The 211,458-nt window shown below is 33.0% G+C and overlaps 3 protein-coding genes across 5 annotated transcripts; 1 reads left to right on the top strand and 2 right to left on the bottom strand.

The window, feature by feature from the left end:
- Positions 1 to 13,751: 13,751 nt before the first annotated feature.
- Positions 13,752 to 17,723, top strand: LOC129806718 (trichohyalin-like). The gene is made up of 2 exons (XM_055855490.1): positions 13,752 to 14,505; positions 16,957 to 17,723. Exons 1-2 carry the CDS (start codon positions 13,752 to 13,754, stop codon positions 17,697 to 17,699), a joined length of 1,497 nt encoding a protein of 498 aa, XP_055711465.1. The 3' UTR covers positions 17,700 to 17,723.
- Positions 17,724 to 17,764: 41 nt separating this feature from the next.
- Positions 17,765 to 45,031, bottom strand: LOC129807223 (cyclin-dependent kinase 5 activator 1). Its single transcript, XM_055856338.1, has 4 exons — positions 43,703 to 45,031; positions 32,317 to 32,454; positions 26,530 to 26,735; positions 17,765 to 23,368 (listed from the first exon to the last, which is right to left on the bottom strand). The coding sequence occupies exons 1-4, from the start codon at positions 44,405 to 44,407 to the stop codon at positions 23,227 to 23,229; spliced, it is 1,191 nt and encodes a 396-aa protein (XP_055712313.1). The 5' UTR covers positions 44,408 to 45,031; the 3' UTR covers positions 17,765 to 23,226.
- Positions 45,032 to 67,030: 21,999 nt separating this feature from the next.
- LOC129807224 (protein gustavus) lies at positions 67,031 to 188,241 on the bottom strand. 3 transcript variants are annotated; one of them, XM_055856341.1, is made up of 5 exons: positions 187,999 to 188,241; positions 147,190 to 147,251; positions 126,595 to 126,620; positions 72,140 to 73,029; positions 67,031 to 67,205 (listed from the first exon to the last, which is right to left on the bottom strand). In XM_055856341.1, exons 4-5 carry the CDS (start codon positions 72,840 to 72,842, stop codon positions 67,066 to 67,068), a joined length of 843 nt encoding a protein of 280 aa, XP_055712316.1. In that variant the 5' UTR covers positions 72,843 to 73,029; positions 126,595 to 126,620; positions 147,190 to 147,251; positions 187,999 to 188,241; the 3' UTR covers positions 67,031 to 67,065. The 3 variants fall into 3 exon arrangements, with proteins under 3 accessions (XP_055712316.1, XP_055712317.1, XP_055712315.1); XM_055856342.1 differs by lacking the exon at positions 187,999 to 188,241 and adding an exon at positions 166,163 to 169,274; XM_055856340.1 differs by lacking the exons at positions 126,595 to 126,620; positions 147,190 to 147,251; positions 187,999 to 188,241 and adding exons at positions 100,266 to 100,898; positions 101,060 to 101,164.
- Between the last annotated feature and the right edge of the window lie 23,217 nt (positions 188,242 to 211,458).

The raw sequence follows: 211,458 nt of genomic DNA on the forward strand, positions 1-211,458 counted from the left end.
ACTAAATTCCCATCAGTTTCCTTAACTAAGACGTTTTACGACTTATGTCGTATGTGTATCTAGTATATTAGATCTGAAACCTGTATAAGATTTATGTAATCATTTTGGAAACACAACTGCCAATTCGTAACTGATGGAAATCTAATCTGGAGAGGAATTGTGTAACAGTATGACAATGTCATATGACAAATTTTTATGTTAAATTCGGGAGTAGGACAAAATTGAATCTTTGGGATTATCAAATAGGCATTGCAAGTAGCCCTTATGAAGCTTTTAGTAACTGATATGTGAGGGATTTTTGATTAATTATCTCAAATTATCCGCAATTAAAAATTTTAAGTTTGTCTTATGACATTGTCATACTGTTACAGAATTCCCCTACTGATCATTATTTTGATTATAATTACGTTAAGCCATCTCTCGGCTTAAGTCGTAAGTGTGTCTAGGGCACTAGCTTTAGCCAAACCAGTGCAAGTTTGTGCTTTCTCAATAAATAATTTAACCTAAGTAGAAAAAGCCAAGAAGTTGACAAAAATGACCAATTCAGTTTAAAGTGGTCTTTAAAGTGATAAGTTCAGAAATATCTCTAGAGATTATGAAACCCACTTGTTGCATCTGTGGCAAACACTTGGTGAAAAATGGCCCAACTGGTAAGATTCCATCAAGAAAAATGCAGGAAAACATTTAAATTAACGACCATTATTACATCCTTCTACGCCCTTTAGTAGGAAATATTTAAAAAAAACTCTTCTCGCGCATTTAGGCTTCACTTGAGGGTGCAATTAAATATACTGTATCAACCCAGCTCGAAAGAGATGATGACTTGTACATAGGATGATCGTTGGGAGATAAAATAATTAATTTAATTACGTTCAGTAATTAATCATTTTGGTTGTAGGAAAACAAATATACGCGTTCGCATTTGCACACGAATGAAATTTAATCCTCCAATTTCAACTCTAAACCCACAATGGAACAAATTTTCATCCCCCAAACATACAGAATAAAATGCAAGAGAATAGAAGACAAAGCGGAAAAGAAGCAGTCATATTAAAATGTAATTAACTAGTGTCTAGTCGGCTCAATTCAGAGGTTCAAGATGAAGAAAAGAGCTTTTGGCGGCGGAAAAATTCACAGAAGACGAGATTGAATTGCATTATGCATAAGAATGGGATGTGAAATAATATTATCGGAAAATTAGGAAAATTGCACATATTATCGGATGGATATAGAAGCGCGTTTGGTAATCTTATTAAGCTCTCATTTTCCAGACGATGTGAAAATTGGTGGGTTTAGCAGGAAGAAATTTTCGTTGAAAGTTTTACTTCTTCTATTTTCTTTCGTTCTGATTTTCACAAGATTTTCTCCTTCAAAGATAAAAAAAAACATTTTGGTAAACTGATTGAATTTGAAAGCTTTTTTTTCTTCCATGAACAAATACGCACGATTATAAATTTGAATAAAATTAAAGTCAAATTGTTTTTTCAGCCATATTGTCAGTTAAGACATCGGGAAAAGTTGTAAGATTTTGTGTGGATTTATGGGAGTGAAAGTGCGAGAGTGAATAAAGGTAAAATCCACCTGTATTCACCTCAAGTTCAAAACAAGATGATATACATTAATAACAAGGACTAAAAGACATTTTCGGGGGATGGGAAAAGAGCTCGTAAGGTCGTTTTAACACGTGGAAGCTGTGATTTTTTCATAGAAAAACAGATTTGTCAACTAACACAAACGAATTGGCAGTTGTGTTTTCGAAACTATCAGGTAAATATTATTCGAGTTTCCAGATCTACTGCCCTAGTAGACATACGTACGACTTATGCCGAGAGGCGGCTTAATATAAATTATAATCAAAATAATGATCAGATTACATTTTTTGACTAATCCGTCTCTCGGCTTAAGCCAGAAACGACTTAGTTAGTGGAAAACTGATCAGAATCCATTCAATCAATGTTTTGATTATAATTACGTTAAACCGTCTCTCGACTTAAGTCATGAGTGTAAGGGTATAATGCTTAAGCCATATGGCTTAACTATACTCTAAATTCATCTGCCAACATTTCTTTGAAAATGTTGACTTCGGATTGGATATTAAGGGCAAAATGATTCATTAGATAGATTCTAATAAGCCAATGAAAATGCTTGTTATTCAGCATTTCGAGACATTGGGAAATAGTCTAACATAAAATATGAATTCGAATTTCAATTAGGAAATTCGAAAACAGATTGTTGTAATAGCTCTGGCATAACTTTTAGATCAAGAAAATTTCATGAAATCAAAATTCACATCCTCTTCTTTCTCACAAGCTTTGCATATATCTGTCTCATTCTTTGGCACTCCAAATTCGATTGAACTAAATTGAATTCGATATAATGCTTAATGGAAGAACAAGAGTGCGAAAGAATGAGATAGACATATTATGCAAAGCATATGTGAGTAAATAAAGAGACGCGAATTTTGCCATTATGGCTCCGGCACTACTTCGAGATCAGGAAAATTTCATAAAATCAAAATTCACATCCCTTTCTTTCGTAAAAGATTGTTTATGACTATCCTACTCTTTCGCACTCTTTTTCTTCTTTTGAATTTCACACCAAATTAAAATTAGTTGAAACTAATTTCGGGTCCGAACGAGTGGGATGGACTTATGTAAATCTTATGAAAAAGATAGGGATGCGAATTTTGATTTCATGAAATTTGACCGAGCTAAAAGGTGTGCCGAACCCATAAAGAATCACATTAAAAATCGAAAATATAGTATCTGAATGTGAACTACCAAATTGTGAATATATGCCAGATCGGAATTGGTCAATCGGACCACCACCATTGCAATAGCTGTGATTCTTGAATGATCTTAGGCCGTACTCAGTGCCTTTTATCCTTCATCCAGAAATGCTCGTATGATTCTTACCATGGATCTGCCCTCTCCTTGTTTTAGAAATTTGATGAAGCATAAAATTTTATCGATTTCCTTTCGATAACATTTACCATCCGCCAAAGCCGACAAGAAGAAAAACTGTAAAAATATTTGGCTTTTTTGCCTCCTTTCGAGTTCTTCAATATCAATAAGAAAATCATTCAAGCACCTTTTGGTATCTCTTTTATTTTCAGCCCTCTCTCCTAAAATACATATTTCTCCATCCAATTTTCCAATTTACTCACACATCAATGATTTATTCCAAATACATGACGTACTTTTTATGCCCCAATCTGACTCAATATATATTTTTTTAAATATTATACCAATAATGACTAATAAATACCGAAAAGTACCAATTAATTATGTTTTACATTCGAATAAAATTCAGTGAACCTCTTGAAGTCACGCTAACTTTTTGAACAGATTAATGCCTGTTTAATCTAGATTATTACTCTTATGATAATATTTAATCACATCGTGTGACTCTTTGTTATCTCATAAAAATATTTATTTTTCACAAAAGTAAAAAAATACGTTGAACTTGATTATGTTGGATATTCTGTTGTCTGATTTTTTACAGAGCCCCAACATCTTCTTTCTTGTGATAATATTTAGAAAACTGTGGGTAAATCTCGTAGGAAAACATTTATATTACGTCACTCATGTCTTCAGATCATTTCAAAAGCATTCTCAAACCCATTCTGAGTAATTTAGGGCACCACAACATTTGATTTAATTCCTGTGATAACATTTGTAGAAACTGTTGGTTCATTCCTCAAAATATTTGACTTCTTACCACGAGAAAATATCGTGCCTTTGATTTTGTAATCATCTCGCCATATCGAGGAACTTGAGACCTCCTTAGCCTTTGGTATACTGTGCTTAAAGACATTTTGAGTTCTCAAATAAAGTAGGATTTATTGTTTTTTTTTTTTTGCTCTCTGAAAGTGGCATATTTTGTTCATACAAAGATGTTCTGATAGGTTAGTACTTTTCCCATCAACTTAATGTGAGTTGAGTTGTCTGAGTTATCAGAGGGTCGTTGCTATGGGAAAAATCCAACGATGTTCACCGTGTAATTAAAATTAAAGAACAAAAGTCAAATGACATTGTTGCATGATTACCGTTAATAGAGATGAAGCTTTTAAAGTTCATTTAAAGAAACATTTCAAAAATTATATGATTAGACTACCACAATGTTTGTTGACATTTCATACATTAAAAGGTGCTCCGCACAGATGCTCCTGTTAGTAGACTGAAGTATGTAATTGCACAAATTGCATACCTTAATATGAGATTTGGAAAAATAACCAATTTCAAGTTAAGTGTAATTTAACTCTTAATTCCTTTAAGTTGATTACGCGAAGCTTCTTTAACTGGCTTCACTAGCTTCGTTTATTGTATTTTTTTTTATATTTCACACCTATTTAGTAGAGAAAATAGAGGTTGATCTCTTTAATAGCCCCGCCCACAAATCTGATAATTCCAAACATGCTCTTTCGGAAAAGATAAAATTATTAATACCTTGATTTCTTGAAAGTCACACCCAATTATCATATGTGTTACTCCTACCTAATTTTATTTTTTAGGACAGATTTATTACAATCTCTTATCTATTTATATTATAAAATTTAAAAAAAAATTTAAAACTCAAAAATGTGTTTTGTGCTCTTAGAACATTTTTCTCCTTATGGCTCGAGCACACCTTTTAGATCAAGAAAATTTTATGAAGTCGAAATTCGAAACCCTTTCTTTCTCACATAACTATTTTGCACATGCTCATTCTTTCACATACCAAATTCGATTGAGCTAAATTGAATTTTGAGTGATGTTTAAGAGAAGAAAAAGAGTGCGAGAGAATGAGATATGCAAAACATGCGAGAAAGAAAAGGATCCGAATTTCAACTTCATGAAATTTTCCTGATCTGTTGTCCAGCATCGCGGTACTTAGCACTCTGGATCATGTTATAACGACTAGCTGAGCTCTTTCGTTGTACTTAGGACACCCCTTATAATTGGTGACGTGATCTACCGGATCCATCTCCAGTTTATGAATTTTAAAGTAACCTCACGGCGGGTCATCATGGACATTCAACACGTGGGTGATCTACGCAACACTTGACTCATCTGTGTTTGTGTTCACATCTTGACGAGATATGGCCGACTTGCTGGCAGTTGAAGCACTGCGTCAGGCTACCATAGATCTTAAGGAATCTTGAACATTGGTTACCAGAATTTCTGATTTTCAGCAATTTCAGAACTGTTGCCATTTTCTATGAAAATCTAATAAAATTAGATTAATTTTCCATATATTTATGTAGCACAGGATGAATTCTTTTGAGAAGTATTTTCAGAAGACAGTTTCAGGGAAGCGTTTAGGACAATCTCGTATGTTCATTAATTAACTATTCTAATTAATCAGAACTGTTCTAAATTAAAAAAAAAAACAAACTTATTAGGAAACGCTTCTCGACACAACAAGGATTTTTCTATAGGGGAAACTGGGGTACCACCAAACACGGGGTACCACCAAACACTGCGATTTTTTAATCGGATATTGGATGTCAGAGGATAAGACCGATAGGAATTTATAGGCACTATAGGGATGCTTGTCCACTGAAAGAATGGTCGAGATAGTCCAAGTAGTTTAGAAATAAAAATTACTGTTTGGTGGTACCCCGTGTTTGGTGGTACCCCAGTTTCCCCTATGACTCACCCCTTGATAATTTAATTCCGTTTTGATTTTTAATCATCAAATAGAGACTAATTTTGCTTTTTAGGAATTTCTTGCATGAAGAAATCACCCCGCATTAGACAACTTCCGAGTAAAATATACTCGATGTACTTTCCTTATTAAAATTTATTAGACAGACTGATTGACTGATATACAGTGGGTGTCAATAGTTTGTTGCCTAATGCATGTCTGAGAAATCAAGTGAAAAAAATTATAGAAAAAATTACTTTTACAAATTTTGCTTTTTGCAGATGAGTTCCCTATAATCCGTAGATATTATTTATATTTTTCAAAAAGAATAATTAATTTTATTTCATATCAAAAGTAATTGTTTTCCAAAAGTTGGTCGTTTTTGAAAAATCAAAAGCTTGTTGCTTCATTTAAAAAACTAATTTGAAATGATCAAAAAATGCAACCAACTTAATGTAAACCGGTTACATTTTGGGTTTATGCCATTTGAGAGGCAAATGGTGGGTTTGTACATTTTTAAAGCTGTCAATGGTAAATATATGTATATAAAAGTGATTATAGAAAACAAGAAATAATCTGTTTTTTGATAATTTATAATTTAGGTTAAAAATGGCAAATTACAAAAAGTTAAAAATTGGGAAATCATCCAGAGATACTGCCGGAATGAATCTGCGTCGTTAATTGCCAAATTTTATAGAAAATTACGAAAGGTTAGACATAAAATATTCAAATATTATATTAATGAGGTACGAGTACATCTGAAAAACGTTACTGGCAGACCTAGGGTATCGACTCAGAGGGGTGATAACAGCATTGTAAGTATATCTGATAGTGACCCAATGATGTCTGCTTCATAAATTAAAAGATAGTTGGTTACTGGAGGAACACAGGTCCCTACAATTACAAAAACCAGCACATTTTGAAAGAAAATGTTAAGAATGTTTGGGTGGCTCTCAATATTCCATTGGTTAGCTAGTTTAATCTGGATAAAATATTGTAGTTTTACTTGTTTAACATGTCTCAAGTAAATTTACAACTTTTTATTCAGATTGGTCTTGCTTACCAATGGAATATTGAGAGCCACCCAAACATTCTTACCATTTTCTTTCAATATGAGCTCGTTTTTGTAACTGTAGGGACCTGTGTTCCTCCAGTAACCAACTATCTTTTAATTTATGAAGCAGACATCATTGGGTCACTATCAGATATACTTACAATGCTGTTATCACCCCTCTGAGTCGATACCCTAGGTCTGCCAGTAACGTTTTTCAGATGTACTCGTACCTCATTAATATAATATTTGAATATTTTATGTCTAACCTTTCGTAATTTTCTATAAAATTTGGCAATTAATGACGCAGATTCATTCCGGCAGTATCTCTGGATGATTTCCCACCTTTTAACTCCGTCTAACATGCCATTTTAACCTAATTTATGAATTATCAAAAAACAGATTATTTCTTGTTATTTATTATCACTTTTAAACACATGTATTTATCATATACAACTTTAGAAATGTCCAAACACACCATTGGCCTCTCAAATGACATAAACTCAATATATGGTCGGTTTATTTTAAGTTAGTTGCATGTTTTTGACCCTTTTGATTAACTTTTCAAATGAGGCAACAAACTTTTGATTTTTCAAAAATGAACAACTTTTGTAAAACAATAATTTTTTATATGAAATAAAATGCAATAATTTTTTCGAAATATATAAATAAGATCTACGGATAACAGGCTACTAATTTGCAAAAAGAAAAATTTTAAAAAGTAATTTTTTCTATCATTTTTTGCACCTGGTTTCCCGAACATAAATTAGGCAACAAACTTTTGACACCCACTGTATGAATAAATTATATGTGATTTACGGAAGTCTTTAAAATATTCATTCAAAAATCTAAAGTTGAAAAACTCAACACAAATTCTATGAGAATTTAATGTTGAGAGATGGACGATGCTTTCACTGCATTAATTCGCATGCAGATTAAAAGCGAACTTGCGAAGAAGGGTGAAATAGTGGTACAACTAATGCAATTTAATAGTGACCACAGTGAACATATCCCCAATTGCAATCACAATTAAATGATGTCCTCTGGGATGTTACATGACTTATGCACTCAGTAGAAAGAACAAGAGCAAAAGAATGAGGTAAAACTATCCTGAATTACTGTAATTTTCCAATTTTTGCTTGTTTGCTGAAATAATCTATCAATACTGACAGACTGTTGTACTTTTTTTAAAAGAGCTATTTTTCGTGAAAAAATAGGGAACATTTCCCAAAAAAAATGCTTAAATAGGCAAAATCAAGTGTCATGAGGAACATTTAAATTTCTCCGCAAAATTTGCATAGTAGAATAAGTTACAACTTGCAAAATTAAGTGACACTGATGACTGAATTATTTACGGCTGAATACATTATGGGAATTTAATTGCAGAGCATGCTCTCGTAACGTGAAGGTGTAACAATGATAATGAAGTAGAATATGAGAGCAAATTACTTCGGTGAAAAGATTTTCATTTTACTCACCTCTGTGTACGGAAAATGTTGGGATTGGATTGAGGGCAATAAGCGAGAATATATTTATAGCTATTTAGGGTGTAATTGAAGCTTCTGAAAATTCTATTAAACATTTGCTAAGTTTAAAGTTTTTAACACAAAAACTGAACTCATTAATAATACAAATCCTTCAAATATCTTGCAAATATTGCGGAAAAAGAAGTCAAAACACATAAATAGCTTACGGTTTTAGGTCAAGAAACGTAAAGTTGCATTTTAAATATCTTCATTTAAAAAATTTTAATAAAAACTTTTAATTAAAAAATTTTAATTTTAATAAACTCTTTTTTTTTATTGTCTTACTATATCTTTTTAAGAATATTTCTAAATTTTAAAACGGTAACGAAATAATTTTGCTTTACATTGTCGTACCCTGAACTTTTAAAAAGAAGACAAACTAAGCATTATTTAAAAAAAATATACAATATATGAAATTAAGTACGAAGTCATTAATTTATGATGACTGAAAATATTTTAAAATTTTTCAAACAAACTTATGAAAAGAACTCATGTAGAAATGTTAGGAAACATGAAATATTTTTAGAGAAAATAAGGTTTAAAACAGAAACAATAAGGGCTATGAGCTTTTACATCCAAAAGACTTTCCTGGTCTCAAATCTGACAAATTGTCTCAAATTTTCCTTAGATTTCATAAGTTACCAAGATCTTTTCGTTATTTTTAAAATTTATAAAATGAAAAATAATTCACTTTTAAATACATTAGTAAAACATAAAGTTCTTATTCTTTATAATATGTTTCACCACAATTAATGCGTAGAACAACTCATAAGTTCTACAAAAATCAATTAACCAAACCCAAAGAAATATGTGGAGAGATGTTCGAAATAAGAGATACCAAAACTTTAAAGTTTTACTAGATAGCATTCACGAAGCTTTTCAAACGAGCAAATTTTTAAAATAAAGCAAAATAGAAAATAGAAAATGAAAAAGTCCAAATTTTAAGACCTCTTTTATAATATTTTCTATCCAGCAAATATTTACATATCAATAATGACTAGCTTGTTTTTTAAAACTTATTCTTAATATACTTACGCTTCACAGAGCGCTTTCAGAGTAATGACTGCAGAAACACGAAATGGTTTTCGTTTTATGATGGTCAGTAAGTAATTTCGTAAAAAGTGAATTCCTTTTTGTACTTAATCGCTTCATTACCAATTAATACCGATGGAATCGGGATGGAAATTTCAATACCTTTCCGAACGATCCAAATTCATCCAAATCGGTGGAAAATCGGAGCCTATAATATGGTTTGTTTTAACTTTGACCTTTAACTCTTTCCGGATCGCAGCATATGCTGCAAGCCAATTTCAGCATTTTTTAATCAAAAATATCTAAGCTCAGGAATTAATTGAGGGTCTACAAAAAATATCTTACATTTGGACATCCTTATAGTTTGTAATCATCCACAAGAATCAGATTTTTATAAATTCTGAATAATTAAAAAATATTGTTTTTCATAGAATATTCATATGCAAGGGGGAGATATTAGGGTAAAAATGTGTACACCACTTCCAGACACTTCCACAATTTGTATGGAAGAGCCTTTTACACTTCCAGCATTTCAGAAGACTCCTGAAAAAGCTGCAATACTTCCAGCACTTCTTGCACTTCATGCACTTCTCATACTTAGGAATCAGTAATTTATTCAATATTAACTTAAAAAATTCTTATGAAAATATATTTTTACGTATATTTTTTAATATTTTGCTTATATTTTGAATTTCTAGCGGTAGATTGTCTTGCATTTTAATATTATCTGTGTTTTACGACCAACCGAATTTCTTTCTATGGATTTTCTAAGAGACTAGTGAAGCTACTTTTGGAAATGAAAGTCTTAAAAAATGTATTGTCGTTTCTAATTTATTGAAACTGTGTGGGAAAGTCTAAGAGACTAAAAGTACGAGTGTAACAACTGATTCAGCACTTCAGAAGTACAGTATCCGCCAAAAAATTTTTGACAAAGTTATATTTGAGAAATAAGGTGGGAGCAATGAAAAAAAAACTTTTTAAAATTTTGTCTTTTTGAAAATGAACTGTCTGTAATCTATAAATATTATTTATGCATTTCAAAAAAATAATAATAATATAGTATCAAAAGTAATTGTTTACCAAGTTGATCATTTTCTATCGGCTAAAAGTTTCTTGACGCATTTGAAAGTTACTTAAGTTACTCTGAAAAATAGATCAAGCGACAGGATAGCGGTCAGATAAGTGAGATCTTTTTAAGGTTAATGTCGAAACCATATGTACCACCAGGCTATTACTTCATTGCCGTTAACCCCAAGGACTTCGTACCCGTTCAACCACAGCACAGGATCCGGCAAATCCTCTACTCCGGAATTGGATAGAGAAGTCTTTGATTAAAGTTACCACTAAAAGTACCGTAATAACCCGTAAGACAGTTCCTACAGTTCCTACAAATCCACTTATTCCTTTTAGTATAAAGATGTGGCACCCATGTATCGAGTTTTTAAATACATCCAAGCTTTTCTAAATAGCGAAATATGATTGAATTATTGTTTTGCACAATCTTAAAACTCTCTTCAAATGTTATTCATAAATTTTCTTTCACACGAATTCTGGAAATATTACCATCAAAATTATTCAAAGTCAACTGCAATAGCTATTATTATTTGCGAGCAACTAGAATTTGAAACTCCAATAAAAATTAAAGAAAATTATATTGGAATGAAAGACACATTTTTCATAAATAATAAATATTGTTAATAAATTTATAAACTTCAATAGAATATTTGGTCGGCGAAATTACAACAAAAATTAAGCTATAATAAAGTTTATCTTTATTTATTCCGTTTTGTTATCATAACCGAACTTGTAAAATGCCAACTAACTTTTTCGAATTAAACAGAGAAGACATTATTTTCGGATACTCCCACTTCCAAAGACTTCCAAGCACTTCATTTTCAGCTGTACACCACTTCCGACTCTAATATCTCCCCCTTGTTCATATGCTTCTTTGGGTACTCAGAGTCCCAAAAGAGACGAAGGAGTTAAAATCCAAAAAGGCGAATTTTCCGGTCATTAGCATTGATGAGAAGTGTTCGCCGAAAATAATTGAAAAAGTTTGAAACATTTTTGAGAAAAACCTAAAAAGAACATAATTTTGGAGGGTTAATAGAAAAAGGGGGAAAAAGAAAAAAATCATATGCAGATGATGTTTTTAGCTGAGATTCTTTACAATCTTTTTATTGGGGGTTACTGGAAAATGTAAACTGATATCTTTTATCGTTAAAGCTCCAAGACAATGGCAAGTTGAAAAAAGAGCAAATTCCATACCCTCTTTTTGGTTTAAGCCGTAAAAGGACCTACCAAAAATTCATTTTAACCAAGTATAAATATGTAATTTTTAGTAAATAAAAAAATATATGTTGAATTTAAATACGAATATACTGAAACTGTAATTTCAGTTTATAAAAAATCATCTTGATTAGTAAAACTATTTAATGTGGTCATTCAAATATTCGATTTTATTTTGGTCACTAAAAGTAATCAAAATTAATTTGAAAAACAAGTTAGTTTAAATTCGACTTTTTTGCACTCAAATTGAATTGAAGTAAAATGAATTTACTCTGATGTTCGGAGGAGAAAGAATACTAGAAAAGTGTGTGAATATTTTGATTTTTGGAATACTAAAAAAGGGGTTAAATTGAAAAAAGTACAGACTTTTGCGTATATTTTAATAGGTTATACGATTTACGAGCATTTCGTATGTTCCCAATGGGAATTCACAAAGCTTAAAAATCCGATATTTAAGATTTATGATACTGTCTTCTTGAAAATTTCTATTACTATTGTACTGGTATGTATTAAATATTAAAAAGCTAATTAGCAACGTAAAACGAATTTTCTTTCAGGGCTTACCTTTTGATCTGGCTTAGAAGGCTCGAAAAAAAAAACCACAAGAAAATTAGAAATTTCACTATTTTAGTACATCAACTCATTAATGAAAATGAATAAAATAACAACGGGATGTGATTTATATTAAAAAAATATATTGTAAAAGCTTGTGTTTTGATAAATTCAGCTGTGTTCTAGACTTTGTTCCTTTATAAGCAAATTGCAGCCTCATGCTGTAATCATGAACCTATTTGTTCTAGCATGAAGTTCACCTCAAACGTTGTTAATTAATTCCGGAACTTTACACCAAAGCACTCCTTTGAGTAACACCTTTGAGCTTTTATCGCTATTTCAGCAGGTCTACTTCCATTGGCCAGAATTTGGCAAAAAAATCGCTGAAATTTCAAGGAAAAAACACCTGTGATTTGTTTATTATCAAATTATTATTAATCGTATCGAGAAAGCCACGTGGTGGAAGGATCAGTCAGTCCCCGGGGACTGTCCAGGAGTACAAAATTTAGTTCCAAAAAAGTCCTAAATACGTGTGGAGGTTCCTTCCTTGCTCTCAGTATCAAATAAATAGAAATAATTGAAATCTAAGAAGAAAATGGTTCCAAAAATGTCCTAGAATAGTTAATAAATATAGGTCATACCCATTGAATAACGTTGTATTTCCTAGAAATGTATAGTCAGGGGAGGAAAATGCAAATATAAGAAGCCACTTTCAAGTATCTCTCTTTTGGAATAACATTCCAATATTAGGATGAATTATTCTGGTTGAAATAGCCAAATGGAAATGCTGAAAATGTGATGTATTTCCCATTCCACCTTAATCATCATCATACCTCCTTAATTCTGGGACAGAAGTGAAGTGACTCGGAATTTAGCAAATCATTAGCTGAAAATGTAATTTAATAATTTAGAAAATATTTGTCCTCTCACATCTGCGTCAAAATTATTACGACCCCTCAGGAAGAATAAGTGGAAATGGTCATGTAATTCTACTGAAATGTGCATCACCTTATCAGTTAAATTAGCATATTATTGTCGATCCAATTCAACACCCTGAGAGCTTTTGTTACTAATAGCAACAAGCGAGAGTGGAACAAGTCGGAAATTATTGTGCATAATACTCAATTCTGTTGGTAGAGCGTAGGAAAACAATTCAGAATTCATTATACTCTTACCTGAAGCACGTGATAGCACATGATAAGAGAGAAAGCGAAAGAATGAGTGCAAAAGTGAATTATTACGATGCTCAAGAAGTCTGTTTATTTTGATTTGAATCATGTGAGTCGGATGAAGCTTGTGAAACATCAATGAAACATGGGATATTTCAATTGTTGGTCATAGTTAGTAATATAATACAATCACATTTCTAATTTATTTTGAATAAAATTTGAATTTCAATAATAATCCTTTAATCTTTTAATTCTCTTTATGACAAACTTTGATAAAATTCTTTTACTAAACCGTTACAATTTTCAAATTTATCACTTTGTTAGGTTTACGCGTTTCATGAGGTTTGCATCCCGGTTAATCGTTGAAAATTTTCAAATTATTTCAGTTAAACTTTTACCTCGTTACCATACCATCAGCAGTATTTTATCAATAAACAAATAGCACTATATAAAAGTCCTCATATGCCTAAGAACAACAAACACTAGACAGTTAAATTCCCAAAAATGTCCCGAAAACTTGACACTTTCAATGCTTTTACCAATTGTCAGAAAAGCAAAGAAAGTATCTACGCCCCTCAAGATGACCAAGAATACCAATTGGCCATCGAGCGTGAAAACAGATATAGAAATTACTTACGTGAAGAATCCCAGAAGTTGCGGAACAAATGGCAAAAACTTGCTGCTCAGGATGTGCGAAAAAGGACAAATGGTGATGTAGATAGAAAGCAGCATAAAATGACATACAGTGAGGAGATGTACAAAAAATTTGCAACAATGAATGCTGAAGAGCGTCAAAGAGCAATTCACGAAGTGGAAGAAATTATTTGGCGTGATACAGTAAAACCACGGGAATTGCAGAGTGCAGCCCTTCTGAGTGAAGTGCTGAAAATGCAAGAAAAACAGAGACAGGAAATGCGACAGGTAAAAATGCTGAATCAGGAGAAGAAAATGCAAACAGCTCGTGAATTGCGGATGCAGAGTCAACAGTGGTGCGAGGGACAACGTCAAAGAACTTTTGATGAGCGAAAACGCGCTGCACAGTACAAAAAGGACCTGCAGGAACTTATTGAAGAGCGTGAAAGGATGAGGCAGCAGCAGAAGGAGCAGCAATTGACAATTGAAAGGAAAATCCAGAAAATGAAGGAAGAGGACTTGCTGGCCAGCAAAACCACTGATCGGAAGAATCACGAGAAGAAGCAAAAATTTGTTCACAAACACGCACTGGAGGCCCTCAAAATCAAGGAAGATGCACAAAAAAGTAAGGAATTATTTAACGGAAATATTTTAAATTGGAATCCCAAGTAGCATAACGTGACTATGAGAAGCGACAGAAACTTTATAACACTAATTAGATCAACTATACGCATCAAAAGATTTTCGGTCAACGAAGTGTCTCGTCCTGAGAGTGTTTATTGCTAACTTTATTTTAACTGCTGATAGATCAACATCCTGCCAAAAATCTGTTAAAAATCTACCAATTGTTGGTCGTTTAGCATTATATCAACAGTTGTACAAAATTCGATCATCATTCTACCAACGGTTAATCAAGGACGAGGGCAAATGTTGATCGAACAACAATCTCCTAAAAGTTGGTAAATATTTGACCACTTTGACCAAGTGTAATACAGTTGATCGGCCCACAATTGGAAAAATTGGCATTGTATAAATAAAGCAGTTAAAAGTTAAAATTGAGCAGTAACAAAGAAAAATGAAACAGAGATATTATTTTCCAAATTTTGGCAAAGGGAAAATAAAGGTCTTTTCTTCATTCTAACTGCAACAATTTTAAATGTTAAATATATTTATAAATTAGACCCATTTTTGTAACGACTTAAATTTTTTTACTGACCATAATTAGATGTTTAACTGCTCATTTTTAATTTTTTACTGCCCATTTTGAATTTTTTACTGCTCGTTTGTTTTTTATGTAAAAATTTACCAGCTTGTGGAATGACATCTACGAACAATTAGCAAAAATCTACATACATACTGCAGCCAAGATTATTTTTGCAAACTCAGTTTTTATGCCCTCGGCACACCTTTTAGCTCGGTATAATTTCGTGAAATCAAAATTCAGTTCTCTTTATTTCTCAAAAGATTTACAAAAGTCTAACTCACTCTTTCGGTCTCTATAGAGAAAAAAATATTTTGTAAAATTATTCGTAAATGTTTGTGAAATCCTATGGCAGACTTACGAAATGCTCGTGAATCGTATAACCCACAAACAAGTTCGTAAAATTTTGTACTTGTTTCACAAACATTAAAAAATTAAATGATCATTTGACGAACATTTTTTGTACTTTCACAAATGTTTGTTTGTAAATGTTCGTAAACACACAAAAAATGCTCGTAAAATTTTGTCATTTGTTCATATTTGTTCGTAAATATTTGCCAGACAAACAAAAATTTACGAACAATACTTTATTATTTCGGGGCAATCATCTTTCAGATGGACCCCTAATATATAAAAGAACTTTATTATGTTCTTAAAATATACATGTAATATATTTTTCAGTGTTTAAATTTTAATTTTTTCCCATTTTCCAACAAAAATTTGTTGAGTATCCTACTATTAGTCTGTTATTTGATCTAATGCACTGGGAAAAGTTACCAAAATCGGTCGGTAGGTTTAGTGTTAAATATAGGAAATTTTGCGGTAAGATTGGAAAAGATAAAACCATGCGTCATTTTTTGAACATGACTCATTATGACTTATGTTTTCTTTTATTATTAACGGCTTTATTGAAAACTCCCTGGGGGAAAGTGCCCCTGCTTTCCACAGTCCCATGTATAGAGCGTATGGCCTATTCGACACATGTCAACCCAGTTTACAGTCATAACCCAGCAATCCTAATCCTTAAGAGGAATTTTAGGTCTAATGGGTTGAAGCAGAGCATATAGTCAACGGAAAAATAGACTTTTCTTGATTTTTCTCTTTAATTCTTCACGACGTTTCGAGGATGAATGTCTTCTTCATCAGGTTTCGAATGTGGAGGAAAAATCACGTGCAAGTGGGATAATCTGCTGCTGCACTGCACTTGGACTTTTTTACAACTCTTAATTCTGAAGTTCACCATCCAATGGACTGACACAGAAAGCCTAATCCTTTATTCCTTTGACACGCCCAACCTCTACCGTCTTTATGGGTGCTGAAAGGTTGCTTTGGGGCTCTTATTGTTAGGTAACTGTCCTCAGTCTTCAGTGAGTGAGCATCAGTCGTCGGGGACGGTTTACTCTCGTGAAGTGAAAAATGGATGGGATTTTGCATCAGATGAGCCCCATCTGGGCTTACACAAGCTTCACACAAGATATTTTAAAAACAGGACACTTTTCTCTACTCTGAAAAAAAAAATGTTTTGTCAAATTAACAAGACAAGTTTGTAAAAAGGATGTTCTTCCATACACAATATGGAAAAGTTTTTTTTCAAATCGAAGGCCAACTGGATCTTGTTAAAAGTTTGTCAAAAAAGGGTGTTTTTTTCATATAAAATGCAAGAAAAAGTTTTGTCAAAATGGCAAATGACGTCCTTTTGACAAAATTTCAACAAAATCTATTTGTTCGTTTAACAAGACATTTTTTTCAGAGTAGTTTTTAAAATTAAATTATGAGGCTTGAGGCCGTGCAAGGCATGAGCACTTTTCCCTATGTTATGTTATATTAAATATTAGTTTTTATTCTAACTTTTCAATATTAATTTACATTTTTCAGGAGGGGATATGTGCGAGGATATTCAAGATAAAATGATACAATTGTATCACGAAGGTAGAAAAAGGATATCTGATTTTATGCAGACCAAAGCTCGTGAGAAGCATATTCGTAGAGATCAACTGAAGGAAATAATATCCGGGCAATTTGTGGAAATACAGCCCAAAACTCAAGAAATTGAGGATAAACAAATCAAAAAAGCTGCAATTGAGCAAGATGCAGAATTCAAGAAGAAAGTTCAAGAGGAGAAAAATGCCAAGCAAAAGCTCAAGAAGGAACGCTTTGAAGCTCAACTGGAGGAAGTGCGGTGTTTGCGCGAGAGAAAAGCTCAGGAAGCTCAAGAGCGTCGCCTGTCGGTGGAAAATCGCCTGGAAAACTTCAATGTGACTCTGAAACACCACGAGATGGAGGTGAAGCAAAAGCTGGATGAAGCTCGGCGGATGCGCGAAGCTCTGGACCGCCAAGTGGCGGAGAAACGTGAGAGGGAGAGGAAGGAGCGGCAGGAGGAAATTGATTTCACCAATAGGGTTATTGTGGAGGAGGCTGAGGCCAAAGATAGAGCTTTTGGCAGATTCAGTGAACGACTGGTGGATCATGCAAGGGTCAGGGGGGAACCTCTATTGCCACTTGAGAGAGCTAAGGACGCCTACAGAAGTCTCAACAGTATCACCCGACGACCCATTCCTCCGCACCTCTGTGACAATGTTCCAATAAATCAGAAGACATACTCTGGTACAAATTGGTAAGGGATTTGTGCCGGCAGCACCCTTTTTCGAGAAGTTTTGTCTAAGTCAGAGATTAACAACATTGCTTCTTATGAAATTTCATTTTATTTATCCTACAATCTGCAAATAGTTTCTCCTTTTACATTAATTTATCCGAAACAAATAAGAATTGCAATTAATTTTCATCTTTTTTCCTTATTATTACTCTTGATGTTGATGTATAAGAGGAGAAAAACAAGGAGTTTTTCTTCTGGTTTGACCCCTTTTTTCACATCCTTTCACTCTCTTTTTTCATCTAATTCGATATAACAATTTTATTTGAAGTAGAGAAATCAGACTAAAAAGTTTATTTATAATTTTTTTCTGCATTTTCTGTTTTTCAACAGAAGTTTCGGTTATATAACTACGTATACAGAATTTCCTGGTAAATAATTTGTTTTTCTAATGGACAAAATAGAGAAGTTTATTTTGTGGTGGTGAAACCTGAGAAAAATTTCAGGAAAATTATTCGAAATAAAACTTTTTTGGACAACTAAATATTTCAGTTGAGAGAGTAAAAGTTGATGAAAAATTCTTGAAACTCTTTTTGGTTATTTAACCACACACGAGGCAGTCTCATGTTACAATTTGGTTTAATAAAAAATATTGCACACCACCGGCCATGTAGAACTTTCTTTTTCTGCTACATCTCAATAAATTGGTTTATATAACTCCTCATTATATTCCTAGTTAAAATTTCACTATAGTTTTACATGAAATTACTTCGTTATCAAATAATTACAATTTGACCATGTCTTTCGCCTTTAGTTTGGATTTTTTTTCTGTAGTTTTTTTCCATTATTCAATTGATCCAAAATAAATATGGTATCTTCGTTACATTTTTTATAGGTGTTTTTTTTCTTCATTTAAAATATATATATATAGATTTTTTTAAATACAATATTGAACAATCTTTTCGCTATTTATGTCAATAAATTTTATTCCATAAATCTTGTGAGGATCACTTTAAGGTTATCTATGTAATAGAATATTCTAAAGAATATTTCACGATGTCTTTTCTCCATGTTTCAAACTGTATTGAGAGTTATTACATTTATGTATTGAGTTTTTTTTTCGTGTTTTTACACATCAGATAGAAATACTATTCAATGTACTTTCAGGTTATGTTTGTCATAAAAGTAGTATTTGAAGCTATAATTTGGTGATATGTCAAAAAATGCTACTTGGGTATACGCCTTAATCGTTTCGTACACGCCCCTGGCAAGTTCTCTTACATTTGAAGCCACTTTCTCATACTTCGATATAAATTTATATGGGAGTTTTTTTGTACTCCCGAAAATGAGACTAAATAACAAAAAAGTGAGAAGCTTTTCTGTATTACAAGATACCTTTCCGTATGGAGGGATAAATATACTAAATTTTTGTTTAAATAAATTTATTCCTCGGAGCACTGTGAGCAGAGTCCGAGATCAATTTAGGAATTGGCTTCAAATAGCTCCAAAAAATTAACTTGCCACATGCTTGGTTTCGTAGGTTTCGTAATACTTTCTTGGTAATTTTATTTTTATCATGTTTTTGGAATTGCATTAAAAAATGTTCTATCATTGCTATTTTGTCAAAAATGGCAAGTAAACTAAAAGTAATGGCGCACGCACAATTACTTTTGTTTTGTAAACTTGTTTTTGAAGTTACGTATGTGGGTGTTAGCAAAATTGCAAATGAGAGTAATCGAGACAATTAGACCTAGATTTCACTAACCTTAGCCTAATATGTCAAATATTATTTTCATAAAACTAAAGCAAATGTGCATTGCCAATTATGAATAATACCATGATATTAATTGATATATTTGTTCGCAAACGAAATGTTTGACATTTCAGTAAAAGTGAATAGAATCTAACACTAGTTATCTTGCTCACTCTCATATGAGGGTTCGAAAACAAGATTACAAGTCAAGATTGTTGTGTGCTGTTCATTGTGGTCAACATACAATGCCTTTTGCTTTATAAACATCTAATCGAAATTGCCTACACTCTCACTGAAATGTCAAACACATTTTTATAAAATAAAAATTATTGTGTGACACTCCTTATGCCCAACGCACAATAACTTTTGTTTAGTAAACATGTTTTTGACATTTCAATCAGAATGAGTGAACTGTAGATCTAGTCATCTTGCTCATACTTATACACAGTTTCGAAAATTCATTTACAAAATAGAAATTAATTATTATACACTGAATGTCCAACGCCTAATAATTTTAGTTTTGTAAACGTGTTTTCAAAACTACTTAGAATAGTGAAAGAGATAACTAGATCTACATTTAATTCTCTCTCACTGAAATGTCGAAAACAGGTTGACAATTCCTAGGAGCGTGAGCGAGATAACTAGATGTAAATTTCATGCACTCTTATTGAAATATGAAAAACATGTTTACAAAACAAAAGTTATTGTGTGTTGGTCCTTATAAAGAGCTGAACACAACAACTTTTATATTGTAAACATATTTTTGGAAATTCTGTGAGAGTGAAAGAAATCTAAGTCTAGTCCATCTCGATCACTCCCCCAGGAATTGTAAACCTGTTTTCGACATTTCAGTGAGAGAGATTGAAATGTAAATCTCTATTTTCAGAAACGCGTATTTTCAGAAACACGTTTATAAAACTAAAATTATTGGTATTGGACACCCAGCGAACAATAATTCTTATTTTGTAAACGTGCTTTCGAAACCGCCTATGAGAGTGAGCGAGTCCTATTCATATCGCTCACTCTCCCAGGAATTTTGAAATCATATTTACAATAAATAAAAAGAAAACTGTTCATTGGGCGTAATGCACAACGTACAATAACTTTTTTTCAGTAAACATGTTTTTGACATTTCAATGAGAGTGAGTGAGATCTAGATCTAGTCATCTCGTTCACTCTCATTGGAAATTTTGAAAACAAGTTTATAAACAAACGTTATTGTGCGCTGGTCATAATGAACAACGTACAATAACTTTTGTTTTGCAAACATGTTTTTGGAACTGACTACGAGAATGAGCGAGATGACTAGATTTTGATCTCACTCACTCTCACTGAAATGTCAATAGCATGTTTACTAAAGAAAAGTTATTGTGCTCTGGGCATAGTGCTCGAAAACTGAAATCTAGTTAGCTCACACTCTCTCTCTCTCTCATAAGAAATTTTCATAACATGTTTACAAACAAAAGTTATTGTGCACTGGTCATAATGTCAAGCGTACAACAACTTTTGTTTTGTGAACATGTTTTTGATATTCCAATGTGAGTAAATGACACATAATCTCTAGTCATCTCGCTCACTCTCATAGAGAATTATCAAAACATTTACAAACGAGAGTTATTGTGCATTGGGCATAACTGGGACGTCAAAAACCAGTTTCGTTGGTTTTGTAAACAAGTTTTTGACATTTTAGTGACAGAGGGAGTGAAATTTCTCTCTAGTTATCTCACTCGCTCTTATTTGTAGTTTAAATACTACAAATAAGACTAACAAAAGTTATTGAGTGCTGCTTATTATATTGCCGAGCGCACAATAACTTTTGTTTGTAAACATCTTTTCAAATTTACCTTTGAGATAGAGCGAGATGACTAGATCTGAGTTTCATTTACTCTTACTGAAATGTTAAAAATATGTTTTCAAAACAAAGGTTATTGTGCGCTGGGAATAACTGGATTTTAATCACTAAGTTGTTAAAATCGTATTTACAAAACAAAAGTTATTCATTGTAGCTCACAATATTTTACAAACGCATAAATCTTTGCATTTCATACAGAAATGAGAAAATGCTAATGTATTTTTAATAACAAAAAAAAATAAAAAATAAAAAGGAACAGTAGCGGAACAAACATCGCCCTCAAAGCACCTTGAATAGCATCAGTATTTTCAACATTTATGTTTTAATTTATTAAACATTTCTGTAGTTGAGAAAAATGAGGATTTTGTCATGAAAATTTACTGGTCTAATATTGCATTTTTAATCTTAGACCGTTTTTTTTTAATTGTCAGTGTCGAATATTAGAAAAGAATTTTTACACAAGTAATACTAATTTAGATAAAATAAATTATTGCAGTGTTTTTTTTCTAATGTTTTGTCATGTAAGTATTTGGTCATTTCGTGTAAATATCAATACTTCCAGTTATAAAATATTACTAAGAGTTTCGTCTATAAGACTAAACTTTTTCTTTATACTTTGGAAGAATCAGTGGAGAGCTCGAAAATTATTCTTTTCTCTAACTTTGAAGAAAATCTTTCTTTCTCTGAACTGTAGAAGTATTTATGAATTATTCGTTATATGAAAATATTTTCATCTGTTTTCTTTTTTTTGCTCTACCTAAAAAATGACACAAATGTTTTGTAACATATTTTACATGAATCTATTCTTTAGAGAAAATCACATGCACTGTATAATGTGACAAAGAAAGAGATTTGCGCAATGAAAATGATTTTTAGTGAAATAATTGCTTAAATGAAAGCCACTCTGCAACATACTGTCACAACGAGCAGTCGTGCTTGAGTTGCAGGGAATGTCACTGAAACATAGAGAGTCTTACATTTTTTTTTTGACTTTTGCAAAGTTATCCTTTACAATTTGAAATTGTATTTTCAATCCCTTACAATTACATCTACTTATGGTATAATTTATGTTTAATACGTGTGTTCATTTAACCTCTACGAATAATTCTAAGATTTCATCTCAATGTAATCCATTATTTTCAATAAAACCTTCCTATCAATCTACACTCCTTTAAACTACGAGAAATTTTTGAACAGAAAAATGAAAAATTTTATTCGCGGAAGTCGATTTTTATTTGCATGTTGGTATTCGATTGATTTTTCTTTTTGTTTATCATTTTTTTTTATAAGAAATATTCAAACTTACATTTCTCTTTCAATAATTTTTTTTGGTTATAGAAAATTTCTCTTCGAAAGAGCCACAATCTCACGACATATTCACATATAAATATCTTTCTATTCAATATTTCTGTATGGTTTTACTTTCATCACAATTAACGTTTTTTTATCTCAATTTTTGTTTCAAAAATTTGAAATTAACGCCGAACATATCTTGAGAACAATCAAATGATACACAGCATTTAATTTTTCTTTATTGTGTTTCAAATTGATTCTTTTCTCTTAATTTATTTATTTCTTGTTTTTATTCTTTTGTTGAGTGCGAATTTTCACTAATAGTGCATTTATGTCAATACGACGACGACACAAGGAAATAATATGAAGATTCGACGCAGTTTCAGTTTCTTTTTTGTTTTCATGTTTGGTGGAAAAGGAATAGACAACAAATCAAAGTGAAAACTTCGGTACTCCCTGTGTTCTTTTTTGTTTTGCTAAAGAACTGGATGGAAGTGCACATTTGCCATTTTGGCGCATAAATTTTGGAGATTTCTCTTATCTCCAGAACTTATTTTAGACAACACTCGTGAGCTCTTGGAGCGATGTCTGATGTTGGTATTTCTGCTGCTGACCAGCAATCGAGAGTCGAACGACTACCTCTCGAGGGTGTCTGCGTCAAGCGACACCATTGGCCGGATTGTTGTTGATGGCATTCATGCCACAAGCCTTCAGCTCCGTGAAGATTTCGGTGAAGAAACCAGGCTCGGCATTTATCCTCAGCATATTCCCACTGAGACGATTAACAATCAGGAGGCACCTGAAGAAAAGGATTCAATGATGTAGTAACTATTCTCAATCTATTCCAAAGCATTGCCTAAAGAGCTCTGTTATTTTTCTTTAACTGATTAACCTAGATAAATTAATTGCCCAAATGTACTACAAAATTGCAATGATTGCTTAAGCTAAGGGCATTCTGCAGCATGTTGCTGCATTGAACTGCACTGTGAGAGTTGCAGTGAAACACAGAGACCAAAGATGTGTCACTAAGGCTGAATAAAGCGGAATCTCCAATAATGACGAAAACCCCTTAATAAAAAAAAATGAAATAAAATAAGGCTGAAGGGAGAGCCTGCATGTTTCAGACGCGGAGGATTACTCTTTGATTATTTACATAAATGTGTGAAAAGCATTAATCGAGTTATTTTAATAAAAACTATATTAGAGAGTACACTAAGCGCTATACAAAATTTCGAGATAATTTTCTGAGTGTTGGAAATAATGCCTGCTTAAAGTCAAACCATAAAAAAATATCTCAAACATGCCGGCTCTCCTTTATTTAGAGCAATTTCATTCAGATAAGGAAAATGAAGAAGTTATGAACAGTCTAACGTCTCAGGTAGTACTACAGGAATTTCTATCAACTTTACGTTATCTAGTAATCAAAATCTAATATCTCACTGTATTCTTAAAATACTGTATACAGTGTATTAAATTTTTTTCGTAAAAAAGGAGATGACAAAGCGTCCCAGCATTACTACGGAGTGCTCGAACTTGTGACTTAGATGCTATCTCTCAAAAGTACATTCTCTTCATTTACCGTTTACTGTTATCAACGGATTTAAACCTATTCGTAAATCACTCGAAGGATCGAAGATTTTTTGTCTGAAAATTGATTTTCAGACAAAAAGTATTTATCGGTTCATAAACGATTCATTATGTGTTCACAACATATTTGATCAAATTTATAAATCTCTCGAAACATTGACTAAAATAACTTAGGGCTAATATAATTGAATTTCGAATAAAAAATAGTTTTCGGTTACGAATCGGTTCACTACCGGTTCAGAATCGATTGAAATCGGGAAATTATTATCGGCACTCAATGGGTCAAGTGGTATAGCTCTCGCTCTATGATGCAAGTGTCCCTGGTTCGAATCCTCTTTAGCTTACCAGGAATTTTTCTGGCGTTGAAGATGTTCGGATTGTATCTAGTGAGCTTCACTACATTTGATTCCACAAATAATAATGCATGCTTAGAAATCCCCTTGCGGGAAGGTCTTGCTCCTTCATGGAATATTGTGCCAGCATTATTATTATTATTAATTTTTGACGAAAATTACTTTTAGTGTGTAGACACCATAAGAGCCAAATGCATTTGTCAATTATGTACAATTCGTACGATATTGTTGTCCGGTGTTTCATTTATTGGTTTATCTTTTTCCATAGATTTAGGACAGGCCTTATTAATCTAATTTTAAACTTAAATAGACCACTTACATCATCCCATTATATTGATATTTATATACTCATTTTGTTTTTTGTTTTTTTTTTTTTTAAATATAAATGGCAAATCCAATAATACCCTTTATATTAAATTGAATTAAATTTAACGTGCCCCATTTCTCTCAAAAAATGTTCGAAAAATTGTCGGTAAGGCAATCGTCACCAAATATTTTTTGGCTATTTCCAGCTTCCTTCAAAGAAATAAGAGCTTAGACTAAAGTGAAAAGTGTAAGGATAAAACATAAGCTCTTTTCAAATATTACAAGAAAATGATATAATTTAGATAATAGACGATTAAGAAACAGTCAAAGAGCATTTTTGAATACTATTGAACAATAATGTAGCTGAGAGTTACACTGAGTTACTAGAAATTAAAGAGAAATTCCGTTTTGAAGTTTAAAACAATATGTCTATTGTTTCTAACCTCATAAAAAAGCCATACCGCTGAAAATCTTTTTCAATCTCCAAAATACGATGTAAATCCAGAAGGATTAAATTCGGATCTTGGGACAATTCAATCTGAATTTATTAGGACCATTAGGACTGTGATGGTGTAAATGGCCTCAATGGTATTGTAAACTTCCATACCATCTTATCCCGAACGGATCCCTACTTCAAGTTCGAATAAGGTTTGGATCATTTGGATTATACAGTGCCCGCTCTCTAATCCGGATCGCCGTAATCCGGACGAGTTATCGACGGTTACCTTTAAAAGCATTTTGAGGTTATGTATGCATGTGTGTTCAGCAATGAGAATGAATTATCCTGTGAAGTTTTTGTTCAATAAATGAAGTATAATAGCATAGAATTCTCTAATTTTGTTCTTTTAAACTTCTTTAAAACTTTTATTCTAATTCTCGGAAAAAAACCTTGTATTATATTTTCAAGACGTTGAACAAATTCAAAAAATCCATCCGGATTACGAAGCGGACATCTGTCAAATTGTCTCCCAATCATCCGGATTACGAAGCGGACACTGTATTTCTTTTGGAATTATTTTCCAAAAGAAATATAATATAAAAGAAATATAAAATAAAAGAAATATAAATATAAAAGAATTAGTTTTGGATTATATTTCTTTTATACACATACTAACAACATGATATGCAGAGTTTAAAAAATAGAAGCATATTTTTTCTTAATAAAGCCGCACATACTGGTATTTTTGGCCTGAAATGTCAATTACACCGTAACGTGCTACTTGGGTAAGCATATTTTAGCAAAGATATAACGTAATTTTTGTTGGAAATAAACCCCTTTGTATAACCTGATGACATTTTCCAATTCATTATTTAAAATTTATAAAAGACATGAATGTTTACATAATTTTGAAGACAAAATCTAATAGGGGAAAGTACTCTCCCTTCCAACGTTCATGCCTTCAAATGTGAATTTATTTTAGATTTCCTAAGAGACTTACACATAATCATCATATAATTAATTGATAATAAGCTAACCAATATTTAATAAAAATGTGTAAGTCTCTTAAGAAATATAAAAGAAAATTCACATTATTCGAAGGCATGAACGTTCGAAGGGAGAGTACTTTCCCCTACATATAATTACGTTTTCTTTACGTAAGTTTTCTAACTTTGGCTTTTAGGGTAATGCTAAATGCTGGGTGCTAACAAATAATTCTGAGCATTTCTTATATTTCATATTATTTCAGGAATTATTCGATAAATGAACACTCACCTATCCCAGAATTTATCCTTAGAATCCTCGACCAGGAATGGCTTCAGTGGGTAACTAATTTCATTTCCCATGTAGGAGTACGACAAATAGAGGCAAGTGAGTACAGCAGCCTGTAATTCGGATTCCTTAGTCTCCTCTCCATCCACCAGCTCTCGGACGAGCATGTATACAAAAACAACATTTGCAGGATTTATAAATGCGACATCCTAGAACAGAGAGAAAAATAATGCAAATGAGATTTTTTTTGACACCAAAAAGAATTACGGAATTATTTTAAGGGGGAACAGAAATGGCAAAATTGATGTGTTTTGGTGTGAGAGGATATCAGAGAGAGATTTTTCATCAGTAAAGAGAAAAATCCACAATAATACATCCCACGCAATTTCCTCACATATTATTCTCATAATTTTAACTCTTGGCCATGCGCAAAATCAGGCAAATTTCTCCAATTGTTGGAGGATGAAAAGTGAGCAGAAAAAAAGGGGAGCTTCAGAGTGTTTTTCCACTAAAAATCAAACTCTCTGTCCGCCCTGAGGATCACAACAACCATCATGTACGGAGGAGTTTTGGTATGATGCTGATGAAACACTTTCCTGAGGCCTTCGTCGAAGTCTCAACTCTTGAGGAAAAGCGGGAAAAGCGGGAAAAGCGGGAAAAGCTCAAGTGGCAAAGTTTGTGCCTCTTCGTGACTTTTATGTGGCACTTCCAGCATGGAAATACCACCAATTTTCAAGTCATAAATTTATATGGATGGCCATAATATCCAAGCAGAGGATGAAACAGACTAAAAAAAACTTTTCCGATATGGCGCGAAATCCTCAGAAGAAAAATATGTGAATTGTGGATTATTGATCTTCATATTTGCGTCACAAGTTTAAGAGCCTTCAAGAAAAAAAACCACACGCCAAAGTTGCTAATTTCATGCCCCAACAGAAACAGTTCAATGTGAAAGAGTATTTGCCGTCACCGAGTGACGAGACGTGTAAAGTCTTTGTGGCTCATCAGCCTACAACTCATACCCCTGGAACAACTGGAACTCTCTCTCTCTCTGTTTACTCTATCACAAGAATTATCAGACATTTTCCCACCAAACCTCATTCCAACAGAGATTGAGATTTACACAGGGAATATATGTTGAGGAAACTGTCTCCCTTGTGTCTTCCATAAGATTGTCAGGCGTCTTGAAGAGCCAAAACCAAGGCACAGTGACAAATTACAAAGAGGAAAATTTATTGTTTTGATACTAAAGATGAAAATCTGATCTGAAACCTTATGCCTCGTGGCCAATTAATGAAAAACACGAGAAAACAAAGATTAGGAATTTCTGCTACTTGTTAACTAATCCTTACTCTGAGTCCCTAATACGTTAAGTTTTTTTTTCAAATTAATAAAGCGATTTATACAACGTCCCTGCTACCTGTAGTTCTTCCATTTATTTAAATACCGAACCGACCCTTAACATTGATGGAAACAATATAAATGTTTATATTTCGGATCAAATTTACTTACTTTTCGATTCAAAACCAGTTCGTTACCGATTCGGAATAGTCGAAGATTTCATTCAACTTTCCAGCCTTTCCAGCTAATCAGAACTTACCGCCCCATTAGGATAAAATAAAATAAAAACTCTTTCGAGTGTTTTTTCTTTTAAAAATTTTTAGGACGAGACGCTTTTCACTGACCGAAAATGAACAATAATAATAAAACCGATAAACAACATTAAAGACACATCTAACTTTAAATCTTGGAAGAGAAGACTGGGGTAGTTTTTGCACTTTCTAGTACCATAAGGTTTTTGCTTAAGAAAGATTAAAGATTTTCAATACATTTGCAAAACAGCTAGAGATTTGCAAAAATATCGTAGGTTTCCACGATCTTCTACTTTTCGATTATGAATAAACTTTAGAGAAAACTAACTGGTGTTCTAATCGTCCTTTAAGGTTCAGTGTTAGATGCTACAAAAAAGCTTAAAAGTACTGTTTCTAAAGGTCCCTGGCAAAATCCCGAAAATTGAAATCCCGAAAGACAAAATCCAGAACGCCAAAATCACGAAAGCCAAAATCCCGAATGGGCCAAAATCCCGAAAGCCAAAATCCCGAAAGTCGATATTCCGAAAGCCAAAATCCAGAACGCCAAAATCCTAAAAGCCAAAATCCCGTAAGTCTAAATTCCGAAATCCAAAATCCAGAACGCCAAAATCCCGAAAGCCAAAATCCCGAATGGGCCAAAATCCCGAAAGCCAAAATCGCGAAAGTCGATATTCCGAAAGCCAAAATCCAGAATGCCAAAATCCTGAAAGCCAAAATCCCGAAAGTCAAAATTCCGAAAGCCAAAATCCCGAAAGTCGAAATCCCGAAAGCCAAAATCCCGAATTCTTAAAAGTATCACAGCTACTTCCATGATTGCACAGCCGTGCTGCTGGAGGCAAAGGGAAATTTTCTGGGTCTTGCAAAATTATTCTAAACATTTTCCTCCATATAATTTCATTCCTTTCAAGATTTTGAACTTTCGGGATTTTGGCTGCCATCGGTTTCTAAACCACTTTCGGAAACGCATCGAGAATCAATTTCTGTAGCTTTAAAATATTTTTAGGAATAATTGAAAAACAGAAAGTTGCAGAAATATTACAGCATCGGATGATGGAATTTTCCTTAATTTTGTCCGCATGATACTGCCGATTATTTTACCTTGTGAATGCTTCAATTTTTCTCTTATTTCTCAAAACTGAAATTCCATTTTGTGAACTATAGTTAATACTACTATTTTCTATTAAGTTCCATTAACAAAATGGAATTTTAGCTTTGGGAAATAAGAGAAAAATTGAAGCATTCAAAGGCTGCCGCATTCAAAGGCATACCACTTTCCCCTATAATTTTATAATCACTTCCTCCACTTTCCCACTTATATGGAAGAGAGCACTGGTGACCCCGATTCCAAGGATATCTAATCCCACAAATCCTTCGGACTTCAGGCCTATCAGTATTTTGCCTGCTCTGTCCAAACCACTTGAGATAATTCTCCTGGATCAGATGGCATTGCATCTGGATGACAATAATCTCTTGTGTGAATATCAATCCGGGTTTCAAAGAAATCACATCACTATATCTGCCCTCTTGAGATTCCGTAATGACTTGGCTCGTGCGTTGGATGGGTCTTTGTTTGATGTCCTGATCCTTTTGGACTTCTCAAAGGCTTTTGACAGCATTTCGCATGACTTATTGTTCCACAAGTTGAAGGACATGTTTGGCTTCTCCGAAGTGTCAGTGAAGTTAATTGCTTCATACTTGGCATCTCGCTTCCAAATTTTCACAACTGGTGAAAGATCTTTCAATGTAATGACATTTCTCAGGGCGTCCCCTAAGGTTCCATTTTGCGATCCATCTTGTTCTTATACGGGCTTGAGGCCAAGGCATAGCCATCTGGCTTAAGTCCTCTAATTCCTTATCAGGCACGATATTTCAGGAAATTGTTGTTTAGGATTTAATATTAATGGAAATTGTTCTACTAGATTTTGAAAAATCAATAAAATTGCTTATTATTTAAATTTTTGAGACCTTCGGGAACTGGGCTAAGCCTCCAGTCTAAAGCCGGCATACTCTTTATTAATGATCTTCTGCAGGTTCTTCGCTACTACGGATATCATTTATACGTAGATGACCTTAAGGTGTACTGATTGACTTTATCTCACGGATATTGTGTATTCGTATGCCACGGTATCTCCAGGACCTTGGGGTGACTAGATCATCTACTAAGGCTTCGTGTCTCCGAGTGCCTAATTCGGGTAGCCACATTCTCCGCGATTCCCTATTTGTTGAAGGGAGCGTTTTCTGGAATGGCTTGCCTCGCGAGTGAAACAGGAAGGTTATCCTTAGATTTGTGGCTGCAAGGCATTCCTCGTGCTCCATATGAGCTGTCATTTTGAAGTTACATTTTTTCTTGTTTTGTATTTACTTTGTACAGAGGACAGATTGGCCCATGAATTATTAATAAATTAAATTGAATTGAAATATTCAAGTTCTGAAATCCATAATTTATTTCAGCGAAAAGGCTCTGGGAATATAGGGAAACTCATATAAATTAAATCATTCAGAGCTGTGTTTTCTAAAGTATTAGACTTTAGGCACTTTAGGTAATTATACAAATCCTATAACCCTTTGTAAATGAGAATATTCTTTAAATCGACATCCCTCTTTCGAAATTAAAGGCCTCCACGGTCTCCACTGAGTTTTACATTGGTTTAAATTTGCCTATACCTTTTGTCGTATAAAGCCCTACATTCAAAATATTTCGGAAAATCTCTCCTAGCCTGAATCAATTATTTTGCGTTATACAAAGAGAGCCAATTTAAGACTGAATTAGTAAATAGTCCGATGATAGATCCGATAATAGAAAGTAAATAGTCCGATGAATACCTGAGGTGGATATCTGAGTTTAAAATTTGAAAAAAACATGGTTCTGGAGGGAGTGGAAGGGTTAAAAGAACAAGGACAAATACCGTTCAAGCTAATGTCCAATGTAAAGATCACCGAAGACCGGAAGTTTATATATATGACCTCTAGCTTGAAAACAAATATAAAGTCAAATAAAAATAATTTCCGAGAAAAATGAATTAATATAACCGGTACATAACCGATTCATTACGGATAACGACTAATTCAGTCGGGTTGAAAATTTGAAGATCCTTCTAAAAATAGGTTTATAAAAATTCTCAGCTAAATAATGAAATTTTATTGGTTCCATTGGAACCAGATGGAAAATTTCATGAAATTTCACGTTTTTCCGCCTATTGTAGATGGAGACTACGGTGAAATTTCATGAAATCTGTCATCCATAGTTCCAATTTTAAGTCGCTACTTTTCCCTTGAGGTCCTGTATTTAAATTTTGCATAACGGTGTTTAGGGATTGTTGTTATGTCATATATATAAAAATCTATAACTATGTATCCTGTGAATGATTGGCATATACAACCTGTGAAGGAGTTTTCCACCGTTTTCACTCTGGAGGTTGGTCATCAACGCTAAGACGGCGGTGGCCGCATAAATGCAAAGCATATAATTACTTGAAAAGGACTCGAGTGTAAAGCACAATAAAAAATATATATATATATATATATATATATATATATATATATATATATATATATATAATAAAATCAGAAATGAACTTAAGAAACTATTTTAAAAAAAATGTTTGAACTCCAAGAGACTCCAATAGGGTAAAGTTACATTGTGAATGCAATCTTGTCAAAAAATTGCCACAAAACTTATCAAGACTTCGTTCGAAAGATTTTCCAATAAAACATCACTTGATATAAATTTTTATCTCTAAACGAAATTAATAAAACTCTTTCTTTTTAACTTTAACATTTTTGTTTTGAAGAACTGGTATTCTAGATAAGAAATGATGTTGACTCTTGAGAGTTTCTAGTTTCGAGATGTAGTTTGGAAAGTTCATATAGATATGAATCTGTCTTCTGTATCACTTGAGGATTTTTTTCTCTCATTGATTTTCCTCCAAGTTGGATATATAGGAAGATGAAGTGAGGAAAGAAATGCCGAACTTTCCATATACAGAGTATTGTGAAAAGTTTGTCTTCTCTCGTCGATTTTTTTGCCATTTTTTTCTGTTAGAGGCTTAGGAAGAAAGGAGCCTGAAAATTCAATTATGGGAGATGCGAGAGAAAAAAAGAACTTTTCCCATGAGATCCTCTTCAACACCAGATTCGGGATTCAATGGATGGGGTGGATGAGGGGGAAATTGGTAAGAAAATGTTAGACAATTCTTACCTGCCATCCCTGCAACAATAAACTTCTGTCGACAGCTCTCAGCCACATAACAGCGTCACCAGCTTGAAAGTCCCTTAGTTTTCTGCAGCGATCATGCAGAAACATTCCCAGGCACTTTAGGAGTTCTGACGTGGAGGCCTGAAAAGTTATGAAAATTGCTGGTAAAATGGCATAAAATTTTGCTTACGATGCACAGAATTTCTGCACATGGAGCAAAAAAAAAGGCTGGGGTATGGGCCTCTGGAGACACTTCGCACCTTAATTTATGTGATTTTTCCACACTCATTTTCAGGCCAACAAACTAGAACACCGCGCTATAAATACGGTTCTTTTTACACGATGATGGTGTGCCTATGGAGGGAAATATTTGATGGAGCAGTGTCACTAAATCCCCATCAACTTTCTCCCTCTGCAAAAGCCAAAGAGTCCACCCCAAAAAAACCCGGAGAAGCATTTATTTATTCCAAGGTTGAGCACTTGATAGTTTTTCAACACGTGATGTACGAGCTTTCACAATCGGTCGCATTTTCTGGGGCGTGTGCTGAAGAAGGGCGCAGAACCCCCCTGGACTGCACAAATAGGGGAAAAATTTAATTTTTCCTGAGGTCAAATTTCCTCCAACGAGTCTTCACACGTCTTCAATTAGTGGAACACGTGAAAAAAAGATAATTCGACACTTTTGCCGTCATTCCACCCACACTGCAGGCGGAAGTGATTTATCCGGAAGAACTTTAGAAGCATTAAGACACTTCCGTGCAGTTAAAGCTCCATCGACAATTGCTATTAATGCATCACATTTATGCAGTCCAGAGATTGCAGAAATAAGGAAGTTTTTAGGGTTAGTGATGTGTGGTTTAATGCTGAGACATAAAGATGTTAAACTGTCTGAATTTAAGAAGATTGATGTACACATTGCAAAATTTATAGTTCTATACTCACAAGAAGAGAGTTTATTGAGAAAGAGGTTATACATCGAAATATCTTGAAAATCCACAAGTTAACTCTTGAAGGACCAGTGAATCACAAGTGAACCGAAAAACTATTTTCTGAGTTTTTGAGTCACTCGTGACCCACTAGTTCTTAAAGGGTCAAAGCCCTGAGACTCAGACTAATCATCGAGAATATTTAGCCTAATTTGACGATAAATGATTATCCTAGACCATGAACTAAGAATTTGGAATCAAGGATTAGAAATTCTTGCATAAATTTAATTTAGGGTAAGTGTGCCAAATTCCGGCCAGCTTGCAATTTCGGCCACCTTTTTTGTTCCTCGAATTTCCATGAATTTTTAGTTTTTACATACTCTAGAGATTATACAATGCAAAAGAATAACAAAAAATGTAGGTTCGGCAAACGAAATGACGTGAAAAAGGCATAGGAAGAATTCCTAAAGGGCAAGGAACTATGAGAATGAAAGTGGCCGAAATAGGGCACCAAAGCTATGTCTACATTCTTATTCATTTTAAAATATATTAAGAATGATTTTAGAGTAAATAAAGACGATAAACTGTCTACAAGGTTCTAAGCAACACTCCTTAAGTAGAAGGAATAAAAAAATCAATTTAAATTTAAAATATTACATATAATAATAATAATAATAAGTTTAGTGGTTCATGCCCAGGATACAGAAAGTAACATGTAGGACTATACAATACTATACTATACTATAGACTACTATAGTATAGTATAGTATAGTAGTATAGTATAGTATAGTATACTATAGACTACTATATATAGACTATACTATACTATATCAAACTTGAGAGTTTGGCGCTTGTATCCAACTATGCCGAAATTTAGCACACTTACCCTACCTTATTTTTACCGTTGAATTTTATGGACTACATTTTCTTCAGGATGATCTTTAGTTCATTTAAAGTTTAATGGTATTAATACAATGAAAAATTAACATGTTTCAAGTGCTGCTAGTCGACGTATTTTTGTATTGGTTCTTGTCACGACTGTTTGGTTAGTTTTGGAAATCGGCGAGGACTGGAAAAACAGTCGAGTCAAGAACCAACACAAAGAAAAGTCGATAATGCAAAAGTACATGAGAACAATAAAGTGCTAAAAAATACGTCTATTTTAATTGGAATAGCACTATAAGACTAATACAGACCTGGAGATTAGCCATAGAAATTGGGACTATAAAAACTATAAAATCTTAAGGGAGATGTTATAAAAATTTTCCCTACGTTATATCTTCAGCATTTCTAAAACTATAATAAAAGATTAATATGCATACCACGTCCATTCATACACTGAGAGAAATCCGAAAAAGTTAAAATAACATTCCGGCAATGGTAATTTTATCCTGCAGTATTGATCCTAATTCGGTGTAAATATTATCCTTTTTAGGAGTATTGTGGGTTAAAGTCACCCTTTTTCATGTTAATTTTACCCTTAAAAAGGTGTAAATTTAACATTAAAAAATGTTTATATATTTTTACACCTAAAAAGTGTTAAAGTTATGAGGAAAAAATGTTAATCGCACCTTCTTTTTTCTCAGTGTACGATTCGCTCAAAAATGGTCAATTTCTAAAAACGGAAACTACTTTTATGAATTTTGAGAGTCCAACAGATTGTTTACGCTTTTATCTTTGATCTTATTCTTAATTTTTATATCACTTACAATAAAATGAGATGTATTAAGTTAAATTTCAGGTTTGATTTAGCTGTAAGGGCTCTCAAATTAGCAAAAAATAGAGCAATCATTAATTTTATTGAGTGTTTTTTATTAATTTTCTTTGTTTTTTAGTTAAATGCTTTAATTCCCTTAATAAATTTTTAAATCATAATGAAGTAAGGTATGGACGTTAAATTTTGTATATTTAATACTGGTACGTAGTAAACCTTTTTTAAATACGATATTTAACATCATTTAATTCTTGAATTTACAAAATCTACTTATTAATCTTGTTAATCTACTTGTTAAAAAATCTATAAAATCTTTTTGATCTCTTAAAATACTTTAAATTAAATTTACAAATAATTTTATTTTAAATCAGGAAAGAGCATTTAGAAATAATTATTTTTGAAAAATATAATTTTTCCAAAAACCGAAATATATTTGTTCAGTAAAAGAATAAGGTTGCGATTGTAAGATAAAATCGAATTTTTATAGGTGGATAATGAAAACGGAAAATATAAATTTTAAAATCATAAATACTATCTTGAGGCTACTGCTTTAGGCTTGTTCATGCTTATGGCTCTCTCGCAGAAACATTTAAATTTTGTTACGAAATGCTTTTGAATAAACACAAAATTAAAAATATTTGGTATTCTGCCTCGGATTTTAATCCTATCCTTGAACAAAAAATTGACATTTTAGCTGAGATTCTTTACAATCTCAGCTTTTGTGGTCCTAGGTGTTGGAGACGCTAAGCGGTTTTGCATCTGGGAACCGTTTAGGTCATTGTGCTCCAAAATCGTAAAACAAAACGTTGTTTTTAACCAATCTACTTTGGCGCGTGATTTATACGACTGTGCCGAGTTTTGTTCGAACTTACAAAATCGTTTACCAAAATTTTTGTATGCTCACGAATTCAGGGGTCCTTCTGGGACAATTTCCAAATACACTGGCATTCATATTGACGGTGCGGCCACAAAAGGCCCAGTAAAAATCGATAATTTGCCATCACGGAAGTTCAGGCCTTCAAATACGGGGATCTTCGACGTCCGGTGGCCATTCGAACATCTAAATTACCGTAAGATTTTCCTTTCAGGTAGAAATTGGAAAATTTTTCTCATCGGAAAAGATGATATTCTGCAACTGGTCTTAAACGTGCAAGCCAAGTTCTTCTTCGTTCTATCGAGTATAACTTTTTTTTGAAGATCGATAAAATCTTGTCGATCTTGGGATTTTTAAGGCTTCATATGGAGGTCTTTTTCCAATTTTTGTTTAATGATTGCTTGCGATATTATGCGTCTCATGAACCATTTGTTTGCAAATAGGACTCAAATTTCGTTCAATTTCCTTTTCGACATTAAGGACGATGACTAACGATGAAGCAATTTTTTTTAAAGCTTCACTAAATAATCTTAAAATGCAAAAAGCATCCTTGTACCAAAATATGTTTCGAAAAATGAAAACTCTGGATCTTGTTACATTTTTTTCCCAGCTACCCTGTGTATATACCTAATTTTACGAATTTTGAAATCATTTATTTAGAAACAAGGGTTGAAGATTTCTGAGAGGAAGCCATAAGTCAACAGGCTACAAGTGTAACGTTTCAGACCAAAATACCCACCAAATAGATTCAAGCTGATCCTTGAAAATATATTTAAGAGCAACTGGGGCACCACCAAACACGGGGTACCATCAAACACTGCGATTTTTTAATCGGATATTGGATATCACAGGATAAGACCGATATGAATTTATAAAAATTACTGTTTGGTGGTGCCCCAGTTTCCCCTATCGTAAAATTTAGCGGCAAGAGTAGATAAAGAAAATTTACGCAAGGAACGTATAATTTTTTATTCTAAGTCCTTAGCGTATTTGGTATTTAATTCAAGTGAAAATTTTAAATAAAGACATGCTCAGAAAACAAGTGTTATTTTCTAGAATTACAATCCAAGATGGTTTTATTACAAATAAAATTCTCTTTTTTGATTTTTCTAAAAGTCCTAATTTACTTTCAATTAAAAACTACTCAAACTTTATGCCAAACACTCCATAATTGCAATTGAGAGTTTTTATGGCAGTTTCTTTTTCCGTATAATTTTATTATACCAATTTCATTTGAGGCATTTTTAAGCGACTTAAACTTTTGGTACGAAATTATTGATTAAGTCCAGCTTAATGGATGCCACACGCGTTGGGAAATTGTAGCATTGCACGTGTTTTAGAAATAACAAATAATTCTATTCGCAATTTACCACGTTATTTCTTGAGGAATTACGTAAGTCAAGATTCTAATTATGGGCTTGACAACTTTAATTCCATACGATAGAGTACCTTTCTCTGATATCCTTTGTGCAAATACTGTAAATTACGTCGTGTGACGTTATATAAATATTTCCAGGATAAATGTTCAAGGCTGCAAATTTATACCATCCCTATATTCACACTTTCGATTAAACCTGTGCAGATTATCTTTTCTGCACTGTGAATTTGTGTCAACCTCATAATAGTTGTTGAACTCTTTCCACCTGTGACCTCTGGAAATCTGTCCTAGATTTTAATGTACGGTAAATTAGTAATATGCAATCATCTTTTGAGTGAAAGTATAATAAATTGCACGGGTTGTAGTTTAGGGTAAGTGTGCCAAATTCCGGCCAGCTTGCAATTTCGGCCACCTTTTTTGTTCCTCGAATTTCCATGAACTTTTAGATTTTATGTACTCTAGAGATTATACAATGCAAAAGAATAACGAAAAATGTAGCTTCGACAAACGAGATGACGTGAAAAAGATATTGGAAGAATTCCTGAAGGGCAAGGAACTATGAGAATGAAGGTGGCCGAAATAGGGCACCAAAGCTATGTCTATATTTTCATTCATTTTAAAATGTATTAAGAATGATTTTAGAGTAAATAAAGACGGTAAACTCTTTACAAGGTTCCAAGCAATACTCTTACAAATGAAAAAATAAAAAAAAATCAATTTGTATTTAAAATATTACATTTCAAACTTGAGACTTTGATGCTTGCATGCAACTATGCCGAAATTTAGCACATTTACCCTATGTAAGGCGATTTTTCAATTAAAACAAAACATAGAGTAAGTGTGCCAAATTCCGGCCAGCTTGTAATTTCGGCCACATTTTTTGTTCCTCGAATTTCATTGAATTTTTAGTTTTTGCATACTCTAGAAATAATACAATGGAAAAATAACAAAAAATGTCGCTTCGACAAACAAGATGACCTAAAAAAGACATTAGAAGAATTCCAGAAGGGCAAGGAACTGTGAAAATGAAGGTGGCCGAAATAGGCAACAAATGTAATGTCTACATTTTTATGCATTTTAGTATGTATTAAGAGTGAATTTAGAGAAAATAAAGACTTATAAACTGAATAAAAGGTTCCAAGGAACACTCCTTATAAAAACAGTAACAAATTAATTCTATTTGTATTAAAAATATTACATTTCAAACATAAGACTTTGACGATTGCATGCAACTATGCCGAAATTTGGTACACTTACCCTATAGTTCTAAGGACACAAAGGAGTTATGAAAAACACATTTGGCTGTTAAAAGTAATAAAAACATTTGCAGGAAAAGGAATATACCTTGGCAATTAAATTTCCTTTTCTTTAATTACTCTCCTGTCTCTAATGACCCTGAATTAAAAATTGTATCACACTTCGGCGTATTGTTATTTTTAAATAAAAAAAATTCAATGAGAAGGGAAAACATGGGACACACCTCTGACATTTGTAATATTACGTAGTGATAGACACTTAAAATTAGATTGAAAGGAATTGAAATAGTATCAATCACTTTCTGGTTAGATAAGGGGAATTGTGCATAAAAATAGAGACATGCGGAAATGGAAGTCTTGTGGGTGGATAAAGGGAAATCGTTTCTAACATATTTTATGAAATGGGGGAGACTCCTATTTTGCATTTGAAGCGATAACCAAATATCGCAGCAGGACATCGCCAGGTTAACATGGAAATTGAATTTTCCCATGAATGGAATTTTTTGCACCGGAAGCAAGGGGTGTTTCTATTTTGGTTGCTTCAGCGGAAGACCCACTTTATCTCTCCTAGTGTCTATGTTTATTTTGATCTAGAATCCCCTTGAACCACTATAGTGGTTGGCTCTTGGTCCAAATATCCACCTTCGAACTCATTTGTGACAGTCAATTTTATTACTGTCAATTTACCGTCCTCCCTGCATTTTGGCCGAATGAACAAATGAAACATGAAGTTGAATTTAATTACGTTATCATGAAATATTCAGACACAAGATGCATCCCTTAAGATAAACCCTTGGCGTAAATCAAATGGTATTCGGGCTCAATTCCATTGGGACGCGAAGCTGTGAGGGTTGGATCTCAATCCCTCAGCAATTCACACCGCGTCAGTGCGAACAGGATGCATTTTGTTTGATTGAACAGCGAGGGTGAACTCCCAGAAACCCCACAGAGAAGTTATTTTTTTTTTTGTAAAGGAATTCCATCAATTTTTCTTCCACGCCTTTCGCATTTTCACCAAGTGCTCAAGAATGTTGCACCTTCTGACACCCTCAGCTGGATAGCTGGCAGAGTCACCCTCGAAGGAAGTGATGATTTGCGACTGCTTCTCACATGCTCCCACACGTAGGGGTTCAATTTCACCAACCCCACAAGTCACATTCGGAGAAAAATGGCATCGTAAACTGTGTCCTGTTAAAATTTTCATGAGATTCTTGAGTGCAGACGCTGTGGAAGCCACAATGAAAGCGTGAGGGATTTTCTCTTGCAAGAGGGTTGATCAGTTCTCCACAATCAATGAAAGAAGGATATTGCAATTACTTAAAGCTTCTTTGAGTTTTGTTTGAAAAACATAGGTACTGCTGTTTCTCCGTACTATGGCGGGATTGTTAAAGGCAGGGGCATGACATTTCCTATGTTTCCCATATGTTTCTAGCGAGCCGAACAAACTTTTGAGTTTATTAGCTGTTTTTTGTCATTGTAGAATGAATTAGCAAAAAATACTTATACAAGATAAAAGCCAATTTAATAACTGAGAGGCAACCGAAAACCCTAAATTGGCAAACTATGTAGTTTTAGAGATATCTCGTGCAATGTGTACGAAAACAGGGAGAAAATTACACTAAAACCGGTCGCATTTTTCAGAGCTAATGTCACCCCCCTGGTTAAAGGGATATACACAAAGAATACCCTAGCATAATACTAACAAAACTATCCCTTTAGGTGTAGTTTGAAGTGAATAGTATTGGATATATGACGAGGATACCAAAGAGGAAATGTTCTATCTCTTGTATCAAGCGTTGCTACAAGTCCCAAACGAAACTTAGTAAAGGAAGTACGGAAGCAGGATTCGCATTTGCAGGTGACTTGAGGATTTCATTAACTCTCTAAGGGTCTCGACAGACCTGAGGATTAGCCGAGAGATGGCTTAGCGAAATTATGTTCGAAATAATGATTAATCTACATTTCCATAATTTTTCAGTAAGTCGTTTCTCGGCCTAAGTCGTAAATGTGTCTAGGCCATAAGGATGGTTGTGTCACCGGTAGCCTTAAGGGCAGAATCATATTTACAGTAAAATGCTCACCGTATTTCGTTAATGTACACATTTTTATTCCAATTCTTACACAAATTCTGGATTACCGTATTACCTTATCTCATACTCGGTGGCACTAGGTGAAAATAATATAAGAAAATTGAAGAAATAAAACGAAAATTCGATAAACGGTGAGCAAAAAAATTGTACGATTAATTTCTCTTACAGTTTTTTTAGCTCGCCGTTTATCGGATTTTCGTTTTAGTTCTTCAATTTTCTTACATTATTTTCACCTAGTGCCACCCCGAGTATAAGTTAAGGTAATACGGTAATGGAATATTTGCATAAGAATTGCAAAGAAAATGTGTAAATAAACGAAATACGGCGAGGCTACAACGAGCATTTTATTGTCAATGTGATTCTGCCCTAAATCAAAATTTTTCTACGGCCGTCTAAAGTTACGTTTTACTCTAAACCCCTAAGTTTGGACTCCTAATTTTTAGCCCTTTCTCTCTTAAAAGGTTAAGAAATCACTAAATTATCCAATGCGTAAATAATTCAATACGGACAAATGAATAAACACACAAAAAATTGAATGATGCGTAGTGCAACGATTGAGGTTTTGCTGGTTTTGCGCATTTCCGAAACCAAGTATTTGGTTGCTTAATTCGTATAGACCAATCCAACTTGCAATCCAACTTTTTTCATATTGCGGATCCTTATAAAAAGAGGAATTCTATACCCCTAATTGCATTTAAGGTGAGATCCGTATTCAGGATCTTTGCCTCCGTAATATCAAGAATAAACTTCGACAGAAAGAATACAGGTGATACAATATTCACTGACGCTCGTCCAAAATCTGAAATAGGTTACCGTAATATTTATAAAGTAGCCCTACGCGTATAGTGAACCGCACAAGGAGTTGTGATATAAAGTAAGTTATCGACACGGAGTTAAGGTGGAACTAAGAACTGAAGAGCGCATAATGACACCAACAGAAAGTCTGGATATAACCAGGCTATATCCGTTGGAGCGGATCCGAATGTAATTATCAAGGAACTTTATTTAACGTTTTAACAAAACTGATCTTTCTCACGGGAAACAAGATTGACCCAGTTTAAAATGAACTGTCTGCGTGGATTAAGAGGTCAGTTTTTATGAACGCTGCTGCAATAATAGCCCCCAACCACTTGACTTAAGTCTATTGAACTAACACTATAGATGTTAATGGAGTCTCATTGAAAAAGGTGAAGTAGTTCAAGTATGTTATTTACGGGGTGTTATTCAAAAGTGATGATAGAATGGACGCTATAGACTCAGAATTCTCGTCTCAGATCGATCAGACTTCTGTAATAATGAGGGAGCTTGGTAGAAGCGTAGTGAGGAAGGCCAAGCTTAGTTGTTCGGCTAAATTATCGGTTTTTAAAGCTGCGTTTATTCCTATTATCACCTATGGTCATGTGATTTGGGTAATGACCAAGAAAATAAGATCGCGAGTACAAGTTGTCGAGATTAGGTACCTCCGGGCGGTTAAGGGAATCACTCGTCGAGATCGAGTGAGAACGTACCTTTTCATACGAAGTTTAAAGTCACGGAGTTGCTTCTTTGAGTTGAGAGATCACAATGATCATGTACAGTGCATGAATGAAGAAACATTTACCAGAAAAGCTATGCAAGCCATTATTGAGGGACCTCTACCTCGGGACAAACCTAGGACAAGACGACTGAATCAAATTAAGAACCTTGCCTTGGAGCGACTTAAGATCAAACTAAAGATCTTCCTAAAGTGGCGTAGGGCGGAGGATCGATAGGAATGGGCTACCTGTGCTGGGTGTCATGGACTCGCAACCAAAACAGGAATAAGCGATTGAAAATGATGTTGCTGATGATACCGAACTAAACGAAACTTTGAAATAAGTATTCTTAAATGTCACGGTTACAAGTGGTACCGAGTCATAAGTCGGAAACAAGTATTATCATTTTGAAATGTTCAAAGGCTTCGCTTCACTGTCTGAGTGTGTCTTGAACGTCAAACCAACTTGTTAAACTATGTTTAGTATTAGGGATCTTAACACGATAATACGTATCGTCCGGTTGGATCCGCAACTGTGCTAACTGCATTTGCTGTGTGTCTGCATTCGCTGCAAATGCTACGCAGCGATGTGTCGCTTACAACGAATACAAACACAAAACAAATTCAGTTGGCACAGTTGCTAATCCAACTGACGATATAGTTACTTGAAATAATTAATAGCATAGTCTATAGACTTATATAGGCATACTTCCACTTTAAAAACTGATTTGATGACATCAAAATTAATTTCAGTTTAGAATGTATCTTAACTAAAATGCTTCATTCTAGTTTCCGATTTTGGCTTATTGGGTATCCACTTTGATTTCACCTTCAAAGTTTTTGTCAGGTCATATTCAGGCCTGGGCCTGACTATACCCAATTTCATTCATATCAAGCTTAGCGGAAACTGGGGCACCACCAAACACGGGGTACCACCAAACACTGTGACTTTTTAATCGGATATTCGACTTCAGAGGATAAGACTTATAGGAATTTATAGGCTCTATAGGGATGCTTGTCCACTGAAGGAATGGTCGAGATATTCCAAGTAGTTTAGAAATAAAAATTAGTGTTTGGTAGTACCCCGTATTTGGTGGTGCCCCAGTTTCCCCTAATGCATCAAATTTTTCTAGATCCCGATCGTCTTTGAACTAATTACTTATTAAGTAGGTATTAGGTTTTGTATGTTTTGATCAAGACTCTAAGCAGTGACTTGCAATATGCCATGTTTACAATTGAGAAAGTGTTTATGTCCAAGCGTTACTATCCTTATGCATCATAGCCATCATATTTCATTAGGAACCTTAAACCTTATTAAAATAGCATGAAATGCTTTTCACTTATTTAGAATGACCCAAGCTCCAACCAATATACCCACTAACTTCCTTCTCTTATTTCAAAATTGCGCAACTCTTGTCTCGCTGCAGCCCCAGGAATAGTCTATTATTTTCAGCACGCAAAAATAGACAATAGCCCCGTGCGATATTTAGTATGCCTCTGCAACAGGATATTGTGTAACTAGTTTACCCCCAATTACAATGCGACCTCAGTTGTGGGTGTTTTTGTTGGCCTGAAACCTAGTTGGTGCGGGGGTTGCTTTATAGAGGAAGATACATGGATGTAAATTCCAGGACTCACCTGAATGACAGTCTTTCTCGGTCCATGGCTATGTTGGGGTTGTGTAACGGCGGCTGTCTGGAGTGACAGGGGAAGCGATAGTGGCAGCTTGGGGGCTAGTTTGTCGGGCTGCTGAGTGGGATTTGTGTTGTTGGCACGCACCAAATCGAGGGCCAGGAGTGCCTTTGGGGCACCCGGAGTGAAAAACACCTGCTGCTGCGGCTGCTGCTGGATATTCTTGTTCTTATCCGCAACAAGGGGATGAATCACATCGGTAAGGGGTGTTCGGAATGTGGCTGTTGGGAGATTGGCGGCTTTATTTTTGTTATTGTCCAACTTCTTCTTCCCATGCGATGCTGCCGCCAGTCGCTTCCACGATAGCGCATTGATAAACAGTGAGTGCTTCTTGAGATTCTTCTCCAGGGCATTCTTCTCTGACAGAATGCGCGCACTGTCAGTACCCAGGAGACTGGTATTATTGGCCACTCCACTGGAAGTGCTGTTGGTGTGATTGTGGGTCTGACCCACGAGAACAACGGTGGCATTGTTAGGCACTGGCTGAGATGGCTTGTTGTTCTCCCTGTTGCGAACATTATTCAGCTGTTCGTAGCTGAAATTGTTCAGGGCAAAGTCCGCCGATCCGGCAGAGCTCAAGCCACTTCCGTGATGGTGTGTTGAGTACACGGGACGCCTTTCGCGTGGCGAAAAACTCAATACTGTGCCCATAGTTCGAAGCGTCGTGATCCTGCTTGGGGTCTGTCCTAAAAAATCCGTTGCGATGCCTCGTTTTAGGGCACCTGGGGAAATTTTCCTTCAAATGGCGGACTCGTCAGCAAAAAATCATTTGCGTTGGCGATTTCCGTGGGATCAAACACAAACACAGGCGCAGACCAAGGGTTTAATCCCAAAATACTCTTTCGCACCCTAGCCACTAGGGATGTCCTTTACCTTTTTTGAGAAATTGGTCCTCGATATTCTGGACTTTTGCAGAGAAAATCACTCGATTGATTTCTCTGCCACTGTCCTGGAGGCTCGATTGTGGGTCGCAAAGGAACAAGAGTGTGGGCGTAAGCAGTAGCTATGAATGGCTGAAAAAAATCCCTATAGAATTTGCGTCTCACCCACAAATTCCATCACTTTAGCACTTGCACTAAAATTTCACACTATTCACAGTTTGAGAACTTTTTTTCCTAGCCCTGTTTGTCCCAGAAACGCTTGGGCTTGTACAAGGCAAATGGGGAGAGCCCTAGTTTGGTTTCTCCCAGTGTATCCAATTATAGTACAAAATACGCCACAAAGAGGACACAGCTCCGATTGCTTCTATCCACTCCGTGTTTTGCTCTCCGTATAAAAGGTAAGGTTTCGGTCGGATCCGACAGGAGTCCCCGCGAGAGGCGCGCAATCGATTGCGGGGTGACGCAGGCGCTCTTGTCCCCAACATCCCAAGCAGCGCAATTTTGGCCATTGAATGCGCAGGGGGTGGGATACCGATGCGCATGGTGGCAATGCGATGGTATGACGACAGTCGATCGATATTTAGTCACCCCTTCTTGCCCTGATACCGTGCGACAAATCCCCAAAATCAATCCATTTGCCTCTTAAAGTCCCTGCGAGATGCAGAATGCCCGCAATCCAAGACAAATCTTTGCATTCCAGGGTCAACCCTCCAGAACAACCCTCAGGCTACCATAATTCGATAATGTTACCCACAGTGGAAGAAAACTTTTGTGAAATCAACGTTGGTCACTAATTAATGAATAATGATGAGGTCAAGAAAGAACTAATTAAAGTTCTCTATACATTAAGTAGTCATTATTACTATATTTTTTCGTAAAACTTACAAAACATTTCCAAAAATAAAAATTTGAATGGCAAATATCATAAAATATAAGTATTTCCAAAAACAAATTATTAGTAAATATGATTAAAATTTCTTATATTTTGTTCTTTTTATTAATTAATCCTAATTAACCCTCTAACGGGTAAGACAAAGGGTCTTCACAAAAATCACATTTACAGCTACAATAAAGTTTTTTTTTTAATTTAAAAGTACTATAGTGTCATCGGTAATAGTCTTATAAACATCTCTTGAAAGTTTGAACTCATTTTGACTCTTCGTTTGGTTGCTATTCCCAGTTTTGTGTGACAGATCAGAGAAAAAGCAACAAAAAATATTTGTGCAAAAAAAACTCATTTCCAATTTCCATAAAAAAAACTGATTTAAAGTTATCTGACTAAAACAAATTTATTTTTTACTGAAAGATATGTCATTCTACTTTGTATATTTTATTTAAAAAAATTTGAAAAAATTAAAAATGTGAATTTTAGAAGCAAAAAGAGTTTCAAAATTTTTTTAATATTTTCTCACCAAGCGCCTAAACTAAAAAAGATGGTGAAGACTGGATGGTTTTTTCGACTTTACTGGATCATAATTATCCTAGAAAACATTGTTTTTGAACTTTATTTCGCATATTAAAGAAAACATCGTTAGAGGGTTAGGCTGTGTTCAAAAAATTTTTCCGGCCCTACTGTCAAGTGCGCGAATCCGGGCGCTTCGCTATGTGGATCGTTATGACTACTCTAATTGGATAAAATCCACTTAAAATAATGTTTCTATTTTTATTTCCGTAAAATAGTCACTATACAGTAACATAATGCAACTATTCAACTTTAAGGAAAAGCAAAAATAATATTTTATCCATTAAATAAGTGAATTTAAAACTTGGCTACTAAAAACTGTTTTTCAGAGATATTTTTGCTAATGACAGCTGGTTGATTGAAAACATTTATGGTTTTTTTTCCTTGTGAAAAAATATTTTAAATCCAAATGTTTAATTAAAAGTGAAGTGCAATTATTCCCCAACAAGGCGAGTAAATAGATTTTCATGAAATAATAATATTTTAGAAAAAAAATTGTTAATTCATGGCTGTATACATTTTGCTCTAAAATGGGCGCTTCGCAAATCAATATTTCTTTCCGGGAATCACATTGTTCAGCACTGTTTTACTATTTCCGATGCCGAAGGGAACAGAGGAAAAGACTCCTAAGAACAAGGAAGATCTGAAAAATGCCTTGAAGTGTGTACGGGATGGTTCTACCATAACCTATGCATCCAAAACATTTGATGTACCACGGGCGACATTGTACAATAAAATTGTCTGGCAGATACCCAGAAGAGTGCCCTAATGACAGACCAACGACGCTTACAAAAGAACAAGAAGAAGAACTTATCATATGGATCCTTGGATGTACGGATAGTTGGCATCCCATCGGCAAGGAACAACTTCTGGACAGCGTCAAAATCATTTGCGAAACTTTAAAAATTCCAAACTATTTTACGGACGGAAGGCCTGGATATGCCTGGTTCAGGAATTTTCTCAAGCGTCATCCACAGCTCACCATGCGCAAGCCAAAGTCCTTGTCTTTACAAAAGACCTGTGGTTACTGCTGAAGAATTCACGGAATGGTTTCAGAATTGTCGAGAATATTCTTGTAAATTGAGTGATCCAATAAAAAGAACATTTGATCCAATTAGCGAATAGGCGATACACTTAGTGAACGCTAACTTATTTTAGTATTTTCATTATTTTATAGATTTTATTTAATATTTTTGATAAAAAATTTTTATATTATGTTTCTGAATGAGACAGTGAATAATTCTATGGATTTAGAAGAAGTAAAAAAGAATTTCATCAGTCCAAAAACACGCGTTTAAGTAGCACTCTACGGAAAACGATGCGGTTACCGCACCTTACTATAGTTTCTTCAAAAAATAAGCCAAAAGTGGAACTTTTTTAATTTTAAAATTTTAATTTTAGAAATTTTTTTGGGATGAACAACAATTTTTAGAGACAAGAAGAGTCCCACCTATGAATAAATATGTCTTGCCTTTATAAAGTTATATGAATGAAATAATAATGCAAGAATATATTCAACAATGTTGCGAAACTATGAATATAACTGGGATTTGGATGGAAACTAAAAGTAGGGGTGGTATTTAAAGGAGCGTGGTATAACTTTTTTTTTCTTTGCTCAAAATTATTCTGAAAGCCTCTTGGAAATACTGATCTCAGGTAGATTTAGACATTTTAGAAGACAGGCTCACCATCCGTACTTGTCCTTTAATGGGGGACTTCGAAACTCCTCCCTGAAAAATAGGCCACGCCCACCACTAAATTCCACGATTATACAGAAATATTCTGGAAAATATCTGCTCAACTAACTTTTGAGGAAAAAAAGGATTTGTTAATCCTTAAAAAAAAACAGGAAAATACAAAATTTTGTGGTAAAGCTTTCGGTGTGAGAGCGCCTTCTTCAGAAACCAAATTGGAATTTCTATCTCTGTTTGGTGTCGAACTATACTGCTCCTATCGAGGATATAAAAGAAAATTTAGGATCTTGCGCGAGAAGCACTTCAATGGACATTTTGACCGAGGACAACAGATCCTTATTGATTTTTGATGAAAGTTTTGGAAGAAATATTTACGTTTTCCTATTCCCTGGAAAGTGGACTTCAAAGTTGAAGCCAATTTCTTACTTTCACATACAGATGAGTATGGAAATTTTTCCGCATTCGTGACCGTTACACGATATTTGTCAAAATTGAGATGTTCCCTGTGTAAAAGACTCTGGTCCTTGTAAATAGGGATAAATAGACTATATTTCTGTCTAAATGCGTTTTTGTTCTGAGAAGTGTAAGCTGAGCTTCTGATCAATTTGTGAGTTGGCTTCAAATAGATCCAGATCAAAGCATAACAAATCCTAATGCATCTGGAAGTAAGATGTCACCTTAATTTCCTTGATTCTAAAAAATTTATAAGATTATACAAGCAAGTATTTTGAAGAATATCCCTGAACAGACCTTAGTTTTTTTTTAAAGGTGTGGCCTATTCTTCGATGAAAAGTATCTGATGGATTTATTTTAGTCTGCATTTTTATAGTGAATTGACTGAGAAAAGAAAGAGGGTGCGATTAACTTTTTTCCCTCATAACTTTAACACTTTTTAGGTGTAAAAATATATCAACATTTTTTAATGTTAATTTTCCACCTTTTTAAGGGTAAAATTAACATGAAAAAGGGTTAATTTAACCCCCAATACACCTAAAAAGGGTAATATTTACACCGATTTCGGATCAATAATGCAGGATAATATTAACATTTCCGGAATGTTATTTTAACTTTTTCGGATTTCTCTTAGTGTTGTGTTAAAAGGCGTAACTAAATAAATTTAATAAATATTTGAGATTAAAAATCATCTAGGCGAGTGCTTTGCACTTTCAAAATATTTCAGTATAGTCATTCCATTTTGCGGGGGGCGTGGTCTATTATATCCAGAGAAATATCTCCAAAGAATTTATTAGATTGCTATAATCTGGATATCCTTTTAAAACAAACAATATTAAAAAGAATATTATTGGTTTACCTTAGCTATTAAAGAGGCGTGACTAGAAATATATGGGCGGAGCTTACTTACCTTACCCTAGCTTTCCTCCTAGCAAAATGCAAAGAGAAAAATAATCAGTAAATATTCATTGTTTCATTAAATTTCAACTAATTATTTGGTCAACAATGCCAATATTTTTATTTTAAAGCACCTCCTACCCACCCCTTAGTCTTCACCCTTATTCCATGACGTCGACAAGGGTACATGAAATGAAATTCCACAGAATTCTCCCGCCAATGCAAACTCTGTAGAACTTCCATGTACTCAAAAATGCCTACTCATTCCAACCCCGTTCTCCCAAGTACAATGTTGCAACAAAGAACTCACCCTTTAATAGAAATTTCCTACTGAATAAGTGAATGAGAAAGCAGCACTGGAAATGACTCTATAAGTCCAACCTGCAATTAGCTTTCAATAGCTTTCATAAGGGAACATTTACAGGGGCAGATCTTGAATATAAATGTAGATTTTGGAGAAAGTTTTCAATTGTTTGGTGGAGTGATGGGTAAAAATAGACGCTTAGAAACATACTTACATGAACTTGGGGTATTTCTAAGAATAGAAAAAAGGAAATATGGTCAGAGACCTAAAGCCCATAGAAGAAAGTTCATAGGATTAGCTTTTGTTATTGAGCAAAAAGAAGGCTTTATAAAAGCTCATTAGGAGTTTGAAGAAGCTCCTTAGTATTATTGTGTGTCAAATCAACTGTAAATCACTCACAATGAGGTTCTTAAGAAATAAAAATTGAAATTTTTCAATTTTTTTAGACGATGAAGTTAAAAGTTAATATAAATTTAATTTAGGTATTTTAAATAATTTAAGGATGACTGGGTCATTGGTAAAAACGATATGGAAATGATTTTTCACACTTATATTTATTGAATTTTTTTTTTCAAGAGAAGAGTGTAATGAAATGGGTAATAGTAACAGATCAAGGGGTGGCAAAGTATAAATTTTAGATAAACCATGAGCTGGATTTATTTTAAAAGTGAGATTTGAGGAAATTTTGACAAAGAAATATTGACAATTATGTACTTAATTTTTTATTCAAAATAGATTTGAAGGCTTTTTTTTTGTAATACACTTTATATTGTTATAATCTTCCTCATAAATAGTAATAACTTGAAACACTTTAATTTCCCCATTGACTATCGTCGATGCGGTTGAAAAATCACTCTTGCTTTTTGTGAGCTCAAGTATGATTTTTGGCCACCCTTAACCCTTTAAGGAAGAGAAGCTTTCCGCTGAGCGAAATTCAACGAAATCAAGTTTCCCTCGATATTCTGGCCTAAATAAGAGATTTATGGTTAAAAAGAAATTTTCCCATCCCTAGGAGTCCTGGAAAACTATGGGTCATATATGACCCAATCGTCCTTAAAGGTAAAAAAAGCACAGAATTTTCCAAACGACTAGTTTACTCGCTTGCTCTGTTATTTTTGAAAGATAAATAACTTGAATATATTTGTAATAATAAAAAGAAATATTTAGAGTACGAGTAAAAATTAAAACGATCAAATATTAATTTTAAAAAATGTCATTCGATTTTTGGTCTCAAAGATTCTTGAAAACTTGTACACAAAAACAATAATTTTTATGAAAAAATGTATTATTGTTTACTTCATTTTTAATTTTTGTGATATTCATCGAAACAAATTTCGCATGCCTCACAAATACAATTGGTCTTATAATCCTCTTTTCTGATAGCACCATGAGCACCTCAGTTTTCTTCGAAACATATTTGATGGTAATGGGTAGGTGCAATGTTGTTTGTCTCTGGGAATTTAAGACGTACAGTTGCACATTGCTGTGGATCTGGGAGTTCTTCCGGAGTTGATGCGTTCTCGATGAAGACTTCAAAGTCCACTACATCCACGTCTTGCTCCAAATATTATTAGTCGCTTTCGCTCAGGACAAGATTGTCGGCATCATCGCTCTCTTCCTGGCATAATATGTGGATGATTTCGGGTTCATTGATCATGAAATTTTTTTCTCCATTTTTAAAGTCATGTACAAGAGTAAAAAGTTATGAATTTACAACATATACGCAGAAGTATCTTATAAATTATCAAAATATTATCTTCTTCAGTCAGTATTGCACTGGGAAATCTCAGCTAATTGATATATCACACAATATTACACGAATAATTAACTATTTTGCGCACACATAAACAAAAACATGTAACAGTCTAACCTCAAATCTTCGAAAATCCACTAGAGACAAATTCGGTGTTTTTTACCTTTATGGACGATTGGGTCATATATGACCCATGAAAATTATGAAGCTTTCCTGAAAATACCAATAAACTGTAATTTTTACTTTGTTGAGAAATATTATGTATAGTTATTATAGTTTCTAGTCCCAAGAGGTTTTTGCTTAAAAAAAATTAGAAATATTAAAAATATTAAAATTGAAGCACCAATGTGAAAATTTGAAAATTCGTTATTTTTGAGCTCAAATATTTTTTATATAGCAAATTGCTGGAGATTTTCAAAATCCTAGATTCCTACATCTTTCTACTTCGTGATTATGTGCAAACATTAGAAAGAAATAACTTCAGGTAGTCAGGAAAAATTATTTTCTCTATGGGTCACGGATGACCCAATCGTCCTTAAAGGGTCAAAGCAGCCACCGTGCTTCAGTCTTTCGGAAGAAATGCATGTCAAAGGATGTCGCGTCTTTCAAGTCCCACTATCTTAAGGGAACTATACACCAAATTTTTCTTGTGTAATCAGTAGGAATCTCAGGTGAATATTTTCTAAAATCCATTTATGGCTTATGATTGTATCATGGATTTTGGAAAAATTTGACATATAAATTATATGAGGCGCTCAGAGCAAAAAAACTCTAAGTCGTATGCATTTCCCTATTAAAATAGCGTTTTTTTGCTCTGAGCTCTTCAAATAAAGTATTCATCGTAGAGTGATATTGTGCATTATTTTACCTGGGGTAGTATGATAACTTTTCGACACTAGCGAATCGATAGTGTCGATAAATCTATATCTCGTAGATTAAGTGAATGTCGACTTTTTACGCATTGTTGGGCCATTCACTGTGACATTCTTAAAAGAGCGTGACTGTTTATAAATATCTATTTCAGTTACATGAATTCCTGCTATCGTTTAAATTTTTCAGAATCGATAGTCGATAGTATCGAAAATAAGTTGTCATGTCACCCCTGCAAGCTTCTGTTGAATATTTACACTGAGTGAGAGAAATCTGAAAAAGTTAAAATAACATTCCTGAAATGTTAATTTTACCCTGCAGTACTGATCCAAAATCGGTGTAAATATTATGCTTTTCAGGTGTATTAGGGGTTAAAGGTACCTTTCTTCATGTTAATTTTACCCTTAATAATGTGTAAAATTAACAATAAAAAATGTTGATATATTTTTACACCTAAAAAGTGTTAAATTTCTGAAGAAAAAATGTTAATCGTACCCTCTTTTTTCTCAGTGTATGGTCTTATATATGAATTTGTATAAGAAAATAGAACAGGAATATGAATTATGAATAGCATAAAATAATTTGAACAATTCTAAAAAAACAACTACAGTAGACTCTTCGATATCCGGCTGACTGGGGGACAAAATGACATTTAGGTTTTTTGAATGATCAACGGTTTTTCTATTTTGTGCAGTGTGAATTTATTTTCTGTCTGACAAAGAAAAAGAGAATTTTCTTCATGGTGTGCTTATGTTTCATTTTTTATCACAATTATGTATTAAAAACTTCGATACAATGTTAATAATACTTTAATTCACTCTGGATAAACTTCATGTTTAGTGAAAATAATTTTGAATATATCAACCGCCAGTGTTTGGCAGCTGTCACCCGGATATCGAAGTGCTGGATATTGAAGAGTCTACTGTATTACGAATTAATTTTCATATATAATAGGATATGGACATCACAATAAATCCTATATAGTAACCACAACTAATATGATATAGTTATTACAGCCAATAAGATGGGCATTAACCCCATTTATTTAGTTATGATAACTAAATGAAAAAGACACTGTAACTAATATTGGTGAACTATTTCATTTAGTTACCCTACCTAAATATATGGATGGGTCTATGCTTACTGTATTTTATAGTTTCCATAACTGTATATGAGGTTATTAAGACTAAATTTTTCCAAGAGTGCAAATGGAAATGGCACTGACTCGCGAGTTTCGTTTAAAGGTTAGCGAAATTCAACTGGAAATACATATGTTTTTAGCTTAATTGAAATCGGTTAAGCATTTGGTGTTCGCTGGGCATGGGATCGTATTGAAAAATTACATTAAACACTTCCTTCAAAGATTGAGCGATACATGGAGTATCGGTTTTGCAATTACGAAAGGGATTTCAGATGTAATCCCCAGGTGGGATTACCAAAATTGCTTTTTGTTACCTCCAAAGGGAAATGAAGAAAAAAAACCATAACAGCTCTCCTCAGTTTTCCGCAACATTCTGAAAAGCGCATCAAGCTAGAGCAGCTCTTCTCTTTTAGATCAATTTAAATGCAATTTTGAAAGAAGAAACAAAGCAAAAGCGTTTTCGGGGGGTGAATTTCTAGAGAAAAGATTTATTGGTCTCGAGGATTTACAGGGAAATTTATTTTTAACCCATCCATCCCTCCTAGGCATCAATTCTGGAAGCGTGCTCAGTATGAATTTCCGCTTGTTCCATTTGTGTTCTGCGTGCTGATTGTAATTGGTCCTTCCTCGGGGGCTTCAAATCACTCGCCTCGAAACAAATATCAATCAATTTGACCCTCAGACGTGGATACCCATGCAGAAAGCGCCCCTCATTTGCATATATTGGACTATAAATAATTGCCACTGTCGCTCACCCTCATCACCCCTTTACCCCCTGCATCGAAATCAATAGCAGGGACTTTTCCTCTCGGCTGAGATTTCCATCTGGCTGAGGGGGGTTTGCAGATGGGTGAGTCTGAGATTGTTTCTGCACTAATTCAACTCTCTTGATTCGATGAGTGTTTCAAAAGAGATAAAAGGATTTTCGATGGGAGAGGAAAAGTCGACCCATCCAGCATTCCGAATTAACCTTTCTCTTCGATTGCTGCAAAACTTCTTGCAGCTGCTGGTAATGCAATAAATCAAACCATCTCTTGGGCTTTTGGACAAATTGCTGAATTAATTCCCAAGTACTCTCGTTAATTGAGATTGTGCTCGTGCCCAGCAACTGGGCATTTTTTCCCCAAATATGTTCACTCCAGCTGCTCCTTTCGAACTTCCACTCAAAGGCACAGCACCAACTTCACTTTAAGGTAAACAAATAAAATTGGTAATTGCATTCACCAGGGCATTCTCCCTCCCAGCAAATTGAAAATTGAAAGCGTATATATTACCTTTTTTTTTTATTTTATCAGAAAATGTCTTAAGACATCGAAAGAGGGGCTTCCATCTATACTTAAAGATGCTTTACAGTTTAAGAAAATAAAACCGTATTGATCAGCACAAGTTCTCAATGTAAAAGGAAAAGTTTGCTGTTGACTTTGGACCAATTCAAGACAATTATTTGTAATGGTTCTATTACCCAATTATTAATAATTGATTCTACAGAACTTTTGAGAGAAATCCTCCACTTCGAAACTTTCAAGATCAAATTATTCCATTTATGCTGTACCACGAATTCAAAGGATCGAAAACGCTATTTGATATATTACACTTGAGTTTCAAATAAGGATTATCAGAGTTAAGCAGATAATCTGCTGAATTGGGTTCTGATAAGGAAAAGCAAGAAAATTCTCATGAAAAGTGCTTAACAGCGAAAATATTTTCCGGGAAATGTTATGAGAAATCATCTTCCTGCATACAATTACGGATTAATTTTCTGAAGAAAATAATAATAATTACCTAAATTACTTGAAGGTTTTATTAAAATTTATTAAGAGTATTTGAAATTCCAATTCAAAAACAGAGCAGTTTAAGATGTACAGTAGAGTCTCTCTAAATTAAACGCTTTGAGGAATGACATTTTTTATTTCCTAATTTGACCGATATTCTTAGTTCCACGTTATCTTTTTCAGATAAAAATCAACGTAGAACAACCCGAAGGTTAAATAAAGTGTGTAAAATAAACCCTTATTAAGTACTTAATAAGTTCTTAATTAAGGCATTTTTTTGGGCGAATGTAGTGACATCTGACGGCAAAAGAGCAAATTCGAAGAGAGAATACGAAGGACACATATTAGCCATGGCATAGAATAGAAAGAAATAGATCAGTATGATATATGAGAAAAGATGACCTCAAATTATTATCAAACGTATATGTCTTGGCTTGGCAATGATTTAATTTTAAGGTGTCGTAGAATACTTAAATACTTAAAAAAAATATTAGAAAATAAGACAAACGGTATACAAGCATATATACATAATAATGATGGATACAAGGACAGATATGACAATCAGACATTTTTTTGTTGTTTTCTAAACCCATCACTTTTATGGCTTTATTTGTTTTATTTTTGCTCGTTAAACATTTTTCTCGTGGTATATTTGTGGTCTTTCAGCAAAATTGTCGAATTTAATTAAAATAAGTTAAAATTACATTATTAAAAGATTAAAAGTTATAGTAAATGAATACTATAGCATTAAATTTAGTACCTGGAATTATAAAATTATTCTCAGTTTGAAATCTATTAAAAAAATTGCAGTTTGGAAATACTAAAAATACAAAATCAATATGTTTATTTTTTAAATGGATATGAAAAGTCAATTATATTCTATAAATAATTTTGTTTGAAACAATTTTTGTAGAGTTCCTTTGAGGAATATGGGATCAAATTATGATTATTTCGACCACTTTATAAATTTAATTACAGATTAAAGTGTGAACGGTGTATAACAAGTTGGGGACTTAATGGCGGGGGGTACAGCGACACATAGTAGCGTCTTTCCTTTAATTCCTATGTGCCCCACCAAGCGGACTAGATCCTTGGTAGGCACCGGTACTCTTAGGTAAAAGGTAGAAGAGTGGGTAACTAACTAACCCTAGTGGAAAGTTACGAACCTGAGACTAATGAACAAGGGATCTGGTCTTAATAGAGAGGGTTGGGCGAGGATCTAACAACCCCTCCCCGTAAAAGCAAGATTGTCCCGAAAACTCGCGAGCGTCCAATAGGACGGACTTTTCGACAGCGACCTATGCTATACATTTCTGGAATGAGCTGATGGAGAATCACCATGGACTGGAGGAGGTTCGTACGAAGAGGCCGGGTTCCTTAAAGGAACGTTGCAGCCACCTAAATAAGTAAGTAAGTCTATATATAAAGAGTTCATTTCGCTCCTTGGAAATTACAAGGGGCCAACTAATTTTCGGCCATTTATCAGGAGACAGAATGAAAGATTCAACTTTGTGTAAATAAGTATCTCAATTAAATGACTGAACAAAAACAATTTATTTCTTTTCTATTTGTATGAGCACTACAAACATCGAAACTTTTATATTTTTACCTTTGAAAATATGTTTTTAATGAGTTAGCTCCTTGTCGTTCTGAATGATGTGCAAATTTTGCTGAAATTAGAATGACAAGGGATCAACTTACTTGAGTTAGTCCCCTGTTTCACAAAAACTTGAACGATGAATATATTTTGTGTCCCTTTACTTCACACAAAATTATGCAAGCAATCAAAAAGAATAAAATTTTGAAAAACTTTTCTACAATGAGAAAAAAAAGAGGGTGCGATTAACTTTTTTTCCTCATAACTTTAACACCTTTTAGGTGTAAAAATATATCAACATTTTTTAATGTTAATTTTACACCTTTTTTAGGATAAAATTAACATGAAAAAGAGTAACTTTAACCCCCAATACACCTAAAAAGGGTAATATTTACACTGATTTTGGATCAATACTGCAGGGTAAAATTAACATTTCCGGAACGCTATTTTAATTTTTCCGGATTTCCCTCAGTGTAATAACGAAATTTAATGACTTATATCATCTGAAAATTTATTTAATTGTCTTTCTAAGTTCATTAGAATCTCAAAATCGCAAAAAAAATTGAGTTGATTCCTTGTAATTTCCAAGGAGTGATTTGATTTAATGCCGTATTGTAATCGATTGTCAAAAGTTTCAAAACCTTTTCAATACACTCAAACTTTTTAACTTTTAATCTTCAAAACTTTATTATTAATCGCATAGAGAAACTTTATTTGGTATTACAGTGTAATCATTACAATATGCCTCGTGTTGGAAGAATCTGCTGATCGTAGATCGCCCAGGAAAGCCTTCCTCACAGTGTGGATGCTTTTTCCATGATCCTAAAGGTTTTTTAGGCAGAGGCGGTGCATTTTATTACGTTTTATCACAGTGAAAAATGTGTTCTATAGGGTAAGTTGGGGTAATTCCGAATCCTGTTTATTTTGGAATTTTGAGATTTTCTCACTGTTTTAGATGGTCAAAGGGGAAAAGAAAACCACGAAAAAAAATAAGACTTTGCATTTGCGAATGCTTCTTCATTGTTTTTTTTCCTATTGTTATCTAAAACTGTTAGGAAATTTCAAAGTTCTGAGACAAGATTCCAAATTACCCCATGTTACCCTAAAGTTCCAGTAGTAAAAGAGGGCAGTAAAAGTAATTTAAAAATTATGAAAAATTGTTCTGATTTTGAAATATAATCTAATTGAAAATTCTTCTTTTTTAGTAACTTTTAATAAATGTTTCGTGGAATTGTTAATGAAATTGTAAATGTTGAGCTATGAATTTCGTTAGCGATAAACATAATTCCCTTTAGAGTTTGTTAAATGACCGCTAATTATGCTAAAACCACATTTATGTACCCTATGTACCGGTCGGTATCATAATTCTTAAAAACTCACAAATGTGAATTATGGGCATAAAATAAACCATACATGAAATTGAGGGTTATTTAGGTAAAAAAATTAACTTACAACTTATCTGTTTAGGCATCCATGTCAATCGTGCCGGCAGTTCTCAGAAATGCAGCATTAGCACAGAGGCTTAACGCGTGAAACATAAAATTTTTATTTGAAAGTCAATGTAAAGTGCTTGTAATGTTTTTTTTTTATCGCAGAATCAGTCGATCATTTTAACAAACGTCTTCGCGCCATAAATTCAAGTTTGAATGGTCCTCGGAAAAAAAGACGCAGTACTTTTCATAATTTTTCTTTATTACATTGTCATTATAATTTTATAATTGTAATTTTGTTACTCCTTAAGACGTACAAATTTCTATTTTTAATGAGTTCTCCTTTTTTTTATTAGTTCTTACTCGTCTCCACCTCCTCATTGCTCTCCTATTTACAACAACACACTTTATGAGCTCGCTACAGTCATACAATTTCCACTTTACTTGCCTTTTTGTCTTAACTACAGTTTCTTTTTTTTTATTTGCCTTTTAAAAAAACTCAAATTTCCTTTTTATTTTTACGACACAAGGACTTTTCTTTCTCTTTCTTTCTTTTTGCAAAAAAAAAGAAAAACCGTTTCTATTCGAAAGTATTTAAAGTAATAAATTAAATTTATTCGCCACTATCTTGAATGTTTTTTTACCTAATTTTTCTTTTTTCTTAATTCGTTGTGAGTAAAATTTGACTTGATTTTCTTTTTCTTAATTTTTAAACTTTGCGAAGAAACAAACGGAATGATTTTAAAGGATACATTTAAAACACTCTACTTCAAATTGCTCTTCTAGGTATTAACTTTGTTTCACTTTTAAGAAAAAAAAGATTGCATTGAATGACCATTAAAAAAAACACTCAATTAAAAAAGTTTTATAAATTCATTTTAATAAACTGTACCTAAATAATGAAATCAATATTTAGTGCCACCGCAGTTGTTAAAATGAAAGAAAAAAATTGTACATGGAAATTCTACACTTTACCGCAATTTTGTTATTCAATTCTTTGCAGAGAAAGGATATTGGATCTTCCAATTAGGCCCCGCCCACAAATAATTTAAGCCTCTCTTTGAATTTTCTGTCAGGCTATTTTTGTACGTATTTGGGTCTATTTTAAGCATATTTTTGCCGAAGTCACACAAAAATACAATTTGTTTATATTTAAATAATGACCAGCGCACAATAACTTTTGTTTGTAAACATGTTTTTAAAATTTTCCATGAGAAAGAGCGAGATAACTAGATCTAGATCTCATTCACTCTCATTGAAATGTCAAAGACATGTTTATTAAACAAAAGTTATTGTGCGTTGAGCATAAATCTATGTAAAAAAATGTGTTTTCCTTTATATTATTTTTACATTTTTTTAATTTTGAAAAATTCCAAGAACTCAGGCTTTTTTGGATTCTAGATTGGAACTATCTTGGTAAAATGTTGTTTATAAGCGATATAGTGGTATATGCCTACCCTACATTGTCCATCTTGGGGCAGGGCTTAAAAGACCTCATTCGCAAAAATAAACCACGCCCCATAAGGCTTTCGTACTAGAAAAAAATGTTTATCTGTGTCTATCTTTAATTAAATTATTGCAAAGAGGATACGAATTCCTGGACCAAAAACACTACAGAGAAACCAAGTCTAAGCTATTGTAGATGGGGATTCACTTAAGAACCCTGTAGGGAGAAGTAGGGCACCTTGGAAATTGGAATTTTTCTCCTATGTTTAAGTGTAACTGAGCCATACTGTAATGTAATTTAGCTTCTCAATCTGTTTGCGCAGCTAAATTATTTTACGATAAGGCTCAATTTTATTTAAAAGTAGGTAAAAAATCCCAATTTCAAAGGTGCCCCACTTCCCCCTAGGGGAATTCTGTAACAGTATGACAATGTCATATGACGAATTTAAAATTTTTGTGAGGTAAAAATTAAGAAAAATAATTGAAAATACAATTAATATCAATTACTAAGAGCTTCATAGAGTCCCTTGGAATGGCCATTCGGTGCTTAATGGCCTTCAATATTATCATTCTTTTAAATTTACCACGAAAATTTGTCATATGACATTGTCATATTGTTACAGAATTCCCCTACTACTTTCCACAAACTTTTCTTTACTTCCATCACTTAAGGATGGTCTTCACAGATCGGATATGGGTGATCGATTCTTTGAAAACCACTCCTAGCTACTAGACTTAAAGAAAAGCTTACGAATACCTACGGAGCAGAATCACGCCCATCTACGATATCAAGCAAATCCAATATTTCTCAAGGATTAGGACGATGATGGATAGAAAATCAAGATCATCTTTTGATTCCCAGGGCCGGCTTATATTAGCTCTTCCGGTGTTCGCCAGAGAATTCGTTTCTTTTCAAAATGAAAGACTTCGAATTTTTACCAAAGCTTTCGACCCTTGGCGTGGGTCTTCCTCAGTGGGCTGAGAAAATGTTTTATTTTAGAATCTCTTACTTGGACAATTTTATACTATTCTGATTATTCAATTAAAGTCGTTTCACAATTTGAAATTTCGTCTTTATTTGGGACTTTTTCACTATATATATAAATATATTTAAATCAGTGAAAAAGTCCCAAATAAATGTTTAAGTGGCAAAGTGTAATTGTTAGCAGACGAAAGACGAAATTTCAAATTGTAAAACGACTTTAATTGAGTAAGCAGAATAGTATAAAATTGTCCAAGTAAAAGATTCTAAAATAAAACATTTTCTCAGCCCACTGAGGAAGATCCACGCCAAGGGTCGAAAGCTTTGGTTAAAATTCGAAGTCTTTTATTTTGAAAAGAAACGAATTCTCTGGCGAACACCGAAAGAGCTGCAACCACGTAGAACTCGCCAGATACATATTGAATAGAAGAACATAGCTGCTCGATTCAGAACTTCCGGTGTTCGTCAGGGGCAGCTTTTTCCTAATTTTTTTACTCAAAAGCTTTCGACTTTTGGTATGGGTCTTCCTTAGTGAATCAATTCAATACCAATACCAAGGGTCGATAGCTTTGGAGTAAAATTTTGAGTTTTTAATTGAGGAAAAAGCTGCCCCTGACGAACACCGGAAGATCTGAATCCAGTATAATCCGTCAGATATCCCACCTATAAAACGTAGCTGTTCATGAAAAGCTAAGGTTCCAAATACACCCAGGCTGATTTTTTGGAACATTTATCCTGTATAATTTAGCAGTAAAGGAAATTTATGGAAAATACCTCTAATCGATAACCCTAAGCCCTCAGTGTATAACACTTTGGGATAAATCTTTACTGCCAAAGCTTACATGCCAAATATTTTCGAGGATCAGCCTGAGTCTATTTGGCCCCTGAGGGTCGAGAAGATGCTTCTTCGTGTTGAGAAATCATAACTTCGATGGTATGGACATGTTCAGCGCATGAACGAAGAAAGCTTCTCCAGAAAAGCTATGCAAGCCATTGTGAAGAGCTGTTGACCTTAGAGAATGCCTAAGATAAGGTACCTTACGCAAATTCAGGATCTTGCTTTAGAACAACTCGAGATCGGAATTGAGCCTTAACGTAAAGCAATTTATCTTGAAATTAGTTCCATTTAGGAGAAAAACCCTATTTCAAAACTTCCCTAATTCTAAGGAATCTCACTTTAACCTATTTTTCTACTGAAATATTTTGACACATTCGAATAAGTTTTAAAAGAGAGAATATAAAAAAAACAAGATCACAAAATTTGATAATCTACTAGGGTACAGCAGCCTAATTTATATTCTGCTCCAAATGAGATTTTTTTTATTAAGACTTATAATGTGAATAGATTTTCGATGTACAGTAGACTCTCACTCAATCGGCTCTTTTTAATCGGGCGAAAAATTTTTTTGACAATTTTCACGTTTCATTATGAAGCAAATTTGCTCAAATTCGCTGTAAGTTCTTCCTATTTTATCGTAATTCTTTATAATTGAGCGCTTTTTGTGGAATTTACAAAGGCTTTGATGCCCAAATCTATCGATAAACCGGATGACATTTTGCCCCAAATGCCCAATTGAGAGATAGTCTACTGTATCTGGAGTTCTAAGGAATCAAATAGAAGATTGTTATTTAGATAATAATAAATAAAAATTTAGTACTATATTTATCAAGGAAAAATTCTGTCCTGTTTTTATGAAAACGTTGTGAAACACACCCACTTGGAACAGGTTCTATAAATTAGTTATCAATGAATTTTCGGTCTGATGGGATGTAGCTGACAGTGGACGAAAGAACAGATCACTCTTGATTTTTTTCTTTATTAAGTCAGCACGACATTTCGAGGATTAAGGGGAAAAATCACGTGCAAATCGAAAATTTGCTGCTGAATTTTACTTAGCCTTCTTTAAAAGCTCTTTTTTTAAGTCTACTATTCAAATGACAGACACAACTGTCATTGCTGTCAAGTCATTTGAAAGATGAACTTTAAAGTTCAAAATATACAGAAGTCCAAGTGAAGCGCATCCTAATTTTCCCTCGATATTCGGATATTAAACACGACATTCATCCTCAAAATATCCGTCGTGAAGAATTAAAGAGAAAAACTATCTTATTTATCTATCCCCTACATATTCTGAATAAAGTTAGTTTTTTTCTAAAATTTGAAAGATGTATTTTGGTCACATGGAAAGTACTGGAAAGTGTCAAAATATTCCAAGAAATAAGCTTTGGTTGAATATTTGGTTGAAATAATGATGCCATTTTATTTCCTATAATATTTTGACACTTTTTAGTAATTTAATGTAGTATCCAAATTTTAAAAACGAAACAATTGACATTTCTGTTTAAAATAAAAAGAAATTATTCACTTGGAAAACTCCGTAGTGTCAATATTTTCTAGTAAACAATATGGTGTTGCAATCTTATTATATTGTGATACGCCATTTTCTTTTCTGGAATATACTGGCATTTTTTAGCATTATCCAGTTACCAACACGCTTTCTGCAGCGATTAATATCAATCTTTTTTTTTTTAATTCGTTACTAAATATGAAATTACAAAATATGTAAAGTACTCCAGAACATAACTCAGCAAAGACAACTATGCCATCTTGCTTCTTGGAATATTCCGACACTTTTTAGTAATTTTAGTATAGCATTGGAATTAAAAAAAAACAAGTAACTGATATTTCTAAAAGAAAAAGAAATTGTTCACTTTGACAATCCAGAAGTGTTATTATCCCAGCGAGCACAGTTAGCTGAAAATGCAGCGTTTGCAGGATATTTTTGCTAAGTCGATCAGCAAAAATATGTTGACCGGTCAGCAGTTTCCGAACAAATAGCGCTAATCAAATATATAGAAATGGCATTGCTTCGCGAGTGTCATTTATCGGTTAGATCAGCAACTGTACTAACTACATTTGTTTTGTGCCTGCATTCGTTGCAAACGTAGCGCAGCAATGCGTCGCTTACAATGAATGCAGACACAAAGCAAATGAAGTTAGCACAGCTGCTAATCCAGAAGACAGTTTTAAGGTTATCAAAATTCAGCTAAAAATATGTTTTCAGCTGAATTAAGATCGGTTAGTATTTGGTGTTTGCTGGGAATATTCCAATAAATAAAATGGCGTTATAATCTCATTGGATTGTGATATACAACTTTGTTTCTTGAAATATATTGACATTTCCTAGCATTTTTTCAGTGACTAATTTGCTTTTTCTTGGCAACCAGTATAAATTGCTACTTTTTCACAATTCGGCTACCAATATGAAATCTCAAAAATTGTCAGTATATTCCAGGACATAAGATGGCGTATCACACTCAGCTAGAGTACTGACGCCATCTTGTTTCTTGAAACAAATTGACAACTTCTGGCACATTTTCTTTTCACTAAAAAAATGTTCCGTTTTTGAAGATCAAAAGCAATCGTGAGATTTTTAAATCCAGTTATTAATGCGAAAATACAAAAATCGTCAAAATATTCCAGAAGGACAATTCTGCAACAATATAACAATGTCATATGACAAGTTTTAATGGTAAATTCTGAAGCAGGACGACATTAATGTTTAATGAACAGAGATTATCTATTGCTCGGAGTTCTATGAATCTCTCAGTACAAGGAGTTCCGCCTTCAAAGAAATTTTCAGGACAGAGAAAGTCCGTGAATTCACTCCAGTGACACTGAAAAATTGCATACCCGCAGGAGATTTCTTTGTAATAAGTTACGGAAACGCCATAATTGTATGCAATTTTTTTCGGCGTCAATTTTTCGGCCAGTTTTCAGCGACAATGATTCATAAGAAATGCATTTCGATTATACCGCGTGAAAAAGTGCATACATTCAGGGGCAATTCAAAAATTACTTTATGAATGATCTCCCAATAGTAGGCAATTTATATCAAATTCTTTCAATCCGTTTTCACTCAAGCCGCAACTCCCTGCAATTGTTATGAATCGTATTTTAAATCAATTTTTCCTAATTCACCACATAAAAAAAATTATCTGACAATGTCGTACGGTTACAGAATCTCCCTACAGAAAAGGGAAACCTGTGATCGTATGACATTGTCATGACGAATTTAAATTTTTTTATGTCGGAAATTCAGGAAAATTGTTCAAAAATGCGATTCATATCGATTACCTTGAGCTTCAGAGAGCTTTTTGCAAGGGCCATTCGGTGTTCACAGGTCTTCAATGTCCTCTAGCTGTCGCTACCACGAAAATTTGTCATATGACATTGTCATATTGTTACAGAATACAGTTCATTTCCTGGACTATATTCTGACATTTTTTTTTGAGAAGATCCAGAATCCCACTGCAAAAAATTGATTTTCGAAAAAAAGCAACGGTAAAGTGCATTAATGTCTAGTATATTTATTTAATTCGCTTTTTATTCATTCTAGCTCTAGCTCTTCCGGCGCGCATTTTCGGGATTCGCACAAAGAAACACGAAATACTCCTACAAATAGAATTGCAAAAATTATTATTCGATTTTGTAGTTCTTTTTAAAAATATATATAAAATACAATTTTTTTTTAAATGGCTATGTACACATTTTTAGGTCAAATAAAAAATTGTATCTACTGAAAGGTTTTCGTTCTTTTTTCTTAGGTGGGAAAAAAATTAAATTCTTTTCTCACGCGCATCTTTCGCAGAATTCTGGCTGAAAAATGTGGCAAAAAATAATATATATCAATAAAATGTAAACTGAAAAAAATAAAACAATAAATGAAGTTTAATATAAAAAAAGAAATACTATTATTTGCCATTCAATTCCACTTTTGTCGATTTTTTTTTCTTCATTTTCTCTTTCACGCGCTCTCATTCTCTTTCTCTCTCTCTTACAAAAATATAAGAGACTTTTTTTTAAATACACATTACAACTTAAAATTGTAATTATTTCATCATTTTCTCTCTAAATGATTTAAATGTAAAATTGATTAATTAATCCCTAAGAGATTAAGTCGAACACAAAAGTATGTACAAGGAGTTTCTATCATCCACACGATCCATTTTTTTCAGCTGCTTTTCTTATATTTTTTTCTTTTAATTTTGAAAAATTTATAGTGCTTTTTACCTTTTTTTTTAAATTCATTATAATCTATCAATTTTTTATTTAAGAAATTAATTGCTTGATTTCTTGGTTATATTTTCTTCAATATTTTTTCTTTATTCATTTTTTTTTTAATTTTACAAATTCTGTTTTATCTTATTTTTTGTTTCTCTAACTGGACATTGTTGCTGATATTTTTCTCTTTTTTTTAATAAATTTAGTTTCTTCTACCGCGCTTTGAAAAAAACTGAATAAAGTCGAAAGATTGGAAAAATCTTTTTGCCAAAATTTTTTTTAATAATCTAAAGCTGTTTTCTTCAACAGATTTTTTTACTTACCATTTTTTCTTATTGTTTATTTTTTATTTAGTTCCTTCTATGTATTATTTCCTCTTTTTTTTTCCTCCCATAATGTACACATTTTCTTCCGCTTTTCCTTGAAATATTGAAAAAATAAAATGACTGACTCTAATTTTTCTTTTCCAAATATTTTTTTTCACAACATTTTCATTTATTTTTTTTTTTTCATATCTTACTCACCTAATCTTTACAAGTTTTTCTCTTCAATTTATTTACTTTCTTCATTACAGTTATTAATTCATTAATATCAATTAATACGAAGTCTTGTCTTGTTTATATATAGTTTTTTTTTTCTTTTTTTTTACTTTATGTGTATAACTTTCATTCAAATATATTTCAGAGACTTATATCCAAAATTTATTTATATTAAGAATTATTTACTTGTTTTTTCAAAAATTCTGCAGACTAAAAAATCAAGCAGCTTTTCTTGTATTTAGTGTTTTTTTTTTCTTCTCAACTTCCTCATACAATTTTCTTATACGTGAAAAATATTTTTCTTTTTTAAATTTGTCATTGAGATTCTTCTACTTGGAAATTTAAAAAAAAAGAAATATTTAAAAAATATTTGAAGAACTTTGACATATTTCACATTAGTCTTCCTCTGACTTTAGAGCCCGCGTCTAATTTTTGTTTTTTCTAATTTTAATAATTATTTAAAAAAAAAAAGTTTCACATAAAATAATTAATTAATCACTGAAAATCACACAGATTGTTATAAAGATCAAACCATGATGGCTTTGCATGGACAATCCTTACTTATCAATTTTTCTTAAATCAGTTTTTTTTTCCTTTTTTTTAATTTAAACTTTTGTTTTTTTCCTACCTTCTATTACTTGTTTTTTTCCTAGTCATTTATATTACGATTTTTATTTTTCATAGTCCAAAAATCTTCTTCCACACTAAAATAATTTTCCCAGAAAGAAAAAAAGGTTGTCGAAAAAAAACCTTAAAAATAAGGTTTTTCTTATTTTATTCTTTTCTTAAATTTTGTTTCCTGCTTGTTTCTATGTCTTCTAAATTAAAAAAGTAATTCTCTCTCTCAAGGATTCTAAAATATATCTTAAATAAAATATATTTTAAAAGTAATTTGTTATTTTTTTTTTAATGTTTTCTTACTTGAATTCGGAAGCTGAGATGTCTTATGGTGGCTTGGTTTTGTTTGTTTCTTTCATTTTTTCTCTTCTTTTCTTTTGTTAAATATTTTCTGTGGAAGATTTATTATCTACGATCTCGATAGAGAAGATAGGTTTTCATTGATTCTGGCAGCTGAAGTTCCTGAATACGTTCTTCAAGTCTGTGTCGTCCTATTTTCTGGCGTATTACTCTCCTACAGAGATCCATAAGTGGAAGTGGTTCAGCTAAAAGGCAAAAATGCACAATTGTTAGTGCAATGATTTAATAAAGAAAAGAAAGAAAAAAAAAGAAGTGGGTGACACTGGAACGTGCCAAGAAAAATTATTCAATTGAATTTCTTTTTTCTCGCCCTCACTCTCTCTCTATTTAACCACATACAAAATGCAATGATTAATTGGTTTTGGTGCTTCATTGCAAAAGATTTTTCTTGGAAAGAAATGAATTATTTTCATATTTTTAAACAATTTTTCACTAAAACCATTCATTGAAAAAATTGGATTGGGTTCAGAATTATTCTTTCACAAACAAATAATAAGAAAATTAATGTTTTTTTAATGTTTATTTTGCAGAAAAAAATCTAATTTATTCTTATTAGAGGAAGGCTTTCAAGCTTCGCATCTATTCTAACTTCGAACACTTAAAATATTTCGCATATTTTTTTAATGAATCATAGATAGGACACGCAAAAGAATATAGGAAAAATATGAAATGTTTGGAGCCAGAATTAAGTTACTAAATCTCGTAAAATATTTCAGTCATATCGGTTATATTACTTTCCTTGATTGGTTAGAATGGTTAGGGATTACAATGCTTTCAACTCTCTAGAGCTTTAGAATATCGGAAACTGTAACTAAAATAAAATATTTTGCGGCATTAACGCTAAACCTAAAGAACGTTTTTGGATATTTTTGCTAGTACACTTGAGCCCCATTGCCCATTCCAAAACAGCCACGAATCTGGCACCCCCTTCGCTTCACTGGTGAAGACTTACTGAGGAACCGATTCGATTGTGCCTTCACAGAAAAAAATATTTTGTAAAAATGTTCGTAAATGTTTGTGAAATCCTATGGCAGACTTACGAAATGCTCGTAAATCGTATAACCCACAAACAAGTTCATAAAAGTTCGCACTTTTTCCACAAATATTGTTCGTAATATGATCATTTCACGAGGATTTTTTGTACTTATACAAACATTTGTTCGTAAATGTTTGTAAACACACAAAAAATGTTCGTAAAATTTTGTCATTTCTTCGTAAATGTAAGTAAAATATTCGTCAGGTAAACAAAGATTTACGAACAAATGACAAAATTTTACGAACATTTTTTTGTATGTTTACTAACATTTACGAACAAATGTTTGTAAAAGTACAAAAAATGCTCGTCAGTGATCATGTCACGAACAATGCTTGTGAAAAAAATACAAACTTTTATGAACTTGTGTGTGGGTAAAAGATCAACCACTTTGGAGAGCCCATTTTTCAACCGATTTACTTAAAATTGGGTTTTTTCGAACGGGATCTGGAAATTTCCAACCTGATTGCATCGGTTACAATCGGTAATGAATCGGCTAAGTACCCGTGAATGCCCAGAAGCATGGATTACTCTATTATGCAGGGATCTCTCGACATTCCATTTTTCCATACGTTTTTGCATAAAGGTACTGAATACTGTTGGCAAGTTTTTTGCTAAGGAGAATTAACTTATGAGTCTGATATATTTTGAAATTGTGCTTGAAAAACTATCTCAAAATACATATTTCATAACGTTCAACGAAATAATACAAGAACTACGAGCAAATTTGTTTAAGTCGCGGTGCAATATCTGCAAAATTTTTACAAGGAGAAGTGAAAAATAACATCACTTTTTATTAGGCTTGATGGGCCCCTGCTACTATGGATAGTAAGCAGAAATTTTTTTGTACCATAGTAGTACAAATAAAACGAATAAAAGTGCGCCCAAGAATTCTGCGATTTGATACTGAGGAATGAAAATGTAGGATTTAAGTGATTTTCAGTCTCGAAAATATCAAGAAGTGTACGACGTCTTTATTCGCTTTGTTTGCATTAATATGCGACATAAAACTTTTTACCTACTTTTCACAGTAGAGTTATTCGTGCCAAAATCGAATCAGTAATAGATAAGAACTTTCAATTTTCGGAGCCCCGCCCCACCCTCCATAAGTCGGCTCAAGGAACATTATTATGATTCTTTCTTCCTCCCGCCACACCCCTCCATCCCTTTCAAAATCACGTTTTTTGGTTTTTCTCGAAAACGGTTTCCAACGATAAAACCTTAGAAAAAACTCGCCATCTTGAATTTTCGAAAGCTAAAGTTTAACTGCAGTTAAACCATGGTCTTGAAATCAGGTGAATCAGTCAAATACCCAAGAATGACTTATTTTTCTTTATTCTTATAGTATTTATTTACCAATTTCTGATTTTATAATGTTTTTGTGATTTATAGAGTAATTTGATTTGTAGTAGATCAGTACACACCAAAAGATCATGCGATAAACTAATTCACGGAGAGCTCTATCTCGTAAGTTCGAGCATTTCGCAAAGCTAGGACGCTTTTTATTGTATAATTTGAAACACTTCTATAATGAAGATATTTTTTATTAAAGTATTGTATAACAGTAAGTTCACCTCTGAAAATTTAAATCCAGGAAACTTTTTAATTAATTTTTAAAGGCCTCATTTACAAAAAGTGAACCTTAAAATTTTAAGTTACAACAAAAATATCCCTTAACCCTTTAAGGACGATTGGGCTACCGGTGACCCAAAAATGGAATTCTTCCTACGGCCTTCTCAAGCTATGTTTTGGTCTAAAAAGTCAGAAAAAGTAATTTTTTTCAGACCTTCATTTTTTGAAATAATTCTAAGAGTAGATATTGATAATTTTTTTTGCACTGTTATTATTTTAGGTTTAGCTTGAGTGAAATTCATCTTTTCAACTTCAATCCATTTAATAAAACATTCAAATATTTAAGAACGGTAGATCAGCAACGATGAATATCATCAAGTTGATAATCTTTGTATAGCGTTTTAATATACAATTCTTAGTGTTAAACGTAAAAATTATTTGACCCTTCGTTAGGAGCTCATTTAAAAATCATGAAGGAATCACACCTAAATGTTTAATAAATATAAATGGTTTTTTTAAAAGGTTATCGTAAAGCCGTCTTCAGACTAGAGGTTTAGCCCAGTTCCCGTAGGTCTCAAAATCCTAAATAGCGTGCAATTTCATTGCTATTTGAGAGCCCAATAGGTTATTTATCTTTAACAATCCAATCCTAAGTTAAATTTTACCAAAAAACCATGATTGATAAGAAATTAAAGCAGTTAAGCCATTTGGCTAAGCCTTAGGTCTGGAACCCGTATAATCGGTTTTAATATCGATAAACTTATACGGGATTCAGGCCTAAAGCTTAGCCATAAGGCTTAGCTGCTCTAATTTCTTATCAATCACGATTTTTTTTTAGAAAAATCTACTGGATTGGATTATTGAAGATAAATGACCTACAGTGCTGTCTTTCTATATGCACACTCTCTATATGCACAGCTTTTGTGTCGGTTGCATTGAAAATCAATTTGTTTACATTTTGACAAAGTAATAAAGAACATTATTTTCTTGGTAACGAATTTATCTTGTATTTAATTTTCTTAATTTTATTTTTTCTGCCTCATATTATATTTAGAATAACACGGGAAATTCTAGAACAATAAAAATCATGATAATTTATTAATAGAAAGAAAAAAACCGTTGGGAATTTCAAAAAAGTTGTACATATTCAGAGAGAGAACTGTGCCCAAACTGTGCATATAGAGAGACAGCACTGTATTACGCAATTTAAGATTTTTAGACATACGGGAACTGGGCTAAGCCTCTAGTCTGAAAACCACTTTACACATTTACGGCTTAACCCGAGAGACTCCTTCATCTTATTGTAATCTAAATAATGATTAGACTACATTCACATCAGTTTCTCATTAAGCCGCCTTTCGGCTTAAACCGTAAGTGTACCTAGGGCATTACGTTTTAACCCAAAAACTTATAGAAGTAAAAAGTCTTTGTTTGCGTATACGAATGAGCTGATGACGACAAGTTTAAGTTTAAAGATTTAGGGATCAAAGATATTCCAAGAACATGAAAGAATTCAATTTAGGGCAGAATCACATTTACAGTAAAATGCTCACCGTATTTCGTTAATTTACGCATTTTCATTGCAATCCTTACGAAAATTTTCCATTACCGTATTACCTTATCTCATACTCGGTGGCACTAGGTGAAAATAATATAAGAAAATTGAAAAAATAAATCGAAAATACGACAAACGGTGAGCAAAAAAAGCTATACGATTAATTTTTCGTGCAGTTTTTTTTGCTCACCGTTTATTGCATTTTCGTTTTATTTCTTCAATTTTCTTATATTATTTTCACCTAGTGCCACCGAGTATGAGATTTGGTAATACGATAAATTGAGAATTTGCGTAAGAATTGCAATGCAAATGCGCTAATTAACGAAATACGTTGAGGCTTTGACGCTGACGGTGAGCATTTTACTGTCAATGTGATTCTGCCCTTAATTCCGAATTCTTACACTTTAAATTTTTAATTTGTTCCTTTGAAGCTAAGATTAAAAGATTTCGAATCTAAATTTAAAATTTATTCAACACTTAAATTAAAATTCAAAGAATCCCAGTGCACCTTTAATTGCAAATAAAGTCACACTTCTTAAAATTTAAAGTATATTTTAAAATGATTATTAAACCTTGTAATTTTATAAATACTGAAAGTTTTTTTATGAACTTGATTTAAATCAAATCTTTAAATTAATTAGAGATGTGGGATCAAAAATTCAAATATTTTAAAATAAATTTAAAAAAAATTGAAAAATAAAAATAGGCAATAAATCATTGTTTTTGTCGAACTTTTCAGGTATATTTTATAAAAGTTGGCCTAAGATTTTTATGAATAATTATCTATACATAAAATGCCTTTGAAAAAAAAAATAATATAAAAAATAAAAAAATTCACAAAAAATGCAATTTCAGAAACATTTTAAAAACTTTATGAAAAGCTGAAAAGTCTAACGTATGCTCAGGATAATTACAAAATAAAAAAAATAAATAAAAAAAAAGTTGGTAATTGAACTTACGGTCTAAACCTCCGATGTACTTCATCGTAATTTCACAGTGGCCCCAAACGGCTGACACAATGGGATACAGTTTCTTTCCCTTGAGCCCCCGAAACGCCACGCCCAGGTACTGGCCATCCACGATAAAACTAAGTGTGCCCTCGTCCATATCGAGCGCCACTAAGAATTTGTCTGGCACAAGGAAGGCCTCATCGGGCTTTAGGATGGCCGGATATGTGACTCCAGCACAGTTTTTCGAGTCATGATACAACTTATTCCTGCCCAAATCCCAGCCCCAACTCTGATCTGTCGATCCCACCAAACTCTGATACCCAACTGAATGCAGGGGGGCTTCTGCTGTCGCTACTCCCACCACCGCATGGGTACCCCTTTGTCTTGTTGACCAAAACACCTCCCACACATGCAGCCCTTTGGTGAAGCCCACCTTGCCCCTTATGCAGTCTGTACTCTGTGCCACTGGATGCCGGTGAAATGTGAGTTTATCATCCTCCTTCACAAATATATTCAGTGATCTATCTTCAGAATTCCAAGAATATTTTACTTGGGTCTCCCTGGCTGCCGCTGGCATATCCAGCAGCACATCGAGTCGCGCCGGCCGCGTAAAGTCTGCGGCCAATTCTCGCGGAATAATGGGTTTGAAGGGTGCGGGGGAATCCCGACTAACTGATTTCACGCCACCAGATATTTTTTGTCCCATGTTCATGCCACGGCTGCTTCGTGTGCGCCTCTGATCCAATATTGTCACTTTGTACGATAATCGCAGCCGTTCAAAATCTCTCGGCTCCAGCCGCGATAAAACCACTCGCGGCGACAGCGGGGCACCCGATGAATTGCTCTGAGGACGGCGACGATCGCTTGATCTTAACACCGGTCCCCGGCCAATTTTATATCTGCAAAATAAATTTAAAAAAAAAAACCTTTTAGAACATTATCTTGATTTTTGCGATTGTCAAAATAATCTTCATTAGGTTTTGAAAGTTTCATGAAAATATAGCACTTCAAGTTTAATAAAAAAAGATCATATTTATCCCCTGTAAATTCATCCAAAAAACACAAAGCATTATCTTCTCTGTTTAGTATTCCTTAATCCCGTTTTTATAAGTTCCTTATCCGAAAAAAATAACTTGTCTAAATTCATTAACCCTTTAAGGACGATTGGAACACCGGTGTCCCATAAAAAAATAATTTTTCCTGACTACCTAAAGTTATTTTTTTCTTATGTCTGTACATAATTGTAAAGTAGAAGGTTGAGGGAATCTAGAATATTTTTTGCAAGTCTCTAGCTATTTGCTATGTAGTAAATATTTAAGCTCAGAAATGTCGAATTTTTAAATTCTCAAATTTATAATTGATTTCATTTTTTTTCTACTTCCAATTTTTTTTAAGCAAAACCCCTTTAACAATAAAAACTACAATACTCATACGTAATATTTTTCATTAAAGCGAATAATATTATTCATTGGTATTGTCAGAAAAATTACTTAAATTTTTGGGATATTTTTGGCCCTATCGTTCATAGAAGCACAAAATACACCGAATCAGACTCTGTTGGACTTTCCAAGGTTAGATGTAAGACTTATCATTGATTATGTTTCTCAGTTTAATTTTAACTTGTCTAAATGAGAAATAAATACAATACAATACAATACAATTTTTATTGTTGATTTTTAGTCCGTAAAAAGTTCTCGTCGTTAAAGGGTTAATGTCTAAGTGTATTTAAAACAAAATTTTCCATGGAAAACTTCGACTTTAGAGCCTTATTATATCGAAAAAATTAACAAGAAATAGATATCAATGAAGACATCAGCCATTTCAGACGTTTTAGAGGTTATGTTTAATTATTCTTGCACCAGAGAAAAAAAGATGGTAAAGTTTTTTTTGTCCGTAAAACCTTGCTTCGGTTTTACTTTTTATTCACTTTTCAAATTTAAGCAAGTCGATTGAGAAATAGACTCTCCAAAGTTATTAAATCTTAAGCTTCGAAACTTCGATCTCGAATTTTTTTCGGTTATCGATGTAAAGGGTGGACGAAAATTATAGAAATCGCTGGAGCCAATTTCAAAAAAATGAAACAAAAAAAAAGTGTTGTAGAAGATGAAGAGGGTGATGGAAAACAAAAGGAAAGCTTCCCCTGGTCAGTGTAAACGGAAAGTCAATATCTCATATCGTTTAGCCTCTAGGTCGAAAAGATATGCGACTAATAAATAAAAATTTTCGAGTAAAATAAATCATTTACAATCTATAATCATTATATTGCTCTTTCTTTGAGTTTGAGCAGTAAAATGTATAAAAGTATATATTTTAAATTAAAAATAAAGGTACAGTAGAGTTTCGCTATAGGCCATCGCTCTATAGTCCACAATTTATCGACCGTTGAGTTCAAAACATTGATTTTAAGTTAGGTTATGTTTTTTAATCGCAAAGAAAGTGGAATCCGTCGATCAATTTCAATACTAAAAGTCATTGATAATTTTAAAAAATGACATGAACTATAGTGCGACCTAAGTGTCAAATCTGGAACCAAATATGGACTATGGCGGAACTCTACTGTACTTGACTCGCATCTGATTTGAAAAAGAATTTGAAAAAATGGATCGATCAAATTTTTATTTCTTAATTTTTTATAATATTATTCATTGCGCTTTTGAACATTTTTTATAGTTTTTTTTTTATTGGGCTTTTATAAGTTTGGGTCAGTTGGGAAGCAATGAACATCTAGGCTCTGCCCACTATTAAAGTTGTGGTAGTCGCTATGTTTTTGAAAACTGTAGCGTATATTTATTTCCCTATTAAAATGTTGCTATTCCAATAAAAAATTAAATGAAAAGGGTAAATCTTTCTCCTGAACATGTTTTTTAGCATTTAAGTACCCTCAAGTGCATCTACATAATCGACTTTTCTTGATGGTTCCTGTCTCGACTGTTTGGTGGGTGAAACACGATGAGGACTGGGCGAAACAGTCGAGACATGAACCAACACAAAAGAAGCCGATAATGCAGAAGCACATAAGAACAGTCGGGCAGTAAAAAAAGATCAAGAGAAATATTTTGAAATAATTGAATTTTGAAAGGTCACTTTTCAAAGTTTAAATAATATTGTTACGGAAACGAGATAGAAGATGTGAGGGACGAGTCAGAAGAGATGGAGAAGAAAGTTGGAGAGATTTTATTGATGATAAAAGTTCAGTTGTCCACTGATCTCGCTAGAGTGATGATCACTAAAATGTAAAGTGAGTGCAAATAAATGTAATAGTACAAATTCTCGTGTTAAAAATTCATCCCTTGCGACCCCAGTAACTCAATTTCGTTACAATATCTTGTTATGCCTTCAGCGCCTTCAGCACACCTTTTAAATCAGGAAAATTTCATGAAATCGAAATTCACATCTTTTGCCTTTTCAAATTGATTGCATAAGTCTATTCCACACTTTCGCACTCTTCTTTTTCTTCTTTAAAACGTCACACCAAACTTAATTTATTTTTGAGTAGGAAAAAATAATATTGACATTATGTAAAATGTATAAGAGAAAAATATGTGAATTTTAGTTTCACGAAATTTTCCTGATCTAAAAGGTGTGCCAGAGCTATTAACTTTTAATAGCTTAGATTTTATTCAGGGATATAAATTAGAGATAGACAAATAGAAACCCATATGAACTATCTTCACAATTTTCCATTGATTGTTTTGCTCTCATGAGAACTAAGCTTTTTCATGTTTACGAAAGAATATTTTCATTTTGAAATAAAGTAAGTAAATTGTCCAGAATTTACTGATAATTTCGCGATATACTTTCTATAGCTATACTTTAGTTTAGATAGCTCAAGAAACTTTTCATAAATTCTTTTTTATATATATAAAATACCATTAGAAAATTAGAAAATTTTTCGAACAGATATTGTTTGATACAAAAATTTTGCACATGCAATATTTCATTGCAATATTGAAATATTGAAGTATACAACCCTCTTCAAATACATTAGGGTAGAATCACCACGTTTTGCTACTTTAAAATTGTAACAAAGTAAAATTTTGTAATTTTTGTCAGATTGGGGCACCTTTGAAATTGGGCTTTCTTCTTATATTTGTATATGAAACTGGATCTTATAATAATATAATTTAGCCCCACAAATCAAAAGCCAAACAAAAAAATAAAAGCCCAATTTCGAAACGGTCCCAATTCAAAGGTACCACACTTCCCTCTACGTGATCAAAAAGGTTTATTCTAGCCTACTACTGCTTTTAATATGCCCTGAAATTATCGAATTACAAATCATACATTAGTTTAAAGACCCTCCTCCATCCCCCCTTGTCACGTCCTAATCCATCCTGATCAAACATTTCCCAAAACACTCTCAATCAGGAGAAATATGACACATTTCGGATTTGATTTTATACTCAAACGACCAAAGCTCAAAATAGATTCATCTCTAATGAAATATTCTGTACATAAGAGCGTTCGAGACAAAGACATGTCCAAGGTAGAATTTAATGAAATCCATTATGCAGAAGGATGCTACGAATGAATTTGAATATTTTACTGATGGAAAATAATCTTGGCATAAGAATTTCTTCTTTGTGTGCTCTATTCCAAAATGCTACGTGCTTTGGGAGAAATGGTGCTAAACATCCTGATAGAAATTCAAATTCTTCATTGCAAACCTGTATACAGTGAATATATCATATCTTTTCGAATATGGAATGAAAGCAGAATAAAAAAAGTGTCAAAAGAATTTCTATAACTCTTGGGGATTCTCTTATAAAGGTTAAAAGGAAATTTTGTTATACAGAAATGAATAATAAGAAGAAAAAATATGTGAAATGGGAAAATTCCTCTAATCTTTCAACTCTTGTCTACACACAGAAAAAAAAGCATCCTTTTCTCTCATGAATATGAAAAGAAGGCAACAGAAATTTCTCTTTCGATCATGCTTATACGAATTTTTGCTCTTCCAGAGAAAAAAACCTCGTGGAAAACCTCGATCCCTTTTTCTGTATATAGGGGAGACTGGGGCACATGTAATCATTTTCGATAGATGCGAATTTGAGGTGATTTTCCAAGGACACCGTGATTTTTTGGAAAATATTTCTTAGCTCATGTTTTACCCTTGGGTATAGGCAATTCGTCGAGGGTAATGCGGATGCTGGAAAACAATTGAGTTTTCCATAAAAATAAAATTTGTGTCCCTGTGCATTTTTCTCTTTTCACAAAATACCTGGGGTAGAAGTAACCACTTTCTGGGGAGGATGTAAACACCTTTTTTCCCACTCTTGAAATTAACTTTGCACCACTCTCGATTATTTTAATTACTTAAGAGATATATAAAGACTGTATATTTTTCAAAAAATCACGACACTTTTTACAAAGAATAATTAAAATAGCAAAAAAACTAAAAGCATGCATATCAAAGACATTTTTCAATGGATTTTCCCCATATTTTGACATCATGTGACTTTTTATTGAACACAGCGCCACCAATTTTTTTCGTAATCTATGAATTATAGATATTTCGCATGAAGGTCAATTTCCCGCTCTTTTACCTACTCATTTTGTGAAATTGAAATTGCCTGATTACATCTACCCCAAATGCTGTTTTCTGACCAATTATTAATTCTTTTGAAATAATGAGAATCTCAATTTCTCTAGTAAATGCATAAATATAATCCTAAAAGATGTAGGAAAGAACTGGTATTGCTACATTTCGATTATTTTACACAGTTTTTAATTTCCAGGTGGAAATCAAAATGATCAAAATAATCGAAATATCAACATTTTCAGGAAAATGATTTTTATTTTTAAAGTATATTAGGATTTTATTGACCAATTTATCTGTGGACTTACATCCCCATGGTATCTATGAATGCTTATGGGTTTTATCCTCTGGAGTCTTAAAATTAATGAAAAAATCACAGTGGTTACAACTACCCCAGATTACTACTGCCCCAGTTCCCCCTACTTGTTCTCCATGGAAAAACCACATTGTATATATTTTTTGGGGTGAATATCTCCCTCTTTATACTGCTGCTGGTTCAGAAACAAAACCTTTCCTTTTCTCTTATACGATATAGGCTTTAGTGTGTGAATAACATTCACTGTACCGAATCAATATATCGATCCAAATATGTCTGGTGTTTCCATTCTTGCTTTCTCTTTTTCACTACCCCACAAGCATATCAACCCTGACTACCCCTTCTGCCATGTGCAAAAGAGACAAAGTGGCCTTCACATGATGATGGTGCGTCACCCCCATGGTAATCAGACCCATCATCCGCAAGACAACATAACGCGATATACAACAGGGATGAAACTCAAAGAGAATCTCTGATACAGCATCAATTGTAACAACAGGAGTTGCTGCTGACATTTTGCTCTCAATAGAATGAAAATTCCCCATACAACACCCTACACCTATCTACTGTATTATACACATACATACAATAGCATCCCTTATTCAGAGATTGGTACGCCTCTGGAAATGAGAATGGTGTATTTTATACCGGATACAGATCCAACAGATGAGACATTCTCACCATCCAACCCATTGTATTCTGTTTCACAATTCTATATAAATTTTGAATTTAATGTTATCGCGAAACAAAAACCCCTATATACCTATTTCCCACTGTAATCAGAACAAAATGATAACAGAAGCGTATGCAGAGTGTGAATAATACGCTAATGATGCTCACATGATTATCTCAGCGTCACCGTAAATTTCAATTCAATAGCAATTATTCATTAAAGCGAATTTCATGAAAATTTTGCTTATTTTGTTTACACAAGGATAAACTACAACATAATGTAAGTTTATTAAGAACTGCAGCACATTGGATATATTATATTTTTATTAAGTGTTATATAACAATCAAATTTCAAATTCTAAAATATAAATTTTTAAGGCACGAAAACAATGAAATACTTTTAACAAAAGCAAAACTACGAAGGTAGGAACCATCTTGACATCCCTGGCATTATTTTAGTCGATAATGTAGGAACACATGAGAACAGTTTGGGGAGTTTGGGCTGCTTTGAGCTGTGGGGTTATATTCTCATACGATTTTTCGCATATTTCTAAAGGAAACTGAGTTTTAACATGAAGAAATTTAGATAGACGAAGCAGTTGTAGATCTAAATAAAATAATCGTAAGGACCAGCTTCATTTAGAAATAGGCGAAAAAGTCGAATAACAATCTAGCCCCACAGCTCAAAGTAGCCCCACCTCCCCTTAAGTGATTTTTGATTTATTTTACGTTATTTTTTAATCAAAGTAGAATATTTTGCTAACTTGAAAGAAGAATTTCAATATTTGAATATTTATAGACCAGGGGGTCGATCTGTATCTGGTAGATTGACTAACAGATTTTTAAACATTACTGGATCACTTGGTGTAGCATTCTTAAAAAAATATGACGATTGATAAGGATTTGTATCACCAATAAAATGTGGAACTATCATTAAAAATTTTCCGAATCCACAGTCGATACTATCGAAAAGAAATTATCATTATGGCTTGGTTATATTGAAAACAATTAAATTAAAAAATAATCTTGAAATACAGTGTCGGCCATAAGTTTCTTGGCAAATCTGAGTTCGAGCAACCAGGCGGAAAAAATTGTTGTAAAAATAACTTTTTGAAAAATTTCCTTTTTGCAAATAAGTTGCTTGTAATCCCTAATGTTATTAAGGGATTAAAAAAAATAATAATTCATTTTATTTCATATCAAAAATAATTGTTGAGCATTTTCCATCGGCCAAAAGTTTCTTGACATATTTGTAAAACATATTCAAAATGGTCAAATACGTGCAACCAATTTCTTTTAATCGAGTTATATATTGAAGTTATGTCATTTGAGAGACAAATGGTGGATTTGCACATTTCTAAAGTTTGCAATGGTCAATTTACACATATAAAAGTGATAATAAACAATAAAATAATGTATTTTTTTGTTACTTTATAATTTAGGTTGAAATGATAACTTACAAAAAGTTAAAAGATGGATAATCGTCTAGTGATACTGCCGAAAAAAATCTATGTCGTAATTTGTTTAATTTTATGGAAAATTGCGAATCGTCAAAATTTATGGTAATGATGCATAAGTATATTTGGGAAACGTTACTTGGGAAACGCCAAGGTTTTGACTCAGAGGATTGATAACCGCATAATATGCTTCTCTGATAGTAACCTTAAATTGAGGAGCAGGCTCCAAAGCTCCAAATATTTCAAAAAACAATCGACAATTGAGAAGAGGTAATTCCATGGATAAGCAAGTGCAATCTGAATAAAAGATTTCAGTTTTACTTAAGACACGTTAAAAAGTCAACCTCCCTTGGAAGTCTGGAGATTCACAGGACATATGATTCGAGGATTGCACTTTAAAATACATTTCTTTCTAAATCTGGTGGTAGTAACTAATTTTCTTTTTCTTCTCTGATGGGCACATGAGAAAGAAAAATATTTTAAAGTGCAGTTCCCGAATTCCATGCCCTGTGAACCCCTAGACTACCTGACAAAGCTAGAAAATCTCAAAATTTGACCACTGAGGAAGGCTGGGAGTCCGAGCCGAGAGCTTTGGGAAAAAATTGTTTTTTTTTTTTATGAGCTACCTTATAACCCCGACTCCCACCGGTTTTCATGAGATAGAATATCAATGTAGCAACGCAGTTCAAAGTAGCCCTCATCTGCCCAAAGCCTTTTCTAGAAAAAATCTCTCGGACCTCTTTCTCAGTTTAAATTTCCTACGTTGAAAAGCTATACATTCGAAATTTTTTCGAAGCTCTGCTTGTCAAAATCAGCTGTTTTCTGATCTAAAGTGAATGTGATTGGATAGTGAAAAAATTGGTAACGCAATAAGGATTCCTCAATCACTTAATTGTTTGACGAATAACATTTTTAAGTCTTTTCAAGGATGCCTTCATGCAATGTCAAAGTGTGAATTATGTAGTCGGTCGGAGGTAGCCGAAATCCCAAAGACCAAATTCCTGAATTTTCAAAATCCGGAAAGGGATGAAATTACATGGAGGATAATATGTTGAATAATTTCCAAAGACACAGAAAATTCAGAATTTCGGAAAGATTTTCGGAATTTTGGCCCATTCGGGATTTTATCTTTCGGGATTTTGGCGTTCGGAATTTTGACCAGGACCAGTAATCGGATCTTTATTAAGTTTGGCACGACTTCCAATTTTACCTAAAACACTTTTGGGGAAATTAAATGTCCAAACCGAACCAATAGGAAGACTTAGTAAAACTAACAGTTTAATTTCGAATTAGAGGGTATTCAAATTAGGATATTTTGATTTAAACTTCCATTTTGAAATTAATATCCCTTGATAAAATTCAGTCTTGTGCGGTTTTATCTATTTTCAGAGCATAAAATACCCCATCCAAAAGTATATCGTGTGTATTATCGGATATTTCGACACAGAAACCACTCACAGAATCATCAAATTGTTTTTGGAAAAAATGAAAAATGTGTTATGTTCTAGGGGAAACTGGGGCACTACTGAACATGGGGTAACACCTAACACTGCAATTTTTATGATCATATATTAGACTTCATAGGATAAAACCTGTATGAATTCATAACTACTATAAGGATACTATAGGGTAGTTTAGAATAAAAATCACTGTTCGGTGCAACTCCATGTTCGGTGGAGCTCCAGGTTCTCCTAGTAAGTTGATGTAATTGGAAAAAAAAATAGAAAGGCTACTAGATTTTCCATTTTAGCCAAGACACATTTAGGGAGATTATAACACAGATGGGGAAAATTAATCTCAGTTTGCATTTTTAAACAAAAAGAAAAAATCGCAAAGAATGTTTTTCAATATAGAAATTAAATTAAATCTAAAAACTTCCTTATGTTAATTTTTCACAAAAATTATGTAACAAATACATTCCTAAACAGAGTTCTTTAAGCCAAATTCAAAGTCCAAAAATATTTATATAAATATTCACAATTTAAAATTCTATACACTACCCTCAATTAATCTTTTCTGTTATTAAATTTTACTATTCAATTCACACGTATTTTTGCATATATAATTTTGTAGAATTAATTTTAGGGCAACAATTAAATTGAAAACTCGAATAAATTTCACATTAAAATAAATATTCACATTATATACATTGATTGGCTAAGTGCAAGAATTGTTTACATTTATCTATACATATATAAAATATAAAATTGATCTTGTGACTTATACTGTTGATACTGACATTTATTTTCAATTGATCAATTTGCAAGATGTTCAACTGATTAAGCAAATACAATTCAAAATTGTCTAAATAAAACGCTCTTTTGTCTTAAAACTTGAAATTGCCTGGAAAATGTTCCATTGCATAGAGTTAACCTCAACAGTTGAGGAAGTTTTCCAGTGAGGTGTTAGCATGTTATTTCAGGAAGAACATTACGCCAAGTGGAAAAGACTTAAATGAAGTCAATACATGAAACATATTAACGTCTTAGAATTGTTACTTTATTTTTTTTTCCTGTTTAAAATTCTTTCCAACGAATTCACAGAAGCAACGACCGTGTTTTCTTCTTTTTTTTCCCCTTATTTATTTATTTTTTTGAGCACAAGTTCACAAGTACAAACTCACAATAATCTCACATTATATACAAGAAACAATGACTAAAATGATGGAAAAATGGGGTTCAAGAGCCTGTGAATGTGCCAAGGGATGAAAATAATATATTACTCAGTTTCGTGTATTGTGACGTAATAGCATTCCCCTGAGGGGGGGACTAAAAATGCCTGTTTGTGAGTTTTTTTTCTGCTCTCGGCAATTGCATAAAATTCAGGAGGGACTTTTAATAATTAATACTGTACTATATCAACTTTTTCCATATTATATGCATCAGAAAACATTTCCCGGGTTTTCGTGCATGCCCTTTTTGTTAAATTTTTGGTATAATCCTTCTCAAATTAATTTTTTTTTTGTCAGAAATTGGTGAATTAACCGATGTGGATGAGAAATTATTGAATTTACGCTATAATAAATACATAAATAGTAAACAAAAAATATTTATACTTGATAAGCATTTTCAACCTAATTTTTTTTATTAGTTTTCTTTTTTAAATTTATTTTAAAATTATTTCTTGATACTTTTTAGGTTCTAAAGATTTTGCTCATTTTTAGTGTATTAGGACATTTCTAAGAATTTATAGACATTCACTAGAAATTGTTACTTCATCAGCGAATATCGCATGAGAATTTTGAAAAATCTGCATAAAGAAAAGCTTCATAAGATAACTTCTCAAAAAAAAAAAAAAAAGCTTTTGCAGGCATAATTTAAAAAAAGAAAATAAGCAATTGTCGTATTTGACATTAATTTATTAAAAACGTATCTGTAAAGTATTCAAATTCAATTATTCACAATAAATAAAGTTATGTTTTCGATTTAAATATCGCTAATTTTAAATGAAATTAAGTTAATATTAAGGTGTATGAAATTATTTTTTGATTATTAAGGATATCTTAAGACCACTAGTATAAGAAAATGCTAACCCAAAAATTAGAAAAAAAGTTAATTAAATTAAATGTTAAATTCAAATTTTAAATTCATGGTGTTAGTATAATACTACTGAAAGGAGCATAAATCATTTTTTTGGTGAAGAATAATTATTTAAAAGGGATGGCAAAGCATCCCAGGGTTTGCGAATTGCTTGAACTCGTGACTTAGATGATATACCTCAAAAGTAGGTACTTTTATATTATTTACCGGTCCTCAACTGATTTGAACCGGTTTATAAATCAACCGAAATGTCTCCTAAAATAGTTTTCAAGAGTAATAAAATTGATTTTCGATCAAAAATTGCTTATCGGTTCATTACGGGTTCATAACCAATTTTAACCTATTCATAAATCACTAAAACCATTGCCCAAAATGACTTACGAGTGATATAATTGAATTTCGGATAAAAATTATTTATTAGATTGGAACCGGTTCAGTTTTTTTTTTTTTTAGAAATTCCAATACCTTTCCAATAAGCTAAAACATGATAATATTCGGATGAGAAATACGCTCTCTCGAGCCTTTTCTAACCTTTGGTCTTGAAAACCCGTTTTTAGGAACGATTCAATGGTATTTTCATAGAAGATCGAAATGTCTGCCTAGGTAATCTTTAAAACGTAACCAAAAATGAAAACAATCGCAAGACACATTTTCGAGGAATCAAAAAACTTGGTTTTGGAGGAAAATTAGGGGTATCCCGGCGTGCACAGTTAGCTAAAAAAGGCAACGGTTTTAGCATATTTTTGCTGAAAACGCTGCTTTTTTTTAGCTAAATATACTCGCTGAGATGTTAACGATCCTTGGGTCGGCTTATAGGCGGGAACCCCGAAGGTCCGAAGTCGCTATCCCTTACTGTTTTGGCCTCTAGAGTTGGCGACAACCAGACAGATCAAACGGACAGACGGACCAACAGTCTGGAGGGGAATTCTGTAACGCTCTGGCAATGCCATATGACAAATTGGGTTCGAATCTTAGGAGAGCTTTTTCGAAAATGCGATTCTGTACCCGTGACATTGCCATTTCAGCTTACGTGGCATTGTCAGAAGTCACATATTTGAGATTTCTGGCAATTCAAATGACGATTAGTTTTGTTAAACAAATCAACCAAGACATACTGTATTTTCATAAAATCATCAAGTAAAGGTATTTCATGAAAAATTCTATGAATTGCATTTTCGAACTCATATGATATGACAAAAAAGCTCGAATCGCATTGTCAGGTTTCGAACTCACGCGTGACAATGCCAAGAAAATTACAGAATTCCCCTACTGTGATGCCATTTCACAGAAACCGTCTTTGTGAAGATTTGTTGGAGACAACAAACGTAAAGATTTGTTGGAAAGTGGTCTCAGGTGGGTGTAAGGTGGAAATTTTGGGGGGTGAAAAAATCGAAGGATTATACATCTTTTTCTGTGAAGTTCGAGCGGTTAAATGTGCAATAATAAATTTCTGTTTAAAATAGTCAAACTTGGCTACTTAAAAAAATGTCGGAATTTAATCTATTTACAAGAATAGTTTAAGTAAATCAATTATTATTAATAGAAGCGTAATTAATTGTTTCTTTACTGAAATATAACACATTATTTCTTTTATTATTTTTTCCTTATTAATTAGTAAATCAATTTTATATAGTTTCTGTATTCATTTATTTATTTCATAATATGATCTATGGTTGTATTTTAATGGACAATAATTAAGAAATAAAATATTTAATTAAACAAAATATTTTAGTCAGATTTCATTTCTTGATTGGATAGAGCTTAAAAACATTTAAAGCTTTAACCAATAAGAGAAAGCCTCAGAATTAGAATGCTTTATGAAATGTACACAAGGCATAAAACGAGAATTGTATAAAACAAGGAATCCAATCCAAATTTCGAATTTTTTTTTATCCAAACTCAATGTAATGAAATCTATGCATATACATACAAGTAATGTATTTTAACATCATCAAATATTGAAGCGTTTAAATAATAAATGTTCCTCCCAATTTTTTGCAAAGCCTCAAAAAGTAAATTAAAAATTGAAAATTTTGCTAGGGCTAAAAATAGTTGCTAAAATAGCATCATTTAAAAAAAAAATAGCACCACACAACGAACTATTGAATAAAGGTATGTAGCAAGAGTGGCATAAAACTTGGTTGTAGCATAAGCGAAAATTGGAGGCAAGGTCTTATATTACGTCACTAACTCACACTGACACACATCAGAGATGTAAGAAACGAAAGAAAAAAATTAGAGTCGCTAATTTTTTTTTTTTTACAAGAGAGAAATATGGCAGCAACTCGAACTTTCGCATTGCACAATTTCTGCAAAGTTTAACCTTTTAGAGCTCCGTGAGCAAGAGTCTTGCGTGTGCTGCAAAATTGCGTACATATCCCGCATTTTTCATCTTTCTCTGTACCATTCACTGTCTCTCTCATGATTGGCGTTTTATGTCTGTTGCCTTTTTATTTCAATGTTGAAATTACATATTTCTCACAAGCGCATACAAATCACTTTTTGGCTAATTGTCTTTGAGCAAAATTTTTATCACAAGAGACAACAAATTTAATACCTTACGATGACTAAAACTTGCCTGAAGACTGGTATTGTGTCAGCAAAAAGTTAAATTCACATTTCCGCAATTTCAGACGTGTCATGTATAGAGAATATCCAAAATGGATAAATGAGTAATAAAGCATCAATCAATAAATTAGTCAGAAATAAAATTATGACTTTAGCCTTTCTCGGATAGTTTTGCTGTGATTTTGAGAATCTTAACCTTATGGCTCAATTGTACTAAGATTAACAATAACATTAAGACATTTTGTTGATATTTTGAGAAACAGAAGGTGTGCCAATTCCTTTAGGCTACTGATGCAAACAAATACATACATTCATCTTGAAACTTGAATATGATTCAAGGAATATTGCATCTTAATTTAAGTTCAATGAACCGTATTTTGAATAGATAGCATCAGATGATTAAGCAATTGTCAACATACTTTGTCCATTACCTAAGAGCCGGAAGTTTTCAATAGGGTTAATTGTTAAACAGAAACAAGATAAAACTACTACGAGGGCAAGTTTTTCGATCCGATCATTTCTAAGACCAATATTGCAAACGGATAGCCTACACCTTATTCGGGTTTAATTAAATTTGAAAGAAGAAAACCAAAAACGAAAAATAATTCATAAAAAAAATAAATCATGCCGAAAAATAAAATCATCATCGAAAAATAAATCATGCCTTCGAATAATGTGAATTTCTTATATTTTTCCTTAGAGTCTTACACATAATCATCAATAAACGATAATAAGCTAATTAATATTTAATAGAAATGTAGGGTCGAAGGAACACCTCTTCTACAGGGAACCCCTATCGACACTTTTTTCAAAATGTTGAAACTTATTTAATGCATCCAATAAAATTTAAGTAATATAACGTTTTTTCATTAATCTGCGTTTTTCGATACGGATAAGTTTTTCGAATTTCGTATTCCAAATGGTTCTTAAAGTGTCAATAATTTTTCCTTTTATCCTATAAGTTTCTTAGGAAAAAAATAACATTAGTTGAAGGCATAAACGTTCGAAGGGAGAGTACTTTCCCCTATTAAGTTTTAAGCCACAAACTGAGTGAAGAAAATTGTTTAATTTAGTACAGGTTACTATATCTACGCACTCAAGGATAATAGTGGTACCAGAGATACTAGTGGTTCCAAGGGTTGGAATACGTAATTATTTACCTTTAGGGTGAGAGGAGTCGTAACCGTAAGGTCCATATCGTTTACATTAAAAGTTTACGATAGATGACTCCATTAAGTACTCGGGACTTACACAGGGTTAAAAGTGGCAGTTTAACCCCGTTGCAAAAATCTCTTATTTCTAAACTGTTTACAAAGCGACTCATTTTCAATTATTAGTCAAAAATCCTTCTAAAATCCTGCCTGCGATTGAAATAATCGAAATTAGACTTTGCTGTTAAACCTCAGGTCTGAAGCCATTAGAGCTTTTCATATTGACTTTTACAATTTATTATTATAAATTTGGGAATCTAAAGTTTCGAACGTACGCAATTGTACTGTACATGGTCGTCTTACTGTTTCGACCGCAAACAACTTGATGTTTCGAGATATTGACTTTTGATCCTCGGTTACTTTCCCATAAATCAGGTAATCTTGATTTTCTTTTTAGAAATCTTATACCTTGTGATATCGTAAATACGAGTCCAATATTCAGATTTTGTTTTTTTTTTTTGTTTAATTTTGGTATGTATCTTAAATATAGTTTAGGTGACAATTTCTTTTATATTATCATACACAACAGTGACTCTCATTTGTATTATTTTTACGGTTGTATTTAAAAAAAAGGGTTAAATGGTGTCCTCTTCAAGTATTACTGAAGAACCGGTGACTCAAAAACGATTTTTTGGCTCATCGGTATCCCACTGGTCCTTATACGGTTATCCAGTATTGATTAAGATTGAATAGCTTAGAAAAGTTTTGAAAGTTTGAATCGACGGATCGAGAAAAAGACAAGTGATAATAGAATTTTTATTAAAAATTAAGACGCTTAGAATAAAAAGACATAACGTATATGTATTTCGCTTAAATTCACAACGTTCATGAAATCACATAGAAAGGTAAATTCAGGAAGTTCTCAAAATCTTAGAAATCCAATGATTCCTGGACTTCTTTTAAGGACCTTGACTCAATATTATTAATTTTATTCAGGAGCTCATCAAGCCTAATAAAAAGTGAAGCTATTTTTCACTTTTCCTTTTAAAAATTTTGCAGATATTGCACCGCAACTTAAGCAAATTTGCTCGTAGTTCTTGTATTATTTTGGCGAACATTATGAAATATGTATTTTTGGATATATTTTAATGTACGATTTCGAAACATTAAGTGTACCAAATTTCGGCCACTTTTTGTTTCTAGAATTTCCATGAATTTTTAGTTTTTGCATACTCTAGATCTAGACAGTTTACAATGCCAAAAAAATAACAAAACATGTCGCTTCGACGAACGAGATGATATGAAAAAGACTTTGGAAAATTTCCGAAAGGGCAAGCAAGGAATGAAGTTGGCCGAAATAAGCAACCAAAGCTAGGGTAGAGTAAGCCCTTTTCGCCACCTTAAGGTTTTGTACCCTTGTAATTCTTACAATTTTTGTCGAAATAAAAAGAAATTTTCTGTACAAGTGCTTTGAAGCATTGTCTCTCAAATGAACCAGGAGACTTTCCAGGAATTTTTGGGCATCTAGTTGAAAAAATACATTTCCTGCAACAATGCATGTTTCAGTACTTTTCGCCACTTTGTAAACACTTTTCCGCCACTGTGTAAGCACTTTTTCGCCACTTGTTTTTAATTGATTTTTAAGAAACAGCAGCTTTCGAAAACCCGCAAAAGTACATTGCACAGTACTTTTCTTATTTAACACCTATATTAGACAATTATTAGAGTAATTTCGAATGATTTTTTGCACATTTTTTGTTTGCGACAAAAATCAATTGACAATTACGTCTGTTTCAACTAAATTCCGCGAGGTGCGCCATTTGTAAAATGCTTGGAAAAATGAGTGGCGAAAAGTACTTACACAACCGAAAAAAGTAAGCCCTATTCACCACATCCGTATTTCTTTATTTTTTTGGAAAACATTATTAAATAATGATATTAGAGCGAAGCTTAGTTAATAACAAAGTGACTTTCAGTGAAAAAATATCAAATACTGTACTGCAAAAACATAAAATATTGCAAGACAATTTGTCTGAGCGTTGACAAGTTTATTAAAAACTCCATATTTTTTTGGTGACTGTTCACCTTGTCGACAATTTCTTCAATTAACTTGCAAATAATCTAGTCGGTGGAGCACCAGTTATGGTTTTCTGATCCGTTGGACTAGAGGTTACGAAGTAATAGTCATTTCGTAGTTCCATGAGCTCATAATTCCCTGAAAAAGTGATTTTATTTGCAGATGGCGAAAAAGTGCTTACTGGCGAAAAAGTACTGACTCTACCCTATGTCTACATTTTTATTCATTTTAAGATGTATTATGAATGATTTTAGAACAAATGCGGATGATATACTGCCTATAAGATTCCAAGCAACACTCTTTAAGAAGAAGTAATAAAAAAATCAATTTGTATTAAGCATATACATTTCAAACTTGAAACTTTTGCTCTTGCATGCAACTATGCCGAAATTTGCCACACTTACCCTAAACTTAGTATCTTTATGAATAGGTTTTAATCCCCTAAAAATCTTGTTGAGTGAAATAGGTGTAATTTTCCATCTACTTATTTATATTCCTTAAATTTATTTCAGGAATAATTTTATATTCTTCGGCGTCGAACTTTTTAAAATATATTTACAATAAATTTAAATGGATTGTGTTAATGCCTTCTACACACTAGTAGAATTTTTTTTTCTAAAAATGCTTCTTTGAAGAAAATTTCCCCTATCTTTGCAGGCAAAAACGTCAGAATTTAAAAAAGGGCATTTTTTTTTACCGAAAATTGCTTCTACACCGAGAAAAATTTGGATGGTATTTTCTACAAATCGTGTCTTTAAATTCTACTGCCTCAAAAGATAGTAGAAAATACCATCCTCCATAGTGTGTAGACAGCATAAAAGGAATACCGACGTATCGAGGCTGAAACTTGAAAAATTATTCAAGATTTAAAACAAAATCACATTGAAATTAAATTTTAGTCTAGACACCTGACCGAAATGTCTGAAATATATATAAAAAATAGAAATAGCTCAGTTCTAATGTCTAAATTAATAAAGACGTTATATGTATACATACAAGCTTTGCGGCCATTGCCATTAATTAGCTGAAGTATGACCCCTAATCCAGAAGTAATATTTTTTGTCTATAAGCCAAATTCAAAGTACATCCTCATCTGCTTCTTCCATCTATAATTACTACTTTGCATACCGCTAAAAAAGAAACGTATCCGCGAACGTAAGAAACATAAGGAAGGTCATTGGCAAAAAACTAAAACTCGTAGACGGAAATTTGAAAGCCTCTTCACTATTTGAGTTGCTATTTATATTTTAAGCGATAAAAAAATGTTTAAAAAAACTAGCGAATGTAAATTAACGATTTGCACGAAATATGATGATTTAGGTCTTTGTTGTCTCCCATGTGAGACTTTTGCAATAAAGACACTTTTTTGCGGTCATGATCTTAGAATTTCAATATCTCAAATTGTTGTGCCTCTTATTGCCATTTCAGACACATAAAAAGCGAGAGAAACGATGACGACATCGGCAAACAATATGTTTGGGGGGAGACACAGTGGCCACATAAATCCCCCAAACACACATACATATGTTTAAGCAGTAGTAGAAAATATGGTTTAAAGAAAAAAAAACGGTCGAATGTATGTCAAGTTTGTTGCAGTTATGCAAAAGCTCATTATAAAATCGGTCGTCGGTCGAAATAAGCATTTTCCAGAGTCGGCTTTTAGGTTTGTAGCATTGACCCATCCATGCAATTTTCACCTGTTCCTCTCGCCCTCAAAAACTTCTTATCAGCCTGATCATTCTTTTCCCCCCTTCCAGCCATTGTACAATAGTTTTCCCATGAGAATTTTCACGGTGGCTTCTCTCCTGAGAACATTCTCCAGAAAATTAAGTATACTTTGCGAGAAGTGTATTATTTAGAAGAGGAAATTTCAGAATACAATGGTTCTTTTGACAATTAAAACTACAACTATTTGTTCTATCCGTTTCATCGTAGAAAACTAGTGATTTTTTTTCACTTAAAAAAAATCTATTCTTCTAATTCAACACTTCTAGAGGTTTTTTGTTAAATTTTTCAAAAAAAAAAAAATTTCTTGACACAGATAGTGCTGAGATCTTTGTTATCTTCATCGATGCTTCTTTAAACAATTTTATGAAGGCCAAACACTCATTAAAAACTTCAAACGTCCACTAAACAATGAAGGTGGAATTTTTATGCTACTTCTCCTTTTCACTTATGTTTAGCATTTCTTTCAATAAATTAACCATCTATCTTCTTCCTAGGCCTCCACTTCTTTTGCTTTAGGGGCCATTTGCCCATACCACGAGGCAATGATTCAAGTTAACTTCAAGACTTATGGCATATTGTGTTACGTGTGCACTCAAAATTACGTACATCCACACAGAAATACGTTTCACGGCTACGTTTTTTTTTTCTCTTTCAAAAGTGTGCCGTCATTTATTGCAACATAATTATTATAATTACACAACATGACCTTGGCATGGGAATACACTTGATGGAAAAACCTCAGAATTGGCTAAAATATATACAAATACCAGTAAACAATCACTTAAAAGACTATATTTATATTAGTATTTCCTCGAAAAAAGCAGATCTATTGATTCTTTTTTTTTCTCAGTGATCGGAAACAACTTTTGACCACACATTGAGACAGTCTGAATACGAGATCTATCTTTAGAGCATAAAAATTGATGGTTTTCAAGGTTCTTTATTTTCATTTAGACAAACGTTTTTCAGATTTTTATTGATTTAATTATAATTTTTGGCAATACTACTTTTTGATTTAAAAGAAAATTGTGAAGGGTCACTGAAAATCGGAAATTGGTATCTCTCACCTTTTGACCTCTAGAACATCAAGAAATAAACGGAAAATGGTTAAATACCGTGACGTGATTCTTCTTTAAATTTCTTCAGTTTCCTTTAGAAATATGCGAAAAAATCGTATAACAATATAGCCCTACAGCTCAAAGTAGCCCCCTAAATAAGATCTACGAATTATAGGCAACTAGTTTGCAAACAGAAAAAAAATTTAAAAGTATTTTTTCTATTATTTTTTTGCACCTGGATTCAAGAACACACATGAGGCAACAAACTTTTGACACCTATTGTAGTTAAATAAGTGTCAAAAACAGAAAGATTATATCTTTCTGAGATATAGAATAAGAAGATAAATTAAAATTGTAAATAAATGTTTTTAAGATAAAAAAAGAGCGAATCACGTCACATCCTGAACTTGTACCACAGAAAAGTTCCAAAAATTAATTTAAAAATCTATGTAAACATTTTTCTAAAAAACTTTTCCGATTAATGGCTTGAATTTAACCACTGGCGGCCAAAATAATAGAATCAAAACCTATATTTTTTTTTAACTTATGTGTTTTTTCCCCAATTTGTTGATATAATTCTGCAGTAGAAATCTTCAAATTATTAGAATAGTAGAATAAGGGTTGTTTTGGCCGCTAGAGGTCTCTATTTTACACAGAATACGTCAATAGTGAAATTCAGTTCGGCAAAAAAAAACTGGAAAACTATCATTTCTGGTTATTTGATTTATAGGCCACATTCTTTAATTTAAATAAAAGTGGTCTTATTGTGTTGTTCAAACCAAATTGCACTATTGATGTATTCTGTGAAAAATAGAGACCTCTAGCGGCCAAACAACACTTATTTAACGTAAGGTAATTATTTGAACATTTCTATGTCAAAATTATTTCAACAAATTGGAATAAACAAAAATGCTCATGGTAAAATAGTGGTCTTTGCGGAGCTGATTCTACTATTATGGCCGCCACTGTATTTTTCATCACAAATGCTTTAAAAGCGCAACAATTTACAGAAACGGAGTCCACCGCCGTCTTAGCGTTCGTGACCAACCTCTAGAGGCAAACGGTGGAAATTCTCCTTTACATACTGTATAACCCGTTTATACTTTTAATGGATCCCCAGTTATCCTTTTAGTTTTACCAGTCACTATTTCAAAAATTCATTAATAAATCAATTTTTATTTTTAAAAAACTGCGGCCGCCGCCGACTTATCAATAGGGGAATGTACTCTCCCTGCGAACGTTCATGCCTTTGAATAATGTGAATATTCTTTTATTTTTCGTAAGAAACTTAAACATTTCAATTAAATATTTGTCAGCTTATTATTAATTATTGATAAATTATTATGCGATAATCATGTGAAGGTCTCTTAGGTAAAATTAAAGAAATTCACATTATTCGAAGGCATGATCATTCGAAGGGAGAGTATTTTCCCCTACTGGTCTCCCCAACAGAAAAGCAAAAAACCGGTATTGTGTTTTCAAATACAAAAATTTACTTACTTTATCTTTTATCATAATTTTTTTTCAATTTTCTATGGTCTAAAATATCGATTTCCCTTTAAATTGTTTTGTCTATTGATCAAAATCTATTTATTGTAAAAAAAAAATATTTCTAAAATATTTCCTATATGTCAGTTTACAAAGTATGTAATTGCTATGTATTTCGAGTTTTAAATATTCAATCAATCAAATATTACCCCTTTCTTGAATAGCAATCTATATTTTAATAATATGTTGTACACCATTAATTGAGATTAATGCGCCTGCAATATAAGTTTGAAATAATGTCAAAGAGTAACATTTTCTAAACGACATAAGGTTAATGTATTTTGGTCTTCATTTAACCAGACCACAATACTTTGATCCATTACCTAAAAACTATATAGACAGGTCTTCAGCACAATGGAAAATAACGACATTCTCATTCAAAACAAAGCCCATTAAAGACAAAAAATAATTTGCCACTCCTATTGCCAAACTAACCACACAGGGCTGAACGATAAAATATAATCACACATGATTTTCCAAAGCTTTAATTATCTCAACCTTAGAAGTATATAAGATATACTCAAAAAAAATTTGAGACGGGCCCATAAAGACTTTGTCATTTGGAATTTATAAAGATTTTTGCCCAAGAAAGACCACGTACTTGCCGAATTTTGATTATTTCATCCACATGGGAAATAATACTTGAAATTCAACCAGACAAAGAAAATCTCAAGCTCACACTTAAAAAAAATCAAAAGAAAAAAAATACAATTGTAAGTCTGCGTACCACAGTCTTCTCCTGCATTTTTAGTGTGTGACTCAAGAACCGAAATGGTTAAAAAAAAAAAGTCGTCACCTCTCTTGCAGGAAAATTAGTCACAAATACTGATTCACTCCCTTCACCTTTTCTCACACTCTTGAACATTCAATTTCAATCACCATCGTCAATTCATTCATAAATTGCAGGGTGGAGACTTATTTCCCATACATTCAACGATCAAAAACAAATTGCCGAAGAAATATTTAAAATTGAGAGAATTTGAAAGTCTGTATATTTAATAAATTTTGATTTCGTTTTTCTTTGAAGTGATTCAAATGAGCCACTTAACCTAAAATTAGCTTCCTTACTAATTTAACATAACCACTTTCTTTGGTAGTTTTGGTTTATAAAAGAATACATAATGTAGAAGTTTCTTCAAAAAATAGCTTACATTTTTGGAATATTTATAATTAATTACAGTTAGTACAATAGTTTTTAGTTGTTAAGAACTTTATCTCAAAGTTTATGTCTACTAAAAGTTATTATTTCGTTGTCGTCGTTACTCAATTTTATGACATTCCCATTGAACATACAATTTTCTGATATCACATTTTCCAATCATGCCAATAAGCCTGAGTTCTAAGGGTTCTCAGCAGGTGCTCAACTTTTATGTATTAAGATTGCAAAAACTTGTTATTGATATCGATTTATGATTTTCGACAAGGGCAAAATTTTGTAGGAGATTAATGTTATGTGACTATACATAGGGTAAAGCGGTCTCCAGACTAGAGGTTTAGCCCAGTTCGCGAAGGTCTCAAAATCCTAAATAGCGAACAATTGTATTGCTTTCGGAGAACCTAATAGGTTTTTCATCTTTAACAATACAACCCTAAGTTAAATTTTTCCAAAAATCGTGATTGGTAAGAGTTTAGACCAGTTAAGCCATATGGCTAAGCATTAGGTTTGAAGCCAGTATAAAATAGGGTAGTTTGGATTCATGTCTGATTTGGATCTTTGCGATTTCCCAACAGTTTTAGATGGATAAAGGAAACAACAACGAAAAAGTGCTCTCGAATGTAAAGTCTTGTAGTTCTTCGTGGTTTTCTTTGTCACTTTGATTATCTGAAACAGTGAGAAAATATCAAGTATTCCAAAATAGACAAGATTCCAAATTACTCCATCTTACCCTACTTGAGACTTCTTATAGCATTTCGGAAATTATTCATTTAAAACCATTTAAGACTCGATATTCTTTAAAAATATCCGAAATTCTGGACGTGGGATAGTTTTACGCAAAAAAAAAAACATTATAAACCATATTCCGACTAGACCCCATTAACCTCTCTTGGGTATAGGCTACCTGAGAATATACAGCACAATTCCTAGATAATTATTAATTATCGTAAGAAGTGTATATTTTTGTGAGTAATGCAAGAATGAAACTACTCTACGCTATGTTTTTTGGGTATAACCGTAAGATTTTGGGTATGATATTTTATTACACAATTTAAATTTCTTGCCAATATTTGGATTTTGGATAAAATCTCACGGAAATTTGAAATAAATCTTAGTCTTAATAAAATTTGAATGAAATCTTAATCCGTAAAATCAATCTTATGGAAAAAGAAATTTTCAAAAATTCAAAAAACGATTCTATTCGCCGCACTTCGAAGACCCAAAATATTCGAAAACCTTCATAAGGGCTCAGAATCATGATTCAAGGAGTCAAAAAAATTAGTCAGATAGTGACATTTCTGGGTCCCGGTCAGAATCATTAAAGCCAAATTCGGAATTTTGACCCTTTCGGGATTTTGGCGTTCGAGATTTTGGCTTTCGGAATTTTGGTTTTCGGGATTTTGGCTTTCGGAATTTTGAACATTCGGGATTTTTGCTGCCTCCGACATTTCTAACCGCCATAATTTTAGGTTAATATTTCCGTCCTCGTGAATCACTCTATACACATTGAATCACAGCACAAATCATCGTATCTTCACGTCAGCTGTAGAATATCACGTATAAACTAAAACATTCCAAAAGTATTTAACTTGCATAAGTTTCATTAAAATTATTTAAACTTTTAGAATTAAGATCTATTGCAGAAAATCCTGAAATCCGTAAAACTCGTAAAAAAAACTTAGAATAATGGTATAAAGGATGCTTGTTGTTCCTAAAGTTTCTGAAACAACAACTCATATTTTCCAGATAACTTTCACGTTTTTGCTATATAAGTTTGCAAATATAATAAACTAGTTGGTTTGTATCTAAGTTTGAAACACGTGTGCCCAACTTCTTGGAGGATGAGCTCATATGTACAACTTTCTAGGGTAAAACTTGTACTTTGCATTTCATGCGAGGTAAACCACTCCTGTGTATATAGAAGACATGCAAATTGCATGATAAATGAACCCTATATAAACGACCAACCCTTTTCACATTATTTAATTACTCAGCTTTACTTATAGTGTCAAATACTAAAGACTCAACAGTAGTGGTTTCCTTTGAAGTTTTATTAAACGAGAATACATTATGAAATAAATCCTTTATTTTCTTTGTTTCTGTAAGTACTTTGTGAAAATGTGGCAAGAACAGCAAAGGATTCATGTTAAATTAGTAATATAATCTTGTGACTATTAGAAATATCAGATTTTCTTGTAAACTATATTTTCAATATACTTAACCAAAAAATCTCACACCTCACTAAACATACTCTTTATGTTTGGTTTCAATTCCATGGGATAGAACATCAACCCATACTTGCACAATAATTCTCATGTAAAAGAAGAGGAAATTAATGAATTGAGTATACGTACACAAGTTTAGTGTACGTTCAGGGTCGTGAATGATATAAAAGCGTCACTGTCTCATTCTTCCCCATTCATATACACATATGCCAACGAGAATCCAAATAAAAGTCCATAGTATGTAGAGAGTGGAAGTTTAGGGTAAACTAACCACTTTTCGTCTAGGGGTCAACTTTATTAAAATTTGGCTTAAAGAAGTTTAATGATATTAGAAATGATTTTTTCAAAAAACTATGAAAATTGAAGTGTGTCTTTTAGCTGAGATTCTTTACAATCTTAGTTATAAATAATCTTTAAATAGATCCGAAAATGTTAATTCGTCCGGTTAAAGAAAAAGAATAAAAGTAATAGTAAAAAACCAAGTCTCTAAACTAGGATTTTTACTTATCGTAGATGCGGATAACTGTGCCCTTCGTGAGTGACTTTGACCCCCTACTGTTTATAAGCTTTTCTTTAATTCTAATGTTTAAGAATGCTCCTCACCGATTAGACATGGTAGATCGGATCGGTAAAGACCATCATTAAGTGTTAGAATTAAGCAAAAGCTTACGAACAGGAGGGGGTCAAAGTCACCCACAGAGGACAAAGACACTCGCATCTACGTTAAGTCTATGCAATATTTACAGCAACTGACCCAAAAAAAAGAGTACGAAACAATAGCCCGTGTTCAAATACAAGGATAAAACGAATGAAAATTTCGATACGATTATAGTAATCCTGATAAATAAGAAAGTACATTCTCAGCCTATTTCTCTTAATATTTCATGAGATTTATGTATTTTTTAAAGATTAAAGAAGACTGGCCTAAAATAAGAAGAAAGGGGATTTTTAAGGACAATTGGACAGGTAACCCAATCGTGCATCTAACGATCATCTAAAGTTGTACTTTTCTTTACAAATTTAGTAAAAACAAGATTTTTCTAACCCTCAATTTGCAATCCTCCCTTCCTTAAAGGGCTAAGCAATCTAGTTCAGGGAGAAGTACCGAGACATATTCATTTCTGAAATATATTTTGAATAACAGACAATGCAGTAAACGCAAACAAATTAACTCTTTGAGAACTATACGGTAACCGGTGACCTATTGGTCTTCGAAGGATAAACCAAAGACACAATGTAGAACTAAGCCTACAGACCTAACACCGGAACATGCTAGAGGGGCCCTTCATCGGAGTCTCCTTATAATACATTTTATTGAACATTGTTTTTTTTATAGATCTCATGAAAAATAAGATACAGTGCTGAACTTTCAGTAGAGATCTCTAGATGTAATGCTGTGTTGGACAATTTAGGCTCATTGATTGAAGACAATGTGATCAATTTAATATAATTACGGGCTTCAGATTTAAAGTTTAGATATATGGCTTAAGTTTAATTTTAACATAAGATTAGATATGAAAGGCAAATGTTTCACTAGATTTTGAAGAACCACTTAAATTGTTTTTTAATTAGGATTTTACGATATTCAGGAAATGAGCTAGATCTACAGTCTAAAGAGGTCTTCAGACTAAAAGTTTAGCCCAGTTCCCAAAAGTCTCAAACCCCTAAATAGCGAGTAATTTTGTTGTTTTTTTGAGAACCTAATAGGTAATTTATCTTTAATAATCCAATTCTAAGTTAAATTTTTCCAAAAAATCGTGATTGTTAAGAAATTAGAACAGTTAAGCCATATGGCTAAACCGGCTGAACCTTAGGTATGAAGCCCATATAATGAAACTTAGTAAGATTTGAATCGAAAGAGGAAATGAAGGAGCGATTAATAATAAAGATATGTTCGTCTTCTCAATTAAAATAACCAGACTATCAGTAAAAATATCATGAACTTCCACTAGAGGGCACTGCACCCTAGAAAAGAGAATTATTACATCTAAATTCACATTTTTAGCTGTTAAAATTTAGCCAAGGAACCAATGATGTTTTCCTGATTGAACCAAACGCTTTAAGACAAACTTTAATTTTTAAAATGACACAAAGTGCTTAATACTCCGTATACCGTTCCCGAACTCTTCCAACCACGTCGCAACCAAACGAATTGGAACCTCTTAATACTTGGGTTCTCTTATACATTTTTTAGTGCCTCTTGCCTGTGTGCATGTCAAAGTTTCCTAATTCAACCTCTCTCTTTCACACCATACATCAATTCTCTTGCAATTCAACTGAATTCAGTGGCTTTAGCCATATGTATGTTCTTTTTATTATTTCATATAAAAAGAGAGAGGAGACTCTATGGTGAGAGATTGTATAAATTTACAAAAGAGAATAAATTGAGAGAACTGTTTTCATTTCTGAGACCGGCTCAAGTTCAGTTTAAAAAAAAAGAAGAAGTAAATTGATTGGTTTGAAGAAGCAAAAAAATAAAAGGTACCAATACTATATATATTTTCAAATCAAACTACATATATTTTTATAGCATTTGGGATTTTGGGGAATAATTTAATTTTATTTTATTTTTTTTTTGTGTGAAGTCAGTTTGAACACCGAAAGTTGTGTATAGAGCTCTGAACCAAGAAGCAGGACGACAGCCAATGCTGTAGACTTCGAGCAGACAAAGAAAAACCCGAACATCGAGGGGGACAATGAAACCAGCGTCTCACATATATATATAGGGTCTCTCCTTGGGTCTTTTATGCTCACTCATTCGCTCCCATACCCTACATTATGTTTAGTTTCTTTGAACGAAACAGATGGACGAACTTTTACAGGGAAATATTTCGAGTAAATTTCTTAAATTTCCCAACTTTCCACAACTGTGTTCTTTTTTTTTTGCTTTTGGAGGTTTTGTTTTCTGCCATAAAACATTTTAAAGTGTCGACAGAGAAATTCACGCTATTCTTTGTCACAAAAATACCATGCATACGCAATTGTAAGACTTTACGCACTCTCTATTGTCTGGGAAAGGTGTAACATAGCTCCTAAAGAAAAAAAAAAACAGGAAAACTTTCGCACATATTTTAACTTAGAGATTGTGGGTTGGGCATTACCTTTTTCGTGCAATATCCATTTAAATTAAATAAATCCGTGATGAAGAATTTTTTTTCCTGTGAATTTTCGCTGTTTTCTTCCTTGGATTTATCCTTAATCCTGTATACTATTGCTTTTAACCTCACTTTTGTAACTTTATTAGTTTCCTCTGAAATCTCTCATAAATTTACACGTGTGCCCTTTCTCTATTAAACTTTCAATAACGTCACATTGACAGGAATTTGAAGAAATAAAAAAAACTAACTAACTCGCGAAAATCATAAACTCTCCAAAGTTTAATCCTCTTGTTGCGGTACTTTTTACCTCAGCATTTTTTCCACTCACTTCAAGACACTTTTTTGCACTATCAACAACTCTATAACTTCTATTGCTTTCCATTGAGTGTTAGTAATTTTCTGTTATCTCTATAATATTGCACATTGGTTCATTTTTCCTTTCATCGGTCTCCTCTGAACTTGGATCACTTTGTGAACATCTGCAGTTACTCTCCTATTTTCATCAAGTCAGCTTATTTCACTATCTCTCTTTTTTTATTTTAATTTTATTTTTATACTGTAAATCCATATTCTATAGTCACAGGCCGGGCAGCTATAAAAGTAATCCTCTCTAAACTGCAACCATTATTCACATCACTGAGAGAAAATTCACATTAAAAAAAAAACTAAGAGATCCTTAGAATACTGGGAAGGAAAAACTCCTGTCGTAAATTATGCTTCAATTGGTGATATCCACAAAAAAAAAGGAAATTGTCAAAGGAATAAGAAACACTATAGGTATAAGAAAAAAAATTCACTCCTCTCTCTCTCTATCTGTCAGGATAATGCACAAAATATCCCATATACAAAACACATGAAAAGTTTATTCCTTTGCCACTGCTGCGACACGACTAAAGAAAAAGCTCTCCGTGGAATTGGTGAGACCTCTCCCAGTTTGCTTCTCATGCCCACTCACACATGCTCAGCTATGCTCTACCTCGAACACCAATACACACTCATATTCTCATCCATGGCCGACAATTTACACTTTGCCAGATACCAGGGCCGAATTAAGTGAACTTTACCCAAAAGGATTTGAATTAACTTCAAAATACTTGATTTTGGATTAACTGTATCAAGCGATCATTCGTTAATCTGATAAACCTAACATAAACATTTTAAGCCTAAAACCAAAAGCTAGTTCGAATGTTAGATACACGGCTTCATTAGTAAGAATAAACCCAGCACTGGTCACAAGTTCAATCTGCACATAACATCCTTAATCAATACTAAACGAATATGCTTTATTCCGGAAGAGTATATCTTTAGGTTGCAATTTTAAGGAATGTCAGCCTGCATTCTCCAAAAGGCTCAAAAAATAATTTTTTCCAAATATTTACCTACTTGATGATAAACATTAAAATATTTAGCTTTTATACAAGACATTAATTTACACGTAATTTAAGCCAAGTAATAGAACTACAGAATCTTAAATTTTATTTTAAAATCATCAAAGATCTAGAATTTGAGATGTCATAAAGTATCTGAACAAACAAGTCCTAATTTTCTAAACAAGCGGATTACCCCGCGGCAGTTAGGGTAATGCCCTAAACAGACTTACAGCTTAAGCCGAGAAACGGCTTAATAGGACTCTGATGAGGTAAGCCGATATGCCTTCTCTCACTTTAAACCGTATGTCTGTTCAACGAATAATGGTGGACTGAATTAACCAGTTTCAAAAATGTTTGAAGATTATTTAAATAATAATAATTCCCCAGAAAAGCTGTGCAAGGTATTGTGAGGAGGCTTCGCCATGACCTAGAACAAGGTCATGAATCAAAAAATCAAAAAATGGAGCGTATTGAGACCGAACCCGAATATCTTCCTGAACTGGCGAAGGATCGACAAGCGTGGGCTGCTAAAGTGAATGTCATAGGCCCGCGACTGCAATAGTGATAAGCGTTAGAAAACGATGATGATGATAATAATAATTTATTCAAACTCCACATTTCCCACCCTCCCATGCGTCGGCCGCTGTCTTATTGTTTATGACCATCTTCCGAAGCCAAACGGTAGAAATGCTTCTTCAATAGCTGTGTAATCTTTGAAACATTTGATCTTACAAATTTGTATTTTATGTTAACAATGGCAGAAACCTAGCGCAGGGGTGTAAGTGGGTTTTTTTGTAAGGTTAGAGTCTAGCCAAAAGGCTGATCGCGCTCTCTAAGCGGAAATTAGATTTCTGGAAATTTAAAATTAATTAAATATAATTATAATAATAATAATAATAATAATAATGCTGGCAAAACATTTCATGAAGGAACAAGCCCTTCCCGCAAGGGGATTTCTAGACATGCATTACTTTTTCTTGTACGGCATGAGGTTGTCAGTCTCAAGTCATTAAATAATCATTTTAAAATATATTCCAAATTTTAAGAAGTGTGACTTTGTTTGCAGTTAAAGGTGTACTGGGATTCTTTGAATTTTACGAGTGCTCAATAAATTTTAAACTTAATAAATAAATAATAATGCTGGCACAAAATTCCATGAAGGAACTAGGCCTTCCCACAAGGGGATTTCTAGACATGCATTATTATTATTTTTCTTGTACGGGATGGGGTTGTCAGTCCCATTCCCGTGGAATCAAGTGCAGTGAAGCTCACTGGATGCAATCCGAACACATTTAACGCCAGAAAAATTCCTGGTAACCTAAAGGGGATTCGAACCCGGAACACTTGCATCATAGAGCGAGTGCTCTACCACTTGACCCATTGAGTGCCCTAATTAAATATAGAAACATAAATTAAACAGAAAAATTAAAAATAAGACTAAAACATGTCCTTTTGGAGGCCTCAGTGGATCAGTGGATATGACTGTGAGGTCTCGGGTTCAAGACTGAGCAGCTGCAGATTTTTCAGCTGCTGTAATTGTCTCGAATTCGTCCAGGGAATGAATGGAAAAGTAATGCCAATGCATTGACAAAATGAACCGCCTAAAAAAGAGAGGTTGGTATAGGAAATAAGTTTCGACACGCAGAGTTCAGTCAAATACAAATACACAAATCTTAATCTTAATATTAAAACATGTCCTTTTACTACTGTTAATTTTCGTCATTGAAAGTAAATTTGAAATCCAAATGGACCCTCGTCAGAAGGAGCCCCAACAAGTTGCGGCAGGTGACTTCAAACCAGATAGAGATGTCACAATTTCATTTTAACAAAAACAGATTATTAGGACGAATTCATAAATTACAATCTTCTTGCGCTTGAGACACATAATTTTCCATTTATCTAAGATACTTTCTTGTCTTTTAGTGAATAAGATGGAACTAGCTTCATTACATACAAAAAGTAACGAGGTAAAATCTCGTTTGAGTTCGTTCGTGTATTCGATTTTTAAACAAAATAGGCAATATACATACAATTCTGATAGGGAACTATCAATGAGGCTATTTATACCGCCGCATTAGAATGAGATTAAACTGTCCTATAATCGGATTTTGGGACAATTCAATCTCAATTTAATGCGGCGGTGTAAATGGCCACAATAATCTTGGATATCTTTAGCCTCTTTAGTGCAATCCTTCAGGATCCTATAAGTTTAGTATGCCAGTAAGTATAAAACAATTTAAAGTCTTCTTTAGACCTCAGATTTCTCTTTGTAATATCCTCTATAGTTTTATAAAACGGATTTTAAAATAAGTCCTTTCCAAATCGAAGCATATGTTAGAAAATAAAAAAAATAATAATTAATTACAGAAATCAGAATGAATATTTCACCTTAACCTGTAGAGAAAAAAAAACAAGGGAGAACCTTATTTATTCTTTTCTATAAGACAACTCTAAATTTAGTATCTAAAATTACAAAATCGATATTCGTCGGGTCTTTAAAACAAAATTCGAAAAACGTTTTAAAAAACTTTATGGTTCCGGCACACCTTTAGATCAGGAAAATTTCATAGTCAAAATTCACATCCTTTTCTTTCTTTAAAATTTTGTATATGTCTATCCCACTCTTTCACACTCTTCTTCTTTTTACGAACGTCACATGAAATTAAATATAGTCCAGTCCAATTTTGAAGCGGAAAAAATGGGATAGACTCATGCAAATTTCTTAAGAAAGAAAGGGACGCGAAATTTGACTTCATAAAATTATATCGAGCTAAAAGGTATGGCGAAGGCATTAAATTCAAAAAGTATTCCTTTAGCATAACGTAATAAGGGGAATGAATGTCTGGAATTCTTAGTTTTAAACATTCCAAATATTGTAATGTTTACTCTCTACGAGCCTAGTAATAAAATCGTGTAATTAAACATCACTAAGCATGATAGAGGATGTTTCTTCCAGGATCCATTAGAGGTATACTGAAGGACTCAAAAATTGTTACCTCCTCAATAGTCCCTGGCCTTGTCGCAATATGGAAAACCTGTTCATAAACCTGAAGTGGGACCTTTTGGGAAATATAGATGATTGAATAGTGGTTCACAGGTAACAAGACCTATCCTAATCTACAAAAGGTATGAGGGGTGTCTCTTTCTTTTTTTGTTATCTCTATGCCTTTAGTGTTTGCATGGGTCTCGAGGTATCTCTAAAATAAAATTTTTACCGAAACAACACAAAGAAAAAGAGAAAGAGATTTTTATAGAGGAAACTTGGGAGGGATTAAGAGAACTCACTAATTTAGAGAGGTTTCGCATATACACAAAAAAAGTCTAATATAAAAATTTTTCATCATCCATTGGCCCAAGATGAAGAAACTCATCTCTCACAGTCTCTGTGTGATCTCTCTGACTTGAAATTCTGTTTCCTCATCTTTGAGGCATCTGCCAGAAATAGAAGACTTTTCTTTCACCATTTGAGATAAAAGAAAAAAAAACTACGATATCTTATGTAATATCAAATGAATCAATATAGACAGGCTATAACTATTTTTTTTCTCCTTTGACTTGATTCTCAAATGGTTATATCATAAATATAGAACTGTCACTATCATATGCGAAATAATTCCACTAGAATGAACATAAGGAGGATTCACTCTATCAAAGAGTGCAGTTGAAAGTACGTAAGAAGTCTTCTATGCTTTGTGTTGCTTCTTCTATCTCTAATTTCAATTTCATTTCACATAAACAGAAGAAAACACACACATACACACAGACACATGAACACTACAAGATCGTAATAAATAAATAGAGAAATATAATCAATCACCTATCTCAGTTATTAAGATGATAAGAAGGCTAAGAAGGTATATACTGAAGTATTACAGCTTACAATGTGGCAACAAAGCGTCTGCAAGGATTTTGCGTAGCAGTAGAGAATTTCTTGAGATGAAACTATACAAGACACACAATCCCAGTATCACGTTTTATATATGTTCATCTTCCATATATGCACGAAAACACATATTTATTAACTCTTCAACCTCTATGGTTTCTTCTCATTTTTTTTTCTGGAGATTCTTGCGTATTAGAATCACGGCTATAGGGGGAGGCTTTGAACTTTCGCATACAAAAATGATGTTCAAGTTCAGTGATTTTTTCTGACTACCATGCAAACTGTATGGATTCTCCAACTATGCCAAAAAAATGTCTTACTTATAAGGTTTATAATCCCACCAAACAAAATTCCAGGAAATCCTCAGATTTTCCTCCAGAGGAAAATGAAAATTTAATGGCGATTTATCCGATAGATGAATCAAGTTTCTATTATCGCACACGATTCACGCCATCATTGAACACCCCATTTTCACCGTAAATTTTGCACCGGACACTAAAAGTTGCACATCATTGTTTAAAGGGAACTCTAATCTACTTGATTAAACCATTTTTATATAGAATAAAACATTTTAATATCACTTTTTTGGAACTTTTCTGAGAGATGTTTTATTGACATTAAAAACCATTTTTTTGATTGGTTCTACGAGAATTTCACTCCGGAAACGGTTAAATCTGATGAATACTTTCTTAAAAAGTCCAAATATCACCAAATTTACACGAATCAATAAGTTTTTAAAGCTAAAAATTGACTAAAACTCTGCAAGCGAGAAGACCACACAAGATTCCACCATTCCTCCACGGAGCCGGATATGCACAAAAACGTTTGAATGCGCATCATTGAAGATTTCTCTGTTCCTGCAGCTGCAGGAATCGGGATTTAGCACAGATATTGAGCTTCAGCAGGTGAACAAGCTAAAATTTTCACAAAACAGCTTCTCACGGACAATTTCTTTTCTTTGTCATGCAAAACAACACAATAGTGAGGTTATGTCAAAGATTGTCAAAAAACCAGTTGTATACTGTATGAGCTTATTGCAGATGTGATTCTTTCATTGCACATTCAGTTTGTGCAAGCTTGAAAAATATTTTTATATCAAAGAAATGCAAAATTGCTTAATAATTACTCAACTGCAGCCTATTTGAGTCAAATTACTTCTTGTTTATCAACTTTACGATTTTTAAGTTTTCCTTTTTAGTGGTGGATCAAATCGGTAGATTACAATAGATGTGAATATGAGGGATCGTATCTAAAATGAAGTTTCCTGGAAAATATCTGAAAGAAGCAGTCTTCTATGTGCGATCGATGAATCTGAGTCAAGTTTGTGAATTTTGTTCCACCCACAAAAAGTGCCTGTTCAGCCTAAAAGATTTTTACATAAATCTGATTCCTAATAACCCTTCTACCCTTTGTGATAGTAGTTTTTCAGAAAAGTGATATTAATTCTGCACAATCGTATGAAATATTGCACAGCAAAATTACAGTTTTGGACCTGTTTTTATTTTTTGTTTCCTGAAACTAGGAAAAAAGGATTAGACTCTCAATTTTTTCAGGAAGGATGGGATTTAAGGTTAGCTATTACAATATATAGCCATATGTGAGATTCATAAAGGAATATGGGAGAAATATGAAGTGTCTGAAGGTAGCGTATGTGCGAACGATCAAAGCCTCCCCCTATTTGTAGAGTTGAAATTTTGAGGTTGAAGTTCAACAGCAAATCGGAAATCTTCATAATTCAGGGACGTGTTTCCGGCCAATTGAGTTATCCAGTGATTGGAAGTCCCTACTTATTACCGCTAAAGAGTAGATTTTTTTTGAGAAAGGTAAGCAAATTTTAAATATTAGTTTCTACTCACATAATACAGAATACAGAGTGCAATGTACTTTTTCTTTGGTAAGTCTACTGATAAGTAAACAAGAATTAAAAACTCCATTTGAACAATTCTTATAAAGAAGTCATTATGTTTATGTTAGAATATAAAAAAATCCAATGTGTAAAATGTAAAGGAGATTGAAGATGTTTAGACAACAGTGACGTCAGAATACTGTACGTCATAACGAAATTGAATTTAAACTTATTGTCCATTAAGCAAGGCAAGCTAACCAGATAATCTTCAAATTTTAGGGGGAATTGGAACAGTTATAAACATGAAGTAGTTATAAATACTTAAATTACTTTAATTAGATCTTTGACTTTAGAGACCGAAAACTTTGTGAATTCATAAGTAGTATAAACGGTAGAGACTTGTAGAGAGATCCTTATCCAATAAAGAATTCAGTAAGGAAATGGGAAAAAATAAGTCCAATTTATGTAAAAATAAAAATCAGTGTTTTTTTTAGTTTTAATATGCAATTTGCAATTACAAAGTTCAGTAGAAGGCGCTAAGGATATTTTTAAGTTCAATGCCTAGTTGCTAGGGGTTCGATAGAGGTGCTTTCAGGTATCCTTCCTTTGGAGTTGAGGTTCGTTTACATTGTGGATCGTTTTCTTTATCGTGCGTTACGAGTTCAAACGAATCTGTTGAAGGATTTGCTTAGGATCGAGGATTTGTGTCCTCATAGTAGAGTGACGATGCGTGATGCCAGAATTCACTCTTACGGTTTTACTCCTCTTGCAGAATCAGGCAGGAAGTCTGGGATGTTGGGGATCTTGGCAGATACTGTCATTCTATATTACCAAGTGTCCCTACATGCGTGGTTTAACCCTTTAACGACGAGACAGTTTTCGCTGACCGAAAATTAGCAATAAAAATGAAACCGATAAACAAAATCAGTAAAAGGTCTTACATCTAGCCTTAGAAAATCCAACAGAGTCTCATTTGGTGTATTTTTTGTGTCTATGAACGATAGGGACAAAAGTAGCCGAAAAATTAAAATAATTTTTTCTGATAATATCAATGAATGATAAATTTCGCTCTAATGAAAAATATTATGTTTGAGTATTGTAGTTTCTGTAACCAAAACTGTTTTGCTTAAAAAAAATTGGAAGTATAAAAAATATTTAAAATCAATTTTTAATATGAGAATTTAAAAATTCGTAATTTTTAAGCTTAAATATTTACTATATAGCAAATAGCCGTGGACTTGCAAAAAATATCCTAGATTCCTTCAACCTTCTACTTTGTAATTACGTACAAACTTAAGAAAAAATAACTAGGTAGTCAGAAAAAATTATTTTCTTTATGGGACACCGGTGTTCTAATCGTCCTTAAAGGGTTAAGGGTGGTGGGCGACTGAGTAAATCTGTAATCTTTTTGTCATGTCGAATTGCAAGCAATGACACAAGAGTTAATTATAACTTGTTTAGAATTAATATTAGTAATTCTCCGTTATGTGAAACCTGCAATACATACATGAACATATGATGTTCTACTGTCCTCGGTATATAGGAAATTGGGAACGATTCTTAGATCATGTTAGTGTCATGAGGGATGTTCTGTCAAAAAGCACGATAAGACAGTACCTAGAGCTTTGGCTAAATTAATTAAAGACTCTGATATATCTATTTAAAATTTGTCCGAAGCTTTGTACCGTTGAAGCGGTCAGTAGGTTATATATCGAGGAGCAGTCTCATGCACCGCGGCATACCTTCAGTATGAAAAAAACAGTACTTCAGAGTTGAGCCTTGTTTAGAAGTGAAAAATTTCACAAAACACGTTAGGAGTAACATAGGGTAAAGTGGTACAAGTTGGACAGTGGTACAAGTTGGACAGGTACAATTTGGACAGGGCTTTTTGTCTTGATAAATTTAGTACTTCATTTTTATTTGTATATTTTTAATGCTTTAGTTTTATAATTTGGTTCCTTGCGCTTGTAAACAAATTTTGTACTGTATTTATCGAGAAAAAAGCCATGTCCAACTTGTTCCGGCGAATTGTCCAATTTGTAACACTATGTCCAACTTATATCACTTTACCCAACTTTACAAAATTTCAAATGAGATTAATGGAAACAAAATTCTCCTTGAAGGTGTGGCTTATTTTACATTGGCCTGAGTTCTGAATGGCTCACCTAATTGGGGCACCTTTCAATTTAGGCTTTTTTCTTCTATTTTCAAGAGGAACTGGATCATACCATGATATAATATAGCCCATAAACGAATTGGAAAGCTGCATTACATTATTATTCCATTTAAAAATAAGAGAAAAAAGCCTTATGTTAAAAATGCCCCAATTTAAAGGTGCCCCACTGGCCCCACTTCACCCTAACCGACAATTGTTAATTTTGGAATTTATTTAGAAGATTAAACATTCCTATTTCTCAAAAATTTCACGACTTTATAAAAAAAAAGATAAAAATTTCACTTTTTTTACCAACTATTAATTTTGTGTTCTAACCCTTAACCAAGTAGAGTGTATACAAGTTTGTAAAATCATAAAAGTAGGTTTGAAGATAACAGCGTTAAGGAGAAATGGTATTTGCTATTGCAGGCTGGTAACCCAAAGAACCTTTGTAGCCTTGTATTAGGCATGCGTTTCATTTTTCTATTACTTCATCCTTCATTTGTGCACATTTTCTTAAAAATTCAACCAAAAACCAATACCTCAAGATAGTTTCTGTTGCACAAAGAGAATTCAAGGTATGAAATGAAAGAAACTTGAAAGAAATAAACATAAGCTCAATGCATACATACGGAGGAATATTGGTTATTACGTCTGAGTATGTATACGCATCATAATTTTTTATTTTATTTTTTTTTTATCTATGTTATATCAAGTTTATGGTTGTGTATAAAAGAGCGTAGTTGTAAAATGTCCTTTTTTTAAACCATAAGTCCTTCTCAGCTGTCTCCCTTTTTTTCTTGGAGGCTAAAGTTTTCGAGTCATATAAAATTTTGAAGAGAATTCCGTATTTAGAAAAGCTTTTACCTTCTCTCAAATTTTACATAAACCACTTCACACTTGGGATGAGACACATGGGACAGAAAACACCCTTAAGATACCATGTAAGATATTTCTCAATAGTGCTACATATATGATTCACAAACACTACCACTGTATTATTTAACTATGAAATTGATGGGTTATTCTTTGGGGGTTTCTGTGTAGTGTCGTATTGGTTTGAATTTTTATATGTCTGAAGGTTTTATTCACGTAACAAAGAAATGCGAGAAAAAAAGACGTCATGAGAATTTGAATCCTTTATGGGGGTATACCTTACTTCTCAGCTCAATTCATATAGCCAAAAAGAAATCACAACGACCCCTTTGAGAAATATATATATAATATTAGTTATATATATATATATATATATATATATATATACATATATGTAAATATATATATTTATATAAAATTGCGAGGTAGAGACACTTAAGAGACGTAAGAACATGAAGAATTGTGACATGAAAACAGGTTGTAGCACCTTCAACGGATATGAAAAGAAAATGTGTTGTTACTTATTCTCATATTGTATTTAAACATCACAAACAAAAGCGTGAGTAGAATATAAAAATTTAAGAAATTACATTACTATACAATACAGGATTAACACAAGTTGGATTACTTGAACAAGAAATAAAAGACATACACTTTTGCTGAGACATCTTTGACCAAAGTTTTAAGTCATTAAGGGTTAAACATAAAATGTGTTCTTCCTTTAAGATGACCCCATACCCCCTCCCCCCATTTTAGAAACCTGAATATACTGAAAACTTAACCTCCAACATAGTTCAATCCTTCTTTTCCATTGTAATTAAAGTGGAACGAAAAGCTAAGATAAAATCGTTGCTGGCACATTGTAAAAGCCCGTTCCAAGAATATACCCACAAAACATTAAGATGAAGCAAGGTTGTGTTGCTGCACAATTTTCTGATGTTATGCGGCTCTGGCTTCTCTTTTCTCTTATTTCCAGTGTCTTTTTAACTTTTTTTTTTATTTTTTATTTTTTTATTTTTTTGTTCTCCCCTGCTGCCTTCATCATTAGTCTGTGCCTTTTCTTCAACACCACACCATAATCCAACCCGGCCATATAAACAACAAAAACTCACTCAAGAGAATTCAAGTTCAATTCTACGCACAAATACCCGGCAAATCATGAGACATTGGAATTTAATTTCATTATGTGAATCAAAAGAATTAAGAAAATCTATTAATTTTTTTTTATCCATTTTGACCGAATATTTCTACATTCCCTAATTAAATTAGGCATTATATGCTAAAAATACAAAATAATGGCAAAATATTAACTGTGGGAAAGTCGTTGAAGATTTGAATATGGGCTTGGTTCTCAAAATCAATCAAAGTCAGGACGAAAAAGCAACCGATATAATTTGAAGTTAGAGTTATGCAAAATTGAACTCAAGATTATGCAACTATTACCCTTAATAACCAGCGCACAACAAGTTTTGTTTGTAAACATGTTTTTAAAATATCCCATGAGAATGAGAGAGATGACTAGATCTAGATCTCACTAACTCTCATTGAAATGTCAAAAACATGTTTACTAAATAAAAATTATTGTGCGTTGGGCATAATTTAGATATAAACAAAAATATTCTAATGCCTAAAATTAAAAAAAAAATCGTTGTAGGGGAAGGCTTATGGCTTTGCATTGCACACACTTTGGCTTCGAACACTTCATATTTTTTCTATATTCCTGTAATGAATCTGACATAGTGGCAATATTATTTTAATAGCCAGATTTAGGTCACACATTTCTTGAAAAAAAAAATTAGGCCAGATTCATTAAAGGAATATGCGAAAAATATGAAGTGTTCTAAGCCACAATATGTGCGAAGCTTGAAAACCTTCCCCTAAATTTAAAAAATAAATATTTTAAATTTAAAATAAATATTCTAAATTCAAAAAATAAATATTTTAAATTTATATATTTAAATAAAAAATCTTAAAATTTTCAATATTGAAAGGTTAAACAGGTCCTAAAGAGGAATTTTAAAATAACAGAATATTATTACTGAACGGACCCATAATGGCTCCGTTCAGTAATAAGCTTTCGAAGAGACAAAGACCTCTCATTCAGTAATAACCAGTAGTAACCGGTTGAGGTTTTCATTTGCCGATTCGAAGGTAAGTCCTAGAGAACTTACCTAAAAGCGTGTTGGAATTTCGAACGTTTAAACCGACGAGTTACACAAAGTGAGCAAGTTCATGAAAAGGACATTTATTTTTATAAAGTTGCTATTGAAACGTTCTGCTATCCCGAAATTCCACAAAACTTCACTAAGAATCACATTTCCACCAAACGTTTACACACTGTTGTTGACATTGTTGACGATTGAAGTGCCAAAATACCGAACTTCGAAATAGCAGAACAATCAGCGCTAAAGCGACAAATACGTAAACTTGCACTTTAGGCTTCTGGTAGATTTTCGAATAGATTTGGCTTGGCTTTGGAGTGGCTTTGTCTCTTCTCTTCGAAAGGTTATTTCTGAACGGAGGCAGACATTGCAAAGCCAGCCCAAACTCATTCAAAGATCTACCGGAAGCCTAAAGTGTAAGTTCACATACTCACTAAACTTTTGTTTAGTTTTGTGTAATTTCAGGATGGCAGAATGTTTGCCTTGCGGTTTCATTAAAATAAATGTCCTTTTGATAAACTTGCTTACTTTCGTGTAAATCGTCAGTTTAAACGTTCGAGCTTCCAACTGCTTTTTAATGTGATTCACATTAATTGTTGCTGATATTGTGTCCTAATGTGCAATTGTCGTCAAGCGCTTTTAGAAATCGATTTATTTAGTGATAAAAAAGTAGACTCGAGTCACAAAAATTGGTTTAAATAGATTAAAATAGCATAAATACGACTGATAATTAATGAGAAAATTAATGAGAATTGAGCAAATTTATGAGCAAAATTTGCTCATTAAATTTTCATCAGGTACTACTTGATTGCTGTCACTTGGATAGTTTTTGCACTACAATTTTCTCGTGATTAAATTGTGATAAAAAGTAGTGCTAATAACTACTATTTATCGCGCACGAGATGGAGAAAGGACAAAAGACCTTGAACAAGATCGGGGCAGAGAATAAGTAAGAAAAAAGCTAAACAAAAATGTGTTCGATCTACATTTTATTTTCCTTCATAAACTTATACGATTTCGTGGTCAAATGAGACGGTGGCCGAAATAATTATGGCTGTGCATAAGGAATCCGTCATTTGGGATTACAATTGCCGGGAATGCAAAAAAAGAGGCAGCCGATCTGATGGTTTTCAGGCCTTTTGCGACACATTGAGTCACCAATCGCCAGAACTCACATCTCAGTTGCGATTTGGGTGATATTGGCTCCCTCATTTTCGTAGTCTTCTTTTGAAAATAAAGCCCTACGATTTGAAGCAGCTCTTTAAATTTTTCCGAAGTCATCCGGAGAATTTCAACGACATGTGAAGGTCGCCTATCTCTCGCCCACAATCTCCTTTTTCTTACTTAGAGGATCCTTTCGCACGACATAAAAGTAGAGTACAGGAGGAAAACTTCCTCTTCTTCACTAAAATCGCACATTTTTGCTCAAACGACTGAAATGCTGCAAAAACAAAAACACTCATCTGACAACCCGTGTGCCATCGTGACATTGAGCAATTCTAGCAATGTGTCCTGACTAAATCAGCGATTTCGAGTGGTTCTAGAAGTTTTAATGAGCAATTTTTCACTTTAACTTTAATGTGAAATTTTCTAGTGTGTTAACTCCGTTAGATCTATCTTCGAATCGGTACAGAAAAAAACTCAACCGGAGAGAGCTCTTAAATCGGGAAGGTTATTACTTAAGAAAAGGAATATATGTCAACATGACATTTTTTCTATATGAAAACGAATATAAAGCGTAGCCCAATCAATATGCGTTTTAATATTTTCCACAGTATTTTTGAAAATACAAAAACGACTTTTTCAGTATAAAGGAATATGATTGGAAGAGAAATCTATCATATCTTTAAAAGTTCGTTAAAAAAATCGTTTTGTCACATTTTGCCCCACTCTCCTCCTTTCTAATCATATTGTAAAATTCCAAAGAATCTGTAGACCTCTAGGGGAGACCGGAGCAGAATTATTTAGGAAATATAAATTTTCGGTGCGTATGAAAAAATTCATGAATTAGGGTGATAAATATTCCAAAGAATAGGGAGAGAGGTATTTGCTCTGAATATGTTTGCTCAATATTTCTCCTTAGGCAAAGAGTAATATCCCACTGCCTAATTCTACCCCAGCTCCCCTTATTTAATATTTCTAAAAAGTCTCAGAGGTAGAAGTAACTTTCAAAATAAAATTGTCAACCATAATTTATCTCTCAAATCCACAAACGATATTGGTCGTTAATTAATTTTAAATCACAAAACTCAATTGAAAAATAATAAAAAAGAGGAAATAGCAAATTTTCCATCGATATCGTTTTTAGTGGAAATATTTTTGGTGTTCAGTGAACCATAGGGTCTAGGAGTATGAGTAAAATAATGACCATTCTCCCCTTTTTAGCGGTGTAATAGAGAATGAAACAGTGGGACAAAGTGACTAATTGTGTGGTATTTCTCCAACAAACATGTTAAATTCATTGAACCATAATTTGTATAAATCACACAAGCTTACACACATTCAATATCACAGACAAATATACAATTGCCACTTTTGCAATTTACGCAACAATTCACCAAATGACCGCGAATTGACAAACCTTTAATAGCTGATCCACGTTAGTACACTCTATGAATTTTAATGGCAAAATTAAAAGGATTAATAAAATTATTATCGAATCATATTCCAGCATATAATCGTAAAATATTTTGCGAAATATTGATTTTTTTTTTAAATATAAAGTATCAATACTAGTTCGAAATTAGAAAGGCATTCCATGAAAATTACCTTATTTTATTCACCCACATTCATTCATGTCGCATAGTTAAGTCTTTTATGAGTGCTTATACCTACGTACTTTGGTAGTATTAAAAAGTACCTTGACATTTTCATGCTCTCTCATTACACTATCATGAATAATTGCTCAATGATCTGCAATAAATGGTACCTTCCACATTGGGACACAAGATACCCCCCAAAAAATTGACATGGCACATTGTCTTTGATTTTCTCACCTTTTAACCTAATTAGCTAAGAAAAATACTTCTAGCATTAAAGTTTCAGAATTCGACTTTATTTTCAATGTAAGGCACTAGTCTCTTATTATTCCATTTACGAGATTATATTCATGTTGTAAAATCAACAACAAAAAACCTCTATGTAGACATAACACGACATATGTCAATATCATTTTTTAGTTCGATTAACATCTGTGTTCAAGAAACACTTTCACTCCAACTATAAAATGAATAAATTATCCATTTGTTTCTAATTCCTGTTCCAATTCTAAATGTTTCTTGAGAAAGGATTTAATTTTTGTAAACAACCGCAGACTAAGTTTTCCGGTTTATTGAAATAATCTATAAATTCAGCTATAAAACCCATTAGGAAAAAATTATATCATATCAAAACTTGCCACTATTTTCATACAAAAGTCACCAATTAACCAAATCTCAATCAACACATACTTTTTCTTTTTCTTCAAGGATTGCTGGAACAAAACATGTGCGTGGCATTAGATATAAAAAATCATTAACACGATATTAATTTAATAACCTGTGCTACGCAAAATTTATCAATTCCACTCACTTATAACTCCAAATGTGTATACAGTACACCTTATAAATTTTAAGAGACTGGAATAGAACGAAAAAGAACGTCTGTTTTTTTTCTATTTCCTTTTTTTTCGATGCTGTAATTAAGCAAAAGTCCATGAACTTTGAGATAAATTATATGAAAATTACGATAGATTTTACTTATGGCCCAACGAACAAGTGTATAATATAAAGAGTCTTTTTCTGAATTTGGGTATCTTTACTCTCTTCTCAAATGTATTTAACTCGCACAAAAACGATTAATGAGAAAGTCGACAAAAAGGTTAATAAGACTGAAAGAATTTCGACATGGCCAGAATTCTATTAAATCACTTCAAATGTTCCTTTTCAAACTAATTTATTGAGAAGAATTTATCATTAAAACATTCAATACTTTTGGATCGAACAATTATTAATACACTGCAAATTAATTTTTAAGTATTCGGTACACTATCTGACACAACAATGTCTCAAATTACTACATGAACTCCACAGAAAACAGTAATGTAGAATTCCTTGATTTTGTCATCTTCCAAAATTTCCACCTGCTACCCCATGGAAACCACTTTTCTAAACATATCCTCGCGTTTGATAGGATTTATAAGAACTGACGGCACACTGTTTATCCGTTCGGCCGTTACTATGCCTAGAAACCAAATGGTTAGAAATAGAGATATATGATCTTTGTAGGACCCCCCCATAAGTCGACCTTTAAACCATTAACATACCCCTAAATAAAATAATGAATGAAATTGAATTTCACTGTCCTGCTAAATCTATTTTGAGTATATACCGGTTTATTACCGATTAAATTCATCCACAAATCCAAAAACAATTCTGAACTGGGAAATTGTTTCAGAAGTCTGCATTTTAGAATATTCTTGACACTAGCAACATGTGTTCGCGCAAATAAAAAGGGATATTCGACAAAAATCAATTACGATCACTTGACCAATTCATTACCATTTGGAACTGATATAACCGAATAAGAAATGTCAAAATCTTTCCAAAAAATCTAAATAAAACCAAATGACATAAAAAATTAGACCTCCAAAGTGGTTGACATTTGATCTCCAGTAATTCAAAATGTCAATTTTCTCGGTCATAGGTTTGGATGAAATGTTCACTTGGATTATCTCTCAAACATATCCGAAAACCGTTGAAAAAGCTTGCTAATTTTGAGAAAAACCGAAAAGATATGGTTTTGGAGGGAATGGAGGGAGGTCATTGTTAAAAGGAAAATAATGTCTGGAGATAATGTTTTTTAATAGGGGTCACCGAAGACCGGAAGATGATATCTTTTACCGTTTAAGCTCTAAAGGGGTGAAAAGTTGGAAAAAAGAGGATTATATAGCCGCTCTCTCTTTGAATACGAGTAGTAAAATGTGCATAAAGGCCTCAAAACATTGGCAGGCAGTGTTCATCAAAAATTGCGTTTTTGACAGAATTTTGACGTTTCCACCTACAAATTTGCAGACGATTTCTTTCAAAAAACAATTATTGACAAAAATTATTCCCAATGTGTAGAGGTTATAAAATACTAAGATTATAGGATATTTCGAATTCTTTAAGATGGTTGTACTGACATAGGCAGTAAAAAAAAATCAAATTTAGCAAATTACAAAAAGCATAATTCAAACTTGATTACTTCTATCGAATTTGGCGAATGAAAAAAAAATCAAGTTTCATCAGTAATAAAATCAAAATTGGTCCCTAAAAAAATTTTGATCAGTGGAAAAAATAATTTGATCATTGATAAATTTAAATTAGAACCTTCTAAAAAGTAAATTCATCATAAGCAAAGGTATTTTTTCTCTGCTATCATGCCAGACAATGTTGACAGTTCTGCAAATTTTATTTAAAAAAAAATTAATAAAATTATTTTTTATTACCCAAAATTGAAATTTTCCTGATACAAATTGTCAGAAATCAAATGAATAAAATTGTTTTTAAACTGACATATACTTTTAACTGAAAAAAATGAGTTTTTACTGACTGAATTTACTGTTTTAGAGATTTTGATAATCAAATTCAATCCTTTTATAGACGAAAGCAAACTTTCCGCGACCGTAATTACTACTTTATTGACCGATCCCGAATTTTTATTTTACTAACATATGATTTTTTACATCTAAAACTTATTTTTTGTCCGAATAAATGTTTTACTGGTTATTTTTTTACCAAAATACTGACAATTATTTTAGAATACTTCAAAAATCTCCTAGTACCGATAAATTCGCGTACACATTCTAAAATAACAATGGGAAGCACAAAAATATTAAATTTTGATTTGACATCCAATTTTTAGAAATTGTTGTTTAGATGTGGGTTTTCTTAAATACCTACAAATACTACAATAGGAAATCCCGGAAATATGATTTTTTTGGAAAGATTTTCTCATTGTTTTAGATGGGAATGGAGAAAAGACCAGGAATAAGAACAAATCCTTCACTCAAGAGCAACTCAACAACGTTTTGAAAGCCTTTCGTCGCGGTTTCACTTACACTGTTTGTCTCCAATTAGAATCTTTCCCTTGTCTCCATTTGGATTAATTTGTTTCCAATAGAAGCATTTTGCACTCGCGTATTTTTCTTGTATTTAAAAAGTTTTCAAATTTTATTTAAAGAATTTTCACTAAACTGTAACATTCTAGAAGAGTCAAGGAGAAAATTTATGTAACTCTCCTCAGAAAAAATTGGAACTTAATGTGTTGAATCTTCTGTCAAATTTGAAGTGTCTGGAAATTGTTCTGAATTAGGACATTTACCCTAAATTGATGAATTCTTGATTGTCACATAAAAATACAATTTTCCTGCTATATATGCATTCTTCAAACTCAGACTAATATCATTATCCTCCTTCACAGTTAGTTAAGAGAAGGTTTTCGAGATGAAATTTCCGTCTAGTAAAAAATGGAAAATCTCGTTTCACAACATGTTTAGTGAATTTATTGAAATTAAATATTTTCTTACGGCCAAAAAGGTATGCAAATGAGTATTTATTTCTACATAGTATGTTGAGAGTATTCTACCATCACTGTGTGCAAAGGAAATTACGAAGAAGGAATTATTGCACTTGCCATGTTACACCTACATTAACTTGTGAAGAGATACTTTAAAAAGCAATTTGTCACACTGAAAATGGCATGAAGAAAAATTTTAGTAGTAGGATTATTTCTTAATCACTACATTTTTTTTAATAGTACTCAAGTGTGACGAAGAATGATAAGGTTGTGGTTAAATAACGCATAAACTCCTTTATCTAATAAAGTATTTTTTTTTATTGTCTTAAATTCTATCTATATAAATTATAAATCAATTTATGAATACTTCAATTTGCAGGAAAAGGTTTTCTTACTAACAACAGACCAACGCCCTAATTACATCTATATAAATGCAAAAATTCAACACATTTTTATATATCTCTAGCATTACCTTACTAAGTATCTTCTTACTTTACTTCATTTTCTACGATAAATTTTTTGACATGTTGAATAAGAATATCAGTTGATCCCTCTAAAATGAATGTAATTTTAGCATAATCTTCAAACCGTAACAAGTACACTCTCCATTTGCAACTGTTTTTCCGCATTTTTTTCACCTTTAAGTGATTCTTAGCTATTATAATAAAGTACAGTCGAAAACATTATCATTTTAGACTATTTTCTTTCGCAATTGTTCTATGTTCGTGAGTAGTTTTTTTTGCTAAGTAGTTTTATTGTATGTAGGAAATGCTCTTTTTATTATTTCTTTTTTTTTTCATTCTCTGAGAGTCTGAAAAAAAAGAATAATTCCTTAATCAGCAGCACATGAGATGGTGAATACATTTTGAAAAGTCTTTTATGCACATTGAGATCACTTCCCATGACGATGTATTAGAAATCATCACTCATTCTGGGGTTCACTGACAAATAATATTCACGCAGTTGAACAACCCAACCTGCAATTCTTTTTCCCCAACTTCCGAGTCTAACCTTTTCGTGGATCGTCAATTCAAATAAATGATTTCATTAGAATACTTTTTTTCTTTATATAATTTTATTCTCTTTTTCTCAAAGTTGAGCAAAATCTCAAAGACATTTCCTCCTAGAATTTTATACTTTTTACATTTATTTTTCACAAATTCCTTTCAAGTAAGAGAAAAGTTGCAAAGAACATAAATTGATATGATTTGGAAAAAAATATATATATAAATTCTCCTTGTCACATTATGGGAAATTTGTGGCAGTAAATAAACGAGGGATGATTTAAATGGTTGAAGAATTTAAATTGTCGTACCTCTCTCTTTCTCACACTCTCAGTGCCATAACACCAATTGGGAAATTGATGTTTGTGCGAAAAGTGGAAAGTTTAATTTTTGTAGGAAAAGTGCGCAAGTCCAAAAATTATGGTCAATCTAGATAGTTGTTCAACATAGCACTTGCAGCATAAAAGAGAAAGAAAGCAAAAATAAAGCAAAAATATTCTATATATATATATATACATCAAGAATATGGCGGGTATTGAATTTCACAAAATTTTCCCACTTTTCTTCCTCCTTCATGTCATTGTTCCACATATAAAATTCTGCAATTCATTTAACAAGGTGTCAGGAGAAATTATTTCCGAAAAAATGCACCAAAAGACCCCTTTTCACATATTACTGAAGGAATTTCAGTTCAATGAGTTATAATACGATGGCCTGACAAAAGCAGGAAAAGGGAGATTTTATTCTCAAATTTCAAAAGTCAATCTTACAACGATGGCAACAATACCACAAATTCCTTGAGATATCGATTTCAACCCCCTTTTATCATCACTGTCAGCAATATCTTCTCACACTAAGGAAATTATTTTGCTACTTGTGATTCACAGAAAATACGCATTAAAGAAGCTTATTTTATTAGGTTCCTGAAATAATGTAAACAAAACAATAAACTAAAATTTGAATTAATTTGTTTCGGAATTATTATTCGAAAAACGATTTTATTTCCATTCAAACGTCTTTTAGCCTAATAGTACTATTAAAATATTATTTTAAAATCTGGCGTTTGATTTAGGAATCTATCTGACCAAAAGGGATCTATCTGAAGCATTGGCTCACTTCAGAAAGATGTCCAGCGCAGAATAACTTTTGTTTTGTAAACATGTTTCCAAAATTTCCATGAGAGTGAGCGAGATGTCTAGATCTATATCTCACTCACTCTCATTGAAATGTCAAAAACATGTTTAGAAAACAAAATTTATTATGCGTTGGGCAATAACCCTCACATCAGAGGAAACAAAGCCACTACAAAGCCAAGCCAAAACTATTCGAAAATCTCCCGGAAGCTTAAAGTGCAAGTTTACGTACGTGCCGCTTTAGCGCTGATTGTTCTACCATTTCGAATTTCTGTAATCTTGACACTTCAATCGTCAATAATGTCAATAACAGAGGCCTTAAGAGATCCCATTTCTTCTCAATCCATCCAACCTAAGAATCCGACCGGTAATTTAACACATGGCTGAGCCGAAAGCTTTGGGAAAAGTTGATGAGTTTTCCTTGAGGGATCCTATTTCCCGACGATTTCCGATTTTCTCATCAATATAACTAGCTATCCTCACGTCGGTTTTTTTCTTCAATATGTGTAAACATAAGTAGATTTTGATTCTACAATAGTGTCTTGGATAAAAGGTAAATGGAACTCTATTTGCACAAAAAGTCGTTGACATTCGAAGAACTCAAATTCAATTTCGAATTCTCATACTAAATTTTGGAAAAGATGGGAAAAATTTATCAAATATCACACTAAAAAGCTGGCAAAAGTTACTCAGTCATTATGGAGTGATTAAACACTTCACATTGTTGTGATTTCCTCACAACAATGTGAAGAACGAGACATTTTGACACTTGAGCACTTCGAAATTCGAACACGATGTAACTTCAGCCATCTTGCGAAAGTATTAAGAAGTAAGAAAGTCTCTTTTTTGGATCTTCAAATAGATTTTCGAATTTTTCAAGATCTACTTGTGGATGGTAAGAATACGCTTTATTCAGTAAGTCGAACGGCAAAAGTTGTGATCCATATCAATAGCAGTATAACAATTCCCGCCTGTACGTAATTTTCCCTGTCACACGACGAAGAGCACATCTATCTTCAAAACATCGAAAGAATAAAATTGCGATAATCAAGACATGAGACTCTGAATCCTAATTACTGATCCCTTCCTTTGAGTAGCAAGAACGATTCCAGTCTATGCAATTTCATAATTGCCTTCATTCAAATTGCAGATTTTTTCTCGTTCGTTTCTTTAATCGGAATACTTCCCGTCAAAATTATGCGTATTTACGATGTATGAATTTAACCTTAAAAATACAAACCAATGATTTTGAAAATAAATAATAATTTTAAATTTCTTTAATAAAAATTAAAAAAAAAAATAAACAAAGTTATCGTAAATAGATTTCCTGATCTAATAATTTGAAAACTGTGTAGTGTTTTAATTTCGAAAATTTCGGAATTTCGAAAAGATGAGCACAGTAGTGTGCAATCGACTTTGAAGGAAATAAATCAATCGAGTTGTCTAGACGTATGAGCAAACAATCGATTAAGCTTTCACCATAACGGTGATTGGTTATACCCCCATAGTGGGTGGTTGTTGTCACTGTTTTCATGTTCTATTTTTACATTATGATTTGTATGTAATATATACCTGAATTGTGATGGATAATTTTGATGACGCTCCATGTGAATATGTGAATCTTGCACTACAGGAATGCAGACACATAGGAAGAGCGGTAGTTGGTTAATAGATGATGGTGCTTGCTGAAGTAGATTACCAATGGGATTTGACACAATAAATATATTACGAAAATTCTCTACGACAAATCCTAATGGTGGTGGTCTATAGTGATGTCCCCAAATGAAACTATTAGCACTATTTAGTGTTAATCGATGATGAATTAAATTAGCCTCTCGTGATTCCACCCACAGTGACCTTCTCCACTGAGTCACGCAATTGCCACTACTGCCCAAAGGTGGCACAGCAATCCGATAACTCATGACACAATCGTCCCGCGGTCACGAATGAACTCTGAATGCCAAGCTGGCGTGAGTCAGCCGGCGTTCAGTTTTCCAAAGTACCCACCAACCACTCCTTTCAAAGAACTTTTCACGCTCACAAAACCACTCTACATAGATGGTAAAACTTTTCCTCTCCTCTCTTTTAGAAATTCCTTCCTCTCTAGGTCCTTCAACCGCACACTTCCTCTTACTACATATATATCAATCAAACCACAACCAACATTTGAGATCCTATGTCTCTCTCACAGTTCTGAATTGCAGCAAAGAGTGCAGGAGACACTGGGAATGGAAATGATATACAAAAAAAAGATTCACAAGATTTCTCTCCCTCGATGATTAGCCAAGGGAGTTATTTTCGTGTCTGAAGACTGCCACCACTTGAGAATATCAACGCACCCCGTAAAGAAGACAACAAACCAACCCATTTGCAACCATCGTCACCACCTCATAACTTCGTGGGACGCCTCAAATGTTGGGGCCAACGAGGGGTTAAGGGATGCAAAGGGGAGTCTCACTCAAACAGAAGCCCCAACATTGGGCGGTGGTGTTGTCCACTGCTCATGTGCAGAATTCTTCGACTTTGGCGCAAATTCACGAAAATTTCCGTTCTTCCACGTTTTCACTCTCTCCCTCGTCACCCTCTCCCCCCCCCCTCTAAGGGTTTTTCTCAAGGAGTTATACCCAAAAATATACTTTGTTTCATAATCAGCCTTTAATTTCAACCTCTTCAAGCGTGCTTAAATGGTATTAAACATGATTTCGATGGAGACCCAATACCTTGGAAATATCTTAAGGTTTATCGAGGGTAAGAACGTTAAGACTTAGAAAAATGTTGGGTTTCGGTTTTGACTATAAATTTCTGGTTTATATTTATATCAAAATAATCGATTAATCATAGATATTTTAAGACATTTTGTCTTTTTTTGTTTGTTTTTAAATTGTATGCTTTTGATCACAGTTTTGATTCTATCTTTTGAAACATGATCATATAATAAGAGGCATGATAGTTGACGAAATAGTGTGGACTAGGGCAACAACTGTAAATCAAAGTCGAGGATATTTTCAAAAACAAACTAAATGATTACAAAAAGTGGATGATCTTCTTCAAGTGACGTACCAGAAAACTCTGGAAAAAACATCTCAGACTGAGGTGTTTCTTCTGCTCTAAAGACAAAACAGTACTGAGTGCCTCGAAAGGAAATTCCCTAGAGAGGTCCTTGGTCTTAACTATATTTCTGCAATTTTGGCAACTAAAACGTAAACTAATCTCACTCTTTGTAGAAATAGATATTTAATTTATGATTTATGACTTTCTCTCCAGAATTATACACTTAAGTGTCAATACTACTTGGTACTCATAATCCTAAAGATATATTGATTCTGCGTACAGAGTGGTATCCAGGAAGAGTGTTACCCAGATACACAAACTTTAGCATGCTAAATATCGTCGATTGGACCAGCAACTGAAATATGATTAAGATTTTGCCAAGGACCAGTTTTACATTTCTGATTACCAATTAGGCTCCTTATGTTTCCCCACTCCTATTCTATCTTATCACCCGATACGGGTAGCCACTCCATAACACAGCTCTGTGGTCAATCAGTGCCGCTACTATATCACAGCAGCCCATCTCGGTGTGTCTTTGGATCAGTGACAGTGAATATTTGTATCGACTGTACCACTTTCAGACCGAACTCATTCTTGTACCAGCCTCTATTGTCTAGGTGGTTCCCTTTTTTTGATAATGTGCACCATAGGCATGACTATTCATTCATCTAATCTAAGCAGAAATATTTTTCTGCTGGTGCTTAGCTTTGAACCCGAGACCTCATAGTAATAGAGACACTACTCTATCACTGATCTACTTGAGGTTCTAGCAACTGAGCTAACTGCATTTGCTTTCTATTCGTATTTGTCGCTGATTAGCGTTTTTAACGATTGCAAAATTAGGTAAAATGTTTGCCATTACCTGGGATTGAAGTGGGGACCTCTCGCAACCCAGTGGAGTGTTCTGGTTTTGAGCTGCGGGGGCCTTTACTCTAACTAACTATGCCACTGACCCGAACGTTTTTCCATATGGATTGACTGAGTTCTGATTTATCATTTCTGTGAGACTTCGAACTTATGATTGCGTATCAAAAGCCAATGTTTGAACAAATTTTGAAAAAGTACTGCATATCGCCCGTTTTTTTCCAGAAAAATAAAACAAACATTAATTATTTTAGTTTTTCAAAATCTAATAAATCTAAACCTACATCTAAATTCTCCCAATAATCCTATGCCCGGATCTTAAATTTGAAGCCCGTAAAACTCTCTAGTTTAAAGGCATACGTTTAAGTATTGAACTCTTTGTAAGGAGAGAAGTCAGCGTGTAAGGTAATCATTGTTTTCTTATTTGGTTTAGGCTTAGTTCTATGTTTAAGTTATGTTAACTTTCAAATCTTCTAATCATATACAAATCAAACGGCAAATATTTCCTTACAAATTTACTCAAATCTAATCAATCCAACTGGTTAAATAAGGTTTCAATACCTTTGCTATCTGTACTTCAGATTTGCTTAGTTCATCAATACCCTTAACTATACATGTGCAGTATAGTTTGAAAGCCGACAAATCTAATAAGTCTATCAACCCTACTAAGAGAAAGCTACCCTTTAGAAATTTTAAGTGGTAAATTCAATTACTCACAGTGTAACATAAATTTAATGCAGACGAAGTGGAAATTAAAAAAAGGGTAAATTGAGAGACAAAAAAAAACTACACTTTCCCCAGGAAAAATTAACCAGAATTCAACATAAACATTGTATGTGAAGTTCTAAAGACTTATTTGTAGTTTGAAGAATGAGAAAATCTTTTAGCCTTAATTTGTTGAGTATAGAACTTGTAAACACAATTCCTTTGTTGAAAGAGTAAGGAGAAAATATTTAAAGTGCCCTATTACTGGAGTTCTTCCCCTCTTTCAAGAAAATTTCTTTTCTCCTTTAGTACCCAACCTCAAGGATTTTCACTGTGCAAGTTATATCGCAACTTCCTGTAGACTCTTTTTCCCTTGGTATTTGAGTCTGGAAGTTGGGAAAAGAGAAAACGTAAGTCGTTGATACTGTCAACGACGCAAGAGCATCATCCCCCACTGAGAATTACCAAGCATCAGCATCAACAAGATAGAAAAGCCACCCCACCCAGAAAATCGAATGTAGCTATCAACGACATTTGGTCGGATTTGCACGCCTCTACAGTATCGATCGAACGACGGGGATGCGCGTGGTTCAAACGGGTACTGGAGACAGAAAGATAAAACTTTCACACACAAATCATTTTAATCTTTTTTCCATTTCTTTTTCAGTGACCCTCCAGACATACCCTCTTGCACCTTTTGCTTTAAAAAAAATATCTTAAACTTCTAGTTTTACTCAAAAACTTACCTATTTCCTAGAGAGTTGAACAGAACCTGAAATACACAAAAAAGGCATTAAGTTATGGTTTTGTAGAATTATGATAAATTATGACATGTTCATTGTATGGGTACATCAATAAAGAACTGTGAATATGAAATGTAGAGAAACTTCGTATTATCCTTGTATAAAGTATCGTATATGGTTCTGGAAGTGAGAGGTATAGAATTTAAAAGCGCCCAAATGTCACTTGATCCATAACAACCCTTCCCTTTAACCATGTGTTTTTGTATGTGCTACATGTATTTGAAAAGACCCCTCAATTCACTTTTTCTGCTTTCCCTGGTTAACCCTTAGTTAGCCCTAGAAAAGAGTTACAGATGTAGAATCTGCAGATCTTTTCGACAAATTTATCTTTGTTAATCACATCTTAACACTCAGATTACGAATTTTCCTAATCGATCTAAAAACGATTTTAGTATTTATCGTCCTTAGATTTTCACCATAGACTGGGGATACTTTGATCACTTACATTCTGTTTAGATTCTTATTTATTTAAACATGACCTTAAATACTAAGCCTTGTTCAAATAACTATGGGAACGATATCTCACTCTATCGCGGCACCTAAGCTCCTAATTGTTTTTATTCTACGTTCCCTTGTTCAACAATCCTTAGCTTGAGGCTAAGACTGTTAAACCCGATTTATTTTCCGTTTACAGTCCATTAAGCAAAGCGTTTAACAGAGCGGTAACCGGGTAAATGATTAATAATCTGCCGTGTTTACCTTTGGCTGTATCTAACCGGATGCGCCGTGATTTCCCTATTACATTTGGTTTTAACAAGACCTTAAAAGGGTTTGCAAGGAAACTCTTTCAGATGGCTAGTGAGCCATCAAAAATGGACCTTGCCTTCGCTAATTCGTAGCAATCTGATTTTCAGTTTTCGGTTTAACCTCTAGCTCTGGCTGAGATCTCAGTGGCGCAATAGGCAAGAGCGTTGGCTCTTGGGCGGATGAGATCTTTGACTCGACTCTTACAGTCGTGAGTTCGAGTTCCGCCCAATGTACCGCCTTCGCCTAACAACTCCGGGAGCATAGAAGAAGCATCTACACTTCGGGAAGGCGCTCCTGGGCGGTCTACAATGGACCTAGGAGATCCTTTCATTACGAGAATTCACATTGTAAAAATGATTACCTTGTATATCTCGATACGATAAATAATAATAATAACCTCTATGGTCAGGTACCCAATGTATTGTAGATAGACGTCTCGCTTCTCTGATTCAGTATCCAATCACAGGCCAGTATAGACCTAACTGAGCATTATAATAAAAAAAAAGATATAGCGTAATTATGATCAAATGATTAAACTGTGAGTCCATGAATTTTCGACTAAAGCGATCTTCAGACTAGGGCTTTAGCCCAGTTCTCAAAGGCCTCAAAATCCACAAAGCACCTAATTTTATTGGGCTATCAGAATTTGATTGTTTGAGAAATTGTGGAAGTTACGACATATGGCTAAGCCTTGTTCGGAAGCCCATTGTAGCAGGGATTCTGCACTGAAAGATTCCTTAAAGAGACCAAGGCTTATCCAGGTCAATTGCCCAGCAGCAACCTAGCTCTGTGTCCCCATCCGAACTCTTCCAGGCTGACTGACTGACTGACAGTGTCGCCTGTTAGCTAATCCCCTACACGGCGGGCAACAGAACTATACCACCAGGAAAAAGCCTTACTTCGAGTTAAAGGCGAGAAATATGAACTTCCCGAGAACAGGGAAGGGAATTCAACAGTCGGGCCCTATTTCGCTATCAAGTGAAAAATCTCGACTACACCATATAAGTTGTTTCTTGGCTTAAGCCAAGACAGTATTTTAATTTCGTCTGAGCTATACCTTTCGTTCGATACAATAGTTGCTTGCCTAGAGAATACTAATAATTCTCAATTTCGAAAGATTCACTGAAAAACATTAAATCGGAAGTTGTTTTTGTGTGTACTGATACATTTTAATATCAAAAGAATTTCAGAAGACACACTGCCTTTTCTTTCTACTCTTTTTTTTTAATGATTTATCAGACCGTATAGCCTGGACCGGCGAAAAAAAAATTAATCTGTTATAGGAGAACCTTTAGGCATTGGATCAATCAAAAAACCTTTGCGTCGAAACAGAAGCTGATCACTGGTGTCGAAATTTCCAGTAATTTCTTGTAATCAGCATTTTAGGTGCACACTGAGAGAAATCCGAAAAAGTTAAAATAACATTCCGGAAATGTTAATTTTACCCTGCAGTATATGTAGATCCAAAATCGGTGTAAATATTACCCTTTTTAGGTGTATTATGGGTTAAAGTTACCCTTTTTCATGTTGATTTTACCCTTAAAAGGTGTAAAATTAACATTAAAAAATTTTGATATATTTTTACAACTAAAAAGTGTTAAAGTTATGACGAAAAAAAGTTAATCGCAGCCTCTTTTTTTTCTCAGTGCATTAATCCTTTTTCAATTTCAGAACTGAATATCTTCCGTAGTCCTAAAACTTTAAAAAATAAGGAAATGTCTATTATAATGTAGTTCATATTGGTGATTTATCCAAAAGGTAACTAAGGGTTAACACAAGCACCCTCCGGAACCACCCAAACTTACAACACCGAGATCACATAAAGCCATTGAAACATTCACTCTCACTTTGCGTATTTTGAAAATGCTTTATAAAACAGCGGCAATAATGAAATTTTGACCCAAACGTCCACCAAAGAGGAATTTCATATGGGGAGCCACTATACTAACAGCTGTTCTCATTACATTATTTCTCTTTCACCTCACCCAGCTAGAACACACTGAATTTCCATCTTTTGCGTTTTTTTTTTTCGTTGAAAATTTATTTACTAATTAACACTCATCGAGTTTATATGCTGTTTTTTTTTCAGGAGCCCCCCAATATCTCTTCGTCTTTCCCCACCGCAAAACATAACTTTCAGAGACCAAGTTGAAACAACAAACAGAACAACTTTAATTTTGTGCATCTGCTCAACTGACAAATGTAGAGAAAATTAAAGTGAAAGAAAGGCAAAACAAAAGTTTATGAAACAGATTCTCTCACTGCAATATTATCCCTTTATGTGCACAAAAGTCCATCCATATGTGACACTTCGAAAAGCGTGCATCTTGTACAAATTGCAAGAGAAAAAAAAAACAATATTTAATTAATTTATACGGCAGACATTCACGAAATGGCACTACAAAATTTATGTCACTATAAAGTATTGCCTAATTGGCCGTTGATGACATATTGCGGTGTATTCGAGTCATTAAGAAATAATATTGAAAAAAAAAAATTTGATAAATCACTATCGCGAAAAATTTTTTGCTAACCTTGACATATATTTTGGATTTAGTACTGATTTCATGATGATCTTTGAAGCACAAACTATCGGTAAAAATTTCAAAATTTGTGTAGGGAAAATCGGGTCTTATAGTGGATAGAGGCTACATTGGACAATAACTGAAGAGCTGGAAAGTATGCCAGAATAAATTACTCACCTAAAATCTTACTGAATTAAATTGTTATTGAAATAAGTTTTTGTAGGACTTAGATCGTTAAAATTCGAGAACAAATTCGTAACACTAGAATTTTCCGGAAATCATTATTTCCGTATAAAGCCCAAAATAGTCACAGTGATCGTCTTAACGATCATCTCGAAAAATGAGGATTAGTGTCAATACACTCAGGGATCAGCCCAAAATTTTAAGGATTAAACTGATCTTCCAAATTCATGAGATCTAGTGAAATTACGAGGAATAGGCGACATTAGCGCCATTACTGAAAATTAAAAAAACTTCAAATTGGAGGCAAGACCTCCATTTGCTCTCCAAAAAATATTTCTCGGAAGTCCTCAGAGGAAGACCGCACGGGTTTTTATTTTCATTATTGATTATATTTTATTAGTATTTTATAAAGACATTTCGTGCATTAAACGAGAATGTCTTTGAATCATTCCCAATAGAGGTTTCTTCAAGGTCTAAGTTCAAAATGACACTAAGGAAGGGTATTTATTAACCAATTGGTGCAATTTTGGATTCATTGGAAAGGTCTTTCGTTCGTGAGGCTTGAACCAGTTTAAACTTTTTAACGACAGACAATTAATTTCTATTTGAAATACAATTTTATTACTCCATTACTTTTCTTAAACAACATTATGCCATTCATAATTCGGGTATGAATATGAACCAATAGGGGAGACTAGGGAAAAATTTGTGGCATCGAAAATTTTAAAATGGCATATCTTCCAAGGGAAAAGAGACCAAGATTTCAAATTTTTAACATAGATTTCCTTCATGATCCTCAATGAAGGTTTTAAGAAATTTTAGCAAGGCATATAGAAAATAAAAAACAATGAAATTTTGAAACAATTGGAGAAAGATTTCCTAGAAAGGCTATGCAAGGCTATTGTGAGGAGGCGTCGACCTCAGGGAAGACATAGAACAAGGTGGCTGAATCAAATTCAGGATCTTTCTACCTTCTTGAAGTGCGGCATGGGATCGACTGGCGTGGTCCTGCTAACCTAGATGTGCTAAGCCCGTAACCCCAATAGGGATAAGCGCTTGAAAACTATGTTGATGATATTTTGAACCCTGGTTTTTCTTCAAATACTTAAAGTGTGCCAAATTCCGGCTAGCTTGCAATTTCGGCCACCTTTTTTGTTCCTCGAATTTCTATGATTTTTAGTTTTTACATACTCTAGAGATTATACAATGCAAAAGAATAACAAAAAATATATCTTCGACAAACGAGATGACGTGAAAAAGGCATTGGAAGAATTCCTGAAGGCCAAGGAACTATGAGAATAAAGCTGGCCGAAATAGGGCAACAAAGCTATGTCTACATTTTTATTCATTTTAAAATGTATTAAGAATGATTTTAGAGTAAAGACGATAAACTGTCTATAAGTTTCTAAGCAACACTCCTTAAGTAAAAAGAATAAAAAAAATCAATTTCTATTAAAGATATTACATTTCAAACTTGAGACTTTGGCGCTTGCATGCAACTATGCCGAAATTTGGCACACTTACCTTACCCTTCAGAAGATATCAATTTTCATTGACTTATTTTCCGAAATTTATACATTACTGTGTGTTTTCTGTATCATTTGGATCTACTGAACACGAATCTGTTGTCCGTTTGCGAATTTCTAAAGTGATTTTTCTCCAGAATTAGCTTTATCAAAAATGAGCAGTCAGGGTAAAATTTGTAAAAAGGCATGGGGTAAAAATTGGCAAAAAACAAAGAATTCCTATGTTCACCATGGTGAAAAGAAATGTCCAGTAACTTTTACTGATGAGACTGAAAATTATATCTGAGGCAACTTTATTCTAGAGTACCCGGAATACCCCATGGCTGACAATATTTGCCCCAGCACTTCAAAGAATTTTCTCAAAATCATCTTTTGGAAAATGTTTCGGAAAGCGCATGTCCTTTCGAGATAGAGAAAAATGAAGTTCGACAGAGTTGGAGAGCGGTAAAGAGAAACTCATTCAGATTCTCTGATAGCTCGTGAAAAAAATAAAATATCGAAAATATTCGTTTTGATAAATTTTGCCCCAGTGTCCCCTAAACATTAAAATATAGCGCAAAGGTAATATATCTTGCAAATGATATTCTAATTTAGGTCATGAGTTAAAGCATTCCGCAAAACTAAAGCACTGTCACTCCTTTTATTTTCTGTAAAAAAAATAATGGTTCTAAGAAAATCAGGCTAGCAACGTTAATTGCGAGTCACACAGATTTTATCACTGATTCCACTGATTTAACATTTTTCCCAGATACATGAATTTTAAATTTACGTAAAATGTAGCCTCACTCTTCCCTACAAACGTAAAAAAAAACCTTAAGTACTTCTTTAAAAATATAGTGATTCTCTTAATGGTCCTCTATTTATTTTCAATATTTTACTTCCTAGAAATTAAAAAAAAAAGATTAAAAAAAATGTTAAAATCATATTTCTCAATAATTTTTCTCGAAAATTTTAAAATGCCACATTTGCCGATCATTTTGGAAGATTTAATTGGTTTGACAACCATTAGGAAGAAACCCGAATTTAGCAGAGGTTAGAGATTTATTAGGCTGATCAAATATCAGGAGAGTAATCTCCCAACGACCAAACCATTTTTTTTGCAAATTTAATTTATTATCCGGTTTACTTATATATATGAACTGTGAAAAAAATCTGCTCAAATATAAATTGCTCAAATTTTGCAGAATAACCGGTCTTAATTTTATAGAAAAAAAAAAGATCATCAAAGAAACACAAATTGGTGACCTTTCGAATGAAGTTCAATACATCCAAATTTGTCCATGAACTTGTTTAAGATATAAAAATGTTAATAAAATATATCTAAAGAGGTGAATGGAGGTTATTGTCAATTTAAAAGGGATGGAGCATAGATTAATTTGCGATGAATCTTCAGATATGTAATACTTTCAAAAACTGCAGTCTTATCATTGAAAGCCAAATGATTGATTTGAAGATTTTTAATGCATCATGTAATGAGTTTTTGTAGGTTGAATCTTTGCCATGACCCCCTTTATGCCATTGTTTAAAAGCCTAATGTAAATTTCATCTAATATAGGTTGCGTGAAAAGTTCGCGGAACAATAATTATAAATAAACAGAAAATTTATAAAATTATAGACAGTAATTTAGTGTCATATAAATTCATAAAAATCTTTGAAAAACAGTTTAAAAGCGAACAGCTGGATCTTGGTAAAATTTCGTTAAACGGACTTTTTGTATTGGATATTGACAAAACATTTTCTTACATTTTATATGGAAAAAACATTCTTCTGATGAACTTTTAGCAAGATCCAGTTGATCGCCGATTTTTCAAAACTTTCGAACTCAATGAGAGAGCAGTTATATAATCCACTTTTTCAACTTGTGACACGGCTAGAGGCCAAACGATAAGAGATATCGACTTATGGTCTTTGACGACCCCCATAAGTCAACATTGTCCAGTAGGGGAATTCTGTAATTTTCGTGGCATTGTCACGCGTGAGTTCGAAACCTGAAAATGCCAATCGAACTTTTTTGTCATATCATATGAGTTCGAAAATGCAATTCACTGATTTTTTAATGAAATGCCTTTGCTCAGTGATATTATGCAAATACACTCTGTCTTGGTTGATTTGTTTAACAACATTCATTGTCATTTGAATTGCCAGAAATTTCAAATATGTGACTTCTGACCTAGGAAATGTCATGCCTCTGCTTCTGACAATGTCACGTCAGCTGAAATGGCAATGTCACGGCTACTGAATCGCATTTTCGAAAAAGCTCTTCTGAGATTCAAATCCAATTTGTCATATAGCATTACCAGAGCGTTACAGAATTCTCCTCCAGGATAGTCTTTTTCTTTTCCCCCACCCCCTTCTTTTCCTCTAATTCAATGGTATTTTGGTTTATTTCAAAAACTGCTACTATGATTTCTTTTATTTCGAATATGTTTTAGAGGTAGTCAAAGCGAATATTTCGTCCTGGGACACCTATGTTCGAATACCATTTCGATATCGGATTTTTAAAGATCAAAGTTCGAGTTTCGATATCGAATTTTCGAAGATCAAACCGTTTTTAATTTGCATCGGGCCAGATTTCTCGATAGATAATTTATAGCGGTCAAAATGTAGACAAAAACCAATTTTTATCAAGATAAAACACCTACTCAGAAAAGAGGTCTGACAAATACATTCCACAGTTTTTATACCTGAAGTTGGTCACCAACGCTAAGACGGCGGCGGCCATTACAAACCATAATGTATGTACTTCATGCTTGTTTTGTGCTTCATCTTATAAGCATTGCTGACCAATAAATCTATCTATCGGTCTACCTATATCTAGATAAGATCAATAAAATTTAAAACAATAATATCATTTTTAGAATTCAGTGATGTTTTTTTTTCACTCCACGAACTTTCCACGCACACCTGTATTATCTTCATACCGAAAAGCCGAACATATTAACATTGTATTATTCTTACTTGCTATTCAATGAAAGCAAAGACGAAAGTTGAAGAAATGTCTTGTGCTTCTTTGGGATACGTCACTTTGAGTAATTTTAAAAACAAAACAAGAAAAAAAATATTGAAAGAGTTATTTTTACACCATTACTCCACCTCTGTCATATCCTACATATGTACATTGTGGTTTTCAAAATAATATAAAAAAAATAAACTTAAAAAAAAAGATACAAAAAAAATGCAAGTCTGTGTTGTAGCATAGGAAACTTATGTCTTTTATATGCCTTTAAATGTATATATCTCAAACATACAACATAACTTCGATGCTTGTGTACCATATTAAGCGTCTTCTCTCATTCTTTGTAATAATACAGCAAGCACAACACGACAAAAACCACTGGCGTCTCTCTCTCTCTGTCTCTCTTTAATGTGAATGGTTGAAGCGATGACCGCTGTCAAGGTCTTCAGGCCGTTTAATTCCTCTTCATGGTACACAGAATCTCTGTATAGTTTTCCTCTACATCTTCTCTCTTTCATATAAACAAAAATTTCATCACGAAAATAGTCAATGCACACATCATCATGCCATCGAAGGAACGAAAAACCATTCACCTAACGACCAAATGTCATGAATTCTGTGAAAAATCCATCAAATACTCCACAAGTACTTCACTATAACCTATGCCTTAGGAAAAATCTTTGAGAAAATATTCGAAAATAGTATTGAAAAAAATATACATATGTACTCAAAGAAATCAGCATCCAGACAAAGCATTCATGTATAACAATTCTCAAATTACTCTGCTCCAGCACATATCTCAATGTTCCAATTGTTTTGCATATACTATATAGGTGTATATATTATATATTATAAATATATATACATATATATATATATATATATATATATATATATATATAATTTCCATACTTTATTCTCATATATTCCAAAAGGCATTATTATTAGAGAGTAAAAGAACCCACAAAAGTGGAAATTATATTTTCTCAAAAGAGCTTTTGACTATAACATACACATATCGTGTGGTATTCAACTTTGATCGTGAAACATCGCAAGACTTCTTTGACTTCTCCGCATTCTGTTGTGTTATTGCTAATTAAAGTGGTCTGGTCTGGTTGGAGGCTTGAAAACTGCCACTCACCCAAGTTTAAACCAAGAGAGTGTGATGCCTTCTTGCAAGGTTACAACACTCGATGAGTGTGAATTATACATAATTCACTTTTCATAATTCATTTCCTTTTCTTCATTTCATGATACATACATATACATACACTAACGTATTGATTATACCGGGAAAATTATGTTGAATGTGGGAATTTTTGCTAAATTCAAACTGTTTTTACTACCAATCATTCTTAAAAAGCCTTAAGCAAATTTTGGTAAATTTCAAATAATACATTGTTAATTCAATCTACCAGGATTTGTACTGTTCAACAGTTGTAAAAACAGAATTTAAATTTGTGAGTGTCAAAGATAATCCAATTTCAGTGTAGAATGGATTGTTTACTTTTTGGCCATACCCTACTTTTAGGCCTGATAGCATAAATCACTAATTTAACACAAATTCAAAAATTATTTTCACCTTGGGGGTCTATATCAGCGTTAAGTCGGCGATGGCTTTAAGGTATTAGGCTAAATTATGCATAAATAATCATCGATACTAACGCAGATACGAGTAATTTTGAAAAAAAAAATGCTCATGTACTGCTCTTCCGAAGTATAGGTTTAAGTTTTAATTATTTCATTATTTAAATATTTTCACGTGTAACGTGAAAGTATCCCATAAGCTCCCTAAAATCAACTTATTCATATAATTCTCTATCGAAAATGCGAACGAAAAACTACATTCAACGAGTCAGTCAATTTTCTTTCTTTATTCTTAATGGATTTGACTTAAGGTTCTTTTCGGAAAATTTAAAGCATTACACTAGCTATTAAAATATAATATTATAATAGGTCAAATTCATTTAAAACATATTTAAAAAAAAAAATGAGTTGTTCGAAGATTGAGTCGCCTGAAGGTAGCGCGCATTCCCCTGCACGTGAGTCAATAACAAAAACCGATTTTCGAAAATTTTATACAGAATATATATCTTGGAATTTTCATTTTTGATTTCAACCAAATTATTTTTTTTTTTAATTTAGGCGCTAAGGTAACAAAAAGTGTTAAATCATTCCTAATAATTTCGAGTTCTGTATCGGATTTTGCTTACTTTTAGGTCTTCTGGTGTTCGTCAGAAAATCTCTTCAAATTAGGAAAATTCGGAATTTTGCCATTCCTTTTTAGCTTAGGGTAAGTGTGCCAAATTTTGGCATAGTTGCATAAAAGCGCCACAGTTTCAAGTTTGATATGTAATATTTTTAATATAAATTGAATTTTTTATTCCTTCTTCTTAAGGAGTATTACTTGGAACCTTGTAGACAATTTATCGTCTTCATTTTCTCTAAAACCTACATTTTAAAATGAATAAAAATATAGACATAACTTTGGTGGCCTATTTCGACCACCTTCATTCTCATAGTTCCTTGCTCTTAGGGAATTCTTCCTATGTTTTTTCACATCATCTTGTTTGTCGAAGCGATATTTTTTGTTATTTTTTTGCATTGTTAAATCTCTATAGTATACAAAAAATTAAAATTCATGGAAATTCGGAGAATAAAAAAGGTGGACGGAATTGGAATCTGACTGGAATATGATACACATACCCTATCTTTCCCTTATTTTTCCTCTTCAAGTTTGAAAAGTGAAACTGACTGACGAATATCGACAGGACTGAAAAGCATTCTTAAATCTGAATTATCGGTTCCAACTGGCAATGTGATTAATTATTCTTATTCAATTTTCAATTGGATTGCCTAATTTTAAGCAAATTTTGACAACTTTTGAGGTGCTTTATGAATCAGTTTAAGTCTGTTGTGAACTGGTAAAGTTTGAATAATTTTCCTCAGTGGAAAAAACCTTTACGAAATGAACGAACTTGTGGTAAACACTATGATTTTCTCGGCGCAATAATAAAGGATCATTAAACAACTTTAGTAATAATTTAAGCAAATGAGTCGAAACTACTTTTAGGGCTAAATCTAAGATATGAGTTCGAGCATTTTGCAAAGCTCTGACACGCTTTGCTATACCTTTCATTGATTTAACGATACTTTCTCTATACGTCAGTAAAATATTAAGTACTTCAGATTTTAGTTTTGCAACGTGAAATTATTAAAAATTCTAAAAACTAGAGCATAATAATCATTTTATGCAACTGCAAAGTTAGAACAAAATGAATGTGAAGGGTGTACAAGAAGGGCTTGGTGTATACTATGAGTCATCTTACTAATGTATCTTGAAGGATGATATGACCCCAATTTTAAATACCAGCATTTAACACTCCAAGCAGACTTTACTGAATCGAGTTTTTCAATTTATTAGCATTTAAGTAATGAATTATATCAAATTAGGGCTATCTTCAGAGCCCTTCACATTTGTAACATTCCACTAAATGGTCAACAGATCTCATTTACAAAAATTGAAAAGTTCTTTGGAATACATAATTAGCTTGAATTGATAGAAAATTGAAAATATTCTTCAGAAGCATAATGTATTGAGGTGATTTTGATAATAAAGCCATCTTTAACAGCAATGTGAAAAGAATGGAAAGAACTAATCATCTATACACTAGTATACAACGATTTTGAAAATGAGAGTGATAATAAAACCAGTAAGACATTGAAGGTGAAACTGTGGAATTTTTATGATGCATAACAGATAGTACAATTACAAAACAATATTGTCGATGTCCAGCATCTTTTGCTGGGTCTTAAGAACAATAATACCAGGAGGCGGCTAAAGAACATACATAAGGAAAGAATGAAAAAGAAGCGATCTTACTTGTTTATTATTCTCTTCTCTCTCTCTCTCTCACACTCTTTTTCCTTATAAACTCTTGAGCTAAGGCTGATCGAATAATTGCAACAATTGCTTCGTGAACAGCAACAAATACATTGGCAACAACAACAAAGAGAGTTATCCTTAAGACAGTATTTTGACCCCGAATGATCGATTTTTTTTTTGACTTCTCTCGCAATCTTCAGTCGTGGGAAGCATGTATGTGCAAGCATAAAGTATTATAAACCACGATTATTGTTATTTATATTATTAAGAAAAAACTTTTGCAAAAAAAAAAGAATATCACGACAAAAAATTAAGGGAATAATCCATAAAAAATGCCCAGACATTTCCCTTTCACTTCCTTTGTGTATCACCAACAATTAAACTTTAATGCTCATGGTGATCAGACTTAAGGTACTAAAAGTCTTTTTTGTTTGCTTAGCTCAGGGGCAATCATCCTGGGTCTCATTTAATGTAACAAGATACTATAAGAAATAATGGGTGAAATTGACGCAATTTATCCCTGACACCTTTTAATTACGCCACCTTTTGCTACCCAAAACCTCTTCCTTGATGAACCTGATAATTAGAAAATAAATTAAAGAAGGACATTTCCTTGAAAACTTGTGTGAGAAAATACATTAAAATAAACCAGAAATTACTCAAATAATATTAAAGTTTTATATGAAAAGTTGAAATGGTTGAAATAGAATTAGTCTAAGATTTAATTCAAGTTTTTGTAATTTTCTATATTCATTCTGCAAATTAAGCGATTTCTTTTTCTTTTTATTATATCACAAATAATTGTATTTAAATACATAGAATTTAGGGGAAAGTACTCTCCCTTCGAATGTTCATACCTTCGAATAATGTGAATTTTCTTTAATTTTCCTAGAAAACTTACACATTTTTATTAAAAATTACTTAGCTTCATCAATTATTGTTAATTACGTGATAATGGTAATAACCCACGTGTATTTGCATTCGTACATGCACGCCAGCCAAAATATTAAAATTTTCGGTGATTTAGAGCGAAATCAAAAAAAAAACGATGCCGTTTTTTAAAGAATAAAAAAAATCTGATCAATGAAAATGATTTTAATTATTTGTAACTGATTTCTTAGCCTTCATTATGCCTTCTTTATGGCAGAAATAAGTCTTTTAGCCATATTGAAGACCGATTCATAAAGAATTTTTAGCTCAAATTGCTCCATGCGCATCTGATATCATTCTTGAGCTCACCTACGGTCCATACGGTATGATAGGGGAAAGTACTATCCCTTCGAACGTTCATGCCTTCACTGAGAAAAAAAAGATGGTGTGATTAACTTTCTTTCCTCAGAACTTTAACACTTTTTATGTGTAAAAATATATCAACATTTTTTAATGTTAAACTTACACCTTTTTAAGGGTAAAATTAACATGAAAAAGGGTGACTTTAAGCCATAATACACCTAAAAAGGGTAATATTTACACCGATTTCGGATCAATACTGCAGGGTAAAATTAACATTTCCGGAATGTTATTTTAACTTTTTCGGATTTCTCTGTGTTCGAATAATATGAATTTTCATTTATTTTTCCTAGAGACTTACACATATTAACACATAATTATCAATAATTGATAATAAGCTAACTAATATTTAATAGAAATGTGTCAGTTTCTCAGGAAAAATAAGAAAAAAATCACATTATTCGAAGGCATGAACGTTTGAAGGGAGAGCACTTTCCCGTACTGTTTAACTCCTGCGTTAATTTTTCTTACAATGATGCCTAATGCATTTTCATTGGGATATAAACTAGCATAAATTGCTATAGACAATCCAAAATTTGCATTTCTTGCTGGAACCACTCTAAGCTCTTTGGATGCAATTTGAACACCTTTAATACAAGAAAAATTCCTGGTGACCTAAAGGGGATTCGAACTCGGGAAAGTTGTATCATAGAGCGAGTGCTCTAGCACTTGATCCCTTGAGTGCATTATCCTTAAATAACTTATACAAAAGTATGGAATGTTCTATCATACATTTTTAGAACTTTCCACCGGAATTTTGCTTAAAAAAACGAAAGTAAATTTTAGGGTTTCCAAAATCCCGGGATTTTTTAAATTTCAATATCCCGGGATTTAAATATTTGACTAATCCCGAATTTCGGGATCCTGGGATCCCAAAAAAACTCGAATTTTAGGATACCGGTTATCGGGATCCCGGTATTAAGAACCATTCGCGATCCCGGGAACTTCGGGGCCCCATTTTCTTCGGGATCCCGGGATTTCGGGATCGTAATATTTAGGAATTTCGGAATCTCGAAATCCCGTTTTATCAATGCATCAATCCCGGGATTAATCTCGATGCAAAAAAGCGCTGAAATCCCGGGATTTCAGGATCCCAGGATCCCGTATTGTAAATCTTCCGCTTCTTTCTCAAATGCTTTGCATATCTCTATCCTACTTTTTCCGCATTAAAAATTTGATTGAACAAAATCGTATTTCTTATGGTGTTCAGAAAAAAAGAAGAAAAGTACAAAAGAATGGGATTGTCTATTAATAGGTCTATTAATTAGGTATATTAATGTTCATTGCATGATTTTTTTTTATCTTAATGGCCCTGGTACACCCGGTACAGCTTTTAGATCAAGAAAATTTCATAAAGTCTAAATTTGAACCCTTTTCTTTCTCACACATTACATATCTCTCTCTCATTCCTTCGACCTCTTCTTCTTCTTTTTAACATCACAAAAATTTCAAGTTAGTTTAATCGAATTTGGAGTGCAACAGAATGAGATAGATAAATCCAAAGCATGTGTGAAAGAAGGGGATTCGAATTTCGACTTCATAAAATTTTCTTGATGTAAATGGTGTGCCTGAACCATTATTGCAGAATTAATAGCCTAAGATATTAAATTTTATTTCTTGTATAGTCTTAAGCCCTAGATAGACCTACGGATTAAGTCGAGATACGGCTTAGCATAATTACAATCAAATTAATGATTAGTCTACCTTCCGATCAGTTTTTCAATAACCCGTCTCTCGGCTGATGCTCTAAGTCTGTCTAGGGCATCTAGAAAAGATATTACAATCTGAAAATCAGGAAATAATCTGAAATTTAAATAGAAAGCCTTTTACCTTTCAAGGCCTCTATAAACTGGGAGAAATTTTTGGAAAAAACACTTTTTTTTTTTAATTCTTCCCCTATCAAGGCAGAAACGTCATTTTTCTAAAGCAATAAATGACGAAAATTTCTTCTAATGCGTAGAGATAATTAGTCGAGACACTTTTAGACAACTCAAACTGTGAGCAGACCAAACTAAGGATCTCCTAAGTTCATAGAGTGTATTATTTTACCAAACACGAATTTTATAAAATGAAAGAAAAGAAAGAACTTGAATTTGAAAAGTAAAACTTCAGCTTGCTTGTCCATCCAGAAAATCTTCCAAATTACAAAACCAAACTTAAATATCTTTCATTAAAACTACCCAGATGGGATAAGAGTTGCAAAAGGTTTCATTTATACAACATTGCGTTACTCTTTGAAGGTATAGTTTAAAAGGTGGAATCATGTAACAAAAAAGTTGAAAGAAAAATGTGTGAAGACTGGAAAATTATTCTAAGAAATTCTTTTATACAAAGAAAACCTGGTATATACAAGGGATAAAGTTTAAAGTGACTTTCACCCCAACACCATTGAAGAAAAACCTATGTACCATAGAAAAACATACCCTTGTCGTTGTACAAGAGAACTTTAAATTTTTACCTTGTACTTTAGTACATCAAAATTGAAAAGGGGCGCAAAAACGAAAAAGGGAGATTTGGTACGATAGAACGTCATGTATACCTTTTTTTTCTTTTTTTTTTTAGATAAAAAGTAAAAAGGGAAATGTGGTCCTTTCAGGGTTCATATTCAATTGAATATTTTAGTATATGGAAATGTATACATGAGAAAGGGGCCAACTGAGTATTTGTATGGGAAAAAAGAGAGAAAATCCCACCCTGGATAATGCGAAACGACATAGCACATACACGAGCATCTAACCCACCACATTAGGCATGGACACAGAGGGTGATTTTGTTGGTTGGTATAGAGATTGGAAAGAGAGAAAGAGAGAGAGAGATGACTTTTCCCCGATGCTGTGAATGGAAAATGAGGAAAAGTTGCGTAAAGCATTCAGGGTGGATTTTCTAAGTGACTATGTGTTAGTGCACGAGGGTTCAAAATAATGTATATGTTTGGGTAAATTATATTGACGTAGCTTCGGGGTGAACGCCCTCCTCGGATACTCTCTTTCTCTTCTGAAAACAGGGAGGGAAGTGCATTTTCCATTTCACCATGGCAAAATGTGTGTCTGTGCTTTTTACTCTATAAGGGAGGGTAGAATTTTCTCCCTCTTGTATGTTTTATGTGAATTAATGGGGTGATTTTAGCACGATATAAAAATTTATTCCATGTTTTCTGCTCTTCTCCAACATTAATTTTTTTTTCATATTCATCTATTTTATTTGAAATATTTAAAAATATATTTTTTTTAATAATAGCACAAGCATAAACCCAAAATCAACTGAAGTTTACTTTCAATAAAAAAGGTATCCAACTTAGCGATTTTCCTTGTAACTTGTTATAATATCAAATTATCTTTACAAATAAATTTAGAGTCATAAATAAAATTCAATAACTTTTTTTTTTTGATTTACGAAAGAGATTTAAAATTATATAAGACAGCTATATCTTAAATTATATAATATACTTGTTAATTTTAAAATACAGTATGGATTATTATAAAGACAGATAATTAGACAGTAATGACAATGACCCTACTAAATATATTCCAAATTAAAATCCGTATGGTTTACAGCCCTTTACGACTAACTTTATATCTTAAGAACTCTCAAATAGTATTGATGTTTAGATATGATTCCTTCATAATCACACCATTTCAACTTAATTATTGTGAAGTTTCGTGCGTTTAAACTTGAACGTTTAAGGCCATAGGGGTAAAAATATACGGATCAGTATTATTGTTATTACGGAGCATTATTTTTTCTAATTATTCAGAGAAAATCATAACTCCAAATTGGTCACCGGTCACGTAATCGTTCTTAAAGGGGTTTAAGTATTTTACTTATTAAAAAAAATGGGATTAAAAAAACACAAACCAACTTCAAAACTCCGATCCCCGCACTTGAACGAAGAAATTTTTTGTTACTTTGATCACAACTTATTTTACAAAACAAGACGTTGCGTTGTGTAAAAAATTGTATTTTTGTGTAAACTTCTACCCAAAATCCAAAATATTATTTTTTCGAAAATCATTCGTACAAGTACAACACTTCTGCTAATAGAAAATATTTGGATTTTTTGACTTAAAATTAATCAACTTTGAATAACTGAAACCTCCGCAAATAAGTTTTTTCAAAAATATCCCCTAAAATCTTTATTAATATTTTTATTTATTCGAGCATATAGTTCATTTTTGTAGAGGAATTCTGTCACAATATGACAATGGTATATTCGTGGTTAATTCGGGAACAGGACAACACTGAAGCCCAGTGAGCATGGAATGTTTATTGTACGGGGCTCTGTGAATCTTTTAGTAAAAGATATGAATCTGATTTTCGATAAATTTCTTCAATTTTACTATACAGTAAATTTTTAAAATTTGTCATATGACTTTGTCATATCGTTACAGGATTCCCCTACTGGGACCATTTAAATGACCCATATATTCCACCTCCCCTCTAAAATCATGTTTTTAGGAATTGCTCGAAAACGCGTAATGCGTTTTTCTCACTTTTGATTACGTTTAGGAATTACCCAGGCAGACATTTTGTTCTTATACGAAAATACCGTAGAAAAAAAAAACATTTAGAAACTGAGCTTGATCCCTCAAAATTTTCGGTTTTTCCGTGATAGTATCGATACGAATCCTAATATGGGCTTCAGACCTAAGGCTTAACCATATGGCTTAACCTACTATAACTTCTTGTCAATCAATATTTTTCATAAAATTTTGACTTTTGTATTATAAAACCCAAACAATTTATTGGATTCTAATGGTACTGACACACATTTTCAATTGGGTGAAATTCAATCAATTGAAATTTTACCTCCTACTCTTTCAAACTGATATAAGATATGTTTGTCTCTTTCTGTCAAATGAAAATTGATATTTCAATTTCATTTTCAATTTTAATTTGACAGAAAGAGACAGCTGCTGATTTTAGTTTGAAAGAGTAAGAGGTAAAATTTCAATCGATTGAATTTCACTCAATTGAAAAGGTGTGCCGGCGCCATAAAGAACCAAATAATTGGTTGTTTTTAAGATTTTGAGACCTTCTAGGACTGGACTAAACCTCTAGTCTGAAGCCGGCCTAATATTTCTGGCTGAACCCTAAGCTGATACCTCTATTTGTATTGGGCTCCACGTGAGAATGTTTACGAACTTTAGTTCAAGTTAATAGTGTTTTAGTACAGAGAATCGTCAATCAGACCAAGTGACATTCAAATCATCCAGTTTTCTCCGTAGTGGCGATAGGAAAAATTCCCTCCTCCACCCAGCATCGAACTGGAGACTTCTCGTTAACTAGACGTAACCATACCGTATCATACCCTTTCCAAATATCACAGTGCGCTTTCAGTGCGCAAAGCAATTGGTTAAGGTCGGGTAGCAAGTCAAGAAAGAATATGTGGCCTCTAATAGTTCAGTTGGTAGAGCACTCGTCTAGTTAATGAGAGGTTCCTAGTTCGATCCTGGGAAAGGCAGGAATTTTTCCTGCCTCCACTCTGGAGAAAACTGGATGATTTAGGTGTCAGTTGCTCTGATTGTTGATTCTCTTTGGTTTTAGATTTCGAAGTCAGTATTACTGATGACAACACAAAATTGTGATACTTTTAAAGTAGAGGCACACTGCACAAAACTAGTGACCTACGCCGCCTATACAATTTTAGTTCAATGAATTTTCAAAACTATTTTCAACGGTTTCTTATATAATGCATGAAGAATTAAGAACTTTCCAAGAATCAATATGGTTCTCTGTCTTAAGGCCTTGAGGTGGAAAATTTTGGAATTGTTAATTTGTACAGATCTCCACAAGGTCCTGAGATCTTAAATTATTTTTGAGAGTCTCTTTTATTGATACCAGTACAAAAATTGCCAATAAGTGCTGATTTTTCATAAAGTCTGACAGCTTCGTTGCAGCTGCTACAAATAATATCGCAAAGTTCAATAGACCCCTTAAATAATTTCCACCAGCAATTATCATTTTAATGCACATAGATTGCATCTGGACAGGAAAATCCTCAAAATGAACCCCTGCATTTTCACTAAAAACCAGAGATAACTCATCTTGATAGATAAATCCAAAAAAGCAAAATATAATTCATAGGACAATTAAATTTAGCCCCATTGGTAATTCCATTTAATCCCATGGTATACTACTAAACTATCACCGCACAGACAATTTCTGCTTTTAAGCATTTTAGTGTTAAATATCAACTTTATAAAATTAGAAATCAATAATATGCTTCTGTATACTCTGACTTTCAGCATGAGAATAATTAGTTTCTGAAATTTTAATAAACTTATGGGTTATAGCAAAATTTATGAAAATGGCCGTCATAATTTGTCACGACTTCGAGCAATGTGCAAAGTCTAAGCCATTTCCATAAATTTGAATCACAAAATCATGTGGGCTGCAGACAAGATGATGATGATGACTTTGGAATTTTCTCTAATGAGCAAACTAACTTTTAGAAAATATCACTTTAAAAGGAGAATTCAAAAAAAAATTTGTGTACGAAAAAAAAAGCTTCAAAAGCTCTGTTTATCAAAAACATATGAAAATTCTCGAGATTCTAAAACAGTATTCTACATCAAAATATTTACAGTGGTGCTAATTTGACAAAATAGACGTAGGTGTTGAGCGATATATTGAGAAGAAACATACATATACACAGATTTAAATCAGTTAAATCAGCATAAATCAGCTGATTTCAGTTTTCTAGTTCATTACCAGAGGAAATATATAACTAATCCGCGAGAGACGTTCGCATAAAACTACTATGAGTAAATTATTTGCCGGAAATATCCACGTAAAATCATTTTATTGCAATATTTATTGAAGAGTTTAAAAGAGAATATGATAATAATATCACAATATGTAATTATTATTAAATAAACTTATATAATTAATTACTAATCACTTCTAATTCAGTACTTATATACATATATAGGTACACTTTTATATATGTATGTATGTATATACTTAGATGTATGTATACCATGTATGCGTATTGAAACTGCAAGAAAAAGCCCAACTTCGAAAACAAGAAGCTCAGCAAAGACATCCACCCAAATTTCTATAGTGCTATAAAATTCTTTTACAGCATTTTCCGTTACTACCGTGGCGCTGTTGCTGCAAAAGGAGCCACAAACCGCGGGAATTCACATTCAAAATGATCAGGTGAGAAAAAAATGCGCCAAATCAGCAATTTTTGGATTCTATTTCTAGAATCAATACATAAATATATATATTTCTTTGTCTCGACGATGAGACAAGCAAAATCAATAAGACTGGTCTTCCTTCAAAATATTTCTTTTGTTTCTTCTAACAAAAACAAATAAACGAATAATGGTTTTTGGGTGTTTTTTTCTTCAGGGGAAAATATGAAATCTTGCAAATTTTTGCACAGTAATCACAAAAAGAAAATAAATAAATATTATTACCTGATTGGATAATCATTGTTCTCGCATTTATGATGACGCAATCGCAAGATGATTTGAGCTTCCTGCAAAGAAAAAGGAGAATTGAAACACCTGTTAAAATCCACCGTTATAGGCTAAAAATGTGTATATATATAATTTTAGACAAATTCCTGAGATACTCGAAAAACCATTATGAACTTTAAAAGACTAAAAAAAAGTTGATTCCGTATGGTGACCAAATACTCAGTAAATTTAACAAAAAAAAAACAGCTTAAAAGGTGCGAACATGGCAAAGCATCTTCATTAATTTCAAATTATACAAAAAAATATTTTGATGTACAAAATTTATCAGCCAGAGCAAAAAACTTTGCCGAAGGAAGAGACAACTCAAAAAAAAAGTCTTTCATGTAACTTCCTCATATTTGGGTAACCAGTAACCATCAGACAGAGAATGGGACAGGGGAGAAAAAAAAGTGATTACAGAGTCCAGTGAACCATTGAGCTATCGCGTCAGTCGCGGTCAATGGTCCAATTAGCCAATACTTCAAGCCCAGGAATTCTAAATCACACACTTAATTGTCTTGACATTGAATATATGAGCATAAAAGAACTACTCAATGAAACGGAGAAAAATCCATCTAACGGAATTAATTGCATCAAATATCTTGAGAACTTTCCAACCACGTTAAATTTCCTCTAATTGTCCTTCCTATCGCTTCAATCACTGTAATCCAGTAGAGTTCCAAGAGTAAACTTAACGACACTTAGAACAATTATGTATTGTTGTTTTAACATATTTACTACTCTTACTTAAAAACTCATACAGTATTCATTCTGACCGTAGTGTCACATATAAGATACTAAATAAAAGAGTAAGAAAAAAACGGAAAGAGAGGTGCATAATATGCCAAATTTCAATTGGAAAATCACGTGTGTAAGAAAGAGTACACTCTAGTGGAGTAATACGTTGAGTAAGATATTACTGTTCGTATTCTTTTCTGAACCGTATGATAGGCAATTCGAGCAGTTTTTCATGCGTGCCAACTGTGATTCGGTCAGTTATCGAGCGATTTAATGGCTGCCAACCTTTTACGGAGTGATCAAATGTGAGAGAGGCAAGATAAAACACTTGCCATCTTTGTTTGCCATTCTCGCGGTTCAGAAAACATTAATCTTAAATACTAATCTTCTGATGTGTGACACTATGGTCATGACCATTTCACATATAAGATTAATATTAAGATTAATACTTTCTGAACTGCGAGAATGCAAAAAAAAAATTAGCAAATGTTTTATCTTGCCTCTCTCTCGCGTTTCGCTCGAAAACTGGCCGAATCACAGTTGACACTCATGGAAAATTGCTCGAATTGCCTGTAATACGATTCAGAAAGCAATTAATACGAACAGTAAAATATTACTCATCATATTACTCCACTAGAGTGTACTCTTTCTTACACACGAGATTTTCCATTTGAAATTTTGCACTATACACGTCTCTTTTCGTGTTTCTTACACTTAGTACCCAAGCCGCACAAAATAACTTAACCAGAAATTATCGTTGTGCCAACGTTAAAAAAAGGTTATTTCAACCAAACAAGTTATGAAAACTTTATCTAACAGTTAAATAGACAAGATATGATGATTGGGTATTATTCTTATATGTGACACCACGGTCAGTAACATCTTAATGATGATTGATACGAGTTCTTAAAGTACCAACAGGTGTTCCTTCAACCATAATCAGCCTTGTTTGACCTCCAGTTTTTAATGAAAATTTTTGACATACAATCTTCAAACCAGTTTAGAGTGTGTAGGGTAAGTGAGCCGAATTTTGGCATAGTTGCATGCAAGCGTCAAAGTCTCAGGTTTAAAATGTAATATTTTAAATTCAAATTGATTTTCTTTATTCTTTCTTCCTAAAGAGTGTTGCTTGGAACCTTGTAAAGAGTTTACCGTCTTTATTTACTCTAAAATCATTCTTAATACACTTTAAAATGAATAAAAATATAGACATAGCTTTGGTGCCCTATATCGGCCACCTGTATTCTCATAGTTCCTTGCCCTTCGGGAATTCTTCCAATATCTTTTTCACGTCATCTCGTTTGTCGAAGCTACATTTTTTGTTATTCTTTTGCATTGTATAATCTCTAGAGTACGTAAAATCTAAAAGTTTATGAAAATTCGAGGAACAAAAAGGGTGGCCGGAATTTGGCACACTTACCCTAGTTCTCAATCGAATTGTCTAAATTTGGATTTTTTGAAAAAGTCTTTAAATTTTCAACCCGACTACACCAGACTCAATTGACAATAAATCCTTAAGGTACCCAAACTAACAAGTGTGTAAGTGTGTAAACTAGTAAGTGACTTTTTGTGCACCCAGATAGCTTGGGTAGGTATAAATAGCCGAGACAGCGAAAAGTGAGCAATAACCATTTTTCGACTTCATGTCTCGGCTATAAATGGGTTTGACAGTTTGTAAAGGAGAGCATAAAGGATTTATGAAAACCACAAATCAATAATTAGTGAGGATTATTTGGAAATTTTCATTACTTATTCACGTATTTACATTACACATTACATTACATTTACATTACGTATTTTGTTTAAAAAGTTTTGTTTATTGATCGTATTGATTGTTTTATTCGATCCAGAGGCTAAACGGTAAGAGATTTTGACACCCGGTCTCCTGTACACCCCAATAAATAATTCTTTAGATGAATCTCTCCTACTTTTTCTCCTTAACTCCTTAGGAGAGACCATATCGGAAAATAAGTAAATCGCTGGAATCGTTATAGGGAAAAATCTTTCTGACTAAGGGCAGAATCACATTGACAGTAAAATGCTCACCGTCACCGTCAAAGCCCTCACCGTATTTCGTTGATTTACGCATTTTCATTGCAATTCTTACGCAAATTTTCCATTATGATATTACCTTGTCTCATACTCGGTGGCACTAGGTGAAAATAGTCTAAGAAAAATGAATAAATAAAGCGAAAATGCGATAAACGGTGAGCAAAAAAAAAACTGTAGGATTTTTTTGCTACAGTTTTTCGTACGGTGAGCAAAAACCGTTTATCGCATTTTCGTTTTATTTCTTCAATTTTCTTATATTATTTTCACCTAGTGCCACCGAGTATGAGATAATGCAACATGTTAATTGAGAATTTGAGTAAAAATTACAATGAAAATTCGTAAATCAACGAAATACGGTGAGGGCTTTGACGGTGACGGTGAGCATTTTACTGTCAATGTGATTCTGCCCTAAATGTTTATTTTGAAACTTTAAATTTAAAATGCTGATTTATATTAAGAGATTTTCTACATTCCGATTTTAGTTTTATTCAAAGATACCTAAGCCTTGACCAAAGTTTTAAACGATATTTTTTTAAGAAATATATAGGGTAAAGTGATATAATTTGGAATTAGTGTTACAAGTTGGACAATTCGCCGGTAAAAATTGGACATGGCTTTTTTTTGATAAATACAGTACAAAATTTGTTTTTAAGCACAAGGAACCAAATTAAAAAACTAAAGCATTAAAAATATACAAATAAAAATGAAGTACTAAATTTATCAAGAAAAAAAACCCTATCCAAATTGTACCATTGCATTGCCCAACTTGTACCACTTTACCCTATATCATTTTTTTTTAATAAAGAATATGGCTTCCATTGTTCTTTAGACATTTAACTTGTTACAAGTTTATCGTATAATCCACATGATCATTGCCAAACAAATAGTTTTTTTTTTACAAGAGTCACACTAGTGCCTCAGAGAAAACGTTTTAAAGTGTCACTAATTTCCATAATGTCCATAACTGCAGTTTCCTTTCATACAAAAAATTGAAGAATATGTTGATTTTTTTCTTTCATAAAATTTATAAAATCATCAGCAAAATATGTTTTCATAGTTAAATTAACAATGCAAATTTTTTCTTAGTGTGAAGAATGTGGAACGTGTTCTTGTGCAAAAGAATCCGAAAGAACAAGACTTATATCAAGAAGCTGAATCTTTAGGGGTCATTGCCAAACTTCCAGCCACTGCAAGCATAATTTCCAATATCATCACATCAAAGACTTATGTAAGAAACAACCGCGAACACACAAATTCATGGCTCTTTTTCCTCGTAACAATTTTCCAGCCTCTTTCACTGCGATGTTATAGTTGTAAGCTCCATGTTACTGACCTATACTCAACTCCTATCCGCATTTTTTACGTAATCAGCCAGTTTGTGTCATCGTATGCATTGAATTAATGGCCTAATTGTTGTTACATCATAAAACAACTAAATTCATCTATTAAGTTTTCATATTATAAAGAATAGACACATAATCCAAGAGCAAGAGAACAACCTTCTATCAATTAGTGATGCATTGTGAAAATAATCATTCTAATCTCGATAATGATTTGAGTTAATCACGAAGATTGGCATGAGACGTTCTATACAGAGTGTACTTTTCCGCTTAATTGTTGTTTGGGTAAGAGATTATGCATTCTGTTAATACATTCTGTGGCATCAATTTAACCTAACGACCTCCTCCTCATTTCACTGACACATATATTAACGCCAAATTAAACATTCTAATTTGGTGTATATACCGGTGTCAAAGAGTCACCTAAACTTTCACTATAGCTTACCACACAGATAAAATTGCCTTTTTGATAACGAATAGAACGATATTTTCTGCATATTTTGTGGTACACGCACTAAATTTCGCAAGAGTCATTAAACTATGATAAATTTGGCACAGGATATTGTGCGATTTATGCTAAATTCGTGCGGATAATTATTATGATATTCCAGGAAGCTATAATTCTAACTTCCTGGCACTTGTATAATTGTAATTTCGTCCAATAAATTTTTGATTATTCCACTCACTTAATCACTATTATTTCTGGCCAAAAACCCCATTTTCTATTAAATAACCATAAAATGTACACAAAATAAGCATCACTCCCAGCTTAATTGCAAAACTTGCATCAATTCGATAGAATGCATTTCAAACAATATTTACCAAATTAAACAAAAATAAATAAGTAATTCAAATACCTCACCTAATTTCCAGAAAACTATTTTGAACACTTGCAGAAAAAAAAAAAACCATTCATGCAGTGAATTATTGCAAATGTTTTTCTATAGAAAATTTTCAAAACTTTCCTTCTACATTTTCCGCATAAATATATATCTCTAAGCTCTGAAGTGACACTTTTAGAGAATTATAACCACTTTAATTAGAATTGCAAAACATGAATAGATTTTTACTATAAAGTTATATAGGTTGATTGGATATTAGCGTTTATTTCCAATTACGAACTCATTCGTAAAACTTTGAGCATTGCCAATAAGGCAAAAAAAGAAAATAAGTTTTAAAGCTCAACCTTGGACAAATGTAATAATAATATTTATTTTATTGGTATGAAATTAAAAAAAAACCAAAAAATTGCATAATAAATGATATAGTGCTTTCTTGAGTCGTGTCGAAAATTTAACTTACAAACTACTTCTACTTTTCACTTCTTCAAGTATTTATTGTTCATAAACGTATTTTTTCAGGGCTTTACCAAATTATCAAGATTTTTTATTATTGTAAATATTAATATTAAAATATGCTAATTTGTTGAAAAACAAAAAAAAATAAACCTTCTTTCTCTGGGAGCCCTACTCAAACCAACAGGGTCAAAATCAAGGAAATTTGTATGTCAAATTGACAATTAAAAACAATTTATTCTTAATCTGACTGGGTAAAAAATAATCACATTCTAAAACCTTGGAGGCATTGACCATAAGTCCATAATAATAATAATTCCATCATTTAGTAAAAAAAAATATTATAGAGTTCACAACCCTCCACTAAATAAGCGGGAAAGACATTATAATCATTCAACCAATTTACCAAGGAAAATATAGTCTGTCACCCAAAAAAAAAAACTTGTCAATAAAATTATTAATAAAAATATAATCATTTTGACAAAATTACTTAATACACCCAGAAGGTCACAGCAATATTGCCGAATATTTAAATCCCCAGTGCTCTTAATGCTTGAACTCACTCAAGAAACTTTCATTCATTTCAACAACATTGTCACAATGAGTTAAACTTAAACCAAACTTCTGCAAGAAAACTTTTCACTTATACAAAATTAACTCTGCAAGTAATAACAAGTAAAAGAGAAGTATCTCCATTAAACTTTATATTGAATTATTTAATTTTAATAATTATTCCAAGAGGTATTTTGTATCCAAATACCAATTGTGTCAAAAAACATAATTGCGATATTTATAAGAAGAGATTGCAAAGCACTTAGACTTAGGGTAAGTGTGCCAAATTCCGGCCAGATTGCAATTTCGGCCACCTTTTTTGTTCCTCGAATTTCCATGAACTTTTAGATTTTACGTACTCTAGAGATTATACAATGCAAAAGAATAACAAAAAATGTAGCTTCGACAAACAAGATGATGTGAGAAAGATATTGGAAGAATTCCCGAAGGGCAAGGAACTATGAGAATGAAGGTGGCCGAAATAAGGCACCAAAGCTATGTCTATATTTTTATTGATTTTAAATTGTATTAAGAATGATTTTAGAGTAAATAAAGACGCTAAACTCTTTACAAGGTTCCAAGCAACACTCTTTAGGAAGAAAAAATAAAAAAAAATCAATTTGTATTTAAAATATTACATTTCAAACTTGAGACTTTGACGCTTGCATGCAACTGTGCCGAAATTTGGCACACTTCCCCTAGATGCTATACCACCACATTACCGTTTACCGATAATTTTTTTATCGGTTAATTATCTTATATTATATTAAATTTCTTATCAGTTATTAGCGTTTCAAAATCGATTGGAGCCAGTTCAGCCTTGTCACAAATTCCAAGACCTTCCTAACGAGCCTAAACATGATAGGGGAAGTGTGCCAAATTTCGGCCAGCTTCTAATTTCGGCCACTTTGAGTGTAATTTCGGCCATGCAAATTAATTAATTAAAATTATGTATGTTATCTGAAAATAGTCAATAAATTCATTTTGCTTTTAAATATTTATTCATTTTAGGATGTATTAACACAAAGACCGTTAAATTTTAGGTATAATTTGAATTTATATTGCGTTGTAAAAACTCAGTGTGGAAAGAGTCTTACAAAAAATGTGACCGATCGATTGTTTTTCTAGCAGTCTTACGATTTGTGGTGAAGTGCAAAAGGTTTTCCTTCGATACTTTTCATGAAAATTGATTAGTTTTCATTAAAGATTATTTCTGTTTATGTTAATAGTCAATCAATCTTTAAATTTCGGGTGAAATTTCCCAGCTTGATCCTGTATTTCGCGTAAAAAAAAGTATAAACTGTTTGAGCGTCTCTCCGGTGAGGTAGTGTTGCCTATTCCGGCAACATCTTTTGCTTTCCTAGATTTCTTATTCATTTTGTGTATTTTTTTCAATTTCTGAGTTCTACTGTCCAGAGAAAAATACCATTGCTTCTATGAAAATGATGATGTGGAAAAGGCCTTTCAGTTCAGGAAGAACAAATTGCTACGGGAATCTGCGCGTAAATTTGAGATGCTACTCTTCAGGTCCTCAGGACAAATTACACGGAATATCTTAGGCCTTGTGGTGGGTCATATAAACGTATTAAAGTAAATATTAAACTCGTTCCGTTTTGAAATTTTCTATTCATTGCGTTACAAAAGGTGGGCAGAAAAAAGGTGGCCGGAATTTCACTCAAAGTGGCCGGAATACTGCCCAAAGCAATGCTCATATTTTTATTAATTTTTCAATATTTTAGGAAGTGATTTAAAGAAATCAGTGATGATAAACTAGTTTTCAAGGTTCCACACAACCCTCCCAAAAAGGAAGTAACAAAAATATCAATATGAATTAAAAATATTGCATTTCAAACTTAGGACTTCGGTGCTTATATGCAACTATGCCAACATTTGGCACACTTACCCTACCATTCGATTAAGAAAAATGCTCTCTAGGAGATTTTTTGTCTTTGACCTTGAAAAATCATTTTTAGGAATGATTCTACGGTATTTTCGTATATAGACGAAATGTCCACCTAGGGTAAGATGAGGTAATTTGGAATGATAATAGATGGTAAAAGGATAAAACAACGAGAAAAAGTATTCTCGAATGTAAAGTCTTGTACTTCTTCGTGGCTTTTCTTTTCTTTTGACCATCTGAAACAGTGAGAAATGTCAAAATTCCAAAGCAGATGTAATTCCGAACTACCTCATCCTACCCTAAGTGTGCAACGTAAGTAATACATTACGGCAGACCTCAGTAACGTGATCTGATCAGGTCAGTGTCTCATTAAATGCAACTTAACCAGAGAAGAGAATGGAATCACTTCACTTCATCCTAGAGAATTGCAGGAAAGGTAGTATGTATTAGATTATTGAGTGCAATAGCAAGGAGTCTCATAAATCAAAATTCTAGTTTTAATAAATCCCTATTCACCGGAATATTCGCCATTATTACATAGCTTTGTACCTAAAATTTCTAAAGTCTGTAACATTTCTTTTAACCATACATAACAGTAATTTATACTAGTTTATGGAAGAAATTGCTCTTTGGGTTACAACATTTCCAATAAGCAAAATCAATAAAGAAGTCAACACAAAAATAGCTTAATTTATTTCAATTAAGCACATATAAATAGCCCTGAATCTACTAAAATTTCCCAAATCTATTACTTAATTATATAATAAATCGCACCACGCGAAATTGAACTTGCCGGAAAGTTTTACCACCTTCGCTCTAGATTTTTATTTCTTTCACACACGATTTTCCTCATTGTATTAATTACTACACAAAATGTTACTCAATGTAGTCACAAACAAGCAATTCTATACACTATAAACAATAAAGTGCGTTTGTATAATATTATTTAATTCACCTTGAACTTCTGATATTTCACTTTTACTTGCTATATTTCATAAATTACTATTCCTCTTACTTTTCTTTTACATGTGACTTGAAAAAAAAACCTTCTGATCTCTCGAAGAGTTTAGTAAAGACTGTGCTGTGCATCTTACAAAAAGGCAGACATGAAAAGCAAAATTTACTGATATGAATCAAATTCTGAAAAATATGAATTAATTGCACACAAAAAGCATTAAAAAAAAGTTATTGCAAATTTTCCTGAAAATTTTATGTGAAAATAAAAGTTTGTTTTCAAATGAAGTAGAAATTTTCCCTGTGTTCAGAATATTACTTCAAAGAATTTTGCCGAGTTTCAAACGATAAAAAAATCCATCAGTGTGAGAATTAAAATATAAAATAAATGCCAATTATTCAATTGAATTCTATAATCACAAAACTTCCACTTCATTCTAACTCTAAATTGCTATATGCACTCATTCATTGATATTGAGAACAATTGAATAACTTTTGCATTTCGCATGAACTAAAAACAAAACGGACTATTTTTTTTATAGACTCAGAAAATGTTCCGAGAATTTCATATGACTCAATTAAATTTAAAGTATTTTTCTTAAAAAAAAGGTGAAGTATTCAATATTTCCCATGGTACATAGCATGAAAACCCTTTGATCTCACAATAAACATTTCATATTGACTTGATGGAGTTGCACTTCCTCTCATGACACCCAAGTTGATCAATTCCACATTAACTATGCATTTATGTACATACGGATTTGTGTGCTCTGTCGCAGCACAGCATCCGGAAGTTCAATGTTTTTTTTTCATGTCTGCCAGGGGTAAATAAATACTTGTGCATATGCTAAAATGCACTGCCATGTAAAAGCAAAATGAATATTCCTGCAAGGACAGTATTTAATTACGACCTCTATAACTACGCAATATTTCCCATATTAACCATATTATCGTGGTTAGACCATTCTTGAAAGTCATTAAAGTACTCAAAACTTATCAGAAATTAATTAAATTTGAAAGAACTCGTTAATGAATAATGCAAAAGTTAAAATTTTAAATAGAAAAAGTTCACTTAATATAAGGAACTACTTCAAATAGTAACTCGTTAATTTTTTTTGTGCATTAAACAGCTTCAATCAGCTTAAAAAATATAATTTTGAGCGAGATCTCTTTCAAAATGTGTGTTTTTATTAATTGTGTAAGTAATCCCGATGTGTTCTATCCCAGAACCATTTGTAAATAATAGTAAATCTCATATAGTTTCGGGGGAAACAGGAGATGCGGAGGAATGATTAAAATTAAGTTAATCAAATGAAAGTCAGATTATGATGGAGATTCTTCGATCGATCGTTACCTTCAACCGTTTAGTTTCTACACTGAGAAAAAAACGGGGGTGCGATTAACTTTCTTTACTCATAACTTTAACACTTTTTGGGTGTAAAAATATATCAACATTTTTTAATGTTAATTTTACACCTTTTAAGGGTAAAATCAACATGAAAGAAATGTAACTTTAACCCGTAATACACCTAAAAAGCATAATATTTACACCGATTTCGGATCAATACTGCGGGGTAATACAAAAATTTCAGGAATGTTATTTTAACTTTTTCGGATTTCTCTCACTTAGAGAAATCCGAAAAAGTTAAAATAACATTCCGGAAATGTTAATTTTACCCTGCAGTATTGATCCAATATCGGTGTGAATAATACCCTTTTTAGGTGTATTGGGAATTAAAGTTACCCTTTTTTATGTTAATTTTACCCTTAAGAAGGTGTAAAATTAACATTAAAAAATGTTGATATATTTTTACACCTAAAAAGTGTTAAAATTATGAGGAAAAAAAGTTAATCGCACCCTTTTTTCTCAGTGTAGCTCTAGTAATAAGCAAACGGATCAGACAGACTTGAGTGAAAAAGTGATCCATGATGATTAAAAATAGAAATTTCAAGGGATTAAAAAATTGAAGGATTGTAATGGCACTCTCGGAAGAATTCGAACAGTAAAAGTATATCAATTATTACAACTTAAGAGTTGTAGTAACCATTCAGCTACACACTCGGCACCAGCCGTTATTCCAGCATCAACCTTTTTATCAACCACAAACTCCATGCCCCTGCCAGCTCGCCGTCTGCACCCAAGCCTCAATATGGAACCACAATACAACCCAGTCCATTATAACTCCTTGGTTTAGGGGTATGTACTGAATTAATGTATAGTTTTAATAATTCTTCCCAAAGAGCACCGCTTTACGCAGTAGGGAAAAGTACTTTTCCTTCGAACGTTCATGTCTTCGAATAATGTGAATTTCTCGTACATTTTTTAAGAGTTTTACACATGATTATCACATAATTATCAATAATTGATGATAAGCTAACTAATATTTAATATAGAAATGTGTAAGTCTCTTAGGAAAACTGAAAGAAAATTTACATTATTCGAACGCATGAATGTTCGAAGGGAGAGTACTTTCCCCTAGTACTCGTCTTGTGTTGTAGAAACTGGGACAGTTACGTAAGTAATGTAGGACCGTATCTTCGGTATTATAACCCCTACAGATCATGGTACACTCTACTGCACACCTAATCTGTAGAAGTGTTTCTTTAGACAGTGTCTGGTGAGAAGGTTGGCAAACAGCCGCGCTTTGCAGCGGTTGCACCCCGCCAGGCATTGCACTAGGTTCTCCGTACAGAACAGAGACATTGCGGCATAACTGTGTTATCACACTTGCACAATAAAATTTTAATATGATTCACATTAATTGTCGCTGGTGAGAGTCCAAATGTGTAATTTGTGTGTTTGAATCATTTTATATTCAAAATTTGATCTATTTGTTGATAAAAAGGTAGACTTGGCCCGCAAAATTTGATATAAATTGATTTATAGCATTAATGCGAGAAATTAATGCGATTTTCTCTTTAATTTTTTAATATGTGAAAAATATTTATGCTTTAGATAAATTTAAACTTATTTTTGCAGGCCAAGTCCACTTATTTATAAATAAATAGAAAAACACCAAATATTAAGTGACTCAAAGACACAAATAATATATTTGGACGCTCACAAGCGACAATTAATGTGAATCATATTAAAATTTTAATGTGCAAGTGTGATAACGCCGTAAGAGTCATAAACGCAACAGTTCCCTTTACCAGCCCAAACAGTTTGTTGTTTGTGAGTAAATCCTCCTTGGTTCTTTTTATTTTGGGGGCTATTCCAATAGCAGTTTCGCGATCGATAATTTAATTAATCGAACTTCCGATCTTCGCAGGACTCCCCCCCATAAATCGACCCAAGGATCATTATTATGATTTTTATTTTCCTCCCACCCCCCTCCGTCCCTCAAAAACCATGTTTTTTGGTTTATTTCGAAAACGACTCCTATTATTTCTTTTATTTTCGGATATGTTTTGGAGGTGGTCTAAGCAAACATTTCTTCCAAACACCTATGATCTAAAAAATTGCTTTCTTGAATTTTTGAAAGTCAAAGTTTAACTAGTCTTAAAATCAGTAAAGAATCGTTTGAATATCCGAGAATGACTTATCTTGCTCATGTTTATATTTTTTGTTTGTCCGTTTGATTGTAACTAATGCCAGAAGATTCTAAAATTATCATTTCTTTACCAATTTTTGATTTTGAATCGCTTTTATGAATAATAAATCAATTTCATTCCTAGAAAGCCAGCAAGCACTAAAAGACCATTCGATAAACAAAATTACAGACAGCTCTTTTTCGTGAGTTCGAGCATTCCGTAAAACTGAGACAGCTTGCTATTTCTTTCATACACAAAAAAAAGTATTTCGTAAAATTATTCGAAAATGTTTGTAAATTTGTAGGGTAAAGTGGTACAAGTTGGACAGTGGTAGAAGTTGGACAATGGTACAATTTGAACAGGGCTTTTTGTTTTGATAAATTTGGTACTTCATTTTTATTTGTATATTTTTATTGCTTTAGTTTTATAATTTGGTTCCTTGTGCTTAAAAACAAATTTTGTACTGTATTTATCAAGAAAAAAGCCATGTCCAACTTGTACCGGCAAACTGTCCAACTTGTAACACTAATTCCAAATTATATCACTTTACCCTACTGTGGACTTACGAAATCTTCGTAGATCTTCAGAGGGATGTCTCCGGTAATTGCCAGTGAAAATGTTAGTCAGCCTAAGATGAAAACACTTCCTTGGTTTTGCCCAGAGCTTTCGATCCTGATGGGGATCTTCCTCAGTGGCTGGAAGGGCATTAAAATTTCTGAAGAAGATCCCCATGTTTTGACCATGGGCAAAACAAAAAAAGTGTTTTCATCTTAGGGTAACTAACATTTTCATTGGCAATCACCGGAGACATCCCTCTGAAATCAAATTGCGCCAGATCATCGTTGAGAGAATGTTCGTAAATCATATATCCCACAAAAGGTTAGTGAATACTTGAAGAGCATTTTTTTGTTATTCCACAACATGTGTTAGTAAAATTTCATAAACACGCAGAAAAATGTCCGTAAAATCTTGTCAATTGTTCGTAACGTTCGTTTCGTAACATTTTATCAGACAAACAAAAATATACGAAAAAATATTTGTAAAACGGTACAAACTTTTCCAAAATTTCTTGTGGGTTATACGATTTACGAGCATTTCGTAAGTCCCCAGTAGGAATTCACAAACATTTACAATTTTATGATTTTTTCTTTGTATTTTTTTTTATTTTTTGTATATTTCTGTAAAATGAAAGAATTTCATTTTGACAAACTTTTAAAAAGACATATGAAGTTTCGTATTTAAATATGCAAAATACGAATAATTTAATCAATGTGTATATGGGGAAGTGGGGCTATATTGATACACGATTTTTTTTGCCTATTTTTAAAGTAAATTGAGCCTAACCATAATTAAATTTTGATCCACAATCATTTTGTCTATCTAAATCTAAATTATATTACGTTAAAACACATTGCCTTTTAGAAATATGCGAAAAAATCGTATATCAATCTAGCCCCATATAGCTCATAATAGCCTCACCTCCCCCCTAGTAGGGGAAACTGGGGCACCACTAAACATGGGGTACGACCAAACACTAATTTTTATATCTAAACTACTTGGACTACCTTGACCATTTCTCCAGTAAACAAGCATCCCTATAGTGCCTATAAATTCCCGTTGGTCTTATCCTCTGATATCCAATACCCGATTAAAAAATCGCAGTGTTTGGTGTAACCCCGTGTTTGGTGGTGCCCCAGTTTCCCCTACTTATTCATATAAAACTTTCCCGACTCTTCCACAATTAATGTGAAAAATCTCTCCTAACCAAAATTTCTTACCCTCGATTTTAATTTATTTTTGTCTAAAATAGTCTTAGATCTAAAAGATGTGATATTCATATTATTTTCTGCTTAGTTCATTGTGAGTTTAGGCACTGCGTCCCAATAAGTAAAGCCAATTTTATTCCATACAGTGCAACACTTTCAAAGTCAATACTTTTATATTAATTGGTCTCTCTTGACATCTTGAATCCCATTCTGTGGTCGTTAGATAAGTCTAAAATATTGGCTTATGAAATACAATCTTTTGCAGAGACACTAACCACAAAATTGGAGTAAAACCTCTTCCTCAACAATATTTCCTTATCTACACGTTCTACCACATAATAGTTTAGATAGTCATAGCGTCAAAAAGACAGGGAAATAGAGAAAATTAGATGAAATATTTTGACATACGGTAGTTATTGGAAAGAAGCTTTGTTTAGACACTCTTGTGTTTGTGACAGCACAGAAAATTGATAAAAATTCAATATCAAATGGCCAAAATCAATGTCAACGTCAGAGTTTTGATTTTTTTTTTTTTATCACGCGTGAACACTAGTTTTATTTACCCCATTTGAATAAATAATTTTGAATGTAAAAAATTCAACAAGGAAATACATAGATTAATGGGTGAGAGATTACATTTTTGGTTTTACTAAGATGTTTAAACAAGAATTTTATAACTTGATTATTTCTTGTGCTATCTCACATTGTTCAAACTGTGAATTTACACTATTTTTTCGAAGATAATTTTTTAGTGATCAAACATCTCAAAAACCATCAATGTCATACATGTTTTTTTCTGTCATCTTTGCCTTCACTTATAGATTTCTTCATCGACAATTTTTGAGAGTATATCTTACAAAGTCACAAATCATTTGTAAGTTAAGTGAAAAATAAATATTAAACATGTTGTACAATTCAATAAGACCAAAAAACTGGCAATTTTCGCAAGAGACTTCGTATAGACATTTTTGCTGAAGATGTTTACAGACAGCAAATGCAGTTTTTTACTAAATAATTATAGATAAATTTCGGTTTATGCAAATATTGTGAGACTGGTCAGAGTCTTTGGAGGGGATTTCCCACCAAAAAGATTCTTAAAAATTTCCAATAACATTTTGTGAAGATAAATTACTATAAAGCTGTCAAAACTTAGATGAATCGGAATGGGACATAAGTGTGCAAGGATAAAGAAAAAGAGTGAAAACAATAAGCAAAATTGACCTTGTGATTCTGACATTATCATAATAAATTCAATATTCGCTAAGATGTCTCCGGTGGAATATTTATCTTTGTCTTTCTTATATTGATTTGAAAATGTTATAGAGGAAGTATCACACATCAACACATAAGAAACTAGAATATCAGACAAAAAATAAAATTACCGGAAGTTTAATGAAATGCAGTGTATCTTTTTTTATGGAATTTTCATAACTTACAGTACATCTTTCTTATTTTTCAAGTCATCTGCTAAATATATTGTTTTTATCTTCTTTTTTCTTCTAAAAATTTAAAAAAAAACAACTTTTAGTATTGCACAAAAGTCGTTTCATCTACTCACACAGACACGAGGCAAACCACCTTTCAGTGCCACTCACTTCTATTTAATTGTTTTAAATATACTAAAATGGAATTTTATTTTTCTGTCTCACACCACAAAACCCATCATCTTAAATTACTTTGTGCAAAAATTCAAAAGTACAGCAATGTTATTCCACTTTTGTTGATGACAGAATACAAAAAAAAAATCGTGGATGAGCACTAAAAGCCCAAATGAAACACGCGTTTTGGAATATGAGACAATTCTTCGAGCACATAATGTATATGACATATGGGTATATATATATATAACCTTTCTCTCCCAGTCTCTTCGAATCAGCAGAAATTGTGAGCGAATATTTTTTCAAGGTAAATACCGTGGGGTAATAAGCAATCGATACATAATTCAATTTATCAGAATACACATACCGTAATATTTCCTATACAATTTGAGTACTTGCTCTATTCTATTTATGCTTTATGGAAATATCCAGTGACATCTACATCTTCAAGACTCTTACTCTCTGTATAGAAATTTACTTTATATCTTTTCTTTAAAAAAAAATAATACAATGTTGTTATGTTTAATCAAAATTCAAATTTGAAATATTCCCAGCCAAACAAATTTTCATTCAGTCACAGCGCCATCTGATGTTTAATCTTATTTAAGACCTGTCATGTCACTCAGTTCTTCTTCTTCTTTTGTTTAATGTTTTAAAAAAGCCTCAATTCACTGGAACGAATTTTCGTCAAAAATTGCATTTTTGATAGAATTTTGCCGTTTCTACCTACAGCACTGCAGGAAATTCCCATCAAAATAGCAATTATTGAGAAAAATTGCTCCCAATGTGTAGAGGCTTTAAGAGTCAGACGTCTATAGAAGGCTATAAAGCGCATGTCAATTACCCCGATGACTTGTCATTTTTATCATTCCTGACAATTTGCACGGTGAACTCTACACTGACTTAGAAAAGGTCTTAAAATAAATGAGTTTGGTTGAGTGTTGAAACAACTCCGCCCGGAATGAGACTTGATAATACACACAATTAATACATTTGAATAAAAGTTTAGTTTTTAAATGAATGTTGTGACAAGTCAGACTAATGTCCTCTACACACTAGAGAAATTCATATCCATATTGAAACAAATTCCCCACGTCTACGTAGGAGAGCCTCTTCAATATGGACATAAATTTCTCTAGTATGTAGAGGCCATAAGGCGTGGCTGAACTTCCATCGTGCTTGATACATATACACTGGTAAAAATAAAAGGATCAAATTGACCCTTTTCAACAAAAATGGATCATATTTGATCCTTTGAAAGGTTCACTTAATCTTTTGGAATTTTGTATGCACATTTATCACGATAGATTATGTTTTATCGTAAATTTATTACTCTTATCATATTTCTCCCATATGAGCGAACACCAAAGATGACTTTTTTCATTGTCTTTATTCGCTTATTCCGGAGTTAAATAGGTGTCAAAACTGAGACCCCTTCAAAGGATCCTCGGTGACCCTTTCATTTTTACCAGTGTTGGTACAAGCCTCATATTTTTACGGTTAGACTAATGCAAATCTTCAAATAAGTGTTCATCGAGCGTTCCATAAACCCTCGTGAGTATTACATGAACACTCTTACTCGTGAGTGTTCTATGACCACTCGCGAGTGTCTTATGTACACTTGGACATGTCCCATGAACACTTACGAGTGTTACATTTCTCTGAAGCAAGCCTCAGTGCATCACCTCACTGTCCACCAACATCAATGTAAAATTTCATCTCGGCTGAAGTATACGCTTAAATGTTTTCAATTTAAGGATATACTTCAGTCGAGATAATTTTGGTTTAAAAATTCATATGGAATATGCATTAAATCCCCAGTTTCTACAACGAAGTGCCAAACCGTTTAATCAAATAGAAATATGGATAGGACTGTTTCGTGAAAACGCATGCACAATATGTGATAGTTTCACAATTAACGTCCCCGAGTTCAAAGAAAAATAAATAAAAAGTAATTTAAATTAAAGAAGTTAATAAAAGTACAGAAATACAAGAAGAATACATAAAGAAATTGAAAAAAAATGAATAAGTACAGGGAGTTCCGGCTTAAGTGAAAACGGATTGAAAGAATTTGATATGAATTGCCTACTACTGGGAGCTCATTTATAAAATAATTTTTGAAATGCTCCTAAATGTATGCACATATTTTTCACGTGGTAAATTTGAAATACATTTCTTATGAACCGCTGGCGCTGCAAATAGGCTGAAAAATTGGCGCCGAAAATCTATAGCATACTTTACGGCGTTTCCATAATTTATTCCAAAGACTTCTCCTGTGCATATGCAATTTTCCCTGTCAACAAGATATTTCTCATTTTATATTGTTGTAAAAAAAGGGATTTTTAGACTCTCTCCTTCAAATCTCTTCTCATAATATCAAATAGATAATAAAGAAAACGGTAGGAAAACACAATTTCTACGACAAGGCTTTTATATACACTCAATAGGGGTTGAAGCAAGCCCCAGACATCCTCACACTCGACAAGGCCTGAATTTAACCTCATGAATGTTGGAATAAGCCTCAGTCGTAATACCAAGCCTCATCTGAGGTTTGGTTGATTCGTTGTCAAAAACACTCATTTCGTACACTGGTAACACTCAAGCTTCTCTCAGTGTACCTAACTTATACTTGAATTGTTAGTTTTATTATTTATTCGAAACACAGCTGTCATGATTGACAGTTCTGTCATTCACGAGTTTGCACTCTAAACTTCATCTCGCGGAAATCTCTGGTTTTTCCCCACAAATCAAATGAAAATAATTGATAATATTTGCTTGCAATTACAGAACATGTGATAAGCCTATTCTCAAGTATTTTCCAGACTAATAACAATTCGTACAGTATTGCGGCTCTAGTACACATTCACACAATATGCACGTCATGTACACATAGTAGTCAATACCCATATGACTGATATACAGAACTGTAGCAAGTGACTTTAGTGATGGCATGTGTAATATGAGATCATAAGACAAATCAAGTGGAATAAATTACTTTATCAAAAGTGTAACACACACATAAGACATCAATTGCTGTTTTATCCACTCAAGGCTACCATCTAAGTTTCTTCACTCAATCCTTCCAATTGAAATGCCTCTAATACTCCATACTAAGTCTATTACTAAATCCAAAAAAGAATGACTGCGAAATATCTTGAAAATATAACAAAATTTAACCAAATTTTATACAACTCACACATACTTCATTTAACATTGACAATCAGGCATTGTCATTCTCATATCCAATTTCACAGAGTTTAAAGTTGAAAAAAATCAACACTTGACACTTCAATTATACTGATAATTTTGCACTTTGTCAAGAAGAAATTAAATTTAAGACGAAATAGCCTATTTGCTTCACTTTAGATCAATAATTGTAGTTTTTTTTTTTAAATAAAATATTTGCGCAGTTTTTCAAGAAATCTCACAAATTTTTTTTTGGAGTCTCTCTACACTTCACAGACACTTGAAATTGTGAAATCTCTGACCGCCAACATATTTTTTTTCTTCTTCTTTTCTTTGCTAGAAGTGGAACCTCTCTAACAATTATGGGGCCCAGAAAATGGTTAATCCAAAGCGACAACACACTAAACTTGCTGTAGACTATTTGAAAATCAAACTTGCACTGGGGCTCCATGTGGCTTGAATGAAGCAACGGAGGTGCTATATTTTGCACCTACATATAGACATCTCTGAATACATACAAATTACAACGGCATTAAAATACTATACACATAAGTCAAGCTATATGAAAAAGCCCACTATATACATATATATAAATAGTAGACTCAGAAAAGAGACTTAAAAAGCATTCAAGTTGTCTTACAATCTCCTTTGCAATAAGAAATCTTTCCACTGCTGTTTCCAATTCGTTTCCCCAAACTGATATTTTCATATCAAATTAAGAAGCTTAAAGATGTAATTACAATAGTTGAAAGAACACTAAGTAATACCTAAAATGAGAGCAGGCTATATAAGAAAATTCTCTCTTTAGCAATAAAACCATTGCAGCGTTTTCTCAAAAGATAAATTACATAAGAACTTCCATCACTTAAATTTTCTTAAAAGCTTCTATATATAGTAGATTTTGCAATTTGCAGAATAATTTTCCATCTAAATTGATATAGCTGTAGTTTCATTTAAATAAGTCATTATCCAAAAAATTTCCGCCATAATTACTTCAACCTTCTGTTTCCACGTTATAAAAGAAGCCAAGTTAAGTCTTTGTATTAAAACTTTAACCCCAGAGGGAAGTGTTATAACCACAGAAGAGAGAAAAAAACATACACTGCATTGTGACGCTAATCCCTAAATTTCAAGAGAAATTTTCCAGAATATCTATGACTATAATAAAAGTAAATTGAAGTTATTACAAGTAGAACTTACATTAAATCACATTTAAGATGCTCTTGCATTTCATTTAACTACCAATCAGTTTTTCGTGAAAGAGGTAAGAAATTTTAGAATTGAATCACTTATTTGGATCCGAAAAATTGACAAATAATATGAGACAAATATTCCTTAAAATTCACACTGCGGTTTGATATAAAATTAATTACAGGTGAATATTGATAGTTTTAATTTTGTATTAATTTATACATATAGGGTAAGTGTACCAAATTTCGTCCAGCTTGCAATTTCGGCCACTTTTTTTGTTCCTCAAATTTCCATAAATTTTTAACTTTAGCAAACGTTAGCTTCGACAAACGAGATGATGTGAAAGACTTTGGAAGGCTTCCAGAAGGACCTATGAGAATGAAGGTGGCCGAAATAAGCCACCAAAGTTAGAAGTTTACAAAAGAAGTAACAAAAAAATCAATTTGTATTAAAAATATTACATTTAAAACTTAAGACTTGCATAAATCTATGCCGAAATTTGGTAATAAGTATAATGTCGTCTAAAAGTTTCTTACCAAATTTATGTTAGAGAAACCAAGTCTTTCATTTTTTTCTTCTTTTAAATATTTATTCTTTTTAGAATGCAACAACACTAAAATTGTTAAATTTTGGGTATAATTTAGATTAAAATTGTTTTATAGAAACTTCGGTATGAAAAGAGTCTTACAAAAAATATGACAAATCGCTTGTGTTTCTGGCACTCTAGTAGTTTGTAGTTAAGTGCAAATATTTTTCCTTCGAGGTTTTTAATTAAAATTGGTTAGTGTTCATTGAAGATTCTTTTAGTTCATGTTAATAGGGAATTGTTCTTTAGATTCTTCGTGTCAAAAAAGACATTTTGTGAGTGTCTCTCTAATGAGGTGATGTTTATTATTTCGGCCACACCTTTTGCTTCCCCAAACTTCATAACTCTTTTAGTTCTTTTTCAATTTCTGGGTTGCAAAATTTCCATAGAAAGAAAAGAGCATCGTCTCTGAGAAAAAGATGTTGTGGAAAAGGTCTTGGAATAGTTCAGGATGGACAAGTAGTTTTGGGAGTCTGCACGTTAATTTCATGTGTCAACTCTTCCGGTCTTCAGGATAAATCGGCAGCTCAGAATATAAAACGAATAAGTCTCGAATGGTCAACTTTACAGGAGAGCGATTTGAAACTGAGATTTTACATGCGGAGTATAAAGGATTTTCAAGATTTGAAACCCCTATAACTTTGGGAACAATTAACTGTCCGGTATAATATTCACTTTATAATTTAAGGACGAATAGGACACCGGTGTCCCACATGTTTTTGTGTTTGGGACACCGGTGTCTTACTAGTCCTAAAGGGATAAAAATGGCATTACAAAAAGTGTCTTCTTCGACATAAATGATTCTGGTTTCATCTGAGCAAACTAAGTGTACTAGATTTTGATAGATAATGCGCCAAGCTTTCCAACAATAGTTCATTCATGCAATTATCTCTATCAGAAACTAAGATATACCACTCTTAACTTTAGACATCTTCTACGGAGAGTATGTTCTCAACTACTATTATAAATTTTTGCATTTTAAGGTACATACCTTAAACTGAATTTTAGTTTTATTTCTATCATTAGATTTAATAACCTGCAAGACGTATCAATTTGTTCTGGCTTCTCCGTAATTTTGCTCTCCCTAATATATGAAACCCATATTTAAATAAGATACTAAAAATTTGCATAAACATTATTCCTCTGATTAAATTTACTCTAATTCCGTATAATGACTACACAGCATCAGGTTATTTTTAAATTGATAATTCTTGTTGCGACATTTTGTTCAAAAGTAAAAGCTTCAAATGTTAGAATATTTATTTTTATATATTTTTAAAGTCCCTTATCACTGATTTTAAAGAATAGGATAAAGGTTCATAATTTTGGACACTTTGAGGGTAAAATTGGACGCTAAAAATTAATTCATTAAAATTGTGGATTTTTAATCCAATATTTAATGAATAATGAATTCTGTCTAAATATTTGTTCTTTCTGTAAGATTTTAACACTAAATTCGTTAAATTTTGAATATGATTTGAGTTAAAATTACTTTGTTGAAATTCGAGTGCAAGTAATTGCTTACGAGAAATATGACAGAACTTCATGTTCACTTCAGTCTTATTTAGCTGTGAAGTACTAACAAAATTTCTTCGCTTTTTCGAGTGATATTATTGAATATTTTATTGATTATTGTGTAGATTCACGTTAATGGTGATTTGTACATTTGACCTGAAGTGAGATTTGTCTTGTGAATCACGCTTTTCGTGTGCAAAATGGGCAATTTTCTAAGAGGTTCACCAGTGAGGTGATACGCCTTATTTTGGACAGGTGTTTTTCTCTCGAAATTTCGTGAAGTTTTAGCTTTTGTGATGACTACTCTTAAAAAAGTGTCTTGTTAAACGAACAAACAGATTTTGCTGAAATTTTGTCAAAAGGACGTTATTTACCAATTTGACAAAACTTTTCCTTGCATTTAATATGGAAAAACACCCTTTTGACAAACTTTTAACAAAATTCAGTTGGCCATCGATTTGACAAAACTTTTCCATATTCTGTATGGAAGAACACCCTTTTTACAAACTTGTCTTGTTAATTTGGTAAAACATTTTTTTCAGAGTAGGTTGTATAAATGTCTGGAGAAACAAGGGAACATCATCTCTACGAACGAGATGTAGTGAGAAAAGACCCGAAAGTCTCCTGGAAAGGCCAGGGAATGAGCGAATCCGCGAGTACTTGGAGTACCGAAGTCACCTCACTTTAATGAATGATATGGAGAGCTTCCGGACTTTTTGTGACATTCTACGGTTCCCTTACATAAACAGGAAGAGGATTTGGTAAGATAGGGTCTTGAAATGGAGAACAATTGGCATCCTAATGAGGCGAATTAGCTGTCCAAATATACAGCCAAGGTGTCCAAAATTTGAGTCAAATTCACGTCTAGATATCAATTCATTTTTAAACGTAAAAACAAAGACAAAAAAACAGCTTGCCAAGTTTCTAAACAACCCTTCAGAAAAGAAAGTAACAAAAAAAAATCAATTGATATTGAAAATATCCAACTTCAAACTTGGAACATTGATGCTTATTATAGGCACCCTGTCCAAAATTATGAGCCCTTACCCTAATACCTATAATTTTTTTTCTCTTGTAATAATGAATACAAATTCGCTCGAATTATTATTATTCGTGGTCTAAAAACAGTTTTGAGGTACTTTGTGTCTTCATTTACAAACAAATAATTATTGTCTGAAAACACAAAATTCCTGAAAAGAAAACAAAAGTAAAGTTCCACCAACTGGTAAGATAATCAAGGCAGAAAATTGCTATTGAACATTTTTACGCTCGATAAATATTTGATCCGTGGAGTTCCATGCCTGAAGATGATGGCACAATTTAATGCGTCACAAAATTCTCCGGCTATTTGCATAACGTCCACTTTCATGTGACATGATTTTAAAATTACTCAGAAGATCGAATATTTTCATATTATTATTATAGGTCAAGCATTTCAAACGAGATATCTTGATAAATACCACGTGTTTTTCCTGTTTAAAATTCTTCACCGAAAATTGTCATTTTCGCTTTTTTAAAGTCTAGCTGCTTCTTCACCATAAATCTTTCTGATGTCACATTATACAAAATATAAAATAGTATACAACAGAATGATATTAGAGCATTTAATATAGAGCTTTAAATTTTGTGTTATCTAAGAAAAACGAGGTACTTTGGAGGTAATATGGTGATAAATTTAAGTAGAGTCGTAAAGCTTTGCACAAAATTGTGCAAAATCCCGTTGACACAGAGGTAGGAATTAATTTTCGTCTCTTAATGCATTTCTCCTTCTTTTATTCATTCCAATTTACCAACCTTCGTCTTCCTTTTTTCTTCAAATTAATTACTCATTTCCAGTTTTAAAAGCTTCTCTAACCAAAGGCGTTTTTATGAGTGCGCACAGACATTGTTTTGAGATTATTGATGATGTTACAATGGAGCTTTTGATGATTTATTTAATCAACACCGGACTCTTCATTTCTATTTGTCATCTTCACGCTGTGTGAAGTTGGAGAAAACTCCAATATAGTCAGTTTAACCCTGACACAGTGACATAGTAAAATCTAATCTTATATAGTTCTCTCTGATTTGCTTCTTTTCAACATGACTTACTGATTTTAATAAATTTAAGACCATACAAATTATATTAATCTTAATTTTTTTTCCATCATGCACTTTTACAGAGAGATAAATTTAACATTTACAAATTATATTCCGTCTGTTAAATTGACGTATATTGATTTAACATTCACGATTGAAACACGCGGGTGCTTGAAAAATTGTCTCAATTTTCTTTTTTTTTTTGTGACTATTTTGTTAAACTTCTTATTTATTTCTTCGATGGACATTGAACTTTGTATGTCATTGACATCATTCCCAAAGCAATAAGTCGCAACTCTAAATATATCTCTATTTATTTATTTTTTCTGCACTAAACCCAAAGAGAATTCACGTAACATTGTTTCATTCAAGCTGCAGAGAATGCAACAAAAATGTTGATATAAAAAAAATGTATAAGCAAAAATTTTGATTGACTACCTCATGATTAATATCTCGTATTTAAATAAGATTTTACGAAATTATTATATCTGTCAAAATTTTTGGTATACACAGGCATTTTGTAGCACAAACAAATGGAAAATGGAATTTGTTTAAAGATATATTTCCCCATGTCCCTCTTTTCAGCATAAGCAAAACACGCGCAGTTACATCGATAATCTCTGGTAATTGTACTAATGAATCTTGGCAATTTGACCTAATTCGATCTCTCTCTTTCTCTCTCTCTGTAATATAAACCAAAATATTTAAATTTTTGCTATATACGTTTGAGATAAGAAAAACTGTTTTTTTTTTTATTATGTGTCTCTCAAGTGTTTTCTTTATGTACTTTGTGTATGGTAGAACTAGTTATTAAATTTATTGACAAGGAAATTTTGCAATAATCGCTCATTTTTTTCCTTCCTCTCTTGATAAAACCACATCATAAAAATAATTTTTCTAATACATGCGACAAAATAAGAGACACAGAGACACTTTCATTGCTCAATTGCAAAATTTGTGCTCAATTTTTTTTTTATCACGAAAAATTTTATGTTGTTTGCAGAAACATTGCTGAACAAAGTCATGATTTTTCTTTTAACATTTCTTAAAACACTTTGTGAACGAAATTGTATGTTCCCAGAGACAAACAATATGAATGGAAAAAAAATTGTGAGAATATAAATGAACATTCCCTGAACATTTGCTGGACAATTTTATTTAAAAAAAAAAACAATCACTGAAGATATATGTAAAATGACATGAACTAGGTGCTTTACTTTAACGGAAAAAACTTTATTGTTCAAACGTAAAAGGAAAGGGCAAACTACCTATACGTAACTTTTCAACAATTGTCTCTTTACAACTGGGACTAAGTGCCCAAAGAGACTGAGGCTGATACTCGTGAATATTTAACCTGTAAAATTTGGCAGTAAAATCAATTTCAAAGAGGTATACACTTAGAAAGCTAAAGATTACCGATTCCTTAGCATAACTTTCCTTTACCTTTTTGTTTGTTTGTTTTGTTCCGCTGGCAGATAACTTTTAAGGAATAGTGTAATTCAAAATTTAAAGTCTTTGTCATCTGACAGCTGGAAACATTAGTAAAAATTTATACGAAGTTTGTGATTGTTACGAAAACTCGCAAGGAGCCTCCGATAGACAGACTTAACGGCAGCGGTCTATGCTACGTTTTGGAGTGAGCTGAGCGTCAGTCGCCACGACTGTAGGCAGGTTAGTGCGAAAGGTCCGGTCCCTTAATGGGACGTTGCAGCCACCTACGTACTCTAGAGGAAAGTGGCCTGCCTTTGAATGCGGCAGCCTTTGAATATTCCAATTTTTCTCTTATTTTCCAAAGCATAAACCATATTCTCTAAACTATAGTCAATACAACTAGTTATTTTCTATTAACTTCGATTAACAAAATAGAATTTTTGCTTTGGGAAATAAGAAAAATAAATAAGTGTTCAAAGGCTGCCGCATTCAAAGGGAGACCACTTTCCCCTTAATTGTTATTCTTGTCTTTCCAATTGATTTCAAGTAACAAACCTTATAATTTTATATTTTCAATTTGTAATTCACACTATAACTAGGATAACCTCAATATTTCGAATTCTCGAACTACGAAGTCAATATGTGGGATATTTATAAATAACTATCTCCGATTTTGAAAAAAAAATCTAAAAACTATTACACAAAGCAACATTCGCCTGTCTATTCATCAGAATAGACTTTCGATGTGCCTAGCCAGACACTTAAACAATGTCTTGTAAATTATGTTGATTTTGGTAATCAAGTTGATGCTCTAGCATAATCTTCCCGATTTTAGAGATCTCTCTGGTTGATTTTTTTTCTACCGATTAGAAGGTAAATCAGAGAGAACTTACCTAAAAAAGAATCTCAGCTAAAACCCTTTGGAAGTTCGAACGTTTAAACCGACTAGCTATACAAAAGTGAGCAAGTTCATCAAGAGATTTATTTTAATGAAATTTCAATGCAACGTTCTACCGATCTTAAATTCCTAAAACTATGCAAAAATTTGCTTTTTGCAGAAAGCATTTACACACTGTTATTGACATTGTTGATGATTGAAGTGTCAAGAATACCGAAATTCGAAATGGCAGAACAATCAGCGCTGCAACGGCGAGTATATGAACTTGCACTTTAGACTTCCGGTAGATTTTTGAATAGGTTTAGCTTGGCTTTGGAATGGCTTTGTCTCTTCGAAAGGTTATTACTGAACGGAGCCAAAGAAGCGTACATTAAAACGCTAGCTTCACATTAAGACATTTACTTAGGTGTTCAATTTGAAATCAGTCGTTCATAAGCAGATGGCGCAAGCGACATGTGTAACTGGCCCACAAGGCTGAAGTTTTGTTTGAGTATTAAACAGACTTCTATTCGCTTGGTACGTAATCCCAAAAAAATGTGTTTGTGCACAGAGAGCGATAATCAGAACAAGTGATTCCCAACTCACAAAATTAACTCAAATAGATAGGAAAAAATTCCGGCTTCCACCCAGGCTTGAACTGGGGGCCTTTCGCTGTATTGGCGGATGTTCTACCAACTGAACTATGGGGGCACTGGCTCTGATTGTCTTTGCCACTGATCTCAACCAATTTCCATGTGCACTTCAACTTTTATTTATTTTAAAGGTTGGTAGTCACAATCAAATAAATAAAATCAAACAAAGTGTTGCTAGTCACTTACTTCAATACCGAATTCTAACTAAGAAAATATCGAGTTTTGTGCTAAAAAGCAACATCTGCCGGAAGTCCTACTTTAACACTTTAATTTTAGAAAAAAATGAGTAATGCACATCTTTTGTTTAAAAAATTGTAGTTGATATGTACCATTGAGAATCACTCTAGAAAATTGATTGAGTGCTCCAGAACGGTGGCAGCTAAAATCCCGAAAGCCAAAATCCCGAATGTTCAAAATCCTGATAGGAATGAAATTATATGGAGGAAAATGTTTAGAATAATTTCCCAAGACACAAAAGATTTCCCCTTGCCTCCAGCAAGCGCGGGTACAATCGTGGGAGTAGCTATAACACTTTTAAGAATTCGGGATTTTGGCTTTCGGGATTTTGGCCCTTTCGGGATTTTGGCTTTCGGGATTTTGGCGTTCGGGATTTTGGCGTTCGGGATTTTGGCTTTCGGGATTTTGACCGGGACCCCTCCAGAATTTTTATTTTGACGTAAAGAATCAAAAGATCAAAAAACAATTAAAAACACCGATCCGTACGCGTTTCTCGATGAAGAATATAAATTTAACATTTGAATTAATTATTTTTCGATTTTGTTCTGAAATTTTTCGTATTTCTTCAAGTTAAGGACCTGGTATTCTGTCAATTTCCCGTCCAACTCCTCCATTTTGCCAATAGCGTGGTTACTGATGGGTCCTGTTGACCGAAATAAAAATAACGGTGTACAGACGGGGACAGAATCGGTAAGAATAACAATAATTTAATATAATAAAAATAATAATAAATAGAGGATCCTCGGAATTAAGCACATGGCGAAATTATGCGCATTTGTCTACCTTTGGGTTTGTCAAATGATTTTCGAAATATGCCTTAATGTATTAATATTTCGTAACGCAGGAAATTTGAAAACACTTTTTGTTTAATTGTCAGGAAAAAAATTAATTTCTTTTACTAAGGTATATTTTTTGAGTATTATAAAAATTCATTGAAAAACCTAGGCCAAAAAATACTGTTTAAAATACATTTCTTTGGACAGCTGAATCTTTTTGTACCGACTACTTCTACTAAACTTCTACTACTACTAAAGAAATCTCCTGCGGGTATACAAATTTCCTAGATGTATAATGCCATATATCTCGGGGATTTTTTTGGTCCAGAAAATGTGCATATTACCGGGACCCTCTGTATGTTATTCTGCAACAAACTATAGTTCAGCAACAAATAACTGAAAATACTTTTGGAATAGCCTTCTTTCATACTGACACAAATAGAATAACTAGGTCTTCCCGCAAGCAGGATTTCAAGATATGAATTTTGTTTTTTTTTTTTTTTTTTGTAGGGATGGGGTTGTCAGTCTGATGCCCCATGGTATCAATTGCACTGAAGCTCACTGAATACAATTCGAATTCGAACACAATAAAATACAAATAAAAATGACTAGTCACGTAGTCATTACTCTCGAGCACTCTGCAAATTGTCTTTACCACTGATTTTATTACATTCAGACATTTGAATGTACATATTGCTGATTTCTGACCTATATTTCACAAATACGTTTTCTTATTCGCACACCCATGATAATTATTTTAACCGTAAACTAAAGATGAAAATGACCAATTGGCGTGAGAGATTTGTTTAAACTTTAAGTGAAATGTTCTAAAAATATATTTCTTCTCAATAATAAAACTGGTAATTTTATAATTTACAACTTGACCAAATGTTCTTCTCCTAATCATAACTGACATTTTCATTTAGTTCCAAATGAAGACTATATAATAGGTCAAAAAATTGTGCTATTTTTTTATGATTGAAGAAAAAAGAAATGTAAAAGTTTCAATATCACTATTTTTATGAATAAAGGCAATTTTCTCATTGACTGCAAGAATTTTATATTTCACTAGGTGACTGGTTATGTTGTGAATTTCCATTGCAACATCCGCATAAACCTGATGCTATTTAGCCTAAATCAAAAGAGCTTGAATGAGGTATATGTATATATAAATACGTACTACGTACATGACTGTCGAGAGCACTTGCGCCAATTGCAAAAGAGGCGCTATCAAAAGGAACTTTTTTTCTCTTCTTATATGCTGCAGCAGCCAAAGTCAGCAAGATAGACAGAGAAAGACTTGATCATAAAATAGTACAAAGTACTATGATGTTTGTGTATGATAGAGAAGGGGAGTTAATACGAGAGACGACTGACTTCACGGTGATCAATCCGATGAAACCGGTTGAGTAAATCGCGAAAAACTTTTGTGTATTTATTGCAAAAGCCGGTATTACTGTCACAACACTTATATGTCTTATTAATAAATTTTCTCTATTTTTCCTCAACAACATCTCTCGTCTCATACACACATTTTTATTTCCCCCTTTAGCACACACTTCATCACCAATGAATACAAATTATTCTTTCACGTAATTCTTGCCCTTGTAATCTTCAGTCTTTTCTTCCGTAACTTTATGCATCACAGAGATCTGGAATACTGGATATTGAACGTATATGTATAAGTATTTCCAAAGATCAACTTTGGGAAATGGTTTTTAGCAATTATTGCAATTCCATGTTCAATTATCCGCACAATTATTTAAATGGTTTTAAAAAAAAATTATAAATACTTTTAAAATGACACCATGAGGAATTGCATGCTGAAATATAACTCATTTAGCAAAATGATGCATTGCCGAGACATAGTCAATTAAGTGCTGCGGCATTTTCATTCTTTTCTTGATGGATAATACATTTAGTATACTATATGATTAAATATTTAGTTTAACCTTCAGACGACCTTCCTCGACATTCGATTCTGACTCGAGTTCATTCCACAATAATACAACTCCTCGCGAAGAGTACATTAACCCGAAGAACAAAATCTTCAGTCAAATAAACAGACTAAAAAATTATTATCTGTAAAAAGTGCAAAATTATCTGTGATTTTAACAAAAAAAACAAAGAACAATATTATTATTCGTTTCGCATACACAGAGAGAAATATTTCATAAAATGGTTCGTAAATGTTTGTGAAATCCTATGGCAAATTTACGAAATGCTCATGAATCGTATAACCCACAAACAAGTTCGTAAAATTTTGTACTTTTTTCACAAACATTGTTCGTAAAATGATCATTTGACGAACATTTTTTGTACTTTTACAAACATTTGTTCGTAAAGGTTCGCAAACACACAAAAAAATGTTCGTAAAATTTTGTCATTTGTTCGTAATTTTTTGTTTGTCTGGCAAAAATTTACGAACAAATGACAAAATTTTACGAACATTTTTTGTCTGTTTATGAACAAATGTTTGTAAAATTACAAACATTGTTCGTAAAATGATCATTTTACGAACTTTTACGAACTTGTTTGTGGGTTATACAATTCACGAGCATTTCGTAAGTCTGCCATAGGATTTCACAAACGTTTACGAACAATTTTACAAAATATTTTTTTCTGTGTACTGTGAACTTACGAAACGCTCGTAAATCGTATAATCCACAAACAAGTTCGTAAAAGTTTGTACTTTTTTCACAAGTTTGCATTTTTCTCGTAACACGATCACTTATCAAGAATTTTTTGTTATTTTTTTTACAAAAATATGTTCTTACATTTTTGTTTGTCTGGCAAATATTTACAAATAAATGATAACATTTTACAAACATTTCTTTGTGTTTGCGAACATTCATGATCAAATGTTTGTAAAATTACAAAAAATGTTCCTCAAGTGATCATCTTGCGAACAATTTTGTGATAAAAGTGCAAACTTTTACAAACTTGTTTGTAGGTTATACGATTTACGAGAATTTCGTAAGTTCCCAATAGGAACTCGCGAATATTAAGAACAATTTGTCGCAATATTTTATTCTGTGTATAAACAGTACTAAAATTTTGTGAGTAAAAAAAATGTAGTGTTTGCTTTCGTGATTTTAGTGGTACAGTGGGACCTCGATAGAGTCAACTAATTATTTAAAGGCCTGTTGACTCTATTGGATTCGTTGACTCTATTGGAGTTCGAAAAAAGCAATTAAAATGTGAAAGTTTGATATAAAGGGGTACTATTTTACGTTTTTACTAAATCCCATCCGTCCCATCCGTCCATCGTATAACTAATTCTGGAGAGAAAACGGACAGAGATATCGGCAAACGGTGTTCGGAGAAGGTCAAATGTCGATGGGTCACTAGAAGTTGGTAATGTCAGATCCACCCTCACCCCCTTTCCTCCATTTTGAAACACCCACTAATTTGGTTTTCGCAATAACTTAGCCCCTATGAAATGGATCGACCTCAAATTTTAGTACGTAATAGCAGAGTGTAAAATCTTTCGATTACAAAAAATTAAGCTCCCCAATTCCCTTGATCTGAGCTAAGAAGGGGTCAAAAAATGTACTTTCAAATGGCCATAACTCCGCTTCTAATTGTCAAAAATTGAAAATTTTTGGTGTTTTGAAAAGCTCTCGTAGAGTACAATCCTTACAATACCATAACTTCATACGATTTAATCTAAGGTCGAATATTTCTAAAACTAAACAATGCTTTTTCTTTAAATTTAACTATGTCGTAGATGAGATCGAAACCTTTCCAACGGGGGGTCACACTCCTCCTTTGATGTTCCCTTGAGCTTGAAAATTCGATTGTGAACTGAATTTTGGGTGTAAAGAATCATGTCGAGCAAACTATTGCCTCTGGCAAAAAAGGATAACATTAGCACGTCGTGATTGTTTACCCCTAAAATTCAACTCACAATCGAATTTTAAAGTCTTTCATCTTGCAAACATTGCAAGATTGCATGTAGAGAATCTCAGCTACCATATATAGCTCACTTCTTGCCTAATTTTCGGTTTTGTGAAATCATTATCTGAGATTCTATACATTTTCAGATTTGTGAAACAATTTAATTAGTAGTAAATCACAGAGTAATAATTCTGAATTATAGTCCTTTTCCTTATTGTTACGTTTGTAACCTGGTTATTACCCAATAAAGTACTGTTTCGCAAAGCTAGGACGTACTACCATTTCTTTTTTTTTATACATTTTCACATGTTTAGGCATTACAACGATTAGTAAAAAAAGAATATAATTTTTCCTGTTATTTTGACATTAAAAAAACATTAAGACGACACTGAAATTCTACATTTCATTCGTCACCTCTCAAGCGACGTCAAGTAGCTAAGTAAAGAATAGCAACTAAATCCCTGAATTGATGCTTTACTTGGAAGAGAACGATATTAACCCATTCAGTCAATGTACCAGAAATACTTGAGATAGAATGTTCATATTTTTGGATAAGTTTCTTACAGATTAATAGATTAATTTTTTGAAAAGAAATTTTTTTTATCTATTATGGGGTCGCGGGGAGCTGCTGTTAAACACACGCCTTAACGGTCACTGAATTTAAATTCTTTACAGTAATTCACTACAAACTCTATTGATTAAGATAGAGTAACTATCCAAGAACATAAATTGACAATCAGAATTCAAATCAGAAAAGAGGATGAAGGCTAATTTTTTAACAAATTCGACGCGATGTCGAATTTTCCGTTCGCCATTTTGAGCAAAAATTTTGCATGACCTTCCGCGAAGCAAGAAAACAATAACAAAATGTATTTTCATCTCTGTCGGACTATTTTTCCCAAGTAATTGAAGAACTAAAGTTATTAAAAATCCATTTCCGACAGCAATTCGGATAAAAATTGCACCAGGAATAAATCATCTAATATCACTCAATTTGCGTATGATGTATAATACCATGGTAAGGAATGGGTTAAAGCCAGAATTAGGATGAAATTACATTTCTATTACTTTAAGAATGAGGCTTTCACTAAAGATAATAAAAAAGAAAAACAACTGCATATAGGATGTGTTTTATATGTTACTTTCCATTCTTTTGAAAAAAAAAAATCTATTTCAGGAATATCTCGATCGAGAAGAAATTTAAGAATATTGTCCCCCAAAGGTCAAGTAATTGAATAATTATAATAATGTCCATATAACAGTTAATGTTGGGAAATACCAGAAGACCAATCACATATTGTCATTAACCTTTGTATTTGCAAAACCGGTAGTGAAAAAAACGCATCAGGAAATAAAGACCCTCTGCAATTAATATTTAGGGAGAAATTTGTTATTAATAAGTTGATCCAGGTCATGTAGTCGAAGAAATTGGAACAAGTCATACTAGATTTGTTAGGTCAACCTCAATTTAATTTAAAGCTTTCGAAACTTGAATTGATCTCTATGCAACAAGATGACCCATAAGCAACATACAACTAACTCAAGGACCCAAACCAAATTCATAAAGACAAGAAATAATGAGATACGATTAATGTAAGCAATGAGTGAAAAAATAAAAAAGAACCAAGACGTCTATTTAATTACATTTTGTCATCATCAGGTCAAGCCATCTGTACAATTCAATGTACAAACAAAATCGAGAGAAGGTCACCACCTCGGTAATACAGTCTTCCATCCAACCACCCAAAAGAGAACCTCATTTGCGTGCGACCATTTACAATATATTATTTGTAATGGGAAGCACATATAAAACCTCTAAGTAAAATCCATACGTCAAGGTGAAGAACAATTGAGTAGTAATATAAATAACATTTCGTAACACTACAATCGTATTTGCTATTCAAGACACTTTTTTTCTTCTTTCTCTCAATTTTATTATACACGTGTTACAATTTTTTGTTTTAAGTTGACGCATTGAGCGAGCTTTATAAAATTTTCCTCCAACTTAATTACAAGTGTGGAAAAGTTTTGTAGCTTTGACAAAACTTGCTAGACCAAAAGGTGCTCTACAGAAAAATCGTGAGGAAAACCTGTTGAAAATCAACTGGCAAAAAGTCAGACGCAAACCCGCAAAAAGAATCAATAAAGTAAACTCATTCCGTAGTTAAATTACATGTATGTCAACGTATTATTTCAAAACTTCCAACTACTTTTCCTGTCTCCACACAAACTAAAGCTTTACCGATGATAGTGCAACACGGAGTAGAGGAAGAAACTTGCACTATGAAACTTGAAATACCACAAATTGCTCGACTTTTCTTAATATCTTATTCCTATACTCAAAAAAAAAACTAATACACTAAAGTATGCTTTTTTACAGTCTTGTAACTTTTCCTCGACAAAATCCCCAAGAGAGAAACATATGCTGAGGTAACAGTAGTCAACACGCCAAATAGATAGGTACATTGCCCAAGATCCACTCTATCATATTGCACTAATCATTATGTATTGCCCGGTATTTGTAGCACAAAATACTACATTTCACATATCTCTCACCTTCTAAATATATCACCCCAGACTGGCACAGTAAAAATTAACTCATTACTTCCGTAATTATCCAATAATTTCCCACATAAACTCCCATATTCAACCCACTTAAAATGTCAACCCTCAAATACACTCTATCAAAGTTTCATAATGAGAGAAATGCTAAGTTTATCTCCCCTGAAAGTACTTAATTCTCTCTTTTTTCCAAATTTTTGTTCCCAAAATTGTGTCAGACAAACGAAAAAAGAGACAGAGACTTTTATTTCCAACATCACAAAAGCATCATTAGCATGTCAGCAATCATAATTTCTTTTTTTTTCCACCAAAAATATCCCGCTATACTCTATAAAACCGTATAAATTGAAATTATGAGACACGTAACAATCATAACAATATTAGCACATAAGAGCCAAGAGTCTTTGTGATATTTTGAGGTGCAGAAAAGGCAAAACAATGAAAATATGTGTGTATTCAAATAAACAATCTAATTTGTAATAAATAAAAATGTTAAACAAAACATTATTGGTATTGTATTTGATTTACAAATAATTTCCTGCAAATTTTATAAACAAGAATTTACCAGAAGTATGAGTAATCGTATTGAATTCCAAAATCTAATACAGGAGTGGTCAAGCGAAGTAAAATAGTTCTGATGAATAAAATTATTTAGTAGTCCAAGTCACTGGGTGGAATTCCATTTTGTGTGTGTCATTCTTTTTTTTTTAATTACCGATTCACAACCGATTTCAAAATTTTTCTTAATTGAAGTACAAGTAAAGCAACTGAATTTTGCAAAAAAAAAAAAATCTGTCAGTAGAGACCGATATAAATTTGTATAGGATTCAAAGACCTTTCAAATGAATCCAAAACTTGTTCCAATCGGTAAAGAAACACGCTTCACAGCGCTGTTTAACTTTTGACCTTGAAAAATCGGTAAGAGAAATAGTTCAAGGTCATTGGTTAATATGGGAACGCTGTCTAAGCGAAACAACTTCCAAATGAATCCAAAACTTGTTCCAATCGGTTAAGAAATCCGCTTGGCAAAACTTTTTAACTTTTTAACTTTTAACCTTGAAAAATCGGTAAGAAAAATGGTTCAAGGTCATTGGTTAATATGGGGATCTCGTGATTAATGATCCCTACTTTATAAGAAGTTTTCGTCAATATTTGAAACATTATTGATTCGAGTTCTTTCTACCTATCGTCTCCTCAAAATGAAACTGTCCTAAGTACATTTATTTTTTATCAGCATTTGTTGCTAATGACGTATCATGAAGCGTCGTTTTTACTACGATTGCAGATACAAAGGTGCAGTTATAACAGTTTAATTTTGAGGAGACGCTATAATAGGAAAAACTGTCAATTTTTTTCAATATAATGCTGAATATTCTGGCTTTACTAAAATTACAGCTAATTAAGTCAGTCTCTCTCAAAAAGATTACCCTTAAGTGACATAGTGTTCGAGTAGCTAGATCCACCGAAAGAGGACACCACTGGTATCAATTCAAATGGGGACCCCTATAAGGGGTTACTTAACGATATCAGAGAGTGATTCCATCCACAATATGACCATAAATTTCTCTAGTGTGTAGAGGCCATAGTATGATAAAGTGTTGAAACTATGACACATCAGATGCACCTTCCCTTAAAAACATTGTTCAACTGGCAAGATAATTTCACTCTGATCAACTGGTTCAAGAGAACTCTTGAAACGAAGACACCAGAGTGAGGATCTATGCTTTAAATTGAGGCTAATTAAAATTATAGCAGCTTCTCAAGTGTATTCTTGCAAAAGGTAAAGCAACTGCTATAATACGAAGAACCGAAGAAAGGTCACAATCAATCAAGATGTAGCGAATATCACGCTAACGTGTCCACGTATTTTAATGCCTTATTACATTGTAGTAGTTCCTAAGAGCCTTGAAGAATCGAGCTCATGCTATATTCTTCCCTATAGGACAAAGTTTATCACTTTGTGCTACTACATCTTCAATGTTTCTTTTATCGATTTCACTGACTCCTTCATGAAATTTTTTTAATTGCCGAAAGAATAAGATTACGAGTACACTTGTACAGTAACCCTAGATGAAAGTCCTTCGAACCGTTAAAGGAATTACTTGTGAAGTTCGAGTAAAGACCTCTACATATTGGGATCAATTTTCGTCAAAAACTGCATTTTTGACAGAATTTTGACGTTTCTGACTACAGCACTGCAGCCAATTTCCTTCAAAAAAGCTATTTTTGACGAAAATTGTTCTCAATGCGGAATGCGGAATGCGGCCGTTCGAAAGGTTCTACTTCTTCGTGTTAAAGATTACAATTTCGGAGTAGACCTAATACAAGGTGAGTGAAGAAAATTAAGGATCTTGCTTAGAAACACATCAGAATATACTAGAAACACCATCCTGAAGTGTCGAAGGACATAAACACACACAGAAAAATGGAAGATCCCTAAAGAGAAACAACCAGGAATTTAATTTTAAATCCCATCCGATGAATGTCAATGCACTAATTCTGAATCCTTGACCATTTAATTTTAGTTGGAACTAGCTAATCCCAAGATATTTAGCTGAGATTATATACAATCTCATTTTAATTTTTCAGCTAATGCCGATTTGAAAGTAAATCAGAGAGAACATACCTAAAAACCTGTTGTAAGTTCGAAAGTTTAAAGAAACGAGTTACACAAAAGTGATCAAGTTCATTTATTTTAATTAAATTTCAATTCAAAAACGTTCTGCCATCCTGAAAATCCACAAAACTACACAACAATTTGCTTTTTGCATCAAACGCTTGCACATTTTTGTTGACATAGTTGACGATTGAAGTGTCAAGGATACCGAAATTCGAAATGGCGGAACAATCAGTGCTAAAGCGGCGAGTACGTAAACTTACACTTTAGGGTTTCGATGGATTTTCGGATAGGTTCGGTTTGGCTTTGGAGTAGCTTTGTCTCTTCGAAAGGTTTTTACTGGACGGAGCCAATGTATAATAATTTGGGTTGATCTTTTACCGTCAAATTTTTTCTGGATCGAAGATCAGTCTGTGCGTATTTTCGGTATTTTCGGTCAGTGTATAACAATTTGAGATAAATCTTTACTGCCCAATTTTACAATATAAATATTCTCGAGGATCAACCTGATTCTAATTGGACCTTATAGTCGTGTAACATAGACGCTATCAGAGAACACTTCCCTAGATAGTGAGAGGTTCCCAGTTCAATCCTACGTGGAGGCTGGAATTTTTACTGCATTTTCTCTAGTGTGAGAATTGGGTATCAGTTCTTTGTTCTGATTTATGTCATTTGACAAAAAATGCAATACGAACTCAGTTCGTAAAATTTCACGTTAAATGTTATAGTTATAACCCTAACTGTGTTTTTACACTTTCACATTAAAATTTTAATATGATTCACATTAATTGTTGCTGGTCAGAGTCCAAATGTGTAATTTGTGTGTTTGAATAATTTTATATTCAAAATTTGATCTATTTGTTGATAAAAAGGCAGACTTGACCCGTAAAATTTGATATAAATTGATTTATAGCAGTAATGCGAAAAATTAATGCTATTTTCTCTTTAATTTTTTAATGTGAAAAATATTTATGCTTAAGGTAAATTTAAACTTATTTTTGCAGGCCAAGTCCACTTATTTATAAATAAATAGAAAAACACCAAATATTAAGTGACTCAAAGACACAAATAACATATTTGGACGCTCACAAGCGACAATTAATGTGAATCACATTAAAATTTTAATGTGCAAGTGTGATAACGCCGTAAGAATCATATTCCTATTATTTTTTAAATTGATTATAGTAAGAGTCCAATAGTATTATATATAAACCAATACACACCTGCACCAATTACGCTATTGGATTCATTTACAATATTCATAAGTTCAAAAAAAAGTTACAGTTTTATCAAAAAAAAGTACTAAGATCTTCCATAAAACGACCAAAAACTTTAAAATAATGTTGATTAACAATAAAAGAATCATTTACACTAGTTCAGTTCAGATTTACACTATTGAAGGTTTCGTATAAAGAATCTTTTTATACCACTGAATAGAGTAGTTTGCTTCCACAGTAATATTAATATTTTTTGAAGGTTATGTCCAACATAACCTCATTTTGTAATAAATTATTGACATGTCAATAAAGTATATTCAATTAAAAATTGTATAAAATATTATTATATCACTCGAGTAATTTTTTCAACACAAATTTTCTTTAAAAATTGATGAATTGAAGGAAATTTCTCATATTGCAGTGGAGAAAAATGTCAAAATTCCGTCAAACCGGCAACTTTTTTTTACGAAAATTACTCCAATTACAAAATGTCAAAAATTCCATTTTTGACAGATTTTTGACGTTTCTAGTACAGTATTCTCTCTCTCAATCGGCTGTGTAATTCTTTATAATTTAGCGTTTTTTGTGGAATTTACAATGATTTTGACGCCCAAATCTAGGAATAATTTGGATGACATTTTGCCCCATAGGGGAAAGTACTCTCCCTTCGAACGTTCATGCCTTTGAATAATATGAATTTTCTTTTATTTTTCTTAAGAGACTTGAACCTTTTTATTAAATATTTGTTAGCTTATCACCAATTGTTGATAATTACGTGATAATTTTGTGGAATTCTCTTAGGAAAAATAAGAGAAATTCACATTATTCGAAGGCATGAACGTTCGAAGAGAGAATACTTTTCCCTATGCCCGATTGAGAGAGAGTCTACTGTACCTACATAGCGGTGCAGAGATTTCTTCCAAAAAACCTATTTTTGACAAAAATTGCACCCATAATGTGTGGCGGCCTTAAAGTTATTCCAAGTGTAAATTAGTGTTTAAAAATAGGAGAATTGGGTCCAATATCAAACAAATTATTTACAGAAATCAATTTTTCAAGTATTCCTACGCACACTTGAAATTACGAGCAATAAGTACAGAAGAAAAGAATCCCGTTCTTCAATTTGAACATAAATTCCGAACTCACGAAATATTTATTATCCATAAAATGCAAATTGACCTCAGAAAACTCATGTGTGCAAAAAGTAAACAATCAAGATTTTTGACAGCTGTACAAAAAAAGTGACAGTGTCTCCAAAAATAGTGCGCCAATTTGAAAAATCCCCCAGAACATTTTGATGATATCACAACGTTACAATGTTTATTTCGGAATTTGTGTTTTTGAAAAAAATAAAATGAATTTGCCTCTTGTGCCAGAAAAAAAATTCCGACAAAATCACAAGAGACTTGCACCTGAAACTTTCGCGTGTTTCGAGGGTGTCGCGAATGGCATTGACACAAATTCACTGTCGGTACGGAGACCTAGTTTTCTCAACCCCTGCCACAGGGTTACCATGCTCAGAGACTTCATGGGAAATGGACAGTTCTGAGATTGACCGCAACGTGACCCAATTGGCGTGCGTGATCTCGATCGTGAGCATCTCTTAAAATAATCACCGAGAGATGGCATACGAGAGAAAAGAGGATAGAAGATGAGAATGAGAGATTTGCAAGGGGACCTTTTGTACAAAGATGCTCCTCGCACCACGAAGGAATGGAGAGCCTGGCAAGATGAATTGTGTCAATATTTGCTCATCATTCAGCCATCTATTCAATCAATCTCTACGTCTAATTGCCTCGCGGAATAGGCCAAGAAAGAGATGGAACAACAACAGATGATGGCGTCAGAGAGAGTCAAAATGATAAGAACAATCTCCCGCGACCAAGACTTGGTCCAATTTCCTTATTTAGCAAAGAAAACACGGAAACAACACTGAATCATCAACTGGATCCAACTGGTTAGCATCCCTGGATCTTTCCAGTGGAACTGCCCATGAAAATGCATCAGACAGGAATTGCCATTGGCTTGAACTTGGCCAATTTAGGGGATGCATCCGCCATTTTGACATTTATGAGGGTTGTCTCTTCCTATTTTCCCCTCACTTAAACCACCCTAAACCCCACATTTCACCACGCAATTCCTACAATTCATCTGTCCAAGGACATTCCTCCCAAATGCAATTCAATTTTCACTCTCACAGAAGTACTTTACCTCAAAATTCCCGGTAAATGCACAGCAGACTCTCCTGGGAAGAGTACTCTCGTCGATTTTTCACCACTTTTCACTCTTTCCTGACAATTTGTTTAGATTACCATGCACTGCGTTAGTTTATTGAGACTTTTGGCACTTTTTACTAGCAGTTCACTGAGATTTTTAGCTAAAATTTACGCAGATAAACTCGCAGCAAAAGCGCTCACTCGCTCCTCTCGCACAAGAACAAGACTGTTGTGTTTCATATGGCAGCCCATGTAAATATGGCAATCCGGCAAATATTTGACACAACTGACAGCATTTTGTCAAAAAATGCTGTCAGTTTCCCGGCTGCAGAGCAAGTAATTAGAAAGGAACACTATGTACTATACATATACCCTATAAAGTAGTACTTGGTAATCAGACATAAATCACATTCGCTCCAATTGAATAAAACAGAATGAAAATGATAAAAATATAAATAAAACGAAAATCATAAATCCTAATTTAAAATTTAACAGTTTATGATTGATTTTCGCACAGTTTGTTTTTAAAAAAAAAAATCTTATTCACTTTTCGCTAAGATTTTTTACAATTGTCACACTCCTAGCAAAGTCCATTCCAATTTGTAGACTTTGGCGAATGCAGTGCCCGCTCTCTAATCCGGATTGGCGTAATCCGGACGAGTTCTCGACGGTTAGGGGGAACTGGGGCAGTAGTAAACTGGGGTAGTTGTAAACACTGTGATTTTTTCACTAATTTTAAGACTCCAGAGGATAAAATCCATAAGCATTCATAGATACCATGGGGATGTATGCACACAGATGAATTGGTCAATAAAATCCTAGTACTTTAAAAATAAAAATCATTTTTCTCGAAAATGTTAATATTTCGATTATTTTGGTCATTTGGATTTCCATCTAAAAATTGAGAACTGTGTAAAATAATCGAAATGTAGCAATACCAGTTCTTTCCTACAACCTTTAGGGTTATATTAATGTATTTACTAAAGATATTGAGATTCTCAATTTTTTAAAAGAATTAACAATTGGACAGAAAACAGCATTTGGGGTAGATGTAAACAAGCAATTTTCCTGTAATTGTAGATGTCGTGAGTGTAGAATAAATGGCAATTTTTTTTTTGTTTTCATGCCAAATTTCTAATTAATTGACTACGAAAAAATTGGTAGCTCTGTGTTCAATAAAAAGTCACATGATGTCAAAATATATGGAAAATCCATTGAAAAATGTCTTTGATTTGCATGCTTTTAGTTTTTTTTGCTATTTTAATTATTCTTTGTTAAAAGTGTAGTGATTTTTTGAAAATATACAGTCTTTATATATCTCTAAAGTAATTAAAATAATTGAAAGTGGTGCAAAGTTAATTTCAAGGGTGGGAAAGAAGGTGTTTACATCCTCCCCAGAAAGTGGTTACTTCTACCCCAGGTATTTTGTGAAAAGAGAAAAATGCACAGTGACACAAATTTTATTTTTATGGAAAACTCAAAAGTTTTCCAGCATCCGCATTACCCTCGATGTATTGCCTATACCCAAGGGTAAAACATGAGATAAGAAAAATTTTCCAAAAAACCACTGTGTGCTTGGAAAATCGCCTCAAATACGCATCTATCGAAAATGGTTACATGTGCCCCAGTCTCCCCTACATTTAAAATAGTTATGTATGCATGTGTGTTCAGTAATGAAAATAAATTATCCGATGATATTTTTGTTTAATACATGAAGTATAATGGCATAGAATTCTCTAATTATGTCTTTTAACCTTCTTTAAATCATTCATTTTAATTCTACAAAAAAAAACAGTGATAGGCCCAGATAAGCTTATGGTATCTGAAATTCTTTACAGGTGATCTCGAAATGCGTGCAACTTGGAGAGCTTGCAACTCGAAATGCGTGAAAATTTGATTGTGAGTTGAATTTTTGGGGTAAAGAATCACGTCGAACAAACTGTTTTCAGGGGCAGAAACGGATAAAATTTGCTCCACGCGATTCTTCACGACCGTCCACGAAAATCGATTTTTAGTTCAGTAGACGTTGGTAAGAACAAAAGTCTTAAGAACTACTTTCCCATAACTCTACTTTAGCATGCTACAAGTTTTCCTTTTTTTTAAGTACAATACTTTCTATGTGAAAATACTGATTATTTTTGTAATGAAAATCAAAATAATCTTATTTTATCGATTTGCTCAATATTTTCTATAGATTTTGGTCATTTGTTTGCAATTATTACTTTTTAATTTATGAATAACACGGGAAATCAAATTAGTCACGCTGTGAGTTCTCTATTAAGATAAAAGAACGCAATGAGTATAATGGGAAAGTACTAAGAAATTTGTGTGAAAATTGCTTTAAATAAACGTAAAATTCAATCGAAAAGAAATTTGGAAGCATTTCTTCATAACCGATAGGATATTAATATGGGAAAGACCCGTGCATATTATTTACAGGGACGACAGGGATTTTCGCTTCGACCATCTTTATATCTCTTCTATATTGGTAATAATGAACTAATAATGTCTCAAACACGATAAATTACATAAAAAGAATATAATTACATAGCACAGAGTTACATAAATAATATGTATAAGAGAAAAAAATCTAATTCTTTTATTCTTATAACGGGTTCATATCTGTTTCTAATATTCAATTTACCGCACAAAACAATTGTGCTGTAGTTTCGCGAAATCCATAATAGATGGATTAGATTTAAATAGATCTCAACTCTTGTTAAATCTTAACAGGGGGAACTTGAGGGTTATTATAGGAATTTACACAGGACACTGGCTAAATTCACATCTTGCAAAGTTGGGTGTAGACGTTACCTCAGCTTGCAGGGGTTGTGGAGAGAGTCTGGAAACAGTACAACACATTTTATGTTATTGTTCCAAATTCTCAAGCCAGAGAATTCAGATTTTTAAGAAAGAAGTGCTGACACTGGGGGATATCAAAAGAGCGGCAGCTCAGGATATTCTGCAGTTCAGCCACGTTTTAAAAGAATTGGAGTAAGGTTTGTTGGGTAGACATAAGGGGCTCAAATAGAGCCTAGGTGTCTGCAGCCCACAGATCGTACCATGCTCCCTATATAATCTATCTATCTGTCTATCTAATATTCAATTTAAAGTATTGCATAAGCATTCTCTCAGAAAATATATAGTTCTTCTATAAAATTGTCTTATAGAACTCTTCAGTTTCATTTTACAGTAATGCTCATAGACACAAGCCTTAAGAATTTGCTTAAGTTACTTGAGCAAATTGTTGTTTGAGACTTTCTTATAAACCTTGATTCGGGAATTCTATAAAAGTACATTGAGAATAAATTGCTTCTTGGGTGGAGACCATGCTAAAGTCATAGAATTAAAGAAAGCTTAAGAACAGCAAGGGAACAAAGGCTCTCCAGGATCATAAAGTCACCCATTCTAAGAGTATATACGAGCTCCAAGGCAATCCACACATTAAAAAAATTGATATTCGTATTTAAATTTCACCCATTCGCACCCATTGATTACCATAATAAAAAAAAATAGACGATTTTGAATAATAATTTCTGCGCAAATAATATCCAAATTGCTGTCGGGAATGAATTTTTAATTACTTTAGACCTGTATTTACTAGAGAAAAATAGAACGACAGAAACGGAAATGCATTTTGTTGTTGTTTTCTAGCTTCGCGGAATGTCATGCAAAAGTTTTTGCTCGAAATAGCGAACGAAATATTTGATATCCCGTTTGTTAAAATTGTTTTTTTTTTCTTATTTTCCGATTTGAATTCCAGTTGCTAATTTGTTTTCTTGCATAGTTATTCTTTTAAATCAATCGAGTTTGTACAGTAAAGTACCGCTATAGGCCATCGCTCTATAGTCCACAATTTATCGACCGTTGATTTCAAAACACTGATATTAAGTTACGTTATGTTTTTTAGTACGCGACATGCAATGTTGTCATAATTATTTTAATATTTTTGGCAAACTTTATTGAGTAGCTGTGATAATTGTGATCCATAATGAAGAAAGCGAGGACAAGTACCACAATCGTAAAGAAAGTGAAAGCCCTCAAACAACTTCAGTACTAAAAGTCGTTGATAATTTTAAAAAATGACATGGACTATAGTGCGACCCAAGTGTCAAATCTGGAACCAAATATGGACTGTAGCGAGACTCTACTGTATAATGAATTAATTGTAAAGGATTTAAATTCATTGACCATTAAGACGAGTGTTTGACAGCGGCTGCCCACGCCCCCATAATAAATTTAAAAAAATTACTTGTAAAAAAACATCTTTGACTGAATGGGTTAAATGTAAGTGTTTCAATTGGGAATATTTATGCACTTTTATCAGGTGAAACAGAAAAATATGCATTTTTAAATGAACCTTCTAAATATAGGTCCACTGGGTTTTACTGTGAGCTAAGTCACACTGTTGCTATGAATTTTATAACGTTCGATAACAGATGGCACTTATTTCTTGGAGAAGTGTCTTGAAAATTTTATAGTAAAGACACAGTTTGAACATTTCTTTGGAAATTAAAATTTTTCCAGTGGACTTTCGTCAGACAAATCAATTACTGTTCCTCAATAGTAATTTCAAACTATTAACGGCCAATGAGTGATTGTATCAACTGCCATAAATTTTTCCTGCAAGAGAAGAAAGAAGTTTTCTCATAAATTTCCGCAACATCACCGCCATCAGGAGCCATCGGCAGTGCATTTGTGAATGGCAATAATGAGGACATGTGAAATATCCGGCATTAAATTTTCTTTTATTGGGCACACCAAGTGCGATTTCTTCCCCCGAAACTTCTGGCACGTCAATTGAACCCCCGGAATTGGGCAGCACGTGCGACAAGTGACCATTCGGTTATTTATATGACCTCTGGTGGACGATGTGTGATTTATTGGGGCAGGAATTGGCGCTCTCTCTTTATGCCCCAAGAGTCTGCTGTAACTAAACCTTTTTCTTGTAATCCTTCCGCATTTTTATTTTATTTAATGCTCATTTGCTGTATCTCCGTGTAATTCTATTCTTGGTTCTGATTTCTGAATTCCTTCCCAATTTTATTCGTATTCAAATCACGAAGATTTTTCTTGATAATTCACCCTCTTTTTTCTGTTTTATTTCCCACTTAAAGACAATCGTTGCCTTTTCCACTTTTCCCTCCCACAGCCATTAGCCTTTTATATCTCTGCCACTCTCTCACACCCTCGGCTTTTGTGGTCGCAGATTGATGGTGAGCGATAAGAAAACTACAGGAGACAAAAGTCAAATGACCACTAACGGGAAGTGAAGGGGCAGAAGCGAACTAGAATTAAGTACCGAGAACCCTTATGAAATTATATTTCAATTATATTCTAACATTGCTAATTCTCGAAAAATTTAAATGAATAAAAAACAATTTAGAATTAAAATTACGCATTTTTTTAAATATTATTGAACGTTCGCCGCAAACCTTAAATGATAACGGACCTCCGTTATATCTAATGACTCTTGGAAAAATTTGAACTTCCAGGTAGTATATGCTTTAAAAAATTCGGACATTTGAGACCGAAATGTCATCCGAATTCTTGAGAAAATCGAACGTTAAACTATCTGACATTCAACGATTCTATGCATACTCATATTCAAGTAACTTACTCATATTTTTTATTATAAATTCCTTAAAAAAAAACTCAATAATGAAAAGCACAATAGGAAAACCACCGCAAATTTGAGATATTAGCACAATATACACGAAGAAAGTATTAAAAGAATTAAAAGGTCTTTAAAGAATCGAATTACCAAATTACGAATTCGTCAATTCGACGAGAAATTTTCTGAAAATATTTTGTTTTCATCTAATTTCAGTCTGCTATTACATTTTAAAAAGGAAAAGGCTAAAATATTATATTTTTATATGAAAAGGGCTATTAATTTTAAAAATTCTTTCAGGTATCCGTTAATTCCGTTAATTTTTAATGCCAAAATACAAAAAAAATGAACAAATTGATTTTATTTCAATTCAAAGGTTGAAAAGACGCATTAAAGTAATTGATAATTGAAAAATAAATAAATAAATATTTTTTAAGGATGCAGCCAAGATTTTAGCAAGACGGGAGCCAAATTAGAGAACTATCCCCAAAATAAATCGTTTTCCGAACGTAAAGAACAAGAGTTTTCTCGAATAACTTTAATCTAAAAATCAATAAAAGGAAAAAGGAATTCACTTACGATCTGTTTTTCAAGGAAATCACTGTGCCGATTTATACGATTTTTGTCTGATTTAGGATAAAGGATACAAAAGCGATTTTCATGGATCTGCGTAGCTTTTCGTTCCGTGAAGTTGCATTTTAAGCTTGAGGAGGATCCCAAAATGATCTTCTTAGGGACCAAAAAAGCTTTTAGACTTTATATATTTGAAAAATCAGAATAAATCTTATTTCAATCCGATTTTGATGATTTTAAGTGGTTCACAAGAGCACATAATTAGATTTAATTGATTCCCAAAAATAATTGATTCTAATCTAATATAATTTTTGTTTTAGACCGTTTTCAGACTAGAGGTTTAGCCTAGTTTCCGAAGGGCCCAAATCCTAAATATCAACCAATTTAATTTGTGTTTTTGATTCAAATAGATTAATTCCCCTATATAGGGTAAAGTGATACAAGTTGGACATAGTGTTACGAGTTGGACAATTCGCCGGTACAAGTTGGACATGGCTTTTTTCTTGATAAATGCAGTACAAAATTTGTTTTTAATCACAAGGAATCAAATTAAAAAACTAAAGCATTAAAAATATAATAATAAAAATGAAGTACTACATTTATAAAGAAAAAAAACCCTGTCCAAATTGTACCATTGCATTGTCCAACTTGTACCACTTTACCCTAGTAGTCCATTTCTAAGTCAAAGTTTTCTAAAAAATTTCGACTGATAAGTATCTAGAGAAATTAAGCCTTATGGCTAAGCCTTAGGACTGAAGCTCGTATTAGGGAAAAGGGATTAATTTCCGTTTGTGTTTTTATTTTCTTAGGAAGATTTCAACAAGCTATCTGTTTAAAATTCACGATAAATTAATTTTCACGTGGTTTTTAATGATATTAAATTATTTTCAAAGACGAAATCACTTCCATAAAAAATTCTGGTAGAAATTCTGATAAAGAAAAATATTTTTTACGTGTTTAAAATCAAGAATTTAATTTGATTCAATTTTTCGAGGGATTTCGTGAGCTAAAAGTTTGCTAAAGCCATCGAGAATGCTTTTCTTTCTTTCCTTGACGAAAATGGCGGGAAATTTTTATCAAAAATGGAATAGAAAATCTTTTTCTTATAACTGATATATACAATCTGAGTAGTGATTTGCTCTGGAGGTAGGACACCAAACTAAGACGGCGGTGGATGCTGAAAACTACACGGGGTCTCATTAAAACAAAACTGCACTACTAAAGGATTGTTGATGAATAAATTCATCTATCTGTAAAATCTTATTTATCGAAAAGTAATTTTTTTTCTAAAAGTGTCTCCAAAAATCAGGTCCCAGGGACTGATTGTTTTTTCTTTTTAATTTTGAAATGAAGATTTCATAAAATTTTTAGTTAAAATGTTATGGTTTCAAATGCTTAGGAGCTCGAATTAATTTTTATTTGATCTGAGCGACCAACGTAACTTCTAAACTAAATAAAATTATCATCCCTGTCCTTAAAATCTTTAACTTAACAGGGTTAACAGGGAGTATGCACGTATTTTTTTACAAATACTTAACTAAAATGATTCAATTTCACATTATTCACACTATCTTTGGATATTTCGAAAAGTATGAGGATATTTCATTCAGAAATATTCCAATTTTTTGCTGAAAATTATAAGAAGAAAAAACAGATCAGCTGAAGGATGTACGGCAATTGCTGATTAAAAAGAATTTTCTATGGAAATGTGTCGTAAGTTTACCAAAAATATAAATTACAAAAAATACTGATAAATTTTTATTAATTAAACATTAAACCCTTTGCCTAAGGTCGTCTTCAGACTAGAGGTTTAGCCCAGTTCCAGAATTTCTCAAAATCAAAAATCAATCAATTAATTTGGTTTTTTAGAATCCAATAGATTATTTTGGGTTTTATAATACTATTCTATGTCAAAATTTTATGAAAAACCTTGATTGATAAGAAGTTAGAGAAGTTAATCCATATGGCTAAGCCTTAGGTCTGAAGCCCTTATAAAACCGCATATTCTTCAAGTTTAAGCATTATTAAGGCTTAAAGAAACGGGCAGACAGGGAATAGACTGACGGACGGCTGGGAACGGTTTTTAGCCCCTCATGTACTCGTGATTAGGAATTGGTAAAATATATTTCGGAAAAGTTTCAGCCCGATCGTAGGAGATGAAAATTTGTTAGGCTTCAGACCTAAGGCTCAGTCTTATGGCTTACTTGCTCTAATTTCCTAAAAATCACGATTTTTTCCTAAATTTAACTCAGAATTGTATTATTAAAGATCAAAGCCCTATTAGGTTCTCAAAAAACGGTAAAATTGCTTGCTATTTAAGATTTTGAGACATTCGGGAACTAGGCTAAACCTCTAGTCTGAAGACCGCTTAATACTGCTAATTTAATTGCAGTTGAAGAAAGTTACTAAATCCGTTTGGCGTTTAAAGAAAAGTGCTAAAGGGTTAAGTTCTTTCAAAATGAACCTTTAACCTTTGAAAGCTAGAGAAAGTATCTGGAAAAAAAGAATGTCAACGTGGGATTAGAGAAATAAAAGATAAATTCCCACGCATTTACATTACTGGGTCACAATAAAAGTTTATATCCAACAATTTATTTTTCTCTTTTTTGGTATTTTGAGATAATACACAAAGTCCCAAAAATCTACTTAGAACCCCATCCCCTTCGTGTGTGTTTGTGTGTGAAAAGTCAGTGGTGAGCTCGTAACATTTGGTAGGGTGTCTCGTGATTTGATGTCATAAAAATTTGTCGCAATCGTCGCAGAAATCAAGGTGCGATTGGAGGAGCCTTCCTATGAATATGGATTGAGCCACTTTTTTTCCTGTACCTCGAGAGTCTTGTCGCTCAACTTTATCTCCCACCCTCGCCAAAATGGTCAAACGTAGTACATATCAAGAATGGTCTAAACTGGCACTGTAATGACGATAAATGCGGGGTGGATGGGTGAGATCGCGAGGACACCCCTTGCGTGGCTCAACTCGATGGGGTGCCACCGGTCAAAGCACCAATCATTTCTATATTCTGAACACTCCACGCGCAGAGACACGCACTTCCGTCCGCAATACTCGTTACTGTCCCTATCCGCAACATGACCCCATCGGGAGGAGTTGGGACGGGGGATGTTGCCGCCGATGGGTCGGCAGTCAAATGGCCACTAAACAGAGTCATGCTCATTTTCATACCACACACAATCTCTCTCGGCCCTTTTATGCCACCCGCAAATGTCCCCGAGGGTGCCTTTGAGGACGCTTTTAACTCCCAAACTTTAACCACATTTATTATGGCTCTGATACTCAGGAGGGGTCAACACAAGTAGATATACATTTTCAACCATCAACTACAGAGGATAAATCAAGCAGGGATATTATAAGAAGCTACTTCTTTACAGCATTTAAGTTCAAGATTTAAAAAATGGTTAAAGATTAAGGTTTTACAAAAATTTCTAGACTTTGTCAAAGAAAATTCAATATTGTCCAAATAGATTGAGAAATACGTCTTCGATTTTGGATGGACAATCAATCAAACACAAGGTCAATCTTTCAAAACGAAAGAACTGAACCTTTAAAGGACCCTATGGCTCTGGAATATTTTGAAAGTGTAATTTTGATCATTTTCTTATGCCCTAGACACACTTACGACTTAAACCGAGAGACGACTTATGGAAATGAAGTTTAACCATTATTTCGAATGTAATTACGCTAAGCCGTCTCTCGGCTAATCCTCATGTCTGTAAAGGCTCTTAGGATGATTTTGACATAATATTTTGAATATTTCAAATGTGTTCCAGCAAATATGAAAACTGATAACAATTTGCGGAGTACTCGAACTCACAAGAAAAAGCTCTTCGTGCATTATCTTTTCAAATGATTTATGAGACCATACCGGTTTCCAGTCGATTAAATACATTCACAGATTTAAAAAAAAGTCATTTCGAAATTAAAAATTGGTTAAGTAAAGTAATTCTTAGAATATTTAGCATGAGTAACAAGCAAACGAACAAATAAGAAGGTAAACTAGAGAAAGATAGATATATCAATTACAGGTACTTTACCAATTTACCGATTAAGTCCGATGCAGTCGGGTTAGAAATTTCAAGATCTTACAAAAAATCCAATCTTAAACACATCGGTTGAAGCACAGTCTCACCAATGTGATTTAGCTTTGACATTCGAAAATTCAAAATCGTAATGTTTTTCGGACAGAGGTGTCTAAGGACGAAATATTCAACTTGACTATTTTTAAAAGCATATTCGAAAACGAAAAGAAAAATTAGGAACCGTTTCCTAAATTTTAAAGAGAAGGAGAGGGAAAGGAAAAAAGACCATATCCTAGATAATGTTGACTTATGGGGGGATCGACGAAGACCGGGAGGCAATATTTCCTACCGTTGGGCCTTTAGCTGTATCACAAAGTTGAAAATTAGTAGGTTATATAACTTATCTCTTTTTGAGTTTGAACTGTAAAATTTGATCAAGCAAATTAAAGGTTAGTTTTCGTCTGTAGAAATAAAAAAATATTTGAAGTCAGTATCTCGGTAAATATTGTCAATGAAACTAAAAGTCAAAGTCTGTAAAAAAAATACTTTTATCATCAAAATAAATCATAATCGGTCAACAAAACTGAATACATTTAATAAAAATCTGTATCATTTGTAAAACACCTGAAAATTGATTTAAAAAATATTTTAGGTTTTTGAAAATTAATTCTTCTCATGAGGATAATTGGTTTTGGTAAAAAAATAAATTATATTTTGTAAAACACAGAATTTTGATCAGTAAACAAAATTAAATTTGATCAGTAAAAAATAAAATTTTGTCAGTAATGGCCCCGACACACGTTTTAGAGCAGGAAAATTTCTTGAAATCAAAATTCGCATCCCTTTTATTCTCAACCATTTTGGATATGTGTCCATCTCATTGTCTTGTACACAAAATTAGGTTAAAGTAATTTGACGTTCAATGTTCCAAAACGGAAGAAGAGTTCAAAAGAGTGAGATAGATATATATGCAAAAGTTTGAGAACGAAATTACCGTGAATTTGGAATTTAGGAAATTTTCCGGATCTAAAAGGTGTGCTGCAGCTATAAAAAAATAAATCTTGCTCATTAAAGTATCAATCAAAAGTTTCTAAATCTGTTTTGGTCAGAACAAAATAAATTTTGGTTAGAAGAAAAATCAACATTGGTCAAATTCCCCAAAATTATTTTGGCAAAAAGGAAAATAAAATATAATTCTATTTTCTGCACTACCATCTTAGGTGATAATTGTGTAAATTAGATTTATATTCTAGCAGATCAATTTTCTGCTGGCAAAAATTACATTTTTTGTCAACCAAATCCAAAACCAATTTCCTATTACAAAAACTTATTTTTTACTGACCAGAATTAATTTCTTATGGCTCCGATACAACTTTTATCTCAATAAAATTTCATGAAATTAAAATTCACATCCCTTTCTATCTTAAAAGTTTAGCATATGTCTATCTCATTCTTTCATACTCTAAATTCGATTGAGCTAAATTAAATTTGATGTCATGTAGAAAAGAAGAATAAAGAAGCGAAAGAATGAGATAAACATATGTAAAGCGTGTCAAAAAGTGAGAAAGAAAGAGATTTAAATTTCTATTTATGAAATTTTCCGGATCTAAAAGGTATGCCAGAGCCATAAGCATTTTAATTCAGTTCGAAAAAAATCAATTTTGGTCCGTAAAATATAAGGAAAGCAATTTTGATTAGTAAAATAAAATTGCTCAGTAGAAAAATAAATTTTAGTTAATAAAGAATGAGTTTTCAAATACAAACCACTTTTGATTAGTAAAATATTAATTTTTATCAGCAAATCCTCTGAATTTAGTTTTTAATGGCTCCGGCACACCTTTAGATCAAGAAGATTTTATAAAGTCAAAATTCATATCTTTTCTTTATTAAAAATTTGGAAATGTCTATCTTACTCTTTCCCACTCTTCTTCTTCTTTAAAACATGACACAAAATTAAATTTAGTTTAGTCTAATTTCAAGTCCGAAAGAGTGGGAGAGGCTTATGCAAATCTTTTTAGAACGAAAAGGACGCGAATTTTGATTTCATGAAATTCCACCGATCTAAAAGGTGTGCTGGAGCTTTAATATAACAAAATTTGTTAATGAAAGAAATATAAAGTCGCCTGCCCCTCTTTTAAATTACTCAAACTTCATGAAATCGAAATTCACATCCCTTTCTTTCCTCAAACGCTTTTTATATGTCTATTTCATTCTCTGGCATTTAAAATTTGATTGAACTAAATTGAATTTGTTGTAATGTTCAAGAAAGAACAAGAATGAGAAAGAATGGTACAGATGAAACATATTTGAGAAAGAAAGAGACCTAAATTTCGACGTGATGGAATTTTTCTGATCTGAATAGTTTTAAATCTCAAAAAATTAATGTTGAAGTGTATAAAGGATCCAAATGTCGCAAGATAATAAATCAAATATAGTCAGTAGAGAATTTAATTTGGTAAGCAAAAAAATCGAATCTGGAAATCGCTCTCATGTAAACTTGGTCATTTTCGACTGGTTCGAGACTTGCTCAGAGGTATCGAAATGACCGATATGAAATTTTGACTGATCATTCTTACCAAATAATGCCTATTCTGCAGCGGTCACTAAAAATAGCTCACAATTTTCCCTACTACAGTAGACCCCGCTATAGGCCATCGCTCTATAGTCCACAATTTATCGACTGTTGATTTCAAAACACTGATTTTAAGTTAGGTTATGTTTTTTAGTAAGCGACATGCAATGTTGTGATAATTATTTTAATATTTTTGACAAACATAATTGAGTAGTTGTGATAATTGTGATCCATAATGAAGAGAGCGAAGATAAGTACCACCATCGCAAAGAAAGTGGAAACCGTCGAGCAATTTCAATACTAAAAGTCTTTGATCATTTTAAAGAAATGACATGGACTATAGTACAACCCAAGTGTCAAGTCTGGAACCAAATATGGCCTATAGCGAGGCTCTACTGTAAATGCTTTAGGTAGTTCATGAACACGAGACTTTCCTTACAACGTTTTTCTTTTAATAAAATTTAATCGTCCAATTCTTTTAGTATACTATACTCGTATATGCTTGTGAAACTGAGCAGATCATTGATCCTTACCCCTTTTTAAAATTCTTAGAAGGTTCTCTTGACGCTTTTGAAAGCGAATTCTAAGGCAAATTCCAAAAGTCGATATTCAAAGAGCAACGAAGCACAAGAAGACATCAATTTATGAATTATCCTCTCGAATTTTGAATAGGGGCAACCCTCAAAAAGGTCAATGGGAAAATCCAGACATTTGGTTTCACGCAATTTTTACCTAATTTTATGCCATTGCCTCGACAAGAACACCAAATTAGCTACACATCTGTGGGTTCTTCGAAATTTGGGTTTATTTTTTGACATGACAGAGGCCAAAAGAGTATCTTATGAGAGTGAAAATTGATTGGAAACCGAACACATATGCCTCATCCGGTTAAATATTCTTGATACATGAAGAACAAATACAATTAGGGCATAAATAATAAAATCCAATGTGCGAGTTATTGGTGCAGGGGATGAAAGTGATAAAAGTCTGATAGTTTTGTCAACCCTCTCCCTCAATTTAACTGGCTTAATTAATGCTTTTAGCATTTGGACAAAAGGAGAATTTAGTAAATTTGAAAGAGAATCTCAATGGGAAATTCTTATGTTATTCAGATTGAAATTAAACAATTTTTTTTGTGATTTGAGGGATTCTCGAGGATACTGGAAAAAAAATCCACCCTCGTCTCAAGATGAACAAAGGATTGAGTGCAGTAAAAATTCGATTAAACCACAACCGCGCGCTTTGTGTGTGTTTTCAATGGAGTGTGTTTGTTGCAAAAATGAGGGGGAGAAAGAACGATTTAACAGCGACTTTTCATTTAACGATTGCTCTTTTTTCCATACACCCTCTTCACCTCCTTGAGTTTTTCAGCACACGAGTCACGCGGGGATGTGGAAGTTTTCTGCGGAAAATTCAGAGGCTAGATATTCTATCATGTCGGGTTCACGGGAAGGAAGAGAAACGCCCAGATAAACGATTCTTGCCCTATGGAGATTGGAATTTTAATAGAAGCCACAAATTAGAACGAAAAGGTAGGTAAAAACGAATTGAGTTGTGGCGATTGGGATTCATAATCTTCTTGTTGAGTATTCTTATATTTTATTGAAGTGCCAAAATTACAAGGCAATGCTTAATTAAAATGACTAAAATTCAAAGGACTATATGTACATTACAAAACAATTTTAATGAGATGATTGACTTTGTTAATTTTGAAAATAGGGTAGGATGGGGTAATTCGGAATCATGTCTATTTTGGAATTTTGGTATTTTCTCACTGTTTCAGATGGTCAAAGAGAAAAAAAAAAAGAAAATCACGATCAAGTAAGTACAAGGACCAAGTGCCATCTAAGGAGATCTCAAAGTTCCAAATTAGTCATGATTCCAAATTACCTCATCTTACCCTAATTATATTTTCTGTCGTTCAGCTACATTTTCCAGTTAATTTATTACCAGCCCAAAGATTGAATGATAGGAGATATTGGTAATAGCTCTTTCTGGTTTGGAAACGTTTCGTTCCAGTAAATTTGTTTCCAGTAGCTTTACAACAACAAAAAATTGCAACTGAAAGAAAGTTTCATATAGACGTTCTATCGCTATAACGTCTAAGGAGCAGATTTTGTAAAACGTATTGCCTAGTAGTCTTATAAACACGAAACAAATTTTATAGTATAGGGGATTATCTAAGATACGAGTTTGAGAATTTTACAAGATCTATTCAATTTTGTTTTCCCTAAATTTATAAATACTAGGGGAATATTAGGCATGGTTCGCACACAGTGAAACTTCAAACGATCCGAATTTTCTCTCTGTTTGCAAAGAGCTGTAGCTCGTCACAGCGTGTCCACGATAAACTTGTTACAAATGATTTGATATTTTCATGACAGATGTCTTGATTTAGATTTAGATTTAGAAAAGGGGGCGGCCAAAAGTGACCGCTGCACCCAGGCCTCTGTATTAGGCCCATTATGCAACCCCTGATAGATGTCACTAGCTCCGCATTTATTTATTTATTTAATTAAGTAATTCATGTCCCTGTGCATAAATAATACATTATGGGGCTGAACTGGGCTTAACATAGTTTTTTTCGTTGTATGTAAACATTGTAACATATCTTTTACCTTTCTTTTGGTGAAACTCTCTTCAAATTCTGTTCATTTTTCACTGAGATACGAAATAATAATGGAAGAGAGAAGGGAACTGATCGTGTACGTGTACAGTACACGTATCAAAAAAATCTTTTGAATGACGATCTGCTCATGTGGACGTCAGAGCAAGGCGTTCTTCATGCAGGGCAACATGAACTTCTCAATTTACATCATGGAGTGCCTCCAAAAACTTGCCTCTGTACAGATGCCATGACATACCCCCGATCCTCAGATTTGGCGTCGTGCTATTACTCAAAAGCAACCAAAGAATGGTACGAGGAGAACGACGTTCGTTATGTACCCAAGGAGATGAATCCGCCAAACACTCCACATCTCCGACCAGTTGAAACATTTTGGGCTATTATCAAATACGCTCTGAAGAAGAAGGTTAAACGCGTCGAGAACAACGAGGAATTCTAGAAAAAAAATGGAATGAAATAACGAAGAACCGCAGTGATGATCTTGTATAGACCTTGATGGGAGGACTCAAAAAGAAGCTCAATCAAATATTTGAATAAAAAACTAATATAATCTAATAAATCATCAATGAATTAAAGTTTCAAAAAATATTTTTCTTTTTTGTAATATTTTGTAGACTTCATTTTTAAAGCATTATTCTTGGGAACAATTTTATTGTGGACACGCTTTAGGTAAGTTCTCTCTGATATATCTTCGAATCCATAGAGATAAAACCTCAATCGGAAGGAGTTCTTAAATACGGAAGGTTATTACTGAACGAGAGGAACCAGTCCCAAAAGATTATGAACTGGTAACTAATTTTTATCAGAACATGAATTGCATTACTCCTTATAGCCATTTTGGGCGATCTGTTGAGTGATTTATCGCTCGGTTCAAAGCGGTTATAAATCACTAAACGGTAAATGACAGATAATGCCCATTTGCCTCCAGAAAGCGCGGGTACAATCGTGGAAGTACGTAGGGGAATTGCTCCTAATTTTGGACACTTTGTGGCTAAAATTGGACACTTAAAATAAATAGATAAAAATTAAAGAATTTTCTTTCAATATTTAATAAATAATGTTTTTGAATCTAAATATTTATTCTTTTGAGATCAATAAGGTCTAAGATTTGTATTATGTAGTGAGATTTGCCTTGTGAATTTAGTTTTTCGTGTAAAAATTGACAATTTTTTTGGAGATTTACCAGTGAAGTGATACTTATTATTACAGACAGGTAAAACAGATGTAACCCAAAATCATTATCTCTACAAAAGAGATTGCAATGTAGAAAGTTTTAAAAGAATCCCGGAAAGGTATGGGAATGCGTGAATCCACGCGTACTTGGAGTGCCAGTGCCGAAGTCAACTGGAAAGTTAACTTGGAAGATAATTTGGTAAGTTAGGTTCTTTAAATTAAGAACATTGGGCATCCTATTGATTTGTATTAGCTATCCAAAATTACAAGCCATCTGTCCAAAATTAAAAGCACCTGTCCACAATTATAGTCAAATTTATGTTTACATTTTTTTAAAATAATTTTTAAAGGTATTTACATTTATTTTAGAAAAGGCAAAGACGATTAACTGCCTGTAAATGTTCTAAACAAATTTCTAAAAAGTATGTAAAAAAAACTTTTTTTATAATTATGCACTTTAAACTTAGGAGATTGATCCTTATATGCACTCTGTCCCAAATTGCAAGCACTTTCCTTATGGCACTTTTAAGAATTCTCGATACTGGCTTTCGGGATCTTGACCGGGACCCGTTAATTCACTCTAAGAACGTTATTTTTCTATTATTTTAGATTTTGTTGCAGGGTTTTAAATTTTTATTACAAAACGTAATGAATTAGAAAAGTACTGATTTTAAGGAGAACTTATAGGAAGAACGGTATGTGATATCGAATTTCGTTTCGAATGAAAACACATCATAAATCGATACAATCCGTCATCTTCTCTCCCGTTTAAAACCGATTTTAGTAGGTTTATTTCAAGCATTTTATATAACTGAAGCGGTTTTTAATAAAAAAAAAATAGATTAACCACCATAATACACAATTTTATATATTCATGTATATATCTGTGTTGAATCGCAAAAACGTAGGGGAGACTCGGGCAAAACTTGTCAAAACGCATATTTAATTCTTTCGCGAACTCTGAGAAAACTTAAACGTTTTATAATAAACATATTTTTATATGAAATTTACTGCTCTACAACATTGCAGAAGATTACTTTCCTCTATCTCGAAAGAGATGCGATTTTCGAATCATTTTCTAAAAGTCGATTTTGTGGAGATTCTCAAAACTGCTGGGGCAAATTTTGTCAGTCTTCGGATAATTTGTGACGTTTTACTCTCGCAAACATTAAAAATATCAAATGAACATATTTTTATAGGAAATTTATTCCTCTATAATTTTGTCGAAGATAATTTTTCTCTATCTTAACGAGAAATGTGCTTGAAATGAGCTAATTAGTATTTCTGATTCTGTAAGCCAAATATTCCAAAAATAGGTCTCAAAATTTCATTATTTTTTATTTTACATAATCCTTCCTCGAATCTCTTGAAACTTTGTAAGTTTAAGAAAGTTCATGAAGGCTATCTATAATAAAAATTTCAAGCCTCAGTCTCCTTTATTTTAGATAATAGTGAATATTGAAATTTTCGTTTTGACAAATTTTGCCCCAGTCTCCCCTATATCAAATCGTAGAGTTAAATAGCTTCCTTAAGTAATATTTTAGGTGGGTAAACTTTTCTTTCAGTCAGATTACAAGAACTGTGGCTTTCACAAAAACCCTGTGATCCCTCAGAAAGTCAGTATGAGTGTCTAAAAGGGTGGAATGATGTGAAAAAAACATCAAGAACCACTTTGGGATTCTCCTCGTCATCCCACTCAGGCTCTCTGTGGTCGCGATAATGAGAGAATTATTGCAAAAATCATCCACAATGGAAGACTTCAATTGAAATCATAATTTTTTTCCCTAAATACATAGATGTGGTTTCTTTTTCTTCCTCTCCCCACAGTCAGTTATTGATTTCAGCTGGGTCGAGATGGTAAAGTCCCGAGGGTGGCTTGAGGGCGCATCCCGTTGTTATCATTGGTTAAATCTCATGGTTGGAAGTTGGTAGTGCGTATCCAAAACGAATGGGAATGCCACAAGAGAAGAGTCACTGGGATGCATCCTCGTAGACTGTTCGTATCATTTTTCTGCCTGGAAATTCCATTTAGAGAGCGAGAGAAAGATAGAATGAAGACTCCGCCTACACCATTGGGGAGCACATCAGGAGTGGATGGAACTGGAAGACAGACGAGCACAAGGTATCATGATATTTGGTGAAGAATCAATTTCGATGAATCTTTCGAGTCATCTCTTTCTCGCTCAAAACACCCACACTCACTGCCAGTTCTGCTGAGATATGCAACAAATCTCATGAGACTTCTAACGAAAAAGGCCTTTAGAAGTCATTTGGCAGAAGAAAAAATGCAAATGACTGGGTTTAGTGAATTTTCAAGAGGCTCCCCATCAATTCCTTTTGTTCTTCAGTGTCTGATGGTTCTATGGAGGTATTGCGAGAAGGGGAGATGTAAAAAAAAACGTAAAGTAGGTGCTCACCACCCAATTCCACCCACAATTGAGCGACCATGATATCAAAGTGAGAAACAGTGATAAAACCACAGGCAGGCGTGGTCTAATACTGACGCATGCGTTTGAATGAGTCACAGAATATAATCACATAAAGTCTTCTTCATTCTTTTCTTTTTCATTCGCTTCTCTCGTCTGTTATGCTTCTCTCTTTGACATGTGCTGTGTATTCTAAATAGAAATTCTTCTGTCAACACACACATACACTCCAATAAACATCTTGTGGCTCATCCACAATCTTCAATTTTATCCCTTTTTTTCCCTACATTTCCCCTACAAAAACTTACAAAAGGGCTTTCCTTCGAAACTTTCACAGTTTCTTTTTTCAAAAATCTGTCACATCTGTCAAAGTGACATGATTTTATCTGTCAAAAATTAGCCTGACTAAAATTGACCCGACTAACCAACTCTCACCTATTCATTGACCTACAAAATTCACCCAAAAGAACTCCCACTTTGACTTAAAAGCACAGGATTTGGAGCAGTGTTCCCAATGAAATACTTGAAATTTTCCCACTCGAAACCTTGACATCGAAATTCTCACTCGATGAGGTCAATAAATCATTCAACACCAATTCATGGATAAATTTTCGCATAACTTTTTTTATGCCCCTGCACAAAATGCGTGGGTGGAAGTTTTCTTGGATGCTCGAATATTGTTTCCCCAGCCGCCGGGCAAAATCACATAGAATATTCTAATTTTGTTCATCATATTTACAATGCAAGTGGGACATAACTGAGAGTCAGTGTGAGAGAAAATTCAATGTTTTCCTCTGTTTTTTTCGTGGAAAATAAAAGGAATCAACAATTTGAAATTCCTCATTCATGCGAAATATAATTTTAATCATTGAAAATTTCTTTGTAATTTGTTGTCTCTATCGCGATTTAAGTAGAATTTTTAATATCTGTTTAAACGTATAAGATTCTATTTTTGTACTAAAATTGAAGTCGAGTTTGACGAATAACTTGACAGAACCAGATATGGAGTTAAAGGAAATATCTAAAATTTGTTCTAAGGAACTGATATGGTTAAGTTAAAATACATATAGGGAAGAGTCGGTCAGTTTAATACATTTTTCATGAACTCATTATTAATTTTTTCAATGATAAAAACTTTTGTTCTCTTCGTCCGTTTAGCCATTAACCAGAATTAGAGGCTAAACTGTTAGAGATATCGCCTCGAGGCTCTAAAGGAACCCCACTTCTAAGTTGAAAGAATTAATGCACAATGGAAATGACTCGGTCTTATTTTTCGTGTTGCTACCGTGGAAAATTTTTCAATAATCGTTTTTGATAGTGAACTAACACATAGGCATCCATCGCTGTCTTGGCATGTTACCAACCTCTTGAAAAAAAAAATAATAAAAAACTTTTTCTTTAGTTACGGTTATGATATGATGTGGCTTGAAAAAAGTAAAAAATTAGTGAAAATAAATTCATAAAAAAAACCTTCCCAATTTATAATCTGAGAGTGATGATAATGTCCAATCAAATACAAAATTACGATCCTCATAAAGTACGAAAAACCTAGTTTAGTCGACCACTGAAAAAGGTCCATATCCAGGACCGAAAGCTCTGGACAAGATTGAAAAAGTGTTTTACTTTGTGAAGTTACTTCAAATCCACTGGCCATCACCGGAGAGTCCCATATCTATATATATCACGCTAGTTTCTTCATCAATTATTAAAAATATTTTTTCATCAAATTTTACCTATTTGGAAGTCCCAAAACCAAAAACAAAAAGTTGAAATATTAAAAAAAATATTGAGAGAAATAAATATCATACAAAAGTTGTGTAATATACTTACATTCTTCGATGTAATTTGAATAAACATTGCTCTTAAAATTGAATGCTTAAGTGATACTATATAGCTATAGCAGAGCCTGGTTAAAAATCCTGAACGCCAAAATTCTGCAAGGTCAAAACTTGGAAAGCCAAAATTTCCGAAAGCCAAAAACCTGAATTTCTTATACGGACTTCAGATTTAAGGCTTTGCCAAATGGCTTAAGTTCTTTAACTGGTTGTTGGTCAAGATTTTTGAAAAAATTTTGATTTAGGATTAAATATTGAAAGCAAATGATCAATGGGATTTTCAAAAACAAATGAAAGTGATTGCTATTTAGGATTTCGTAACCTTCGGGAACTGGGCTAAACCTTTAGTCTGAAGACCACTTTAAAATGCCACGGCTACTTGCACGATTGGACCCTCTCTTGTTGAAGGGAAACGGAAATGATTGTACATATCCTTCATATAATTTCGTCCTTTCTGGATTTTGACCATTCGGGATTTTGCCTTTCGGCATTCTGGCTTTCGGAATTTTGGCTTTTTGGGATTTTGGCTTTTTGGGATTTTGGCTTTTCGGCATATTGGGCTTTCTGAATTTTGGGTTTCGGGATTTTGTACATTCGGGATTTTAGCCTTTCAGAATTTTAACTTTCCAGAATTTAGGCTTTTCGGGATTTTGAACATTCGAGATTTTGGCCTTTCAGAATTTTAGCTTTCCGGAATTTTGGTTTTACGGGTTTTTGAACATTCGGGACTTTGGCTTTTCGTCATATTGACTTTTCTGAATTTTGAGTTTCGGGATTTTGGCTGTCGGGATTTTGACTTTCACGATTTTAGGTTTCCCAGATTTCGACCCCTTCGGGATTTTGTCTTTCTGAAATCTTGGCTTTTCGAGATTTTAGATTTCGGGATTTTTCCATTCAAGACTTTGACGTGGGATTTCGATCCATTCGGGATCTTGGTTTTTCAGAAATTTAACTTTCGGGATTTTGGTCAGTATCAGATATAACACTTTAATCTAATTAATTTGTGGAACTGTAAAAATTAGCAATAAAAAAAAACAAAATATTTGTACTCTATTTAAAACTTGAAAAACTGTGAAATTTTCATGCAAATTTTAACAAAGGAAAAATAAAGAAATTTCCGTACAATCTGCAATAATCTTAGATGTTAATTAAACATGTAGACTAATTTAAGATTTATGTCTCGAATTGTCCAAAATGTCCAAAATGTAATATTTTAGTAATAAAATTTAATATTTTACTTCCCATTTTTTTTAGTTATTTTCTTTTTGTCATTTTAGACACTAAGCAATAATAATCTAGATGGAACAATCCACTTTTACGTTTTTGTCATTTCAAAAAAATATTTACACAGTTTTCTTGTTATTTTATCAATGATTAACATTTGAGTTTTCTATTAATTCAATTAATTTTTAATTCAATTTGAGAAAAAAGCAAAACAAACCTTCCCTCCGAAGTTCTTGTTGATTTTATTGGGATGATTTTCCAAAAATAACTTTAAAAAATTTCAAATAACTTTTGTAAATTTGCAAAATAAAATGTAAGTTATTGATTAGGCAGCTTCGATCAAAATGAGCATTGGGCTTTCAATTTAAATGGTGCAGATCAAAACAATTAACAAATATATTAAAAAAATAATTTTTTTGTAGGAGCAAAGATGCACATAAACCAAGTTTCTCATTGTGTTTTTTGTACATGTTTAATCCGAAATGAAAAATTGTGAAACCGTTTATTTCGGTATGAGGAAATTTATAACCGATAGCGTAAATTATGCTTATGATGATCTGATAAGTAGGGGAAAGTTTGCTACATTCGGACGACCTAAGCTTCAAACAATTTATTTTTTAGTACGTTTTATTTTTAAATTAATTTACCCCATTATTATATTATATTTTAACAGGTGTAATTAGAAGGAATGACATCTAATAACTATATCATTGCCTCAAATTTCCTGAAAAGGGTCATGAGTCTAATCCATTGAAAACATAGAAAAAAATCAGTTGTCCGAAGCTTCAGTCATCCAAAGTTAACACTCTTTCCTCTATATTGCTTTATGTTTTTTTTTTAATTTTGTTATATGTAAATGGTTTTTAGCATCAATAAAATAAATTAAAAAGAAACTTTTCTATTTCAGTCTATTGCCTTCTAAGAACGCATTTTTAATAAATTCTTGGATATGTCAATAATGTGTTAGGTTTTTGTTAGAAATGTTATATTGAGAATGCATTATGGACCCGAATTGACGCCCTAGTTCAGTGGTTCCGCAACGAGTCGTTCTAGCTGTACTTTAATCTAGGTATGATAAAGCCGAGAATTATAGAACTATCCATGAAGTATAATGATTATCCTATTGAATAAAAATTTTTTGAGAGAGCAGTAATAGTAAGGGAAGGTTTTCAGGCTTCGCACGTACTCTGGCTTTGAACACTTCATATTTTCCTCATATTCTTTTAATAAGCCTTCTGAAAGCCTTCAGGGCACTCACTTTCCAGCTCAGTGTTCTTGACCTAAAGAGAATTCGAACCCGGGCTACTTTCAACATCGAACGCGTACTCGGTAATTTAAATCAAAATAAATTCTTGAATTAATAATTACACTTTTAAA

This window comes from Phlebotomus papatasi, chromosome 3, assembly GCF_024763615.1.
Source record: "Phlebotomus papatasi isolate M1 chromosome 3, Ppap_2.1, whole genome shotgun sequence".
NCBI classification, from domain to species: Eukaryota; Metazoa; Arthropoda; class Insecta; order Diptera; family Psychodidae; genus Phlebotomus; species Phlebotomus papatasi.

What these genes read in the sequence shown, in the direction of transcription:
- LOC129806718 (XM_055855490.1), top strand. Translation starts at nt 13,752, where the DNA reads ATGTCCCGAAAACTTGACACTTTCAATGCTTTTACCAATTGTCAGAAA. An exon ending in CAAGGAAGATGCACAAAAAA is followed by an intron (nt 14,506 to 16,956) that starts GTAAGGAATTAT and finishes TACATTTTTCAG; the next exon opens with GAGGGGATATGTGCGAGGAT.
- LOC129807223 (XM_055856338.1), bottom strand. Translation starts at nt 44,407, where the DNA reads ATGGGCACAGTATTGAGTTTTTCGCCACGCGAAAGGCGTCCCGTGTAC. An exon ending in CGAGAAAGACTGTCATTCAG is followed by an intron (nt 32,455 to 43,702) that starts GTGAGTCCTGGA and finishes ATAACTTTTCAG; the next exon opens with GCCTCCACGTCAGAACTCCT. An exon ending in TATTGTTGCAGGGATGGCAG is followed by an intron (nt 26,736 to 32,316) that starts GTAAGAATTGTC and finishes TCTCTGTTCTAG; the next exon opens with GATGTCGCATTTATAAATCC.
- LOC129807224 (XM_055856340.1), bottom strand. Translation starts at nt 100,285, where the DNA reads ATGGATATTGCACGAAAAAG. An exon ending in ATGGATATTGCACGAAAAAG is followed by an intron (nt 73,030 to 100,265) that starts GTAATGCCCAAC and finishes TTTATTTTGCAG; the next exon opens with ATATAAAATTGGCCGGGGAC. An exon ending in GTACATCGGAGGTTTAGACC is followed by an intron (nt 67,206 to 72,139) that starts GTAAGTTCAATT and finishes TTTGCCTTTTAG; the next exon opens with CTGAACCACTTCCACTTATG.